At 41.5% G+C, this 261,369-nt stretch overlaps 6 protein-coding genes across 16 annotated transcripts; 3 read left to right on the top strand and 3 right to left on the bottom strand.

The window, feature by feature from the left end:
• Positions 1 to 76,485: 76,485 nt before the first annotated feature.
• Positions 76,486 to 95,928, bottom strand: slc5a3b (solute carrier family 5 member 3b). Its single transcript, XM_088914853.1, has 2 exons — positions 95,788 to 95,928; positions 76,486 to 85,595 (listed from the first exon to the last, which is right to left on the bottom strand). Exon 2 carries the CDS (start codon positions 85,318 to 85,320, stop codon positions 83,176 to 83,178), a length of 2,145 nt encoding a protein of 714 aa, XP_088770979.1. The 5' UTR covers positions 85,321 to 85,595; positions 95,788 to 95,928; the 3' UTR covers positions 76,486 to 83,175.
• Positions 95,929 to 112,609: 16,681 nt separating this feature from the next.
• On the top strand, positions 112,610 to 119,572 carry atp5po (ATP synthase peripheral stalk subunit OSCP). Its single transcript, XM_088912503.1, has 7 exons — positions 112,610 to 112,678; positions 113,352 to 113,402; positions 114,344 to 114,454; positions 117,088 to 117,217; positions 117,904 to 118,016; positions 118,239 to 118,325; positions 119,354 to 119,572. Exons 1-7 carry the CDS (start codon positions 112,652 to 112,654, stop codon positions 119,462 to 119,464), a joined length of 630 nt encoding a protein of 209 aa, XP_088768629.1. The 5' UTR covers positions 112,610 to 112,651; the 3' UTR covers positions 119,465 to 119,572.
• Positions 119,573 to 120,761: 1,189 nt separating this feature from the next.
• itsn1 (intersectin 1 (SH3 domain protein)) lies at positions 120,762 to 214,302 on the bottom strand. 3 transcript variants are annotated; one of them, XM_088914880.1, is made up of 40 exons: positions 214,178 to 214,302; positions 185,312 to 185,371; positions 183,209 to 183,301; positions 180,255 to 180,318; positions 179,351 to 179,511; positions 177,801 to 177,977; positions 175,748 to 175,826; positions 174,400 to 174,509; positions 173,546 to 173,609; positions 172,872 to 173,009; positions 169,677 to 169,789; positions 168,862 to 169,124; positions 167,906 to 168,055; positions 166,181 to 166,321; positions 165,362 to 165,449; positions 164,126 to 164,265; positions 161,093 to 161,173; positions 156,950 to 157,074; positions 156,003 to 156,226; positions 152,781 to 152,902; positions 150,453 to 150,724; positions 148,915 to 149,074; positions 148,352 to 148,557; positions 146,950 to 147,032; positions 145,479 to 145,645; positions 144,554 to 144,599; positions 143,220 to 143,341; positions 142,214 to 142,331; positions 141,134 to 141,325; positions 134,299 to 134,420; positions 133,612 to 133,718; positions 131,595 to 131,778; positions 130,506 to 130,604; positions 129,134 to 129,301; positions 128,539 to 128,751; positions 128,167 to 128,288; positions 127,587 to 127,669; positions 127,221 to 127,304; positions 126,708 to 126,881; positions 120,762 to 126,250 (listed from the first exon to the last, which is right to left on the bottom strand). In XM_088914880.1, the coding sequence occupies exons 2-40, from the start codon at positions 185,337 to 185,339 to the stop codon at positions 126,102 to 126,104; spliced, it is 5,232 nt and encodes a 1,743-aa protein (XP_088771006.1). In that variant the 5' UTR covers positions 185,340 to 185,371; positions 214,178 to 214,302; the 3' UTR covers positions 120,762 to 126,101. The 3 variants fall into 3 exon arrangements, with proteins under 3 accessions (XP_088771006.1, XP_088771008.1, XP_088771009.1); XM_088914882.1 differs by lacking the exon at positions 161,093 to 161,173; XM_088914883.1 differs by lacking the exons at positions 179,351 to 179,511; positions 180,255 to 180,318; positions 183,209 to 183,301; positions 185,312 to 185,371; positions 214,178 to 214,302 and adding an exon at positions 179,083 to 179,125.
• cryzl1 (crystallin zeta like 1) lies at positions 212,937 to 239,024 on the top strand. 2 transcript variants are annotated; one of them, XM_088914885.1, is made up of 14 exons: positions 212,937 to 214,739; positions 216,501 to 216,616; positions 218,395 to 218,472; positions 219,618 to 219,690; positions 223,989 to 224,033; positions 225,040 to 225,108; positions 226,635 to 226,768; positions 228,584 to 228,695; positions 232,335 to 232,355; positions 233,491 to 233,589; positions 234,148 to 234,266; positions 236,361 to 236,466; positions 237,467 to 237,512; positions 238,560 to 239,024. In XM_088914885.1, exons 2-14 carry the CDS (start codon positions 216,548 to 216,550, stop codon positions 238,657 to 238,659), a joined length of 1,071 nt encoding a protein of 356 aa, XP_088771011.1. In that variant the 5' UTR covers positions 212,937 to 214,739; positions 216,501 to 216,547; the 3' UTR covers positions 238,660 to 239,024. The 2 variants fall into 2 exon arrangements, with proteins under 2 accessions (XP_088771011.1, XP_088771012.1); XM_088914886.1 differs by lacking the exon at positions 232,335 to 232,355 and having other exon boundaries at positions 214,303 to 214,739.
• Positions 239,025 to 241,958: 2,934 nt separating this feature from the next.
• Positions 241,959 to 253,236, bottom strand: setd4 (SET domain containing 4). The gene is made up of 10 exons (XM_088914884.1): positions 252,592 to 253,236; positions 251,634 to 251,729; positions 251,102 to 251,139; positions 250,354 to 250,442; positions 249,317 to 249,746; positions 248,023 to 248,197; positions 247,041 to 247,122; positions 246,873 to 246,953; positions 245,335 to 245,458; positions 241,959 to 245,036 (listed from the first exon to the last, which is right to left on the bottom strand). Exons 1-10 carry the CDS (start codon positions 252,659 to 252,661, stop codon positions 244,842 to 244,844), a joined length of 1,380 nt encoding a protein of 459 aa, XP_088771010.1. The 5' UTR covers positions 252,662 to 253,236; the 3' UTR covers positions 241,959 to 244,841.
• Positions 253,237 to 253,329: 93 nt separating this feature from the next.
• On the top strand, positions 253,330 to 258,943 carry cbr1 (carbonyl reductase 1). 8 transcript variants are annotated; one of them, XM_088914889.1, is made up of 6 exons: positions 253,351 to 253,429; positions 253,587 to 253,664; positions 254,846 to 254,983; positions 255,561 to 255,857; positions 257,319 to 257,426; positions 257,958 to 258,943. In XM_088914889.1, exons 4-6 carry the CDS (start codon positions 255,572 to 255,574, stop codon positions 258,392 to 258,394), a joined length of 831 nt encoding a protein of 276 aa, XP_088771015.1. In that variant the 5' UTR covers positions 253,351 to 253,429; positions 253,587 to 253,664; positions 254,846 to 254,983; positions 255,561 to 255,571; the 3' UTR covers positions 258,395 to 258,943. The 8 variants fall into 8 exon arrangements, with proteins under 8 accessions (XP_088771018.1, XP_088771013.1, XP_088771015.1 ...); XM_088914890.1 differs by having other exon boundaries at positions 253,358 to 253,429; positions 253,531 to 253,664; XM_088914888.1 differs by lacking the exon at positions 253,587 to 253,664 and adding an exon at positions 253,531 to 253,586 and having other exon boundaries at positions 253,362 to 253,429.
• Positions 258,944 to 261,369: the final 2,426 nt, after the last annotated feature.

Below are 261,369 nucleotides of genomic sequence, written 5' to 3'. Positions count from 1 at the left end.
CTTTAAACAGAAAAAAAGTGTGGTGCTGCAATGGATATTGAATGATCTAAGCGGGTATGATTTTCTTAAGCTAATAAAATAATTTAAGAAATTCCAAACTAAATCTATGGATTGACTCAGCAATAAAGATAGCCCCAAGCTGTCTTTCTATTTCCAGCTTAAATGTCATAAAATTATTTACGGCAACATATGAATGTGTGGGTTGGAGACACACTGGAAAGATTCCTTGCAAAACAAAAGCTACTTACAGTACTACAGCCTGCCACCCATTTTCCATAACCTCTTGGTCATGGAGACCTGGATGAACTAAAGTCAGGTCACTACTGGGCCACATGCACAGTATACTGACTTTGGACACACATTCTTTGTCAGAATGTTTATCTGTATTATCTGTTAGCTGTGGGACATAAAATTGACTATAATTGATGACCACACCTAATCCTTTTCTTGAGTAGTTTCACTTGCTATTTAAAGCTATTATACTTTCTCCAATTATTATCTGTATTGTGTCATTAAGTTAGGGTCTGTCTATAGAAGGAACACATGCCATTTCCATTAATTCAGTTCTATAATGAATTCTATTCAGATTAGACTGCAGGCAATTTATATCAGAAATCTGTCTTTAAGGGAATAAACTATGAATATGAAAAAGTGCAGTAGTTTTAAAAATTGGATTAAATTCAGTCTGCTCTCCTTGGCTGATCCTCTGTGTTACATTGTAATCTTCATTACAAGCCATAAAAAGAGAGCTTTAATTTAACCACAGCCATTTTCACCTGGACTCATTTTACATTGATGGCTTCATAAAGTCTAATGACCTGATTATTTTTAATTCCTTAACTAACAAAAACATCCCATAAATTATTGCATTAAGAAAAGGAGAACAAAAGTCACACAAAAATCAGAAACACCCGAGCTGTTAAGGACCAGCAAATCCTGTTCGCTCACAGTACAGCCAGTGGTTGTACTGGATACTACCTCCAGACTCAGGACTTATGATGATATTTTTTTGTCACAAACCTTTAAGCAATGGAGGAGTGAGACACAATTAGAAAACCTGCTGAGCTGTAATTCTCAGTGGCCATCACTGTAGTAGAAGACCACTGACGTTGTTGAGAGACTGCATTAATGACCAACAGCTTCCACTAGATGGCAAAAGAGAGCTAATCAGGACTTGTTTCTACACATTTTGACATGATAAAAGATTCTCTCAAAATTCGACTACTTTGCATTAGAATCTATTTGGAATTCTATTGCTAAACTGAACACTAATTCATTATGCTTCTGATATTTACTTGATGTAGTTTTTATTTTGTTCTGTATATAATTGCTATTAAAATTTAAAAAAAACGTTGGGTAGTGCAGTGGTTAGTTCTGGGGTCCTGGGTTTGGGGTTCCTGCGGGTGCTCCAGTCTCGTTCCATTGTCTACAGACATTCTCGTAGGTTAATTGGCTTCTGTTACATTGACGCTAGCGTGAGTGTGTGCGTGTTTGTGTCTGTGTGTGACCTGTGATAAACTGCAATGGATATTTCAATAATCCACAGCTAACGGAAGTGATGTGATGAAAAAAATGTGTACTTTTCCTATGACTAGAGATAATTGCCATTCAATAGTGAATTACAAGAGACTCTGTTTCCCTGTTGTGTTATAGATTAGTTTCTTATTTATGCTATACAGATAATTAAGCCCCACCTTTGTTTCCACTACAAACAGAACATACATAGTTACTGTATTAACAGTAACATCAGACACAAATCACTGATATTATCGCAGGAGATTAGTATAGTATAACTGGAAGTAAACTACTATAATTACTAGAAAAAATATAATTACTTAGGGTTCCTAGCTGTTGATTACTACATCCAACACATTAGCAAATTAATCAACAGATTGCTTTAGATCAGGTGTTGCTAACTCTGCTCCTCAGGGTCCAGAATCCAGCACATTTTTTCCCTGTTGCAGGCAGGTTCAAAGAAACCAAATCACAAGGTTCGTACGCAAAAGAAAACTAGTGCTTCAATGCACTTTAATTTTCCATACAGAAAAAAACAAACTCTTCTCCGCTCTCTCCCCCACAGTCAGCTCCTCAGGCTGCTACCTTAGCGACCAATTCACACACCTGCTGCAGGGAGTGTTTATCTAGGGAGCTCCACAGCTGTCTGCAGCCATAGCAGTACGTAGAGACAGCTGCGACCTCTCAGATGACCATGGCCTATTCCCCTCTCCTTAAGGTGGAAAGAGTGCTCTTGGAGAATTGTAAATTTCATCCAAGTAAGGTCTAATTGGACCCCTACATCCCATCTCTTACAGCTGAAGCTGTGGATGATTTAAAAGAGACATATTGTGGAAGAGCGGGTGAACTTAACATATACTATCTTCCAAGGAATCCTAAATGTTAAATTATTGGATATTATCTTTATAACATATGAAGTATAGAATTTGTTACTGTATTTATATATAAATTAACCATAATCTTTTCAAAAGATCAGGCAAGAAACATTTTGTATTTCCGCGATATTTGGATCACACTGGGCACAAATATGTGAAGAAATTGTCTTGTTTCTTGGTTTTGGCAGTTATCCCCTCATCTGGGGTCTGGTGCACAAGTCCACTCCTTCCAGCATTTCATTGGACTCAATTCCACAAATCTGGCAAGAGATTCTTTCACATCTGTCTGCCCACGCCATGCCAAACATCCTCCTTTTTTGACTGGACTCCAGCAGTCTATGAGGGAGTCCAGGAAGAAGAGCACTTCTTTTCATGAAAACTACAGTCAAAGTAGTTCAAAGGAATTCTTTGATTGATTGATGAAGTGCTGTGAAAACATTTGCCTACATAGAAAAGCACATATTTGTAATAGTTTTGTTTGCTTTTGTTCTACTCTAAAGTAAGCTGGTGTCATGAAAGGCATTGTATTAAAAAAGATGATGATTAAAAGGTTCTTTTGACATTTATATACTTTTTGAAATGTTTGCCATGTTTTTTTAATTATTTTGACTTTTTTTTATCAGTTCCCAGGATAAATGATTTTTTCAAATTTGTTTCTCAACATTCTGGAGATATGTTAATAATTTCAGGTTCGGTGAAATTTCCATTTCACTCAGAATTTGAGTATATTCATCTGCAACTGCATTATATTAGATGTCTACAGTAGCTATTGCATTAGAATTATACTTGCTCTGCTTTGAATGCAGAAATTGATGGGCATAACTGCCACCTAGTACAAGGTGTGTTTTTAGAATCAAACCATATCCAATGTGTTGACTAGTGCTGGACTTACATGCTGTTTATTATTACTGGTTTGTTTGTTTCACATTTTATCTGACGTGACTTACTGTTTATGCAGCAGGACTTGTTAGTGGAGCAGTGGAATGAAGTACCTCAGTCAAGGGTACAACAGCTTTAAACCCGATGAGCATTTGATTAGACAACCTTCCAGTTTAGAGTCCAAAACACTATGCACTCCTCTGTGAAATGTATTAGTCCCTAACTTTAATGGTAAAGAACGTTAAGAACAGCAAGCCTCTGTAGTGTTGCTGTCATGTTTTGTTGAGTTGTTGTTAACCTTATAAGCAGGGATAAATGTCAGGACCCTGCCATGCATAAAATGGTTTTGATGGTCAAGTGATAGTCTTCTTGTTTACCATTAGGGAGGCCTGGTTCAATTGGCAAAAGTATTGTCACACTTTTCAAACGAGACAGATAGGCTGAATGGCCTCCTCTCAGTTATAACCTTTCATATGCTTTTTATGTCAGGATCTGCTTGGGAGGTGGGGATGCCAGGATGTTAGCTTGGTGCTGGATCTCGCATGACCCACCACCCCATGTGTTTTTCCCCCCCAGTCTTTTCTCACATTTGAGTTGCACTCAAAACTCTTTCTGCCAGCTTGTTCCCTTTCCAGGAAGAGCTTGGGAAGCAGGAGATGCTTAGGACTGAGGTGCTTGTGGTGAACTCAAAGGCTCAACAGGCCAGGACTATAACATCACGTGCCAACTGTTTTGATCTGTACCTGATCTTGAGTGAACAGAGGGTACAGAAGACATTTCTGAATGCTCATACTCTGCATTTGGAAACCTCTGAACACAAGGTGGGGGAGCTGGAGAACTGCTCTGGAAACAACAACATCCACATAATAGGTCTGCCAAAGGTTAGGCAATGTGATGATCCAGCCGGATACTGTGAAGCAAACAAACCCTATGGGGTTTCCAAGCTTTGCATAGCAGGCCTGGTGTATGGAAGGGGCGGACAGAATATGTGGAGGTCACTCTTCAAGAGGTGGCAACAAGCCCTGAGTATTTATTTTCAAACTTCTCCAGTACACAGATAGACATTTGCTTTTGAAAGAAAACAAGCAATCTCACCCCATTGCTCAACAGGGAGATCTGTGCTGTTTTTATAGCAAAGGTCCAGCAGACATGCACATTTGTGGCAGTGGGAAAATCGCTGTAAGTGCTGTAGCATCCAGTCTTTTCTGATAGTCCATGTGGGCAGACAGCATGTTTACTGTAATGCAGAAAGAGAATCTGAAGGGCTCACTTTGACAAATTACATAATAACATTCCTATTTTCAAGGAGACCGATGTTCTGACATTACATAGAACCACAGATAGGAATGTCAGCTCAGAAATCTTGTTAATACGGTAATTGGGAACTGAGATGTAATTGGCTGTAACATTTTTACATATACCTTGTCATTCAGGGTGAAACCCTTGAATTTGCCTAGATGTGTTTTTCTCTTTTGCCAGACATGTACTTTAATGTGTTTTAGGCACCTGTTTTTTTTTCTTTCTCTCTTTAGGTTGATTACAAAACTGTGGAGCTGTGTGACAGGCCTACCTCAGCTGGCTGAGCACATGGACTAGCCATGATGGAAGGAAAAACATAATGTGAATGCAAATGAGAATTTATTTAAATCAAGTTCTATACCAGACAGTCTACATGAAACTCATATGCTAATGTGACTCTCAGCTTAATCAATTATCCAATTAACTAAGTAATTCACCACACATGTACCTACAGTATATGCAGGTGATAGAGGCCTGAACAACCTCTAGCGGCAGGTCAGCTGAAACTAATATGCTCACAGTTGCTGGCCTGCCACAAGCAGTGTATCAGTATATTTTTTATCTTTTTCCTGTTTGTTATTTTGTTATATATATTTTTTGTTTCACATAAAATTCTTGTTATTTGTATTCCTGAAATAGCAAGTGGGCTGGAAATTGGTGTTTTGACTTGTTATGAAGATGTCATGAAAGTATATAGTAAGTATCATAGATTCAACAAAAGAGAGTAGGGGAGAAATGATTATTAGTTGGGGTCCCTTCTTCTCCCTTGGGGTAATTTCGTAGGGGGTTAGTGTTGTTCAGGAAGGGGTGGTAAACTGTTAAGGAGCAAGGTTAAGGATATTTCTATCACTGTTATTTTATCTCTCTTTTCTCAATTAGCAGCTGTTCTATAAACAGTATTTATTAAATACATTTGTCTTTAACTTTGTACAGTAGGTGGTCTCTGTAAAACTGTTTTTTTCTTAGAACATACAGTATGTGTTAGCTGTCTGGAGTTCTTACAAAAATATATTGTCATGATACAGGAGTCTCACTTGAAACAACTAGATGTTTCCAAATGTGTTTTATATTACTCAGTGACAGCCTTCCCTTTCTTCAGTGGACAAAACAGATTTCTATACTTTGGTCAGTGTGATAAACTAGGGAGACTTCAGGTTTAAAAAACGCTTACATTTTAGCCTGTTCCTGCAACATGTAAACCAGATTTTTCTAATCTTCTGGTCAGATCCTTTGACCTCAGTTAATTTAAGGTATTTCTCGGCACAGATATGGATGAATGAAATTGCCCATTCTCTGGCTTCTATAGCTTTAAGAAACATTTTTTGTGATCTGGTAGGTGTATGCCATGTGCTTAACCCTTCAGCCAAAGAATTTTCTTTTTTTAAAAAAGCTAAAAGTATTTTGTGATGAATCTCCGAATGCCCGCTGCTGACATTTTAATAGCATACTTTTACCAAAATTCAAATGCAGCTTCAAGTAAAATTGGAGGAGATTCTTGATTTGAACTGTACTTGGTCATTGACCCTTACATTGTATGGAATGCAGACATAGTCATCATAAGCTGGCTTTTCTAGATAATGTTAAACAATTCTTTTTTTCCGATGAAGGTAAAATTTATTACTTTGACATTTTGCCTTGAGACTGCAGTAATGAATGCTGTAAATATTTTTGATGTTACTGTTGAATACCTGCATACAGTATAAACTCCATATTTCACTGTTTTTGATCCAAATTGTACAGTTTGGATATTACATTTGATTTATCTCCTACCGCACCCAGTGGTCTGAAGGCTACCATATCACCATCTAGCAAAAGATTGCAGTAGAGGGCATGACAAAGGGTAAATCACAAAATAAACAAGCAAAATATTAACAACAAGGAAATGAGACACATTAGTGTGATAAAGGGAGATACAATGCAGGGAGGTTTAAATAGTGAAAATAGTGAAAAAAATGAATACATACATAATTTACACCAAATCAAAAATCAAACAAAGCTTTGCAAATCAAACAGTCATACTGTAGCTTCACTGACATGGTCTAGGTTTCCTTATTCCTTACACTAGTAGACATTCACACACGTGCACTCTTTTAAACCTAGAGTTCTGCCCCTTCAAATAAACATAGACCAATGACATCAATCACCACCATAAATAGACCCTCAGTGGTGGCAAAACACCTGGTTCCCTCTGCCAAGATGGTCAGGCATGGCTACAACTGGTTTTATCATTCCTCCAGTTGGTCAGGTGATGAAGGATGGTAAGTATTTCCTCATTGCTTTCTGGAAAATGAAGGATCACAGATTAGGCTTTCCGAATCAAGTAACAGCACCACTATCTAGGTGAAATGCATTTTCAATTTTAATGAGACTTTAATGGTTGGCAGTCTTCCTCCTCCTCACAGTTGCTCAGGGGCCAGAGCAGCCAGCCAAGTTAACAAATGGCACTTCCAAGTTAAAAAAAAAACATTACGTGTGTGTCCTCAATTTTGCCTCTCAGGGCACCTGTTCACCAGAATTATGGCTTAGATCATTGAATCAGCTCATGGGCAACAGCCTAAAAACATTTTCAGGATTTCTTTGTGATGTGTTTGAATGACAGTGAGCATGGATGCAATTTTACACCCTTCCCCATGGCAAATACAGTGACATTGTTTCCAGATGACATCATGTTAGATGGTAACCACAGTGTTTACCTACCTAGTCCTAGATCTACAGTACTGTAAATGCTGCCACTCCCCAAACGGTCAAGACTGAAGACCTGGAAAACCAGCAGTTTGCAAATCTCTCTGCACACAATCTGTAGCAATTAAAGAACAAAAATGTTTGAGTTACCAGGAACAAACACAACCAAATATTGCTCGGGGTTTTGGAATCTTTTTAATGTGTGTTAGAAAGAATACATATGGTTTTGATGTGAGTTCACAATTAGAAGAAATGAATGAATGAAAAAGCAGTTGTTGTTCTAGTTCAAAATTAAATGATTTCTCCTTTGTGTCTCAACGTTTTGGTCAGGCTCAACTGTAAGAAGATATATAGCCTTGTTTTATTATATCAACGTGCAAAGTAAAATTATAATATTTCAGAGATGTCAAGAACGACCAGGGGCAGAAAGGAGACCATTTGATCCCCGTTTGTTATTTTGATGCCATTGTCTCAGCTGATGCCATGCTGGGCAAACTCATGAAAAAATAAAAAGTGGTTCTGAAGTGTCTGTTCACAACAGAAAATGTTTTGGAATCCCATCTTGTTCAAAAGGGGCTGAGACTGATGTCTGGAACAAGATATTCCCAAGTGTAATTGCATCAGAACCAAGATTATGAGAACAGTCATAAGAACCCTTATCTTTCAGGCACAACACAAATAATATAGTTCAACCCAGTTCAATGGGGAGGTCAGAGGAGAACTGTAGCATGATTCCTCAGCACCAGGCCTTGAAGACCAAGTACAAGCTGAGGCATTCAAGGTCTCTGGGTGTGGGGTTTCAGCTGGAGACAGGAGACAAGGAGACAGATAGCTCAGTCAGTGAACCAAGAGCTCGGGAGAATGAGGACCAGAGCTGAGAACTCCTGCTTAAAGATGACAAACACTCTTCATAATTTTGTTAAGTTTATTCTACAGTGTACTGGCATAAGCTGGTTACCCTCTTGGATCAGGTAAAAGAATAGAATCTGGGTTGTGAATTCAATCCAATGAATGAGGGACCAAACTGTGCTCTGTAGTGGTTTTCCTGTACACTCTCAGTCTGTCATCTCAGAGATCATTTGGATCTGATGAAACATCACTTTTTAAAAACCTCTTTTCTCTAAACAGTCAGTGCAGTTCATGTTTCCGTAAAGACACATATTTTAATGTTACTGCTGTTTTTTTAATGTAAAACTACCATATTTTCCTTTTTTGAAGAAAGAGCTTTTTTGTTTTCAATGTTTTGACTCAGAATTTCTGCTGTTTTAAAAAAATAATCTGACAGCTGTTCAAGGTATTAGTTCATGTTTATTAGTACTGAAACACTTGTTCATAGAGAAGTGGTATTAATACAGGGAGTTTGTTACACCTCATTTTTAAAATCTGACAGTCCTTACCTTTTTTCGTTTTGAAGCAGAGAACTGAAACTGCACACACATGAAAGTGTAGCATTTCAATAGTTTTTCATTAAGGTTATGTTAATGAAAACCATAACAGTAAGTTCTCCTTCACCTCTCCTGATCTAACATGTAATCTTCCACGCCATCCTATTCCAAAAATCTACAAATACCATAGCATGCCCCCCCTCTCTTATTTGCAACTGTCTGTGCCCTTCCTGTCCATTCTTCACCTGTGTGGCTGCACGTTGATTAACTTTACTCTGCATAAACGTCCTAACTTCCTCATTCTACAGCCCAGTCCATAACTGCACATTAAAACCATATCAGTTGAAGGTTACCACTTCATTTGCACATAGTCCCAATTAATATGTTACATACAATTAAAGGTTTGGGAAAACTCCCTTTAATACCACTTCTCTATGAACAAGTGTTTCAGGAAATTCTTTTCAATCTATCCAATGATCAGTAATACTTTAGGAGAAGCCCCCTCTAGCCAGTCATCTCATTGACCATGTGTACTTTCCACGGCCTCCTCTGCTCTACTACATCTTCTGTGTCCTGTCCCTGATTCTGGCAACCTCAATGTCTTCTGCATTTTATTGTCAGTGAGATCCCAGGGACTTACAGTGCCCTCCAGAATAATTGGCACCCTTGGTAGAGAAAAAAAGGATTTTTTTTCTTTGACTAATTTTACCTCACTGAAAGGTTAGATTTCTCTAATATTTTCAGTGTAAGATCAAGCTGATAAACAACAAAGACATTTTTTCATAGCTTTTTTTTATCTCACTGTTAGTCAGACCTTGACTGCAGTAATCGAGAGCTTAATTAGGTTTTCAGATCCTTAAACATTGCAGACTTCAGGCCATGGGCATATTTACTACACACCATGGTTACTGTAGCCTTACATAAAGATCTAGAGAAGCAAAACTCTCATTATTCTGATTATTAGTTCAATTAAGCAGATGAAATCTGGGTATCCTGGAGTGCACAGCAGAGGAATCGGGCATGCAGAGGATAGCATTTGGGAACTGATATATTCTGGTATAAAGCATCAGAGGAATTACAACTGAGAAATAGGGAAATTGTCTTTACTTGTCATATAATACCTAAAATGTCTTTTAAAATTAGTAGTAGAGCAGAAGAGGGCAGGGAAAGTTCACATGGTCAATGAGATGACTGGGCTGGACTGGGCTAAAAAAATGAGATCTCAAAGCACTGTGTTTCTGAAGCAAAACCAAAGTGCTTCATTTTTATCTTACCTGGAGCATTATGGTATTCTACTGCTGAGGTTACTGACAGTCAAAGTAACTCAATGTCAGGTTGAGTTACTGGCAATAAAAAAATGTGTTTCTCATGTCAGGAAATCCACCCTTCAATTCCATGTTTAATAAGACTTAGCCAAAGTTATTTTTTATATTTTCTACATTTTTTATTCAAAGAACACACTTCTATATATCTTCGAGCATGATAATAATACATGCACTGATAAAGTGGGTTCGAGTGTCTGGATGAAGAGACTTAATACAATCTCTGTTGAAGATGTGCAGTTTTGGGCGGAGTGGTGGCTCTGTGGCTAAGGATCTGTGCCTATAGCTGGAAGGTTGCTGGTTCAAATCCTGCAGCCAGCAGAGGAATCCTACTCTGTTGGGCTCCTGAGCAAGGCCCTTAACCCCAACTGCTCCAGGGGTGCCATACAATCACAGAGCCTGTGCTCTGACCCCAGGCTCTCTCCCTGTCTGTGTGTCTCATGGAGAGCAAGCTGGGGTATGTGAAAAGATAATTCCTAATGCAAGAAGTTGTAAAGGGTTAATAAAGTGATGTTATTATTATTATTAAATAAAAAATATACTGTTTCAATCAATGACAGCACTTCATTAAGTACCCTTTACAGACTGTATAATACCAGCAGCTAACAGGCAGAATCACATGTGGAAAGAGTTTTTGTCATTCTAAATAGTTCTACTGGCCGTGTATGAAGGCTTAAGTCTTTGTTCTGCACTGTTTATACAGTATATAAGGCTGCCAATGTTAAATATCTATTTCTTTGCCTTTAGCATTTCTTATAGGTACCAACTAGAATTGTTAAACCATGTCCTATTCCTGGTTTATTGCTGCAGTGCAACAGTAATTTCAGCTCTGTGTGCTGACTGGTACAGACTGTACATCCAGCTCTGTGTGCTGATTGGTACTGAATACAGTATGTGTTGTGGTATCTAGTGATAGTGGGGTTCCTTAGGAAATTGTTGGATAGGCCTTTGATAACCAGTCAAGAAAGACAGCCTGAACAGCCTCCTCTCTCTTTTAAACTTGGTTTTCTCATGTTCTTATTTCATACACAATAGAGCTATCCAAACTGTTGCATGCAAGAAACAAATTGTGGAGAACACGAGTGCTTATTAAGAGTGTTTTTGCTTCAGTGTTCTGTCATGCGGAGTTTTATATTTATATTCATCCCTAGGCGATTTACAAAGAATTTCACTTTAACATATTTTTAAGAAGCTTGAAAGATTATAAGACACATCTTTCAAAAACCAACAATTACTTTAAAATGTTATTTAATCTTAATGTTAAAATGTGCTGGTGAATAAAATAACTCAATACCTACTGTAACTGGGCTGAGACAGAGGGAGCAGTGTGGTTTGAAAAGTTTAAGGTACTGGTAGGACAGGCCTTCTAATCACACAGATGCCTTATGAATAATAAAGCAAATAGATGTTTATTACACGTTAGGTTAGTTACACTACGTGCCTTACCATCTTTGGAGATTGCCCTTCAGCCCATGAAATACTAACATGCATGACCAGCTGCCACCCTGAAAAATGGACGGGACAAGAGAGCACTAGGAGACCAGGAATGAGGAGGCAAATACATTAGAATTATGCATGATCACTGAAGGTGGCTTTAGAACTCTTTCCCTTGTCTTCCACTGGGTATGCTAAATCTTCCTTTTAATTAATTAACTTATTTTCCATTTCTTAAATAGTATGAGAATCCCACTTAACACATCTGTTTCAATTATGTGGCACAGTCATAGCTCAGAACACAAATGTTAATCACAAACATAAATTCCACCCACTCATGAATCCTGTGGACCAGACAGTTATCACTGCCACGACATTAAAACATCTGCTTTTGCAAAGAAATCAGAAACCTTATCCCTACAGATGAAGGAAGAAAGGCTTCTTTAAAATAAATTATTTTTGTCAGGTCTTAATAGCCTTATGAAACTATTTCTATATTACTTTTTAAAATGTTGTCTACAAAAATAAGATAGTTCTTATAGGCCTTACAGTTACAGCGGCAGTGAATACAATTGGTATTAGGATGTCAATTAAAAACATGATATCTTGTGGGAAATTGTTAGTAGTTAATAAATAGGCACTGTCTTGAAATACAATAATCAGCATCAACTAATGGGCTTGACAAGGTTATGAAAAGCAGTACTGAAACAAAGCAAACCAGTACAGAACAGATGATGACCATTACAACTCAGAATTAAATCTGGTAATTGCAGTTCATAACACAGATCTAGACAAATATATTTATATTTCATTTAAAACTTAGCCTCTCAAAACAATATTGTTCAGAAGCAATATTCTGACATGAAGACAAATGTAAATGTCCATATCGTGTCAAATTCCATGCTGGAGTGATTGTCTCACCGCTACATTAAGCTGAAACTCAGATTTTTCTCTGAACACTTCCTGCTTTTAATAGATATGTTTCCTTAAATAAAGCTCCAATAACACCCAAGGTTATTTCTCAAGTCATGTGGGTAGAAAATATGTTTATTACTAGTTTCTTAATGCTCAGCACAACAGCAAAGTATCTGTGTGGTGTGCTCAAATTACAGTCAAACAACACCAAAAAGTAGTTAGAAAGTTGCTCCTAAGCTTTAAATCATGGTAGCAACAATATTTCTTATTTTGACTGACAGGGAAAAAAGGAGCTGTGTGATATGGACCAAGGAGAAGACAAGCAGATCTGAGCTGTGCCTGATGCAGGAATCTGGAGGCGTTCTTTCTGTAATCTCAGATGTTCTGGGCAGGACAATGGATGATAATGAGGGGTGTGCATTGAGCCTTGACAAGCACAAGGCACACACCTGGGAGGCTAAAACAATGCTGTACTTGGATATGAACCAAACACAATCAACAGCCGGAAAGACGTTTAAGGATCCTCACAGCTTGGGCAGTACAGAAGGGCTTTTCTGCTCCATTTACTGTTCTGGAAAAGCAGCATACAAGACTTCTTTGGTTTCAGAGAAGGACACACATCCTCATCTGATCCTCATCTCTGTCTGCATAGCTGCCGATCTCACCCAGTGTGAGTCACCACCTCTGTGAGCAAGTGATTGACAGACTCAAAAATGCAGGGATGGGCAAATTGCATTCAGGCAGTGAAGAAAGATAAATGATGTCTGCTGTGTTGGCTTGTGGATATGCCTCACACAGGCTGGGAAAAAAGATGTGAAGCTATAGTGCATTGTTCTCACTCACAAGAAACAGACTACACGTTCAACCTTCAAACTTTAATAAACTCCACTCTTCAGATTTAACTAGACAACACTGAAGAGCTACTGACCTCAATATTGGCCTCAAAGGGCTGGGCACACATGTGCCCCAGAGAATCAGCCCATACTCTGAAGTGCCACAAACTGCATGTCATGTCAATAGAGAGATTCTGAAACTAATTATTGTATGAGCAGTTTACTCAAGTGCATAAGAACCACTACCGGAGTACAGCCAGAGGCCTTTGTCATTAATGATGGTGATGAGGAGTTAAATTAGATTATATAAATTTTGTCAATACACATACAGTACATATAAAACAGAGGTGGCAATGGAATGTTCTCATGTACTCAGGTACACATTTCCTGTGTTGGCCGCCCTTGTATGTTACTCTACTGAAAGATGACTACATTTAATTTATTCATTTCTACTTGTTCTTGCCCGTTTCCTTTTAACAGTTTCAACATGCTTGCTTTGGTGCTTTACTACTGTATACTGATTCATAAGCAAACCTAGATACATGTATTATCCTACTTTTTTTGTGATTGTCGCAAAAAGAGTCAGAATAATTACTAATGAAAGTACAGTAAATTGGTAGTACAAAACTATAATCATATGCCCTATACAGTATATGCCAGATGATTGCAGTCTCAGGAGGTGGGTGGGAGGGGGAGTTGCAGGTTGACTCTGGCTCACATTTGAAATACCCAGACCAGAAACCTTGAAGGACAAACACTTAACAGGACACCACTGTTAAAGGTGTCTTTAAAGCAGCATGCTTTTCAGTTCAGATTTGTTAGATGTGTTTTTCTATAACACTATTTAGTTCTTGCTATTGCTTGATTTTAGGAGAAAATGAACAGGAGCATAGGCACTCAGTCACAGCAATCTGTTTTATAAAGAATTAGGATTGTGGAGGCTTAGCAGCAAAGTGCAAGAACGCTATTTACCGACATAGAAGTTGTTGTGAGAAGGAGAGTAGATGTTATTCCAAAATAGGTATTTTTTATTTCAGGTATTTCACTTTTATGTGAAAACCTCTTGCCAAAGGATCAGGGAACCGCCACATCAAGAATTTAACAACCAAAGAACAAAACGTGCAATAAATAACTATATGGCAAAAGGTGATCCTAAGGTATTTCAGACAATTTGAACTGGGGGTCTCACTTTTTGAGAAGTATTTGGATTACTTTGTTGTCTGCACTAGTACAACTCAGAATCAATAGATTCTTTATTCTAAATAAAGTCACAATCTTTGCAGATGACTTACTCTTGTTGTTTCTGATCTCTTCCTTCTCAGTGGACATGCCAGGAGGGGGGACACACTGTCCACAGCAAGATCTGTCTTCAGCTAAAGTTTCCTGATGAGGTTTCTGCAGGTTCCCTGAAGGCCTGCAGGCTGAACACAAACAGCCTGACTTCACTCCCTGGGATCTTTGCTTTGGCCTCGGCCATCCAGGGTCTCTCCTGGATGCTCACCTTCCTCATTACGACTCACGATCCTTCCACTTTGTATCTCCCACCTGTGATACTCACCTGCCTTTGCAGGCAGACTGCATCACCAAGTATGAGTCAAACCTAGGTCCCAGTTCACAAACCATTGGTGCATAGATGTCACAGTGTGCTAGAGGTGTCCTTACTTTTCCTATATTTCACAGGAGCTTAAACTAGGCTCCCACCTTTAATTAACACACTGTCACTTTTGCCCAGTCCCTGAAGAGCCCAGTTTTACAAGCAGGAATTCCTTTGCAGAACGGGGAGAATTTTCAGGGAAAGAGGAACTCCTGCTCTCAGTGTACTTCAGTTCCAGCCAAGGCATGCTAAGTCCAGAGGCAGGGGATATTTTTCTGGTCTTGTATCATACCTACTTCTATGTATTTACAGAGGAGTTACTGAAAAAGACAGCTGGTAATATTCTGTTATACTGTACAACGTTTTTACATATATTTTTAAAAAGAAGTCAGCTTTCATTTCCTTTCATTTAATTTCTACTTTAAAGGATTCTAAATGGTATATTTTTCTACTTGCTTGTGATATCTTTTATCTATAGTAATAGCTGTCTTTTATGCAGAGATACAGCTACTGATACAGATAGATACAGCTACCATATCTTTAAATCAATTGCACAGATTCAATTTGCCTTATTTTTTAAAAAAATTATACGGCTGTGCAATTCAAGTCATTGTGCAATGAACATTTTCAGGACAGTTGCAGAGCACAGTGACGAATCAAGAAAAACACAGCAGAAATGTATTGCAGTACTTGTGTCCCTTTGAGCCGATACTAATCTTTGCTGTTATAGTTCTCATATTTGAATGTTAAAGAGCTGCTATTGTTCCTCTCTGCAGTGTTGTATGAGCTGGCATCATCAATTGGATGACTCTGGCCTAAGCAACTTGGATTGCAATGCTGCAAATAAATAAGGGCATTGTCAATTGTTACTTGCCAAGTGTTTTTCCATTCTTAACCACTACGTCAGATCTATCAATAGCAGCAGCATTTGGTAATGTGTTTATCAGACAGTGTCTTCTCTCTGCTCGCTGTGTTTGTAATGATCTATTATTGTTCTCTGCTCAATTTTTAAATGATCTAGTTATCTAGATGATGATGATTATGATAATAATATTAATAATAATGTTCTGGTATTTTCTGATATTTTTGTTTATTAATATTAATATTTTTGGAATAATTTCGGCAGCACAATTGTATTCAATTTCAAAGCCGTTTGCTCGGACATCCCCAGGTGTCTCATTCACAGTCAAGGCAGCCCAGGGTAAGTAATCAGTACACTGCTTAAGAGGCCAGGCGACAGTCTGGTGTGTACACTTGGCCCTTAGTTTCTGTGCCTTTCTATGGATACCTAATGGCTGCAGTGAGTTTGATCAGGCCGCTGTATGGACTTGCAGCAGTGATGTAGAGTTTTTCTCTACTTCTAATTTGTTTCTTTGAAAACTAATCTGCAAGGAATATTCAGAGAAAGCAGTATGTTTTCTTGACAAATTCAATGTGGCAGACAAACCACATGAATAATAAACCAGTCCTAAATGTCTAAATTTGATATTCAAAACAAGTTGAAATCTTAGACCTGAAGTTATGATGCAGCCACAAGCAGCAGCGCTGCAGCAAGTTGGCAGTTTGACACCCAAGTGCAGGGCTCTGGGGGAGAACCCCCTGCAGTCTGTGCACTGTCTGTGAAGGAGAGGGCCTGGATCAACAAAATACAAATTAGAATAAACAACAGAATAATAAATAACTAGTTTAAAGTGGATCCAGTAGTGAATTGGGGATCCAAGGTCCTGGTAAAGGGTATCTAGATGAAGGCGATTCTTAGTTGGATTAATGCTTTGAGAATTAGTAGAATAAGTTGTAGTGAAGGAGTGGTGTGTCAGCTGTATCTAAATGCTGTAGCTCTAATGTCAGAGCACCAGCCTAGCCGAGACTCCCGCCTGTCTTGAAGCCCGTCCAATGGGATGATTGCCCAGCGGACTCACTGCCTGATTGAAAGTTAATTGGCCTAATTGATAAGCATTCCAACCTAGGCTGGTAGAAGGCTGAATCCATGTGCGAATGTGCTGGTGGCACAAAGCACACTAGGTTCCAGAGGTGTACATTAATCGGGTTTCAAAGACTTTCAAATCGTTTCAAATCAATTTTAAAACTTATGAGATGTTGAAAACATTGTGACCCTAGTGGAGATATTTTGTAGAGTAACAATAAAGCCCCAGTGCCTCATATTCCAGATAGTGCCCCAGACATTTGTGTGTTTTAAGACAATGTGTGCACTCTCAACGGCCTGTTGTTTAAAGGGCAAGCACATACATTTTGTCTGATTCTTGCACGCCTGATTTGTTCGAATAAGAAAACCAACAATAATAAACCAACAAAAAAACTTTGGAATATGTTCTGCACTCTTGTCTCTCCAACCAACCTCTATGTACATGAACCTCAAACAAACTTAAAACTGACTGTGTGACTGTTAAGAGGTAATGTGTATTTTTCTGTAGTAACAGGTATTGCCAATGCTGGTGACCCCTGAGGGCACAATGACAGTACTGGCATATTGCCATTGGGATGAAGCATTGGCTTTTCAGAAGCTGCAGGAGCTGGTGTAGTGAGTTAGCACATTTCACGGTGCCTTTTTAGGAATGTTTCAAGGAAATACAGTTCCCCACAGAAGTATCTGACCTAGCTAAATATTTACACATTTAAGTCTCACAACATGGTGGCAGGGGAATAATTTTCTAACTCAATAATAATTTAATAAATAGTACCAAAGGGTATAATAGCAATATTATGCAAAGAACACACTGAGCGTCTAGCAAATGAATAGGCCCAACTCTTTCTTTCCTAGCGTTAATCCCGCATCAGCAGGGTCCGCTTGTCGGCATGCCCATCTCCATTTGGTGGTTTGAACCAAATCTTTGAGCTGACGTTGCCATTAATTGCGACCGAGAATACTCCAACCGGCGCGTCGCTCCGCCTGCCGTCGGAGTGGGGGAGGAGAACAAAGTAGCCAATTCATAGAGGGGGATTATTAGGAAGCATGGGAAATTTGGCCAGGATGCCGGGGTTACACCCCTACTCTTTTCGGGAAACACCCTGGGATTTTTAATGACCACAGAGAGTCAGGACCTCAGTTTTACATCTCATCCGAAAGATGGCGCTTGTTTTACAGTATAGTGTCAAATAAATAGGCCCAACTAAATATGCAATAAATGAGCAATTCAGCAAATGACTGGGTAATTGGAGATCCCCTTGTTTTTGATGTTCACAAATTTCAGTCTGAATTAGAGAATAACTGTTGTTCCCACAAAAATACAAAATGTATTGGCTCACAGCTGAGGCACAAAACTCCTGTCTCATGTCATTACATTTAATCTGAATCTGCAAAATATTCATTGTGTGACCATTGTGTAACAGCCCTCTTTATTTCCTTTATTGAGGTCTGCTGAAACCAAAGTCTCTTTTACAGCAATAACTTGTTTATACAGTAGGACATTGATCAGGGCAGCAGTGTGGCACAGCGGTCAGGATTCTGGACTTGGAAGTGGAAAGTTGTGGGTTTAAATCCCAGGTGAAATACACTTGCAAATAAATACACTTGCAAAATGCACAGTGGTAAAAATGGGTGCAAACGTACGTTTATTTGGATAAAAGCATCCATCCAAAATAAAATTAATAAAGTTTATTGTTGGCCATTTTCTATCTACTTTAGGGTCCTGGGGCAGCAATAGCCTATCCTAGCAAGCTACAGGCCCAAAGTAGTCAGTCAGTCGGTTACACAGAGACACACACACACCAGGGCCAATTTTCCCAGAAGCCAATTAACCTATCAGTATTGTATGTCTGGACTGTGGGAGGAAAATGGAGTACCCAGAGGAAACCCAGTGCTACAGTATGTGCAAGCAGGGTGCGGAACCACAGGCAGGATGGTGGAGTAGCAAACAAGGGTTCAAAGCAGAGATCACAGCTGTGCAGCCAGGCAGCCACACAGTGACCGCAGAGCTACAAGAGACAAGAGGCACCAGAACAGGATCCGAACGTGGAAATTCAAACAGGTGATAGGTTGTAGTGCTGGAGAAGATTAGAAAAGGTCAAGCAATCCAGGTCATGTAGCAAAGCAAAGGTGAGATCTAGAAATCGTGGTAGAGGGAGCAAGTAAAAGTCAAGACAGAAAAAATACAGCCCGTAAATCTCCCTGAATCAGCTGAAGCAAGCAAGGTAGTAAATTTGCTCCAGGTGATCCAGGTCTCCTGACAATTGGTGTCTATGGCAACCAAAGTAGAGGCCGGCTGTCACACCAATGCTAGCTATCCCTGCACAGCAGCACCTGGGAAGAGCCTGAAAGGTTAAAGTTAAAGCAGCAGTGTCCTGCCCAGGAGCTGAAGCCTTGTGCCTCTGATCCAGACTCTAGAAACCAGAAGGCTGCTCCAGAACATTCCCTGTTCCCCTGTGAGAGGTACAACTCAGTTCTGAGCACCGGCTTACTGAGTTTATTTTCCCATTGTTAATAAGGGGAACTCAACAGTTTGCATATAGGTGACTGTTTGCATATATTATGGTATAATGTAAAAACATGCAAACAAAACATTCAGTCATGTAATTCCAATTTGGCTCACATCATAGGAAAGTTAGGGTTAGGGTTCTAACAACTAACTTTCTAACAATAAGTGCTAGAGGTCAGGGAGCATAGTCTGACAACAAATGTGAGGAATTATTTTAGATAACACAGGTCACAAACCTTGGAAATACCAATATGTTACACTAACTTTTGCCAATTTAATTTACCAGCGACTTAAATGTCATAAAACGTTTCATTAAAATGTTATGTAATAAAAGCCTTTAAAACCACCAGCTATAATATAGTCTACAGTCAAGTAAAATATGTTCTGTTGAGCTGGAATATAGCTGAATAACATTTCTGAATCAACTGGTACTAGTAACCAATCAGGATGGTCCATTTCACCTTCATACATTTGTAACAGTTCCTGATGTCCTGATTTTGTCTTTTTCACTCGAGTTTCAAAGAAGAAAATCTGAACAGCAAGAAAATCACCAAGAACATTGTATCACATCTTCCCCTCCCTTTGTTCTCCCAGCAGTCTGCCGATGCCTCCCCAGACCCCACTGTAGTAGTTAGTCTTATGTATTCTGATGGTAGAGAGTTCCAGCATCCCTATGTCCCTGATGTCACGGACGTCCAAAGGGACTAACCGTGGGGAGCAGGAGAGCGGAAAAAGACCCATATGCGTAGTGGCGAGACGGGAAAAAGGCCCGGGTTCATTAGTGCAAAGAGTTCAGGAATGCCGTATAGAAACCTATGCCCTCAGGGAGTGGACGTGGGGCGCCCTGGTGCTAGGCGGGTCTCAGGACATCTGAACGTCAATGCTGAGCCAGGACAGAGTGCAAGACCCGGAAATATATAGCCCAAGGGAAAGAGAGGGACCGGAAGGACAGCAGGCAGGAAACTAGGGACAGGACAGAGAAGGAGCGCCCTCTGGCTGCAGAGGGCGTGACACCTGAAGTATGACAAACACCTGAAGAAGGCTCCACGGCCGAAACATTGTGTTTTCTTTCTTTCTTACTTGTTTCTTTGCAGCCTACGCATGCTGACGCAGCTACCCACCTGAAGTATGACAAGAATGACAAGCACTGATCTATTGGTAGACTATGAGGAGGGAGTCATAGCCGTGTTGCCCATTTCTGTGCCCCAACCCAAACTTTCCATTTGCACTCCTTTAGTAGAAGTCGCGAGTCCTCCTTCCAAACATTCCTGACAGCATTGATATCAGATGAAAGTATCAGGTGTGTTGAGAATTCAAAGCTTAGTTTTGGGGCAATTCGCACATAATACCTCTTACAAGGTGTCCAATGGGCTTAATAACCACTCTTTAAAATGAATTTTAAATAGGATTTTATCAGTTCCCATAGTGCAGTTTTTTTTTGGTGAGAATATATAGTTGAGATGAGCCCCTCAGAGGAATCATCTGAGACCCAGTATATTACAGGATGCTAATGCACTAATTTCTAAAACTCCCTGTTTGTTTGTTTGAGAAGTTTGTTTGAGAAGATCCCAACCTGGGATGAATTCGTTTTTAAAATTTGCTATTGTTTGTCATTTACTCAATTAACTTTACTTAAAATGGGCAGATACAGTGATTTGTACAGAAATCTAAGACCATCGAAATCATGCAGAATGTTCTGATGTGTGAAAATTAATGTTGCAGCATGGATTTACATCAGTGTTAAAGCGCACAGCTTGGACAACATAACAAATACACCTACAGTATAAATACACACTTAAGTTATTTAAACTGAAGTCATTTTAAAAGGCTCTTTGCTCCTCATATTTTGCTTTGTAAGTAACTAGTCAATGCAAAGCACAAGACCAATCATGTGTTTCTAGAGGATTTCTCAAAATAACTTTTTTATCCAGACATGCCTTAACATCTGCATGAGCATTAACTGAAAAATCACTGTAAGTACTTACAGCAAACTGTTTTCATGATGGCATAGCAATCAGATTTTTTAAAGGAATTCTTCCATGTGTTAGACTGAACACAGTGCCGTAATTTAATTTCTCATTAGTGACAAATGAAACCATTAATATCCAGGCCCTGGCACCCACGACCTTGAGCCCTTTTTGTACTTTTTGTACTTTTGTACTTGACTCAGGTGCTTTTGGTGGACCAGTTTGATCATTAGCAAAGTATCAAGTAATAGGTTTATTCCATGCTGAAAAAAAGAAGAAAGAAAACACAACGTTTCAACCATGGAGCCTTCTTCAGGTGTGGAACAGATAGCTGTGAAGAGACGGAATGCTGGTTTAGTGAGAGAAGCGGGTAAGTGGCCCAGGGAGGAAGAAAAGGTCTGACGAAGAGATCTAGAAAAAGATTTGTAGGAAGACATAGTGGGTCGCAGCAGGTGTAGGCTGTAGTAGTTCAGGTGGGTAGCTGCGTCAGCATGCGTAGGCTGCAAAGGAACAAGTAATAGGTTTATTCCATGCTGAAAAAAAGAAGAAAGAAAAAACAATGTTTCGGCTGTGGAGCCTTCTTTGGGTGTCATTAGCAAAGTATGCCTTCTTCAACATTTGTACTATTCTCAGGAGCAATCAGTTCCTCTTATTTCACCACAGTCCTGTCAAGATGGGAAGTCCTGAAAAGATATTGCCCTGAGTTACAGCATACACAAAGACAAAATGCTTCAGTGGATGCTTCTTTTGAGCTGGTCATCATATTTCAGTGGTGGGTGTGTGAAAAGAGTTACCCTGGGTTAAGCTTATTCCCTGACTTCTGAAAAGGCTGTATGTGATCCTTGGATCAATTAGACACTAAATATCAAACGGGCTAAAAGGACTGAATGGGCTGTAAATAACCCTGTAAAATAAAAATAGAACTTTGCAGTGTTTTCAGATAGTCAATCATAAAACAGCAAAGAAAACACCCCCATACTAAATAATGCATAAAAAACAGTTTCATAAACCAATGTTGAGAGAGGAAAACCAGTTCAGAGAGAATTAAAAGGGCATGATCCAGAGACCAGCGTCTTCAGCACTACTGTACCCCAGAGAAGAAAACTAAGAATACCAGTAAAGAAGTATGTTTTACTGTCAGCCATTTTACATTTAGAGCTGGAGAAAGCTGTTCTTGACTAAACTGAACAAGTGCCTTAAGATCACTACAAGCACAGAAACGCCCTTGCAAGAGTGTTAAACTTGTAACCCAGTGATAAGATATGCACGTGGCAGCAGCGTCACAGGTCCGTAACCATAACAGCGGTGCAAGAGGCAGATATCAAAAAGTGTGAGGGGAGAGATGAGGGCTGACTAGATTCTTTTCTCATCCTGGGTATTCGCTGTCAAGCAATTGGCTTCTGTGGCAGGCCATTTTGGGAATTCCCTTTTGATGAAAGTGGCACCCAGGGTACAAAATAACAGAAGGATGTTCTACACATTGCATGCTTGCTCCCTACATTGTCCTTCTGTGGTGCCATAATACAGTTATGTTTGTACATGTATTTGAAGTCGTTAGAAATCAAGTTGCAGAATTTGAGAATGTAAAGAGGCAAAAAAAAAAGACAACAGATCTGAAAACATTTTCCATAATATTAGACTTGTGCTAAAACTGGTCCCAGAATCCAGGAGCTGTACTGTACATCAAGTACAAGAGAATACAAGGGTGTTGAGGACGCATTGAATTGGTAGCTCTGAAATGGAGCACAAGGAAAACTTCTGTTCCAGCAAGACACACATTCACTTCTCTTTCTGCATAAACAGTTATTTGACGATTTCAAGAAACTCAAAAGAAACATCAATATTTATCAGTGTTTTATCAGGTCGATGAAGATTTTTTGTATCACAGACAAAAATGTGGTTATTCTGAAATGGAACTAAAGATTGTAAAGGTACAGACCTAGTGAAGGCCCAGATCATTCAGGAAAAAATATTTTTGATGCAAATAGAGCTTCAGTAAAGTGTTTATCTAGAGCTAGACAAGTGAAGTAATTCAATGCTTCGTTTTGGATTTGAAATGTCTTTTTTTTTTCAAGAGAGTGTCGTAAATGTAGCCAGATTTAGTAATATGGTCCTGTAAATCTTACCATGCACATTGCTGTCTACAGAAAAATGTTGCTTCACTTCCAAAAACAACATAGAAAACAAAAACCACTGTACTAAAAACCAAACCAGGGTCCTGGCAGAGAATGTATCCATTTATGGTATCATTGTGTGTAACCATGTTGTTAACCCAGTTTGTAGTTCATTATTACTATGTATTTAGCATGGAAGTCCACAGGCATTTAAAGTATAGCACATGCGAGTCCAGTGACACTCTTCCAGTAAATACAGCATTGATATATGATTGAGTGCCACTGTATGTGCAATAATATTGCAATATTTCACTTTAGTAGTAGTTTCCCAGAGCACAATTATGCTAGCTGAACTCTATTTCTGCATCTTAGAATTTACAGTATAACATGTGCATGTCTGCATTAGGAGGTCCCAATATTGTTAAATGTATCTGGAATATTATATTGTTTCTGAGGTCATGTTAGATGTCTATAATGATGCATGTTTCCATAACAGGCATGTAGTGTGCCCTTGGAGAAAACTAGATGTCACTCCAGTCAACAGATGTCAACATCTTTGAAAAGCTGGAGACATACAGTACTTCTACAAAGCTCTCAGAGTACTCTTATTATAGCTAGATCTGACTGTATCTGAGATGTATCTCAGTCAGACATAATTGTCCTACATAGACAAAAAAATACCTTTTCGACTACAGCTGTGGATTTACAGGAGACTGTTCATGCAACCTGTTTTTTATTTGTTCATTTCTGACCTGTCTCAGACCTGAACAGGATTTTTCTCGGTGATTCTTATTCATTTCCTAAGATGATGTTTACCTTTTTGTGCATCAGAAAGACAGCTGATGCCAAAGCACAGTTGCTACGTTCATAAGAAACAGTGCTGATCTGACTGGAAACATCACTCGCTAGATGGTCTGAGCCTTTTTATAGCTGTAAAACAATTTAAATGTCTTCAAAGAAAAAATCATGGATTAAAATATATCTTTCATTCTGCATACTTTTTAAAAATTGGTGCATTTTAATAATGCTGTTCCATTGACAATACAGTACGTCATCAGCCATGACTACAGACTCTACAAACACACACTCATACCTTCTGCCTTGATTTGAGTTTGTGTGGAGTTATATCAGAACAGTGTGTAAGCACAAATAGGCAGGAATATTATTCCCAATGGGTTCTAGTTCTTTTCTGTATGTTATTTATGTATTTCTTTCTTTCTCCAGGCTGGTTTATAACTGCAATGGTGAATGTAACAGGGACCATGGTTCAACGACACAGTTCCTGTGACATCACTCTTCTTGAGGATACCCAAGAGCAGGGGTCCCTAGTCCTGATTCTGTAGGACAGATGTGTCTTAAGGTTTACGGTCTTGTTATGCTCTTAAATCAGCTCAATATTAGCTTAATTGCACCAATTTATCAATTTCTCCCGGCTCTTCAGGTACTGCTGCTTTAAAAAGACCTGGAAAATCTGTAGACACGCCTGCCCTCCAGGACCAGTATTAGAAACCCCAGCTCCGAAAAATCCACTGCCAAGGGACTGGTCTTCTGGCTAAGTGAGTTTGACCGTTGTGCAGTTGAGAAGCTCAGACATGATTTTGATCCATGACTGTAGATTAAATCTGAGGTCTAATCACCTGTGCCAGATGACAAACCTGATTGTATTGTAGCACGTGAAGTTGTAATCTTTTAAGCTACATGGTCCATACTTCATTCTTCAGTCAGAGGTTTTTCAAGGGAAGCAGAAGGCTGACGATGCATTTCCTTTTGGTCCCATTTATTGGGACTGTGGAAGGGAGACACAGCTGAAGCTCTAGAGGTCACACACCCTGAGACCTGATTCAGGAGCTCTCTGCTGTGCACATAGCCAGGTACCAACTTTTAATTCCTGCAGAGAATCCTGAGCAGCCAAAAGACATTGTGTTTTTAAGTAGTTGATATAATAAATTCTCATAACAGGGTCTCATCTATTTAATTCCCATACACACTCACAACCTGCACAATGTAAAACTTTTAGTGCAGGAAAGCTTTGATTGTGAGGACGTGGAATCAATATTACTAACTTATTTGATTGATGCCTATTTCCAAAGTGACTTTTTACTGAAGCCATCTGAGTGAAGTTCTTTACTCAACAGTATTGGAAACAGCAGCTTTCCCATTCTGAGTTGCCTTCCTACTCTTTGTAGGTCTTGTACAACCATAAACCTCTAGGCTGAATGGGGGACAGTTTTGCCCATATTCCTCACCTGAGCTTATGTCTCACATTTGTTCCTGCAGCTGCTCTTTGTTTAAGACTATGGCTGTCTGTCTTGTGCGACTCTGCAATACTGGGCAGAAAACCATAAAGCCCTGTGAGATGTAACACAGCACTGAGATTTCACAATCCTGCGGTAACCCCGATTTGCCTGAATGAAAACCATGGGATTAAAAAAATCCACAAATCTTTTTCATATGGGATATAATGATTGTTTCCAATCCACCCCCAAGAAGGAAACCGAAGCAAAAGGATTTTGATCTTTTTCAAAACAGGAATTTTAAAAAGTCTCTCCTATTGGTTTATAATAGCTTGAAGAAATAATAATAAATTACCAGAGTGTTTTTAAAACAGTTAATTGAGAAAAGATTTTGTGGTGTTTTGTTCAGTGCCCTTATTATTTATTTCATATTGATGCTCTTGATAAATCATTCTGAGAATATTTTGTAAAAAATATAGAATTTATACGATGCTTTTATAACTTCAAAGCCTTTTGTTTTTCCAATGAACTCTCGAGCCTCATAAGTACATCATTTTCATGTAGCAGACAGTCAGGCAAACTGTGATAAAAGAGCTGCTGTAGGTTCACTGCCCACACCCTCCTCAAAAGGAACATTTATCCCACATTTATGGGAATTAAATAGATGGGACTTTGTTATAAGAATTTATTATATCAACTACTTAAAAACACAATGTCTTTTGGCTGCTCAGGATTCTCTGCAGGAATTAAACGTTGGTACTGTACCTGGCTACAGTATGTGTACAGCAGAGAGCTCCTGAATCAGGTCTCAGGGTGTATTTGGCTGTCTAAGGATAACTGGACAGACCAGTTTCACACACAGACCAGAAGTTACCAGTGGGAACCTAATGGAAGAGCATTGGACTTTAAGAAAAGGAGGCAATCTTTTCACAAGGGGTTGTGGGAGTATGGAACAAGCTACCTAGTCAAGTTATTGAAGGTGAAATTCAGGCTTCTTGCAAGAAACGTCTGGATGAGATCCTCTAGTAGATCCTTAGCTAGTATTAAAACTACCAAATGGGCTACAGGGCTGAATGGATTCCTCTCATTTGTAACCTTTCTTATGTTCTTCAGTTAACAACTTTGCTAAGGTGACATTGAAAAGGTCTGAGAGCTAGCTAAAAAGCATCTTGTTATACCATATACCTGTGTATGAGTATAATGACAATAAACGTGAACTTGAACTTAAAATTGATTGGGAGTCTATGACTGTATCCTCAGGCATCATTATCCTCTGGTTCTGGAATAGGACCAATAAAATATTGCTGAGCTGGCTGAGATGTGGTTCTTATGCGTGAGTTTTAAAGCTGAATGCAGATTGATCTTTATTAAGATAACTTTTAAAATTTCATAAACTGGACTATCTGCTTCCAAAATGTATTTCTGTCCTTTACTGTATATGCGTCTTTACATTATATTTCTGAAATACATCGCAATCCTTCAATGACAATAATCTGTATTTCATATAGCTCCTTTCATACTGTATCATCTGAAGGCTCAGTACAATAAAACCATCAAACAAAAGAAAAAGGTGTACAACAGAAAAGAAAAGAAAAGAAACAAATCAGATTATAAAACTATGTTTTAAGGCGTAACTTGAAAGTGCTGACTGACTTATAAGAGTTGATGAAAATTGAACAGTCATGGAGTAACAGAGCAGTGTCTTTCAGCATTTGGAGCATCATATTGGGGAGGAGTGAGTAGGCACTGAGTAGTATTATTATTATGCCTCTTAACACTGCCATTACAGTATCTTGATAATGTTATGCTTTTGTTCTGTGCAGCAAGACACTCAGTAAGTTGAAGCTTGCTTGTTCAGCTGTTACTGTAGTTTTGGTTGCACAACATTTAAAGGAAGTCAATCTGGTAGCTAGAAACAGTGAAGTCCAGAACTATAAAACATCAAATACTCTGGGAGAAAGAATATTAGTATAGCAATTACAATACATTTATAAGACTTCATGCTGAATTGGAGTATGATGATTTTGAGCCCTTCAGTTTTTACAGAAAGAGATGAAAAGGGTCCTTAGCTCCTGTTGTTTTGCGTGGCTTTAAAAAATATGCCTGAATTAGCAGAAATAAAAAGATCCGAAAAATTAGCTAAACAAATTTTATATTTTACTAATTCTTTCATGGGGTACTTTAAACGCTTGGCTCAGACATAAAACAGCAGGGGTTTTGTGGTATCATTTTAAACAAAAACATACGGGTGGAGGCCCAGCACTGATCATGTACAGCAGGACTTAATTTCCTTGAGTTTTCATCCCAGATCACATCCAAGCCTGCCGGGCCAAAGCCAAAGCACTGGGCAGCAGTTTTTATAACTCATTACCTCAAGATACACTACTCAAATTGTTGTGTTGAATTATTTTCCTGCATCAGCACTATTGGAATTTAAAGGCAGGTTTTTAAACAAAATTATGTGAGGTTCCTATATTTGTTATAGCGAAAGAATGAAGAATTTGTTAGTGGTGTTCAATCTGGGATTGACAACTGACCCTTGTGCAAACTATTGGAAAGGATTATGATATATCGGATATATTGAAAATCATAGATTTTCAAGGAATGATTTTTGTAATGTCCTACTTGCAGGAACCTTTAAAACCATTCTTATGCTCAGAATTCAGCAGCTCAATAATTACTCCTGTGTTGGAATCTCTGCACTGCCTTCCTGTCAGGTTTCAAGTTGATTTCAAATGAAAATCTTTATACCTTCCACGACATAACAAACATCACTATCAATATCTTACACGTTTAACTCCATTGCTTGAATATATAGCTATTTTATGCTGTGCCTGGGGGGGAGCAGCTTAATTTCAGTGTGCTTAGCACCATTTTCATTTCCCAGATTGATTGCCTTACCCAGCAGGCTTGGAACAAACTTTACTGTTAGGTGGTATTTATTTAGCTGCCCTTGGGAAAGGAAAGTAAACATGGAAGAAGAAAAATGATCCAAGGGCATTTCTAAATTCTAAAGCTTGTATTTTATTCATATGGGGATGCTGTATTGTAGGATCCTCAGGCTGAAAATATGTCCATGTTTTAGAGAGGGGGACTTAGTCCCTGTTAGGATCAATTTTATTGGGACACGGGTTGTCTTTATTGGGTCTGTAGATGTGTTGGTGGTTTTCAGTTCATAAGAGCAGAATTCAATGTTTACAGAAGGCAGGACTGAGACCTACTGATACTAATATCGGCCTACAGCATAACTATAAGTAGTGTTCATTTCTCATCACGGTCATGAATCGCACTCGCGCATGCAAGCGCTCCCGCATACCCACGAGCTCTTCTCTCCCCAAACGTTCACGCACCAATCTTCAAGATTGCCTTGCTCACGATTGAGGTCTCCTCCCTGAGCTCCGTACTCGTACGTTCCCAACCCGCAATTATTAGTGTTAGATTCCCGGCAATTTGATTCAGCTTTTCTTCTCCGACTACGCCTACGCCTCCCGATTCGGTAACGACGCTGCGTAGACACCTTCCCGGATTTTGGACCCTGCTTTTCCTCTTCGACTACGCCTTCACCTCTTGATTCGATACCGACGCACCCTAGACCCATTCCCGGATTTTGGACCCAGCTTTTCCACTCGACCACGTCTTAGCATCCCATCTCTCCTCCGAAGCTCCCCTTCTGAAGAGCCTCGCATTGGATCCCAATCCTCTGAAGGCAGGTCACCCGTGATAATCACATCTCATTTAATAGCCACTTATCGCATTCAGGGTTAATGTGGCCCAGGAAACATGGGGTGCAAGGCAGGAGACACCCCTAATGGGACACCAGTCCATTGCAGAATTGTGTTAGTTATTGTTAAGAAGTATTTGTCTTGTCTAAGTCTGGCCATAATTATTACTCGGTTATAAAGATGTGATAGAGAAAAGAACACATGCCATATAATGCTCAGTATTCCCTGACTTTAGAAGTCAAAATTATTCATCTCTATAATTTAGAATTAAATGGAAAACTGGTGTCTGGATCTGACTGTTATGTTGATTTAACAAACTCATTATTTTCATAGTACCCTGTTATTACAATATTGTTATTACAATATTGTAAAGATCTTTGAAATGACTACTTTGAAAAGTGCTATATAAAATAAACTTGATTAGCAAATCAGTTGGATATAAATAGAAAGTAAAGCATTACTGCTAGTAAGCACTTCTAAATTAAGCTAACAAGGTCTATTAATAGCTGGATGATTTGATGCCTTTGGATTATGGATAAAAGGATTTTACTCCTGAAAAAAACTTTGAATTAAAATTACCCCCAAAATTAGCTTTTTAAAAACAAATTTTATACTTTACCAATTTTTCATGGAGTACTTTAAATGCTTGGTTCAGACATAAAAAAATTGTGGTATCATTTTAAGCAAATACATACTGGTGGATATTTTACATGGTTAAAATAGGGTGATGGTGATGAATACAGTATTAGTAGACACACAGTATTCCGGAGGGGCAAACAGCAAATAAACAGCATTCTGGAGGGATAGGAATGTTGGAAGAGCATCTCAGGATCTATATGAATCAAAAGGAGTATGGTCAACACTGGAGTGATGCATGGCTAAAGAAAGTCAAGGTCATGTCTCACAAGAAAGCTTCTAATGGGACTCTGTCTCTACTGAAAACTATTTTGTAATCTTCCAACGTGTGATATTTTATCGTGGTAACCATCAACTAAGAAATGTTTATAAATCACAAGCATAAATACAACAACTGGAATTATTTTTTTAAATTACAAAAGACACCTTGCTGCTAGAAATCTTGAAATCTTACTTGTTTTCATTTTTATGAACTGTAACATATCCTAGCCATGTCAAATTGAATTGGAACATGTTTTTGGAACCAGTGCTTATGGACTCTAAGTGAGCCCAAGGAGAACAAGTTGAACATGAGGTTTTGGAATTAACCATACTAAAAATAAACCAATTGTGTAACAAAAGAAAGACAGAGACAACAGGCAGTGTGCAAAAAACAGCAACAGACGATGTGCAAAAACAGCAACAGGCAATGTGCAAAAAACAACAACAGGCAATGTGCAAAACAACAAAAAGGTAACAGGTTATGTGCAAAAATATGCATCAACAGAATGAAATAAAGGGATAGAAATTATGGGGAGTGAGCTTTTGACATGTATGGTAGAGGTAGATGTGTTTGGGTTTTTGGTAAGAAAGAAAGAAGACACTGTGAGGTTCAGATCATAGGTGAGAGGTGAGGTGAGAGTGAGAGAGACTGGGAATTTATCAGTTTGATAGTGCAGGGGTAAAAACTGTCTCTGAGTCTGGTAGTCCGGGCCCGAATGCTCCGGTACCGTTTTCCAGATGGTAGCAGATCATAAAGTCTGAAGCTGGGGTGTGTGGGGTCTTTGATGATGCTAAGAGCTTTCCTCAAGCACCGTCTGTCATAAATGTCCTGGATAGATGGGAGGGGAACCCCAGTGATGGACTGGGCAGTTTTCACCACCCGCTGTAGGGCTTTGCGGTCAGCAGCACTGCAGTTGCCATACCACACTGTGATGCAGCCTGTCAGTGTGCTTTCTGTAGTGCATCTGTAAAAGTTAGTGAGGATCTGGGGACATATCTTAGCCTTCTTCAACCATCTTAGGAAGTACAGGTGCTGTTGCGCTTTCTTGATCAGACAGGTGGTGTTGAGAGACCATGTGAGGTCCTCAGTGATATGGACGCCAAGGAATTTAAAGTTACTGACCCTTTCCACTTCAGTCCCGTTGATGTGGATAGGGGCATGTCCTGTTTGCAGTTTCCTGAAATCAACGATCAATTCCTTGGTTTTGCTGACGTTGAGGGTGAGGTTGTTGTCATCACACCACGTTGTAAGGAGATTGACCTCCTCCCTGTAGGCCCTCTCATCATTGTCTGTGATCAGACCTACAACTGTGGTGTCATCGGCAAACTTGATGATGGAGTTGGATGCATTTAGTAGTTTAGCAGAGTAACGGGAATCTACAAACAGGATTTCATATTTTTAACATCTGATCCTAGATTTATTTGAAAGATGATTTATTTATTTAGATGAAATGCTCAATTTATGGATAAACATTGGGATTATATTTTAAATTCCTGAATTTAAGATTTTAATGTAATTTTAGGTGGGTGTAAAATAGTGGTTCTGCTGATACATACAGTACTTTTTACTTCTGATCCTTGAGGGATCTTAAAAGGTGATATGGTACTTTAATACTTTACTCAGGTAAATGTATGAAAGAAAATGTTTACTTAGTTACATATTTTCGAAGTAGCAGTACTTTTACTCAAGAAGCACATTTGACTTACTGTCTCAGACCCTTTAAGCCAATGTCCGCCTGGAATTTCCTCCCCTTACAAATTCTGTTATATCTGTGCAGAAGAACATAGCAGGAGCCTGGTTCTGGTCTTAAATTGAAGTTAACCCCCTTGGCTTTGAGTGTGAACAGTCACATTTCTTTTATTTCTTAATGTGTCCACTCAGCATAGAAACATGAAAACAAAAAAACAGCAGGTAAAATGTTTTAGGGGGTCTTCAGAGGTCAGAATGTTCAATTCTAGGCCTGTCAGGTAGCTAAAAAATGCTTGCAGGCCTTGTCCTACAGTAGGTGTCTACTAGCTTGGATAAAAATGTGGGACAAATTGGTCAATTTGAAAAAAAATCTACATAATGTTTTGTGAAGACTGGAACTGGAATGAAATTTCTCACATCCCAGATTAAAAATTATTGAAAGCAATAACAATAAAAGCCATTGCAATTGCTATAAAACCTTTAGACACTGCTAGAGAGCCTTTTTCTGCTGTTAGGCATTGAAAAACCTCAGAGTTGCCTTCTGGTGTGAAAAAAGGACCACTGATAAGAAACTGATTAACCCTTCTGAGTCAATGATTGACAGCTAGAAGGCAGGTGGAATGCAGCCTGAGACTTCTAGAGGAAGTCTCACCCCCTAAGGGCTCTGAATGGCTGAAAATACAGTGAATGACAGTGTTTTCTACCAATCAGATCACCTTATTTCAGGCGGTGATTGATTACCTTATTGATGCACTTTGGTTTTCTGTAAAGGTTTTGTTGGTGAAAAAAGCTTGAATATGATGCTGCAGGTCTCAAAAGTAAATACTGACTTATCCCGTGGTCGCTGGCGGTAACACAGCGCACAATCATTTTTCGATTAATTAACTTGGTGTTTTTCGGTTCTGAAAATGGTTTTGTAAAGCTCCAGTTGTCCCTTTTCGATTGATAAAAGGTTTTCTGTAAAGGCTTTGTGGTTTTGTTGATGTAACATGATGAAGTGAGATGCCCGTCTTAAGTAAATACTGACTTAGCCTGTGGTCACATACGACAGTACTAAGTTAACACTGACAAACCTGAGCTAGGATCTTTTGGAAACAACTTGTGAGAATCAAAAAATGCCTATTTTCTTTAACTGCCTGCATTGGAAAGGTCATATAAATAAATGGCCGCTAAATAGCATCAATCTGAACATGTGGTTCTTGTACAACATGCAGTGTAGACTGGCATTTAATCAGTTTCCATGTAAAAGCTTTATCTTTAACAGTTCCATTGTTGAAATCATGTTGTTGAAGCCAATACCCTGGCTTCTTTCAAGAAACAGCTGCATGAGATCCTCAGATGAATTAACTACTAGCTATATAATAGGATAAGATGGGCCTAATGGCCTGCTCACATTTGTAATGGCTTGTTTTCTTATGGAACCTTGTTAAGACTCTTTGAAAATGGAGATTAAAATGAAACTTTTAAATACCTTCTAAATACATGATCCCTAAAATACAGTGTTTGACTAAGTCTGTCAGGTGGCCTGAATGACAAACAATGTTGCCCTAATCATTTAAAAAATGGTCAGTTCAGACTTAGAGTCCTGACATATTACATCAGTTCCTAGTGAAATTAGTTTTTAACTTGATTAGACTTGTAAAGCTGTTACTGTAAAGGAATATTTGTTAATGCCAGGCTGTTAACGAACCCTGTGCTGGTCTCGAAACACAGCCCGAAAGTAAAGGTATCCAAGTCAGGAGGCGAAGAGTGGTCAGTAATTCCAAGCGAGGTCAAATCCAGGTAGTCAGAACAATGAAATACAGAAATGGATGAAATACCCAGCACCAGTAGCAGTGAGTGAGTTTAAATAGTTGCGGGGAAAAGGTGTGGAATGAAGATTGAATCGTTTGGAGTTAATTGGTGCTGGCTGTGGTCGTAACAATATTCTAGCTTCATTTGTGAGGCAGGGCCAAAGCATGTTTTTTCCGCTGCCCTAAATTAAATAACAGTTTAAAGACTAAATTTAATTTTCTTGTCTGTTTTTCATGGGCCACAAACTTTGAAGCCACTGATTGGCTTTCGGTTCTAAACAAGATATGAGTTTTATTGCTTCTGCAGCTCTAACTTGCCCTTTATTAAGATCAAAAACAGATGGAAAAAATATATTCTGTATTTATGGATCTGGAATGTGAACATTCCAATTCCAGAATGTCTGTGGTTTACCATAAATACTCCAGTCTGTGTTTTCCCTGTGGGCAAGCTGTGAGCACACTGCCCAGTGCATGGTAAGAGAATTAGATAGACAAGTTACCCACAGTTTACCCACAGAGAACATCTGAACCTTCACTACAGCCATTTATACAGGGACCCTCAGGTCCGGTGCCGAAGAGCCACAGCCCTGCCAGTTTTATGGACAAAATGACATCCACAGCAGAATTTAGGCAAAGTGAAAAATCAGGTCAGCACAGTGCATCGGAGCTCTGACGGAACAAAAAATGGGATCCTACTCACTAAGCTTTTTGTAACATTAACATACAGTATCACTGCCTTTCATTGGTTTCCCAAATTGTACTGTTTTATTTGTGCTCCGACAATACACAGCTATTCATTTGAAGCTGTTAAGAATTCATATAATGCTGCTCAGACTATAGTATGATGATCTTGTTCTGGAATCGTATCTTCCTAAGCAGTGCTTGAATTTGGCATTTACTGTCCGGTAGGCTTGTTGAGTCCTGGTATCTTGAATTGACCCAAGAGAGAGTAAGAGTGTGTACTGTACCATCTTATCAGCAAATAAACTACACATTACGTAGTGGATAATTTGCATAAGGCAGTTTTAGAATGGTTGCAGCTCATGTGTTACAGAACCATGCTTAGGCTGTAGATGGGAAAGCATTCCCTTACAGGACTCATCTGACATTAGCTTATAATTTTTTTATAAATGACATAAATGCTGAGTGCTCACACCACCACATGCCTGTTGTATGACTTTGCTCAACAGTTCGGCATCAGCAAGAGAGACTCAGACTCCAGTCAGCACCCCAGTCAGTGCCCCCAGTCTTAGCTCAGCATAGCTCAGCATGGCAAAAAAACTGGGGTCCCTAGCAATGGTCCTGACAGTGGGGTGGTTCAGCAGGTTTTGCGTTCCACTAGAAGTCATTAATAGATCTGTCTATTAGTACTGTCCCTGGAAAAAAGGGGATAATCTGCTAAAATGAGCATTTATTACATGATAACAACAAATGGCACATTGTTCTCATACACAACTGCTTTGAAAATATACAATCCTGTGTTAACGTCCTGCTTTATTCTGCATTTATAAAGTGTCATTTGAAGCCTCTAAATTAAAAAGTAACTTTTATATATATATACAATGGTTTATGCTTTGTACCTTTTTCTTACACAGAAACAGTTTTCACAGCTGGTCGCTCAATGCTATTAAAAAGACTAACAAAGGATTTGAACAAAATCATAGGATAACATCGCACATGTGATCTGTTTTCAGCAGGAAACCTAAAGATTACAACAGACCAGTTATACATATGCAGCCAGCTGGAAGACCCTCCAAATTTAAAGCAGTGAGAACTGCCGAAAGTAATAAAAATATGAAAAGACTGACTCTGATAGTACACAGAAAATCTTACCCTCATCTGCATGTGTCTGGCAGAAGTGCCTGACATCATATACTGTAGCATCTACTGTCCCTGGCTGAATAACACAGACATCTGAAAAACAAAACTCTTTGCACTACAAGAATAATTTTTTGCCACTTGGCAGAGTATATATGCCTAGAGACCAATTAGTTCAAAAGAGTTCTAGAAATACACAATGTAAAGTAGACAATACATACAATTTGTGTAGGCTTTTAATGGTGTGTTTTCAGATTTAGGTTGCAGATCGCAAGGAAAACCATACACAGCTCCTGCAATCTGCTCACAACAACTGTTTTTAAGATTGTTTATGGAATGCGACTGGGTAAAGGATTAGGATTATGGTTTTGGTTAGGATAAGATTGAGAATTAGTAAAGGTATGGTTTAGGGTTTAGGGTTAGGTAGGGCTGGATGTGACTGTCTCTATAAATGCAATGCTCTCAGAGGTGACAGTCAGAAACACAGGTTATGTACCTATTCACCTATTTGACTGAATTTGTATCTGGTTTTTTAAATGTGATAGGAATATTAGAACAAGTGTTACGGTGGAGTGAGGCCTTCTCTTGCCCTTCTTGTTGTGCTACTCATTAAGAAGAGAGCTGCACTCAATGTGAACAATCTGCTCCTAGAGTTTCCTGGAAATGAGCTAGTGCTCGGTGCTCAAGGACTCAAATTATCTCCATGTCTCACTACTTCAGAAGCCAGGAGCTTTTGATAGGACAAATCTAGACCACGTTTCCAAAGCATCTTCTTTAATTCACCTGATCACATTAATCCCCCTCTTTCTGGGTTTAATTAAGTCTTTAGTATGCGAGACCCAGCGGTCAAACAAAACGACTTTGTTCATAGGCTGTTATTTACAGCAATCCACAAAGTTAGAATTACTTCCCTCCTATTATCAGTTGGAAGAATCAGCACTAGATAAAGCCTCAGAATTTGCCCTGATTAACCATGAAAACACAATTCTACTACTGTTTTGTGTCGAAGACCAGATCAACTAACTGCCTTTACCACTCTGAAAAAGATTGTAGAGAGAAATGACCACTTATTTCTTGCTTTGTCGCTTCACAATGTGTCACAATATGATCAGAATAACTTGTCCTTAGCAACTCTGTATCTACATGTCATGAGCATTTTGGCACAGTTGGTGATTTCGTCTCCTACAGGGCATAGATGGAGAACAGACACCCCAGAGATAAGAGGGGCCCAGCTGAAAAGCAAAACCCACTCAAACTTTATGGTTTGTGTATACATGCACTTGGTATCAGATTTGGGGAAAATCATCATGGATCCAAATAATCAATTCTAGAAATGTTAAAACAAATCTACCCGACAGAAAATCAAATGAGGTTGAAATAATTATCTATAGTAGACATTCCTAGTGAATTGTCTGAAATATTTTGTAACATGAGAAATCAATGTTAACAATAATCATTATCACATAGCTGGGTTTGATTTCTTTACATCTAAGGTGATTTTTAATTGAAATGTACTTTTCTGCCAGCTCACGAGCAAGTCAAACATTTCCATAACAGACTGGTGCAATGTAGCATCACAGCAGTCTGACATTCCTCACAGCATTCAATAGTTAGAATGACTCAGCCATAGCTAAGGTAAATAGCAATCCAAAAACAGTAAACAAACTGAACAAGTTTTGCCTTGGTCATATTTATAGACACAGCTGGGGTATCATTGTTGCTTAATTTCTTCAGTGCTTAATTTAGATGTCCGTGAGTATTTTAGTAATGTGTTGAAAATGGAGCTGTAAAAGCTGTGCGATCTCACTATTTTTAAAGACCATCTGTAATCTGCTGTAATCCAACGCAAGCACTCACCCGCAGACGATGAGATATAATTCAGCATTTCAGGCTCCTTTCAGCCATTTCATATATTTATAGGCTACATGTAAAGAAGCATATTTCCAGGAGAAAATAAAACAATCACAACCAAAGGAGTGCCTTCTGTCAGGCTGGGACAGACCTGAACAGTTGTGTCAATTTTGTCTCAGTCCAGTCTTGAAGATTCCCGTGGCAGTGTTGAAGATTTCCACGGCAGTATTTTGTTTATGTCGGATAGTATCAGAAGCATCCAAAATCCTTCCCTAGAAATCCTGTTTGAAATCAAGAATGAGTCCTGCAGTGTGTGTTAGGGGCTGGGACAACTTTGTAGCTGTGGACATTTTCCTGCTGAAAGAAAATACAGTATAAAGAAAACCCATTAAAATTGACGGTACACAATAAATTACAATTTGCTAAAGAACTTGGATGATGGTTAAACAAAGCCTCTTTGGCTGTATTCATATTTTCACAATGAAAATGACTATGGTGCCTGCGAAAAAAGGTTGTTGCACACCCTTCTGACATGACTAACATTTTTTCACAACCTGTTTAAATTATTTGAAACTGTTAGTATTAATGTCCCTGAAAGACTGCAGTTTACTGTTTTTGAATGACTTCCTCTTCTTGGACATATTTTTATTGCACAGAGCACTTGTCACAGTGCCACAGACCAGGTACTCTTTACACATGAGCTGTTGTCTGTGGTGACTTAGAACAACAGAGCTGGCTCTGTTGAAGTCGGTTTTAACCATACAGTAACCACCAAATTGTGAAGACATAGCTGGAAGGAGTGGCTTCAAGAATACAATATACACTGCACATATCCACATCTTGCAAGATTTTTTTCTGATTTTTTTGCTGATGCCTCGCCTTTGTAGTCACAGCTGTCCTGGCTTCTACACGATGAGCCGCAGCTGGGCAGGTCCTATAAAGGCGCACTGGACACCCCCCGAAAGGACAAGCAGGTTGTTCCTTTTTCAGTACCACCAGGGCAGGCTGTTCCTTTTCCACAAGTTTTATTTTTATTTTTTGCCTTAAACGCCCTGCTCTACCAGACTGGACCCCACTAAACAGGGTCAGTCCACGCTGGTCGCCGCTGTGCTAGAGGTTATTTTTTTCCCAGGCTGGACCCCGTTAAATGGGGTAAGCCCAGCCCGGAGGTCACGAGGCACAACAGTACACTTTCTTTTTGCTTTTTGTTTTTTTTTCAATCTTTTTGTGTTATTTTTGGTCCCTCCTAACCTCCCACCGGTGTTTCGGGCCTCTCATCCGGGATGTTGACTTTTTACCGTTGCGTGCCGCGGCGCCTCCCACTACACACTGTCGCAAGGAGTATGATGAATTACAAGCACAGGTGAAAAGGATATCACACAGGCCAAAGATAAATTGAAAGGAATATTGCAAATGAGGCTAAAAAAGTGCTTCCAGTATTACCACAGCGAAAGAGACCATAAAGTAGAAAGCAAGATATATCAGAGAAAACAATGGTAAAAATCTAAGCAATAAAAGAAAGATGGCTGATGTTCTAAATGAGCATTTCTCACAAAATACTTAGTTCACTAAGGAAGAAGTCAAGAGTACGCCGCAAAAGGAAGTTCTTTCTTAAAGAAGTATTTGCATTGAAGAAGCAGAAGTGTTTCAGGTACCAGAAACACTCAAGATTAATAAGTCCCCATGGCCCTCTGCACTTGTAATCAACGAACCAGGAATTCATAAACCATAGACACGGCTCTTCCAAAAGTTGCTCAAGACAGGGGTAGCACCCAGGGACTGGAGAGTTTCTAATGTTTTGCCCATCCCATTGTCACTTAGATGGGTAAGAAAAAAACGTAGCCAAATAATTATTACATGTCATAAGGGCTGAATACTCACATTAGGGTTATGTAATAAGTGGAGTACCACAGGGATCTACAATAGGACCACTGCTCTTCTTAATTGATATCAATGATCTAGATTCCAAAATCTAGAACCAATACTAAGTAAGTAAAGTTTGCAGATGATCCCAAATTTGAAAGGGTTTAGCAAACACTGCAGAAGAAGCCAATCAAATTAAAAAAGATTTATATAGAATTCAAACTTGGAAAAGGACGTTTAATGTAAACAAATGCAGGTTTTTGCATACACGTACCAAAAACAAAACTAAACAAAACTGGAAACGCTGAGTTAGAAGATGCTACCTTCTGTATAAAAAAATACAGAGGTGTTCAGGATGGCATAATCACATCTTCCAGACACTGGGGAAACAGTGAAAAAGACCAACAAGCAAAACCTGTGAAAAGTTCTATATATTGCTATATATTGTGGCACTCTAAAAGACACTGAATTTATATTTATTATTAGTCTATATAGAATTCTATTTATTATTAGTAGAATTTACTATGGTACCTAAAGATAGTACTGTCCCCAGTTGCCAACATAGATCACTAGAGACAGCCATGCTGCAGCACAAAGCTTTCTTTACTGTCCTGCTCCTTGCAGTTACTAGCTCTCCATGTTTATCAGTGACAGAAGGTGTTAAACTCTCTATGCAGCAGTGGCTGTTCCTGTCCAAAGAGATTAATTTAGGCATTTTGTCACAGTCATGCAGGTTTACTAATGGTCCGACTATATTAATCCCAATATTCTGAACCACAGCCCACAGATAAACAAACTGAACATGACTGGACCTGCCCAGTGTGGGAATTACTGAAACACTGCACAACCCAGAAAGCCAAAGCATTTACTCAACGTCAGTAAGCTTTGAAGATTTATTTTTGTATTTGCAAAGGGTTGTGGGAGTCTGGAACAAGCTGCCCAGCCATGTTATTGAAGCCAATACCCTGGCTTCTTCAGTGAAATGGCTGGTTGAGAGCCTCGGCTCATTTAGCTGCTACCAAATTGGCTTAAGTTCCTTTTTTTATTTAAAAAAAGAAAGAGAATGTTCAATTCAAAAGTCTCTCCCAATACACATGCATGGATACTGTTGTTTGTCCCGATATAACCCTGTCAGGGACTAATCCAAAAAGCTCTGAGTATACAAAATTACTTCATCTATTGTACCTTTCACAGAAGCACTGCAGACAACATCCTTACACATGCGTATGTGCAATAAATTTATGTACGAGAAGTAGCACATTTGTTCTGCATCTCTGCATATTATATACTATATTATACAGTTTACAGCAAACATGCCTTGCCAGAATGATAAGACAGGAGATATTTATTTTAGCAGATCTGCATGTTCTTTTTTTTTTCCTTTTTATCATTTAAGAGCTGTCTGGCAGGAGAGAGCAGCACACACAGGCAGACATGGGGAGGGAGGAAGGCTGAGAGAGAGAGACTCGTGGAATTTTCCACTCGTACATGAAATATTCACCAGGGATAATATCTGGAATGGGAGAAGGCAGTCCTCACAATAACCTGCAGAACTGTCTTTCCAGATATTTACTGAGTTTGTGTGGTTTTTGTACTTTACCCTTTTGTATTTCCCTTTTAATTTTTTCTTTTTTATGGTGTATTTTCAAAAGAAATGAGAGCCTCAAAATATAATTTTTAAGGTCTTATGCTAGAGACAAAGCTTTTTTTAAAAAAAGAAAAATCACGTATTTTATGTTTGATATTCACAATGTTCTCAAAATTGGGAGCTTAGAGAATCAATCTATTCTTTTCCTGTCCTTCTAAGTCTTAAAACATACCGTATAAGTGATGTTTGAAGGGTGGATAAGGGTGGATAAGACAATATTCCAGTCAGGAACTGGAATATTGTCTTATCGCTAAATTTGTCTATCACTGGTGTCAATCAATTTCATTATGGTTATTGCGCATATTTTTCTTTCATGATGAAAAAATCCTTTATATATTTGTCATACATAACATAGGTAAGGCTTGGAAAATTCATAGCAGTCTCACATAGGTTTAAGAGTACAGATGGATGCTGTATTTGATTATAAAAAGAAGATGGTGAAGAAGTGAGTTTAATGACATGGCTGTATAAGTTATGTAGCATCTCGTCCTCTCAGCCACAGTGTGAAATTGCAGATGTAAGTGAGTTTAAATGTTGGCTCAGAAGTAAAAAATGAAAACACAGAAGCATGCACATTTCTGAATGAGCATGATCAACAGTTAGGATCTCTAAGTGAGATCTCTGTGAGGAGGCAGAGAAGAGTGCATGTTTTATTTCATACTTTTTGGTTTTACACTCACAAAGTCATTAACACCACGGAGGTACAATTCCGTGGAGTTTTCACTCGGCATGACCCACCTTATTCTTCAGACAAGGGGATACTGTGCTACAGTAGAAGAGTTATTTTAGCACTAAAAGAGAGACTTGAAAAAAGAGACACTTAAAACTTGCTGGAATTGGGCTCTCCAAGAGCAGGGCTGGAGACGCCACTGCAGAACATTCTTTTATGTCTAAGAAAGCAGGCAGTACACCCTTTTGTGAGACGCTGGCAGTGAATCTGGTCTGCTTTTATTTAGGCAGACCAGAGCCCCTAAATTCAGATTCAGATCATTCAGACTGTACTTTTGTGATATTTGCATAAACAGTATACTGTAAACACAGTTCTATGATGACAAAGGAAGCTGTTCAATTTATGTCTAGAGTCTGAAAAAAGCCTGGAAATAACCGTGCTTTAGAGCTGAGGAATTAGAGAAGGATGGTGTTTTTTAGAATAAACTTATTTTTATACTACAATGAAGTGAGCTTTCCATCTCCACATCGGTGTCATATTCATATCTCTACATCAAGACCATAGTTTTGCATGTTACACTGGTAGATCACATCAGCCAAAGCTCTAGAGCCCAAATGGGCTACTGTCCAGAATGGTACTGTACCTGCAATGATAATGGAGTCCTGTACTAGCAATAGCAATGTCACTAGATGGATCTAGCTTGACAAATACAACTGAAGTGTCAATTATGCTGCTAAAAGTAGATACCTAGAAAGGCCACATTTTCTTTTCTTCTTGATCAGGGAAAATAAGAAGAATTAATGAAAAAGATTTCAGTTCTGTTCTGAAATGACACAATATACCAATGGCTTTCAAACAGCTACTGTAGACTAAAACGACTGAGAAATAAATCTTTTGATATTAAACCTTTAGTCGGCAACATTTAAATGGATGTTTCATGTATCCATCACTTCTAAGAGAACGAACGTTTTTTTTTTTTAATTTCAAAAGGCGACTTGTGCCAGCATCCTCAAAATATTATCCTGAATCAATTTCACTGAAGCATCAAGGGCAGGCCTGACTATGTCTGTCTCCTGCAACATAACGTTTCCATGTAACAAGCAACGAAAAGTTAAAGTGAGTTCAGAATTTGTTAGGACAAAAAGGAACAGAAAAGGGAAAACAAGTAGAATTAGAGCCCTGTACTTTGCATACCGTATAAAACTAATTGAATGCATAAATCTGTCCTACAGCTTTTACATCATTCTTACCGATTGATGTCTTCAGATTATATTGGAAATATACACAGTCAATATATACTGTTCATAATAAGAGCACAGTATACTGTAGATATACTCATGCATTATCGTAAAGCTACATGTTCCTGGAGGGGGGTACAGCAATCCAGAGCTGTCTTGATCCCCCTGTTGTTTTGGAAAGTATATAGACAAGAATCTGTTTCAAACCAGATGAAAACTTGATTTCTCATTCTTCGCAGACACAGGACAAGGTCAAATGTTAATTTCAAAGAACAAGCTAAATAATTACCGTTTTTTTACTTGACACACTTACAGAAAAGGATGAAAGGGCCACAAATGACACTTTATACTATTTTCATCGACATTTTGGCCCTTTTGGTTTTCCTGACAAAAAACTATCCCTAATATCAGCTCTACTTATTGAGTCAACATGGATATGAGGAAGATTCTTTTAACTGCCATTTAAAGTATGAATAGATAGGCTGTGTGATGGTTGAATGGGATCTTGCCACAGGCAGTGGAGATAGGTGAGGTACATAGTTCAAGAAAAACTACAAAAATAGACTAGGCAGAAGCATAGTCAAAAAACAAGTGTCAAATCCAGGACAAAAACACAATAACCAAAGGCTTGACCAAGCGAGGGTCGAAACAGAGCTGAGATAGTGCTTAAGGTGAAGCAAACTTTAAAACTGAGCAGTGAGTTAGGAGAGAAGCTGGTTTAAGTAACAGTCTTGATGAATAATGGAAAACAGATGAGGATGATAATCACTGAATTGAAAGATTAATCCCGGAAAACTGTTGCCATAACCGAAATGTCGGAGCTCAGAGAGCAGAGCACCTAAAAATTCATGACCAGTGAAATATTCACCATCTCTGGTGCAGGAGGGAATTTCTTTGAAGGAATAACATGTACAGCCTTAGAGAACCTGTCCACCATCACTAATATAGAAGTGTAACCTGAGATTTAGTTAAGTCTGTGATGAAAATCTGCAGAAATGTGGGGCTTGTCAGGCACAGATAAAGACTGCAAAAACCCCAGGCAAAGGTCTAAGGTCCTCATTGATTGCATGCGTGTCAGGTGGGAAAGAATTGGGCAACAACCTTAGCCCACCGAAAGTATCTTCTGAGAAAGGATAACCAGCAATTCCGGAGGCAAGGGCCCATTGCACGACAAAGAGCACATACAGTTGTGGCCAGTTCAGGTTCCAAGGTCAGAACTCAGTGAACGGCATCTTCCAGGAAATAAGGACAGGTGCTGCAGTGCAGGATGAAAGAATAGCAATTTCTGGTGGTTGTTCTAAAGATTCCATCTCAAACTGTCAAGAGAGAGCTTTGAGAGATCTGCTTTGGTGTTCTTGGAACCTGTATGAAATTCCAAAATAAACGCGACTAAAGAAGAGGGCCCATCTGGCTTGTCTAGAATTCAGACTCAATGTATGCCAGATATTGAAGAGCTGCTTTAGGTCGGTGAAGGCTGCTTGTGTGATCGTCGCGGTTCATAGGACATAATTCAGATAACCAACAACAAATTCATGCAGAAGATCACTGAAGATTTCATTCACAAAGCTTTGAAAAACAACTGGAGCATTGCAAAGACTGAATGGTGTACAAAGGTATTCATGATGCCCACTCTTGGTTAAAAGATGTCTTCCATTGGTCTCCTCATTCTATCTGAATAAGGTTATAGGCTCCTATGAGATCCAATTTGATGAATACAGTGGCCTTCTAGACTTGTTCAAACAGTACTGAGATAAGGGATAGATAAGCGATAGAAGGTTTCTGTTCTTAATAGTGATATAAACCTCTATAAAGCTCTATAAATCAATACACGGGCAGAGAGAGCCATCCCTCTTTTCAACAAGGAAAACAACCCACACTGAATGAAGCCCCTTTGAAGATTTTCCTTGATTCTCTGGAAGACAAGACAAAAATGTGACCCCTAGGAGGCAAGAGATCAATCGGACAATCGTAATTGCTGTGAGGCAGCAACGTTAGTGTCTTCTTCTTTCAAGAAGACAAACTGTAGACAAGCAGTAGCAAGTCTGGAGCTTTTGGTATTGGAATAGAGGCAATGATGGATAGGTGACATTGACTCTTGCATGAATGGCTCCAAGTAATGAGTTCCTTTTTGCTCGAGAGAGGATAGGGTCATGCTTCTCAAGCCCCAGGAATCCTAGGAGCAGAGGACTTGTAGGAGGTGGAATGAGCATCAAGGAAATTGTTTCCTTATAACCGTCCAGACATTGATGCCTGAAGGGGCCCTTGGCACCAAAGGACATACACAGCCCAACAAATGGCAACGATATCAGGCAGTGAGTCCGATCCACAAAGGTTCCTCCTGCGGGGGTGGAGTAGATGCAAGGGCCGTAGGTACAAAGTGGGGTGGGAGGGTGCACTGACTACTACATTTGCATTCCAGTTTACGTTCAATGAGTTGAACATCCAATCACATGGCAGAACCCGGGAAGGTCGTTTCCTACCATTTCATCTTTAATGATCTCAACCAGACCCATGCGAAAAGAAAATGTCCTTGTGGAGGAAGAATATGAAAGCTTTTGCAAAGTACTGTAATACGAAATGCGAAAAATGACATCAACATTCAGACCCGACATACACGAAACTAGACAAAGAGCATTTTTATTTTTTTAATTTGGATTTTGACATGAAAATCTCAAATTTTCTCTCTGTTAACTCAGATAAGATTAATGTACTGCATAACCATTTCCAATTTCTTGACAATACAGGTAGGGCTGTGCAAGTATTTACAGGTCAGTGTTAAAGAAAACCACAATGCAGAAAAGTAAACTGTTATTCCGCAACCTTACATGCAGTGGAGTAAATATTTTAACACATAGTAAAGAAATTAAAAAGGCTGTAGAATTCCACACAGCTGTACACAGCAGGGTACAAATTAGTCATTTTTCCATAAATGGTCTCTTGATGTTACTAAAGTCAGCAGGGTTCCTTGATGTAATTAAAGGGCAGAAATAAAACTGAAGTGATAACAACTATGGACCTGAGGGAGGATATTCTATTCTGAAGAAATGAGCCCCAGAAGCTACTGTATGGGTAGCACCATATTTACAGCACAGAACCACACCCTTCCTGACCTGTTTCAAGTAAAAAGTGACAATCAGGTCAGTCTCCTTTGTCTGTTTTTTTGTGTATTTTCTACAGTATGTTGAAATTAATGTCTTTAAAAAACAAACAATTTTATTTTTTTATTTTAAAGAAAAAAAGAGATTAAATGAAATGAAATGTATAATTAATGCATTCATTTATAGTTGAGCCAGACGTTCAGATGGTTTCATACAGTACATGTATGAAATTCTGTATCACCGTGATATTGCCATTCTTGGTGACATGGGGGGCTAGCAGTTTTGTAATTTTTTGCCCAACTTTCAAAGACATTCGCGTTTGGAAGAGTTGAAACTGTCAAGTTTGATATGCAATTCCCATTAGCCAACGGAATAAGACTTAGACTTCTGTGTCCCTTTCACACATGGCGCTAGATAGATGTACGCCTTAGTTTAATATTCATGATAACCCAATTTCATCTATATAATGAATTAATTTAATAATTTATACCCATGATTCAGAGACAACTCATTCATTGAGAGACAACATAGAGGAAGCGTTTGAAGAGTACAATGTTTACCTTCCTCTTTCTTTACCATGAATTTACTAGGGACAAACACATCCAAGAACTAGATGCTTTGCGAATGTTTGGCTTTATTTGGTGAGGTAGGTTTGGCTTAACTCACTAAACCCCATTCAGAGAGGAGCAAACCAAGTGGGAGCTGCAAGGTGGAGACAGGGTGCAGGAGGGATGCTTGAGTCAAACGTGAAGGGAGGTGTTTGTGTTGGATATATATATACAGTAGCTAACTTCTGTAATAATTGTGATTAGGTACGGCTGTGTGAGATTGACTTGTGATTGTTATCCCTCCCGAACTTCAGTTAATAACTTCCATTTATATGGGAACTGCCCGAGAGGGAGACTGCACACGTTAAAAGGCTACTGCCCAGGTCCAAAAGGAACTATTTATGTTGCTGTGTTCTTCTCGTCTTGGTTGGTCTTATGCCAGTCGAAACTGAAGAGAAAGTCTGAAAAGATTATGTCTGATATTATAAAAGTAATATTTGGCAAAAAAAAAAACATCAGGGGGAAATAGACTATTTTACGTCGGAGATTCCTCCAAAGGTTAAACCTATATTTTGGTCAAATCAGAAGGGTGGAGACTAAAAAACAGTGGTGTCCTGTGGGAAAGCCCAGTGTAGCACAGAGGATAAACAAACCTTTTAAAGGATTTTTTTATAGATAAAAACGAGAACCTCATGTTTAGGAAGGAAAACAGAGTAATACTCCAGACACTTGAATATTTTGGATCTGTGTTGCTTTGCTCAGCACTCAGTCTAAAATTGTTTCCTGTTCACAAAAGAATTTGCAGTTTTTTAGCTGAAACCAAACACATTCTGGTTTGCAATTGGACAATGTTGTCTGGTGGTGAAAAGAAAGAGCTACAGAAAATACTTCATTAGCAATAATAGTTATATCAAAGGAAAATTATTTACTTGTCTTTTAAAACCCTTGGTTGTCCATTTTGTCTTTTGTCTGTTTAATTGAATTCTAATTTTCGGTTTATGTAGACTCTGGGAAAGAGTTTACTTGAAGGTTCTTTCTGTGGTTTGAAAAATATTCCTATTTCTTGGAAAGTAATGATTTGAGCTAAGAAGAACAGTGCATTACATTGGGTTTCAAACATTTTCTAGTCCTTTATGTCCTTTGACAAGTGACTGTTCTTTCATCGATGAAATCATTGAAAATCATCAAGAGTGGAGTGATCGTAGAGCTATTGGATCACCATTTTATGACACGACTGGCCTGCACTGGACCATCTTTTTCAGAAGAAGATAGCCTGGAGCTACATTACACAGAGAGATGGCACATTGTAAAAAGTTGTTCAAGCTGTCAGAAAACACAGGCATGGGGAGAGGGAGGGGACCAAAATCACTATACAGACTATGAACCACATCAAAATGAACCAATAATGCTCATGATGTGTCCTGCTTTTTGTAGATCTTATGAAGAATGCCCTGCTATTACACAGCTGGGAGGTTTTTAGGCACTATTGACTATGTTCGTCAAAGCAAGACTGCCCTAAAGCATCCTTTTGTTTGAAAGGTTTAACTTCCTGATACTGTATGTCGCTTACCCTAAATAAGTGAACATCAGAAATACCTGTTTTTATTACAAAAAGGAAAAATATTTATTTTGCTCTTCAGAATCTATTCCGTGGAATAATCCAATGATCAAAGGAATCTTGGTCATTTTGAATAGTTTGGACAAGCTCCTATATGGCATGTGAGGAATTTATTGAGCCTGTGTTTGCTTTATGTTATGTGCCATATTTTATTGTGTTCGACTCACTATGCTTCCTGAAACACATGATGTGATTCATTGTGCTATAGTGTTCAAGAGCGCTATGTTCCTCTCCAAATGGTAAACAACAGATAACCAGCAAAGAGCCTGTGAAAATAAGGTTATCTGTTTCCGCTTTTTGTTAACGCAGTCACCGTTGCTAGAACACAGTTGCTAGAACAATCACCAGAGTATGACGTAACAAACCAGAGCAAAGCATGACAAAAATCAGTATAGCCCTTTTCTTAAAAAACACTTGTCATTACTAATTATGCAGTACAGTAATTACCTTGAGCAGTGGAAAACTAGGGTAAATTGAAGTGCTTTCCCTCTTATCAAGGTAATAAATGCACAAATTAATAATACTGATAATTATGGTTATTATATAAAGATAATCATCTTAGCACAGAGCAGGCAAGCCTTATCAACTTGAAAGTGTCAGTTAAATACTAAAAGTGCAATGGAAGTCACTTTGGCAATCGTAGCTCAGATCACAAGTCGAACAGACGTGAAACGTCTTTCTATCAGGGAGCTATTTCACATTGATAAGAAGTTTGCTTCCCACCTCATTACACAGGAGAGAAAACATCAGATGTTTGTGCCCATGCTTTTACAGAGTTGATGACTTTGACCTGGACTAAAAAGAGCTGCAAGAATAGGAGGAATGTATTGCAGTGAATCTGAGTTAATCATCAGAAGCAACGCATTTCCCTTTTACAAGTACTCCTCCAGAACAAAGCCCTGTCAGCATACAAGTCAAAGTAATATTGTGATAGTAGTCAGTTGACAGCGGTGAAACTGTCAAGTGTTCAGAATATTTCTTCTCTGGTGTTGGTTGACAGCTTCACAAAACAAAAAATCGCATTTTTGTCATATCGGCTTCAGACCTTGTGTGTGATCGGATCTGCAATTCAATTTCAGAGCAGACACAGCACCACTCCTTGGACAGCAATGTTCTGCCAAAGTCCAGGTTCAAGGGGATAACATCACTGGTGTAACATTCTCAGTGTCCTTTTACATCTGCAAGGAAGTTGTAATATTCCTACTGCAGTACAGCTACAGTACTTCACAATTCTTGGATACTGGGCACAAATCTAGCTGGGGGATTCTTGTGAATGTTCCTTGTCCCCCTGTATTAGCTGGGTGCTCCAGATTCTTCCAGCTTTCCAAAGCTCACTCTGTGTGTGTGCGTGTGTGTGTGCTCTCTTCCCACTCAGAGCAATCAGAGCAACTCGCCCACACATCCACATTGAAATTTGCAGATTGGTATTTTAATTGTTAATTTTCATTACATGTAATTATGCAATTGGCTTTTTAAACTGAATGCAAGTTCAAACAGGTTAAAATCAATATGTTACAGAAGTGAATGAAAACACTGTTTGCTCTGTACTTTTTAAAATAAATAATTTAACTGCAGGAACTATAAATTCTTAAGTTTCCCTTAGCTATCACTGTACCTTCTCATAACAGAATGTCACAGAGGAGTAGCCATGTTTGTAATGCAATACATTTCTGATTCTTTTGCTAGGTGTAGACTTTATTTTCTTGACCAGACTGAAGAAACAGAACCCTTTTAGTCTTTGACACATATTTTGTTCAAATCACTTTGACAAATATTGCTCAAATACCTGGCCATAATCCTTTTCCCTTTTGGATAAAGGAAGCTGCATCATGGCACAGTTTTGGAGATGATGATGAGTCATGAGGACTGAAATCCCTTTCTTCTCCTCCTTTTTCTCTTTCATTCCTATGGAGCCAGGAATAATGACCTAACTAATAGTGGCCCATCACTATTGAATATTGATTCTGCAATATGGCTGTCCTAATGATCTAAAGTTCATTAACCTGAGTAAATTATTATGCTTCCTTTTCATCATCTGTGTCATCTTCCTTGTTTTTTGCCTTCTAGCTCTTGGACAGTTACAGGTACAGGTATGTAGAGTAAATGCAGCCAAGCAAAGTCCTTTGTTGTAAAAATTGTGAGTAAAGCATTCAAGCTTGGAAGTGCAAATGTTGCTAAGCACACTGAAAACCAGCTGCCCCCTAACCCCATATCACAGTTTGGTTCCAGATTGTTCTCGGTTTTGAAGAGATTAGTATACTACTGTATGTCTTCCATTTTATAAAAAGAATGTTAGCAAGCTGTACTTTGTTTCGTTGTCAGGGTAGTTAAACCATAGCTAGATATTATAATGTACTCATTTACAAATATTGAGCTAAAGACCAGTGGAAATACACCCAATAATGACTTGTCAGTCTGCTCAAGATCTTCTGGGCTAGGTATGATATAATGTAACAGTACACTGAGTCAGGTACAAGAGTGGCCTCGCGCCCATCTGAGATCTAAATAGCTTAAAACTCTGCATTAACAGAGAACAAGTCTTCATTTCCTGTAACACAGTTTTCTGATTTTCTTGCTATAGCCTCTGCAACAACCATTGTCTAACAGATTTTGTTTAAGTAAATAAAGAGATTTGTAATTTAGTCAAGTAGCATAGTATTTATATTTATTTCCAGTGAATCAGCCTCCAAACCAATTCTTCATTCAGCGGAAAAAGTCACATCTGACATAAATGACACAAACCAGTGAGTAAAGACAGCACAGGGCCATTAATGTTATGCTCAAGAGTCAATTAAATAACATGTTACTACTGATAAACGTAATAACAGTCTTATAAAGCTGATAAAAGCCAAGGCCTATGTCGATAAAAAAACACAATGATGTTGTTTGTCTCTCATCAGCCTTGCTCTGAGACAAAATATGTCAACAACAAACCTATCAGGGCTTAGTGGAAATTCACTGAGAACTATAACTGTATGTGCAGAGTTGTTGCCATGGTGACCACTGGAAAAAGAGATTTAGCTGGTCTCACAGGGTGGCAAGCACCTAACAGCACACGCTCATCTGGCTAAATCTATCCCTGCTTTCCCGTGGAAGGGAATACGCCCTAATTCAGGTTCACACTTGCTGAGTTCCTGCAGTTTCAGGCAGCTGACAAACAACATTGTACACTGAAAAGGCACTGTGTCCATACAGTCTTTGCCTCTTGTTTAGATTTGTTTAGAGTAGTATATAAGGCTGTATTTAGAGAAAACTAATTTTGCAACATCATTATAACATCTTTGTATGACATGAAGCTAAAACGATTTAATTTTTTATAGGAAAAATGATATAACAAGGATTCCTTATGTGCAAATTTTGATACAAATTCAGTATATAAAGAATATAATACAAAAGAATATTCCAGTTAAATACACAAATTCTGCAGTGCAGATGGTTTTTCTGTTCAATATTTAACTGCTACTCCATAACCAATTCGGGCTGCTCAAATTTGTCAAAATCCTCTCAGGAATCAGTGGATGTTCCGGGAAATTAGTGGACAAGGTGGTACTCTCCTCTTTGGACACGGAATTGCGAAAAAGTGGTGCCGCAGTATGGTGACAGTGGTGACACTGTGTTGTAAAAAATCTCATCTGTTTGATACAAAATTAAACTTACAAATGACAGGTGTCATGATCCCAGCAATTTTCACAGCGGTGCAGGTGTTGACCCAGGTATCCCAGTCAAAGTCAGAATAAATTCTGACCCACTAAAGTCCTCTTACTTTAATTAAGGCTAAAGTCTCTTTGGTTGAATAAGGAATAGTGTAAGCTGGCCAAAGTATCTGGTCAAGAGAGCAGCAGCAACTCAACCTTCCTTGGAGGTCTCCCTTTGTAGTACTAACTGGGCCAGGCCTTACTTAGCTCCTGAGATGAGGAGGCAGTGACACTACTACATGACAAAGAGCACTTGTCGACTGAACTCTGCAGGAGAAGTCCACACTTCAAGGTAAGCGCTGTCCTTTTACTTTCACACTAAAACAGACAATACAAACACACAAAGCTCACCAAGCATCAATGATTGCAAAAACAGCATGTGCTGTGCTATCTTTTGTGGTTGTCCGTTTCACTTAAAAAAGTTCTAATCTGTGGAAAGTCATCACTGAAATCACTTCAGTTTAGAGCAAAGGAAATTGAGAAGGGAACCGATTCCAGTATATAAAATCCTAAGAGGTATAGATAGGGTTATCCCAGGGACTATTTGACGCTCAGCAGTGAAACACGAACACAGGGTCACAACTGGAAACTAGAAGGTATTCTAGTGTTCTACTTTCAAATATCCCACTTACACAAGGGAGTTTATTTTGGATTGAAATAAGAAATACTTATTTAGATAAAGAGTTGTAGGTGTCTGGATCAGGCTTCCAAGCCAAGTGGTTGAAGTAGCCAAACTCTGGGCTCCCTCTGAAAACTTAAACACATGACTTGATAGGATCCAAATGGTTCAAATGGGCTCCTTGTGCTTGTAGTTGAGAAGATGGAAATTCTAAGAAGTATTTGGAAAGCGAGGCCATTTTTGTTTTTGCAGTCGTTACTGGGCCTCGTATTTTTGCCCTAGCATTATTACTGTTGTCACATTTTAGTTTCCATTTTTATCTCTTCACTTTTTTCGAACTGAAGTCAGATCTTTCCGCTGGCATGTTTTAGGTAAGCCAGCAGACCATGTGAGGTATAAGCAATGAGTCACTGGCATTGGCATGCAACCAAACAGCAGTGTCCTCAGGGTCTTATAGCTGCTTGTTAACTATTAATACTCTGTCACTTGGTAAAGTCTGACATGACTCGGTTTAGATCTCTATACGCTTTTCAGTATGCTGTTAGGCAAGGTAAAAGTGACAAGGAACATTGCCATAGGTACAAAAGCTCAGGAACATTTACAGTTGGTTTATTAGTCAAAATGAGGATCACGTATTTTTGGGAACCTAAGTTTGGGAGCCCCAAAGCTTATGATTTGAAACAATCGTAAGGATTACAAACAATGTGTAAAGATTCATGTCAAAAAGAAAAAAGTCAGGTGGAGACTAAGGCGTAATTACCCTAAAGCTTAAAGTTAATTTTTAAAAGCATGGTCACCTCTATCTTACACTGCATTATGTGTTCTGGTTTTACTAGAAAGATGAATTTTGAACAGAAATGTTTATTTGAATGCATAATACCCATTTAAGTTTAACGTGTAAATAGGAAAAGTACTGCAGCAACTTTTGCCACTAACAATCTGAAATCTCTTATTTTCTATTGTTGCACAGATTATTTTTCCTTTTTTGCTTTTAATTCAGCTGCATGTGCATTAACATTCACCTATCGTTTATAAGACCCAAGCTGTTCTTGATTAGTCGCATTTTTGAATGATTGGATTACATAAGTGGAGGGATGCTGTTGCAATTAAACCCAATCCATCATTCAGGATCCCAACCATCCCAGCCACAAACTGTTCTCCCCCCCTACCCTCTGGCAAGCGGTACCGCACTGTTAAAGCAAGGACCACTAGACTCAAGAACAGCTTCTATCCCACTACAGTATGCATCCTCAACAGCTAACTGCAGTGCCTTAATACTCATCTGCTCTAGGCACTTTTTCACATAGTCTACCATTTATTTTTCATTTGGTCTCACTACTACATATGTATTTATTTTTCCACAACATGTTGTCTACATTGTGTGGAGTTGTCTGTTGCACTGTGTGTATGTCTCGAGAGATCAGCACGATTAAAAATTCCAATGTACGTGTTTATCTGAGAGAACAACACCTTTTTGTTGTATTTAAAGACATTATGCCAGTGCACGTGTTCTTAAATACTGAAAGTTGTCCAGTGCCCTCACACCTCTGACCTTTGTGTTTGCATTAAGGCTGGTGTTTGTGTTTGTACTGGTGTTTAAGTATCTTGCTTTTACTAGTTGTAATGACAAACGTGTTATGTGTGAGTTTTTGCGGTGAGTTCTAAAATCAACTACAGTATATCCAGTTCTAATGTAAAGAAGTAATAGGCTGTGTGAACTCTTACCTCTTTTATAGAATGCCTTGATCCATTTGGGTTAAACTAATGTAACGGGAATGAAATCTTAAATGCTGAAGCATAACTGCGAGTAAGGAAGAAAAAAGTGTTTTTCCAAACATGTTTTCTCCTTTCTCTTCTAAATCAGAACTGGGCTTCCTCAATACTTGACATCATGAATAATTTCAAAGGGAACTTATCTATGGGGCTATACAAGAAGCCAAGGTCTAAAAATAAATGGAAAACTAAGATGACTTCTAGGGATCCTCATCTTATTGCATTAACCTTAGTGCAAAATCAGAAGCTTTCAAATTCCATAGTGCCCATCTGGTGCTTTTCATTCTGCAGAGGTAACAGCTGCACAAGAGCCCTGATTGATATACTGTACAGCGTGGTACTGCAGCTACTGTATGGTCACAGAATGGTCAGAAGGTATCACCCTTCTTTTTTAACCATGTGTGTGTTTATTTTCATGTCTTGTTTGGTTTTTCAAATGGAATAAAAGGTCTGTGTGAAACATGAAAGAATCATCTTAAAATCTTGATTCAATAGTCTCCACCTTCAGGCTAACATGAATGCTCACAGATAAGACCTCACCAGACATACAGACACTAAAAGATAGACAAACAGAGGTTACAAAAAAGAGGAGGCCATTTGGCCCATTTGGTAGTTAGTAGTTAATTGATTCCAGGATCTCAACAACCTGTTTCATGAAAGAAACTTGTTCTAGACTCTCACAGACTTTTGGGAAGAGAATTGCTTCCTGTTCTCAGTTTTAAATACACTTCCACATACAGTAGGTTACATCTGTGCCCTCTGGTTTGTATTTCAGTGTTCACAGGGTTCAGTGAAGAATTTGGCTTAGTTGACTTTGTCAGTGTTCTTAAGGATACTGAATACTCATCTGGTCCCCTCTTAATGTTCGCTTTTTGAGACTAAAACAATATAGTATACTTTTAGTCTGTCAGTGTAGGACATTCCCTTAAGAATGCATCTAATTTCTCCTGGAACAAGTTCGCAAGAAGCTATCCAGCTATGCTGCCGAAGCCGATACCCTGGCTTCCTTCAAGAAACAGCTGGATGAGGTCCTTGGACAAATTAGCTACTCACAACCTAACACAAGCTGACTGGCCTCATCCCATCTGTAAACTTTTTTTTATGTTATTGTGGTGCTATACTGTATAGGAGAATATTTCTACAACAGCATAAGTCATAATCCTCTAATTGTTAATTTAATTGTTCACATCCTTCTAAGCTTTTAAACTCAGAAGCTTTGTTTATACAGTACTGAATAAAGATATTTCTTTTAAATACTTTTTGACTTTTACATTGTTAGATTCAAGACCCACTTACAGCATGTGTATGCTCTTGACCCACTTACTATTTACTATTTACTATTTCAAAGTAAATTAAACACCTTTAAAGAGCATAAAAATCATCTTGATCTGGAGATATGCAAAGCTTTGAATCCTGGCACAAATAGGTCACCAGAGTGGAACCCTTTGATCTAGGAAACATGTGAAGCTACTGTATAAGTCTGCCTAACTCACTATTAAGAAGCTAGTTAGCTAGTTAGCTGTCATACAGGGCCATATTCTCATGTTCACTGTATGCTTTACTCTGTTTAATTCTCACCTTGAAGACATACATAGGCATGCAATGTTGATTTATAACATTAAGTGTGAAACTTCGTAGTTTGTAAGGATATGAATGGTAAAAAAGACTTCCTAAATTAAATGGCCATAATTTTGGATAGGATTACATAAAACGAAGCTCCTTGGGTCCTGGATTTCATTTCAGTCTTTCAACTACTGAATCTGTAGCTGGAAAGTAAATTGTCTGAGCAACAGATTTCTCACCCCCTTCATATTTTCCATTTTTCTTTCTCACCATCTCATCCTGGCTGATGTAATCTATCCCACATGTGATCAAACAAGTACCATTAATCAAACACATATTAGTGCTATGAACAGGACGCTCCCACATTAATACCTATAAGTATTAGTGAAATACTTTCTACAGTATCTACTACCTGTAACCTTTTACATCACTGACATTATCATTGCTGTTATCATTGTTATATTTTAATATAAAAACATCATGTCGATGTATGCAGTGTGCTCCTTAAATAGGAATGCCTCTTAATCAGACCTAAAAAACAATTCTGTGTACAAAAGTCACAGTTTCTGTTCATTCTAAGAAACAGATTAATTTTAGCTCCAGATGAATAATTTCCTCTTCGTGTAACCTGTACTGAGCTCAGTCCTGTCGTTGCCATGAATGGTTTTGAAGGACCACACAGGGAAAAAGAGCACACAGCAAACAGGATGTGGGTGACAGCTATAGACTGCAACAGTTCTGGGCCATCTCACAGCAGACATTTGCCCTTGTTTTATGACACACCTTTCTGCTCCCAAGGAAATGCAGCCTGTCTTTTTCTGAAAAACCAATTCTTGGATTATTTGCATACTACAGTACAGTATGTATGGCCTCCAAGCCAGATAACAAGATAACAAATACCATGGGGTTTCTTTGACAGTGCTTTGTGTTGAAAAGCAAACAAGGAACCCTTTATGTTTTGAAACATTCAACATAGTATTGCAGTCATTTTCAATTTGCTAAGTAAATGCTACTTTTTTTCCGCCAACATTGAGTGCCAAAGCTGTATAACATGTTTGACAGGTTTGTCAAACATACCTCACATCCCACATCTCACGTCTCCTTTTGGAAGCACTGAATTTGGGAACTGGTAGTTTTCCAAATGCCTGCTGGACAGATCATTTTTTCTGGATAGGGCAGGTGGACATGAAGGCAAATTGGTTTTTGGTATATTTCTGAAGTGACTTTGTACGAGCCTCTGGATTTGGATTATGTCACGTCCTCCTGATCTTCATTGCCCTTTGGCCTTATTTAGAACTGCAATACTGCTTAAAGTGTGTGGCCTTGAAACTGTTGTATGAATTATTTGAGAGTCATGTCACTTTACTGCTTTGTGATTGTACAGTGTATCTCCTTGGCCAGACCCATCCAAGTACAAAACATCCAGGCAAATTTAATTTTGTATTTTACAACTGAGGAATAACATGGCAAGATGGAGATGTTAAGGTGTGTATCTTATTAAAATTAATCCAAATGTTCCTCATATCCTATAGCAGGGATCTCCAAGTTCAATTCCTGTAGGGCCCAGTGTCTTCTGGTTTGTGTTCCACTCACATTCTCAGTTACATAGTTGGTCTAATTATTTAATTAGCAAAATAATTTAAATACCTCTATCCTGGCTCTGGGGTAATTTTATAGGTAACTGTACTTTTAATAAAGTGAGTCTCTTATGTGCTATAGACTATATACTGTATGTATAATTTATAAAACACGGTTTATGGTTTAATTGATTTTTTGGGTTGATACAAAAACCAGAGGCCTCTCAGAAATTGAGTTTGAGACCCCTGCTTTAGGTCCTAGAGCACACCAGTCCAGTGAGTCTTATAAGTCACATCATGCTTTTAAAGATTGTTTACACCTGTAAATCGTTATTGATGAATTTAGCACGTGAGCTGTTCAATCAAGAGAGCTCTGGCTGAATATACAGATGTTTAATTAGAATTTGGTCCCAGATAAACACTAAAAATAATTAACAAGCTACTGTACCTGGTGAAATGATCATAAGAAAGTTGTTCTAATTCTTTACAAAATTAGTGATTTAATACTGACCTAGTAGAGTTGGATAGTGACTTTTTAAGAAAGAACAATTTTCATTCCCCTTTTAAGTAATTAAATTTATAATTGTAGCCAATATCAATTCACTATTTTTCTGTTTACTTGTAACAACTTGTCTCCTGTTGCAGACTGAAGTGATCTTCTGAAACACAAACGGACAAGAGATTTCATTGGAGGTGCATGGTTTTTGTGACTTACTTACTGTATGCACTTTCAATAATTGACAAAACACAGAATATAAAATCTCGCTCTACAGATTGGATGCTGTGCATTTTGATCACATTATAAGGTCAGGTGCTTCTGGTTGCTTAGCAACGCTGTCTATGGACAGTACTTTGGTTCCCAACATGTTCTACAAGTAGGGCTGTGAACACTGGATATCTAAGCAATGCATAGTGAGCACACAATGGAGAAATCTCTGGAAACAAGAATCAACCTTAAAAAAAATGTTTCAAACAATTAACCATTTAATTTTATAACCAGTAAAACAAACCCACAAAAATATTTGGATGCCTTTTTATTTTGCTCAAATTTGTTCAAATTGCTTTTCCAAATGCTGTGGCTCTACGAAAAATAATCTTAAATGCAGACCCGGCCTAGTCTTTCAGCATTTCTTAAAGCCAGCGCCCAGCTTTGCCTCACACAAAACCTCACTTTGACCAGCATCGAGACACAAGAAGTGGGCAGCCGGTTAATTCATACTGTAATACTATAATTGTGTTGTCGAAGGAAAGGGATCCACCAGCTGCCAGAATGTGGAAAAACAGGACACTGGATACAGTTCTCATGGAAAATACACACTGAAGGGTATAATAAAGGAGATAATAGACACTGACATGCATTTAGTTCTTCTTGCAGTGTATTATTTAATACACATGCACTATTGATGTACAGTGTATTAAGGTTTTATAACTTGACTCATTGAGATAACAGTAAGAGAATTTAGAAATGCTCAAAACTACACAGAAAATGTACATCAAGGAGGATTGTTTTTTCAGGGAAATACTTTTTATTTATTTGAACCTGCAGGTTCAGCAATTGAAATGTTTTGATAGCAAAATTTACAATATGTCTTAAAGTTTGATCATACTTTCTTTAAATTAAGCGTTATGTAGCCTGTATAATATTTTCATAATACCTTCTTAGAAGCCACATAACTTGTTATAAGAAGTCATAACCATTCATGATCATTCTTCCTATTGACATAACAGACAAATGAGTTCATATAATACCCGACCCCTTATCCCAATCCAAACCACAGCACCAAAATAATATACTGTATATACATGCTGTAACATGCTCTTTGACAAAGGCTCGGAAACAATTGAGTCTGCTGTGTCTTTTGGAATAATAATCAATGAGGGTTATACATATTACATTTGCGTACATATTCTCAAAAAATTCAAAAGAATCCTGGCTGAAGGTTCTTATACTTTAACAGCCTTTTTCCTCTTCATATTCAGTCCACTTACTGATAATGCATAATGCCAAAGCATACATCTGTCTTAGACAATCCATGTTTTCTAAAATGAATGAATTTTTTCTAAAATAATGAAGAAAATTCTTTATACTTATATAGTGCGTTTCTGGACACTCCACTCAAAGCACTTCACAGATAATGGGAACTCCCCTTCACCACCACCAATGTGTAGCCACCACCTGGATGTTGCAGTGACAGCCAAAGTGCGCCAGTATGCTCACCACACACAGCTATCAATGAGGAGGAGAACAGAATATTGAAGCCAATTCATAGATGGGGATTATTAAGGGCCATGAATGGTAAAGGCCAGGGGGGAAATTTGGCCAGGACATCAGGGTAACAGCCCTATTCTTTTAAGGAAATGCCCTGGGATTTTAAATGACCACAGAGTCAGGACCTTGGCTGTTCATCTCTTCCAAAGGACAGTGTCTTTTTACAGCAGAGTGTCCCCATCACTTTACTGGAGCATTAGGACCCACAGACAGGGTGAGCGCTCCCTGCTAACACCTCTTCCTTGTGTTAGGACGAAATCCATTGCTGAGCCTGGATCCAGTACACTGACTTTTCTCACTGAGAAATACACTGCTATCTAGAAAATGCCTTAAACATCTAAGTGTAGAGCATTAAATTTAAGGAGTGAAGCATTGAAAACTGCAGCACTGCTAAAACTGTTTAAGCAATGTGTCTTTTATTTTCTTAAGCACTGCAGAGTTTTTGTCCAGTATACACCTCTCTCCCAGGGCCGGATTTCCCATTAGGCACTGAAGGCACAGTGGCTAGGGCCTACAAAAATTTTTAGGGCCTACGAAAGAGGAAAACACTAGTGACTAACGAAAAACAAGCTGAAACAACATGGTTGTGATCGATTCTAGGTGCTCCAAATCAATAATCATATACTATCTAGCGGCTGTTCTAGAAACTAGTATCGAAGTGATGGTCACTCAACTCGCTCCATCAATCACGTGGCTTAGCATTAGAATAGTTTAAAGTGCATCATGTCAATCGACGTGATTCAATTGGCGTTTACCCCTCTTTTTGTACATTTCGGAGTGAAAGTGCCTAGGGCCTATGGACACCAAAATCTGGCCCTGCTCTCTCTCACAACCCTCTCCAAACAGCAGAAGGGAAGACAGTCGTGTGTCCCCCAGTCCTGACACTTGCCTGATTGATCTGCCACTGTTATTTAACAGCTTTACTGCATCTGTCTATCACATACCTGTCTCTTAGGAAGAGTAATGCCCGCAGCACACAGACATTGGAAATAAATGGATATCAGTAAACAAGTATGAAGATGTCTTGCTTACTTAAAATAGCTAACCGCGAGGCCACGATGAGTTCAATGCAGGCCATGTTGGGGAATAATGACAATCTGTTGGGCTTGTTTTTGTTAATGTGGGCTGTGCTGTGTGCTGAAGGTCAGGAGGTTCAAATGAACGTCTGCTGCTGGGATTTGTGGGCTGCAGTGAAGGGTTTCTTCTGAAAATTGGACCATTTGGATTAGGTCTTGACTCCTACGAGCTGCCATAGGCTTACTTCTCCCATGTGGAAAGGGGTGGCTCACTGGATCGTGAAGTTTAGATGAGCTGCGTCTGTCAGTTTCACAAGAATGCCAACCCTCAAGCCACACAGACTGGCCACAAACAAATAGTTTGGGATTTTTGAAATCTCAAGGGCCTGCAATGACTTCCCAGCCTGAAACACTGTTCATCTCTTGATCCTGCAGATCAGCCTTTCAGTCTTGATCGGGGGTACAGGGATCAGCCAGACAGTGATATTCACAATATTCACACAAGGATCATGTTCTTTAGAAAGTGCAAAATAACTGAAGCTGAATAGATGTCAGCAGAACAGAATACATTTCAATAGAAGCAAAACGTCAGTGTTGAAAAGAGGAACTGGTTGCATTCAGTTGGCTGAATGTGAAAACAACATCATTTGCTACAATCTCTTTACGTCTACAGCTCTTTCCTTGAAGCATTTAATGTGTCTTTTTTAATGACTGCAATTCTACGAAACAGCATTTCACAATATGAAAAATGAGGAAATTACACAAGCAACCAGAAACACTGTTAGTGTTCATTATCATTTATTCTTATGGACCTGATCTTTTGTGCTTTTTTGTTATTTGTTTAATAGCCAATACTGAACAAGTCACAGTATCTCCCATCAAACAATTTTCAACTTGTGCAGAAGTATGTTGATGCTTTCGAGGTAAAAAGTGAAAATCCTTTAAGAGCCTCAAGGAATTTTTCTTTCTAGGTTCCCAAGACTGCATTCAAATAAATTGTCTCGAAACTATGTCCTTTTTTTCATGAACCAGCTCGCCCACATTGCAAACACTAATAATAGAGGCTTACATAGTATCTCTTACTTTCTTTCAAGATTCCTGTCTTTCACCCTACAGGTACATTCACTTCATGCTTTTGTTGACTCAAAGCCCAGCTTCACCTTTGCAGCTGCCTCCCAAGTTCATTCCTCCTAACTAAGGGGTGTGACAGCTTTCTCCTTTGGCCTGTGCTGCGAGTTCCTCAGCCAGGTGAGTTAAAGAAGAAGTACTTAGTGCTCTATGTCTTCATATTCATCGGCTCATTTAATCATTATTAGAATTTTACCAAACTACTGAATACAAATATTAGAGATGGCCAAATCTGTGATCTAAAGTCAAATAGGATAATTTTGTTTTTTTACTTACTACTTTACAAGGAATGTTTTAATAATGTATGTTTTTACTTTAGAACCTGTTCACTTGGAGTATTTCTAGTTCTTATGAAAACTTCTATGTCAATGTAACAGCACAATAGAACAGGCACAAGTGATATATTGTAACTCCTAAACGCTTTTGGTTCCTTGGGAATACTGTACTGTAGTGGAGGAGTTGCGGTGCCCAAAAAGGAAGTAATGCTCCAATTATACCATAAATAAATTACAAAAACTAATAAAATGAGTTTTATACCATTCATAAATTAATACAACTCACTGTATTAGTATCACTGTATTAGTACTGCAGAGTACTGCTCTGTAGGAGGCAGATAACAATCCCTTTACTCATACAGTACATTCACTCAGAGCACTTGCTCACTCCACATCACAGGCTGCCAGTAAACCACTCAGCAGGTGGCCGGCCTGAGCCATCTGTATGTCCTTTGTTTAATTCTGGCTACTGGTCTGTATTAGTCCATTGGTACAGAGAGGTCCATGGCAATATTATAACCCACATTGATAAAACTAATACACCATCCAGCACACAACAAGATACAGAACAATATCAGCATATTGGCCTCCTTTTAAGGCTCCACAGCTGAAACGTTGTGTTTCTTATCTTTACCTTTCAGCATGGAATGAATCTTTACCTGTTTCTTTGCAGCCTACATATGTTGACAAAGCCCCCTGCTTGAACCTCCTTTTATTTAGCTCTTCATGTCAAAAACTTTGCATTGACAGTGCACCTTACAGAGCACTAGGTGAACATTGTGAACATTTCCTACATTAACAATGAGTTAAACAGCAATGACACCATTCTGCCCATTACTGTAATTCATTCTAGGACCTGAACTGAAAAAAATAAAATAAAATTCAAAATTGGATTGAAATGAGGTTCATTTTTAATTTTAGCAAGGTTTTTATTCTTTTAATACCACTTTATGAAGCTGAGATATTGGGATTATTTCCAAAAGAAAGCAGTCGACAGCGTTGTCATTCATTACTTATGTAAAAGAAAGACTTAATTCAGGCTGTGAGAACAATACAAACATTATGAATGCCAGGCACCTTATTTTATATGGTAGCAGCGTTGCCACCTGGTAGCCACATCTCAGCCAGACCTGGTCAATACTGGAATGGGAGACCTCTGAGAAAAACAGGGGTGACATTAGAGGACAAATATTCTTACCTTTGGTCCAGAGTTTTCAAGCAAACACCCCAGTTTGGTGTATGGGGACACTGTGCTGTAGAAGGTGCCATCATTCAGACGGAGTCATTAAGTTGAGATCCTGACTGCTTGGTCATTAAAAAACCTGGGCAGTTTTGAAAGAATAGAGTGATAATCCTGGTATCCTGGACAAATGCCACTCTGGATTGGCACAATCTGCCCCCCCTAATGTCCTCCCTTCATTTACCGATGGAAATTAGTTTCCGTTAATTAAATTTCTCACCCGTCCACCTGATCTGCTGTGCGGGGGTGCCACTGAGGCATAATAACAGCCGTGCATCACCCAGGTGGGTTAGGAAAGAAAAAGCTAGAAAGAAGAGACAAGTTTTAGAGAACTTGAACTTGAACTTGAACTTTATTGCCTTATGTAACCGGTGCTGGTACAATGGAATTCTGACTTACAGAAAGTCTCTCGATTGTAAAACAAGTGTAAAAAACAAAACAAAGTGCAAACAGTGCATCAAGACAATATACAAACAAACAGTAGACAATGTGCAAGTAAACATGTAGACAGTTTGAATGTAAACAATACAGACGTGTAAACAATGACTGGAGATGTGCAATAGATAAGAAATCATAAAGAGGTAGATGGTGATCGTGTAGGTGTGGTCCGAGGGGGATGGCTAAATGTGTTCGCCAATCTCACTGCTTGTGGATAGAAGCTATTGAAGAATCTAGTGGTAAGTGTCTGTATGCTCTTATATCTCTTGCCTGAGGGCAGTGGGGTGAAGAGCTCATGCCCGGGGTGGTGACTGTCCTCTGTGATGGCCAGAATTATACCATGGCAGCGGTCCTCATAGAGCTGTTTAATCTCGGTGAGACCGCAGCCGATGATCTTCTGGGCCATATTGACCATTCTCTGCAGTGCCTTTCTTTCTCGCGAAGAGGTGTTGCCATACCACACGGTGATCCCGTTGGTGAGGACGCTCTCGATGGTGCAGCGGTAGAAGTTCACCAACACATGTATTGGCATCCCCCATCGCTTGAGGCACCTCAAGAAATAAAGGCGCTGCTGAGCCTTCTTCATGATAGAGTCAGTGTTCACAGTCCAGGTTAGATCTTTAGAGATGTGAATTCCCAAAAACCTAAAGCTGGTGACTGTTTCCACTTCCGTTCCATCAATACTGAGTGGGCTGTGAGTGTGTGGCCTGTGTCTCCGAAAGTCCACTATTAGCTCTTTCGTTTTCTTTAGTTCAAGTCCAGGTTATTGCTATGACACCACCTAAGCAGCTGTACGACTTCATCCCTGTAAGTGGACTCGTCATCATCACTGATCAGTCCTATTATAGTGGTGTCATCTGCAAACTTAATGATGCGGTTGTTGCTGTGTCTTGCTGTGCAGTCGTGAGTGAACAGGGAGTACAACCTTGGACTCAGACAGCAGCCTTGTGGGGTTCCAGTGCTCAGGGTGAGTGGTGTTGATGTTTTATTGCCTATCCGCACCACCTGTGGTCTCTTGATAAGAAAGTCCAGCAGCCAGTTGCAGACAGAGTTGCACAGACCTAATCCCCTGAGCTTTGTCACCAGTTGACTGGGTATGATGGAATTGAATGCTGAACTGTAGTCCACAAACAGCATTCTCACATACGAGTTCTTAGTGTCCAGGTGTTCCAAGGCTGTATGCAGAGCCAGGGAGACAGCATCATCCATTGATCTGTTGTTCTGGTAGGCGAACTGCAAGGGGTCCAGGGACTCTGTGATGGAGGAGTTGATGTGTGACAACACCAGCTTCTCCAGGCATTTCATCACCACAGATGTTAATGCTGCTGGGCGGTAATCACTCAGGCATGTCACTTTTGCCTTTTTGGGGGTTGGAACAATAGTGGTTTTTTTAAAGCAGGTGGGGACCATGGACTGTGACAGGGAGGAGTAAAGATGTCCGTAAACACTGTGGCCAGCAGTGCTGCACATGTCCTCAGGACGCGAGGTGGTATCCCATCAGGCCCTGCAGCCTTACGGATTTTCACCCTGCTCAGAGTCTTCTCTGAGAGTGGAATTTTAGAAGAAACTGTAGTCTTAAAAACATGATTTTCATTGCATGGAGTGTGAGAAAAAAACCAAACATTTTAAGCATTAGACAATGCTTAAATAAGATTAGAGATTGCTTATTTATTTCCCAGGGCTGCAATGCCAAATAGCTCTCCTAACAAAAATCTCTTTTAAGAAAAATTCTACCAGACAAGGAAGCATTAAGAATGTAAGCCTCTTGGTAATTTGAGCCCCAAAGAACATTTGATTCTTAGTTTCTTAATTGCATTTATATGTAGGCATTTGGATTTGGTATCTGTTGCTGTTGGAAGTATCATGCAGTTTCAATCACAGAAACTGGATATGAATGAAGCCATGTGCTTGATTCCATTATCTGTATTCCAATGTAGTGCCTGCTATAGCAAGAATAATGTTGAACAAACATAGGATTTGAATTAGTCACTCATGAGCCATATGCCAAATTCACACAGAAATATGATGTCTGGCAGCTATTGTAGCTTTAAAACCATTTCATTCATATGTGCATGAAAGAGAAAGTATACAGATGTGATTAAATCAATTACATTAAACCTAATCCAGCTTGAATATTTCCTTCTCTTTAAATAAATGAGACAGCTTTCAGAACAAATGTCCAATCCAATGTCCAGTGTGATGACCACAGAATAAGATGAAGGTTCCTGTGTGTTTTAACAATTTTAACATCCCCTGTTTCCTTTGTAAAGTACACAGTTCTAGGCTTTTGTTTCATACGATTTTTTTACTGTACTGTACATGTAAATGTTAGCAGAAAACTTCTCACCGCATTTCTCTCTGATGGACTGTAAGGTAGCTCTCCTCTGCAGAAGCCTGCACTGTCAGTGACTGAGTGCAGACATGTAACATGCTAAACAGTACCGAAAAGGGCAATCCTACCCAATGCAGAAGGGATTCTGGAAATTGATTTTTTCCAACTTCCATTCATCCATTTCAAACCACTTCTTTCAATTCAGGCTGTGGGTGAGTCAGAGCCCTTCCTGACGAGCAACAAGCATGAGGTAGGATACACCCTGGATGGGATACCAGTCCATCACAGGGCAGACACACACACACACACACACACCCACCAGGGTCAATATTCCCAGAAGCCAGTTAACCTACCAGTACATTTTTGGGCTGTGGGAGGAAACTAGAGCACCCGGAGAAAACCCATGCATACACAGGGAGAACATACAAACTCCACATAGACAGCACCCCAGAAATAGATCCCAGGACCCCAGTGCTGTGAGGCCGCAACGCTGACCACTGCACTGCCATGCCACCCTGTTCCAAACTTGCCATTCAGAAATAATTTCTGAAAGACAAACTTAACTATGTTACATTGTCATAATAGACTCAGATGAGCCCTTTTATATTATGAGATTTTAGATTATCCTCCATTTTCTAACCGTTTCATCTAATCTAGGGTCACAGGGGGAGCTGGAGCCTAATATTCTATATTATTTCCAGTCTTATGTTTTGAGCAACGTTTCTATTCTCTGCTCTTAATTCTAACAGTTTCCTGTGTTAGGCAAGCACATGATAACTTTTGTAGATAACAAGTAGCACATAACCACTCTCAGCATTGCAGCAACATTGGTGTTATGTACTGTATGTTTGCCCCTGTTCAGAGATGAAGAGTTAATATTTCAAGCTTGTATTCATCAGAACAACACTGATTCAGTGCTGTACTGACATCTGGCCTCAGTTTATTCACCTCTAGAGTATGTGAAGCACTCAATAGTTTTCCAGTAGAGGAGGTGCTTAGATTTAGCATTTGTTAAAGGGCAATGAGTCTGCAGATCACAGATAAAAAGCTTGAATGTCCCTCTTACATATAAAGGCCAAATTGAAAGACTGGTATGCTGTTGCCAGTAAAATATCAGGGTGCACAAGAAAACTCATGCATGCGTATGCACAAAAAAGATTTGAGCTGTAAAAAATAATAATGAATATTTGAGTAAAAAATAATAAAACATGGGAGTGTGTCTGACAATTGAGTAATTGAAGAAGGTGTCTACCTCAGATTAGTTTTGTGGGATTTCTCTCATTTCAGTGGCTGACAGAGCAGAAGAGAGCAAATACTCTGGTAATGTGTTACAGATTCATGCATGGTGTCCTTGAGAATTTTGTCACTGTTTTCACTATAAAGATGTCCAAGTATGGCCACTAACATTGACAGTAGTCTATCCACACACATAGAGTTTCATAAACATGTAAGTGACTGTGAGATCTGAGATGTAGCTTTTATTGCTGCATTGTTTGCTTCAGGAGTCCATAGGCTGATCAGAAGTAACAGTTTTCAAGAAAACTAAAATATACTGGCTAAAACTCTGGACTTCCAACAGGACAAATGCAGGTTCAGATCCTGAGTGAGATCTTGTTGCTGAGGGGATATCAGATGAGCTCAGTTGGCAAAATGGATAAAATCACTTCCAAACTCTCCTGTGCTGTACCCTTGAGAAAGGCACTTTGCTTTAACATGAGGGCCATTTGGAAACATGCATTTTTTATTATCTGAAGGACTTTTGCCTGTTAGAAAGTGTTGCCAATGACCTTTTCATTAATCTCAGAAGTCTGTATAGACAAGTAACACTGCAGTAGATAATGGGCCATACATTCCTTATGGTCCTACTCAGGGTATCTAAATTTAATTTACTATCTACTCAATATTTCACTGGAGGGCCTGCTAGAGGCCTAGTCAAGATGAACTTCAGTGACCTGTTGATGTTTTCCAAGTTTTCCGAGTGTTCTCCTGAATAACACCTCCTGAATGTCAACTCATTCTTCAGGCAGGTTTGCACCAATCCATTCAGTTTTTCCCCTAGGCAGTTTATAACCAGTCCCATGAGGGAAGTTACCGTGCAATTTATTGTCAGGACTATTATCAACAGGAACATGTTTTCAACTGCTGTGTGAAAACCTAGGACAATGATTTGAATGTTTTCCAGGAAACTTGTGCGGCCCCTTTCTGTTTTCACAAGGTCTTGGCTGAATTTGGAACAAATACTACTGTCTGCCAGAATACAGTACGTAAACCTAAATACAGTGCCCTCCACAAATACTGGGACAACAAAGTCAATTAAAAGCTATAGTCTTATTTTAGCTTTACAGTCAAACAATTTGTATATGATCATAAGTACAATAAGCGTATTATGTTTTGCAAATTCCATAGATACATTTGACTATGTTAGAACAAAAACATATTTCATGTTCCACCAGTAATTTGAAGCGACCATGAGTACTGGGTCACATTCTCTTTCAGTACATTTTAATGTGTTAAAGTCAGTATTTTGTTGCATATTCCTTAGATGCAATAACCCATGAAGTCTGTGGCCCATTGAGCTCAACAAACTCTTTGTGTGATCTTTTACAATGACACTTGGAGTTCTTGTCTGTTCTTGGTGATTCTGATTTCTGTTTTTTTTCTGCATGTAAAATGGGTGGGCAATTGAATTTGAACCTAAAGATTAACTTGGCCAGTGACGTTTTTCTATATTTTTCTCTTGATGAACGCCTTGGTGACACTGACCATATGTTTTGGGTCATTGTTTTGCTGCAGAAGTATGGAAGGATTTTCTTGTTAACTTCAGAATTCACTCTGCTCCACTGACGTGCTGGTGCTCCTTGGTGCTGTACAGTGGTTCTTTTCTGCTTTTTCTGGAACTGCATCACTCTTCTTTATTGATGATGCACATCTGCTCTGTTGCTAGTAAAATACACCGCGGTGCTAGAAACAGTTACTGCCTGCATTACTGTCAGTACCTCACAAAAACTGGGGTTTTCTGCAAATTGCACAGGGTCCAATAAAACTTAACTCCTCATCTTAAATTAGTATTAAACCTTAATATGCATACTAGTGTGCCTGTAGTTCTCTCCGAGTTCTATATCTGTTATGTATCTGCTTTTTCTGTTTTGTACATTGTTCAGTCTCTTTCATTTTAGTTTTTCTGATTTTTGCTAAGGAATTACTCTGTGACACCGAGTTGCTCAGGTTGTTTAAGCGTAGCACTAACTTAATGAATAGGTTGCTCTATGTACAGAGAAGGGGGAGCCACAGCGGCACAGTGGTTAGCCTTGCACCTCCAGAGTGCTGGGGCAGCGTGTTCAATTCCTGGGGCACTATCTGCGTGGAGTTTGTATTGTTGTCCCTGTCTTTGAATGGGATTTCTGTGGGTGTTCTGGTTTCCTCCAGCAGTCCAAAGACATACTGGTGGGTTAGCTGGCGTTGGGAAAAATTGGTGAGTGTGAGTCTGTGTCTGCCTGGCGTCCTATCCAGGATGTGTCCTTGTTCTCGCCTGCTGATTAACAGGATAGGCTCCAGCTTCCCTGCAACTCTGTATTGAATAAAGCGGTTGGAAAATGGATGGATAGATGGATATGCAGACAATAGTAGGTGGAAATGTTCACTTTAAGGAATTTCAATTCATTCCTCATCTTGCAGAAAATGTACTGTATGGCCAACCCTGTAGAAGCACTAAACACATAAACATGTTGATCACACTGCTGGCATTCTATGTGAATTGAATACCTGCTCTTCAGTTCCCTTGTTTGTGTTCACAGTATGCCCGGCAAATAGCCATAATTGCCCTCTTGTTAATTTTTAAAACCAAGTGAAACATAGCCTGAGGTAGCTCAGATGCATTATTCATCACAGGGCACTGCATTGCAGCATGAACAATCAGGCAAACAGAAGCAAAGATATTAGTGGCACATTCATTCTGTGCTTTACGTAAGAACAATGATCATAACTTCAAATTTGATTTTCTTCAAGTTTGAAGTATCAGTCTTTTTATCCAAATTATTCCAGGCAGCCACCTGCTAGCAGCAACTGTTCTTGCACAACCGTTCGTCTTCAATAACCTCTTAACCCAGTACAGGGCTGCAGTGAGACGGAGCCTAATCAGGTAGGCAGTTATTCTTATGGGTCATTAGAATAATCTCTGAAATAAAGATAAGAATACAGGAAAGGTTACAAATGAGATGAGCCTTTTAGGCACATTTACTGTAGCTTTGTAGGCTTGTTTGGCTGTTAGCTAATTGATGCCGGGATCTCGTTCCACTATTTCTTAAAAATAATCTTCAAAACTATGGCTGTGTAGATTGTTCCTGACTCCCACAACTCTTTGTGTAAAGAAGTCTATCCTAACAAAGTGGGGCCATTTACTTTGGTGAAACAGGAAGAAAATGACTGTTTCAAGGAACAGGTCAGAGCAATGTGGATCAAAGATCTCTCCAAGCTGGTACACTCCATTTCATCTTTCCCAGCCGTGATTGCACTGACCTTTCTGATTCCATTCACACTTCTGACATCAAAAGACAAAATTATCCACGGACTTGGATCAAACCTTCCCCCAGCTCTCAATAAATCACTGATTTCTTCTTTAGTCCCTCACACTCGTGTGGAAATCGTTCAATTGCAGACTTCTGCCTCACATATTTCCCCTAGAATTTGTCTTCCAGATCTCCCATTATTTGAACCCTCTTTGTCTCCTCACCCGCTCTTTGTGCTGTCCTCCTTACCCACTCCTCTGCTTCTCATTCCTGCTCCCTTCCTCTTTCTCCCTCATACCTGCAGATAAGTTCTTTCTTCTTTTTTTACTTTTCAGCACCTCCCCTTGTTCTTTTACAGCCCAGGCTGACATTTCTCCCTATTTGATGTTCTAAACATGGTCCTGCTAGTGCATCGTATAATTTAACACAGCATCTTTTTAATTCTTTAATTCACTTCTGCACTTACAGTTATATATCCTTATATTCTTGTTGCTTTTTAATTGCCTCACCACAAGATGTAAATGGTGTGTCAATATAAACATCTAAGTATTTTTCACAAGTAGCCTTCAAGCTCAGTGTTTCCTCCATGTAATACTCTGCACTTGTCTGCATTAAACATCATCTGCCAGATGTTTTGCCCAGTCTTGAATCTTTTTGAATGTTCTTTGCAACTCCCACAATGCTTCTAATCCTCCTGTTTTGATATCATCTGTGAACTTGATGAGTCTACTGATTATACCAGAATCTAGATCAATGATAGAAATTAATTCTGGCTTCTGCACTGACAGCTGTGTTTGGCCATTTCGCCTGAACTTCAAACGGTGTGCACTGAATAAAAGTAAACTCCAAAATAACTGGAAGATGTTCTAAGAACCTGGTCTTCTTAAGTGTGAATAAAGCCAGGGACGATCATCCCAATCAATCAGGGTAATTAATTAACTACCAAATGGGCTGGATGGGCTGACTGGCCTCCTTTAATTTGTCACTTCTGTTCTTATGTAACATCAGTCAACAACAAAGAGACAACCTGCAACCCATGAGTCAAACTAAGTGTGAGCACGTGGCCTTGAAGGCAGGAAGATAATGATCTCTATCACTTTGACACAGTAAACACACAGAGCACCTTGTAGTTATAAGTAAATAACAAATCCCAGGCATTTTCCTGACAAAATCAAAGAACGTGTTACCTAAACTTTGAAAATCAGGCTGTTTGAGGTGACCTCACAATATTCATTTGTGAATTTTACTGAACCAAACCATAATCAACACATTTATATCAAATCATTTGGCAGATGTACCCTTATAAGGTCAGGACAGATTTTATGTGTTATGCAACAACACATTTTCCTGAATCAAAAAATGCCATGCTATGGAGAGCAAGGGGAGCAAGTTATATTAATCACAACTCATTGGAAGGCTAGCATTCCTGTGTTTTTCAGTGATGCAGAATCATCATTGATTCAGTGAGATGATGGGCTATAAACCGAGGGACTGAGACTTCTTCAGTAAAGGCAGAATCCCACATTTAAAGCTCTTATAATGTTTTTCCAAATCAAGTCAATGGTTCCTCATTAAAAAATCATGATTTTGCCAGGGACAAGAAAATAGGAAAAGAAAATCAAGATCAGTTTTGTTGTATTTTCTTTCACAAATTCACACTGATAATGACTGAGTTAGTTCAGGTGGGGAGCTGCGTCAGCATGCGTAGGCTGCAAAGGAACAAGTAATAGGTTTATTCCATGCTGAAAAGAGAAGAAAGAAAACACAAAGTTTCGGCTGTGGAGCCTTCCCCAGGTTCTGACACACCTGGAGAAGGCTCCACGGCCGAAATGTTGTGTTTTCTTTCTTCTCTTTTCAGCATGGAATAAACCTACTGTATTACTTGTTCCTTTGCATGACTGAGTTAGTCTGTGTTAAAGTTACTTATCCATACTTATTGTGTGTGATTGGATTACTGTACTTATGATAATCAGTAGATAGTAGGTAGTATGATAAAATGATCAGTGCATGTGTGGTATAGTCTGCCTTTTACTGCAAATAAATCAATAGTTGGACCTATTGGACCTGACACATATGTTAAAAAAGCCTTTGGGTTTTACGGGGTAAGATTTCTCCAGCTTCCTATCTTCCACAGGAAAAATCTTTCGCAAGACTGTAAGAGGTTCTTGATGGGGTCCAGTAGGTTTCCTGCATGAATCAGTAAGGATTGAAACCACAGAATGGGTTGTTAATGCTATGACCTCTTAGGTTAAATGTCTTTCCTTGTTTTCAGGCTTACAGTATATGGAAACAGACATTTCATGATTCTAAGCCATAGAATCTCATGATGGCCAGTAATGCTTTTGCCACTCAGTCCTCTGTAGTTGACTCGATACTTTGTGAATATACAGTATACCTCTAAAAAAAAGGATCATGCTTCACACTCATCTCATCTGGCATAATATATGCCATAATAATATGCCAGCATTCATTTTCCTACTGACACCTACTGTACATCCCTCTAGACACTTAGTAGGTAGGATATTTACAGTACATATGGTAGGCATTATAAGGGACAGAAAAGGGACAGACCGTTGTAAGACTTTAGGTCTATTCAAATGCCTGCATCACTGATAAGTGAAAAGTATTGATCCTTCTGAATCCTGTTATCAGATTACATGTATTTATATAATCTGCAAACGGAAGATATGCATTGCTGTTGCTGTAAATGAGTGAAAGGGTAATATTTAATATAGTGTGTTTTTGTTTTTCCACTCGCTATACTGTATCTAACAGTAAAAGTAAAACTCAAGATCCTCAGTCCAATTATCTACCAGCAACCAAACAGGCTCGATAGGCTGGGCAAATGGCTTCCTCTCATTTGTAATCTTTCATAGTTTCGTTAGTATCAGGAAATTTCTGGGGCTGTTTTTACAGTGATCACGTTTAATATCAAATTAAAGATAACACATTGGCCACAGTATATATCTACAGTATGGCTTGAGTGGACTAGTATGTATTCAAGCCAATGGAAAGAGGCCCTAAAATAGGAAACAAAGAAGCACAAAGTGTTTTGTGTCTTGTGTAAATTATTCATGTAGTGTTTACAAAGCAGCTTATTTGCTCGTCTTGTTCAAATAATTGTTAACTTCTCTGTACATCTTCAGGTATATAAATTAGAAATACCTTCTGAATGTAAGCCCCAGGGTTATAAATTTGGATCACGATACAGGTATGTTTGAATACTGTAAATATTGCTTGCAATGAGGAGCTGCACATCTATCAGTTGCTAATGGAGCATAATGGAGATACAGTATTGGATACTGATACAGATACAGTATTAGAATGGGCATCTTTTGATTTTTCATCACACAAATACTTCAATGAAACGCAAGTTAAATGTCATGCAACTACTGTATGCACACCTTCAGATTTTCAGTCTTCGGAGGCCTTAATTACACTTTTGGCAGAAGGGGGTGTTTGTACTGAAACAGAACAATATTTTGGAAATTTGTCATTCTACTCACCTTCCACCTAGACTCTGATCCACCAGTTCCATTATTTCTTGGGTCCAGTTCCTCAGCCAACTGTCTTACAAGGGTTCCAGTCTCATGTAGGAAGCACTGAGCATTTGCTACTGTGCTTTTAGACCATGAGACCACCAAGCTTCTCTTTACAGAGGTTAGCTTCTCGTTAGAGCAGGAGAGGTTTTCAGTCCAGCAATTCCCCTCAAAAGATTACCACCATATTTTAAATATACAGATAATTTAGAACTGTAAAGACTGTGGAATGATGAAACAGCTTTTTAACTTTTTAACATTCCCACACAAACTGTTGGCAGCTTTGGTTTGGTTAAGATATTATGCGAACTACATGTAGTAGTTTACTGACAATTCATATTTTCAGCCCAAAATCATACATAGAGCAAATATTAACTATCCATCCATCTTCTAACTGCTTCATTTTCTAACCTACTTCAATCTGGAGTCATGGTGGAGCTGAAGCCACTCCTGGCAAGGCAAGGGACACTCTTGTAAGACTATGGCCTTTGTTTTAGCATTGCATCACATCAAGCACTATAAATACTGTAAAAACAAATGTCGTGACCTCTTATACACACATTATGTCATTTGCACATGGCCCTGTAAAGCATTATTCTTATGACATCTTGTGTAGCAGTTATGAAGAGATTATGAAGCCATGATGCAGCAACAGTTAAAATAAAATGTCACGAGATCTTCTAATTCAGTTAGCAAACAGGTCTTTGTCAAAAATCTGAGTAGGCTGTGCTTGCATAAGCACCATAAAGCCCGATTAATTACAAAATGTATCAACGGTTAAGCAAATCTGGGTTTCTGCAGAATTATAAATTCATAGTATGAAGTTAACCACACCTAATTTAGTGGAATATCCCCTGCTGTGAAAAGCACATGATAAAGTACTTGGTGGAATACGATCCTGCATTAAGCCTTTCATGTTTAAATAGAGCTTGTTCCGATAGCAGTTCATGAGGCTACTTCTGTATCACAAATCAATAAATCCACAAATATGGAATTAATTTGTGTTAATCTGTAAACAAGTGTATGGACACCTATGATTTGAGATAGTTATTCACTAATCCTCTTAAACTGAGACATCTTAAGAATAATTACTATTCTCTGATGATACACTAAGAAAACATTCTGTCTTTCTATGACAGTCAAATCTGTGCAACCCTTTGTAAAAATATAAATGAAATTTTAACTTTAGGTAACCTCCTAATATTGTTTTTTTTCCTGACTCTGAGACTTTGGTATCAGATACTAGGGGGGATTGCTGGCAGTAAGGTCACTTTGTCACCGAACTGGCAGAAGATGCTGACTCGGCAGATCCCAGAGGCATAACAACGCACTCAGGTGTGTGTCCTCCTTCAAGCCTCCAGCGCCTGCAAAACCATCAGCATCCACTATAAACGCAGCAAAGGGATGAGAATTCCTGGGAGTTTGCTTGTACAAGTTACAAAACCGAATAATAATCATTCTTTCGTGCTAAAGGCAAATTCGCCTCACAATGCTCTAACACTTCAGAATAGAGTAAATTGTAGAACATGCTTATTCAGGAGGTCATGTTATGCTAATGCAGTACCGTTTTTTTCACAAAAATGAACTGCATTCAAGAAGTAACAGAAGGCATGGGGTTTCATGAAAAACGGCACACTGACTTGATTACATCTGGGGCGTGTTTTGGCCTGATGCCGAAATGACAATTATGTATTAACTTGTTCAGAAGTTTTAAATCCTGCCATCTTCACAGAACATCAGCATCGTCATCTGCAGGGTATTAGGTTGTATTTCAGCATGCAGTTTACATCGGTTGTGTGGAATGAATGGAATTTCACCACCTTACATTGCAGCTTGATCTCAGCAGACCTCAGAAGGTAAGGATGTTCAACCACATTTGGCCTACTTGTAGAGTAGCTGAAGCACACAATTTTCCTCTACGTGCACTTTATTGACCTAAATGAAATAAAGTCAGTGGGCAGAACAACTCAGAACAGTTGTTACATGACATTCTCCAAACAGCCATGCACCACAGCCTGGATAGGCACTGTTCATGGTTACATTAACGCAACAGGCCTTTGAAAGAACCGGAAAGGTCATCCTATACTATACAGTACATAACACCCCCTGTCAGTGGTGAACAGATCTCCAAGTCTTGAACGTACTTCCGAATCCGAGCAAAACTGTATGTCACAGAAAACTACTGCATGTGTCAGCTGGCCTAGAAGTAGGCCATCTGTGGTCAAGTATTTTCCTGCAGCACGTCAATTGGTCTGTTGGTACTTTTTATTATCAATTAAATAAACAAGGGTGTAGAAAAAGTCAGTACTCATAGTCGAGGGCAGGCTGCAAGCAGAGTAGGCCTGACTTACAGCAGTGGTTCTGAAACCTGTTATGTCCCAATTCCAATCAACTCCTAAAACACGGAATGGAAAACACAGTACCAGCTTCCGTTTTGGAATTCACCTCATCTGGTGGGTCTCTCAGTTCAACTTTAGGACAAGCGTTCTATGGATTTTTTCCAAGGGAGTTTTGAGATAAAAGCTGCTATTTACTGAAATACACCCAAAACATGTGGACAAAAAACGCACACACAGACATCTTTTGTTTTTATTTTTGACATTTATTTATATTTGACAAATCTTAGAAAAAAATAAAACTGGTAAAACTACAATGTATTCGCAGTCAAAAAGGAAAATAAAGTTTCAGAAGTCTTTACTTTTACAAAATTCTCTGTTTGATGCTTCCCTATAAACTACATTATGTAGTAAATTTTAAAGACAAAAAAAGGCCAAGTCATCTTTTACTTTTGGCCCATTTAAAAGTCAAAAACAACTTTTTACTTATTTTTCTTTCACAAAAAGCAATTAAAACATTTGTGCTGCCACAAAGACAGAATTTAGCAAGAACTGAATGGGTGGAAAGAGTCCAGGTCTCTCAAAACATTAGTAAAGCCACATTGTGTTGGTTATCATTTCGTTCAACTCACCGAAACTGAAGCCAAATGACTGAACCACTAAGACTGGAAAAACAACAGTTGAAACAGATATTTATCATCATTTATTCAGAAGTTTATAACGGTTAGGAATTTCAGTATTAGTATAGTTCTTTCAAGAGTGAAAATAGCAGTGTAATGGAAAGGGCTCTTATTTCATGTTCACGTTCAGGAGCCATGACCAGTTGCTGTACACCCAAAACCATCTTAATAACACTAATAGAGACCGCCCGGTAATACATTGTTTTTGCAATCACACTGAGGACGTAACGATACGGTTCAGGGGGATATATTTTGAAATGTATGTTTTAAAATTGCGTGCTTTAAATTGTGGTGGCAGCTTACTGCTGACCAATATCTGTGTCTGCAAAGTTTTTAAATCTTGTAATTCAAGATCTTAAAGTGGGCAGTGTAATGGCTGTGTTGCCTCTACTGCACTTTCCTGAACCTGCAATTTGGGTCTATGTAAATGTAATCCATTCTTATTCTACTTATCAGGATAGTTAAAGAGTTCCATTGATGGTACAGAACTGATACTGCTTTGACTAAGGCTTCGGTCATCGGCAATTCACAGCAAAGCCCTACGTTTTTCAAGCACTGCACAGCAAACAACAACTGGAGAGTGAGAATTTTGTAAAAGTTGTTTGTTTCATTACACTTCAGGACAACTGGTAAGCAAAAGTTTTTACACTAACATAAAAAAAAATCAACACAGTAGACAGAACATCAGTAAATAGCAGGACAAAAAAATAAAGTTTCCAAGTGTACAATCTACAATTTCTTCACCATCAGCTCATGTTTAATCGCCTCTGAAGGAACAACCCAAAATAAATACACTATTCATCATCTGATTTGCATTATATTAAACCCCCGAACTAAACTCACCCCTCATTTTCAAAAAGAACTGTTTGAATTACAATAATACTGCTTAGAAATCTTGGGAAACAGCTGAGACTGCATTGATAAGACCAGCAGCTTTTATTAATGGGGGTTTTAATGAACAGTAGTCAAGGAATCAATTCAACTAGATGTAACAGTCCTCAGTACAGTACAAAGTACAGTTTGAGCCCAAATAGCTTTATTGCAGTGAACATTGGTCAGCCGTCTCCAAACCACCTGTACCCATAGGCATACAAGCATTTTTAACCTCATCGAATGAGCAGATCAGCAGGTGTGAACCCTGCTTCTCCCAATGTACGTGGAAACAGGAACAGTCGGCATATCTGAAAGGAGCACTGGATTCCACTGCCCTGAAACTATGCAATCTGAAGGGGCTCAGCCAGAGAATGTATCAATGGGAAAACACTACCCTACTCTGAAATCAAAGCCATCTGGAACCCACAATATAAAAATACTGTATTTAAAGTCTATGACATATTATCGGGATAGAAAGGTAAAATCCCAGCATTCTCTCTAAAGGTGATTGTGCATTCGGAGTTTGCAAGGAGCCGCACCACTGTCACCCACAATACACTTGCCTGAGGACAATGCAGAAATACACGCATGCTAATTCCTCAGAACACAGGACAAACCACTCTGTGCTCTATGACCCTAACATAAGGCGCATACTTTCCCATACCAGGTATTGGTGGAAGGTTAGAAGTCATTTTAATACAGGATGAAAGAAATTAGCATGATTTCTGCTCAGTAGCGTAAGAGTACGAGTCGAGGTCAGTGCTGAAAAGTGAAGAGTGATGAACAGCACGGCCTTGACAGGTGTGTACAGGGGAGGACAGAGCAGAAAGGGGGCTGACCAGCCGCTCTGCACTACTGCTCTGACCTCGCACAGACAAGGTATTCTGGCTCGGCGGCTTTTGCGAGATATCTTAAAGAAATTTAATTTTCTCAATTTGATTTAAAAGTTGTTGACCCTACGGTGCACAATTCATAAAGTGAACTGAATCAAAGTAAATAGATGGGATTTACTCAATGTGTTTCACATTGTTTTTCCTCCTCCGCTCCTACCAGAAGATAGAAGAAGGAAACCAGCCTGACTTCCTGTGGCACATCCTGCCTTTTGATTTTGTTTAATGCCTTCTCCTGTTTCATAAGACACTTTTGGTTTTAATTACCCTTGAATACAAGCATTCCAATTCAATCAGTTTCTGCCAATTTTCAAACTGAATCAGTTACTGAACAAAAAGAGGTCTAAAACAGGAGAAACAGAAACACATAAATATATAGGTATTTTTAAAAAGGAATGTCAAAGATATGTTTGTTTTTTATCAAAGTCTTTTGAACAAGACGTGGAAGAAATATTACACTTCATACCATTATGAACGGCATAAAAATCAAAACCTAAACAAGCTGCGTGTTCTTTTCCCAACTACTACTGTGATAAATAATTAATGGACCAAGAAAACCGTATAGAATTCGATGATTTTCAGTGTTTTAAAGTACAAGGCACTAAATATTAAAAGCTTTGTAATTACTCTTCTCTTTACAGATATTGTCTTAATGAATCAAGCAGAACAAGTTTTTAAAATAATTTCTGTTACATTTCATATCAGAACTGTTGATTTATCAACAGTTTTAATTTAGCTGTGATCTATGAAGATTAAAGATGAATAGATATGACCTCAGTCAGACTAACATTTCTTAAAGTACACAATTGCCTTACTGGTCATTCCAGTAACCAGGTACGTTTTAAAAACAAGTGCACAACAGAACGTAAATATATATGCATGAACAAACATGATCTGAATTGAGGTCACTTTATACACATCTACAATGTCTGCAGGATTACGTTTTAAACCTCCTAGTTGGTTCTCTTCCAACTTCAACAGTTTGTTCACAAAGTTTGGAAGACAGGCAAAAAATGAATTTTGTAAATGAAGGAATCCTGGGGGAAAAGGTGTAATGTAAACCCTGTTATTGGAAGTGCATGAATCCAGTCTTTTACGTCTGAGGTCTCTTTTACGCTCCGGCCTGCACTCTGTCTGAAGCATGGCACTGTTCTTCACATTAGGAGGGCCAGTCAAAAGTGCAAATAAACCTGCTAGTTTCTCCCACTGTGGTCTTTGTTGTGCATTATTTTTTAGAAGAGATGCTTGCTTGTACATGTGTTCAGGTTTCCAGTCAGATCCATAATACTTTTGACCAAATGGATCTACAAAAATACGCCAATATGCAAAAAACTGTTGAAAGCAGGGAAGAAGAAAAAAATAGTGGATATTGGTGGCCATCTATATCCTAGACAACACCCTCCTAAACATATTGCTCTGAATTTCTGTTAGCAAACATGATCCAATGATAACCTAAAACAGTGGAAGTTTTCTTTTGCTTTGTGCTTTTCTGAAGGGAATTAAAGAGCCCTTCAACAATTAACCTCAGTCATAATTAGTACTAAAATATCAGCAGCTATAAATTCCCCTAAGACAAAAATAAGAAATTCCCCTGCCTTCACAATGTAGAGTAAACCTGTCCTCATTAGTCTTTTTTAGAACTGTTCTGCCAGAACAGATCGCTTCAGGCGGACTTTGACATTAATTCTGTGACATACCAGAAGATACTAATGGAGCACAACGTCTAGACTAGCACAAGACACAACAATGCAACTCTACACAGTGTTTCAATCCTAACATCCTCTTCTGATTTAATCCCAGCAAAATAAATACAACCACGTCAACAGAGGTTCACAGCTCTGAAATTCTTCTCCTGGAAGAACTAAAACCATTTGCACAGCAACAAATGTGGGACATCCCAATCAAAGCACTAGCTTTATTATGCGATTTCTTTAAAAAACACTTTCTAAATTTTTTTCCCCAAAACTTGCCCTTGTTGTAGTGTCACAATGGCCACAATAATAGTAACAATAACAATAACAATCATAATAATAATGATGATGAAAAAACTATAATCTATATTATGGTCTTGTGAGCACATACTGTAAGCAAGTGGTTAATTTCCATTTTGTTGTTTGCTTTTAAGAAATCTGTCTTTTGCCAAGGAAAACTATTTTTAAATTAAATTTTTAATGTAACTGGCAAAAGTATGTACCTTTAGAAAAATGTCTCAAAGGAAAAATAAAGATAAAACATTGTAAAATAAAATTAATTCAGCTTAAATCTTTCTTTCCTTCAGGACCTTTTTACAGTTTTAGTAAAACTCTACTGATACTCAAAAGACCAATGGAAAACAATCAAGTCTTTTGTTTGGTTACACACAATAACAGATATACATGAGTGGGTGAAGTGTTCACATTAATAGAACTTGCCTCATAGCTCCGTTTCGTCATCTAAAACAACTGACTGGAATATTAACATTGTACTTTGAATATATTTGTACTGGAATATTAATTTGTACTTAAAACCCAACACATCCTTAATTGTAGGTACTGTATCAAACACACTAACAGAGAAGGGATATATGCAACACAAAACTATTGTGTCAGGTTTTTAGTTACCTTTAAGTATATTTGAGGGAACAAAATGAATATACGCTGCTTCAAAAATGTTGCAAAAGAAAAAAAAGCACAAAATTTACTCTGGAAAAGCTCATATGCAGATCTGTTGCACAGATGACAGCCTATAGGACTTTACCACAGTAACAGCCCTGGAGGAAATGGACTACCCCATTTTCTCCCAGAGCTCTGTGCAGGTTAGCATCAAATTATCTTTGGAGTGTAGTACTATCCCTGCAATATTAAAGGCTACTTTTGGTATTCAGATCGTAGTACAAACAGCATGTTGAGAAAGTGTTGCTTCTGGTAATGATTGATGCTAAATTATTCCACTAAAACTGGGACAACTTTAAGAATGTTCTAAGACACATACTTGGAAAAATTTGTTTTATCTTACAGGTTAACTACTATATCAGACAAAACTCCACATCATACTATATTGCTGAAGATGCATAACTGAACAAAACCTAAATGAATTTCATTATTTCAAACAATAATTTACAGTCATTAAAGAAGAACATGGTTCCTAAAACACTATAATACAGAGACATTTACAGACAAAAGCAGGACAGAACTACTGGAAAAGGTACAAATAACAGCCCAACAATGAGTACATTTAATAAGGCAGATCTTTTCTACTTCTTACAGTTGCCAATCAAGTGCAATAAATTAATAAGAATTTCTGTCTTTACTTCCACTGCAATATGTGTGTGTACAGTCACTCAGGGATTTTAATGTTTGATTGTGTTATAATATTGGATCAAAATGTATTTAACTGGGATTTCCTTACTGCTAATAGTCACAATACACTCTTTAATGTCAAAGTGGAAGCAACATTCTTCAGATCCTCTTAAATTAAATATAAAACAGAAAATAAACAGAATTGAGTCCACATGTGTGCAATTAAGGTGCTTCACAAGAGTTACAACACGCATACTGTATCTCTGGGAGGTCCCACATTTGATTAGTACAGCTTCCAACAATAATTACAGCATGAAGACATGGAATTCAAGAAACATTCAAAGAAAACCTGGGATGGATTTATTCCAAAAAACACTCCAAGCCCTTGAATATCCCCCAAAGCACAGTAATGTGCATTATAAAGAAATTAGGTATCCGGGTGAAAAGGGCACTAGTCAGGAAAGCCACCAAGAGGAAGATGACATCATAAAGGAATTACAGTCTTCCATGGCTGAGATGGGAGAAACTGTGCATAAGACAACAACTGCCTGGGTGCTTTACAAATCTGGGCTTCATGGCAGAGTAGCAAAATGAAAGACATTGCTGAAAATAAAAATCACATCAAATTTTGACTCCAGTTTAAAGAAGATGCATGGCTGTAATTTCTGCCAAAGGCGCCTGTACCAAATATCGACTCAAGGAGGGTGAATACTTATTCAGTCAGTTAGTTTGTTTTAATGTATAATTTAGGAGGACCTGTTGAATTTTGTTTTCACTTTGACATTATAGCGTTTTGCGTTGATCAATAACAAAAGAACCCACTTAAATACATTATAATTCCGTATCATCATGAAAACAATTGAAGGGGGTAACACGTTTGTTAACCAATGTAGGTAATTCAAGGTACTGAGATTTAGAGCGAAAGAAATTGCCAACCCCCTTTACAAGTCTGAACATTTTTTGTGTATTCTGTACATATAAATCACCTGAAACACTTAATTCAAACCCCCCTCTTCTTACCGAAGAAGCAGGAGATAACCCATTTTCACTTCAACTTATTCTGATGACAGCAGTGCACACTTGGAAATACCTTCTAGCTGCAATGTTTTGAGTTATGCTTAAGAAAATACACTGTAAATATTACAGACCCTGAAGAGTTTATCAAGACAAATCTTTAAAGCTTTAAAGACTTAGGAATACCAAAGACACAGGGACTACAAAGAAAAGTAAATGAACATAAATATTCCCAGAGAGCACACAACACAAAGACCCAAGTTCAGTATGATTTTGACTTTGGGGGGTTCATGAAGAATTTCCAGGATGTGCGCCTCATCCTCCTCTGAATCTCCAGGGGTTGTTGTCTTACCAGACTGGCCTTTGAGCCCACAGAACCAGTTGATCACCTTCCAGCATGTGCTGCTACTTGTGTTCTCCCCAGCCTCTTGGTTACTCTTGGCCACCAGGCTGGCCTCACCATTCCCATAATGCTCCACAGGCGTTTGGATATCAGACGGGCTGGAGGCCACACAGTCAGTGATGGGAGAATCTACTCTGACCAGTAGCTTGACATCAGCCCCGTCGATCTGCTTATTTTTGTGCAGGTCAACGGGCACCTCTTTGTGGTCGGTGCTCCCATTGCAGTCAATGGGGCTCTTGCCTGTAAGCTTGTAGGATTCTTCTTTGAGCCGGGCCCGTTGCAGCTCTTTAATACGGAGACCCCAGACAGTTGTGGTGAAGACCTGCTCCTTCGTGGGAGGCTCTGTGCAGAGACTGACCACTACAGCCACAATCCCGGAGATCCAGAAGAGAGAAGCTGCCACGTACATGTAATGGACATCTTTGATGAAGGCAGGTCTGTTGTCTGGCTGATCGCAGGGGGGTTCTTTGTAAATGAATGCCAAGATCAGACGGGTTGTCCCCAGGATAAAGCCAGTCATCCCTCCACAGAATGCACCAGTCTCATTGCAGCGCTTCCAAAAGATCCCCAACAGGAAAAGAGCTGCGATAGGGGGTGTCAAGTAGTCAGCGACTTCCTGAATGTACAGGTACATCTGTCCACCTTGCATCTCCACAATCACAGGAACCCACGCTATGCTGATGGCCACCATGAACACCACAAAGAGTCGACCAATAATCATCAGTTCTCTGGATGAAGGACACTTCCTTATTGTCTTATAGATGTCCAGTGTGAAAATGGTGCTGGCACTGTTGAAAATGGAATCCAAATCGCTCATTAGGGCCGCAATCATTACTGCCATCATCAGACCTCTGAGGCCAACAGGTAAGATGTTCATCACCAGGCGTGGGTAGGCAATATTGGAACAGCCTGCCTGACTACCACACACCTGCATGCAGTGCTCAGGATTAATGCAGACAATCTCATCTGCATAGAGGATTCTGGAAATCATCCCTGGAATCACAATGATGAACATGGGAAGGATCTTGAGGAAGCCGGCCATTAGTGTAGACCCCTTGGCATGCACAATGTTTTTTGCCGCCAGCACCCTTTGGACAATGACTTGGTCAGCACACCAGTACCAGATTGAAGCAGGGGTTTGACCCAGAAGGAAGCCAGGCCAAGGGATATCTTCATCAGTGGGGTCCCGCAGAATCTTAAGTGACTGAGGCTTTGGGTAGATATGGCAAGTGTTGGTGTTAGTAAAATTATGAGCAGCTAGAATTGCAGTGACATTGGGAACAGCTTGCATGTACTTCTCTCGGACTCCCTCTAAACCCCCCACCTTAATGAGACTAATGACCATAAGGGTGAGGGCACCCACAATCATGAGCAAAGCCTGCAAGGTATCGGTATAAATCACAGCAACCAGCCCCCCCGTTATAGTCATCAAGGCTGTCATGCTGATCAGCAAAATCACCGACAAGTAGAGGTTCCATCCCAAAGACTCCTGGATGAACAACGCTCCAGCATACAGGTCAACAGAGAGCTTAGTGAATATGTAGAGAAGCAGGGAGAGGGCCGCAAAATAGATCTTAATGCGCGTCCCCCCATACCGCTTTGAAAGGTATTCAGGCATGGTGAAAACCCCAGAGTGGATGTAGACCGGGATGAAGACCCACCCTAAGAGCTGCAGGAGCAAAAGGGCATTGAATTCCCAAGCTCCAACAGCAAATCCACTTGCTGCTCCGGAACCTGCAAGTCCAATGAAATGTTCGCTGCCAATGTTGCTGACAAACAAAGAGGCCCCGATGACGGGCCAGGTCAAGGAGCGGCCAGCCAGGAAATACCCACTCACCGTGCTTCTGTTGGACTTCCACATGGCGAAGAAGCCAATGCACAGTACCAGCACAAAGTAAAGTGCCACGATGGCGATATCTGCCGTTTCCATCGAAGGGGTCATTTTCTTACATTAAATAAAAAATACTTATTTCAACAAAATGTTAAGTTACTGGAAGAATGAGGAAATCCGTAGACTGAAACTTGGGGGGTAAAAGAAATGCTGGTTCAATCTCTGTCCTTTGGTTTGCTGTCTAGACGGAAACTGTAGGGTCCCAGTCAGGTCAAATTCAATTTTTGGTTAATGATTATCCACTGCCATTTACTTTGATGATGCAGAGCAGAAAATTTTTGGGGTAGGTGCAGCTGAAAGGTCTAGTAATGCCTAGAGTTACATTCCTGCAAGACAGCAAAGACAAAGACAAAAGACCATATTAGATTCAGGTATAATGGGGAGAAGGTAAAGGATGTCAGTCCAGCAAAACACATATGAAAACACACCAGAATAACCTACATTTACCCTTCAGTTAATAAAAACACACAAAGCCTTGGGTTCATTTTAAACATGCTTTATTGTACCCAGCATGCTAGCAGTATACACATCCAAATGTAAAAGTTAATTCTTTCACAATGCAAGACTATGATGATTTCTAAGTGGTGTTGATGGACCAGTAGGTGGCACACTTCCCCTTGGACTACAATTTCCAAACCAAAATTCCAGTATGGTGACCAGAGACTCTGTTCTGGAGGAGGTGTGGTACTTCAAACAAGACATTTGACTGACCATTATTATCTCCAATGGCATTGTTCAAAATGGTTAAGGGTGCTAACCCTGAGTGCTGTCTAAATATCTTTTTAAGCATGAACAAACTGGCCTCCATAAAGCTCCCACTTAATTCAATTCCAGGGGGAGGAGAAAAAAAGCACACTGGGATCCTTTGAGATGAAAAGCACTGCATAAATCCTAGCAATTCCAGCCACAATTGATTGTTTATTTTGTTAATGCATTTAACCTCGCAGGACTGCAACACCCGTTTTGCAAGTTCATCATCATGATGCCTTTTAAAAGAATACCACCACTCCAACTGTGACTAATAGATCTACAATGCTTTGAATTCTATTAAAACCAATACAGGTGTGGGAGGCTTATAAATGACTTTAAAAAGGCACCCATATTTATAAACCTTAGAGTTCAATTCCTCATATTTGAAACAGGTACCAGGACAATCTAAAATGCTATTAACTCCTACCTATATAAAAAACGGTACATCAACACCAAATACTACCTACATAGTACTATGTACTGTAGTTACTTTCAAACTGTTTGCAAAAGGTCAAAATTTCAAAACTACTAAAAAGGAAACAAGTACTTCTTTCCTCTTTTTTTACTACTGAAGTTCTTCAGTGGAAAAGTACTGTTTTTTATTGGTCTGCACTGATGTGTTTAAAAGACAGCACAGAAGCAATATTATTCATGATAGCCTCAGGCACTATGATAAGGTGGCCTTCTGCTGCGTTTCCTTAAATCACACAATTAAAATAAAGCAATTACATATAACACCGTTACAATTACATCAACCCTGAAACTTGAATATGTGAGCTTTACAACACTGATGGTAAAGTATAAGCAATCAATTACATTTCTGCAGTCTACAAGGAATACACGACAATGTGGCAGCAAGTGATCCTCACTTCATGGTGCAATGCTAGCATTTATTCACTGCTGCACATAGGGGATGAACTACATTTGCACTGCACTTCTGAGCCCTGCTTGCACTAGTTACTCCTATTAATTCTAATGACTGACAGAACAGACTCTAAGAAACGCAAGACATTTCTGGAGGTAGTGTTATACTGGCATATAACTGCCTGCACAGGAGTAAAATCAACCAGATGTTGCTCTTTACCAAGCTATGACAGGAGAATTCAGATTTCTAAACTGTAGTATCATTGTAACATGGAGAAAGGCAGCAGATGCTGTTGCAGAATACGTCCTTGAAAAATAAGGACAATGGCCCATATTGCAAAGTTGCACCAAGTTATTTTTTTAGAGAACACAACACCAGCCGTTACTGAAAGTGGGATAGAATGGCATTCACTTTAAAAGCCCCAAAACTGGATGGAGTTGTTAAGTTTGCAAACCTGATTTTAGCATTTCTGCAGTTGTCTACTAACCATGGTGCATTTCATACCTGTGGTACATCAGTCACTAGTATGTCAGCCTGAGAAGAGAACGTTCCTCTTAAATTTGTACTTGCATCAGGAAGCCTTTTCAACAATGTTATGAGGACAGGTTATAAAGCAGTTCATTCATCTCAGTAAGTTCTGCAATATTTCTTCACAGCATTCATATATGTAAGGACTGTTATTCTTATATTATTCAAAACCCCCACCTAAATGTTTCAATAATGTTAAACAGGACAGTTAATGTCTGTTGAATCACAGATGTGATAAACTACAGCACAAGTGGATACACAAAAGCAAGATAAAAACCAAAATTCTTTAATCGGATTATGGCTGTTTGGAAAATTCCCCATTCTAAAATGCCTACCAGCCCTTTACAGCAAGTCATGTTTCTGTGTGCAGGCGTGTGTCTAAGAAATTCTTACTCGCATACCACAATACCACAAAATATGAACACTGCTACACATGAATATTGCAGAGTCTGCTGGCTCCCTATTAAAATCAGACTGAGCTACAGACTTCAGAATATTTATCACTCAGATGGTTCACAGCAAAAGTGTCAGTCCTGTTAAAAAGGATGGATAACTAAATGGATAGTTAAAGTGGGATTTAGTGTAATGTATTCAGAGAATTAGACTGGGTTTAAATATGGGACCACAAAGTGTGCATAAAAATTTATTTTTACACTGCTTTCTCCTTTACGATTGTTTCAAGCTGGAACAACTGTCCTCCCTTCATGAAAGTGTTCTGCTGCCTGGACAGTTTGCAAATCGCATTCTGCCTAATGTGAACCAAGATGACAGCAGTACTGCATGAACCTTTTTAAAAACCCACCAACTGCTGAACCATTGTATTTGTGAACTAGGAAACGTGTTGCTCAAATGGCTGAAGTGTCAATACCCTCTACTTCACACAGTGCCTTTCATGGTTAATCATCTCATGTTGCTGTACAACACAATTCAAAAGAGACAGGATGCATAAATTAACATTTCAAGAATGAATTTATTGCTTAGCCCCCGATGAGACTTCAGTGTGGAATAATTAAAAAAAACAAAAACAGATTTGATTTTAATCAAAGGCTTGATTTCATGATTGCCATGGCTCAGATGAAAGCGTCTAATGGCAACAGGCAAAATCCTCATGTTTCAAAGCCACACCGCTCTCCAGCCGACACCCACTGCTGCCACTGTAAGGCCGTGCTATGGCGTCGTCTTCATTTTAGACAATTGCTCAGTTTGTTTTAGCAGTACACAGCTGCCATTCTTCACACAGATGCTGTTTACATATTTCTTTCTTCGGGCCACTCCACATGCATAGCCTGCTTGATCTTTCTGCAAGCCAAACAATTTTTTTTAAAGACACTCATGTTCATAAAGACAGTTATATCCGTCGGTCCTGCAGGCAAATTTCGACAACCTCAGCCCTCACAGTAGGCTCGGTTAAATGTGCTTAATGTACGCATCTAAATCAACCCTGATCCTGGAAAGCCCCAATCTATTTGTCTTCTAGATCACGTATTTTTAAATGAATGAAATGAATCAAGCCAGTCAATTCAATTATGCTAACCTAGTCTTTGAAGGCTGAGGAGTACTGAGTTTAGTTCTAGATCTTCATATTTCTTAATTTAAAAGGGATGATTTGGTAATCACAATGGAACCCTTCCCTATCTTTATTAATTGATCAAAGGGTGACCTACAGAACCTGCTACATTGAGGCTCTGCAGGACCAGGATAGAAAAAGCTTTGTATACTTTGTATTTAGACAAGGATGCCACTAAACATTCATCAATCTGTACATTATCAGCAAGCTGCTTACTCCTGGTAAGGGCCATGGGTAATCCAGAGCCTGTTCTGTCAGAATAAGGCACAAGGCAGGGCTGTACCTTGGATGGGATGCCAGGAGGCTGCAGGGCACATGAAGAAACAATTTTGAGATGCTAATTAACGTAAACCATATATCTTTGGGAGGCGGAGCAACACAACCCCTAAGCACAAATGAAGAAAATGCAAACTCCTCACATGACATCCCATCTGGAAAGAAACCCAGGATTCAAGAGCTGTGCTGCCAATACCAATACTCAATATGCACACCTCTCTTGGGATTTCTTAGGTGCAATACATAATACACCACCACTGACCGCATGTTCTTGTCAAGGTAGCATAGCATGGCAATGCAGAGAAAAGCAAACACCACCCCAATTCTCCAGAAACACCTTGAAAAACCAAAAGAATTTGCTGATATACAACTCCATAAATGAACTGGGAATATACTACAAAAAATGATGGGTAGAAGAGGATTGGCTGAAACAAGGCTTGCTCAGCCCTCAGAGATACAGTGACCCCTGAAGCACACGTTTGCCATGAGGACTGTGACAAACACACCTCTCCTCCAATTCAGACAGAATGGTAGACGGGACAAGGAAATGTGACTCACTTGCTCATTCTTCCCCGTGTGAGATTGTGGGGTTCAAAAGATGAACACATAATTGGCAATCCCACATCAGGTGGGCACAGAAAAAAAAAAAATCAGCAATACCAGAAAAAGGGACTATGACAGACGGAGGGTTAGGAGGACTTTGAAAACTGCTACTGACATAACCTGCTGGGTACTGGGTATTTCCCTTCTGTCTGCAATATCAGAAAGCATAGCACAAAATAACTTACAGCTTATTAATAATTTATAAGCTATACAGAAAATACAGTCACTTTCTAGAGTATAATTTGAAGGTAATTCTTTCAAAGAGTGCATTTCTACCATAACCTGCCATGTATATTTTAGACTAAAATAAAATTGCTCAAGATCAGCAACTCAAGATGTAAAACTTTGCATGTGAAAGCAGATCCCACAGAAAATAGGATGTTTTTATCACTTTTCTATTGCTTTTACACCTTTTTATTGAGAATTTTGAGCTCAGCACATCCACAGCTGGCAGACATGCATTCCTGGAGATCTGCATAGTGTACTGGTTTCCTTGCAAGGTGTGGAAGTGTGAGCACACATGTTTTCATCCCTCTCAATTACTCAGCATTCCAGAGTAATAACACACCCACTCACTGCCAGAGCCAGCAGCCACACAGGGCAGTTCATTAAGGATACCAGCCTCTGCGTGGTGCAACAAATAAGGAACTATTCTCTTTCCGATTTAAATATGCAAAAAAAAAAAACACAGCCTTAGTTTAGAATCTTCATGGCTTTGCTATTTCAAGTTACAATTACTAAAGTAAATTGCAGATTACCACTGGCCACTGCATAGCGGTATTCTCTAGCTCCATTATATAAAATAGAAGATTACAAATGAATGGCACCCAGCCTGTTCAGTAGCTAGAATACGGCTCAACGACGACTAAAGATGGGCGGAAGCTTTTCAGAAACCACCCATCACTCATGCTTGCTGCACCTGCACTGCAAAGGTTATTTTAAAAAATTAAACCAATGGGACCTGGATTTCATGCGATATGCTTCATGAGGCCAGATTCATGTAAACTCTTGCCATTATAATAACCAGCAGGGTCCTACAGGAGTAGAATCCAAGAGCTGATCCCTGCATGCAGACTGGTGGAGTTCACAGAAATGCATTGGCCTGTCAGGTTTATCAAATTTTGCAGAGAAGTCCACAGTACATGGGATCCGACATACAACACACAGCTCAAGTGGTGCAGAAAAGTTATTTTTATTCCTTATTTCAAGTATCACAAATTATTCTGTTGGTGAATCCTTCTGCATATAAGCAAACTATGGGAATAGTTTTTTTTAAAGCGTTTGTAACAGTAATACATATTCATATATATTGTGCAAAATTGTGTATTGTTAAAATGGATATTCCATGTTAAAAGTAAACATCTCTGCTCTAGTTATATATCCAGTATGTGCATCAATGCTCCTGCCTATATTTATTCAAGTTGGGTTGAAAAAAAAAAAGAAGTCATGCAGATCCAAGGATGTTTGCAAAGATCTAGTAAGCATTAGAGCCTCAGTCTTTGGCAAATTCCCAAGCCTTAAATAATATTTAGTATAATAGAATTTACAGTACTGGCATTTGACTATTTCATGTTCTCCAGCACAGCCCAGTGACATTTCTAAAGCAGCAGTGATAAAGAAAAAGCTCAAAGTACTCTTGTAAGTTACATGCTAAAAATATCTATTACAAGACATCTCAGAGTCTTATGGCCATTTTAGTGATTTGTAGTTTGCCAAAGAATATACACGCAACAAAAAGAAACTAAGGGGGGGGGGGGAAATAGGTTCGCCCCTATTTTCAGAAATTGTTGTTCCTTGTATCCTCATGTTCCTGCATGACTTGTATAGACTACGTGCTGTTTATTATTAGAAGAGCCTGTATAGAGAGCAATTTTGTAAACGTTTCACATCAACACACACAGGCAGATAGTGACATTGCCACTCATCATTAGAAGGTTAAAGGTTGCCTCCTAAGTGAATTCGGTGCATATACAGTATCAAACTGTAAGAGACTGAGCGCTGCGCACAAAAGTCATTAGAGCTCGTTGAATAAAAAAAATTAAAATGATACTTAATGCAATCTTAATTCCTTTCCAAGAATCCTTAAGTATACTTCAGGAATTCTGGTTGGAACACACTAAAACTGTTCAACTGCTTACATTTTGTAATGACACACAGCAAATGTTAGTATTCACGGCTGCCCATTTTCTGCTAACAATGGGTTGTTCTATCTTTGACTTCATTCCGATGCAGAGACCTCTGGAACCATCTATCCTCGTGTGCAATTCCAAAGTTTATACAGTTGCAAACTGATTGGCCACGTTGAGCAATTTCAGTAATAAACACACCTACATTTTTTTTAAATAGAAAGATTAGCACTGCTATATTACCAAAAACACCGATCACATTACTGCATGAAATGGATTGCTACAATGCTGCATTCTGATTGACCAATATTCAAGACCTGTCATTATCTACAGTATAGTAACACTTAAGGACTAATTAAATAAAAGGGTTAAAGCACTGAGCCAAGAGTTAGTCCCTAATCTCTGCACCGAGAGATTCTAATGGCATGAAACAGTGATGGGCCAATCAGCATGCAATGTTGTGGTCTTTTTCTTGGCACCACTGCCAATATCCAGTCATGTCTCTCCCAGTCTCATGCAGAGACTGCATGCTTTTCTTTTTTCCAGGCTTGATTAGTGTAATAAAGTGTTTACTGATATATCCAAACATTCTTAAATTGCAGTATGTTCACATCTCAGACACTCAGATGTTAGCTAAAATTAATTAATGAATGTCTCTTGCTTTAGCTTCCTTGAACAGGCTCCTTGTGGATCTTAAAATTAAGAATTCTGCTGCTTACCTTAAGGGCTGGAATACCTTGGCACCTGCCTGCATCCGAGAAGTTGTAACCCCTTCACTTACCTACCTACATACCTACACGTTGCTTTTTCTCTTCAGACAGGCTTTCTGCTCTGGTATTCCAATAAATAAATAAAAAGATGCTTTATCAAATTTTGATCGTCTTTGCTTTTAAAATCAATCTAGAAAAAAAAAACAGATCTCCCAGCAAAGTTACTGAATGCTCTCAAAAGAAAACAGAAGATGCTGGAGGAATATCCTACCGGAGGAAACACTGCACGTCATCCCCAGAAAGCAGTTTCCTGCTACAGCAGCTGAGAGGAAATTAGCAGAGATATTACAATTAATGTTTATGTCAACAAACATTAGCTGTGCAACGGGGCATAGAATTCTTTGTTGATTTCAGATGAAAAATTCTGAAACTTACAGTCTTACAAAAATGTCTTCATTGAAGCAAAACCTGATAATTAGCTCAGGGGGTATTTCTACATGAAAAACAGGTCACAGATTGGGAGGACACTTCCTCTATATAACGGCTTAAGGCCACTTTATAGTGATCTACTGTATATAGGGGTCAAGCCGTTACAAGTGTGTTTTTCTTTATCTGGCCAGTTTAAAACTGAGCTCTCTACATGCAAAACCCTCCCACCAGGTACCTGGGTGTACCCCTGTGCAGCAGGAGTTATCTCCCTTTCAGCACGTCAGAAATGACTAATTGACAAGGATTATTGCTCTTCCCTCACTTTATTTTAAGCGTCATCATGTATGAGGAACCTTCAATAAGGTCTGCAAGTACATGCATGTCATCAACAGTTGTCAAAACAAGGCACTTAGCCCATTAAGGTATTACAAAAGGAGAGCTCCCAACTGCTGCTGCTCCTTTAACCTCATTTCATGAGAAATTTCATGCAAACTATTCATCCTCTTACCCCAGCCAGCCCAAGCCAACAGTGCACATCCAGGAGGTCGCACGCTACCCAACAGGTAACCCTCACATCACGTTTGCGCCTCTATTGATGTATTGCTTGCGCTGTATCACAATCCTAACTGCGCCATTTAGATAGATAAGACTATTCATCCCGTAGGGAAATTGATGTCTTTTTTTTTTAGATCGATAAATTTAGACATAAATATTTCACTGGGGGGGACTGGATACAGACGCTCCTTACGTCCTTCAACGTGCTGACATTCAGCCGCACGGAATACTTCATGCTCGGCAGCGAAACTAAAATGCATGGACGCTGCTAGAAATTACGAGAAGGCGATGAACAGAAAGGATGGCAGGCGTCTAGAACAAGCTGCCAAGTCGGGCAGTGAACGCCAATTCTCTGGAACCTTCAAGAAAACACTAGAGAAAAATTCCTAGGATGAATAAACCGCCAGCAGCCGAAGGGTTAAAAGGGTCTTCGCCTCGTCTGTAATTGTATTCCTTTCTCAAGACAAAGCACTGTGTGCACCTGTTGCTTTTTCAACGGTAAACATACTCGGCACATGTAAGGTGCGCAGACTCAATAACTGAGGTAGAGTACCTATAACACCCCCCCCCCCCCCCCACCCTGTGACCAACCGGAGAACACAGCTCACCAAAAACCTCCTACACATAGTGAGAGAATGGCCGTTTGTTCTCTGCTATAGCCTAGTTTCCTTTATGCAACGCAGGGAAACACCACGAAAACTAAACCTCCAAAACTCGAATATTATAGATTCATCGCTAGCAGAAAAATTTCCAAAGACTTCAAAATGCTATCCGAGCTTGCCCCTATGTAGGCAAAAAGCGTGCAGGAATACGTTCAAACGCAAGACGCCCGTGGTGAAACACGGTCTCAGTTACTGCAGGAAATCAAGCGTTCGCCTTACTGACGTCATATGTCGTCTGCGAGCAAAGAAAATGCGCCACTTTGAAACAGAGCAGCTATGGCTTTGGATGGGAGGAATAACTGTTTCTTCCAGTTTTCACTGGCGTTACCCCTTTCTATTGACAGTCCTGCTGTTAATGTGATGAAACAGTCTGTCTGCAAATCCAGCACTTGCCACCTTTTGATTTCCAGCTTTGATTATAATTGTACAGATAGGGCCCAACACTACGATGAAGGGAATTTACCCAAACAACAAGATTTCATCCACTTTATTTAAAGGTCATTTTGTTGATTTCGAAAGCTCTGCAGCTGTTGCCACGACAATTAACCCTAATAAGGCAGTAAAGCCCACACGTCTGTTTTCTAAACACACGCTACGGCGAAAACAAAATCTCGACTGTTTCCCTGGTAAAAGACGGGTTTTGTAAACAGATACTTGAATGATTTCCCCAATGCAGAGAAAAGGACGGGCATCACCGCCTACAAGCATCGGCGGAAAGGTGAGCGGTCTCTTCCCTGCGATGCCCACCGGTGACACCATGTGGTATCAGAGGCAACCCTAATTGAGGAAACTTCCAGAACACTGCTGGCGTGCTGGGTGTAAGCAGACGTGTTCCGGAAATTAATGCACTCAAGTTATGTGCATGCACAAAGCTATAGATTTTCTAACGACCACGAGTGCAAATAAGGCAGCGATTCCCCTGGGCGCCTTCTCATTCTAAGGTAGACAACTTGGCTGTGGCTCCTAGTCCCTTTTTCAACCTTATCTCCTCACGAGGGGCGTATTTCTGTCCGTAAGATCGAATGTAGCGCAGGCATAAGAACACTTCAGGTAACACTGCGCACCGACATCTAAAGAACCATCATCTCTGCGACACTGCCATGTCTCCAGTTAAAACAAGGATCTCTTCTACTAAAACGAAGATTTTTTTTGCGAATCCAGACCGGGACCCGACATTAGACTGATCGATAGTTACATTCATACACCGTGAGACAAAAAAGGATGTCATCCAAAAGCACCTAGATGTACTTGCAAACTACCTACTTTTCGCTTCTGTCCGTCATTTTCTATTTAAAACCAGTTAATAGACTCTGAAACACGTGCGTTTAGCTACAGCTGTGGAAAGCAGGATATTTACCATCGCTCTACTGTATACAGCCATGTTATTCTAACACATGCCTAAATTAAGACGTTATTAAACACGCACACACAAAGAGCCCTTACTTACCCTTTGCATTTTAATTTGTGTATCACTCAGTACTAGCTGGTATTTAGTAATATCCAATCGCTTACGCACAAAAGTGATCGGTAACAAGGCTACTCAGCTACATCGAGCCTGTGCCTTCCCAGCTTCTGCCCGCTCGGAAAGGGAGCGCATCTTGACTCCAGCTTCCTAGCATCGCGCTCTTATTGCTTCGGACCCCCTGGCTTTCCTCGTGACACGCCCACTTAAAGGAGAAGAGGCTGTGCATGTCCCCGTGATCTGTCAGGTCATCTGCTCCGCAGCCCGATGGAAACAGACTGTAGGAAGCACCGGTTGCTGTATAGAGGGTACAAGAGAGGCGCTTTGTTTTCCAAAACATATCTAAACATTAAATATACCTGGCTGCCTGGACTGTGCTCAAAATTGAACACATCTTCTGGGCAGAACAGCGCCGATCTGTCTTAATATTATTGGTCGTGTGTGTAGAAAATGGGGACATGTCGAGTATGTGCCACTATTGACTTTCCAAAATCTTGCAGATTGCTACAAGAGCGCGCAATAACTGTAGCTGACCATTAGTTTTACAGACATATACGTTAATTCAGTATAAAGTGGGGAGTTGTGTTGTGTTGCGTTGTTCTTTGCGGCGACGTGATGTTTTGATTGCCAGTGTAGACGATCATATTTTGCCACAAAGCGGTTTTTGGTCTTGTATTTTGGCACCGGCAGTATCGACAAGTATTTTAATCGGTTACAAAAGTCATTTTGCTGTGTGTCTCTGGACAAAAAAAAACAATGTGTTGCATGGTATAGTAGTGTGGTATTGTCCAATCTCCGCAGATAGGGGGGAAAGATAGAAATGCAGCAGGGCTAGAGCAGTGGTGGGGTTGGCACCGGCACACAGTCTGGCCAAAGGGCGCCCGTGGGCTGTATGAAAACCCCGGGTATAAACAGGCACAGCTGCGGGCGAAGTGCTCCACTCGGGTGTGCGAGTGAAGGAGTCGGGGACTTTTAAACACTGCGAAGAGTTTAAAAACACCTTCGACTGCTGATCCCATTCGTCACTGTTGATGAGAATGAGTTAGTAACTGTGCACTACATTCAGACCGTGTTGTGTTTTTGGATTTTTTTTCTCGAAAAGAAATGGCCGATCCAAAAAGGATGGCACTTAAGTCAATTGAAGCGGAATTTACGGCGAACATACAATACGTTATTTATGCTGTTGTTATCCTAAATATGTCAGCAAACGTCTTCCAAGAGCCTAGGAAATGTCAAAGCACGCAATGTTTTAACAAGTAGTTCAGGTGCGTAGCTGCGTCAGCATGCGTAGGCTGCAAAGGAACAAGTTTGACAGGTCTGACACACCTGAAGAAGGCTCCACGGCCGAAACGTTGTGTTTTCTTTCTTCTTTTATCAGCATGGAATAAACCTATTAAATGTTTTAACAAAACAATTTTAAGATAATCATTTTCTGGGAGTTACAGTAGATAAACATATATCCCCAAGAACTGAGTTGAAAAGCCTGTCAAAACTCTGGAATGAAAATAGACACCACCCACACACAGTGTCATTGTTATCATTAACCATGCATATAAACCCTTTTTATTTAGCTTCCTACCCTCTTGAATATTGATTTGAATAAACAGATCTGTTAGCAGAATATGTATTACCACAATATCAAAGCATTGTCTATTGGAGCACAGGGGAGAAGCAACTTACTCTTTACTTGGGGACCATATTCTTTAAGCTGGGCCTAAATCATACTGTCACATTTTGCAAAGGCTATAGCTTTGTTTAGGGTAAAAGGTGGGGGTCCTGTCACGGATGTCGGAAGGGACGAACCGTGGAGAGGCAGGAGAGCGGAAAAAGACCCATATGCGTAGCGGAGGAACAGGGGATTAGCCCGGGCTCAGCAGTTCAGGAGTCGTATAGAAACCCTCAGGCAGTGGATGTGGGCCGACCTGGATGCTAGGCGGGTCTCAGGACATCCGAACGTCAATGCTGAGCGAGGGTGAATCCGTGACCCGGAAATATATAGCCCCAGAGAGAGAGATACCAGAGGGAGAGCAAAGCACAGGAAACTAGGGACAGGACAGAGTAGGAGCATCCTCTGGCTGCAGAGGGTGTGACAGGTCCCTCTATAAAGGGTACAGGGTTTGATTCATTTATGTTCTACCACCACTTCATAATCATTTATCTGTCTGGAAAAATGTGAGAATTACAAAACCCAGCAGTAACAGTAGATTGCTCTGTAGACCTCAGATCCCCCTCTGTCAGTGATGCACATGTTTGTGTGTGAAAACAGTGTGGTGGCCATGCATTTTGAATCTTTGGTATTCTCAAAGCATTTCACATGGCATGGCATTGCCTGGGGGTATTGCTGAGCCTGTGGTCTTTCCTACCATGACATTTAGCACAGGACAACTTGCACTGCACAGCTTTCACACAACTTTTAGGACTAGTGCATAGGTCAATACAGCCAATTGTGATGCCACACAGGGCAGGTCACAACATACCACTCAAAATAGGTGGGTTCTATCAAGCAGACACACCCTAACACAGTCCATAAGGTTCTAAATAGTGCTTCTATATTTACAGACATGAGAAACTACACCCAACAATGCCAGGCAAAACAAACAAAATAAAAGTCTAGGTCTTTGTTGAGCTCCTGGGTGGGTTTACTGTATATCAACTCTTATCGATCGTGCCAGGAGGTCACTGTCTGCAATTATTTGCCTTCCTGAATCTAGAGCAACAGCCTCAATTTGGACAACTATTTGTTTGTTATTCTTGATCTCACCATCAACTTTAACGGCTCTACTAGTACTAGAAACAGACTCAGCTTGTGTTGCCTCCTGTCTGCAACGATGAAATCATCTTGTCTATTTGGAGAGGGCCTGATACTGCATGTCATCTGTACCCTTTAAAGTTGACTTTATAGAAACGAGACAGTGTATAAGAAAATTAGAAGGAGACAGAATAAATATGAAATCAATACAGAACGGTTGGCAACAATTTACACAGATCCTGCTTGAAGCACAGTACAAAATTGTCCCAAAAAATGATTAAATCAAGCGCTAAGAACTGTACATGTTAGATACTTTATAAGAGAACTTTAAGAAATTATTTGAAACACCAGGACACCATTAGAAAAGGAGTACAATTAATTCTATGCAATTCTATGCAAAAGGGTTATTAGAAAAGCCAAGAAAAAGAAAGTAATATTACAATGGGGATTAAAATAAATCACAAAATATTCTTTCAGTGGTACAACAAAAAAGACATAAATGAAGTGGTAAAAATCATAGATGATCAAGTGAAACATATCTTTTGCAATAAAGGAAAACTATAGAATGAAAGGGAAATGGCTGCTGTATTAAATGAGTATTTCTCTCAGTTGTTTACCAAAAATGAAGTCACCAACATGCCGTTGGCAAAGGAAGGGCAACGTTCTGTATTAAACTGCATTACCATGGGAAAAAGAGTGTTGCAGGTAGTACAAGTTTAACATATCTTCAGCACCTGATGGTATCTTACCAATTGTACGTCAGGGAATCATTGGCACAACTCTTCCCAGAGTCAGGCAGTAATACCCACGGACTGGAGAATTGCTAATGTGGTTCTCATCCTTAAGAAGGGTGACAAACTGAAACAAGTAGTTATAGACAAGAAGTCTGCATTCTGTTTACAAGTCTGACTATTGAAACAAATATTAGATCTAAACTAGAGGATCAGCTATATGGAAATAGGACTCTGTAAGACAGTTAACATGTATTTAGACAAGCTAGATTTTGCTAAACTAACTTGTTAGTTGACTCTGAACTGGCAACAACAGTAAAGGACACAGACATGTGCTATCTGTAGATATAGCCTAACATGTAAAAATAATCAGTCTTTCTGGCATAGAATTACTTAGTTTTGTTGCCCTTTTATGGGTTTACACTACATTAGTAGTTCTCCGGTTTACATTGCTTGTTATGCTTTAACTGGTATTTTTATTTCTCCTAACCTGAGCCTGTGGTGGTTATCACAGAGTAAAGACAACATACAAAAAAAAAATTGTTTGACTTAAAATCTTGTGTCTCTTTTGCAGTGCCACTCCATTCCGAGAAGAGTCCTGGGCTTGACTTCACAGAAAATTGAATAAATAAGAGCTACCACTCTGTGGGGGAAAAAAAGTGAAATAATGGTTTCAAAAATTACAAAAGCCTTAATCAATTGGTAATAGATTCACTTGAACCTTTGCTGTAAGCATGTGTGAGCTGTAATCAGACAATTGAGTGACATAAAAGGCTTAATAAATCGTATTTCCCTTTTTAATGTCTAATTTCTTGCTGCACGCCAAGGTCACATGTTTTTAGATTTTGCTTTTTGCTAGAACACACAGAAAGTGCTCTGCATCCCCAATCACATTTTAAACAGCACCTTCTTTCCCAGTATTTGAATGAATCTTATGAACCTTTCAGTTAATCATTTTATACAAACAAATCTACAATGTCTACATTTGCCTTTTTTCTGTGTCTTATTTTATAGAGGTGGTACTTTTTGAGAAAGGTTTGCTTTTTTGTGAGTGTATCCTTGTTTGTGTGTCTCTGTTTGTGATGCCCAGATGGGTGTAGTAGAAGAGATGTCTATGCATGTGGAATGTTTCTGGGACAGGTGATAGGCAGGTCTGTGGGTGAAACCATACAAGACAGGAATCCTGCATTCCAAAGCCCTTAATGTGAGTCCTAGAGTGAGGTCAAAAACCTGTACTACCTTTTTTTAAATAGAATCGGATCTCGTAACAAAGGAAGTGTACCTTTCTCTTTCAGGGCAAAAAGCAAAAACAGATTAGTCTCAAGAAGGATTATTTCCATCATTTACAGTAGTTTGGCAATACCTAACCTTTTGATTCTCCAGGTTTTTAAAAATTTTCCACTCCAAAAAGTCAGTTTCGAAATTCCCGAGGCTAACCTACTGTAGGATGCACTTTTTCATTTACCAGTTTGGGTCTTTTGGGGCCAGATTCTTATATAATTTGTTATGGAATGAACAGCTGTATTACTATCACATGACATGATGTAAATGCCTCTGATCATGGAGAAAATTATAGAGTCTGCACATGCAACAAAGTCAAAGCAGTAGAAAAAGTGTTGAAAACTGTAGAAAACTTTCATAACATTTTTCTTTCCTATTTTCAGCCATAAATACATCTAGAGCAAAAAAAATAGATGGTTGGGGGGGGGGGGGGTAGATCGATAGTGTCAGTTTTGGAAATTGTTAGTTCCAAAAGTAATTGACAGCCCAAACTAAAATAGAGAATCTAAACAATAGCAAGAGACTTTGTCAAAGAACTGCATCTGGGTATAATATTCATATCTACAGTATCTACCCCTACTAAATCTCCTGATTTTTAATGAATCAATCCTAACTTAATCTCTACCTTATATACTTATCCTTTTTTCCGTATAACCCTTAAAAACCCCTTGTCTTTTTGATCAGCATGTCTGTAGAAGATGTTGACACACCTTCATTTCTGGAAAACCTCCAATATTTGCAAGACAGGCAGCAGGTACAGTATGTCTGTGTGTTGCCACTGTTTGTAGATTCCTCTCCACTTTGGGGGTTGTCATTTCCTGTCTATCTGAGTTGCAACATTGAGTATGCTTTAAAGGACATTTAAACCACTGCTACTTTTGATCAGGATTGAATACATAGATAGAATTTAATCCTGTTCTATGCTGTCAAATTAATCAAACCCAACTGGCGATTAAAGCTGATTGACTGTGATCAGAAATACACCTTGTCTTGCTTATCCGTGTTAAGATTGGGTAAAGGATCTGTGAAATCACTCATACCTGCTCTTTTCTTCTCAGAGGTTAATCACCTCTGATCCTGCGGCACCATAAAAATCCCTGGATTAATAACCTTCAAATGGAATGTTGATCATTTAGTGGCAGCTGCTAAAATCCAGATTATCACTGGATCAGATAAGCAATGTTTTTCACAGACAAGAGTCTTTTTCTTTTGCTTTGTGGATGCCTCAGAGAAATACCTTTTGGATTTGTGTATACACTATATCACAACGTATTTGGTGCTTTCAAGTTATTGGGAAAAAGTGATATTCTTATTTTTTAATATGTATATGAAACCCAGACAGAGTTTCTGTTCTTTCTTCTTTACACAAAGATTTACACAAAATCTTCTACTACAATAGAATATATGAGAGTGTTGTATAAGAGTGACCTAGATTCCTTGAAATCCCTGAGTAGTTAAAACAGAGGAACACTGTCTGGAGTTTGACATGTAGTATTAGGTTTATAGAAAAGAGTCATAATTATAGCTTCAGATGAAAGTAAGCAGATACTGTAGCTCAATAGAGATACAGAGAAGTGCCAGTGATGTAGGACAGCAACAGTGGCAAAAGGACCAAGACTATTGAAGAGAGCAACACCCCACTGTGAAGACGGAGAATCGGAAGATGCATAATCCCATGTTTGTTATTTTTTAGAACAATCTGTAGTTCTCTTGTGTCTGTGTATATGAAGTCACCTCCAATCCTAACAAAAGATGAATTCTTACCCTGGAGGCAGCAAGCTGGGATAATGCTTATACTTGGTTTAAGAACCAGTTAATGTGTAGGGAGTACAGATTATCTCAAATTGATGTGATGTCAACAGTGGAGTACCACAGGAATCTGTATAAGGACCACTGCTCTTCCTAAGCTACATCAATGATCTACCTTGTGGCGCAGTTAATAAACTAGTCACTTTTTTTTACAGAGTGAGTTCTGGAAGTATGGATAGTTCCTGATAACCAAACATGTGAGATGGCATCCACATCCTTTCATTTGTAATCTGTCATGTGTTTTTGATTTGTTGTTTTATGTCTTTTAACAAAATATTCATTTTGATTTCCAAAGGACTTTTACAATAAGAAAACACCTCTTCAAATAATGAATAGGAAATGAACTGGTATTAATTAACGCTTGTTTTGGAAAACACTGGTTACAAACTGGACAAACCTTATAAATCTTGTCCAATGTGAGGCATAATGTCCTAAAGAAGAACATACCCAAAATGATGTGAGCTTTAGCAGATAAAAAGCCAACTATGTGAAGTGTCAAATATTATACGCTTTAAAGTGTCCTTTATTAATTATTCTATGAATATGGCTAATATTCAATTTGCCTAATTTTTCACTTTGCTATTTGATTTATTGCTATACTGTATGCTGTGTTCAAAAGATCAAGCCATATGTATGTTGGAACATTGTGGTATCTGAGATCTTACAGGAACAGATTTATTGTAAATTGAACCTGTTCCTTACAATTCAGTTGTCATTTGATCTAACCATTTAGTAGATAACAAGAGAAAATGTTTCAGTCTCTAACAAAGTGTTTAGAAAATATACCTTATATTTTATGTACCATAATAAAGTGTCCGTGCAGCACATATTAAAGTATTAAACTCTCATTAAAGGGTAAAAAAGAAATTTGCCACGTTGCTGATGTACCTATATATTTGACTAATGCACAATGACAGGTTGAGGTTGGAAAGCCGTAAGGGATATACAAATTAATTGTTTTCCACCAGCATGCAAATCCTGATTTATTATTCTTATGAGCACGAAGCCAGTGGAAAATTTTGAGAGTCTGTCAAGACTGTGGCTTTGAGTGAAGGGGAGATGGAGGTCATGAAATAAGCAACCAGAGGAAGGTCATTCTCTTTTAATGGCAGAGCTAATGCTCAGCGAACCATGTGAAAAAAAATCCTCTTCTGAGTGTTTCTGATCAACTCTGATGCTTGGTATTTAACTTTCCCTTGTGTAAGCTTTTCCTCCTAAACACATGAGTATATACAGTAAGCACCTGTAGGTATCTTTTCATTTGGCTGACACCTTTCTACAGGACTGCTTACAAGTTAGGGTTCTAATCATTGCGGTGCAATAAATGATAATAGATAGTTCATCCATCCATTTTCTAACTGTTTTACCCCATACTGGGTCACAGGGGAGCTGGACATGTCTCAGCAAGCAATGGGCACAAGGCAACATACACCCTGGATGGGATGCCAGTCCATCCAAATGATAGAAAGTTATAATTTAGAATCAAAGAATTGTAACAGATCACATAGCGAAGCATTACGTAGACCTGTGGTGTAACATTTATATACACCAGGCTGCAAAGCTGATAGGAAACTATGCACAAAGTTCAAATGTAGCACATGGACTAACATCAAGTGCAACAGCAGTGCCAATGGCCATTTATAAGCAGGAATAGCAAGAGCAGCAACAACAGAAACTGTAGCAACACAAGGGTCACATCAGTGGACTCGGGATAGGCAGAGCACGAGCGCATCGATCTTGTTGTCTTTAGAGAAAAGAGAGACCAGTCAGGAGTCCAGGCATCAGAACCTTTAGTCTAGCATTGTCACAAGTATGGGATTGGTGGTTCAATGGAGTAGGTAGAGGGTTCATACCCTTGCTCTGCCATTGATTTTCATCCTGCCTCCCTGGCCACACTGCTAATTCTCTATTGTCTCTTTCCTTCACCCCCCACCCTTTAAAAGAAGTGTCTCCTTTACTCAGTTTTAGACCTGTCCTCTGGTTTGTGTTTCACCATTAAATCTGAAGAAGATTGGCTTTGTCAATGCCTTTGAGGATTTCAAGAAGCAGAATTTAAACCAGAGCGTTTACAGCCCTCCTTCAAGACAAGAGCTGCTATGTCTCACATTACTATGGCATTATGTCATATCTTGTGCTGCAATTTGAAGCCATATATATTGTAAATACTGTATGTGTAGGACATTTACTATGCAGTGCATCTACTGTATGTCACGTGTTTCTAAAACTGCAGTTTCCTTTTCTGTGTCTGCTTGCCTAGAGTACACTGGGCAAAGTTTTAAAGGATCAGGTTGGAATTTTAATTCATGCACTTTTTTCAATGATGACTTTAACAAAGCATTAATATGACAGTAGCAGGAACAGAAAACTTGCATCTGTGTTGCAGTAAGAGGATATTCTAATGACGCCCTGTACGGGAAACACTACAGTTGTCAGCCCATTACGAGTTCAGAGTCAGGCTTGTGTGACTCACTGTTTTCTGCATTTCCTGGTTTGTTTTATGGCCTAAATAATGTGCCTTTATCTTAATAATCCGAATTATACTGTATCAGAATATGTACAGCACATTGCACAGCATTGCAAAATACCTGTTGTTTGTTTTGTAACCAACGCCAAAGGGTGTTCTTTAATGTCTTAAGGTTTTGTTATAAACAACACAGATATAGAAATACTTTTTTGTGTGATTATTTTTCTTGAACCTTTGTGATGCCTTTGCAGAAGCTATTTCACATACAACCCTGATTTTACACTCCTAGAAAATTACCCTGAGCCGAAATTTGCAGAGAAAATCTGTTCATTTATCATTTTTTGTGGGTCATAAGAAAGGTGCCGAAAAGCTTTCCATTGAAGTCTTTCAACAAGTGCTGAATGGGTACACATGTGGCTACAGTTCCAGAAGCAACGACCTCAGAGTGGACAATAAGAAGAGAGCAGGAATTTTCCACAGCCCTGCCCTGAAGCATGGGCCAGAATGCTGTCTCTCATCCCCGCAGCAGTCTCAAGCATTAGCCAAGTAATCCACCAGTGTGACAGCCTTGAGAAGCTGTTAGGATAAGATGCTTGGCAGCTCCCATCTCTCAGTGGGCACCACAAAAGCTAAATGCTTTCACTTCAGTTGTTGTTCATTTATCTGACAGAAAAGGTGTTGTTCATAAGTGCCAAATCAACAAAGACACAACACTAGAATATCTTGAGGGAAAAAGACCATAACTCAGAATATGGGCAAGACTTCAAAAAGTGTTCCTTTCAACATATTGGAATCAGGCCACACTAAACAAGCACAAACTAAACACTGCAACTCACCACAGGTCTGTCCAGCTTGCTTTCAGCATTGAAAGTTAATTTACATACAGGAGGGGTCATACCCTTGCTTCAGTAACCCTACACCCAGAGCCTCACAACACCTGATTAACAGCCAGTAATTGTTTTTGTGCAATTCTAAAAATCTAATAAACTTTTTCACACAGTGAGGCCACATTTACTAATTTACTTAATAAACCCAGAGATCATTGTGCTGATATACAGTAAGAACAGCTGTTTAGTGGTGAATTAACATTTTATAAGTTCTTAAATTTTAATTCAGATGTTCAGGATTTGCTCCACAGTTTGTTCTTTCACTGTGTTCACTCTTTGGGTACCTTTTGTTATTGCGCATTATATATTTGCCACCTTGAGCTTTCACATCTTGAACTCAGAAACTGGGAGTCAGTTTGTGCCCCAGAGCTAAAAACTGTGGACATCACCCTCCTGTGGCAGATATCACCTTTGTCCACTTCGCTTTTGCAAAGCAATTCAACTCCTGAATCAAGGGTACGTATCTCCAGAGTACTGTGTTTTTATAACACCTTCCCAATTTATTGAAAGAATTTTAGGAAGATACTGTATATGTAAACAATCCTTGCAAGATTACAGATGTTTAGGACAACTAATCTACATTTCACTTCAAAATAAATCTGTACAAGCAAACTTGTTGCCCCAAATCTGACATTAAAATAAGGAGTTGCCCTTAAAATAAGTTAAAATAAGTGCTTTGCTGTATTTTGGATACTGTTTTTGGATAAAAACAGTGAGGACCCTATTTAAATCCATAAAAGTGTGTTAATTATTTTACCAGCGCATTTATGAAAGAAGCAAGACAAAACTGCAGAAGTCAACATTTTACAAGCTATTTAAACGGGGAACAGTGCACAAAAATAATTGTAATGTGTGTTCAGATTCAGTTTAGCTCTTGCTGAGCAAACTGTCCTTGAAGTTAAATAATTCAGAACTATTAAAAAAGGCCACAGAAAGACAAGAAAAAAAGACTGCTGAAGGTCATATTTTAATTATCTTCAAAAATCTGATTCTCTCAGTAGGTTAATCAGTACAATCATACATGATACCTAAACTGACTGACATTTTGATAAAATCATATTGACTTGCACTTAATGTGTTTTAATAGTCTACACAGTTAACTAGACAGTTGATATAAAAACACTTTAATATAATAAAGAAGCACTGATGTTGGTAATCTGTCCAAGCCTGTCCAAGAACTGATTACAGAGCTAAAACTAGAAGCAGGTATTAGCTAGACTTTCATTTACACACAGTATTGGCACACAACACATCCACAAATCTTACCAGGAACCCCTTTGTGGGTTATGGTGCATTTTAAGAGGAAGCAGTTGCAATGAATCATGGGAATGTGAATGTAATTAGGTATAACCATTTCACAAAGCTTCATAGTAACTGTAGTGATATTACAATGTGTGTAGTTTAATTAAGCATGTAAATTAGATAGCTGACTTGTTGCATGTATTATATTATTTTATGGATTGACTTGACAACTGAAGCAAACTGACCTTTTGATACAGATTTCACACATATTATTCACCCTATGATCCAAAAAATCCAGACAACAATGAATAATAACAAAACATTCCTTCTTCTGGTACCCTGGAAGAATCGTGTTCTTCAAACTAACACTCTAGACACTAATGTGTGACTGAGATTTAACTGGAGACAGAAGGGGAAGAGTATTCCCCCAGTTTTATTTTTCTAAAGAAGCCCGGTTGTCTGTCCAGTGGAGGGTGACTTGATACTCAATAGAATATTTGCACACATTCACTGTAGCTGCTGAGCTGAATGTAGGTCTGTTATCCACATTAACCTAATGGTCTTTCTTCGGTAAGACACTTGCTATTTTTGACTGTAACCCGAAATGTGTTTGAGTCCTCCACAAATTCAGCTGAAAACCAAGTTGTCCACAAGGTTTTGCCTTTTTATACTAAAAGGTACTAGCTTGTAGTTACTGTTTACAGAAAATGGAAAAAAACATAGAGTGTATCCAACGTAACATCTGCAAATTCACAGCATTTTGCAGCAATTGTCATTCTATGCAAAGTTACTCATCAGACCTCACAATTTTTCAATTTACTTAATTACAATCTTCGGGAGGAACGTGGATATTGCCCTGAACCATGATTGACCACAGACACTAAAAATTAGTTATCACATTGCACTATAGCAATACCTACACTTGACTGTAGTATGCCATGATGCAGTCCCACAGGATATGCAGTAAGATGGCTCTGTGGTAATGGAATCATGTTATATCTCTGTTGTACGGTAAATTATGTTTGAAAATGTAAATCTATACAGTAATGAATTTGAACTGCCTGATATTCCAGGTTTACACAGTTAACATAGCATTTAATAGCAGCACAGCTGACACAAATGCTTTCATTCAGTGGCAGGAAATGTGGTTAAATGCGAAACAGGATTAAAGACAGCTTGGATTGTTCGACCCCCCTGTGGTGTCATTAAAATATTTTCCATACAGTGGTTGAACCATTTGTTACAGTGTGATTTATTTTTTTTCCAGTGGAAATGTCTTGCACTTGCACACAGCATTTTTGTTTGCCTTTGAAAGACCGTTGTTAATGGCTGGTGAATAATATCTCTCGTTTGTCTTTGTTGAATTGAATAAATACTATCAGGCCTCAGGAATTTGTTCATTCTTTAGGGTTCAGATCAAGACCAAGGTTGACCAAGACCAAATTGGGGAAAGGGGGGATTCCATAACCTGAGATTCCTTCTTTGAGTACATCTGCACAGTATTTTATGCATATATTCATATTCTAATAAATATAATTGATAAATTACACATGTAAAATATTTTACGAGTAATTTTCCTAAGATGTGTGGCAAAGATTCATAATTCATTTTTAATCAATAGATGGGTTGTTTACAGTCATATTCTTTTCCAGAGGGAAGATGACTCACTGTACAGCACTTTACTCTAAATTCATATCAGTCTGCTAAAAAAGGAGTTAGGTGTCCTCTTACACCCAGAAAGGCCAATGTGTTACTTACTAATCTAGCATCTGTACACTCAGATCAGGAACCACAGAGGAAATCCACTGTCACTCGGAATAGAGGTTTTTAAACTGAAAAATCTCTAATGGAGACTTTTAGCATTCCTTTCAAATAAAATATTTTTTACAAAATGAAAATGAGGAAAAAATAGTTTGAAATGTCCAAAACCTGCAAGTCCACTCTGTATTACACGGAGCCTGTGCAGTTTTCAGAGGATGGGACTTAGAGTTTGATGCAGAGTGTTTTCATTTAGCACATGAGCTGCAGCATTCTGGACACGCTAAAGCCTATTTAGCACCGTAGGAGATAACCTAGGAAGTTAATCATCTATAGAATTTACAGTGGTCTAATCCTGATGAGAAAAAGGCATACTATTATCAACGTTTCAGCATCAGAGAGCAAGGGCTATGCTGTGCAAGTAGGTAGAAGGTACCCACTTGGGTCCTACTGATACGTCTCCCTACTGTTTCTGAAAAGTCCAGCTCTTTCAAAGAATGAGCCTGACAACAGTTCTAATACGTCAGGATATCACCCCTCACACAGGCCTGTGAAGGGCGTTAAAGGTTGTCACATTTGTCTTGTTGGCAAACCTTCTGAGACATACACTGAGGGCCTGGTCACACCAGCCCCTGCCATTCCCAAGGACGGTAGTGTCTTCCTGACAGGTAGGCCGAATTCCTTGTCTGTAGGTGTCGGAATTTCATTGCCAGAAGGTTTTCTAATTAATGGATTTTTGTTGCAGTTTCATAAAGATTCAGTCTTTCTTCGGGATAGGAGAAAGGTATGCAGACCTTTTCACTGGGCCTTTGTTGACTCAACTCAAAGAGATGGATCCTTAAAAAAAATAATGGTTTGAATATGATTGTGGACAAAAAAAACTAAAAGGCCTTTCCACGCTCCTGGGAACCCTGTAGGGTGTCTGACTCATCAGATGACACAGCTGAAGTAATTTGTGTTCACTGCTCACAGTAGATACAGCCAGTGGGAACTGTGAAGGTCTTGGGCTCAGAGGCTCGCCATAATGGGGGTAGGTGAATCTGTAGCTGTTTTATGGTAAATTTAAAATACAGTAAATAAGAAAAGGTGAATCTTGCCCCAGTATGCTGTGCCAGCACTGGGGACCAGAAATTGTACCAACTTTCACATCTTTCCTTGGGAAACATCCTTTAAAAGCCAAATGTTTAGAAATTGAAACCCAGCAGACTTCATTATCATTAATGATAGATTCATCGCTGCCCATGATCATTTCCACATTACTAGTTAAGAACAGATCAAAAACATATCTTTGAGTTCACACAGCACCGTCTTTATCTTTTTTTTTTTAACCAGATAATTCAGCTGATAATTTCTCATTTTCAATGAAGTCCCAGAGAGGCATTCAGGCAGCAAGGCATTGATGGTAATGGGGGTTTCCTTGTTCAAGGGTACAACAGCAGCTCTCCACCCCAGATCTGAGTCCTGACTCTCCCCTCCAGACACCAAAGAATTTTTTAACTCCATGGGTGGTGTTTACAGCTTCATTAATCCCTCTAGATACTGACAATAAACTCATGACTTCATTACAAAGTACCGGCCCAGTGCATAGGTCACAAACTGAAAACATTTCTGTGGGACAACAGGTATCAGGAACCATGTTAACCTGAAGTTTGCTCTGAATGGCCAGTGTCTCCCTTGTCCTTTGGGCTTCCTCCTGTTGATCAAAGGTCCTTGTGTAGGCACTCGTTAATTCCCACAGTTTAGACGTGACATGGAGGAAGTTGAGACAGGTCTAACTGGGCCTCAGGCTGAGAGGGGAGCTCTAGAACAGAGTACACATACACAATGCATCTTTACACCTGTCTTTCTGCACACAGCCAGTTGGTGAATGAGTCCCATGCAATTACCTCTGCCCACACCCAAGACATTGCATGAACCTGTACACCCCTCCCCATCAATAATGGGTCCTGAGCTCTGAATCGATAAGGGCTTCATAGCCTTCATAGCCCCAGTAAGGGGTCACACAGAAGCCACAGCGACAGCAGAAAATGGAGGAGCAGTTAGCTCCACAGCACCCAGGAGGGGACTCAGACACCAGGGGCTCTACAAAGAGCAGCGAAGAAAAGCCCAAGCATTGTCTTCCCTACCCCCATAACCGAAGTTCGCGTCCACCGGGACTGGAGAGGATGCCTAACATGGCAACCAAGTTTTTTTTCTTCATTTTTGCTCCCCTGGAGACTGGGCTTTTGGTAACTGGGGTCCATGCGGTTCTGGTGCTGGTCTGGCATGTGTGTCTCTTGGAGACACCTTTTGTGAGTTGTGTTCTGTTGGGTAGGCCTTGATACAATTTCCCTAATTTCTGGGTAATAAAAAGGGAAATTATGTAGAATGACTGTCTTGTCTTTTCTGAGGGGGGCACCGGTGGTACTGGGTGATAAAAAGAATCTGCTGCAGGGAAAAAAAGGGCCTAGCATCCTTTAAAATAGCTAAATTGCTAAAATTGCCATAGTTGGCTTCAAAAGCAGATCTTTTTCCTGCATTTAGGGGTCACCCATCTGTGACACATGCGGTACTGTAAATTACAGCTGCGCTCCATGAAATTAAAAATCCACTTACCTGACTGCACATCAACTTACATTAGTACCGCCGGCACTTTTTTTAACACACTGCGTCTGTGAAATGCTCGGAAATTTGCATGAAATTTAGATTTTAGTACAAATGAAACATTTTCAGAAGATGACAAAGGAAAGGGGAGGGAGGGGGGGAATAATGATTCAACAAACTTGCACACAAGCGAATAAAATTAAATTGTATTCCAAGTGCGTTCAGAGCCAAGGAGAATGTAGTGTTTTTTCAAAGTAACAGGATACACGGTGGTACACGGGGGGGCTCACAGTTTTAACAATGTGCTGTGAATATAAACAGGACTGTATCACATGCGCTATAACACAGCGTGGAAAATTCCACAAGGCGAGCCGCCTCGCTACTTGACAGCGGTCACCGCGACACCTGGAGGCGCTCCGAGCGACTGCTTTGCATCTCAGTGAAATTAACCGCGACGTGACGGTTTTAATGGGACCGAATCTGTTGGGGTTTTTTTTAGTGACGGGGTAAATTTCGCTTGGTGAAAACCTGTAGCGTGCTAGGAATCCGTGTATCACACACGCACTGACAAATCATGCGAGACTCAGCAGCACATTTGCCCTCTGAAGAAGCCAGTCATGTTACGATGTCAGCAGGAACAGGTTAAGACTTCAGTCCCAAAATTCTGCAGTATTTTTTTCCAGTCTCATTCTTTATTATTAAGACAAATAACATCTTTGGGCACATGAACTCAATATTTCCATCAGAGCGAGTTTCCCAACACATAATAATGCTTGTAGGTATAATGATAATCAAGTTGATTTGTTTTACATAACATAAAGCTATAGCAAAACACGTGTAAATCACACGTGAATAGTTTTAGAATAAAAAAGCTTTTGACTAGTTGGTGATTATATTTGATTTATCTTGTCACATGGGCCGTAAACCTGTTAGTGTGTCTGCTTACTTCTATCTACAGCACACAGTTGCGTTTCCTGTGAAACAGAAACTTGACCAAATACTAATACACACTAGCCCAATACCCAATCATGTACCAGTGTTTTTGTTACGCGAGCAAGTAATTTTCCATCGAGCATCGCACTCCGTTGCAAGCATACTGTTCGACCTGCGATGCAGAAAGTAATTTTCCACTGTACAGTCTGAGGCGGCGCTTGACTCAGTTTAAAGAAGGTAGTAATTTTCCACTGGACTGGAAAGCCTTACCCGCCCACTACATTTACCAGAAAGCTCTTCGATCACAGCACGATTGCGTTATAAACTACAGTAACCACAATTCCCCGTGTTTCCCAGCCACCCTACTTCCGTTCATGCGCTCTTGGTTTGACCTACACAGTAACAGGAGAAAATGGCAGCGGCAGGACTGGGGCAGCAGGTAGGACATTAATAAATGTGGATTAACAGGATAGATACATTCTTCAGGGACTGTGTTGAGTCCGTTTTCTGTAATCTATGGTGATGATAAATGCATACGGAGTGTGAAAGCAGTGCAGTTATTATTGCATATATTCAGATTATATTATAGTGAGACTGTCACAATGTTTTATTCAGGCCTTGTGCATATGACAACCCGTGTTTTTACGTGTTAATTTGAGTGTACGGTTTTGTCTTCAGATGGATATACTGCTCCATCTAAAGACCAAACGCATATCACGTTTTGGAATAAACTGCCGAAGGTGTCGGCCTTCTCTGCAGTGCCCTTGTCGAAGAGTAAAGACATCCCCCCTAAACCTAGACTAGAGGAACCCCCCCTTTCTTACAGCAGTGGTTTCCTGAAATCCTAAGAATTAGATCTCCAAGTTAACGAGTTGTTTTAATTTTTCTTCTTTGCTTTTTATTATAAACGCAAGACCTTGAAAGATCTGATTCTTTGACTGCAGAAGTGGGACAAAAGCCTTTTATGTAGGTTTTGTTTTTTGGCCTTGTGAACATCACAGGGTTTCGTTTTTAAAAAAAAATGATGCAGGTAATTCTTAATTTTAAGATCAGACCAGAGGGTGTCGAATAATGTAATAGGTGCTCTAATAGCTCTTGTTTCATTCCTGCAGGTGCGCCTCTTCAGCACCACTGTGATTAAGCCTGCTGCGAAGCTGGTTAAGGTAAGACCAGAGGCACGGTGATCTTAAGGAACATCTTGACGGACTCCCTTGACGGTTGAGTATCTGTGTTACGTCTGTCTGACAGGACAGAAGCACTAGTTACTTACCTGACAAAGAGAGTTGGCCCAGACCCCTGTTAGTCACTTTGCCCAAAGCCACTTCTCACACCATGGAAGTGGATGGAAACTGAATAGAATTCAATAATCCAGTTTTCTGTCCTTCAAAGAAAATGCTTTCAGTTTTTTTAATTATTTATCCCGTGCTTCCACAAGCTGATTAAAGAGCAGGAATGCTGTCTCTGCTGAAAACTAACATTTTCATTGTTTTGGTTTTCAGGTTTTAAAAAGTCAACATTTTCACATGTCACTTTAAGTAGTCACATGTGGTATTGTGATCAACAAATCACTTTCCCTGAGTCTGACTTCTAAAAGTAATATCACTTTTAATATCTTAAAAGTAAATTTAAGAAAAACCTTTGAAAATTATGGGCTGCAAAGAGGTCTTCTACGTTTGGTTCTGTAGGAGTGGCAGGGACTCGTATGATTTCTTGGCAACCCAGTCCACTGTTTGTCTCCCTTCTGTTCCCTTCTTTTTTCTCTGTCATGTACTCCCTTTTCGTAAATTTTCCAGACATTGTTAGTGCGCTAAGCCTCTGTGAATTCAGGGTTAAGGGCCTGGTCTGCACAGCCCGATCCTTTCAAAACCAAGACACAAACTGAGCATCCCAGATTCAAAGTTCCTGTACTTGTCGAGTGTTCCTTCTGAGTGCAGCTTGAGCTGTCCATTTCAAAGGGTGGGGGGGGGGGGTAGGGAGTATCCAGACAGCAGCTGACCCGTGTTCCCGTACTGGCGGTGCTCTATCTTTTGAACGCCTTCTAGAAAGCCCCCACTGGGCCGATGCAGTGTGTGTGCGTTCCAGCTAACGCAGCCTCTTCCTCCAGCCGCCCATCCAGGTGTACGGTGTGGAGGGCCGCTACGCCACTGCCCTGTTCTCTGCCGCCTCCAAGCAGAAGAAGCTGGACCAAGTGGAGAGGGAGCTGGGTCGCGTCGCTGTAAGTCACCTCTTCTCTTGCCCGCGTGAGCAGACAGGACATGTGTGACACAGACACCAGCAAAGCAGCATTGTATGGTCTGACCTTGTGTGCTGCGCAGGGCCTGATGCATGTGCTCATGTAGCACCCTATTGGCTATGCCAAAGGATATGGAAGTCACTTGGGTACATCTGAAATTATATTATGTTGAGAAGTGCCCTTTTTACAATCATAGGTCACGAAGAGTCCGTCAGGCGATCCGCAGCTGGAGTGTGTGGGAAGCTGCATGAGATGATGGTTTGCTGTAGACTTTGGCTAACGGAAGGAATATATAAAGGAATATTAAAGGATGTAATATGGATTGTTGGAAGACATGGGTGGAAGGCATTTGATCTAGTATCTAAACATGTCTTGGGGAAGATGGAAAGACTTAAATCAGTACAGACAGCAGGCTTCAGGCAGATCAAGGCTGATAAAGTTGGCGGCACACTCCAGAAACAACTGCCAGCCTATGTTTTAATTTGGTTTTCAGTGTGGGGATTTAAATAATTAGGGGAGATGATTCTGGGGGCTCTGTATTCCTGACATTTCTTGCTGGTTTCTTTGAGCTGGGCAACAGATGTCTTTAATTGTAGTGCCTGTGGAGGTGTAAAGCTTATAACAGACACATGGTTTATCCTGCTTTTGTTTTAAAGAATCTGTGATGTAAATAGGATACTGAGGAGATGTGAGTCTGATCTGTTTTTATAGATTGTGAGAACTTTAGTTGATGCCTCTGTCACTTTCAAACAGCGTTAACCTACCCATGAAAGCTGCTGGTGACCTATAGTGTTAAAATACTTTAACAGCCCTATTTGTAAAACTGTTTTTTTAATGAAACAGAAAATAATGAGGAAATTAAAAAAAAATCTATAACAATTTTTCAGCTTTTTGGATTGCTGATTTTAAATCAGGATTGAAAACTAATGGTATGAAAAGGTATTTGCATGTGAACATATTTGTTCAAATACTAGCGTTGAAGTGAAGAGTTTACACAAACATCAGTCCAATATTTTTTGTTGATCTCCTTGATTAAAACCTGTGACTGTTACAGCATTCTTTAAATTCCAGTGTCTACGTGCTTTACTTTTTGGGTATGAAATATACAGTGGCTATTGTGTTACAATAGCTATTACATGGAATTGGAATGTATTTAACTGGGAGTTTTGCTATTGATTGACAGAAAACACTCTAATGTCAAACGGAAATCAAAATTCTACAGCTCCTCAAATTATTTATAAATATAAAATGGAAAATAACCGATTCCATAAGTATTCACTCCCTTTGAGATAATATTTGATTAATTACAGCCGTAAATCTTCTTAAATAAGTTTCAACCAGCTTTGCACATTAGGACACTGCAATCTTTGCCGATTCTTGTTTGCAAAATTGCTTAGACTCTCTCGGGTTGGATGGGAACATTTGGTGACCAGCAATTTTCAACTCCTGCCACACATTCTTGATTAGATTGAGTTCTGGGCTTTGACTGGGCCACTCCAGAACATTGACTTTTTTTTCTTTTTAAACGACTCCAGCATGGCTCTGTCTGTATGTTCTGGGTCATTGTTGCTGCTGGAAGATGAATCTTCTCCCAGCTCCCACGTCTCCTGCAGATTGCAGCAGGTTTTCCTCCAGTATTTCTTTGTACTTTACTGCTTCCATTTTCCTTCTATCTTCACAATCTTCATCCAAGCTTCCTTGTAGCATGATACTGATGGTATTCTGAGGATGATGATCACTCTTATGGTTGCGCCCAACATGACGCTTGCCGTTGAACCCAAAAGGGCCAATTTTGACCATAGAATCTGCTTCTACTTGGTGTCGGAGTGCCCCACATGCCTTCTGGAAAAGTGTAGTCGAGATTCGATGTGAGGCACACAGGCAATTGTCATATGCACAGTTTCTCCCATCTCAGCCATGGAAACTGTAGTACCTTTAGAGTTCTCATAGGCTTCCTGATGCACTACCTGACTAATGCACTTCTTGCCTGGACACCATGTTTTTGAGGACTCCATGTTCTTCACAGTTGTGCAGTTTTTTCCACATTTCTTTATAATGGACTTTACTCTGCTTTGGAGGATATTCAATGCCTTGGAAATTTCCTTATACCCTTCCCCTGATTGGTGCTGTTTAATAACCCGATCCCAGATTTACTGTGAAACTTCCTTTGTCTTCATGATGTTTTTGCTGGGAGCTGTATTAATCAACCGTGGGACCTCCCAGAGATAGGACTAATTATCCTGAACCCATGTGAAACACCCTAATTGCACACAGCTGGACTCCATGTGTGTGAGAATCACTTATTTTCTGTTTTATATTTATATTTAGGATCTGTAGAATTTCACTTTGACATTATGGAGTGTCTTGTGTCGATCAATGGCAAAAAATCCCAAACAAATACATTGATTCTATACTGTAACAGTACAATGAGAAAAATTCCAAGGGGGGTGAAGACTTTTGAGTGCCACTGTATAAAGTAGGTTTTCTAAAATATGACGCACCATTGCAGGAGTCAAGTACATGCCATTCTAAATTGGGCCCGTACTGTTGTGAATGTTTGGATCTGGCTGAATAAGCAGGATTACTGGAGTGATTGAATTGCTTCTCGTTTTCAGACCCTGATCAAAGACCCCAAGCTGTCGAGTGTGGTGCTAAACCCTCATGTCAAGCGCAGCGTGAAGCAGAAGACCTTCGGTGATGCTCTCACGAAGGAGAACCTCTCCCCCATCACAGTCAACCTGATCAGTAAGGGTGCTGTCACTGGGGCTGTCCCCGTGTAGAACAAGCACACAGGACTGATGGGGCTCTACTGCAACTCCCTTTAATTAAGAAAACGAAATATTTCTTTTCCTATAGGACTGGAAGAGAGGGACTTGTCAAGGTTAATAGGTCTAACAATGAGGTATAAGATGTGATTGTGCGTTATTTTTTCATTTTAATCTTAATACAGCTTTGTTTTGCAAGATAAATGTTTATCAGAAATAAACTTAATTTGTATGAATTTTGGATAAGCAGGAAAAACATGAAAAATATAGTGGTAGGTGATGCCATTAACTATACTTGTATTTGCCTCAGTAATCTTGACCTGTTGACCTCTTAGCTGTTCTTTATGTAAACTACACCTTGAGCTTTTACACATTAGTAGAAGGATCTACTTTTGGTTCAAATCAGTAATGCTGCTTTACATTAGAACTATGGCCGTTGTCCACAGTTTTCAGGCTGGCCGAAGTACTAGGTGTAAGATGGGACACGCTTTGGTTTTACCATGCTGAGGCTGTTCTACAGTCCTAGTGTGAGGAAGACACTGTCATTTCTCCCGAAGCGCCTCGGATCATTCCCATTCAGACACCACAGTGGTACTGGGGAGAAGAATTGTGGGAGGCCGCACTGCTTTGTTAAATGGGTGCTATTTCACTTCCCCTCTTTCCCAGAGGTGCTGGCTGATAACGGTCGCCTGACGCTGACTGCCGACGTGATCTCGGCCTTCAGCAAGATGATGAGCGCGCACCGCGGGGAGGTCCTCTGTTCTGTCACAACAGCACAGGTAAGGCTCAGGCCTCAGAGCGACAGGAAACAACATGCGCTTCTCAGTTTCTAGTAAGTACCAGGATTTTGCTAGGTTGAAATTTTAAGGTGCGCAAGTGAAGGCTGTTTTTTTCCAAATGGAGTACAGATAAAATCCTGTTTTTTATCAGTCGTGTGTGTGTGTGTGTCCTTGTTGCTGTAACATTGCCCAGTGAGTTTCCTGTTTCGATTTCAATCCCAGCCCCTGGAAGAAGCCCACCTGACTGAGCTGAAAACTGCTTTGACTGGGTTTCTGCAGAAGGGAGAGACTCTGAAGCTAGAGACCAAGGTGGGTGCTGGACTGCAGGTCCTAATCTGTTGCTTTTGCTTGAGCCTTTTCTTACTTGAACAGCTTTTACATTTTTATTCAGCTTTAAGTGTGGTGTTACCAATCTTGTGAAATGCCATAATAGTAAAGTAGATACACCTAACTGTTTATAGGAAGTGTGACTAGGGCATCTTCTATAAAAAAAATATTACTGTTAAAAAATAAAAGATTATCAGTTCTTACTGCATAAGTCAAGTAACTTAATTTTAAGCCATGGAGTTTCTGTCCATAAATGCAAAGTTGTTGTATATAAAGAATTATTGATAAGACGGTGCATGGTGTGTTTCTCATGGTGATGTCTAGCGTTAACATTTCATTCAACAGTGAATTTTCCTTATTCAGTGGATTTAGATCGTCTTTAAAACGAATCTCAAAGTCTGTGAGGAGGTAGGCTGGGCAGGCTGGTCTGAGGATTTTAAATAATAAATATTTACCCTGTATTCCATCAATGTTTTATTTTTTCTTGTAAGCTTCTATTAATCTCCTTCCAATGATCACATTCTGATCATATATTTATGTGGTTTCTGATCTAAAACTTGTTTTAATTGGTATTATTTGAGATCTTGCGTAAGGTTAGATGATGGATTATCAGGTTCACCTACCTTCTACAGGCGGAAGTGATTTCTGAATCTGAATGGGATTTAACAAGACTGTAGAACCCCAAGTGTGCATTAAGGTGATGTCACTGATGACAACCTTTGAGGTTACTTAGTCCACTCGTGAAAGTTTTGTTTTTTTTACAAGAGTGAAGTTCTCCAGTTTTCTTGTTCCGTTCAAATTTTGAACTTTTAAATTGGCTAGACTTCTAGCTGCTGTACGAGCAAGAATGAGATCTGCCAGGCAGTGGAGTAACGGCAAGCACATGATCCCTTCCACTGAATTCCCCAACAAGGACAACAGAGCCAGAAGCTGGAAATGTGAACTACCTGTTACTGTATCTGTTTTTTGCTTCACGCTATGAAGTGTTTGCCTTGTGTTTTACCTTATAGTCTGACCCTTCCATCTTTGGGGGAATGATCGTCAGCATTGGAGACAAGTATGTAGATATGTCCACGAAAACCAAGATCCAGAAGCTGACCAAAATCATGAAGGAGACCTAGTTCTACGGACTGCTGGGCTGTTAAATGTGTACTTTTCTGCTTTTCAGCAGTGACTTAGACCTCATCTGCCTGTTATGAACATGGGTAATAAATGTTCTGTAATACAAACTGTTTTTTTGTCTTTGTCCCTCTGTCAAAATGGAGCTTTTGGAGAACTGATCTTGGTCATCTGTCAAAAGGAAAGCCAGGGGTGATCAGTTGTTTCCAAATCCAAGTTTAAGGGAAAGGGTGTGGGCTGTTTGTTACAAACTTTCCTGCTAGATCAGATCATTTTCACATATAGTGGCAAATATGATTGACTAAGAGTCTTCAAAAAAATGCATTGACATCGCTTCGGTTCCACTTTAAAGTGTAAGGTAATACCGAAGAGCTTTGAAAAGTTTGACTGACTTTTTTGTGCGGTTAATGTGAGGTGAAATCTGCGCCGTTGGTTTGTGAAGTAGGTGAAATATATTGAGCCTAACATGAAACTCAAATTCAGTTCTGGTTTTCTTGCACTGGTTGTCTTTGTAACCCTTTGCTGCACTTTTGTTTGGGACACAGTCAGCTTATCAGGTCCAGGTTGTTCTCTTTAGAACATTACTCAGTGCTCCTACAATGATTGGCACCACAGTCAATAAGGTACAGTAAATGGGGGCGGGAAGGGACAGTCTGAAAGGCAAAGCACACTGTGCCGTAGGCGTTCTGCAAACACTGTGCTCCTCCTCTGCCTGTTGCCATGAATCCAGCAGCTGGAGCCTGTGGGCAGTGTGGGTGCAGCTCTACCGTTGCTGGGGTCGATCTCGGGGTGCAGGGCTCAGGGCACGTGCCGCTCTGTTCCCAGAGTGCCTATACAGCGGCGGAAAACTGGGACTTCTGCGACAGGGAGACTTCTGTAATGAGCTCTTGAACACTGAACCCTGCTGTAAGGACCTGTGTCCTCCTTATGTTGGGAAGGAGAACTTGGCGTTTATGAAAGAGAGGTTCGTCAGTGCAGTGGAATTAGCACAATGGCAGCTCTTGCATCCAGAGCCTGTTAAAATGTGGTTTGAACTCAGGACAGAGGGCCTGTGATTTTTTGGGAGGTCTTTAAATGCTCTGGAAGAGGGCTGTAAAGGGACCAGGTTTTTAGAGTCTTGTTATATTGTAGTTGAGCAGAGTCTGAAGTGTCTTTAATATTCGAGAATATTAGTCAGGGGCACGAGCTCATGCATCCCTGAAAATTGGTAACCCATTTGGACAGTTTCTGTGTCAGAGCAGTACATCAGCCACACAGCCCCAGCCTGGCCAGGAGGCACCCCAACAAAAAAAATGCATGTTAAAGAAAGGAAGTCCTTTAATAAGGGTCTCTTGACAGGTTTACATTACAGTACCGCACACTAGGTTTTACATGGCATTGTTATAGAACCAGGGATCAGACACTCTTCGTTATACTATATTAAAAAAAATAAAAGCAATTGCATGCTTTGTGGGTTTTGAAAAAAATGATATTGAGAGCTATTATTCTGTACAAACTTCAAATAATACAAACATGATTTCCCCTGAAGATCAGTTATGAAAAGGAGACATCCCTCTCCAACACCCCTCTTCTCCCACCAAAGAGTACTTCCACGGTTTTCCTCGCCTGTCTTTTTATCATTTTTTAAACATTTAAGACAGTACATTCTTACACCATTATATGAATAAATTCTCTGTATACTTTTAGATTTGAATATAACCACATGTAATATGCTAATTCTTTAAATAAAAAAAAACATCATAATTGGCAACAAAAATATGTGCACTACTGTGATACAGCACAAACCAGCAAGGGAGTGTTTGAAACTTTGCACTGGGAGAACAAGACTCTATTGTGTTGCCCGTTCCCAGGCTTAACTCGGAGGATTGGGTAATGGAGCAGTTCAACAGAAACTGAAACACTCCACTACAAGCTAGTTTGACAAAAAGTTAGAGCAACGGCGTTTCTGCAAAAGCTGTTGCCATTCACATAAAGCCCTTTCCTTAAGTTCAGAAATGATTTTATACAGAGGCTGAGCCTGAAAACTGGAAGGCCAAGGTTATTCATCACACCAACCTTTTCTTCTGCTCACCAGCAGGACTTTGAGGTTTAAAAGGTGCTTTAAGACCACGTGAAGCAGACTCTTGGTGCAATTAGATTTATAAACCAAAATAGATCAGCTCAGCCAGAAAGAGACCAGGGGACCAGGACTAAAAACCTCTATGATAATCAATCTGCCTCCTGTATAGTTGGCCAGTTTGATGCATAAAGCTGGCTCTTCCATGTAACAGCGGTGATTTCCAATCCCAGTCCTTGGGAAAGACAGCCCTTCTCTGGCTCCTAACCCTTCTTCTTTCATTCCTTCTTGAAACTGTTTTTTAGCTTTTAGGACATGAGCAACTGAAACTTGTATATGTACAATTTTAAACCCATGTTACAATATTCAAGTGTTTGAGAGCCAAAAACGTCCACAGAGTTCAGTTCAACTACACGATTGAGTGCGTAGCTCTGGAACATACTTGAACGCAGCTGTCTCTCCAGAGCTGACCTTGAGAAACTGTTTAAGGGAAGTGGTCCTAAGCACCCCTCTCGACCACACTCTTGCAGTGACAGAGGGTTAGTGAAAGTGTTTAGAACGGTCACTACAGGGCCAGCTGGTCGCAGGGGGGCGCAGAAGGAGGATGGAAAGGGACCACACTGCCAGATCCTCACGCAGAAAGATGACTGGTGCGATACTGTCACCATGTCACCATGGCGCAGTCACTCTGATCGCCCTCTGATTAGAGGGAACACAAGTGTCTCACGATCTGCATTATGACCTACCCAGGACCCTAACACTGCTTACAGAGGGCTGATTTGATTGTCCAGTGTTTTCAGCATTTCAAGGGACGTTATTACTGCATTATTTAATCTTTCGGTTTAAAATCTGAAAACAAAAGGGACTAATTAAGCACGTGATTCCTTTAATTTCAGTACCTGAGAAATACCCAACAGATACTGCAGTCATGAGGGCCAACACGGAACTCCTCATTTAGGAGCAATTTTACGGCCTCGTGCTGTCTAGGAACTGTAGGCTCCAGGTAGGAAACTTGACTATTTTAATTCTACTGGGTCAGCCAAGCTGAACAACACAGTGGTGATTCCTCCTTGCAGTGTGGCTCAGGATGCTGGACCAACATTAGCCCCAAACAGCGGTCTTGTCTGCAACGCGGCCCTCAACTGACTGCCTTAACCCACAGCATTCGTACTAGAAAGTGGATCAGATGGGACGTTTGCTCACAGATGAAGGCTGTGGAGCAAAGGATATCCACAAGAACAAGCCTGCTAAGCACAAGAAGAAGCAAGTGCAGGACACTGAAAGAAAAGCTGAAATAACAGCTTCTGAAACACCAGTAAGCAAGTCTGAGCTGATTTACCTTAATACTAAGAAATGTCCTAAACATTGTATTTGTAAAAGAAAGGAATAACTCATGTTTGTAAAAAGGCTATGGAGCCACTGTGTAAAAAAAGTCTCTTGGTATTAAAAAAAGAGGCAAATGTTCCCTCAAATTGCTTCTTTTTTTGTAGTGCAATTTACAGCTTTGTAATATGTTACAAAAACAGGTCCTCCAGTATTTCATACTGTGTAAGAAAAAAACATTTAAACTGCAGTACTTTTTTTCCCTTTGAGGAATAAAAGTTCAATTCATACTACAGATCACAAATTCAAAAATATTATGTTTCTTGGCAATTATATTAAGTCTAATTGTCACAGTAACGCACTGTGACGTCAGGCCTCGATTACCTCTCCCGGCTGACAAGAATCAAACAAGAGTTGGCGAATCAATGAAGTCAAACAGCTTTGCTGTTTTTATAAAGCTACAGAAATACCTTCTTGTCCAAACAGCACAATCATCCAAAATAAAAAAAAACTTTTGTTTAAAAAAATAAACTTAATTTCACATTTTGTCAAAAATAAGTAGATTAACCTGCATTTAAAAAAAAAAAAGACACCCTAAAAACATTCTAAAACTGTTATAATTATCCTATTGTAATATTAAATGTCACATTTTACATTATGAAGCTTTCAAATACACACATACATTACATTAAATAAACATTCTAAAATATCCAATTGATCTAAATCAGTATGACTCATGAACAAAGTTATATAACGCTTATGATTCTAAGTCTTTCTCAAGATTTAAATAACTATCATTTGTCCTTTTTTTGACTTATAAAGCTATCAAAATTAATTTCAGTGCTTCAAAATCCACTCTTCTGTCACAATCAGATCAGTACCCATTGGTACTTTCAGTAGTAAGCAAGAAGGAAGTTCCAACAAAGAAAAGGCGCAATGTTATACAATATATATATCATTATACAAGTAACAATTTAGATAACCTTCATTCAGAATGCCTTCATTGACATTTACAGTAAAGAAAAATAAGTGCCAAATGACACATGGATATTCAAATGTTTCTTACAAGCTTTCTGAGAAATTTTGGGAAGCATTCATTCAAACTGAACTGCCAGTTTTCATTAAAATCAAATGCCTCACAAAAGTGTATTTGTGTTGTTTTTGTGTACTTCAGGTGTGAAACTAAATGAAAAGTATACGTATTTTAAATACAAGACATTTTGTGATGTTTTATCTGTTACGCAAATAATAATCAATGTAATAAAAATAAGAAACATCCTGGAGTACAAGACTTCGAAATTCCATTACAACATCCATTTGAATAGTTTCTTGAAATGAGGTAAAGTGATATCTTTCTTAAAATAAATATTTTAGCAATTGATAATGATTTTCTGGAGTGTCTTGTCACATTTTTATTCCTATCGTTACTGAACCTAAGACAAAATATTTCATCATTAGTTTACCACAGAACAAAATTGCAGCTTTCTGAGCCTCAGCTTCAAACCTAAGCAGAGGACTTAACACCAAATCAAAGATTTAAATGATTCTAAATAGTACTACTGAAAGGAGTTCCACATGAAAAAGGCAGAGGGAGTGATGGCAGGCATGATAGACCAGCAACCTAGCACTAAGAAAAGCTAGGATTGGTTTTAAACCTAATAACATTTATAAACTGAGTCTTGTACACAATAGTAACACAGACATTCTAGTCTGACTGCTGATTCCCACTGTGTGGAATCCAACCCCAGTGGAATGCTATACAGGGAATTGAGGCAGTATAAGCAAATCACCAGTGGTGATTTTCCCCAAACCTCTTTGTTTATAACAGCAAATAACTATGCATGAATTGGATGTGACATCATGTCTTCTAGAAAATCAGAAATTCAAAACATAGGAATTTATATAAGGTAAAAGCACATGGCAATGTTCAAGTTCTTTAAGTATCTGTTGTGGAATACTTTCAGTTTCAATGGAATCAAGACTGAAATCTACATATATGCAGCTAATCATACCAAACCCCCCCAAAATCCATGTTCCTTTCTGTAAGTACTGTACCTACGCCTTCATTTTTCAGCATAAAAGTAGTCTTTATGTATTAGCCTTCAACAGGAATTGTCACCTTTCCTCTAAATTTTGCTGACCCTTGAAAAAAATTAAGCCAAAAACACACAATCTAGTCATTATCTAGTTATGCATCAGTGTCCTTTTCTGTTGCTTTGATAAAAGCATTTCTTTGTTTCTAAAAAAAGAAAAAAAAAATTCAGTGCTGTCTTTCCTTTAACATGCTCAGACCACATGTTTCCACACAAATATATATAGTGTTTTTGTGCGGCAGTGCAGATCAAAGCACCCCAAGAGCAGAACAGAGACGCATCAACAGATGCGAAAGGCCTTGCTGTAGAACCTCTGGACCCTCATTGATGGGCACCTCTAATTCACCTGAATCTCTTTCCTGCACAAGTACCCTGCATCAATCAATACCTTCATGCAATAAATAAATATTTAAATACATTTAGGATTAGGACTACAGTCTCGTTAACACATAAATGAATTTTGCCAGGTGACGTGTGATGACAGCAGATAATTTAAAACATTGTGGTAAAATATAATTACACCCTTATTTCTTAAAAATACTCCTTGTTCATACTCTAAGCTCTAATGTCTTTCTGCTGACTATGCACTGTACCTTGTAACATTCTGTAATAATCTTTTTTAGTTCCCTGCAATTCACACAATTCACACAATTCATGAGAGATAACCAAATATGAATGTGACAGAAACAAATGGTAAAAACGTACTTAAGACTATTAAAGATGATGTTATTTGTGAAAAAAAAAACTCAGATGAAATTGTTTTTCTTTTTTGTGTGTGGTACAGTACACATTGAAAAGTGGCATGTTGTGGGGTTTTACAGTTCTTCACGAATAGGAAAAGCCTACGTGTTTATTCTTCTGGTATAACATAAACCAATGTGTGTTTTATAGCAAATTTGCTCTAAATCTTCATGTTACAGTTAAGAAGTGATTGCTCATGCTTTGTTGAGGTCACGCTAATGACTTGTAGTCCAAAAAAAGCCTGAGCTAACAGAAGGATGTCTGATCCTCGTGTGAAGCAAAGATCACGCACAAAATATATATATATAAAAAAGAAAAATGTAAAAAAAAACATCCTATCTCACACAAGAACTGAACAGCTTTTGCAGATACACACACATTGCAAACTACGACACTAGATCTTGGAATTCAAAAACAAAGCTGTTCCTATAGTTCATCAAACAGCTGTAGATCCAACCGTACTACAATCTCTCCCGTGGGGACTTCATGCAGAAGAAGCCTCTTAGTGATTGGTCCCTTTGAACCCTGGTCTTTCTTGATATCAGCCGCCCGGATTTCTGTCCTGCCCAAGAAGTCTGCAACACAGAAGGGGTACTGGGTGAGAGCAGTGCTTTCCCTTCTCTCCCTGGTCAATAGCGGGTCCGAGATCCTCAGGGAAGCTTGGAAAAAAGGGTATCGATGACAGAACACCAGTGTGTTTAAAATCAGTGCCATTTCTGTTCTAATCTAATCTAAAAGTGTAGAGACCTTTGTTTTGTATTCTTTTCAGTGTGATGTTTCTGTCGACCATGGACAAAGAAAGGTTCTTTTAAAAGGAGTGGAATGGCTGTGGGCTAAAATATGAAAGCTTGGCCTCTTTTGGCAGCACACAGGACGTATTCACATCAACAACTTGTCCAAAATGCTGTAGGATCCAGAAACCCCTGAGCACACACGTGCTACAGACCAGAGGTCATGAGTGTAGAGTACAAAGTCTGTAAACAGATAGTTCTGAAGCCGGCACAGGGCTAGGAATCAGTTGGACTTTCTTACCGTCAGGGGAGAACTGATCCCGTTCGAACACGGTAACACACAGCACGTCCTGCTCCAGGTCCTTGATGAAGAACTGGCAGTTGGAGTTCCACTTGGGGTTCAGCGTGTCCTGCATTGTCTTGGTGATGTGGCACTGGGAGCCCATGGTCACCTCACAGTATGGGTTGCTCTTCCCTGTGGGCAGAAGAGACCAGTCAGGACAGGCTTCTCCACGCAAGACACCAGCAACAGCTCCAGAGGTGGCATTTTTCACATCTGGGTTTTCCCTTGGGGGGGAAACAATATCTCCTCAATGCTTTTGTCCAAGACGACTCACGATAAGATGATGAGAACAGAGTTATTTAAAAATAAGGGAATGTTAAAATCTATTTAAAAAAGCTACTCTGAAGTAGGCCTCAATTACGCATTGCAGCTTCTAGGAGAAAAGCAAAATGATGGGCTAAATATATGTAAACTCTGTTGTGGAGAATGCTCCACCCTCACCAAAACCAGATATATTGTATGTAATCTTACCATGTGACCTGCAGGGCTTTAGTTCAATACCTTCCACAATATTCACCATCAGTCGACCGATTCCTGTGGCCCTCTGGGAACGCACTGTGTACAACAATAACAGCGGTGAGAAATCTAATGATTTTTTGTAACAGCGTATACATGAATGAATTCCAAAAGCAAATCGCAACATTTCACACAAAGGTCCAATAACAAAAGGGTACCTCACAACACTTAATAACATCTCTGCTGAATTCTGGGAATTGTCAGCTGTCCAGGCCAACCAATGAGAGGCACTGAGAACTCCCAGGCACTCCAGCCTGTAGTGACTCTGAAACCCTGTGAAGGGAGCTGAGTGTGCTGTCTGTGTGCTCTGATCGGACTCACCCAGGTAAGCCTTTTCCCTCTTCCTTTTCTCTGTTTCAATGTAGAGCTCAGAGGCAGCTTTTATCTTCTGCACCCAGGCTGTTCTGCAGACACATGAACAGAAAAGATTAGATCTTGCTGGAAATCCTTATAATGTCCAATTCATCCATAGCTTAATAAGATGTGGTCTTATTTTTGAAAATGACACAGATCCAACTTTACTCGCTCTCAGGTAAGTGCTGTTACCGGCACTCATAACATCATGGCTGGTGTTACTATCAATCTTCCTATCTGCCCATTCCCTGGCAACACGATCAGGCTGATTATCTAGACCACCTGCATGTAATTAAACAGCACTTATCTTCTTTTCCGCAGGGTATTTCAACCAGTATCTCCCTGATCAGTCTTAGTGCTTAAGTCTTAGCACTTGTTTCGAAACTTCTCGGGTACACTCACTGGTCCACATTCCTGCTTTTATTTCCTCTACAGGTGAAAAACATATGCTAGATTTTGAGATGTTTATCAACATCCTAGTGCTAAGTACGCCATTTCATGTGCAGTATACAGTCACCTGCAGAGTGTCCACTGTACAAAAGCATACCTTTCGTTGATGCTCTCCGCTCGCAGCGTGTACACTCTGTCGATGTGAGAGATGTGAAATATGGGCTCATCGCCAGAGGGGTCTGTGGGCAGCTTCACCAGCACTTCGTTCAGAAATATTGGCTGTGAAACCAACACAGGATATACTGAGTAAATTTACTGTATGTGAACTCCAAGTAGTTGTAGTACCTCTGGGGTTTTGATTGATCTGAAGCTAAAATCTCTTGAACCCCTACAGCTGTACCAAATACAAACAGACAATCATTAAAAGAAAGTCATATAAACACCCGGACAAAGTGGTGAGGAAATAGGTGGTGGTATGCTTTTTCTACAATGCTGGGCCTTTGCCCAGCCAGTCGGACGAGGGACTCACACTCTTGTACATCTTGTACTGCAGGTTGGACTTGGGGCTGAAGACCTTGTCAGACCCGGAGGAGCCCAGCGGTTTGATGGTCTGCGTGAGCAGCAGGAAGTCGTTGAAGAGGAAGCCGTACAGCTCCTTGTTGCTCTTGGCCTTGTAGAGCTTCCCACTGTGAAGGAACTTGCGTGGCCCCAGGCAGTTCGTCACGGAGTTGAACACCAGTTGCTTCACGAAAAAAGGGAACAGGTGAGCGTTTCTGAAGGGGGAATAAACTCCAAAGAAGTATTTTTCTTCACTAACCTTCAAAAATTTAAAACCTGTTTCTACATGAAATCTCTTCCAGAAGACTGGTTTAATGAGCGCTCAGCTGGCATGAAAACCAGAAAACACAGGGTTTGTCTGGGATCACTGAGGAAGTACAAAATTATATGCCTGTTTTTAATAACTCCATATAATAACAAAAGCTTATATTTATTCCTGAATACTTCAAATATAACTGTTTATCGCCGTGCCAAAGAATTAGATCAAATAATTCAGTGAACAGTGCCTACAGATGCCAGCAGTCCTGCCTGCCCAGGCCCCTGGCCTAGCAGGCTGTGAGCATTACCTCAGACAGGCCCTCGCACTGCACATGGGCCTGGATCCACTCCAGGCGGTCCGAGTTCTCCTTCTCCCTCACGCCTTCGTTCACCTGCGAGCACAGCTCCTCCGCCTTCTCCTGCGCCTGCTTCAGGTGGCTGTGGTCCGGATGGTTCTCCGGAGTGTTCTCCAGGATCTGGGTCAGAACACCGCCTGTCACTGTAGGCAAGCGTGAAACCCTGGACTTTGTACCCCTGTCAACTCTACTGCCTGTCTTTTCATACAGTCACCCAGCAAGCCCTGGCGGTCTCTGTGTGACATTTCCCCATGGGTGAAGAACTCCAGGGCAATGGAGCTCAACGGTCGTAAGGGAAGCACAGTCAAATCGGCCACGATGAGTCTGTACTCTTATGACGCAAGGAGGCAGCTGGGACAGCCTTGCTTTCTGGCCCATTAGATTAGGGAGGCGAGTAGTCACAGACCAGTGGTTATTCTTTGTATCACTTGCCCTTGTGAAAGTCTATACTTGTACAGTTTTCCTATGGTTACATCACGGTCATGTCACATTAAGACGAGGATGGAATAATAAATAAGGCTTCACTGAAAAGGATGAAGGAGGCTGAGAAAGTTTACATTAAAAGTTTAGTGGGAGAATGATCCTGCAAGATGGTGCCATGTTTGTCTCTTAGAATTACAGAGTAGGTGGAACATTTTACTGGTCTGTGTAAAGCAAGGGGATCTGGGTATAAAAGAGAGGCCCTTGTTTGAGACAGGGGGAGAGCTACCTGTCAGGTGTGTTATAGTGTTTTTCCCTTGCATGAACCCCCCTTCAGTGTGACACTCTGTCCTGATGAGCCATATTTCATTAGTCTAAATGACAGAAAGGGTAATGGATATCTCTGTGTATGTTAAACAATGGTGTTATTGGACAGCCTGTGTGTCTGCTCAGAGATGCAGGCTGTGAAAACAGTTCCCCACAGCCTGTACAAAACTGATCATACCTCTCCACCAGCTTTTACTGGGATTTCACTGCACAGGTTCTGTCTTATTTTTTTAATCTCCTTTAAGACCTAACTTTAGTAATTAAAAAATGTCTACAAACCACTTCATTTTGGAAAGTGTAAATTGCAGAGTCTTGTTTTCTTTATATGCATTCAATGATAACTTGGGGACAACTTGCTTGTCTTGGGCTGGACTGCTGTAACACATCAATTTCCCTACGGGATTAATAAAGTATTATCTATCTATCTAACACTTTGTGAACCCATGTGACTTGAAGCACATTTGAGGAGAGTTACAGGCACTTATTTCCGAGAGCTATGAAACAGCTGCCCAGTTATACGGATACGGATAGCCTTCGCCTGTCTGGTTCTCTGGCTCAGAGCAGACAGCTTGCTTACATTCTTAATGATGAGTGGGTATCTAGTGACTCTCTGCATGGGCTTCAGTAAGAAACTGGACAGTGGCATCCCCTTGCAGCGCGGGTCCATTGCTAACCTCTGGAAAAGAACCACGACATGGTAGGGATAAGACGGAGGAAGGCAGCTCTGTTCCAGGCATAAGAATTACACGTTGGCATCTTAAACCATTTCATTTCATTCGAGTACCTTCACCACCCACGTAAGAGGCTCAATATAATTCAAAGAGGTAATTTAACAAGCCATAATTTAACAAGTATTTACTGTGCAGTAAATCTACAGTATGAATAACTTTACATCAGCTTTAAGGTGCTAATAATTGGATCTGTAACTATGTTAAACAGAGCTGAAGAACATTTCAAAACTCAGTTCTGCAGACATGTTGATTCTGTAAGCTGAGAAGTGTGTGTCAGAAGCTTCAGTTTCACATAAGAAGTGGTACCTTTGTTAACTTACAGCCACTTTGTGAATGAACAGCTCACGTTTTGAACATAACTCCTTAGATTTGTCAGGAGGATTGCATTTCATACAGTAGTAAATATTCCTGCATCAAAAATTTGATGTTAGTCTCTTCATTGCTGTTTTGCCCTGTGGCTTAAAATGGCGTTCTATTTTCAGATTCATCATCTGCAATAAAAACTGATACCAGATTTTTATCTTACATTTGAAAAGGGACCAATACAGAATTATGCTCAGATTTACAGTGAAGCTGGCTAAGTTTCACTTTCCTAGCTAACAATGTATGCCAAAGTGAGATTTAATTTTAAAAACCCACAAACAAGCAACCAACAAATAACCATACAGGATATTGCTGCAGAAAATGATGATCAACTGATTGATATTAAATCTAAATTAAAGATTTAAATCAATCTTGTCGTACCCTGGCTGCTACGCCCATTTTAATTTAAATCCCATGAAACAACTCAGGCCTCTATGATTTTGTAATACTGTCATTTCTTATGAGCCTGTCAACGAATTTCAGATCGATGAGCAAAACTGAAATTAAGTAGGGCAGACAGCCACTAAGCCAGGGGAACTGCAGTTCTAGTCTGCTGCCCCAGTGGACCTTGCCTTGACAAAGTCCTTGAAGTCTGGCACTTCATCAGTCTTCTGCTGAATGAGAGTGGCGCCGTTCAGTTGACAGCTGCAGAAGCGAATGTAGGGCTGCATGTGGGGCAGCTGGGCAGTCAGGATGTCACCGATCATCTTCACTGGCATCCGCTCACCAGACATCTTCTTCCGTACCCGCAGAGCCCTTCGCAAACACACACCTGCAGTTAGCACTCAGCCTGCAGGCAGGAGTCTCAGAGATCACACCCTGCAGGCAGGAGTCTCAGAGATCACACTCTGCAGGCAGGAGTCTCAGAGATCACACTCTGCAGGCCGGAGTTTCAGAGATCATACCCTGCAGGAGGGAGTGTCAGAGATCACACCCTGCAGACAGGAGTCTCAGAGATCACACCCTGCGGACAGGAGTCTCAGAGATCACACCCTGCGGACAGGAGTCTCAGAGATCACACCCTGCAGGCAGGAGTCTCAGAGATCACACTCTGCAGGCCGGAGTTTCAGAGATCATACCCTGCAGGAGGGAGTGTCAGAGATCACACCCTGCAGACAGGAGTCTCAGAGATCACACCCTGCGGACAGGAGTCTCCGAGATCACACCCTGCGGACAGGAGTCTCAGAGATCACACCCTGCAGGCGGGAGTCTCAGAGATCACACTCTGCAGGCCGGAGTTTCAGAGATCATACCCTGCAGGAGGGAGTGTCAGAGATCACACCCTGCGGACAGAAGTCTCAGAGATCACACCCTCCAGGAGGGAGTGTCAGAGATCACACCCTGCAGGAGGGAGTGTCAGAGATCACACCCTGCAGGCAGGAGTCTCAAAGATCACACCCTGCAGGAGGGAGTGTCAGAGATCACACCCTGCAGGCAGGAGTCTCAGAGATCACACCCTGCAGGCAGGAGTCTCAGAGATCACACTCTGCAGGCAGGAGTCTCAGAGATCACACTCTGCAGGCCGGAGTTTCAGAGATCATACCCTGCAGGAGGGAGTGTCAGAGATCACACCCTGCAGACAGGAGTCTCAGAGATCACACCCTGCGGACAGGAGTCTCAGAGATCACACCCTGCGGACAGGAGTCTCAGAGATCACACCCTGCAGGCAGGAGTCTCAGAGATCACACTCTGCAGGCCGGAGTTTCAGAGATCATACCCTGCAGGAGGGAGTGTCAGAGATCACACCCTGCAGACAGGAGTCTCAGAGATCACACCCTGCGGACAGGAGTCTCAGAGATCACACCCTGCGGACAGGAGTCTCAGAGATCACACCCTGCAGGCGGGAGTCTCAGAGATCACACTCTGCAGGCCGGAGTTTCAGAGATCATACCCTGCAGGAGGGAGTGTCAGAGATCACACCCTGCGGACAGAAGTCTCAGAGATCACAGCCTCCAGGAGGGAGTGTCAGAGATCACACCCTGCAGGAGGGAGTGTCAGAGATCACACCCTGCAGGCAGGAGTCTCAAAGATCACACCCTGCAGGAGGGAGTGTCAGAGATCACACCCTGCAGGCAGGAGTCTCAAAGATCACACCCTGCAGGAGGGAGTGTCAGAGATCACACCCTGCAGGCGGGAGTCTCAGGGATCACACCTTGCAGGCGGGAGTCTCAGAGATCACACCCTGCAGGCGGGAGTCTCAGAGATCACACCCTGCAGGCGGGAGTCTCAGAAATCACACCCTGCAGGAGGGAGTGTCAGAGATCACACCCTGCAGGCAGGAGTTTCAGAGATCACACCCTGCAGGCAGGAGTCTCAGAGATCACACCCTGCAGGCCAGAGTTTCAGATGTTACACCCTGCAGGAGGGAGTGTCAGAGATCACACCCTGCAGGAGAGAGTTTCAGAGATCACACTCTGCAGAGAGGGGTCTCAGTGATCCCACCCTGCAGATGGAGCACTCAGACATCACAACCTGTAGGCAGGGGTCTCAGAGATCACCCAGAAAGTAGGGGGTTTTAGGAGATCTCTACAGTTAAGAAAGGCTAGTCCTGATTAGCATATGGACAAGAAAACCTCTAAGGAAACTTACTTCAGCAGTTTGATGTTGCACATGATCAGTTCCTTCCAGTTGACAAAAATCATCCCCACCTCCTTCTCTGTCAGCAGCTCGGACTCCAACAGGGGCTTCTGGAAGACCTGAGGTCACAAGAGAAGAACACTTAACGCAACCGGAGCCCAGTGGGCTTCACTCCGAGAGCTCATTGAAGGATTTTCAATCATCTCATTTGTCTATACACTCATAGGTTTAGCTCCATTATGAACCAAACCTTTGGAATTCGGTGTATAAGAAAATATTCATGTTCTAGAGTATACAACAATGGCTCTTATTGTTGAAAATCTTTAAATCCAGCACATGAGGTTTGGGCACTCTGGTATCTGCTGATAAACTGATAAATAAATCCACAAGCTAGCTCTCAGTGTTGTTCCCTGTTCTCTTTGACAAAGGTGTTTTAAATTTGTCTCTTTGTTTGTTACGTTAGGGAAGTCTTGCCTGAACTGCTAGGGTGTAGGAGGAAATATTTCAGAGGACAAAACACTCAACTAAAAGTCTTTTAAAAGTTTTAGAGTGTAGCCAAACACTGTTCTTCTGTTGGTGGCACACCTCAATAAAACAGAGAAGGTTTATGATCTGTGAATTCCAGCTCGATAAACACACAGGAACAGTGGGTCACAGTGGGGAAGTGTCACTGTAACATGTCCACAGGGCTGTCTGTACCTCTGTAACCAGCTGCAGGTCATTGACGTAGTTCTCCTCCGTCACAATCAGCTCATGGATGTAGCCCTGCCTCTTCCTCTCTGTGGGAGTCAGCATGTCCAGGAGGTGCAGGTCTGCGCACCCTAAGACAGAACAGGCCATCAGCCTCTTCTTCCTTCTTCACAATAAACAGCAGTTTTCAACCACCAACCACAAAAATTCTGTACCTTTCCATCTGGGGTTTGGTCATTGGCAGCTCCACCTACAAATACCCGTTTCACCTTTCACCTCACTGCAAGGATGCCGTAAATCAGCACACGCACAGTCACAAGGGAGAAAAAGCACCCCTTGACTTCTTCACCCGGCACTTCTCTACAACCACGCATTTCAGGACAATGGCACTCCACCTTATGTGCTGGATCTGCTGTATGCTGGATTGTTTTGCTTACTGTATAGCTCATTGCACTGTGCTGTATTCTAATAATGATGTGGCTTCATAATATGGAAGTTATATACTAAGCTGGTCTGTAATATAGGCCTGAATGTAAGCCATCTTAGACAAAGGTCAGCTATGTAAAAATGTTAACAATTTAAGCCCAACATATTATTGCTCTTATTACCAACACTATTAAGCTGAGAACATTTAGGAATTTTACAATGTATGACTTCTATACAGCTTTGACTTTTTGCAAAAATTAATTGCAGTCCCACAATTTTAAGAAATGAGTTTGAGCAATATCTAAAACCAGTAGCTGTATAAAATAAGGTCTGTGACATATCTCTCAGCTTCTAAGGTCCTGTTGTGACCAGTCCTTGTTCTCTTTTCCCTCCTTAAATGAGGAATTCTGATGGATAAATAGGTGTTGATGACATCACATTATTTGATGTTGGATTACTTGGACAGAACACATTATTTGAAACCAATGCACCACAGAGATCAATAGGATAAATTAATGAAGCCAGAAAGAGCTCTGTATAATCTAATGTTCTTCATAGCAGGTGAGATTCTGAACCACCCTCCTCACCATAAGCTGAAGCACACTGCAGCACGTCCATAAATTGGACTGAAGTGGCAGAGCCATGCTTTGTAGAGCAACAGGCTTGTAATGTATTGTTGGCCAGGTTCTCTCTCCATGCACAGCCTAGTAAAACAATGACCTGGTTTGGCTTGCATCTGTAACCTTGACCTTGTGCAATAAAAATGTGCTCGAGATCTCTGCCCTTGTTCACGATTTCATTAAAAAAGTTAACATTTTCAGCCAACGTCTCTTATATTGTCGTGGAAGCATTTTTAATTATCAGGTGGTCTAGAATCAGCTTCTCAAGTATACCTGCAAAAACTAGCCCGAATTGACTAAGTTTCTGATTTGCCTTGGCATAAACAACACTTCTTCTCACAAAGTTAGAAAAAGGCAAAAAGCAGAATTCTGGACTGTTGGTAGGTCTCGCGGTACAGAAGAAAGAAACAATTTCTTAGGAAACGTGCGAGATTTTCAAATGAAAAAAAACAGGAAACAGCATTCTGAAAATCACAGTTCATCATCTTGTGTTAGAAGAGAAGCCAGTGGGAAACAGCCTGCTGTTTCTCAGCTCAGCTGTAGGGCCGTGACTTCCTGCCTCTGCATCCTGGGCTTGTGTGCTCATCGATCAAGTCCTCCAGTTTTCACAGTGCTGCAGAGCTGGCACGGACTGTGGACCAACATGGGTCTCCACATCAAAAAACGCCAAGTCCAAGCAAGCTCCCTCGCTGACTTAACCTGGCACCTGGTCAGCTAGTAACAGGATTTTCCAACCCATGTTGTACATCTCACTAATGACTAAACTCACACTAATGACTAAACCCTAAATCCAACCTACAACAGGGCACAGTCTGTGCTTTGAAAGGGTGTCTTCAGCGAATGAGCCACTTTGACGAAGGGGAAATGGGAGACTGCAGAAAAATTCGGTACCATCTTGGTGTGTCTGACATCTTAACAGTGACAGCTTATCTTAGTTTAAAAACGTCATCATAATGCGAGTTAATAATAAAAATAATAATAAAAATAATAATAATCTTTTTTTTCATGCAATGATCATTTTCACTTGGAGAATTAAATACTCCTGATTTACAATTTATAGTTGCATCTCTAAGGAAATATCATTGCATGTCTGAATCCCCAAGCTTCTGTATTTCACTAATTCCTGGAAATAATATCCTTTTAGTTAAGGTGTTAATAACATTATAAACTTATACAGATAACAGACACCTGATATCCCATTGTAATGTTTGAACTTGAACTAACAGCAAGAAGGTTTATCCATTTGCTTGCTGGCATGAGACGTTCTCTGCAGCAGATCTATTGCTTTGTCAGCAGTCAAGAGCACTGGTGTTAAACTCCATTCCTGGAGACGGTGGTGTCTTCTGGTTTTCTTTCAAACTGAGCAGTCAATTAAACAATTAACCAACTTATCTTTTTAGACGCATACAGGATGCTTATAATGTTCTGAACACTCACTTCACTAAATGTACTGTTGCCTACAATACACCTCAGAGCCTTATTAGAAATATTACAATTTAGCAGCAGTTATTTCAAGCTAAATTGTGTAATTAGATAATTAGAGCGACTATGTAACTGAGAACTCGGATAGAACTAAAACCAGATGTCTGACACCCCAGGTCAAGAGCCACTTTAGGAAGAACTTCTCCAACAGATCGGGGCTTTACACACACTCCTTTCCAATACATTGCTTGTTTTCCTGGCACAGCAGGGCAATGGTGCATTTGCCCCAGCAATTCTGATTTTGGATTAGTCTTACCCCATTCCAAAGCTACATCTTCTGTATGAGCATGAAGTGCATTATAATACTTGATCACTTATTTGTCAACGTCTGTGGTGAGATCATGCCATCTTCTCAAATAAAAAGTTCTTCAGTGAACATCCAAGAGAAGTGATGTGTATGTCACTTCACCAACACATCCCCCTCAACAGGGGAAACCTGCACGTAAAAGTTCCCTTTTATAGGGGAATTAAGCAGCAGTGGATCACACTTGATGTTATGCTACCTTCCCAACTGTTCATATGAGTGCATGCCCATCTTCCCCCTTCGGAACGCATGTAGCAGTGGTAAACTACCCGGACAATCCCGTTTAAGGCCAGTCAGCTCACAACGCATCTTTTTACCTGAGGGCTGCTGGCAAAGATCGAGTCTGCTACTACAATTAGGTTAAGTATTAATTTTAATTTTTATCTCCACTGGACTGTTTTACCCGTAGAATTTGCCACATGAATCTCTACGGTCTCACTGTCGAGGATCAGTCTACAAACGCTGTCTACTCTGAATGTCTTTTATAGGGAATTGGGTGTGCACTGCAGCCCGTTCCTTAATATCCTTGTGAGGATGTAAGGTTTGCTTTTTTTTGGAAAGTCTCGATGGTGCCTTCTGGCTCATCCCCCTTTTTGCATTCCCAAGTTGGTGGCCCTGATACAGTCACATAATTGCAATTTGACACGTCCTGATAAGACAAAAAACATACTTTGACCTGATTTTAATTGTATGTTTTTTCATTAGTCATTTTACATCTTAAATGCATTGTAGACACTAGAAATCTGACAAGGCAAAGCTGATGTACCATTTTCACAACACTACTGTCCTTCAAAAAGCTAAGTCACTTTTCTGTGCTGTAAGGACAGTGGAATGTTACTTTCACAATGTTGCCAATATTGAGATGTTTGACTATCGAGACTATCAAAAGCAAATACAACTCTAGAGCGAATCTGTCGAAGATTGAGAGCTTTTTCTTCACTAGCCGTGAGAACACAGATCAATTAATTGGAAACTTGGTACACCTACTCAACATAAAGAACACTTTAACACAACTGGGGCTGGCTGCAGTACATGTCTCTGCTAAGCTGAAACAGGGACTGCTCTATTCACAGAGCAGTAGAGGCTGGGATTCTTCAGGAAACAAGGTTATCAATAAGCTGGTATCAAGACAGGCCTCACTTACTCAAAACATTTAACACAACACAGGTGAAGGCACTACATCTCAAAGGAAATAAAAACACACACATGTACGTCTACTATTACCATGGAGCATTTAATAGTTATTTATACATGTAATTTTCTATAAAGACTGCATTACAGTTTGTTAAAGCTATGGATGTTTGTATATATATATATGTTTTTTTACATTCATTTTGATGAAATACTTCAGTAACCAAGTGCAACGGAAAAGGATTTCTGTGACTGCTCTTTTGCATCGTAACGGAGAAGAAAGATAAAGCATTAGTTTCCTGTGTTCTAAGGTCTGAAATGAACCAAAGCTTGCCAAAGTACAAAACATCCAAGAGGCATTACTGCCCTCCTAAGAAAATGACAGTGTGTCCTGCAGGCAGCAGTATAGCCCACCCATTCTTTACGAAGCAGCAAAGTCCAATACTGTCACATTGTGGAAATCAATGAAAGACACAGGTGCCAAAAGTCCAACTTAAAACCATTAGAACTACAACACTGTTATGAGAATGCTGAATAAGAGCAACAAAAATGATATGGTACCAATATAGTATCATTTTAAATAAATGTCATGCTTTCATGTAGAATAGAATATTTAGTTAAAGGCAATAAAGAAACTAACATGTGGCTGTTCAGTACAGGACTGACTTGGAAGCAGGCTCCACTGAATGTCTTAGTATAAATACCACAGTTTACATCGCTTTTTTACATTTGTAAACATTGAAATTGTCTGGAGGGTAGAAGTCTTTTTTCCAGTACATTCGGTCTTGTCAAGAAACTGAATCATGTTGTTCATCAAAATGAAAAAGTCCAGGTTACAAAATTCAGTCCCAGCACAAACACACACACAGACACACACCTGACACGCACGCGCGCGCGCGCGCACACACACACTGGTGGCTGTGGTAAATTGTGAGTTTTCCTTAGGATGGTGCCGCAAAGCTAGACAAACTGTCAGCTTATATTTTTCCATGTCTTAAAAAAACTACCATTATGATTTTAAACAACTAACGACAAAATTAAAAGTCTAAGCTTTGTAAATAATTAAAAAAACACTAACCAATGTATTTTTTTTCATGTATAAAAAAATAAAAAGTTGGTCACCATTAGTGACTAGCAGTACTTGGAGAATTCAGAAATGGACCCCCACAGCGAGTCCAAAAGAGAAGCTTTTCAAAATGAAACTGTTGGGAGGAACATAAGCGGACAAGTGAGAAAGATGTAAACCAATAAAAATCACAATCGAAATAAAAACCCCTCCAGGCTGTGACAACTCACATTGGCCAGTAAAAAGCTGTTGAACCCACCCCCAGTTTAATCATAGTGTAAGGGTGACCATTCACCCTGACTGACGGTGATTTTTATTTGATCGTTTTACCCTCTCTTTCTGTGGTAGAACATATTTGGTTTCAATCCCCACTCTTTCCCCTCAATCCAATATTAACAAAAACACGTTTGGTATAAAAATTAAACAACTACAGCAACGGCGGGGACAAGTGTGCTGGTAAGCCAAGAAGTTCAGATTTTAGACGGACGTAACTGTGTCTCAAATATGTCGACCTTCTGAAATAAATCAGTTGAACATACTATGTTCAACGAGGAAATGGACCAGGATGGCTTTTCACAGCATTGTGACCTTCTTAGCCACTAGCTTAAGCACACATTGCTCTGACAAAGCAGAGAGTGCAAAAATATACTGTATATTATTGGCCCCCCTCTGCCCATTTATTCAACATTAGGTAGTATCTCCAAAATAATGAGCACCTGGTGTAAGTTTGGACGTGGGTAGGTGGTTTGTGAGAAACCTGAAATGGATCAAAAAGCTAGAAGCAACTGGAGTCCTTTCGGTCTCCTTCTAACCGCCTGAAACTCTTCTGAACTTCTTTTCTCACCTCGTGACAGATTGGTTGCAACACAAACACAATTTATAGGTGGAACATCTCAGGCGCACTACGAACATCGTAAACCACATGCAGCATTCCTTGATAGTGGGTCTTTCTGTGGGGCTAGGGGTGAGGGGAGGAGAGTGTTAGTTGGTCAGGGCAAAAGGAAGATCCAATGGAAGCCATTTGACATTTGTGGTTGTTGAAAACAACATCAACGACAAAAATGCTGGATGCTGGTTTTAATATTAGTTCACAGAAAGCCACAAAAGGACCCACTATCCTGGCTCTCGTATATGGATTATCCTTTTCTTTTTTTAAAATTTTGAAAATCAATTTTTTTTTCAAATAGTCCGAGCTTGTCGATCTGCGTGCATCTAATGTTAAAAATGAGGTAATAACTGCTGTGCAGTGTGTTCTTCTAGTCAGAAGGCAGTTGGTGATCATGCAGGAGTCACATGATCAGGGGGGCTGCATCTCCCATCATCCCTCAGGTCAGTGAATAGGGGATAGTGGGTCTCTTTGAGGACTTTCAAGCCTGAGTGGGGAATGGGCAACATATGATTCCTAGAAAAAGGAGGAAAACACAACACATAAGCAAAAAACGGAAAAAAAAAACTAAACCAAAAAAACAATGTGCAAAAAATACAAGCTAGGAGAAACAAAATGACTCAGGCATGTCCAAAAACAGCGTGGTGCAAAGAGATGACAAAAAACGTGACTACATGCCACAACAAGGGAGTGGGGATGGGCGTGTGGCCAGGCAGGGGGGTGTGGGCAACAAATCGGAGACTTTACGCTGCACTCTGAAAGGTCTTCAAAGAGACTTCTTAAACGCAGCACAATCGGAGGCTGGGGTTTCTACAGGTCACTGGAGGATTTAGAGCAATGCTGCATGTTTTTCTCTTACTCGGATTTTTAAACACCAATGCAGTCTTGGTACAAAAACAAAGACGAGCAGGCGGGAGACGGCCACTCACATTGCTGGCTGGGGTCCGTGTCAGTCGTCAGCTTGACGTAGTTGGAGGGGAACAGGCCCACAGAGCCGTTGAGCTCCCCCTTCCACCAGTCTGGGTCCTCCTTGCTCAGGACATTTATAATCTGCCCTTTCCCGAAGGCCAGCTCATCATCGTTCTGCGCAACATAGTCGTACATGCCTATCACCTGACACACTGGAAGACAAAACCACACGTTCACCGGTGAGGCCTGCGCTCAGAGGTCAAAACGGGGAAAATGAGCTGAATCCCACAGGACATAACCCTCATAACCCCAAATAACCCCAGGTCGTTTTGTTTTTCGGCCTGGCTGTATCGAAAGCTAAAGCTCACTGCAGTCCTGTAAACCGGCTTCCCTGAGACATGGCAAAACCTCCATGGAGGCCACTAAACAAACATGACGATTGTTCTGGATCGGCTAGATTTTCATCTGCTCCACCACAAACCGGGAGACTGAAACCACACAACATGAAAAGACATTTGTGCCCTTGGGAGGAGAAGCCATACCTGATGAACAGTGAAACCATTCATGGCTTTGGTCCTTCCCCTCAAATTAGAGCATTTGTCCGGTAGGGAGCCTGTGTGTTTTTTTTGCATAAAATTTCATAGCAGTTGTTTTGCTTTTAATTGTTAATCACATATTACTGCCTTTAGAAAGATATTTTGTTTGCAACACAGAAAGACATTTTCTAGGGATCTGTTAGCAGTCACAGGCTATAATTCCATGTTCCCATTTGGTAGAGACATTTGGTTGAGCTCCTACACTATACAACATTCATATCCTAAGAAACATCACTTAATTTGTAGAGTCACACTTCACAAACCTTCACTTACAGACCCACAGGCTTTACGGATTCTGACAAACTTTACCAACCTTTCACAATCCCCCTGAACGCAGTCTTGTTACCCTAGCAGGCAGGCGCACTCACAGCCAGTCACTAGTGACTCATTTGCTGCCTGTATTTGCAAACCTGCACTGTTACTAAAACAGCCAAAGCCTCTGTCTTGGCACAGTTTGTGAAAACATGTGCCCACTAGCCCTTCTGCTCTGTCTCGGACACGCACCTGCACTGGGTCCAGAGGGTTTGGGGGGCTCCGTGGGGGTACTTTTACTCGTTCCTGGGCTCAGCAATTTCACGTAATTTGCTGGGAACCAGCCAATTTGCCGTTTCTTCCCTCTTGCCTGTAAAACACAGCGAGACTGTTGTTTAAAACATGAGGCGCTTCCCAACGCGACATGCAGGGGACAGGAGCTTCAGTCGAAAGCTAACTCGGAAGTACAAAAATCCGACTTTTATTGCTGCTCTCAATTCCAAATGCAACCACCACAGACTCGGAATGAATGAGGTTGTCAGAAAAAAAAGGCACAAGATTTATTCAGCTATGAGACTGGATGCACAAACAGAAAAACAGGGACCCTGGGCCCACGACCGCACACACACCAGAAGGCACCAACATTAGCAGCGCCAACCACAAGATGGCGATCATCACAGGCACAATTACCGCTCACAAGAAGCCAGTGCAGTTCTCTTTCTTGCGTACTTTTGATGTACTTGGGAACATGCTCCCCTGGTGTCTTTTTCCTCAAATCTCACTGCTCCAGAGTGGAGAGTTTTCAGGAGTCAACGTAGACATCAGTATCCGACTTTCCCTGGCAGAAAACCTATGCTCTGACAGGCAGCTTACAGACCTGACACTCAGCTCAGCACTTTTCCTGAATGCACATCAGAACGCAAGTATTTCTGTTAGTGTGAAACGAGGAATTCTATCTCATTTCAGTTTTAAATGTTAAATCTTTGATTTATTTCAGCTTGTGCGGCTGAAGGCACATCACAGCAAAAAAAACAGGCCTCTTGGCGTTAGATGTTTCTGAGATATATTTTTTAAATAAAAAATTTGAAAATAAAATTGTGCTTCCTGGAGGAATGAGGCAGAGTGACACCAGCCCTGACAGCGATCCAACGCCTGATATCTGGGGTTTGTCTCGTTCTTATCAAAGACGCGCACCAGCATGGAAGGTCTGCTGTAGAGCGAGATATGCCAATGGCAGTGAGCGACTCTTGTGACTCACCTGCAGCTCCCCTTCCCACCAGCCCCCTGGGTTCTTCTTCCTGACGAGGATGAGCTGCCCAGGAGCCAGGGTCAGCTGCTCAGCTCCTGTTGCGGTGTACGGAGCGATGACCTGGGCAATCTCTGTCGGAGCACAGCAGAGAAAGACCGGCTGAGGTTTGCACGGGAGCATGCAGACACGTCCAGGGAGGTGCCAAAACGGTTTAAAACTCAAACTGGCAGGTTTCCACACAAGACTTCGCCAGAAGACTTCATGAACACACTGTATAGTGCAAACAGGCCTAATGCCATTTTAAAATGGGCTTTAACACTGCCTACAGTGAACATATTCAAAATCTTTAGAGAAAATAAAAGTATAAAAATTCTTAAGAGGAAAAAAAAGTCACTGAGTAACTTATTTTTAAGTTCTTGAAAAAATGATTGGTTTATCTGACTTATATGCTTTGGACTTGCGAAATGATACAAGGGCTTTTTGTGAAGTTGTGGGAAGAAGACAAGAGCAAAACTCCATCCATTTCATAAATATCATCTGAGATTATTTTGAAAAGTAATCTTTGTCAGACACACCCCGACAGCCAGGGATACTAGACTTTTGAAACTTAAGAAACTGAATGCTCTTTAAATATTGACAATAAATAAAGCAGGCTTACAACTGCTCATAAAGACACCACAGATAAAGCAGAAAATTGCTCGGACACAAACCTCTTTCATGTATTTATTAGCTAACACACCAAATCTGAATTGTATATATTGGTCCACAGTGAAATCAGTAATAAAATCAAAAGTCAGTTACACAAAGGACAGTATACAATAAATTAGAAATACACGTGAAAGACCTACAATACGAAGCGTTACAGAAATGACCTGGTCAACCCTAATTCATGATGTAGTTCAAGCTGTTTCCTCACTAAAAAATTGTATCCGTGTATGTGCAAATCTGAAAAAAAAAACGGTTTCCCAGTAACACACAATTCCAACAGTAGAGCACAACTATAATAATAAATTGACAAAAAGAACCAGGACAAAAGAAATCAGGTCCCACACACCGTAACTTGCTACGATGTTACAGGGACCAGCACACACTTGTCAGATGTGTATAATGTTATATGTGCACATTTGTGATGAGGAGCCCAACTCAAGAGCTGTAGGTCCTTTACTGTTTGGTGAAACACTGCTTTGACAAAGAACACCTCTTGTGAATGTCCGTGTACTCTTACATATTACTGCATGCTCCAGACCAGACCAAACTGCTTAGGAAGCATGAGTTTCGTGGCACAAACAGCGCCGTATTAATCACAGACCAGCCTGAAAAAAAGGCTCTAATGAGAAACTTACCTGGCTTCTTTCCCAGACTCCCCGTCTTCCCAGATGACCCGATTCCCTGTGCATTTCAAAAGAAAGGGACTTAATTGTAAATTCAGGAATCCTATTACACCAGAAAACAGTGTTAATAGATCTTTCTAACACAGATTAGGAACTCGATTTCAAATCTTTCAAGTTAAGGAACTCGCCAAAACACTTTTGGCGTCTAGGGCTGTATATTCCAACAGGAACACATAAGTAGAATTTTCTTCACTCTGCTTCTCACAGCATAAGCATCTGTGAATCAGGACTTGAGAACTTTGGAAGGAGTGATTTTACATGCTGACAAAGACAGAGAAGATTTTCTGTCTCATTTTCTTTGTACCATAAAATATATTCACACTGCCAGCCTTTCAGGTCTTTCACACAACACACATCCCAGAATCTTGTGAAGAAAACTGCAGTTTATTCACAGTTGGCACTGCAAATTAAATGCCTGAGGAGGCCTTTATTTAGCACCATTTCCTTTACTTCCACTAAGAAAAATATTTTATAATATAGAATTCAGACTTGCTTCATTCTGAAGTCTTCTTATCCTTTGGAAATCTTTAAAATAATGGCTTAGTTATTAAAGTAATTCTTAGCAAGTGGTGCCTTTGTATGATTTTTCTTTAGTCTCCTAAACTCTTATTCCTAGGGGCTTGTTAATAACAGTGTTATGTGATATTTCCTATAACAGCTCGTGGTAGGCAAAATGTTTGTTTTAACCATAACCGTTATTGCAAACTCGGAAGGGCTTCTCAAGCTTGGATACTTTGCTCTTTTCAACAGTAGGGAGTGAGAAGAGCAAACGACAGATGTCACATTCCAGGGCCCTGTGGCTCATAGTTGAAAGGGAGAACGGGACACAGGGATTTGGAGCGCGACAGGGGAGTCTGAGCACACAAACAGCACTGACCTCGGAGTCCTTGGGCTTGACATAGTTTGAGGGGAACACTCCCGTCTTGTCTCCCACCACACCAGTCCACCAGTCGCCCTCCTTCTTGGTGACAAGAATCATATCTCCCTGCTGAAAGGTGAGGTCACCCTGCTCGTTGCTCTCGTAAGTGTACATCGCTATATACTCTTTAAGAAAACAAAGAAGGAGACAATCAACACGCAGCCTCCTTTTAGCTGTAGATTTCATGTTAAGATCCTTCATGGCAGCGGTTTCAACATGCTTACAGCTGGACGATACTTTTCAAGTTAATGGTAGAAGCAAACTACATCCTTATTATACAAAATGCTATTAGAAAAGCAAACCACTGAGTGAGAGATGCCTGTATAAACAACTAGATGCAGGGCTCACAGATGCCCTGAGGGGACATGTGGACTCTGAGGACAAGTTCATGGACATCCGGGTGAAAACCCTGTTTTACATGACTGGAAACAAAGATTGTCTTCTTTACCCAGACAGTCTCCAGCTTCCTCTTTAGTCCCCAAAGCAGACCAGAAAAAGTGTCATCTAAGGTGTTCCTTCTTAACACGATCAACGTGCTCAGTGATTTCTGTGGGACCCGAAATTGATTTGATAGCTCTTCTGTGAGAAACCCGGAGTGCCTGTGGCTATCAGATCAGTGCTTGACTGGAAAGACTGTACAGAATATGTCTTTCCAAAAGATACTGATAATTTGTGCGCTCTCAGGCAATACTCTGGAAATCATTCGCAAGTTCCAAAACCTAAACCTATACAGGCTGATAACAGGCAGCACTCTCCCTTGAAGACCTCTTTATTTTCAAATTACAGAAGGAAATTTACTAGCTATAAATGGTGTCCCTGCTGCATTTAACCGGTTGTAATTGCTCTTTACAATGACCTGGAAATCATCGTTGCTATTGAAGTAGATAACGAAATAGGAATTTTTACAAATAAATATATCTGTAGGTTTTCATTTTTTTTTACCGAGAGTCACTGAGCTTAAGCATGAAAGCAACCTTCCCTCTGACCAGAACATTTGTGGTTCTGACTGCAATGAAGACATTTTTCCTCTCAGAAAGGGAAGATGTAAGATGTTTACATTGGTTTTAAGAAGTGTGATGCATTTGTCTGAGCAATTAAAAAAGGTCCTTCTTCTAAAAGGCAACTTGAGTTCTGTGAAGAAACTTCAAATTGAATAAACACAAGTACTGAAATTGAGGAATTTATGGCCATGCCCTGCATCAACTTCAGCAACCAAGAATAGTCCCTTATTCTTCCAGTTAAAGCGAGCAGTTCAGGAACTGAACAGCCATGACCGAGGCCAACACGGGATATTAAATGGTTGTGTTGAAAGGGTAGATGGGTCACAGCATCCTTTATCAGCTTTCTTCCTGGCAGGAAACTGAACTAACCAGCTGCTACTGCACTAGATAAAGCTTGCGACTCTGCAAAGCACAAATCAGTGTCCTACCTTCTGCGGGGTCCGTGGGTTTACTGGGCGAAGGAGTGGGTCTTTTCACACTTGGGGGGCTTTCAGAGGATCCAGACTCGATGCTTTGGAGGAAAGCAAAAAGCCACATGAAACGCAGCTGTGATGTTTTCCTGTTCCACCATTTCCTACTTTGGGTTTCAGCAGGGCTTGCTCCTATTTGAGTTCCAGCTTTTAAAAACGGAAATCAACTTAAAAACAAAATACATCAGAACTCTGTTTTTCAGTTTCAACTGGTAAATGCTGATGACGATGAGATTGGACTCTAAGCAACGAAACGGTGGAGCTTCCCAAAACAGCTACTCAGCTTACATGTAGTGCAGCTTTAAAAGCTGCTGTTCACACCCTTCTGGCTTCCTTACATCAGTGTAAGTAGTAAAAGTTGTTAGAACTGCGTGGCATCTAGATTAGGGCGAATCTGACATGATGTGTGGATTTCAATACTAACTGCAGAAGGGAGAAATAGTAAAAAAAAACACCAGGAAAGTGACTACAGTCAGTTTTAGGCAGCAGCGGGGAAAGGAGGTCAGGGCTCTGCTGCTCTCCCTCTGAGGGAGGTGTGCATTTCTCCATGGCACTCATATGAGAGATTTCTCCAGTAAATGGCCCTGCTATATAAATGGGCCTCTAGGTCACTATTATAAATATGAATTTGTTTTCAATTGCTCTAACTGGTTAAATAAAGGATGGAAGAAGGTTGAATTCTTCTGCTGTAGTTCTAAATTTACTTGCAGTAAAACAACAGGCCTTTAAAACCTTCACCACATTTCTATTCATAAACACTTTATAAAAACCTGCACAGGGATGTAAGTGTGAAGGAAATAATTGAACTTTATTTGTCTAATAATCCTATTAAGCAGATCTATTGTACAGTATATGGAGAGATGCATGGCTAATAACATGAGGAAATAATGACTTTTTTTTTACCCACGACACAGAACGGGCTGATGGAGGACAACACTCTTTGGTGGCGTGATGGCCAATCAATGCACCTCTTTCATGTCTGGTTTTTAACAGGGCAACAGTGACAATTCCAGCATTAAATGCTGATAATTGTATAAATCAAACACAGAGTTAAGAGCTCACAGAAATCCCCACCCTCTTGCTCTCTAACGAGCTTTAATTTCCTGCACACCAGCCATCCCTGGCCTGGAAAAGAACTGAACACAGCACCACACAGCCACAGACGACTGTCCTGAGGATCACTGTGGCAGCATGTTCTCGAAGGAGTTCAACTGCGGAGTAGTGTCGGCGTACGAGCTGTCCTCAGACAGGATTCCCTCTGAGAGGAAGAAAGGGTTTTCGGCGAGCCAAGCTCTGTTGAGAGCACTGTGACGCACGCATCCAAAACAGGACACACAGGCAGCAGCTGGGAGTTCCTCACCTCATGGATTTCCTCATGGGCCCGGAGATGAGCTTGACGTAAGACTTGGGAAACCATCCCTTCTGCCCCTGCACCTCCCCGAACCACCACATGTCCTGCTGCTCCAGCACAGTGATGATGTCGTTCTTGTTGAAGTTCAGGTGGTTGTCCTTCTTGGCTCGCCATGGATACAGAGCCTGGGCCTGAAGACCCTCCACCTTCTCCCCCTGTGAAACAGCAGGACGTCGGGTTTAGCACAGCTTGCTTTCACAACAGCACCCCCTCCTGGACACGCGGGCGCATGCCACCCTGCTCTCCATAATAAAAAGAATGTTTCATTCATTTTAACAAACATGCCACTTCCAGGAATGAGTGCTCTAATGCCACAGCTCACGGCTCATAACCTTAATCACTATACTGCAACTAAGCTACTTAAAATGGTTAATTTTGTGAACAGGCAGCATTTAATCTCAGTGCAAATATCTTCCTTCTCCTTTATGATGGATTACTGTCTCCAAGGCCAAGCTACAGAAGAAAGCTTCCTGCATGCCACCAGCTTCCCTGTCCCACAAGTGTGCCCTTACCTGCCCCAGCACGGGGGAGGGGGAGGAGCCTGTGATGGTGGCGGGGGTGAAGGCTGACCTCTGGCGCAGCTGACCAGCGCTGGGCACCGTCAGCGAGGGCTGAGTAGGCCAGGCGTCCCAGCCATCTCCCTCCGTCTTCTCTGAATTGTTGGACGGCCACCTGTCGGCAACACAACGGGAAATACGGGAGCTTACACAACAGCGGACCAGAATATCCCTCAGTTTCTCTTTCTAGCTTTAAGGATCTCACTGAGTCAGCGCTGACCAACTGGCCCCAATGACCACTGCTTCGTAGGCTTTAATCACAGATGGCTTTAAATCTATAAGGCTGTGATCTTCCAGGATCTTACAGAAGAAGAGCTGCTTGCGTGCAGGTGTTAAAAGTAGGCAGGAGGTATCTTTGATGAGAGTTGTCATGTTTTATCTACTGCGCATCCATTTCAGCCTGATCCAGACCAGCCCAGTCTGATCCATTTCCTGCTCATGGAGGTGCAGTAAATCTACAGCGAACAGTAGGTACTCTTTCAAGCAGGACAGAGAAAAGCAGACTTCAACAGCAACACAAGCTCACCCTCGATGGACAGACAAAAATTCAAGAGCATTCCCTTAACCGGGGCCTCGTAACACATCGGGTTGTACAACTTTCCATCAGGACAGTTGAGAAGAAGAGCTGAGACAGCTATTTAAATCACCGCCTTTGTTTTTTGCTGTCTGTTAAGCAAGCTGATGGAATTGCTGTTCTCACCAAATACACCCTAGATGGTACTTTAGACATTTTTAAATGTCTTTAAAAAAGAAATTTGCAAGAAAAAATTCCTGGGCTTAATTGTTGTAGGTTAATTACCCACTTATTGCAATCCGTGTTAAAGGTAAGGTCTTGCCATTCGGTTTGGAAAACAATAACACTACAATTGGACATCTTGAGCTAACAAGGGACCACCCAAAAGTACGGCTCTCTGAAAGAAAACCTTTATCCGAGTTACATCCACCTATTTCCTAACTGCTTTATCCAATCCAATGCTGCGAGGGAGCCAGAGCCGATTCTAGGAGACAACAGGCGCAAGGCAAGATACACCCTGGATGGGACGCCAGTCCACTGCAAGGCACACACAGAGACACACACTCTCTCACCAGGGCCAATTTTTCCAGAAGCCAATTAACCTACCAGCATGACTTTAGAGCGTGGGAGTCCGAATTGGAGCTCCTGGCGGAAACCCACACAAACACAAGGAGAACGTAAAACCTCAACGCAGACAGCACCCCAGGAATCGAACCCAGGGCCTGCGAGGCAGCAATGCTGACCACTGCGCCACAGATCAAGCCGTAAATCTATGAAAGCAAATTCACTGGACAGAACGGAATGAAAATCTTGGGTTCCACAACGGAACCAGTCTATTTCAACACAGAAAAGGTCTTGCTTGTTCCTGAAAACCCCCCCTTCTCGGATGGCGATCTGGTCAATGGGGCGTGGGAAATAAGAGTCGAGGCCCGTTCACTAGGTGTTTGCTGGTGGGGGCAGGGCAGGCGTCGGGACCTACGTGGAGCTGAAGTCGGCCCAGTTGCTGCCGGCGGCTGTCGTCGTGGGCGGGGCGGAGGGGGTCTCGGCGGGAGGGGGTTGGGACCCCGCGCTCACGGCACTGGTGGGCGTGATGCGGGCCGCCACTTTGGGCGCGGATCCTGCTCCAGGTTTGAGACTGGCCGGGACATCCGACTCGGGGATCTTCTCTGCATAGTTAGCGGGGAACCAGCCCGTCTTCCCCTTCAGCTCCCCTCCCAGCCAGCCAGGCTCCCCCGTCTGACTCTCGTCAACCTGGGAAACGAAGCGGGGGAAGATCTCAGCTCGAGCTCGAACCCCACAGCCGGCGCTTCCTTCGGGAATACGCACACGCTTCCGGGTTTACTCAGAAACAGCAACAAAAATACTGCATGTGCATGCGATAAATTAAATCAACATATATGTAACATACACATTCACAAGTCACGCTGATTTTGAACTGATTCAAAGGCGTCTTATGCATCTGCTTTCAGAAAGTAAAATTATTTGATGGAAATCCACTGATAATTTACATTTAAACTTTTAAAACTATAGCACAAGGCTTTAAAAAGTGTTATTATTATTTTTTATTAACATTTTATTAATGTTAATTCATTTCAGTGTCATCAAGGCTCAGCTCTTTTGTGGAACTATTCATATCTCTTCCTGTCACAAATTCAATAATATTGTTACCGAATACTATACAAAATCAATATTTTATTACGGGCCAGCAAGTGATTTGGACTCGAAGCCGATGAACATTGAAATAATTTGGCATTGCTATACATGCATTGTACATATAGAGCCCCTGGCAAAAATAAAGATTCACTATGAAGAGCTCTTCTGACTCCGTTTGGAAAGTAGATTTGAAATCACGTTCTTAGGCTGTGCTATTTCTGAAAGCTACCTCATTACTGTGCTAATTAAGTGCTCAGGATGGCAGGACACAAACCATGTGATGGGAAGAGAATGTTAACATGGCATACGACAGCATGCACAGTTCCCACACAGCGACCGACGCCAGGCATGTGAGACTAGTGTGAAGATGTGCTTGGCTTGTTTGGAACTCGTGGACTTGTGAATTTCTGTACTAGAAGGAACTTCTGACTCAGAACTGATCGCACTGCTTCTCGGACTGGGTGGAACACGAAAGACCAGGCACTTCTGCCTTGCGGGTGCTCTATTTTTCTTTTGCTACATGTAGTACTGCCATTTCTTGAAGGGTTAGTAAAAGGAGCTAATTAGGTAGAAAAAGGAGCTAATTAGGTTGCTCACATCTAAAAAAGACAGACGTATTACTGGATTCTGTCAACTTTCGGGCTTGTCAGCCCATTTGAGAGAGACTTTTCACCATTTGGTTTGTGTCTTTACAGTCCTTTGCGAGTAAGTCTAGGTGAGATTTTATAAGATGCTGAGGAAAATCTACACATTTTCGAGGCCAGCACTTTTCAAATTGATGTCAGCTACCCTGCTTGATTCTTTAGAGTGTGGCTGTGAGGTCGGCTCTAGAAGCCTCATTTTAGGTCAATGCAATTTCTAGCTCATTTCAGTCCATCAACGTAGCCACTATTCTGAAGATGCAGCTGTCCTTCAGTAAGAACAGAGATGTGTAATGCTCTGAACCATGACCTCGGACTGGTGAAATACCCACAGTTTTCCTTCACTTACCCACTCTCCTTTAACCTCCAGCGAAGAAGCAGAGAGGCGGAGAGAACGGTGTGTTAATGCACAACGCAATCATCAGTTTACACATTTAACCCCCCAACCATTTACACAGGGGCACGAATCTGAGCCATTTGTTTTATACGTGCCCGTAGAAACTAGCCTCTGATTGGGTTCAATGGGGTACATTTTATTTTGTGATAATCTTTCAATTCAATTACTGTACAAATGCTTTATGAATAAAGGGAATATATAGGCATAACTGTATCTTAAAATCTATTAACATGACTATTGAACTTCTCGAATTGTAAAAGGACACGAAGAACTTAAATCCTTCTCATTACAAGTGTCAGAAAAAGTACTTTTTGCCACCTGAAAATAGTTGATACACCATAAGCTTCCAAAAACATCTGGCAGGGATTCAGTTACTGAAAATAAGTCTTTCCACTTACTAATAGGCTCAGATTTGAAACACTGGAGTAAACATTGTACTGAAATAAATCTTTATTTTTGTTAAATAATACCTAAATATTATGTAGATGAGAAAACACATCCACCCTGTAGAAATGAAGGAAAGATGCTTTTTTTAAATTAACACAGAACGCTCACAAGCATTGAGCTAGCTGTTATTTTTTCTTCGGCAACAAAGATATTTAAGATATTCTCTCACCATAATGATGTCCCCGGGCTGTATTGTGATTTCATCGTGACTCCGTGCGTCAAACGGGTACAGAGCTCTGTAGTACACCACCTTCACGTTGTCCTGGTCAAAGCCCGTCACAGGAGACTTCTCTGTCGGAGAAGACAGAAAAGTCAGAAAACAGGGCGAACGTCTGGGTTGAAACTGCATCACCAACAAAGGATTTTTGCAATTAAATACTAATGCACTCATTAACACAGTATAGATAAGAATCAGAGTCTTGTATAAGCAGAATGGCAATTACATAAATGAGCCAATTAGCAATTCATTAAGAAAAAGACTGAGCCAAGATCTTGAACTGAAATGAATGTTCAACATCACACCTCTCCCACCAGGAAAACCTGTAGAAGGTTAAAAAACAAACATCAGAGCATTAAATGATGCTTTAAAGGCCATTTATGAAACACATCAGTCATTTAAGAAATCAATGCTTTTCTGCAGAACCTCAGAGGTCAGGGGCCTTTTGGTAGCTATGCACTGACTTGCTCATAACACCGGTTCTTTGTGCTGTGTTTTAGAGTAACATCTGATCATCCATCTGCATAGTTTAAGGATAATCCGATTTTTCTTCTATGACGCTCCTATAAATGAAAGGGGAAATTCCCCTGTTCTATTATCAGATCAGACATTGGATCAAAGGGAAAGAAAGGAAAAATATTATAATATTTTCTTATGACTACTATTATTTTAACCAGAGATATGTCCCTGTTAGAATCTCAACACTAACTCAGTCCCTTCTGGGGCTTTTTCTTTTAACTTACAGAAAATGAATAACAGCTGTGTGTGATCAGGAGTCAACCCTTCCTCCAATTTGCATGTAGAAATTCCTACATCAGTGGTTCTCAAACTGTGGTAAGCATACCAGTTGTGGTACGCGGAGCGCCGCCAGGCAGTACGCCATATGACCCCGGAAATTTGTTGTGTGCACTGAAAAATTGAGATGGGTTTTCATATTTTCTATTTGTGTCGAATACGCAGCCTACGTACTACGATACAGTGCGCGCTAATACTTGAGCGGACACAAGAGCTACAATGTAATTCTACACCATTGTACAGGAATACAAGCTATGAACGCAAGTGACCAATTGTATTTAAAAAAAGTTATCTCCAGCAAAGAGGGAGGTAGGAGAATGTGCGTGGTTTTGAAACAATGCCAATGTTGTAAGCACAGGAAAGCATAGAAATGCGTACTACGAGCGCTGGCAACCTTGTGAGCACAGGAAAGTGTGATAGATAACAGAAAAATATTTAAGAACTGTTCTAGGTTAATTTGAGAAAAATACACTGAGTGTTTCGCTCCCATGCGCATGAAATAAAAACTTCTTTTAACTTTTGAGACAAACTCCTCAAATGGAAACGGGGAAAAATACAAGCTTGCAAATGGCTAAATTGGGTAAGCCCCACACTACTTGCGAAGAACTCCGTTTACCGTTGCCAAAGAGCTGACACGTATTATGTGTGGAGGAAAAGCTGCTGAACAGCTCGACCTGCTGCCCCCTCCGAAAGGCACAGCCACTCATAGAATTATTGATATGGCGGATGATGTCAAAAGTCCGCTGATAGAGCACGTTAAGATGAGCAGATGCTTTTCACTGCAATTAGATGAGTCTATAAATGTCGTTGATTTGGCCAATTTGCATGTTCACGTTCGATACGAGTTTGAGGGCATGTCCCATGAGGACCTTCTGTTCTGTAAGCTGCTACCGACAGGAACTACAGGAGAGCACATATTTCAGAATGAATTTATCGAAGAGAATGGCATCGACTGGATAAAATGCGACGGAGTTTGTACAGACGGTGCTAGAGCGATGACAAGCCGAAACAGCGGTGTAGTTGCACGAATTAGAGAGGATATGAACTGCAGCATCCACCGCGAGGCCTTGGCCGTCAAGAAAATGCCTGACGATTTAAAATCTGTTAGACTCTGTTGTGAATTGTATCAAGGCTCGACCAATTAATTCACATCTGCTTTGCTCGACTAAACAGGCTCACCCCTCTCACTGAAATGGTGCTTTTTTATTGTTTATTTTTAATTGCTGTTGTTGTTCCTTTTGTCATTCTGTAAAGCGCTTTGAGAAGCCACCTTTAAAGGCGCTATATCAAATAAAGTTTATTATTATAATATGTATTATATGTGTATGTGAGTGTGTGCATGCACGCGCACTCATGTTGGTCATTGAGATTTTGTGAGGTTTCTATGAGAAGATGACTTGTAGGTGGTACTTGGATGCTTTGGTTTGATCAGGGGTGGTACTTGGTCCAAGAAGTTTGAGAACTACTGTCCTACATGATTACAACGTTTGAGTTAAGAGGACATAAGCGCCCTCTTGTGGCCCTACACAGAATTACAGGCTGTCCTGCCATAGACAAATTGGGAAAGTTGCTTTCATTTCTTAAAGATCAAAGCGGATTTGTAATTGTTATCATCTGAAAGGATTAAGCTGTGTAGACTTTGAACTCACAGAAAAGCTTAGCACACTAACAATGGCTGAAATTTTACTAACAAGGAGTACATGACAAACAGAAAACAAAGCTAACAGAAGAGAGTAAAACAGTAAGGCAGGGAACCGGCACTTGACTGGGGTGCTGAGCTTTATAACAGTCAGTGGAAAACAGCTGTTAGAATGAATAGCCTTTTGTAAAATGAAGAGCACTTGTGATGCAAAAACTGTTACATAAGCAGCTGCATCTGCTTTAGAATACTGAGATCCAACAGTGGACTATGGTACTGGGATTCTAACAGCAGAGTGCATCAAGCTGGCTCTCTAGTCTCAGTCTTCATGGGTGTGGTAGAATCCAAACCAGTACCAATTTCAGGGTGACTGCCCTCATTCAGGTGTGCTGCCTGTAATGTAACCAACTAGACCTCTGCAGAAGGCCACAATGCTCATTGTGTGCATCTCCGTTATAGGACCACTCCCTGTGTGAGCGTGTCCGTTACAGTGCCCATCCCAGTGTGGGCATGTTAGATACCGTATCACTCCTGCTGCAGGTGTGTCTAATACATTGACACTCCCAGCTGTGCCTGTTCCTCATCATTTGACTAATAAGGGCTGTTAAGTCAGAAACAGTGGCAAGCAAGTTGAGAAGAGAAGACGCACTGCTCCTCCAGGGCCTGGGTCAGAACCAATGATCTAGAGCTCAGCGAGAGTGAAACCAGCAGACACAGGATAGCTCCAGGATCAGGGTTACCTGTGGGGGGCCAGGCTGCTTGGCTCGGCAGCTGTCCTGGCTCAGGCTGCTGCATGAAGATCTTGTTCAGCTTGTCCTGCATCTCCTTCCGGCCCCTGCCGTCATCGTCCTGCACCCTCTTCATCCACTGCTGCTGCGCCGGCGCCGCAGGGGGGGGCTCGCCGCCCGGCTCGTCTCGCTGCTCACTCCAGGCCGCCGAGACCCCATCCTCCTCTGGCACCCGCCTGGTGGGAGGAAGAGGGGCCTTTCAGTGCGCAGCCATGCAGTGTCAGTTAACTACCCATTTTGTTGTTAAAGCACCTGGTCAAACACGTGGGTGCCTTTAAAAGGAAGACCAAGGACAGAGGCACCTGCACTGTCTTATGCCTCATTCTCACTCCATTACGACGTCTTCAGCAGCAGGAACTCCTCAGGACAGCTCTTGTGCATCAGTGTCAAGGCAAATAAAAGGACAAATTACCACATTGTTCCCTCACAGTTTTAACATCACAGCTTGAAAGATTATTTCAATAACATGTTCACATCACAGAACTCTGTGACACTTCCCTGTGATTAAATGTATGGGGAGATGTCTAGATTTGTTTTTTCAATATATGATATTTAGCATATTCGCAGTGTTGTCACTATTCCATTATCCTACAATTGAACCAGCAGACAGGAAAATGATCACTATCAAGGTGCGGCAGGTCTCTAAACTGATCCACCACAGCTTTTGCAACTGCTTTCATGAACCCTCGAGGACCTGCAGCAGGACAACAGTCTGTGTAACCTACACAAAAGATTTCTGTATTTAGACTGAACATCTTCTAGTTTGTTCAAATAGAAACAAGCAAGTAGTGTCAATTTACATGATTGAAAAACCCATCCCCAGCCTCCCACATCCTCAATACCCCCCAAAAATGCCTTTTGTTCTTGACGTGTTTCCCAGAGTGCCGCTGGGCCCTGACCTGTGTCGGTCCTCCTTCAGCTCTGCGGTCTTGCGCTCCAGTTCCACCTCCTTCTGTTCCTTCTCCTCCATTTCCACCTCCTTCTGCTTCTGCCACTGCTGCCTGCTGTGGATCTCGCGGAGCTCCTGTGTCAAGAGGGGAGCGAGACCTGTTAGGGCTGGGTGACACAAGGGCCTCCATTATCCACACCGACAGGCCTTCGTCCTGTGCAAGCGCTCCCTTCCCCTAAACCCAGGCTAAACAGGCAGCATGTGGCTGGCCGTGCCCTTATCCATCAGTCACACTGGCAGAAACACAACAGGGTGAGTGAGGATCCCAGCAACGGGAATTTGGGCCAAGATTTTCCCATATAGCCAATTTGAGTGGGTGAGCACATCCTTTTTGGGGAAACTGTTTTGTTATGCGTCATCCGATACATCAGTCTACTACTCATCAGGGATGTTCAATCCATCTGTTAAGGAGTGCTAGTAATTACTCAGACAGGACGTAAAAAGGCTTAATCCTTGAGGTGTCTTGCACAGAGCACAACACTGTTCTGTTGAATATGGAGAGACATCTGTGGCTCTCGGGGTGAGGAGGAGGCAGTGTTACACACACTTCCAGGTTTAGAACATGCACGTCCGGCGTTACTGAAGATTGCTGAAGGCAGGAAGACAAGGGCTTGTGCCCCAACATGGGAAGCACATACCGATGTGGAAGGTATATCCCACAGTGGGACTGCAGTACCTGTGTTAATACAGGGCTGCTGTTACGCAGTTTAAAACTACATGCCATCTTCTAGTACATACTTCTGCGACTTTTGCACAAAAAAAAAATGGATTCCCCAATTTGAAATTTCAGATTTCATCAAGTTTTGTGAATGAATAAATGTCTCTGTATTGAGGCCTGAAAGAGTACGACCATGTTACGGTACAGAGAATGGGCACCCTGGCAGCTCAGGCCAGGGCAGAAGAGACGTGGAGCTGGTCATTTTGGGCAAACTCAGCAATTCTTGAAAACTGTTTCCTAGAATACAAAATTAGGAAATGGCAACGCAGTGATATAAAATCCTTGTCTGAAAACTGACAGGTTTAAACTTTTTTCCACTGGATAGTGGCTTTCAACCTCCAAGAAGATAATAGGAACGGCACAAGCCCAGAAAGCAAGTTCCTCAATAACTAACTTTCAAGTATTTCGCAAATTTACAGTATTGTACAGTACATCAGCTTAGGACCAAAACTTCAATTATCTTTGAATTTCCAGTTTCCGTTTAAGATGCATATGAATTCCCTACATTGAAACGCTAAATGGAAAATGGCACTTCAAAAGTCGAAAATACAGCACAAGGCATTCACACCAGTCATCTAGATTTTGTACCAATGGTCTGTTCACGTCTGATTTCTGTTCTGCTGAGGTGTTGAGTGGTTTAAACCGTGCAGATGACAAGCCATGTACATGCAGAGTTATGTAGTTTACCCACTCACAGGCCACAGACTTTACCAAGGTGTTAGAAAGTACCAGATCTGCACACAAACGCAGATTTTTCAGCACATCAGAGCCAGTTGATAAAAGCATTTGCTAGGGAGAAATATTTCTGGATGTGGTGTAAGTTTGAAAAAAACATGAGTTATCAATGTTAATTCACCAAAATTTACCAAATTTACCAAAAGCCTGAACATCAAAGATCTGTATACACAATACAGCAGCAACGATGATTGTCAAAGTATAAGTACTTCTAAGACTGGGGGCACTTCTTTGCATAAAAGACAGTGGAAATCCAGAAGAAACTAACCAGCATTGATGTCAAAGCCAATACTCCAGTCGGTAAATACTAGTGTGCGATTGTCAGATCAAAATGAGCCAGACTGGCCAAATGGCCTTTCCTCGTTTCTGTAACAGTTTTTATGTTCTATCTAAATCCAAGAGAATTAGTAAAAAAAACTGCAGACAGAAGAGAAAGAGCAGTTATAATCCAGTTGATTCCAACAATGCAACAATGATGCTGCTGAGAAGTCAGAGGGATATGTTACAAACTAAAATGAACGTGTTCTTGTCAGCAGAAGCAGTGTAGAAACAAGGAATCTGTAAGATGAATTCAGCTTCTACCCTCAGAACTACCAGATAATCCACAATTCATACAGCATATTGAGGCTTCTGGGGAATAGGGTACATTAAGATCATAGATGATCAACATATAGACAATGACCAACTTCACGTTTATGGAAAACGTTCCACAAGTTGTATTTCACAGATTTCACTCTTGAGTCAGGCAAACTTTGCTATTTTATACTTTGCTGATAGTAGATTTCTATCATGTACACCTTTTACCTCACATGAACACATTTTGAAATACTATGAATACACTTCTGCAATAAAATGAAAATAAAATCATTTATGGACAAAATGGACTCTGCAGATCTAAAATTTACAATGGATTAAAGAAACAAAGTGCTACACAGCCGGGAGGGCTTCCCTTTTGTGTATATAAAGTAAATCCATTAAAGAATGACATAAACTGAATTTGTTTCATTGTACGATGTTTTGTTTTACATCACGCCAAATTTGCGCGAGGCGAGAGCTGAAGAAGGACCGACACAGGTCCGAGCCCAGCGGCACTCTGGGAAACACGTCGAGAACAAAAGGCAGAATTCAGGGCCTGCCCGTATTGGCAGATGTGAGTGAGAAATTCCACCGATAAGAAATAGCAATGGTGGTACAGCACTAGCATTGATAGTTTTCAAAATGTGTTTCCGGGTTCAGAAAACAGTCTGACAGCCTTGGAGGCTCCGGTGTGGCTCGCCACGCCCTGTGGAGATGGAGGCTCACAGCCCTTCAACACCAGCCACTTCCCCAACCACGAGGCCACCCATGAGGTAGCACAGCCACCTAGTGTAGCCTGGGCGTGTCTGTAGCTGCAGGTCACAAGTTGATGAACCCATTAAAAAGTCTTCTGTAACAGGTGCTTATAAATGAAAGATGCATGAATGACCTATTTATCCGAGAGAAAGAAATGTCCACATGCAGCTTCCTTTACTAGGAAAGTTTAGCTGTATATTCAGAAGGAATACTGCTTCCTGTGACAAAAGGCCTCCATGTGATCCCATGACCATGGCCCAGAAACTCATAGAAAGAACTGCGGTGATTTTAGACAGTGCGGACGTCACTCTCAATGATGAGAGAAAATAAGACACAAGGTACCTTACAGAAAATGGAGGCATGATGCCATGAAAGAAGTTAAAGGCTTGATCAGCACTGCGTGAAACCGCCTGAGCACTAGTGCCATCTGTTGAGCTGCTGCAAGACTGCAGCACTGCATAGATCCCACACAGTCACCAGCTGCTCCAGGCCCATCACAACGCACATGGACACCACATACTGCTGAGTTCACGTCAAGGAAACTTCACTCCCTTGGTAAGCATCATACTCATACAACACCTGTCCCGTCAATAACGTTACAGTCAGAGAGGGCTTCATTAACTAAACATAATTCATGTCCACGTCTTCTGAAGACAAGCCTGTCGGAAGCTTTCACTTGCTGCTTTTGTTACCTCCTGCAGAGATGCTGTTGCTCCACTGGAGAGCAACACCATTCATTCCAACTACTCCATGTGCAAAGTCTGCCAGTTACTGAGGAGAGGAAGGCAAATTTAGCTGACTGCAAACTTTTCACATGAAGCCAGAATAACCCCGCATCTCACATTAATATTAGAGCTGCGTCACGTACAGTATATTTCTTAAATCGCAGAATCAAATGCTGGTGTGACAATCATAGCCAGCAACTTTCATATTCAGAATTAATTCTGACCACATTCGAAATTGTAAGTTGAGTGTAATATTGCATGACAGGATGCACCAAATGTCCCATGACTTCATCAAATCCTTTTATGTCCTGCACGTGAAGAGTGAAGCTACTACATTATCTCAAAGCAAACCAAAACACATCAATTTGAATACACTGGTCCATGCAGAAGATCATGACCCAAAGCTCTGCAGAAAGCCAGTGCACTGAAGTCATACTGCAATGCCACCTTGGAGAAGCAGCCTCACACTGCAAGCCCATGAGCACTGCAAGCAGGTGGGAAGCAATCTTGCTGAGGATGCTCAGCGCTCTCTTTGAATGCGTCTCCAAAGAGAGCAGCACGCAGCTGAGGAAGGGCAGGGAACCTTCAAGTAGGAGTCTAAGACGTTGACGCAGCTCAGTAGGGAAGACAGGCTCTCCAGTAAAGCTTCATCCACACTCCCCGACTGGAAGAAATAAAAAGGCTCACGTTTAACGAGCAGTGGGAAAAGAAGTCAGCACCGAAAAGAAGGACTGGATAATGAGAACAGCATAAAAACAACAACAAAAGCTGAGCTTTTCAGCAAAAGCCATGGATACAGTTTAGAGACCTGTCATCTATCTGGTTTACATATAAACAGCAGGCTTTGAAATTTCCTTCTTTGGTCTGACAACCACCTGGCATAATGGCAGTGAAACACGAACCAGAAGACGCAAGTGGAAACTAAGAGGAAGTGTATTTAGAACTGAGAACAGGAGGCGCTTCCCCATCCTCATACTCTAGTGTGTAAAACATGAGCGGCTCAGCGATCTTCATTTCCCCATCCTTCCCTGTGGGCATGGGAGTTGGTTACAGAGAGCCAGAAATGTAAAGACTCAACCGGCATTTCCAAATTGGGAGCATATATAATTAAAAAAAATACCTTGCCAGACTTACAAAAATAAATTAAAATGCGCATTCTGCTACAATTCAAACCTCACTGTCCTCTGTCTTAAGTAGAAAGTCCATACGGCAGCTTTCAAAGTGCATTGTAAGTTCTTCCCCAAAATGCATGACTATTTCAGATGTTAGGAGACATTTGAGTTTTGGGTTGAAAAGTGTTAGAAATGTATGTTTAAACCAAAAAATTAAGTCCATCAGTATGGGTTTTTCAGGCCTTTGATTATTTAAGCAAACGCTCCCTCTGGGCACACAGCAAGCTCAAGGGGCCGTCTGCACCCAGTGTCTACCTGTGCCCCTCCCCACTCCTCCGCCATCAGGTCCACCTGCAGCCTCTGTATCCGGCCTGTGCACACCTGGTAAAACCCGCCCAGCACCTACGGGGCAGGTAACCACAGCACAGGAGAGCTGATGGAGCAGTCCAAAAACACATTGAAATAATAGAACAGACAGACAAAAAAAAAACAAGCCTGCTCCCTCCTCTTCCTCAAGACGCAGCCTATACGTTAAAAAAGTTCACTGATTGCCTTCTGTTTACCTGCTGTTCTTCAAAAGGTATTGGAGACGCTGCTACAGAACTTGCTGCACTCATTTTGAAAAGAGGAAGGCGCCTTTCGTCTACCAGACAATGCATCTGAGCAACCAAGGCCTCCGATCAGAGGCGGTCTGACCAGAGTTCTTGTCAGGAGATGCCTTCAATGACACAGCTGGTAGCTGAAGATTAACACCGCTTTAAAAACACTATCCAAAAAAAGACAGGATAGGCAACAATCTCCACGAAAACAGATGGGAGAAAAGTACATCTGCATATTGCAAAAGCAAATTTTCTAAAATTGTTGTAGAGTTGTAGAAATAAATCTACGTATTTGTAGTTCTGCTAGAAATGTCTCAAATTAAAGAAGTGCACTTCCTAACTCACAAACTACAGAAAGAAAATGTGCTGACTGACCAAGTCATGCTTCCCTTTTCCAAAAATGTCTCTAAGGAAAGTTATTTTGGATGGATTTTAGGAATGTTTTATTTGTGGAAATGTATTGGTCAGGGAGATGGTGCTCAATGGGAGAGAGCTGTGGTGAGACTGCGATTGGGTCCAGTGCTTAGGGAAAACATTCTCTTTTATTCAGAGGTTTGATTACTGTGTGCCACCCTGTAAAACAGTCTCCTGATCTGCCTGTGCTTGGAAGAAATTAACTCAGGTTTCATGTTGGCTGCGATTCTCCATTACCAGAGCCTGCGGGCATGGAGCGCTGACCCCGGACTTTGAGTACAAACGTATCAGTTAAACTTGATAAATCAATTAATGATACCTGATTCACGACTTGGGAAAAAAAAATCGACCATTCCTAAAACATAATAAGAGAAGTAACTGCTGGACCTGTGGAACTAAATATCAGAACCAAAGAAATAAGGACACAAAAGCTGTTCCTTCAGGCTGGTTCTTCAGACGGTGAAGTTGGATGAGCAGGACATCAGCAGGGAAAGAGATCAGTTGGATAACTTTCCAGAACCCGAGTAACACTGTTAACTTGCTCCAATCAAGTAAGGTCAGACGTACATGTAGCTACAGCGACTGTGGTCAGAATGCATTTGGGTAAATTAAAACATAAAAGTTACCCAATTCTTCCAACGCTCGTTAACGTCCCATGCATCTGTAGCAGATGTGCAAGACAACTGCTATGACCTTCTAAACCTCAAATCGTTTTTTAGTTTTAATCGTGTAAGTAGGCCACTTGTTGGATGAACAAGCCATACAAATTTTAAGGAACTTAAAAGTTAATAAAACCATTTTCTGAAGAAGAATATAATTTTCATTAACGAGAAGGAACAGACTGACATTGTGAGGCTCTCCGAAGTGGCTAATTGCTTAGGAAAAAAAAATGCTTTGGCTCCACACCTCATAAACTCTTACTTCTTTTTTTAGCGCAGCTCTCCACTACACTTTCTTGATTCAGCAAGGGGGAGGAACGAGGACTCCTGCCCACACTTCTCCAGTTCGCTTGCCTCTTCAAGCCATTCATCATTTGAAACGCTAATATCTCCATGAAAATTTGACAGGAGGTCTTCACAACGAACTGCCACCGAGCGTTTTCACAGCCACTGAAACATTGCAGCCATTCGTGCCAAGGCCTCGCAGCTTTCCTCCCCCCCTTCGTTGGGAGTGAGCAAGCTCGGCACCAGCAGTTGCTGCACACTATTCCGAAACCCCACGGGTCACCGAGTGCAGAAAACCGAGAACATATCAGCTGGCTCGACGTAACCAGCCATCGGCACTGGGGTAACTGTGGGAATTGCTGGCCAGTCGGCTAGAGGCTTCCAACGACAGGGCTCCACCTAACCGAGCCGCCCGCGGGCCCCAAGAAACACGTCCCTAAGGCTGCCATTAGCCACGCAGGGCTGCAGGCCGAGAGCTGGCCGGACCCACACAGATGAGTAACTCTTCTACCTGCTGCCGAGGTGGCTCTGTACAGCTCTCTCGTACCTTGAGCTGATTGTTGAAGACGTCGATCTCCAGCAGCTTGGACCGGGTCTCCTTCTCCACCACATCCAGCTGGTCTCTCAGCTGCTGTCGCTTGCTCTCCTTGGCTTCCAGGGCCTTCCTGACTGTCAGGAGGGAATCTCCTGCAAAGGCCGATGATAGCGGATCACGGACCATGACAGTGAGGTGACGGGGCAGGGTCAGTTACACAATTCTAACAAACAGACTCAGCCACTCATCAGACCCTGTTGGCCTCATTCTAAGTAGTTTCACCTGTATCTGGTTTTAGAAACTGGAATCTTCAGTTTTTTATGCGTAAAATTATTCTGATTGTAACAGTCTTACATCACAATGACTGATAGTTGTAATACCCACGGTACTTTACAGCAGTGTTGCATTACAAATGCAACAAATAAGTACTGGAACTAATGTGTTGTAGTTTTTAGTGTCTATAGGTTTGGTGTCATAATACTGGAAGTGGAAGCTACGAGGAAGAACATATAAATCTGAACAGGATGTATTTCTTCACCGAAGAGTTGTGGGAGAACAAAACAAGCCTGTTGTTCATGTTCAACCATGTTGTTAAAGCTGCTACTCTGATATTTCTTTCTAGAAGCAGCTGGATAAGATCCTTTGATCACTTAGCTACTACCAAATGAGCCAGATAGCCTTCTTCTCTTTTGTCACCTTTCTGATGTTCTTACTGCAGTTGGTCAATATTAATACAATCACGTGACATTTATAAAATGAATGCAATCATCATTAAGCAGATAATTCTATCAAAGTTCATATACAGTTCCCATGTAGCCTCATTAAAAAAAGGACTTTAACAGTTCAGTACGGTCTACAGTAAACCTGTTACAACAGCTATAACTAATTATTCTTCATAAACGGATCATTGGCTCTTTTACACACATTTCAGCTTCGACAAGATCACAAGGCGACTGGCTTCAACTTTGGAAAAAGCCATTGGTGGTAAAAATGTTAGCATCTGATGCCCTGTGAAGGTTGTGATTTTAAACAAAAAAAATTTGGTGATGGAAACAGTGCAAAGTTTGCAACTTAGTGACCTAATGCAGCCTTTGTTATGACCAACTGAAATTAAACAGGTCATGGTACAAAAAAGCACCTACAGTCAAAATGCATCTCTGTATACTTCTGATGCTACCCTACTTGCTTAGATCCAGTCAAAATTAAAAATCCACAGTCCATCAGAACAGTGGGATCAGGGATACCTACTGTGCAAACTGTTTTGCTGCACCTGTTTTAATTGGTCATTTAGGGACTGCTTTTCTGGGATCAGACTTCCAAGCAACTGCTGAGATTCCTGTCAAAACCAAGGACATCAGAAAGATAAGATCAAACTGTTACCAACACTGAACTCCTAGGTTTCATATCCAAAGCAAACAATGCAATACATACAGGGAATCTCATGAAAACAAACATAAAAAGACTTTGCATGAGGATTACAATCGCACTGATTGATATTACATTGATGAAATAATCACTTAGACACAGAAGAACTTCAAAAAGCCATACAAATTTGCGGATTTCCCAAGAAAAATATATTTTTACACATTGCTGAAGGTAAAGTCAGATTTGAATATCAATCTGTATATCAAATTGTGGAAGTGAAGAAGTAGAGGGAGAGTATTATGATTTTCCTTATTCTATTTCTAAACTCAGCTATTATTGCAAAACAAGGTTCTACTGCTGTTCTATGCTCAACTTACCTTCCTGCTTTAACCTGCATTTCACTGCTGCAATTCCTTAATTTAAGGGGATAATTTGTTCTTTTGTGCTCTTTAGACTCTTCTATCCCAGTTAAGGAGAGTTTAAGAAAAAGTATAAAGAAACAGCCAATTGAATCTTGTACAAAAGATTCCCACCACATTAAATTTGAACGTGTCTGCGGGGTTATTATTGGAGACTCTTACTTGCTCCTTTCTTACTACTAGCTTCCTACATTCTGATAACAATCACTCAAAGCAGTGTGTCAAGTGAAAATGCTCCAGGCAGGACTGCACGCACAATATCCACGCGTGACGGGGGCCCCACCTGCAGCTGCTGCTGAAGATGCGTGATCTCCGCAATCCTCAACTCCCGCGTCTTGTTCGTGCTCTCGATCTCGTGCCGCTGGGCCGACAGGCGGAACCGGATGTCCTGCAGCTTCCCTTCCAGCTGGTGCTTCTTGTCGTTCTGCAGAGGGGGGTGAAGAGGTTAAAGCACTGTGCGGCGACTGCTCTTTCAAAACTCGGGATTCTGCACTTCTCCAAGCGCTCTCCACAAACCTCTAAAGCACCATCGCAGATCACCGATTAGCCCTACCAAAGTGTAGCTCTCCTAAAGTGCATTACAAATGGTCATGCATATCCTTCCAACACGGAATCAACAACTGTTGATCGATGTTGCTCGCTGCTACAACCTCTGAACCAGCGTGGGTGAGTGGAGGACTCTTCACCAGAGCTACTGGTCACTGTTGTTTAACTGCTGCAAGCTCCACACTGCTTTACAGGGGCAGAGAGAGCAGCACGTCTCTCACTGACATCACAGTGACAGGAGTTCAGTGAATCCCGGGGCTGATCACTGTCCCAGCCCACGAGCAACAGCACTCAGCCCTTGCTTATGCAATTGTGGGCAAAGTCAAAGCCCAGAGTCCCAAAACTGCCCTCCACACTACTTTTGAGTGCTGTGACCATTTTCAATCAAGATGACTTGATTGGGTACTTCTGTCCACCTGATTTCTTAAAATAAAACAATTTGTTTGGTGGTGTTAAAGATAAAGAAAGTTGAAGGCACTTTGGTGACTTCAAAACCTTAATAAATGTGTTCAATCAGCAGCTAACTGTAACAGAAGCCAGGGGTGGATTGGCGTTTCCAAACCCTACTCTGCACAGATCCTGTAAATCCCACATAAACACCAGCTTTTCATTGACATTCCAGTTTGAAATGACTGAGAGCTATCCAGTCCGGTACTGCCATGTTCCATCGGCTGAGTAAAAGACAGACACACCTACAGTAGAAGTGGAACAGCCTTACTGGGTAGAGGAATAAACACACTGCTACCCAAAAGGCATTCAGTTTCAATTCCACTGAAGTCAGTTTTTGTTCCTTTTTCCTCATCGGACTGATATGACTCACTGCCTTTCATACAGTTTGGAAGTGAAAGTACACAGGCCTGTTGTGAGGACACAACAATCAGACTTTCTCTTTGAGATGGAAGAGTGAATGTTTCCAACCAAGCTCCAGTCTGACACCGGAACCAAGAAAAATACACATAATGCAACCTATCAAACTAGTCATTCCTGACAGCATGTGGTTTAATGTATTTTAATACACTGAACCAGGCCAGGTGTATCCTGAGAAGGGATTCGGTCAAGACAGTCCAGGAAAGCTTCACCAGTCTGTATCGTAATCTAACCAGCCTGCATTGAGAAGACAGATTGCTCTCCTGTCTTTGTCTGCCTTGTGTCCATACTGGAACTTCCCATTAGGAATTCAAAACGACTAGAGATTCCGTTCCCATTTCTGGGATAACTAACCCAACAATATTGTTATCCAGAATTCCTGAATAATCTCGTATTAAAACTGAATATAGCATCTAAACGTTCTAAAACAGGAACAAAGGAGACTTACTGGAGTGCTTCATAAGTCAACTGTCTATTTATCCAAGGTGAGCAAACTGTTTAAACACACCTCAGTGAAGTATTCTCCCAGAAGGTCCCCCATACCTCATCGGGCCATTCACTGCCAACAGAGTTCTCTGGAACAGGAGAAACTTACAAGAGCCTCCAGCTCGAACTCCAGCGTCTTCTTCCTGGCTTTCAGGACCACGATGTTCTCCTGCTCCTTGTTCCTCTGATTGAGCAGCTCCTGGCGCCGATTCCTCTCCCACTCGAGCTGGCGCTGCCTCTCCAGCTCCCGTTTCGCTGCCTGCGGGGAATGGACATGGAGCAGCTGGACTCGGGACACCTAGCTTTCCAATGCCACCTAGCTTTCCATTCCTGGTAATCCTGGAAGTTTAACTGACAAGGAACATTTCTCCTTTTTCTCCGGATCTTTAAAGCCCTACTTCTCACATTATAAAGCTCTTAATTAAAGGGAATTTCTGAGACTTTTCAATGTTGTTTTTAAATAACCCGACTTCCTGCTGCTGGAATATTACCAAAACGGAAGAATTTCACTTGTTTAAGCTTGTTTCTAGCACAATGTTGGCTGCAGCAAGCAAAGACAAAGGTACTGTTCAGTATTAAGAGTTTGGTGAAAAATTTGTATTTTTGAAGAGGTTTATTAATGAAGGACATGGAAAGAAAGCCACCCGAACGTGAAGATCAGGATAACTGTCTCCTACGTCACACAACAATATTGGCCCCGTTTCTGAACACTTGGCCACGTGCTCTCGTACCCGACTGAGACACAGCCATCGATGCGGCCAGCCAGTTCTGACATCATCCAGGTGACCGCCCACCTGCCGCAGCTTGATTGGCGCGGCTTGGTTACATTGAGACCCCTCCAGCCTGAATCCTAGAGGAACCGCTGCTGGCGGTGTGCTACAGTGGGTCCTTGTGCTACAGCCATCGATGTGGCCAGCTGAATCCCTCTCCAGCCAGGTGACCTCCCATCTGCCATCCGCCACCTGCCACAGCCTGGCTGGCGCGGCTTGGCTACACTGATACCCCTCTGGCCTGAATCCTAGAGGAACCGCCTCTGGCGGTGTGCTACAGCAAGGCCTCACCCACCTCTCTCCTCTCGATCTCCTTGCGGCGCTCCTCCTCCCGCTGCCGCTCCAGCTCCCGCTGCTTCTCCAGCTGCTTCTCCAGCTCCTGCTGCCGTCGGCGCTCCTGCTCCAGCCGCTCGCGCTCGCGCCGCTCCTGCTCCTGCCGCTCCAGGGCCGCCAGCCGCTCCTGCTCCTTGCGCTGCTGCTCCAGCAGGGCCTGGCGCCGCTTCTCCAGCTCCAGGTTCCCCCGCTCGAAGTTCTCCCGCTTCTTGTCCTCGAACGTCACTGGCCACAGCACACAGAACGGAGGGGAGGGAGGGACAAATCCTCAGGATCCTCAAAATCCACCAGGGAAAGGCTGCTCGGGACACTTTCCAGAGGGACGGCTGTGCTCAAGCCAACAGAGTTCTGCAGCTGGCCGACTCGTTACCGTCAGGGGCCTCCGCCATATTCCCCACAGCTTGGCCCCCCATTACCGGAACGGGGGTGGGAATACTCCCCCCTTTTCCAAAGCAGCCTGTAGCGATAGACGCAGCTGCGTCTAGGAAAAGCCTCCAGCAGGCGGCAACTCAATCAACGCGGAGTTACTAACTCGTTCGGGAAATCGCCCTGGACAAGGGCGCCTGCTGAGCAGATATTAACAACTGCTGCCCTCTACACCCCGCACGCACCGACAAACGCTCTTCTCCTCCTCCACATTCACGCTGTGCTCTTAACGGCACACAATGGAGCCGTACTATCATGCCAAGGACACTGCGGATGATTTACAAACGGAAGAATAAATGGCCATTCCAGAGTAAAGCTTAAACTAGAACGTGGATCCCCGACTCTACCTACCTGGCAGCCTTTTCTCCGGGGCCTGCTGCTCCTCCTCTGCAGGCTCCTCCTGGACCCTCTGGTCAGTTAGATGTAGGCTTGCGGTGGAGATGCCACTCCCCGAGCGCACTCTTCTGGAAAGGAAGCAGCACCCAAAGCCAACAGGTCAGAGCCCACCTGTCTTCTAATACCCACAAGAAAATCAAGATGTATTGCAGGAGGATGCAAAGGCCAAAACAGTTTTATAATTTTTATTATCATCACAATTTAATTTTGTACTTATTTAAGAAGGGATCCAATGACCAAAAGTGGGCTTTACCCACCCTTTCAGTCAAAGGATCCTAGCAAACCTTTATTCTGAGCTGGAATACCTACAGACTACAGCTACCTCCGTGTCAAGGAGAGGGTGATCCTATATCATAGCCACCCTCTGGATATCCTGTCAGACTCCTCCCGACATACTAATATGCACTGAAGTGCAGGGGTACCCTGTGCATCACCAATGCTACAGCAGTTTCCAGAGCAAGCTGGTATACTCTGCAGGTTGTACTTACAGCATGTGAACTGGCAGTGGTGATGGTTGGGTATTTGTTTTACCCTTAATGCTCAGCAACGTCAACTACTATAACAGCATTGAACATTCATATATCCTCATTTTACTTCATTTCTGCACAGCTGTCAAAAACATAAACTATAGGTTTGGCATCCAACAGAGAGATGCAGGCCCAATGTGCCGCTGTTCTGAGAGAGTCCTGGTTCATAAAAATGGAAACAAAAACCGCAGGCCACATTTCTATATTTGAATCTGATTTCCGGCACCTTCCAGCAAAATCTTCCTTCCACCTCCTCTGTTCTGCATTTCCGTCTGTAACTACTGTTACGAAGTAAGTCCCCTCCAGTGGACACGGATAAAAGAATACTGAATGGACCACAAAAAGCCCTGAACTCCAAGGGCACAGTTTGTTTTCTTAGGAAGAACAAGCAGTCCTGTGTTCTGGCTGCAGTTGACTGTAACAATCTTTAGGTATTTGTTTGCCATCTGGAGGAACACAGGAGCTTTTGTGAGCTTCCTGTACTTCTAACTTTAAACGATGAAGAATCTAAGCAGGTCTAAGGAAATTGTACCTTAATTCCCATTTCTCTTTCTATAAATCAATCCTGTGTTGATTACAGAGCAGGTTTAGATAAAATTCACTTGAGAGTCACTTCAGCCTCAAGGCACACAGTCCTTCCGAACGCAATCTGAACTGCAGAACTGGCTTTGTCTGAACCTCCTCTGGAAAAAGTCTGCAAAACGACTGCAATGTTGTGTAACCTACTTAGTATTGGGAAATCAACACCAAAAAAGCAAAGAGCATGTCTGCTGTAGTGCACCAGGCTCACAACATTATACATTTTGACCAAACGAATGAAGAAAAACCGAAGCCAAGTCACAAACACTGCACACAGCCTGTCCATCTGTCCCTGCCAAAGCACCCGAGCAGATATCCTTATTCTTCACTGATGAGGGCATCAATAACCTTCTTTGCTCCTCTTCTATTATCATTACCCATGTATTTTCTAGTCTATCCTGTTCAACCTGAATCAGATTAACACAAGGCAGGCGACTTATAAAATTGTGTGTTTTTTCAGTTTCTCTGCTAACTCTGCAACATGACGATAGGGAACACAGATGGCCTAGTAACAGCCTGAAAAAACAGACAAAACGCAGCACAAAAGACTCTATTCAAGGTTTATGTAATACCTGCTATTCACTTTTCTGGATTTAAAGAAGGCAGTGGGATCGTAAGCTGCTCTTAAAGAAAATGTTTCTGCCTGAAACAGGCACAGTGCTGTGCCCCTTGATTGCTGCTGCTAGGTTATCAGTGTCTGGACTGCTCGGAGAGGAACCGTCACAGGGATTGTTGGCAGGACATACAGGGCAATTCCTGTGGTTTTCCGGGCGCCTGTTGGGCCGGTTGAGCTCTTCTCCTTCAGTGGCGGGGCACAATGTGACAGTAAGGAAGCCTGGCTGGGTCATACCCTGTACAGTCACCTTTCCCCTCACCTGGTAGCTTGTGACAGAGCACTGTGAGCCTTTAGCTATTCCAAATAAAAAATCAGATCTGCTTTTCCAGCTCATGTCAAATTTAAGGGTACAAAATAGCACAGAGTTAGGATGTCTACTGAAAACGATTTGAGTTCGAGGGTTTTGGGAGTAACGCCAAGACCCTTAATGGACTGGGTGACTATCGCAACAAGAACTCCACATAAGCAGCAGCTGGGGCTCTGCTGACGCTTGGACGTTCCATTAAACTGCAGAAGACAGTTTTGCTTTCTCACAAGCCTCTCCTCGCTGTATGAAATAATCCCCAAGGAACATCATTCATGGACAGAGGTCGATGGCACTGTGGCCGTGGAGAAAGGGAGTCACCGGAAAGTGTTTTTTGCCGACTCCCCTACTCGCAGGAAAAGCCAGTTTGGCTATAAATGAAAAGCTGGAAAAGGGTGTTGAAATTCAACAGCAGCAGTCAAAGTACTGTCACAGACTCTTTTCTTAAGTCCATTCCCATGTCAATGAGCAAAGAGGAGGCTGCTACAGGGTCATATACAGAAGGAGAGGTGTGCAAACTTCAGACAGCTCTGGTGGGGTGTCTTCACACTGCCCTAGTCACATCAGCTTCTGATCAGCATGCTGTTCCCAGTACTAACAAGCTGGGCCTCACATTGTCTTCTAAACATCTCACCTGCCTTAAAAGCCATAAATTACTCTCCCATGTTAAGACAAACATAAAAGCAATGACATGCAGTGTTCAGCATGGCTGAGACTGCTCAGCCCTTCTGGGGCGGTGCGGTGGCTCTGTGGGCTAAGGATCTGGCTCAGGCTCTGACCAAGTGTTTTTAAGAAAAGCTGATATGCAACCTTCCCAAAAATTAAAGGATTTTTGCTAGAACTACAGCTGCTACAATCAAAAATGTAATCTTGAAGGCCAAGCAACACCTTTTAGGAGAGGGAGGTCGCGTTTCAGGGTTGACAAAAGGTCATTATTTCCCTTTTCTTCAAACATCCATGACAGATGTGTACATTAAAAATGCAAGCGCCACCTTAAGTGCTCGACTTCAGAAAAAGACTGTGGTCACACAAGACCTTTGAAGGCTGGAGTCTGACAGCTGGACTGCACAGCCCTGCAGATAAGTGAGCTGGGCCCCTATCAGGGTCTTGCAGCACCACGGTACCTGAAGGCCGGGGGGATGAAGTCTGGGGGCAGCACCGGGGGCAGGGGCTGGCCCGACATGGCCATGTCAATCAGGTGCATGGCCAGGATGAACTCCTCCGCCGTCAGCTTGCCATCCTGATCGATGTCCGACAGGTTCCTGCAGACACAAAGAGAAAGAGAAGGGCACGCGCCCACACCCCGGGGTCATTCAAGAAACAGCGAGATCAGATCCTCAGGTCCGATAATGACTCACTGCCGAACAAGCTAGATGGCCTGGAGGCCTCTCCTCAGTTATGCTCTGATAAGAACCAGGACTAGGCTCTCACCACACACTCTAGACACATGGCATCACCAAATGCACACTGGCGTTCGAAATGCCGAGGGTTACTGATCTGTGTTCCAGCAACACCTAGAGGTCCACAAGATCCCTGAGTCAAAGAGGAGCTTTCCAAAATTAGCAGTTTTTTTAAAACTGAAAACTTACATTCATTCACCAACAGTTCAGACATACAGTAAATGTTCTACTGTCTCATTGCCTTAGACAAAAAAACTGCCATAAACAAATGTTAAGCACTAGGGAGTCACAGCCATTTAATATTCTGAAATTCTTTCATTTTTAAGTGGGAGGCCTGATGAGGGAGCAGCTGGAAAGGCTGTGCACATCGGAAATGTGAAAACGAAAGAATATCTCACCATATAGATGCTAATTGAGCTTGTGGTAAACTTGACTGCATCAGGATGGTTCTTGCCTGAGGGCCTTGGGGAAGAAAAAAAAAACAAGCGTTTGAGACTAAACTCTCAGAAAACACAACCAGCTCAAAGACACCACATCTCATGTCTGGACAGGCTTTATTTCCCCTTTCCAAAGCAAAACCTCATCACAAAAAATACCAAACTACTTACCATAAAGCAAACTAAAACTTACATCTGAAACAAAGAAGATTTTAGATCTTTCATTAACACTTTTAGAATGGATATGTTACTTCTCCATTGTAACAGAAAATGACCAAATCAAAATCTCTTACTTCCTAAATCCTCCCACGGGAAAGCAGGTTGCCTGACAGTGAGAAGTTATAAATGAGGCCATGTGAAATTCAAAGGTAAATATGAAGAATTAAGCATGGGAATCCCAGAAATTCATTTTGACCCTACCTCAGGATGTTTGTCAAGCTAATGGGACAGATAAAAAGTAATTAGCACATTAGCCACCAACTATAAGCTAATAAGTGTTATTAACGGCCCAGTGCCTCTGACGTGCAACTGTGGTCGTTCCACAGCTGGCGCATTTTTAAAGGTGAAAGCGGATTCAGTGCAGACAGAATTTGAATATCACAAAATCTCTCAAAAATAAGCAAATTCCTCTTCTCGTTCTTGGAAAGTTTCATCTTCGTCGGTAGCTGAAGTGTTGGTTCCTGATCTGGGTCAGGCTCAAGAGAGCGGGTGAGGCTCCCGACTGTACGGGTCACTCCAATCCGCCCGCAATCTGAGTCAGGGATGTGATCCCGATTATCGAAAAAGTCACAGCTGGCAAGCGCTGGAGCACACACCTGTTAAATGTCCGCTCATCATTTTGTCATGGCTGTTGAAAAGCTGCCTGTACTTCAGCCGGGAAGACTGAGGGACGGCCCAGTCCTGGGGCACGGAGGCAGCTGGCGCACTGCAACGAGAGGAGAGAGAAGACCGCCGCTCACGATGACATCACCGCAGAGCACACGCCCCCTTTCTGCACAGTCTCAAGAGGAGAGGGGAGCACCCTTCACCCGGACCCTTCAGGACAAAGTCGATAACAAAACTAACACACTTCCTGCCTTTATCCAGCAGGCACCAGGGGAAGAAGCCATGCTTGACCCACTGCTGTGGACAAGTCACTTACAGGGCCTCACTTCCACAGTTCATCCGCAGGACAGAGCGCAAACAGCTACTGTTGCCCAGGCCACCCTGGACCAGTCATCTACAAGTAATCAAAGCTGTACGACAAGCCAAATGATCTCTCCTCTTTTGTAATTTGGCCCAATTTCTTACATTCCTGAGCACTGTAGGTGAAAACAAGCTCTGTATAACAGGCTGTGGGAAGAGTGTTCAAGAGCTGGTCGAGAGATGGAAAATACAAACACTTCAACAAATGAATAAAAGTTTGAACAAAAAGGTCAGAAAAATGAAATGAACACAGAGTATGAACTCTGAAATGAACAAATGAAGTAGTCGCCCTACTTCTTATTTCTTGAAAAAACTACAACTTTGAAACAGTGTGTATTTTCTTATACTCGCAGACGGGCGTTACGGAACAGTGCTGTGCACCAACCCCCAGTTCTTGATTCTCTTCTGTTTGTCCTAGGAACGTCTGGATTCTGCATTTAAACATCATGCTCGGGAGAGCAGAATTAAGTCTGAACTGCTTTCGTTCACAGAAAACAAAATGACTGCAAATGAAAACCGAACACTTACAGCAAGAAGTCTCCGCTGGGACCGGGATTCCAGACAAAGTTCTCCATGGTGCTGCTCAGTCAGCAAACTTACTGAGAAACGCCCGGCCACTTTATCACTAAAATGAGAAGCTGCTGAGCCAGCCTCCTGCAGGCTTAATCATACCGTCACAGAAGGATCTCGGTGGCAGCAGTGCAGCTTGGGAGGAAGTGAGCTGCTGTAATAACAGTACGGGGACAGCACACTGAACGCGATGCGGCCGGAAATGAGACTCGGCGCTGCAGGGAGATGCAGGCAGAGTGACACGAGGAGCGTGCGGAGGTTTAATTGGTCTTCCTGAGGCACCGCAAAACCACAAGGCTCGGTTTCCCTTTCTGTGACCAGCTGCCCAAGGGCTCCCAGTAATCTCTCCCCATGTACACATACCGGAGAAGACTCTATACCTGCCGCGGAAAACATTCTTTCACTTACTTTGGAACATCGAACGACTGCGCCTTTTGAAGTTTTGTGCCGGAGCGGCTGAAAGAGGAGCCTTTGCTGAGGGTTGCAGCTGCCGCAGAGAAAAAGAGAAAGAAGAATAAAAACAGGATGAATAAATGAAAACTCTGACCTGGATTTCTCCTCACAGAGAAGCACACACCACTCTCTCTGAAACAAAAAAGGGCATTTAGGCAACCATAAGGAAGAACAGCTCCTCTCTGTCTACCTTTTCTGCTTGCACTCAGGCTAAGGTTCTCATCCTTACCTTAGGTCTGGTCACCATGGTAGAAAAAAAGATTCTGGAATCAGCTGCCAGTGCCCACACACATTCCTGAGCTTAAAGTATTGTCCTACGCTGACGAACAGAAATAAATTAATCTTACAACAAGTTTTCGAAATCCTGAAAAAAACGATGAGAAAGCCAACCCAGAGGAGTCCCTCTCAGAACAAACACTGAAGCTAGGACCCAGGAAGAGGGGGGAAGAGGGAGGGAATTCAATCAGGAATTGATTCTTTATACAACGTGTGGTGAACAAACTGCCCTGCCATGTTAGTGAACCCCATTCCATAGACTCAATCAAGAAACAGCTGGGCCAAATCTTCAGATCAATGAGCCATCTGGCCCCAACTGAGCAAGACTGGCAAATATTCCACCTATTGTTCACATTTAACATGATAAATGTGATAACATGTTCTTACCATGGAATCTCAATGGATTGGTGGAGACCTACTTAATCAGCAATAATATGATAATCCCCCCAATACTGGGCTTCTAATGCAATTCCTAGCACCATTCCAGAACTGTGTTGCAAGCAGAGCCTCTGCAAGCTAGAGATTCTCAGGCCTTGGTGTTTAATCTATCAGGTACTGTATCTGCAGCTCAGTCTGGTCTTTCCTGGCTTTCCTCCATAATCAGAAGAGTAACAGTTTTAACCTCTGTATGTCCTGGCTGCTGGTTTATACAGGAATTTCTCTCTGCCAGATCCCTACTCATCTCCGACTGACCCAGTACAGTTTTGTGTAATATCTAGTTAGAAGGTTGATTTATTGGGGAAGAACACCACAGGAAAAAAAACAAACTTTGGTCGAGTAAAGGAAAGAGCACTTCCTCTTTCCTGCAGTGCCACAGTTAGACCACGTGTTCAGTGGTTAAGATTGCTGACAGGAAGCAGGCTGACCTGCTATCAAGGGACACACCAGCGGACTGTTCAATCACAGCACTGAGAGCCCCGACATGGGGCTTTTTCTGGACTTGTCAAGGAATTCTCAAGTGCGGAAACACGGATGAGAAAACTGAATAAAACAGTTGCAACAAGGCAGTATGGTCAGTACCGCCCAAATTGACGTTTTATTTTGTATGACTGGATAGTCACAGTTAAACACTTCCAAGTTCTTCTAAACAATGCGACTGCTTCAATTTTGTTAAAAAATGATAGAAATCAATTTAGTAAAAGAAAGAAAAGATCAAAAAGGTATAATTCCTTTAATCTGCCTGCAACTGAACAGCAATTTTTTGTAATGCTCTACTAACAATAATTAATAAGATATAATTCCTTTAATTATACATTAAAGGAATTTCATCACAGCCCTAATTAATGCACTGCTTGTAAGTGCAAGATTGCTCTCACACTCCATCGTGAAGCTGATAGGGAAGGGCAAACAGAGCAGGACAGGACAGCAGGAGTGCAGCCTGTTCTCTTGTCTGCCTTACTCAGTCAGCATACTGCTGGCCATCACTCATGGGCAGTCAAAGGGGTAATCTGCACAGCAGCTGGAGGCCATGAGTGCTCAGAAAGCAGTGCTTAATTACAGCAACATGTCTTCCCGTAGAGAACTGATATTTCTGTCTTGGTGACTTACTTTATAGAGGAGTCAGAACATGAGACGAGTTACAAATAAAAGGAGGCCATTTGGCCTGTGTGGGTGTCATTAGTTATTAGATCCGAGGATCTTGTCCAGCTATTTCCTGGAAGAAAGCAGGGTACTGGCCATTACTGCTCTAGGCCCCACAGCTCTAGTGTACACGTATGGAGGAGGACTGTACCTGAATGGGCGAAGCCTGGCAAAGGCTGAATCATGGGCGGAGCTCCGTTGGCCATTGGGGGTACAGGTGCAGGAACCGGTGTCACCACAGGGGGCGACATTCCTACCACCGGCAGGGGAGCCATTGGCACTGGAGCAACTCCCGGTATCCCCGGCATGCCAGCCATGCCGCCCATTCCTTCAAGACAGAACGGTTTAGACCCCAGTTATTGTTTCAGAAGTGAAGACGGCACAAAGCCATCTGCTCCAGTGTAAAATCTCCTCCACATTTTCAAAGGAACACAATAAAGCTAATCTTCTAAAATTGGGAAAGGGTGTGCCTAAACGTAGTTTTTTTTACCAATGCACGTTTAAATATTTTGGTTACCCTAAAACGGGCAAAACAGCAGCAGGGTTTGCTCTATTATCGAAAGCTTTGACATTCACCCCACTAATTCACAGAAATCGGACTCCACTAACTTTAGCCATTCTTGTCTGGTTTGGAAAGGAGACAAGCCTAATACTCCCTGTGATTCAGAAAGACAGAATCAGGAAATCATGAATGAGATGAGAGTCATGAAACAGAACTGGATGTGAAGAGCTGCCAGTCACAGCCATCAGGTCGTTACCCCACCAGCACACCTGGTCTGGCCTCATTGAGAAAGAAATCCAGTATATGACTCTCAGGATCAGAGGGAACAAGACGATAACCAATCTTGACCTTTCAGGGTCACCTGCCCCTGGCGCAACAGAGAGACTCCTTAAGCACACTTTTCTCATTTTACTACAGAACTTTTGTTACCCATCTGACTGTCAGAAAAGGAAATAATGGGATGATATTGCAGAACTTTTATCTATGCAGTCATAGGCATGAAACAAAAGACTAGAGACACCATGTAAGTCACTCAAGACACAGGCTGAACGCCAAAGCTGCCTGTGGATCAACCAAACAAGGCTTTGGTGAAAGTCTTGTGAAAGTGTCATGCAGAGCGAGTTTTGAAAAGAAAGTCATCGTCTCTCATATTCTGAAAACTTGCACGCCTGCGCTTAGCCAATGCCTGTCTTTATCCTGCTCAGAAAACCACAAAAGAAATTGCTCAGGGAACTGATTTTAGAGTTACTGAAAGATATTCAAACAGTTCATTTTGACAGCGTAACATCAGGAGGTCGTCTCTCCACTCTGCAAAAAAAAAAAACTGTTCCGCTAACAGCATCTTTATTACTATTGGTGAGGCTGTCAAGTCAGTAAATTTAAAAAAGATGTACAGTGAAATCAATACAGTTTAATAAAATTATTATTTCACCTAGTATCAGTCAACAGCACTTCTAGAGATGAGGGGTCAATACTTCAGCCTGTGACTGTAGAGACAGGATGCAAAGAAAGTCAAGGTGTCACATGCTGTTAAATGCTTTATGTTCTGGAGCCTGGCATCTTGTTCTTTGACAAGCAATGAAAATTTCTACAGCGGACATGAAAGTAGGATGATGCGTTGTGCATGCTAGCGAACACTATTCCGGAACTGCGCCATTCCACTCTTCCCAGACTGCTCAGGCCCAGGAGCCTGCACTCACCGAAGGCCGGGGCCGTGGGGGCCGTGCAGGGGGGCTGCTTCATGACGGGAGGCAGCGAGGGGGGGAGCGGGTGGCCCTGCAGCTTCAGCTTGATGAGCTTCATGGCGATGGAGAACTCGTGCAGGTCCATCTTGCCGTCGTTGTTCAAGTCAGCCAGCGCCCTGGGGAACGCGAGGGCGTGAGAGAGGGGCTGCGCTCCGCATCTCGCCACAGCCAGGCCAGGCGGAGCAAACGACAGCGCCTTTCGCTTACCGGCGTGGTGCGAGGTGCGAGCCTGAAGCCTGGGAGTGCCCCCCAATGGAGCACGACCCATGATGAAGATTTTTAAATGAGTATTTAATCTGTCTAATTTTCTTTTAAAACTGCCTCCCCCTTGCCCTGTGAGGCAACGTAAACTTCGCTCTTGCGCACAAGTTACTGTCGCTTACCTGGACTGCAGTCAAAGTCAAGGAAATGTTTCTGAAAACCACATTTGAACTTAAAAACTTCATTTCCACACTTAGATATCATTACAGTTCACTCACAGGTAAACATCTACAAAGACTGGGCCATGAGGAAAAGGGGGAGGCATTATCTTCTGGAAGAAAACAAGTTTTTTTCAATACATGCAGGCCTTATACGTAATGAAGGAAATACAAAACCAAAAACTAGATTTTTAGTGTATAACAACAAATAGCCTATTAACAAAATTAATAAACAGTACAGGAACAAAAGCTTTCCAGTGAAACCCTCTGCCCAGTGTCTGGCTCCATTAGGATTAAGCTTGTAACAGCATTAGATGTCATGACCCAGATAGTGGATGGCACATTTATTACAAGGCTTCAATATTAATCTGACTAACAGACAATCCAGGAATGTGGATCACTGTACCTAATGGCCATGATGGAAGGGACCAAGGTCTTACCATATCTGTGCAAGAATGGGAGGGGGCAGTCCAGACTGAAGAAAGAAATTCCTAGCCTGATCACCTGTTTACAAAAAAGAAAGGATTCTTAACACTTCAAAACAGCAACTGTCATTTAAGTACTAAAAAAGGGCAGGAGTTAATTGTGTGTTTCAGCTTCCTGAATATTACTCAAAGATGAGGCAGATATTGAATTCTTAATAACATTTGATTATCAAAACACACACAGCATCACTACAGTCGTGGACTGAACTGATGACTCTCTCCAGGGCTCAGGTCACACCAAGTTCCTCCCAGTCTGGAAATCAAAGAATTCTTTCAAGTGACTCGTTTCAAATTAAGAGTCTACAAGGTTTACTAATTCAAGTTTAATTTTAGACAATGTCTGGTTTCCAGCAAGAAGAATACCGTCTGACGCTGAAATGGAACAGAAAACCCTCACTAAAGACCCTTAATATCCCACTAACTACAATGTGAATCCATACACTCCAGATCCCATCTGTAATTTACAGCAACAGCCAGAAGTATTGGCACCACGCAGCTTAAACTTGATGGAAAATACTCATTTCTATCTGCTAGAATGAAGATGTGTTGGACAAACGTAGAGGAGTCATCACTGCCAACAAGTACAGTTTTAACAAACAAGACGGCTGTGTTATAACCAACAAACTAGCAAATAGCCAAGCTTCAGATACAGTGTAGAAATACCAACGTAATCAACCCTGTGGATATCCCAAGTTTGAAAGCACAGCAGTTTGTACACAGTTTATGAAGAAGACTGGATCAGTCAGTATAGGATTTAACCTTGCAGATGCTTTTCATAAACCCACACCATGTGGAATGCCCGTTAGTGACAGACAGGCTATCTAACTTCGAACCAATAGCCGGATGTGTTGCTGAATGAAAGCCAGGGATATTGAGCTTAGTCCCCACAATATTCTGCTGTGGCACATAGAGCTAGCACCCAAGTTTGTTACATGGATGTTCAGCTGATGCAACATCAACCAAAAAGACATCACTCCCCTCTAGTGGCCTGAAGAGGTATCTGCTGAGGGTGTGGTTAACACTTCACACACCCTGTCCCCAAGCCAAGCAGAGCAGGGACTTTCCCGTTCTGCAAGCCTATCAGTAGCACTCCTTCAACCTTGGAACAGTTTTGCAATTGCAAAATCACCTCCCCTCCCAATACGTTCAAGTCAGCTCTCCTACAACCGATTCATTTTTAGTCCAGCAATGCCAGTCTTCAACACCGAGGATAATGTTTCTCACTTGAGGATAATGGTTTCTCACTGGCAAACCCATGTGTTGTGCCCATGTGTGCTATTACTAACTGTGGCAGCATGATGATCTATTCAACAGGCTGTCCTAAAAGAACAGAACTGGGTTTTGGACAGGGCAAGAAAAAGCATTTGAGATATTTATTTGAGAAGAGCAGAACTAACTGAACACCATTCATAAAAATAGAACACCATTAGATAAAACTATAAAAGCTTTCCACGTCAAAATGTATGCTTTGTAAACACTTAAAAGAACTGCAAAACAATTCCAGCTTAGTTCTGTTTTAGCCACCTCTGTCACCAAGTAGCTTACAGTAGTTAATGTATCAACTTCATGACTTCTGTCCTACAACTATCACAGTCTTCATCATGTTGAACAGGGAAAACAGGCACACAGCAGACAGGCTTCAAACCGTGCTTTAAACCGCGCTCTGCTGACAGCTGGATAGTGAGCCACTCGAAACGCAATCTTCAGCCTTCGACAAGGCGAAGGCAAAGCCACTCTTTCCAAATCAATGTTCGATAGCAAATCTTTCACACATGGACTGAAAAGCCGTTAAAAAGGCATTTTTAACTGTCCTCCTAAGTGTAATTCTCAGCTGAGCGTATTAAGCAACACCGATGTCAGTGTGTGAAATGGTGTCCGTGGACAGGGCTTGCTTCTCACACTACAGGAGAGACGTTTATCCATTGCAGCCTGGCTGCATCTAGGCTCCTCCACTGGTAAAACAAGCACTCAGGGAGCAGCAGGTCGAGCGCCATTCTCCAGCCTGGACTGCATTAGCAGAACTCCTCCATCAGGGAGCTGCCTGGGTGCTGGAGTAACAGTATCAAAGCCCTGCTGCCTGCCGGATGCTGCGGACAAGAGTCACGCTGCCTCTTGTAAGCAATTTGGAGCAACGTGCTGAATGGGCAGTCAGTCCTGGTGTCGGAAAACATGTGCCCAGTCTACGGTGTCCCCAGCCAGTCCTGGTGCTGGTTCTGTGACCAGTCAATCAGGTAAATCAGGAATTTCAGAGCTAGAGAGTATTAAAGCTCGTGGGAGTTCAACATCTGTATTAAACTTTAAAAAAAGAATGAAGAAACGGACTTGCTTTTCAATTGCTGCCGATAGCACAACAGTACAAAAGCCTTTTTTAGAAGAAAAAGATCCATTGTTGACTCAGTGTTGATATTTTTATCTGCTTCTCGTCATTCCAAAAGCCCTTTTTTCTCTTAGTGAACTGCAAAAGGTCAAGTAAAGGAAGTTAAGATGTGCAGGGGAAGACTAAATTCAGCATGAATGAGTTACAGAACAGCTTCTGGCGATGACCCCACGTGCAACATAAAAATATCCTCTGGCCACAGGCCTGAACGCTGCTCTCGTGTTCCCTTGCCTGCATCTAGAGGCATCTAGACAAAGAACAGCTGGGGGAGCTGTAGTAACAACATTTTTATGAAACACATTTATTAGAAGACCAACGATACTCCAAGTTATCACCCAGAAATTATGCATGATTTGATTTTGTGTCCATTTCCCCGTTAATCTCAGAAACGGGATGTGTAAGCTATTGCCACCACAGTTACTGTGCAGCACATGACACTTAGCGAAAGTCCAGAGCGTAACGGGGAGGAAGGGACACGCAGAGAGCTGCCTGTCCTGAGAAGGTGAACGCTAAACCGCCTGCCTTTCCTTACCGGTGATGAACCCTGCAGTGGGTTTTAAGCTGTGGAACTGCTGGTCATGTTTGGCCCGCTCCTCCACGGTGATGGCCCAGAAATCCAGGCCCCCTGCGAGGAAAAAAAACCCGGGAAAGGCTTAGCGTCGGCACATGGCGGCCACTCTTCCGTGTGGCCCCCAAACGACACTGCTCTCAGGAACGAGCTGCCAGGGTTTGAGAAATACAGCGGTATCCTTCTACATGTGAAGCTACAGATGTTTATGTGAACATTTCAAGTTATTTTTTCGGTCTGTACTTAAACTCCTGACAACCTTCTTTTTTTTACTAAAAGGAAGCCTCTCGTCAGCTTTCGGGATCCATTCTTTCACACGCCACTCCTTCAGCGCTAGGGTGTGGTATGAGCCGCCTTTAATCTACTGATCTCGTGTAAGAAGTGGTACCACAGCGAAAAGTCCTTGTTATTACAGGAAACTGAAATGCCAAATTTATCCAACTTTTAACTTTATAAGTAAACTGTATATACAGTGCCTCGCAGTATTTCCCCCAATCTAATACAATCCCATGCTATTTAATTAAAAATTATGTTAAATTATAAATGCCAGAGCAGTGAGTGAAACTGCACCACTGTTGAGCAGTGAAGTTTGTTGAACTGGGAATTCAAGAGAATGGGACGTAACTGGAAGGCAGAGAACAGTTTTGCAAGGCAGTGCAGCTGGTGGGCAAACTGAATGAGGACCATGAGAACTGGCCACTGTGTGAGCACATCCCTGCTCACAAAGACATACTGAGTGTACTACATCACTAGGCCTCCTGGACCACATCAGGGAATGGTCAATTCTGGCTCTTACTGGGGCCCAGACTTGAAATAAAATCAAGGAGCCATTTCATTGCCCCAGGGGAGTGGGGGTAATGCTTCTGTAAAGGCTCTATGAAATTCTATAGATACAGTATCTCATGTCCAGTGTCTTTACCATCATTAAAAAATAAAAAACCTAGGCCTAATTTATAAATAATGTATAAATGTTTAGATTAAATAAATACTTCAGATGAAAAGAAAAACAAAACAGTGTGGCCTTCTAGGAGATGCAGGACTGAAGTAAGCAGTGAGCTACAGGAGAGCAGGGCAGCTTTCAAAGACCTGAAGATGTGTTCTGTCAAATCCTGTACGTTTTAGATTTGCTGTTTATCTTTCATATACTGAACAAAATGGTCCTTATTTAAGTTAGATGGCAAACAATTTCTCCAGCAAATACCTTTCATTTACGTCAAGATGCTTCAAAGTTGCTACATAAACTTTTATATATAAAGTGTGTTATAACTTGTATCTCCTTTTATTACCAACAGACAAATATGCAAGAATACATCAGTTAGAACTTCTTAAGAAGGTTTTAGAAGTACAATGCAGGTTTACCGTCAATTTGAACACGGTCTCATTTTAGAGTGAGGGCCTTTAAAAAATAGATCTGTGATTTTGCAGGTTAATTTCAACAGGTCCAGAAGTGTGGGCCTTTTGAGAAACCACTACACTAAAAGTGTAAAGGAGGCTCAGAAAGTAAAGATCCACTTGCAGTGGAGCTAACCAGCTTCTGTTTAGAGGCAAACCGGACTTTGTTTTTACCCCTGGGAGTAGTTTGTACTGCCCACCACGGACAGATCGCAGGCCTGCTATCAATCCGTTTATCACAGTGTCCCCGTACGGACAGGAATAATAATCTAATGAAAAAATGAGCCCAATCTGGCCAAATTCTTTCTCATCGGCAAAGCCGTAGACTGAAAGAGGAAATTTAGCATAAAAGTATAGGCCAGACTCCGGGAGGGCAGGCTGAGTCAAGGTAAGGAAATACGGAAGCTGAAAGCTCACAGTGTAAAGAGAAGAGGATACATTACTAGCCAGCAAAGCTAAACACCTGCCTCGAGGGGCCAGGTTACCACTTCAGTTACAACTTTCACTTCGCTGTGCGCCTGCAGGCCGAGAGAGGAGAGGGTGGCAGTGTGGTCCTACTTAGGCAAACAACGCCCCCAAACATGGCTGCGGAACCCCTTTGTAAGAGAGCAAAACAGACTTCCTTTCAAGGGAAAAAAAGGCACCTTGGTTCACTAAAGAAGGATGGGTACTCACCTCCGAAAGGTGTTGGAAACTGAGCCATGATTCTGTCAACTTAAGCAGCTCGGCAGACGCCTGCAAAGGGAGATGAAACAGATTGACTCTCTCGGCCCACACATGACGCAGACATGCGCAACAGCTGCTCTGGAAGCCAAAAGGAAAGTGCCATAACTTAGATGAATAGGTTATAAACTAGACACAGACAAAAAATAATATTCTGATACAAAAGTGTAGTTTGGGACGTGGTCACAAGCAAAATCAGAATCAAGCAACATGACCAGGGAGCTGAGAAACAATCCTTCTAGCCACAAAGTGGGCAGATAGAACAAAGACGTGGGGTAAATTACTTTTACTGCACTGTTTCCATCCCATTAACATCATGCTGTAAGAAACAGTGGGAACTTGGGGGCTGAAAATACTTTTTAATTAAGGAAACTGATGTCAATTTTTACTCTTAAACTCTGTAAACAAAAATCTAAAAACCTGACTGTGTGCATCTCTCTATTGCATTTGGTTTCTAAGTAGCGGAATAAAGTCTCGAGCACACAGGACTCCAGGATGCTGTAAATGACTAATAAAGTTAATTTATGGACACACTGGTATTACAGATGTAAACTCTCCCTTTCCTACATCTATGAATGCCGGATTTCTCACCCCCACCTTTGAAAGAATATTACAAATAGAAGTCTCACAAATCGCAGGTGCTGTTCCCCCACCAGTAATCAATCCCTGCTATTGTTCACAGAGATCTCAGAGAGAGAATAGCGACATGCTGTTACAGAACACAGGAAAACCTGCTTCAAAAGTTCTCACTGCTGACATTTTAATATTAAAGAATTAAAACCACTCGCTTCTATGTCTTTTGGATAGAAGACTGAATCAATTCCATGTTTTGTCCACATCAGGCCACCCATAAGAGCCCTGTTAAGAACAGGAATGTTCCATTAATAATTGATTACGTTTGCTCCGGAGTCAACAGTAATCGGCAGTCAGCGATTCCCCCAATCCAATCTCATTTTCAAACACACCCATGCAGTCACTGGTCTTCTCCTCAGGACACTGTTTTTATACTTCCAGCGGCGTTTAAACTTTACTCAGCAATGAGCACCGCCCTCCCACCCACCGCTCCCTAGAGCAACCAGATGTTTTTTTATGGGTCAGCTGAAGTGTGTTCTGTCCGGGAGTTCAGCACCCCAACACTGCAAACATGCGGGCCAACACCAGCTCTCCTGCCACGCTGTGGGGGCCGAGCAGAGCCGAGAGAAACTCCGGAGCCGGCACAGCCTGGCTGCTGTCAGCTGTGACCAGCTCCTCCTCCCAGCTCGGAGCACCGCGACTCATGAAGGAGAAGGAATTCTGCAGCGTCTGGAGGGCGGCAACACTGTCCCTCTGACACCCTCGGCTGTAAGCAGCTGCAGCCAGTGCCTGCTGCACTTTGGCCACCGTTCTGCCACGCACAAGTCATTTGCAGACAAACAGAACAACTCTCGGGAAACATCCTGATTAAAGACAAATCACTTGATCTCAAAGCCAAGCACCGAAGGCAACTGGTGACTGTGCCGTCGCGTGCTAGTTCTCTCTCTCACAGGCCTGTGCCCCCCCCTTACGCAGACAGTAACATGGTTTTGATCATGGTTGCTTCAACAGAGCACGAAAGGCAGAAGTCCTGCCTCTCAACCTCTATGATCTTTAAGTCTATGTTAACTTTTATGTTCAAATACACTTCACCGACCAACTTGTCCATAAGGAGGACATGTGAAAATAGCTCCTTTTATAAAACCAAGTACCGAGGCCTTAGCATTTTGTTATATCTTCAAAGTGGAAGATCACTGATTCCGCTACCTTTCCTCACTCACAGGAAACCTATGTGAGCTTCTCCTAGGTATCACCCACCTCCTGCAGCCTGACATGCTTTTGTCCTATAATGTATTCATGGTGTACTCTATAAATGTGGAAGCTGTACATGGCAGGAAACTGGAGAATCACACTTCCCTAAGTGGGAAGCCTTCAGTCTCAGTCTTCACCAGCTACTCAAAGCTACTGTAGACCCAGTGGCAGCTTGCCTCTCCAGCCTGATGATGCAATGTTTTCAGACAATAGCCACTGAATGGCACTACATGTAGGAGAAGACAGCTGCACCCAGGTAAACCAAACAAACCCAGCTGATTTCATCTGTTTCTACTGGTGTCAAGTTTCTGAGATTCCTGCACAGGAAGCTTACATGGAAACGCTAGCACTGTTATTCGCAAGGTCATCAGCATGCTACTTCCAGGTGCAACCGCACTCCAGGAAAGAGAGCTAGAGGCACAGGGATCACAACAGCAGCCCAACGCAAACCTGCTCCATCCAATCCTCTTGCACTGCTGAAAACACGGCTATGACAGACACAGTGCATCATTTACGAGCTAGACAGAACCACACAAGGGAGTACTGTTACTTTTCTACACTGCTGGACTTGGAAAAAAGTGCAAACTACTGGAAACAGCAGGACAGTTCCCCCTGGCCTTATTTCTGAACTGGCTCTGCCATGATGCGTGATTTCACAACACAAAACGCTGACAACAGCACTGAATTCCAGCACAGAAGGACCCTAGTAAAAAGCTTCGCAAGATTTACAGGCTTATGCAGAACACTGCTGTGTTCACGTCCACGTGAAACCCATTCGATCTGCCTGAGATAGCGAAGCTCAGAGTCACTCTGGGAGGGGTCAGAACGGCACAAAATCCACGTGATTCACACTCACTATGACAGAGCAGCCAAAGTCACTTTCACTGATTACTCAGCACCTTACTGACTGGCTGGCTGGCACAAGAGGAGAGAAATTCTTCACAATCACTAGAGTCCTTGTGTTTATTAACCCGGCCCTCATCGACAGCGCTTCCAATTTAAAGCACAACGGTCCTTTTAAAAAATCACACAACACAGGAAAACAAATCAATCCATAAACCAGCTTTGCCATACTAAAATCAAGTGATTGAATCATTATAATGCGCAGCTCTAACATGTTGGGAGAACTAAAGAGACTGAACCCCACTGGAAAAGCTAGCTATTATGTTTTTCAGACATCTTGGGCGCCTAATAGTATACGAGCTTAACAGAAGTATATAAAGGCAGCAGGACTGAGAGCAGAAACGGACACAGCTAGTCAGGCCTACACAAGCATGGCCCGCGTGTGCACGACTGTGTGTTTATGTGTGGGTAAGTGTATGCATGTGCGCAAGCATGTGTGTGCGTAAGAGCTAAGCAGATAAAACGGCCAGCCCTCCCCTCCCCCAGCTGGATCTCTCGTGATTCACAGTGATCTGCATTATCCCCACCGTTTACACAAGCACGACTCGCGTCAAGCGCTACAGCACAGACTGCGATATCCGAGTGCATGACATCGAGGCAACTATAAGCAGCACAGGGTCTGCACAGCAGCACAAGAGAAAAATCCCGTGAAGAATGAGAGTGTTCCTTTAGACAAAAGAAACTGATGACTGGTTATGCGTCTCATGACTGTTGCACGTATACAGATTTTGATTAAAGGATTTTGGCCACATTTTCATCAAGTCAATAATGATTAGCTTGACTAGACACAGGTGACGAGGTGGTTTAACCTGCTGGATGTCAGGCTTGGCGAGAATCCAGAAAGACTCACAATCTGGGCTGTTCATACTCATCAAGGTGAGTGACCCAGTAAGGTGTTGTGTTCAAGCACAGCCTGTCAGTGAAAGGCCTCAGACAGGAGGATCACAAGTCTTGACACCTCACCATGAATAACACGGACAACCTAGTTGGGCCAGGTGTAGCTAAGTAATCGAGGACTAGTCATTGATGTAGTGCCATGCATCATTCCAGCAGACCAACACACACCCTCATGTACCAACAGCTGTCCTGGGAGATGAGACTGTAACAGTTATAATGTGGATGTCCTACTTGATAGGCCTGAACCACTCTGGACAATTGGCTCATGACACGTGGTATCTTAGGGTCAGGCACCAGCAAACAGAAACATGCATCATGTGCAGGCAGAACGAGAGGAACAGGACAGAATTACAGAGGACTGGATCTGTAGCCTGGTGCCGAGCACACATCTCAGATGTACAGGGTGGATTGTTTTGCACAGTGAAGAGACCCTACTACCTAGAGCCGATGTTGTGCAAGATGTTGCTCAGTACTGCAAAACATTTCATGGAAACCAAGTAGACATTTCATCTCTCCTTCAACACTGTCCAGGCAGAAAGCCAGCTGTTCTAGGGACAACAGCATGGTCAGTGATTCTTTTCTTTGCTCTTCTAAACATACCGTATATTGCAGTTGGCTGTATGTAAATGTGGTTTTCTTTACCAGTTGATTCAAGGTATCTGTAACGTCTGAGTATCTGAGAAAAAAAACATGTCAGAATGACTTACTGCCACTGAGAGGGGGCAACTCTCTCTGCCTGGTTTCCTTACATCTCTGCGTCAGATAACTGCCCTTTGAAACTGCCCTTTCTGGAGTACATTTCTGATAAATGCAGACCAGAAACTCAACACAATTTGCAGCAGTGAAATTAAAGGCATAAAGATGTGATAAAGGTAGTGGAAACACATAAAAATGATAAGAACGCGCTGACTAACCAGGAGAAGAGGAGGGGCGTTGTGAATTAATCCTCTACACAGGCACACAGCCTTCCTTCACAGGAAGAAACACCGGGAGGCAAAGGCGACGATAGAAAACCAAAAAAATATCACAGTGTTGGAGGCCAAGAAATAGCTTATAATTTTAAATTCTAAACGGAGAAACACCCTCATCCTCTGGCTGGATATGTATAGCATTACCTGCGTCACAGCAAAATTCCAGGAGTGCCTGTGCTCCCACAAGTTTTTTTTCCAGATCTTGGGCTATCCCAGTCCTTACTTGAGCAAGTTGTGGGTACTGGGGGCTACATCCCTTGTACCTTCAAAAAAAAAAAAGCTTAACGAAACCAGCTTAGTATCTGTCTGAAGCTTTAAGCTACAGCCAACAAGCTTTCCCCTCCATCTAGACACACACATGCTCACGGGCCCATCTGGCCTGTTTGATAGTCAGTTCTTCAGTAACCCAAGAATCTTATCCAGCTATTTGCTGAAAGAAAGCAGGGGGATCATCTTCAACAACATGGCTGGGTAGCTTGTTGCTTCCCCACACAAAACACTCAGTTAAAGGAGGACCTCCTGTTCTCAGATTTAAATGCACTTTCACACAGTTTTCACTTGTGTCCTCTGCTCCATGTCTCACTGTTTACTCTGAAGAAATATACTGGGTTTATTTTGTCAAGGCCTTCGAGGATTTTGAATACTTGTATCAGGTCCTTTTGTTCCCAGTTCAAAACTATAAAGGTTTCCCCAACCAAGGTTTTTTCCACTGTCACTGTTGCATCGAAGGGCACTCACTACAATTCACCAGGAGAGAAGGCCGGCAAGTTCGGTTTTGTGGATTGTGATGTCAGGTTGGACAAGCTTTTGGGAAGCCATAGGAACCAGTAGGGTTCTAGACTTATAACTGGAATTTTGTGGGTTCAAAACCCAGGTGAAAAACTGCTGTTGTACCCTTGAGTAAAGTACTTCACCTGAATTATTCCAGTAAAACACCCATCTTTATTGGTTCAAATGTAAGTTGCTTTAATAAAATAAAATAGTAACAGTTAAGAAAATAATATTAAACGTGGAGTTTGCTGAAGAGAGGCTCAATTCCCAAGGGCTGAGATCGAGAGTCAATGCCAAGTCTGTACAGAGAGATCGATGTGTGCGTGTGTGTAGGTGAGGCAGGGGCAGAAGCTGTTAGAAATCAGGCTCAGGCCTCATCGGCACACCCACAGAGCACTGCATCTTCCTCCTGCCAACCCTGGCTTTTTAGGAGGGATACACACCGCCTCCACTGAGTGTGAGGAGCCAGTGCCCGACTTCAGCAAGACAGTAAAATTTTGTACTGTAAATTCCTGGCATTTTGGAATACTGCACTGCTGTAACCAAGCAAAATCTGTGTGAAACCAGCATAATCTTCACAGCTGGTCCTCAGAGAGAACTGAGAATTCTGCCGTTTTCAATGTAGACAAGTTCGACACAGCCCACGTAACTTAAAAGACAGCTGCATCTCAGGAGAACGCTTGCTAAATCACAGCCATCTTTTAAAGCTAATGCTCACAGAGACGCCACACTGCATCAGTCTGAGAAAAATTCAACATAGTGCTGTGTCATGCCTATGTTTTTATTACACCATCTGGCCGAAATGTTCACCCGGGCGTGAATCACTAAAAATGTGCTGCATACAAGAAGATGTTACACAGTGCCAGAAACCTAGCAGGATACACAAGTACAACATGAAGAGCTGACGTTGACATACACAGTGTAGACCACGAATAAGAAATGAAGAAAAAATACTGAAAATCTACACAATTTACTATAACTGGAGGAGACTATATGCACATGAATACTATGAGAGTTTTGCTCCAAGTAAGAGAACTGTAATAGACAGTTAAACTCATTGTAGTTATACTGAAGGACAGAACACTGTTAGTACGAACTGGGGTGTTAACTCTGATGTCCTGGTTAAATTTCACTCTGGGCTTCATTCACCTGGGGCAGCAGTTTCTCTCCTGTGATTTACTGTCCAGTGGGACTGCAGTTCCTGGATCCCACCTGGATCCCACAGATGTCTAAAGTGCTTTTGATAACTTTTGAATTGTTAATTTTGAAATGAAGTGTATGTATGCCAGACACAATACGTGGCTTACTCTTATCGAAGAGGAGCAACTAAGAATTTTAAGTTCATTGCAGAATTTGGCGTTATGTTGTTATGGTTCCCATACAGGCTGTTCCGTTTCATCTCAAACTCAAGGCCAGTGTCCTTTTCACAGGAATGGTCAAACAAGAAAAGGTATGGGAATCTCTGCCACAAAACTGCTCTTCATTCATCCTGCCCTGCATATGCATTCTGAAAAGACATAATAAAATAGCACATATTTATATTTAGAAATGCAACTTCCTTAAGGTTATTCCTTCTTTAAAAAAATGTACTCAAAACAACTTCCCCCCCACTTAGGCGCTGACACTGATCAAATCGCAATGGAGACTAGCTGAAATACTGATTTGAGAACCAAATTTATTCTTAAAGAAGGGCCAATAGAACTTTAAATACATTTTTTCTCCCAATTGGCTTTATTTCATCTTTCTTACAGATGTGCAACACTGCTGGATAAAAACTCTCATTCTGTCCAATGCTGGGGCACTCTATTTATAAAGTACATGTAATGCTTTGCTTAATATGGTGTTTCTGAAGGTACTTAAATGGCTTCAGTGTGCCCAGGATTCTGCAGCTTGCTTGCTAACTAAAACACTGGAACAAAGTCCCCTGTCAACTGCACAGGCTCCCAGTGACACAGAGAGAGAACTCACAGGTTCTTGTGCTCACCTGTAAGGCACTGAATGACTCAGGTTATTCTAAGGATTTAGAGTCCAGCCCAGCTCTGAATCCGACATCGGCTAACGACCAGGTGGCACACGGTGGGCAACACAGCCTCTCCTTGGTGGCACCACGCCTACAAAGCTCACTACCAAAATCCTTCAGAGGCTCTGCAACTGTTCACACTTTCAGAAGTCACTTCAAGACCTATTCACGAAGGCTTTAAATCCACTGTTTTACTGCTGGGTCCCCTTTTATTCTTGTTCCCACTCAATTTGCTTCTGTCATGAATTACACTGGCACTTTAGTGCAGCACTTTGACTTTCGTTAACCAAAAATAAAACTGTATTAGTATTTTCAAAAAGAGTTTATCCAAAAAAATCCCGTGGTCAGACAAACTTTCCCTGATAATTGGAGAACAAATCTACTGTAACCTTTATGCCGACGTCACACCACACGACTTATCCTAGGATTTTCAGTCGTAGCCTTCATTTACACAACCATAAAAAAATCACAGCGAGTTGTAGAGAGCCGCAGCACACCCATTACCGTCAGTTGTGTAGTGTGACACCCCCAGCGACTCCGTCACAGCGCTCTTAATAGCCCCTACGACTCTCTGCAACTCACTATGATAAAATCAAACTGGTTTGATATTCTCCTCTTGTAGGGGTGGGCAGTGAGCCAGACGTGTACTTGTGAGATAATGTGCCCCTTATATTACACATTATAGCCAAATACTAATTTGTTTACAATATCTGTTTTAAAGGCGTTTTATATTTTTAAATGAGTTTTATTTTTGTAAATTTGTTCTATATTTTTAAAGAAGAATGATATTTTTGGAGATGTTTATTTGTTGAAAACAATGCCTGTGTCACATTTTTCAAGATGTTTACGTGCTTGTTCTCCACCTTGTTTGTTTACTTTGGTGCGGTGATTGGCTGCCAAAATGAGGCGACCTCACGGTACAATACGAGATTTGGAACTGTGATGAAAAGTCGTGCGGGAATCGTGTAATTACTCATCCCCTGCGATTTCTAGTCATATAATTTGACACCCTCTAGGACAGAAAAGGCAGCGAGATTCAGCAACTCCAGTTGTTAAATTTGACATGCTCTCCAACCAGAAATCGTGTCGAGCCATGTAGTGTGACGCTGGCTTAAGTGAAAGGAGGAAATGTACACATCTGTGCACTGAAAAAAGACCAAATATTCAATGTGATAAAGGCTGCACTTTGTACTGCATATCATCTGTTCAAGTACAAATCAAACAGCACACTGTAAACTAGAAGATGTCCACTTTACATATGGTTCCTCCAAAATATAAACTGTTTTACAGTGCTGCATATTTTGGAAATTAAGCAAAAAATTTAAGTAACAGAAACTTTAACAAATCTTCCATATGATACTGCTACATCACTGTCTGAATTAAATGAATTGTCAAGAAAGAAGCCTACCTTTCTACCGTGTAAATATGGCATCCGAGAAAGGCAGAAAATACCACCGCGAGTGTGTAATTGCAGTTGTGCACTGTCACTCGGTCTCTCAGAAGTGTTTTTGAACCATCTGGGCCTCCCATATGCATACAAAAATTGAAGAACTTCAGGAAAGGCAGAAGTTTCTGAGCAGAACAGCAGAAAAAATTAACTACTTAAAGTAGATCCAGCAGATGTTAAGGTGTAGTCCCAAAGTTTTAGTGAGCTTACACTTTATGTCTCATATACAGTGCAGTCCATAGGTATTTGGACAGTGACACATTTTTTGCTGTTTTGGCTCTGTACTCCAGCACATTGGATTTGAAATGAAACAATGAGGTTAAAGTGCAGAATGTCAGCTTTAATTCGAGGGTATTTATGTCTATATTGGGTGAACCATATAGGAATCACAGCCCTTTGTATACATAGCCCCCCCATTTCATGGGACCACAAGTAATTGGACGCATTAACATAATCTTACATGCTTGCATGTTTGCAAATCCTTTGCAATTGATGACTGCCTGAAGTCTGCGACCCACAGACACCACCAGCTGTTGGGTATCTTTCCTAGTGATGCTCTGCCAGGCCTGTAATTCAGCCATTTTCAGTTCCTGCTTGTTTTGGGGGCTTTTTGCTTTCAGTCTTGTCCTCAGTAAGTGAAAAGCATGCTCAATGGGATTCAGGTCGGGTTATTGACTTGGCCAGTCAAGAACATTCCACTTTTTGGCCCTGAAAAACTCCATAGTTGCTTCAGCAGTATGTTTGGGGTCACTGTCCTGCTGCATGGTCAAGCGCCGCCCAATGAGTTTTGAAGCATTCGGTTGGATCTGAGCAGATAAGATGCTTCTGTACACTTGAGAATTCATCCTGCTGCTGCCGTCTGCAGTCACATCATCAATAAGGACAAGTGAGCCAGTTCCACTGGTGGCCATACATGCCCAAGCCGTGACACTACCTTCACCATGAGGTGGTATGCTTTGGATCATAAGCGGTTCAATTCTTTCGCCATACTTTTCTCTTTCCATCACTAAGGTAAAGTAAGATTAGGTTAATCTTCATCTCATCTGTCCATAAGGCTTTGTCCCAGAACTCTAAAGGCTTTTTTACGTACGTTTTAGCAAACTGTAACCTGGCCTTTCTTACCAGTGGTTTGCATCTTGTGGTGAACCCTCTGAGATTATGGTGGTGTATTCTTCTCTTTATGGTCTGCGGTGGTCTACGAGGTCGTTTGCTATTGCTAAGCTCACTAGTGCGTTCGTGCTTCTTAACAATATACCAGACAGTTGATTTTGACACACCTAATGTTTTGGCTATGTCTCTGATTGATTTATTCTCATTTTCAGCCTCATGATGGCCTGCTGTAATGGCATTAACACTTCTTTGGTCCTCATGTTGAGAGACAACAGCAACAGACTCCAGATGGAAATGCCACATCTAGAATCAACTCTTGACCTTTTGTTAGCTCTCTTGTACTTGAACTAATGATGCAACAACACACAGCTGGCCAAGAAACAACTGAGCAGCCGATTGTCCAATTACTTTTGGTCCTCTGAAATGGGGGGGCTATGTATAAAAAGGGCTGTGATTCCCATATTATGGTTCACCCAATATAGACATATTAAATGTAGCTGACGTTCTGCACTTTAACCTCACAGTCATTGTTTTATTTCAAATCCTGTGCTGGAGTACAGAGCCAAAACAACAAAAATTGTGTCACTGTCCAAATACTTACATTCTGCACTGTACACGCACCACCAGCGGACATACTTTAAGCTAGACTGAACCTTGATCTGTGCCACTGGAGAGCTCCAGCTGGGGTCAGCCTGGACAAATCTGTTTGCCTTTCTGTACATCTACATTGTTTTGTGCTCAGATAGCAACTTTTTCTATGTTCAAGTGCAAGTCCCTGTTTTTGGCCACACCTAAATTTCTCTTTATTTTTACTACAGAAAACCCTCCCTTTACTTAGTAAGTAACAATTCCAAAACAGTCCCCTCAGTGTAAGAAATAAAAAATAAAAACGCAGATGATCTTCATTGTGATATGGAGCAAAAGGCTGTTTTTTACTCCTTTAATTTTTTTCCCAGGTTTGGCATATCGGCAGAGGATAATGCAAAGAAAAATCAAATTATGTAGCAAACACATTGGTCCAGGTGACAAACATCAAACAAAATTAAACTGGAAATAATGTCAGAAGCTGACAAACTGAAACAGTGGTAATTAATACTAATAAAAATCAAACTTAAGTTTTTTTAAATTAAATTGGATTGAAACCCACAAGCGGACTCAGTACAAACTGAATCTCTCACCACAGCGCTGGTGTTACAAGTCTGCATGACCATACGCTAGCTACCACACTTCGGTTTCTAATTCAGACACCCGTTCAAGGCTAGAGCTTCCAGTTTAATTCCTAATTACCTATTAAGACAAATCCCAAATTTGCTGTGCACTCCCACATTTATTTACCGGCATTTTAGGCTTCACTGAGCTACACTAGCACCTACTGTACAACCTTTTAAGGACAGGAACATCCTGCAGTCATTCAAATCACACCAAGGGCCATCTCCGGCAATCTGCTGCTGAAAAGCTGCTGTTACACATCTGCAGGGCCTTAGTTCCACATCCGCCGAAAGAAGGGATGCTGGGAATGGAGACCGATTTTAAAAACCCAATCTAAAATGGGCCTGCTATTAAGAAACAGGAACTGACCCTAATCCTGCTGGCAGTACTGACATCGGTGCTTTAATTCCTCCTGCTGGCTGGCTGGAATCTGAGCACACCGGGTTCTCCTATCGGAGGAAATCCCAGCCCTCTGCCAGCGCTGGCAGGAGCGCGCGCGCGGGCCTTCATTACCATGTCGCCATGGCAACGCGGCCGAGCCATGCCCGCCTTCAAGGACAAAGCGAGACTGGCTTCCCCTTGTCCCCTAGGAAACGCACCACGGCGCCTCCCCTTGCAGCCCTACACGGCAGAGGCTGCCTTCATCCTGGAGGAGGTCTGGCGGGACCACAAAGGATAAACCCCGACACAAGTGTCCGCAATCCTCAAGGGCCTTGACCGGGGCCACCCAGCAGACCTCTCCAGGATGAGCAGTCAAGCGCAAACCAGTGGGGCGCAAGTGGGAACCACAGGCAAGTGCATTTAAAATGGAGACGAAGGGGTACGTCTTTATCCAAAGGATAAAGTCTACAACTTTTGGGAGTCTACAACAAACGTCCCATGTTGTTGAATCTTTCAAGAAACAGCTAGATGACATCCTTGGATAAAATAAACTATTAACTAGTAAACGGTCAAGATAAGACAAATGGCTTGCTTTCATTTGTATCCTTTCTTATATTCTTAAGACTCTTAAGAGATTGTTTTTTAGGGGAAAAGGGCAGGACTCATACAAATATAAACTATACCTTCTCACATCTTGCAAATGACATGTTTAAGGAAATTTCCTTTAAATATTTTAACATCCCACTGGTAATCTAAGCAAAAGGCTACAATTCACTTCAATACCACCTGAAAACCACCTTAACAAGCACTTATTAAGAATATAGATGCTTTAAGACATCTGTACAAAGCGCATTCCTGATTGGGCAGCACAACGGTAACCAAACGGTCACACTAAACGATAAGCCAAAACAACAGCTCACACCACGCCGCGTGGACAGAAAACAGTACATCTTCAAAGCATAGCGAAATGTGGAGTTTTTACTCTAAACTAGAAGGTCATTAGGTTAACTGTGAACAGAAATTAGAAGCAAACAGTTTTGGAATTCCAGGTGCATTACAAAGGAAACATAACAGTCCAACATTCAGATGATGAAAGTACATACAGCCTGCAGAAAGAAACCAGCATGCTGGGATCAGAGAGTGCGCCCCCTAGTTCTCTGGGCTGGCATGCCTTATTTCCCGGCACGGCTAATTACAATGTGGATGGAGAAAGTTGACCAAATTCACCAGCTGACAGTGCTGTAATTCTACAAAGGAGCTGCAAAACACAACGAGGACCAGTGTAGCACTACACACTAACTGCACAGGACAGGAGGGCAGCAGTGACACAACCAACATCCCGTTTCACAATCAGCACCCGGCTGGTGTCCGACACTCCACCGATCTGCTGGAGGAATGAAAAAGAAGCCAGACACATGACCAACCCTGCTGATGGACCTGGTAGAGTAACTGCAGCACATTAACATTGACAGGACAGTTCTGCATACCATGAGCTTGAAGGGATACCATCAAAGACCCTCAACAGCGCCTATGTCGTTCACTACCAACCCACTGAAAAGTTAAGGAACGAGATGCGTTTGATGGCTAACTAGATGTACGGATTCTCCCGTCTTCAGAATAGGAATTACAAATGAAACTAAAGAGCAAAGGGTTAACACCCCACTATGAGCACTACTAATGTTTTCTATAAACACTCACTAACAAAGCACGACAAAACATATGCTCCCTAGCAACATTACTGACTGTACCGGCACACTGTTGATTCTAAAAGATAAAAGAAAATCAAAATAAAAACCTGCCAGGGTTTGGAACTAAGCTGCTAATCAAGAGAACACCACCAAGTAAAACTTCTCAGGTTTGCACTTGCAACGTACAAGGGGTGCCCTTTATTTAAAAAAAATCAATTTCCAGAAGATGAAATGTTAAGATTGAACTGTCTGGATTCTTGCTGTGGTCTAAAATGTGCCTTGTAAAAGTACACAGACCCTTGCAGTTTTCTAATTTTGTTGCTTTAAATTTAGCCCTCATGACATTTTGAAGTAACACTTTGTTACTTAGCCTACTTAGACTCTCATTATGCAAGAGGATTGAAAATGCCTAGAGAAGCTTTAGAACAGCAAAAGAAGGCATCTTTTTGCTTTTATTCACAAGTACAGACAAGTGTTTCATTGTGTGTCCAAGTCCTATGAGTTTTGTTGCCCTTCAGGATATACGGACAGGTGACTAATATGAAATTTCACTTTCACAGTTCACTCAATCGCACTCTTGACGGTTTCACAGATGTGTGGAGATGCCTGCAGTACAAAGGGTGTTTTTGGGTATGATGTTCTTCAAATAAATGGGAGAACTTTTCAGGCGGGTGTCAAAACTTCTCTTTGTCTTTTGCAGTGCTCTGTGAAAGGGGCTGCTCAAAACAAAGTTAGCTCACTGCATAATTTGAGGCTGACGTAAAGCCATTAACGCAAACGGTACTTGACTCTGATGCCTTGCACTGTTGTACATCTCTATTTGTCAGTCTTCTCCGCGTTATTTCTGGTGTGAAGTGATTTTGTCACAATTTGTTTCAGTCCGTCAGAAAAGCTGCTATGCTTGTTTGGTTTAGTCTGGAAATGACATCATTCCACTTCAAAAGAGTTGTCCCAAAACCCCAATACAGATCAAAATGAGAGGAAATAATCAATGGGCTATTTAATATTCACACTCTATCATTCAATATACTGTATTATTACTACAGGAATTGGTGAATCTGCATTCTGCTGTGCAAGAAGTCAAGCTTCATATAGTGTAAATGATGTGTTGCTACACAGCATGAAAGTGCCTGATTTCCACTTCGACAGACTCACTTACCATCGCTACACTCTATGCATCTCTGTCCACTTGACTAAATTAAGAATGGAAATGTCTGCATGTAAAAGAGATTTCTCAATTGCTACAAACTGTCAGTGAAAGTTTGATATTTGTCAATAAGCAAAGAGCACCCACAAAATAAGTTTTCTGTGTTGACAGAACCTGGGGCTCTGCTTGTGTTTTGAAGGACAACTCATCAGCCATGTGCTTAAAAATGATGCACTACAGGATCTTAAACACAAAATAATGTTCTCTGTGGAATTTGTTGCAAGTTGACTCTGAGAAACAAGGGAGGACATTAATGTACATCATCTATCTACAGCTATAGCAGCTTTGCCCTGTGGAGAGGCAGAGTGAGCCAGGCTGGAAGAGGGGTACCCTCTGGACAGGACGCCAGCCCATCACAGGGTGGACATCTCCAGAGCACTCAGAGAAAGCCCAGGGGGAGAGTATTAAAAATAAAAACATGTTTTATTTCATTCATCCGCAAGTGCAGACCTTAAAGACAGTGTATGAAAATTTAATTTCATGCAAACGTTCATTAAATATCACTTCTTGTTTTTAAAATTCCTTATTGTAGCAGTTCTCTGCACAAAAGAATCTGAAATTGCTTCACATACAAGAAAGGACATACTTATTTACCACTGAAGTAAAGCATCAATCCTGCCTAAACTACCTCACCAACACACCAGACAGAGAAATGAGAAACTGCTTCACCTATTGATTTGAGGGAATTTTTTTTATAGAGGCCAGACTGATCATGCCCAGAGTGGAATTTAGACAGGACATTTGGATTAACACCCATATTCCTATAAACAGTACCCTGGGATCTTGAAGACCAGTCAACAGCTACATTTAACGTTCCTTCCAAAAGAAATCACCTCCTACCACTGTGTGCCCCATTGCCATACTGGGGTATTGGTAGGAAATTCTGGTCAAGAGGGAAGACCCTAACCTACCGATCCCAATGGGCTGTGGGAGTCTTGAACAAGCTACTCAGCCATGTTGTTGAAGCCAACACCCTGGCTTCTTTCAAGAAACGGCCAGATGAGGCCCTTAGCTCAATTAGCTACTATCAACAAAAATGGATAGATGGGCCAAGTTGCCTCCTCTCATCTGTAATGCCTGTAACTTTTTTGGTTTGTACGTCCCACCAACACTATTTAGAGCAGCATCTGGTTTTCATTGGAGTCCCCTGTTTGTTCAGTAAAAAGCAGCCCAAACCTTGATAAGACCAGGCCAAAGGGTGGCAATAACTACTTCATTTCTAGAATTAGTGTAAAATTCTATAGTATAACAATTAATCATGGTATGTTACTGCGTGACAATTTCTTATCCGTCTTCCCAGATTAAGGGGTGGTGTCAGCACAGAGTTGCTCCGAGCCGTTTACCAAACAATCATAGCCGTTTCTCCTGCAGCAACGTTTCCATTTTGATATTTTTCCTGATTGACGAAAAGCCCAAGTTTTGGTTGTTGCTCACACCGAGTTTCTATCCCAAATATAAGCAGGTTTCGTAGGAGCTCAAAACTATCTTCTTGATTTATCGATACATTACAAAGGGTTTCGCGTTTCCATTCTGTTCAAAAACCTGCACATATTCAGAAAACTTGGTGAGTAACCTTCATGCTGTTCATCAGCCACTTGATTTGAAAACTGGGCTAGGACAAATTCATATGGGCTGACAATTGTGGGGAGTACGGGAAAGCAGCATCAACTGCATTGCACTTTCACATGAACCTGCACCTCAGAATTCCTCGTAATTCAGAAAGGAAAAAAAGTGTTGGGCTGAACCACTAGGGGCCAAGTCACTGCATGTCATAGCGTGGGCATTGGTGACTGTACCTGGCACACTGCTGCAGGGCAGCGCTGCAGAGCTCTCAGGGTGTAAACAGTCATTATTCAGCAAATGAAGCAGCAGATGCAGATTCCTATACGAGCACATCGTGAACAGATCACTGCCTTTGTCTCGGCAGTAACCCGACGGTCACCCAAGGGTCTCGAGCACTGTGCTAGAGTACCTCCGTTGCTTCTGAATTTTGCTAAGCCAATTACTGAACTACACTCGCTCTGTGTAAAAAGACATTTCTGCCTTCAGTCCTTTTTTGCGACTTGCTCTGCTTTAGGTGGCTTGCTGCCAAGACATTGAGCAAGCTGAACTCTGTGCGGTCTCTCCCCAACCCATTTAATTAACCTGTTGCTTCCCTACAGTTACAGCTCACAACAGGTTACCACTGACTAATGTGAAAACCGAATGACTCTGTATCAAACATTTCCAGCCTTTGTGGGCCCCACTGCCTTAACTCCATGAACATCACTCGAACATGAGGAGAGCCAACAGTCTGAGCCTGGTAGAGGGTTAGCACTAATGTCCAACCCCGACCACAGTTAAACAGCAGATCTACTTAAACAGCAGCTGCAATACAAGATTCCGGCAGCTCTCAGTCGAGCAATGGAGAAATCGGCTGGACACACTACAGAACACACAGGGACAATCCAGAGCTTACCCTAGAAACATGAGGTGCAAGACAGGACTTCATCCTGGACAGCACGATTTTGAAGACACATGGAGAACATGCAAACTACACAGAACTCACCTCAGGCTGGAGTCAAACCCAGGATCTAAGAGCAGTGAGGATGCCGCATTAACCAACAATGCTACACTGCTGCCCCATTTTAAATATAAGCGAGCATGACATTAATGAGTACACAAGGAGACAGACTGCGGGGGCAGCTGCCCACTTTCTTATTCCTTATGCAGCCTCAGCTGTGCGTTGTGTTATTTCGGTTGACCTTTGGATGGAGGTAGCTGGATCTGCCCTGACCCACTACCACGTAGGGGGGGAAAAAAGCAGAAAATGACTCACTTCAAAGCGTCACTGCTGATAGCTCTGTATTCCTGCAGATTCACAGTCTTGCATGTTTGTTCTCACTGCGTGCCAAAGCCTTTGTGACTGTGAATTTTAACAGCAGCTGGAGGTGGAATATTCATGAGGAGGACTTGTCCTTCCTGTCAAGTCAACGGCTTCAAAACCAAATCCTATTCACAGGTCTATGAGCTTTAGTATTTAACACCTCAGATTTCAAATGCAGAACAAACACCTTTGAATCCCCCACAAAACACAACTTAAGGTTAAGGATTGCTAAAGCCTTTTATAAAGGGTTCTTGTTTCGGTTTTTGATGATAGCAGAAAAAATTACTTCAGCACAAAAGTGTTAATGTCACGTGGGGATCTTCACATAAGATTGGAAGATAAGACTGTGGAAAGACCCGTCACACCTTCCTAGCACCTGGTGTGGGCGGTTTGGTTCTGACATAACAGCAGGAGACAACATTGACCACCTGCTGCTCACATGTAGCCTAAACTCCAAAGCTATGCAAGACTGGGCCTGGTCAGTGCTAGAATGGGAGACATCCTCAGTTGCTGCTGTAAGGGGCGTCTGCAGACCAGTAGGTGGTGCTCTTCCCACAGGTCCAAACTTTCCAATCCATTGCCACCTGTTCAGTGAACAGAAACACTGTGCTGTAGGACAGGCACCTCACCTTTCCATTTACTTCTCCCAAGAAATATAAAATTTTTCCACATTTCTTTAACCACACATACATTTTTCTTTTTGCCGATAACATTGCATTATTCAATAATTCCTTTGCTTCTGTGTTCTCAAAAGAACCGTGGAGATCATAAAAAACCACAAAGTACAGTTTCAGCGAGCCCCATGGTGGTTCAGTCGTTGAGGCTGCATTAAGCGTGTGTAGAGGTGGCATGGTGTCAGCAGTCTTGGCATGCCACCGCCAAACTAGATCTGTGACATCACTCAACAGGCGCCCTGTGATTGGTTGGAAGTAGACACCCACAGGAAGTGCTGTGTATGCGACACTAATGCACCACCAGGGGCACAAGCTTCGTGTGTGGGATATTCAAGGTCATGCAATGGAAAAAATGAATCCAGGCTGGTGGCTCAGACCACAGCAGCCACAGGGGCCAGACAAATGGGGTTGGAGGGCCGGAACAGGCCCACGGACCAGTGTTTGACATCACTGTTGCAGGAGGTGCCACTCTTTGGATGAGACATTAAACCAAAGGTCCTGACTACTGGGTCATTAAGGATCCCATGGTGCTGTTCATAAGAGTTGGAGAGTTAATGCAACCCGAGAGTGAAATTTAGAGACGAGAGCTGGCATCCTGGCTAAATTTCTCTCTCAATTTCCACACTTTGACCTCACTAAAGCTTAATCCAACCAGAGAAATAATTTCCCCACCTTTCCTGCTGATCTGCTGTGCAGTTGGACTGCTGGCCCAGCATGGTTGCAGGCTCAGGGTTTGTAGTTCAGTGTCCGCTCTTCTTTTCAGAGACGCCCATAACGAGCCAGGGGAGCGGACTACGGAGCTCAGCCAACACTTTGACTTCAGTGCTGAGTATTAGGAAGCCATCCTGGTTTACATCCTCAAAGAGCATGCAAACCACCCAGCAGTTACTAGGTGAAAGAACATTTCACACAGATCTTCGCAATCGTAACGGCATGCTCTTCTATCTTAGCGCACCACAGGAGGCATGCCGTGGGAACAGGCACCACATTGTTTCGAGTTTTGAAATCAACAACGAGGCTCCCTTAGGCTGTCTGTTCGGCAAGGGACAGCCACACCCTTGGGAGAGCGCTACAGCGCAGAACCATTCAGGTGTGTGTGTGACAACCAGACCACCACCACCGCGCCTCAGAAAACACAGGAATCTGAAAGTGATAAGCCTGTAAGCAGCAGCTAAAAATAGAAAGAACTGCAACTGCTCATTCGTCTTTGAAAGGAAATGAAGATAAACACAGCATGCCAGCATGCGGCCTGATAATATTAAATCAATAAGCCCCGTTTTGCTGGCAGTACTTTCAGAAAGAAACGGCCACCCACTATGCTAAAGAAGGATGCAACTGCAGAAACTCTAAAAGAAGCAGCTGCTGCAATAGTGCCCAACCTGTGCAGGCTTCAGCTGTGCCCACCGGAAGAAGAGGAAAACGTCTTTCAGTGGTCTTCAGATAGCCTGTTTCTACTGAACAGTTAACAGGGTTAGAATACTGCCGCTGAAGGATTAACAAAACTCAGTACTGCAGGAGATTGCAGATCCCTGAGCTACTCAGTAAGAGGTATTAAAAGATCTTACCAACATTTCATATGGATGTTTGACCGGAACTCCAAATACACCAATGTGTATTAGGACAAACTTCACTACATGCTCATTACTTATGTCATTTAAATATGTCATTTAAAATGACAGAAGTGGGAATAATACACACATATACAGTACATCAGCGCTGTGCAGGGGAGTTACTGAACCCCACAGGCTAGCTGGCTGAAACAGGGGTGAGTGGCTCTGCAGGAGACTAAAGATCTCTTAATTCTCTGGAGTGCAGATGTCTCGGCAGTGCTGGGAAAACTGTCCTAGAGAAGAGTAGAGTTCTCTCACCTGGCTTGACATGTTTTCACAATAGCTCCACCCAGTACCACTGGGAATTACTGTGACAGCTTGGAGGGAAGTGTATTCCAAGGCTCAAGACAAAGTCACAGACAGAGAGCCAGCACATGAGTCAGACTTTACAAACCACAGAGCCGAGCTGGTGAAACAACCTCTGCAGCACCTGCAGCCCTCATCGACACAATAGATTGCTGTTCAAAGGCATATGAGCAGCTCCAAGTGAGCGTCGGTCACCTGTTCTTTCATCACACTCATCCGCCAGACTGACACTGCACAGATGACAAGTTCACCTATAGCCGGGCTGGGGGTTTAATAACTGCAGTTTACAGAGCCAAAGCCAGATCATCTGACCTCCCCGCTCAAGCTTAAAACCCAGCTGGAGCTGCACCTGAGTGGCAGACGAAGAGCGTCCCCCTCTTGTATGTCAAGAGCATTTGGTTTCTTTATGCCGAAACGTACCACATAAATGCGAGGAATAAGTCTTTAAAAAAGTAACCTTCATTCCAGAAAGCAACAGCTGTTATTCAAGACTGTAAGATAAATAATGGAAATAGCTGTAGGGAGTCCAAACCTCACCCTGCACCACAAACTCGCTGCACAAAATGTCTGACCCCGGAAGTCTCTCGTGAAGGCTGCCGGACGCATGAGGAAGAGAACTGTGCTGATCACCGATGTGCTCTGATATGAAGCCATGGGAATGTATCCGGGGGGAGGAATGAAGGAGCACAGGCCTGAAGAACTGAGCCCTCTGAGCACAGCTCTGAAAAGCTGAAGATTTCAAGGCAAAAAGTATTCAATTGCCCTTCACTGTATTGCAGAACATAACTCGTGAAATGTAATTGATTGTAGATGATGCAATGAACATACTTTGAAATAGGATATGAATTTTGAGTGCTGAAGGTTAATTAGCATAATTTAGTGCATATTAAAATTTAATAGTCATGAGTGAGATGAGTATATATATATACACAAAAAAAGTACACTTCGCTATAATATTCCTAAACCCGGAGTGCTTTAGGATACAGTGCTTCTTTATAAAAGCCGCCTCAGCACAGATGAGTAGATCTACACCCCAACATCGGAAACCAGCCCACTGGCAGCCAGTCCTCTCCCCTATCAAGAATGGTGACCCACTCACAAAAGCATATGGGTACAGAGTGCCAGTAAAATGAGGAACTGGAAGACAAAGGTAACAATTCCAAGGAAACAGAGGTAGTGCTATTTGGTTTGTGCATTCACAGCTGATTTTGTGATAATTCTTATCACGCTGGGATATGTGTGGGAGTTTCAATGGCCCAGATCCTAAGATACAATTAACACAAGAAGCCTTTCTGACAGCTGTGATATATTCACCTAGGATACTTCCCCAGCTGGGTAAGACCTACTGGAGCCCCTGCTTGGCATCAGTCTCCATCATCGAGCTTCAGTCTCAAACCTGCAGCTGGTCCAGATTTCAGCAGCTCTGCTGCTCACCGGGATTAATGCTGGATGACCATGCCCGTATTTCAAAACATGCATTAGCTCCCCGTTCCATTTAAACTTAAAACATATCCAAGTTGACATATGGACTCCTTCAAAGCATTTCGAGACGAGCTCCTGACTTAAAAGTACTCCACACGACAGGAAACACAAAGCACAAAACACAGGCGACACAAACACTCCAGGGAAACCTTGGCCTTGCACGCCAAGGTGAAGAGACGATGCACAAGCACCAGGCTCGCTGGCTCCCCGTGCAAGAGGGCTGTGTGAAAACCGGACAGCTCCTGTGGGTCCAGGAGTGCTCGCTGTAGGAGACGCAGATGGGCCTCATTGTCAAAGCTATTGGGAAATGTAGTCCAGCTAATATTTCTAAAATTATTATTTTTCAGTCTGTTCCACAATGTTCCTTACTGCCTGGATAAAATGATACAGTATACCGAGGGAGCCTGGTTTTCACTGTCTAAGGAAAATCCTAAAGTGGATGAACTGTCGTTGTTTGTGTCGAATCTCAGCACAGGGTCAACGATCCAAAATGTGATGTCTGTAACATCTCACTCTTAACTCAGACCTCTAAGGATTCAATCCTTTGAAAAGGTGTTCGTTCCTACACCTCCAGAGGAGAGGTCCAAATTTTAGGATCCTGAATTTCACAATAGTTTTCTTCTAAATCCTGGAACACCCCAATTTTCAATCTAAACCAAAATCAGATTTCAAATCATGTTTGATGTGAATATCACAATCAAAGTAAACAGAAGAGGTTGTGAAGACATGACAGAAAGGAGCTGGACTTCCAAAAAAGGAATATATAATGTCGATTCTCATTGGCTCTTCTAGTTCTGCAGATTTGCCTTCTTTTCTTCTCATCTCCTAAGCCTACCAATTTTTTAAACAAAAACTGTACAGAAGGTTGTGGCTCGTAATCTCGCCACTTTTTCCACAATTAATATGGTTTTCATTTCAGATTGGCTCACAACAGGAGGGATCTTTAAACCATACCTGCACATTCCATGTCATCGGATCACTGACTACTAAACATGAAGATATGTAGCAAAGAGTGGGAGGTTTAAGACAATGGATTCTGTCTGGATGAATTTACTCTGTGAATTGACTCTACTCTCACTCCCTGGCCACAAACAAACTGAAGCAGCCTTTCATTTACGTTGTGTTTTGTGTCTTGCAAGCCTGGGTCAGATCCGGATTCTGACATCAAGCAGGGAAAAGAGCAGGTCAAGTCATACTTGCAGGATTTAAAAGAGGTGTAGAGTTGGGGCATGGTTTTAGAAAATGCACAACAGACACGACCCCCAGCCTGAGGCCGTGCAGGCGTTCAGGCAGAGACCCGGTCTAAATGAGAAGGGCAGCAGTGAGGCATAGTGGTCAGGGCTCCAGCCTTAGAACTGTAAGGTTGCAGGTTCAAATCCTGGCGGAGCACTGCAATTGTACCCTTGAGAAAGGTACTTTACTCAGATTGCTTCCATAGAACAAGTAGCCTGTCTACCTTCTTTAAGATCTCCAGCTGTATAAAAAGTACAAAGGTAAGCTGGCAACCGGATTTATTAAAAATAAAAAGTGTTGCTCTGCCTAAATCGCTTTATGTGGAGGAAGGCATGGAGTACAGCTCAGCAGAACCTTGCAGTCAACGTACAATTCAGTAACTTGCCCCGTTGGCTCTTTCCTTTCCATGATATAGGTCAGAAGGCTACCCACGCAGGCATAATAGTGCAGACACCACCGAGAAAATAATTATAATAATAAACTTTATTTTATATAGCGCCTTTAAAGGTGGCTTCTCAAAGCGCTTTACAGGAGGACAACAACAATAAATAAGAAGAATACACAAGATAAAACACAATTACAATATATAGAGGAGACCGTGGATGGTGGTACTAAGAAAAGCAGAGGGGTGAAGAATGGAACAGTTAAGTAAAGGCTTTTCTGAAGAAGAGGGTTCTGAGTCTGGATTTTAAGGTGTTTAGAGAAGGTGACTCTCTGATATCCTTGGGGAGAGAGTTCCAGAGCTTGGGGGCATAACGGGAGAAGGCCCTGTCACCCATACAATGTAGACGGGCTTGGGGGACAGTAAGGAGAAAGAAGAAAAATCCACATTAGGAGGAAGGAGGAGGAAGAAGAAAGCTAAGACAAGGGCCTGCTCATCAATGCATTGCAACAAGGGAGGTGACAGGCTGTTCCAGTTCTGTTCTCCAACAGAAGAAGGAATATGGCTCAGAAGTGCACATATGGCACAGGAGAACCGAAGCACCACCTGACTGCTCCGCACTGCTTCCATGAGCAGCCAGGAAACTGCAGGGAATTTTAGTGCATCTTTGAGATGGGGGGGGGGGGAGTTGAAAACTGAAGGGGTCAGCAAGCAGCCCCAGAACAATGGAAGCTTAATCCAATGAAGATGTTTCTATTTTCTGGAGACAAATTCAGAATTCCAAGAAAGCTTTACAACTGTCAAGATCATGAGAGTATAAGAAAGGTAACAGATTAGAGAAGGATATTTCACCCATCCTTCAAATATGCTAGTTAGGTAGCTAACTGATCCAAGCTCATCCAGCTGTTACTGAAAGAAGCCACAGTATCTTCAACAACATGGCTGCGGAGTTTGTTCCAACTCCCAAAACGCTTTGGGGTCAGATGTGCCTCTGGTTTTGGGTTTTAAATGCACTTCCATGTATTTTCCACGTGTGCCTCTTGTGGTTGGTGCCTCCCTGTTCATTTTGAAGCAGTCCTCCGAGTTGACTGTCAAGGCCTTTGAGAATTCTGACTAACGTGTCGGATTCCCTCAACCTTCTCAGTGCAAAACTAAAGCGTTTCTGTTCATTCAGCCTGTCAGTGTGGGACAGTCTCTTAAAACACAGAAGGTATCTGGTTGCTCTTCCCTGGGTAGATTTCAGAGCAGTCATTTTGTTTTCTGTAGTGTTCAAACCATTATTCACTGACAACCATGCTCACAATGATGGTAAGAGGCAATCATCACACTCTGCCCAGCGCCGGCTCCTGCTGCACTGCCAACCGGCTGCCCACTTCTAAAGGAACTGAAGGCCGAGTCCTCAAGCCAGACTCAGGGGTGATCTGGAGCTGTGAGGGTTCAGCTGGCCCTCATTTAACAGAGTAACAAGACTTTCCTTCCCCCGCAAGCAAAGGCTGATGGGACATTAGAAAAACACATTCAAGAAATCAGTTTCCAAACAATAAGTCAGTGCTGGTCAAAGAGAAACATATCCTCCTAAACACGATTCATTCCAACAGATCAAACTGATTAATCCTTTTCAGCCAAACGATATTCTTTTAAACTGTCTCTTAGGCAAATGTGATCCCAACTGCGGCCTGGTCATGCCTGCTTAGCTAGCTTACCCATCGAACACCTGCCACACTTTTACTTCGGCCCCCTGTAGAACTCCACTCCTGTTCCACGAGCAACGCCGGCCCTGGCACAGTCACGTCCCTCTGCAGCTGCCAGAGGCCGAGAGATCAAGGACGAGAAAGCGCCAGTGACCTCTGCAGCCCACTTTGGCAGACCGAGGGAGTGTACTGCTGGAGTCAGGCTGGAGAGCACCGAGGTCTGCTCAGCCTGGGGGCCCTGCGCTTGCAGTGTTCAGCACTTCGAAAGTCCACCTGCCCTCAAGCCTTTAATCAGTCGGCTGGCTCCTATATTAAAACCTAAAGGCATCGGTCAGAAAAAAAGCAATGAAATAAACGGTTAAAAACAGGCCTCAACAACAAGGGCCCGAGATGAGACTAAAATAACATGCAGCGTACAGTAATTCCTCAGGACATTTCAAAATGAGCCAATAACCCTCCTGTGCAACAGTGCTACCCTTCAATCTATACACAGTGCAGCAATGCAGGAACGTTAATTTACAAGGGCGCCTGTTTAAACTGTTTAAACTCGGTAGTACTCTTGCAGACGCGCTGTGCAGCCCGAGAGGCAGGAAGACAGAGGGTCTTTTGAGGCGGAAAGGGTTTTAAAAATGAACTACAAACAAGCTGACAGGCTTTGTTGAAAAGATAACTGATCATTTTGGTGGATGAAAGGCTCTAGCTAGCAAACTTCTCTAAGCACTTACGCACAGTGTTCAGCAATACCAAAAGACTTGTTACAGATGAAGTGGTGCGTGTCGCTGCAAAGGCCTTACGGGGGCTGTCTTTAGAGAAGATCATTTACAGGCAAGCACGCTGTACCTTTGATTGCATGCTCTTAAACCTCTGTGAATTAGGGTTGCTGGGACAGGCTTAGTGCAGGGCAACTCGACTCCAGTGCTCAGTGTCTTCTAAGTGTCCTCCCATCCGAGCTCTTAGCTAACTATATGAACTCATTGTTTGCTTGACTTGAGCCAAATGAACCCTTTTTCTTTCCCGGGGCCTGGAGCAGCCACAGCTGAAAGAGATCTGCGACTCCTGAGGAACCGCAGCCAGGCCCAAAGGCTGCCATGCTACACCGGCTCCCAGCCTGCATGTACACCATCTTCTAACACCGCGGGCGCAGGGAAACTGAGAGGAGAGCTCACTTCAGGAGACGGCACACACAAGACAACACCCCACCATTCCACTCGCAAGACAAACCCCGAGGCAGGTCCAAGCACGTCTTACAACTCCTGCAGCCTGCTGTCCTGAAAAGCACACAAGTTTCTCAGTGAAAGCGGATACAGAAACAGTTACTGCCACTCTGTGTTCACAACAAGACGCAAGTTGAACAATTTTAGAACTGCATGGGATAGGAACACTAGGACCCCACTATAAGATAACATTAAACAATGGCTTATTCCACCACCCTGGGACAAACTATACCACAGTTTTCTTATCAAAACACTGGGAAGAACTTGAACTCTACTCTCCTGTTACTGAAAGAAAAAAAATCACAAGTCATAACCATGTAAAGCCGATTGTAGAAGAGTTGTATAGGTAATAGGTCTGAGATATAATTAATCAGAAAACGTGCGCGTGATAAAATGTTTCTTCTTTCTACTTTTCAGCGTGGAAATAACTTCTACTTGTTCCTTTGCAGCCAATGTACACTGGCACAGCTCCCCACCGAAACCCATTAAAATCAGACTATCCCTCGAATCAAACCAGCAACACAATGACAAGGTGATCTTTTTCTGTGCAGGTAAAGAGCTGTAAAATGAGTCTTCTAGGAAAACCTGCCAGGACAAGGTGGAGACCTGGGTCTTTGAGCTCAGTGCTCCCTGCCCCGAGAGCAATCAAGAAATTCAACGTACTATCAGGCAGTGTAGCTGCAAGGTAAGGCCAAAACTGTTTTCAAAAAATGATACCAGCCACACCCAATGAAATTCACTAAAAATAACACTGATCTTTATATGAGTGAAAGTTATACCGCACAACTCGGGCAAAGCAGGCTTTGAAGTACTCGTGCGTGAAGTTGAAACGGTCCTGGTTTCAGTTTCACCACGAGCAGAAAGAGAAGAAGCCTCTTACAACCAGGGAATGAGGTTACCAGCTCAAGAACACCTCTGACTGACACCTCCTTCATACCACGGCTGCCACCTTTGACCCAAAGTGAAAGTGTTCCAAAGCCGGTCCTCCTGACTTCACACCTGAATGGCATTAAGGCCAAAAAAACCTTCGCTAAACTTGAAATGCCCACACATATTCTCAAGATAACTTCACATCAGACACGTGTTTTGTCAAAAAGTATTGCCTATTCTTGCATTGTTTTCCTGGGTGTCAATGCCTGCAAGAGAAATACTGCCCTGTTCCAAAACTAAAGGTCTGACAGCAACTGAAAGCTTCTTGGGAGATTAAACATGGATCAACTTGACGAAACACCATCAAAGTGCAGCAGCAGAGGATGTTGCTGTCATGGTTTACACTTAATAACTTTTCACAAACAAGCCATTACCTCCCAGTGACCTCTACAGCAGGAGTGCTCACTACTGCAGCTATTAACAACACAGAGAGCAGCGATGCTCCAACTAAAGGAAAAGAGACGATATCCCTGGCCACCATAGACACAGGAACTCAGCTGCCTAACAGCATGCCTGCTGGAGATTTGAAAAGGGTCATGAGAGACAAAAGTACCCAGGCCTAATCCAGGAGGTACAAAGATCCCAGCCCTGCAGGGGCCCTGCAGGGCTAGAAGGTTTCTGGTTTTCTTTTTACCCAAACAAGTCATTTCGAATACTTAATATTTTAACTCATTAGGAGGAAAAGTTGAAACCTTTTCTTGGTCTTAAGAGTCTGGAGATTTAGGGTGACCTATAAAATCTGCTGGACCTTGAAGAAACCAGAGTTGGGCTCCCCTGTCCTAAACGACAGCAGGTCCAGTTTCACTCTCCTTCTGTCTCGGTCCAGACGTTCATTCTTGTTAACTGGAATTGCAGTCAAGTACACAGCGTTTCTCTAAAAACACCCAAATTACCAGCGCAGCCACGACTAAGGACTGAAGACCCCGAAATACGGTGATGGTGATGTTACAATGACTCCGTAGGTTTAGCTGTCGTGACTGTTAACATTATTAGTATCATTAGACGCTGGACTCGGGGCGGAATGAGTCTGGAGATCTCCAACATCACAAAGACGGCGGATGGGCAGCTAGACTAAGGACTGCGCCTTGCTTTAAATCCCTTGGCGCACCCAAACTGTTAGCTATACATCATCAAATGAAGATGTTTGCTGAGGAGGGCGGTAAGTCTACCTCGCAAGCTGTCAGGGCAGTGCGATTAATCAAGGAGTCGCCATCAGTCAAGCGAACATCGCTAGTATTTTGTTATTTTAGGATGCCGTGTGCTATACATCCAGGTCCGTGCGAACTGCGATTATCACCGGGTCGCCTCTGCGCAAAGGCTTCTTTCCATAATCCAGAGACTCGCATCATCCCGTTACCCAACTGCAGCGTCATGCTGTACGGACGTCGGACAAGTGTCCCGGGTTGGAAAGGCAACGTGCAAGGATAGCGAATCGCCGGCGCCCATCACCCCCCCACCCCCACAGGTCTGGCGGGCGCAGTGTGCAGCCTCTCCCGGCCACACACACACACCCGCTCCCGCACTCCGCGCTGAGGAAACCGCCGATTCACGGCAACGGGGCAAGCTGGAGAGCCCATCCATAATTCATTATAAACAACAATGACAACTCGAGCGTAATAACTGGCTAGAGACGGGGAGCGGAGAGGAAAAAAAATCCGAGGCACGAAGCATCCACGATTTGCACCACGTAAATGGAGCATGATAATTAATCTACTTTCCACTTTGATTAAAAGAACACGCACGAATCCCAACTTTTCCACGTCGAGCCTGCAGAAATTGCACTCCCACCCTCCTTGTCTGGAGGAAAGTATGTAGGCTTATCCATGATTTGCAGCGGTTTGGAGGCACGGAGCGGCAGTGATTTCCTGCCAGGGTGACCCCCCAGTTCACTCCTGCTCCTGCTCCTCTTTCCCGCAGTTCCCAGCTCACGATCCCGTCTTCCCGACGCCCGGCCAGAGCACCGCTGCAAGATCAGGGCAAGACAAAACACGGACCTTCTTACCTCATCGTTGGGGATCCATCGCGAATTACAGCTTTAATAACAGTCAATTCAGAATATTTAAAACCACCGGACCCCCCTCCTGCTCGTTGCCAGTATTTTCCTTGCTTCCAGACTCCCGTTTTTTTTTCTTTGAGCCGCCGTACTGCTGCGCAACCTACCCGACCCGGCCTCGTCAAGCCTTCCAAAAGATTGACAGCAGCACAGTCCAATAGACTGCCAAGTAGAGCGATTTCGCAAGGGGTTTGGGTGACTCTAGCCAATAGAGTGAGAGATACTATTTGACGGACGGAAGGCAGGACAAATGGGAGTGTTGGGCGTATTCCGGCTCTGGGCCGATCCCACTCTTTCCCCTGACTGATGATAAAGAAAGCCAATAGAAAGAAGATGATAGTTAATTGACGGATCGTTCAGGCAGTCGCTGCTCAAGTTTTCCTCCTGACCTTGTAAAGATTTTTTGTGAGCGTAGCCAATGAGAAAGCAGCAGTCGCCCGGTCTGCTAAAATCGCAGGAACGAGGGGCGCGACTTTGGGAAGTTGTTTGGATCGGGAGGATTGTAGAGCAGGTAAGGTCTCTTCCTAGTAATGCACCATCCTAATCGCTCGGAAGGGATTGCACACTCGGATTTTTTAATTACCAGTCACCACTTTTTTCCTGTAGTGCTGAAGTCACTTGGGATAGTACACCGCCATGAGTAAACACAACAGCGTTTGATTTCTATACAGTGTCGCTTTGGGTTTTTCATTGAAATGCATCCCCAGCAGAAATATGCGTCTCCTCCCGGTCTCTCCTTGTGTCTGAACGGTCAGGAACGCTGCATGCTGAACAGCCGACACGCCTCCTGTCGGGATCAGATTCGAAACATGTTGATGTGATGACTGCTGACGATGATTATTCTTCTGCATTCAGTGTCTGTTGGACGCATTCAATTAGTAAGCACTTTGCAGCTGGGGCCATGGTGATATAAATCAGGATAGCTTATTCAAGGCTGGTCAATGGTGGAGTGTCTTCAGGATTTCCGGGTCTCTTTAAAATTGTAGCACGTTAGTTGCTGGGAGAAACTGGAAGTGGTCCAGTTGAGCCAGTAACAAATTGGTTTAGGTTTCATTAATGAATGATGTGGAATGAACACTCACAGACACACCAGCCCTCCAGGATCAAGACTGGACACCCCTGGTTTAGCTCAAACGGTGTAGGAGTAACTTGCAGTTTATCTGCCATGGCTTGCTGTAGATTCACACTTTATTATTGGCTTTCAGAGAGTGAGGTTTTCTGTAGTTGTGTGCAGCACAGTCTCCTGGCATGCACAGGTTCAAGGGGTGTAACGCTGCCTGCTGTGAGACTGTTTATTCCCAATGTAAAAATGCCAATGTAAAAATGCTGGTGCAATAGACCCATATGTATACTGTGGCAAATATACATTGCATTAAAGTCAACCATAAGAAGACAACAGAGACTGACGATTGGTCGTAAACAGGCTTCTGTCATGTTGTTCCTGTGGCTGGACTCGGGAACTGCGGAATGTTTCTGTCTCCCACAATGACTGTCATAAGGACGTATCGCCTTGTGTTTGAGCTGTCACTCAGGAAAGTTTGAAGCACTGAAAATGGATGTCCACCTCCAGTCCTTAAGGGCTTTAGGCCATCTGCTACTTATCTATAATTATAACTCCTCATTTTGAATACAGCTGTTTTTTGTTGATGTAAATAAATAAAATAAAAATAAATTTATACAGGGTTGCAACTCACAACTGGCAACCCACTGAAGCTCAGTACCTGGATGGGAGACCTCCAGGGAAAAATTAAGGTTTCTGCTGGAAAGGGTGTTATTGGGGCCAGCAGGGGGGCACTCACCATGCGGTCTGTGTGGGTCTTAATGCCTCAGTATAGTGACGGAGAAACTTTACTGTAAAAAGGCGCCGTCCTTTGGATGACAAGGATGAGACGTAAAACCGAGGTCCTGACTCTCTGTGGTCATTAAAATTTCCAAGGTATTTCTCGAAAAGAGTAGGGGTGTTACCCAGGTGTCCTGGCCAAATTTCCCATTGGCCTTTACCAATCATGGCCTCTTAATAATCCCCATTTATAAATTGGCTTCATCACTCTGGTGTCCTCCCCACTGATAGCTAATGTGTGGTGAGCGTTCTGGCGTACTATGGCTGCAGTTGCATAGTGATGGATGCTGCACATTGGTGGTGGTGGAGGGGAGTCCCCATTACCTGTAAAGCACTTTGAGTCCAGTGTCTAGAAAAGCGCTATATAAGTGTAAGGAATTATTATTATTATTATTATTATTATTAAATTATACTCTCCTTTATTTTTCTCAGGGTGCTTTTTGCTGCAAAGGGATTTCCACCCCAAGATCCGCTTTAAAATGAAGGGGCTTTACTGTAAATTAAGTGAAAGTACTGCGGAAGAAGTGAAGTTTGTCATCCAAGAGACGGTGAGTGCAGACAGCTTCAGGAAAAGAGCTGCAAAGTCATTCCAGCTTTAGTGATTTGTGACAGCACAGAGACTAGAGACAGGTCACGTGGAACCGATTCCCCAGCCACTCTGTCCTCATGGGCACTATGGCTGGCTCAGTAAAAATGAAGGCATTCCATTGATAAATCGCTTTATGTGTGAGTTTCAGCTGCAGGGAGAGTGAAAATTGCAAATTTCAAGGGCGTCCATCTGACAAAGGAGTCTTTTAACGTCTGTTTAGAAATGCATGACCGCAAAGTTCCTACCTCAGGGGTTAACCTCAGCTTATTCTCTTAGACCTCCTCTCAAAACTACTCTATACTACCCTGCTGATTCCCGTTCTACAGAGTGTATGGCACAGTGTGGCAAAAGATTGAACATCACTCATTCTTTTCTTCTTTCTGGGTCCATCACTCCTGTTTTCGTAAGCAGAAAAGGCCATATTTCTGTTTCTTTTTAGAATCCAAATGCAATTGCTCCAATACATAGTTGCACTCCAGCTGTAAAAACACTTTGTAGAGCCACTGTCATAAATGTAAGGACAATCCAAAAGAATAGTAGAAGATCTTTTTTTCTAAATTCTTCTGAAGGCTACCGGCTGATTCAAGCATATGCACCAAGAAGTCTGTGCTTCCTGAATGAAGGGCTATACGTGACTGTCTTTCAACTGCTGCAATACACACAATACACACCGGACAGACAAAAGCACTTCCTGAATTCACTGTACAACATACGCCACTGTGTGATTTTGCCATTGGCATTCTAATATAATTGCTCTGTGTTTTTGTATACCAATTTTTAAAAACAAAACAAGCTGGGCAAGTGAAAGAAGATGGTTCTGCAGCTTTTTCCTAGCAGCAGTATATAAATGTAATACTTTGCTTTAGGTCTAGCAAATGATCTACTAATATGTCTATATTTTAGCTCTGGAGAGTCCCTTGGTGGCCTGGCGAAGACGGGGGGGATTCAACTTTTCAAAAATTAGAAATCCTGTCCGGATTGAAGTCTGGCTAAAAAAACCCAGCTGAGTGGTAGAGTTGGCATCTCTCTTAAGATCTGCGTAGCTGTGTGACTGACTGCACAACAGCATCTCTCTCAAGAGCTGCTGAACTGTGTCTTTAAAACCAGGCATAAACCAGCACCACATATGAAGTCAGGAGTTAAAAAAAACACAGCCAGGACTGTGGCTGTTTGTCTGTCTGGTAATATTACTAATAAACATGGCATTAGCAGGGGTAGTCTGAAGACTACTTTTCACCAAATAATACATTTAAGTGTGTACAGTACATTTACAAACCATATGTCCTTTTGCCTTTTGAAGAAACAAGCGAAAACGTTTTTGAGGAATTAGGAATTGGAAATCGGTACACTCAAAATGGGCTTATATGTCTGCAGTTTCGAAGTACAACTTCGTCAAAGACGGCCATTCTTTTCAGCTAGGCAGTTCCTGATCGTCAGATGAAAGCCGCGCAGCATCCCAAATACGAGCCAACTGTTGGCCAGACACTGTGAGCTCAAGCACATCTAAGACCATGTCTAAAACCCAAAGCGGTTGAAAAGCTTGAGGTTGTAATTAATATTAGAAATTTGAGAGGAGCCTTTCCAGAGATGGTCTTGGGCATCAGCCTTCTCACAATATTGGAAGTGTAGCAGAATGACATGTCATGTCAGCATTTGGTCAATCTAAAATTTAATTTACTTCCTTACGTATTTTCAGCACAAATATCTGTTTTCCCATCTCTTCAATTTATAACCCAGGAGCTCCCAAGTGTTCCCAGCAGCCACTTTGTCAAAGTGCAGGTGAAAGCGTGTGCCCTCAGCCCGTTGGATACCGCGGTAAGAAGTCGTCGGTCACCTGGAAAAGAAATTGGCAGTCAGATCTGAATTTCCTATCCAGTTTATTCCATGTGTCCTTGTGTCCTTTGCCCAGTTTAAAACTGTGCTTGTTACACCATTCAGCAGAAACTTCCATCTGTTAATGTTATCTTGTTTCACATGGTTATTAAGTCTGCTGTGTAAAATTAAAACTGGCCCATAAAATGTTATTAAAGCCTTATTTTTAGAAGCTATAGTATATCTTCAGAGCTGTTTTGTATTCAGGTGAGTAGCCCTACTATTGTGAAAATGCATACTGTACTGATAGGAAGGCTGGAAATGGGAACCTCTTTTTATGAGTTTATTTTGCTTATACTTTTATCCAAATCATCCATTTATACAGTTGGACATGTTAGTGAAGCATTGAATGAATTTGCTGAAGGGTAACATTAGCAGTGCCCACCAAAGACTGAAAGCTACAGCCTTGGAGTTAGGAGTTGAGAGTTCTGGACAGTACTCATGAGGGCTGTCTCCTGAGTTACTGTATATACACTCTTCCATCGATTTGTGAACATAATTTGTTTCTCAAAAACCTTGTCAACAAAAGCATCATTTGTATTATTTTAGAAACTAAATCTACATTCCAGAGCTCCAGAAAATCACCCAATATTACTTATTTTTACTCTGAGAGAGTACTGATTTGTCAAGGTAAGACATCATTCTATAAGCATAGATCAGTTACAAAGGACACATTCTCCTTTTTAGTGAAAATCTCTTTGTACCTGTACAAACCAGATACGCAATTGCCTTATTAGTGCAAAAATCTTTATAAGAGTTGTTCGTACATCGAGGGATGGGTGTATATCTGTGTGCTGGGAGGTGGTTGTCCTTTTTTTTGTATAAGTCATGGCCCTGTGCTTTTTCACAGTGATCTTGTAAGAAAAGGGAAACGCAGCATGTCTTTGAAATAACAAAGATTTATGTCCTGGGTTCAGGTTTCTCCGTCTGATGTTTTTTTTAGATTGAGCCAAATCCCTTTTGTACTGAGGCAGTGATAGCGTTGCAGTGCTCATGTGAAACTGGGGATCGTCCAGTGTTGCAGTGCTGAAAGTGCTCTCCCTGTGGCCTTGCTGTAACCCCCAGCATTTACACCTTTCTCTTCTTAGCTTCTGAAGGACCTGAAATTGCAGCAAGACTTAGTGCCAGTTGGAAGAGAAATTGCCGGAGTAGTGCTTGAAGGTGAGCAAGATGAGTTTACATTCAGTCAGCAGAGTTGTCCTGGTCCCATTGGTTTTGGTTTTGTGGCACTAATGCAAGCACATTTACAGTAGGTTCAGAACCCACTTGTTCAGTAACCTCCAAATGTACCGAGACAGAAGAGTCAAAACCGTTAAATTTACTTTATAATGAAACATACAGCATGTTAGTTCCATTAAGATTTAATATGTGCTTGGGATTATCGAAAAATAAAAAGTTACATTGCACTTATAATTCATATTACTCTCATGATCAAAACTTGCTTCTCTGTAATATCAAAATACATTTTGAGTTTGTTCTTATAGTGCTTTTTGAGGGCACTGCACTTTGCAAATATTTTTTTTCTAAAATGAAGATTAAATCGGGATTTCATACAGACAACACCCTGGCTTTTTTTTTTAAGAAACAGCTCTTATCATCTTATATTCTTAAAACACCTTACATTCTTTGACAAAAACAGCCTAGAAATAAAAGGCTGAAGACTTACACAATTTTTTCCCTCACATTTATTTTTCATTTAACAACAACAACAATCTAAAATAAGACCATTGCCCTCAGGGTATCAGTTCTATTTTAACAAGTATCATAGATGTTACATAAGGTTTATACCTTGAGGAAAAAAGCTAGAGGTTTTAAAATAGACACAACACTGTATCTAAGCAATATTGTCTTTTTAAGTAAGCATTTGGCTCAATCTGCTTCCCAAAACCTTTTAAGGCTCTGAAGTGAGTTTGTACAAAATAGTAAAAAATAAAACTGTTTGACACAATAGTATGATTTGATGTTGTCTTTTTATATCGCTTTTGGTTGTCTGTTGGGAAGTCCTGTTTGGATGAGCTTGCTGTGATTGTTTAGACCAAACTGCCCTCCCTCTGTAACCTGGAATATCCGGTTTCATAATGACCTCACATCTCCTTTAATGCCCTCATGCCAGCTCAGGGTGAGAGAACTACACATGGAACTTCCTCTGCAAAATATGCATGTCGGTCCTTCGCCCAGCCGATGGTGCACCAGCACCAGGGCACTGTCAGTCTCTGTGGGGTTTAAAAGCTCAGCCCAGTTCCGTTTTTATTTGGCATGGAGCGCTCCCACACTCATTCGTCGGCACACCAGAATAGGCTGCACACCTGTCCAACGCGGAGGGAGAAAAACACAACTCCCCAGTGGGGAAAAATGAATCCCTGGAGTCGGAGGCTAGAGGATTGCATTCCCTGAGCCAACCGACCCACTGTGCATTTAGTGGGAATGAGGACACTGCGGGCTCTTCCAAAGGGCACAGATGCGGGTGACAGGGCAGGAGGGTATGTTAATACAGCTAAACGAGGATAAATTGTGAACATTTAACCAGGAGACAGATGGCTTTGGGCCTCACATAACCTGGAGCATTGGCAGCATTTAGAAGGTATCGATTCAAGAATGGGAAGGACTGGATGAGATTTCAGCCTTGATTCAAAGGCTTCCTTTACATGGACTGGTAGATTATTTCACAGTTTAGGATGTGTCCCCCCCCCCGGTGTGTCTGAGATAAAAATCTTACTTGAGAGAGCAGGGGCTAGACCCATTAGAGCTTCACTGGTAATCGGAGGAACTTTAAGATCTATTCTTAATCGTACTTACAGCCAGTAGAGACTTCGATAATAGGTTTGTGTGGCAGTATTTCCCAGTTTAAATCCTGGCAGCAGATTGTGAATTAGTCAAAAAATAATGGACAGAGCACAGTCTGGGCTGCCTGATTGTACAGTGCTGTAACACTCTAGCCCAGGTGTGATGTTTCTAGCTCGCTTTTCGAGTGAATCCAGACCCATCCTCTTCATGCACTCTTGTGCAGCCTTCTCTTACAGGCAGGTAAAATTCTATATTAAATAGTGTATATATCTTGTATAGAATATATAATGTAATTCTTCTATATGCAGACCATAGTGCAACTATAGAAAATAAAAGCAACTAACAAATGGCAACCCACTGAAACTCAGCAGGTGAGAGTCTGGTCAGTACCTGGATCAGTACCTGGTCAGACCTCCTGGGAGAGCTAAAAGTACTGCTGGAAGAGGTGTTAGTGGGGCCAGTAGGGGGCGCTCACCCTATGGTCTGTGTGGGTCCTAATGCCCCTGTATAGTGATGGGGACACTATATTGTAAAAAAGGAGCTGTCCTTCACATGAGATGTAAAAGAGAAGTCCTGACTCTCTGTGGTCATTAAAAATCCCAGGGAGATTCTCGAAAAGAGTAGACATGTTACCCCACCTTCCTGGCCAAATTTCCCCCTGGCCTTTACCAGTCATGGCCTTCTAATAAGCCCCTATGAATTGGCTTCATTAGTCTGTTTTCCTCCCCACTGAGAGCTGATGTGTGGTGAGTGTACTGGTGCACTATGGCTGCCGTTGCATCATCCAGGTGGGGCTGCACATTGGTGGTGGTGGAGGGGAGTCCCCATTACCTGTAAAGCACTTTAAGTGGAGTGTTAAGAAGAATGCTAAACAATGTAAGGAATTATTGTTATTAAAAGGTAACCTCATGCACAAAACACATGAATTAAGTTATTAGTGAGACACTTTATGAGTAAGCAGTTGAAATTGTGTATCAGTATTTAGACTGTTTAAATCTAAATATTAAAAGGCTAATTGGATTGAGAAGAATTCCAGTAGGTTTTCTCTGGACTGGGATAAAAGCAGAACTAGTTTTTGCAAATAAGATTGACTTTTCATCAGTGCTTAATTAAATGCACTCTTTGTTTTATCAGTGTCAGGCCTCAGGTTTTCCTGGAGGAAATTTCTCAGCTTTAGTGCCAAGCAAGCTGTGGAAATCTGAGCTGAAGGCATCCTGTAATGTCATTTCTGTCTGTGTCCATGTGGAAAATGCAGATAAAATATGAAAGGGGCCTTGTGTATTAGGGAAATATTTTTGCCCTGTGCCTTCATTCTTTTCATGAATTTATTAAAATTATTTTAAAATAAGGTGTTTGGACCTACAGATCCTTCATGACTTAGGAAATCACTGTCCTCCTGATGTGGGAAGAGGAACAAATCCTTGAGAATTCCTGGGAATTCCTATCTCTCTGAAACAGTGTTTGGTCTGGAAAGATGCGGTCAGTCAAGCTATGATACTGCGACTAGGGTAAATATTACATCGCAGAGACATAGCACCTCAGTCTGTGACCAAGACAGATAAAAGATTACAGGATTTTCAAAGGTGGATGCAGAGAGATGGTATGTTTTTATGTTTTATTGTGAATGCTGCCCTACTTTGAGAAGAAATTTGAATCTTACATTTTCTTCTGTGAATCATGGGAAACATTAGGTTTCAAGGCCAGCATCATTACCTACCAGGAGCAGTGGGATTGTGTTAACTAGGCCGCATTTTCATGTCTTCAGTAATATCAACTTCCATTGAAGTGTCTGTGTGTTCAGGAGGTGCCAGCTCCAACACCGTGAATTGAGCCTTTTTTTGACGCACAGCAAGAAAACTTCACAGTGTTTTGTTTTTTGAGAGCAGGCGTGTTGGAATGTAAACAGCCGACAGTGCGAAAAATAGAAGTGCTATTTTCTTTAATGGGAGGTGAGGTGATACAAAATTGTGGCTTGACTACACAGAAGTACAGCTTGCAATAAACTACACCAAGTCAGAAAAGACTGGAAAAGTCTGCCTGCTCTGGCTCCTAACCAACCTCTCCCCTTCGTCTTGGGAGGTTCCTGCTAAGCAGATCTGATGTGGTCAGTTTGTTCAACAGTGTGGCTATGCATTGTAACATACCCTGATCACATTTTGAATGGTCAGTTAGCAGTGTCCTGGCCCACTGGCCTGCATGTTTTCCTTCTCATGTTGCAGAGCTACGTGTTTTCCTTCTCAAGAACAGTGTCACAAGGGCAACATTCAAGGATGTGTTGGCAAAATACAGAAAAAATGATTGCGTACATTACAACATATTGTTGTTTGAAATGACAGTAACTGTAACTGAGAGCTGTAACTGCTCCTGGTATTCAGATGTGTATATTGTGTCATACGCAGCCTGGCTGTTTCAAAGTGTCCCTGACCATAACTCAGATTAAGGCCTGTTCCTGCTTGCCTTTGCAAGCCCCATGGCCTGTTCTGTGGTTCCTTACACCTGGACAGCATTGCTCCCCAGTTCTGCTGGGCAACACAGAGACTTCAATTCCTGCAGTGTGAACAGAGTCGTTCCAGCTTAGGGAGAGCATCAGCAAACCTTGACGGAAAAGAGAGGTAAAAATAACTGTTTAAAAGTGTGTATCAATTCATGGATTCTGTTTTTCCTGCTCTTTTCAGTTGGACCCAAGGTGACGTTCTTTCGGCCTGATGATGAAGTTGTGGGTAAGTCCAGCTGCAGGAACGCACAGTCCATCCTAAAGTTGTCATTGCGCTGGCAGAGACTGGCCTCCTGTGATGATTGTGTGTTCTTTGAAGATGAAAGGTGAATTGTTCTTCTTTTGAAATGCTTTGTAATCCAGTGCTTATAGCTTGGTCAGATGTAGTTTTCCTTTTGTACCTCCTGCTCTCTGACCTCGGATCTGTGGGATAACAGATGATTAACATGCTTCCTCTTCTTTGTAATTTTTAGCTTCAGTTGTTTTTTCTCATGTGCCATTCAGTCGACAGTTCAATGACAGTTCTGTGTAGATGTGTTGGTGACACCAAAGCTCTATTAACTCTTATGACTGACATGGCTCTTTCTTAAAACTTCTCTGACATTTTTTAAACCCTTAATGCCATAGAATTGTAATGGAGGGCAATACAAAGGTACAGATCAAAATAAAAACAAATTGGTAGTGATGATTTGATTTGTTGGCAGCAATGTGGCACTCTCAACTTGTAACTGGGAGGTTGTGGGTACAAGTCTCATGGGCCACAGCTGTATAGGTGCATCCATGTGAGATTTGATATGGGTGCAGATGTCAGTCACTTTAGTTAAAAGGATAAGCCAAATTATTATTTATAAATTAATAATAAATTATTTACGTGGTATATACAATTACTGTATAGTGAAATAACAAGTACCTGTTGTCCAGGTATCCTGTTATCTGTAAATTGTGAACTGAGGCAGTCTAACAATTAGTGAGTGGCGTTATTAATATCTCAACCCCTAAATAATAAGAAAATCACATTTGTTCATTTCAAGCCTAGGAAGAGAGGAGTCACTATCTTCCTGTGACTGACAGTAGGTTTGGTTAAATTTGTCCAGCAGGAGAAACATTTATACTTCAGGGTTTCTCATTAAAGACAGCTGTAACAGATTGAGTTCCCCTCCTCCGTATCACCCAGGGTTTTCTTTGCTGAGCGTAAGTAAGAGCTTTCATGTCATTTCATTCACTGTCTACAGGAATCCTACCACTGGACGCAGGAGTTTCTGGGCTGTGTGATGTTGTATTAATCCATGAGCATCATGTGGGTATGTTTCAAGCTTTGCTGTTATGTTGCATTAGAGCATAACAATTATAGGAGTCTTATAGAACTAGCATAGTGTAGGAAGTCCCACAACAATCCTCATGATTCTAAGATGCATTTTCAGAGTTTTGCATTTTTAAATTCTGGGTATCTTTTGAACAATACAGGGAAGAAAAAAAGACTTTGCGCTGTGCTCCCATGCAGTCATTTCTGCACTAAGACAGTTTGTTTTACGATTGCTTGCATTTCTTACCTTATAGAACCGTTGCTGAAGTTCTTGTGTTCAGAAGCGTCTCTTCATGACATAATAACATAAATGAAAAAGTTGAGTCTCCAGCTGTACCTCTGAACTGAAACCTCTTTAGTAACCTGAAAACTACCCTTAAGTAAAAAGAGATATCATACTCTTGTGATTTATCAGCAGTTGTCCTTCGGCTAGGTAGGATTTGACTGTCAGTCTGTAGCCACAGAGGTGCTCATATCATCTCTAATTGACCTGGTGTTCTCAAGGCTCGTAATTAGAAAGCTGTGTTGTTCATGGACACAAGCTTCTGTTTCCAAACCACACAGAGTAGACTGAAAGAATAATTTGACATCAGAGGCCACAGATGAGAGGACATACAGCTCATTCAGCCTGATTGGTAGTTAGGAGCTAATTTATCCTAATTGATCTTATCCAGTCCTTTCTTGAAAAAAAAACAGTGAACTGAGTGGCTTTTCGGTTGCTGAGCTGCATTTTCAGAAAGAAAATAATTGCACATTCAGAGCTTTTTAATTCTGTCATACCGTTATGAGTGAGCACATTGAGGAAGTCATCACAAATGTATTGCAGAGGCACCTCTTGTTTAAAACGTGAAAGGGGAGGTAGCCTTCTGTCTTGAATTAAATGTGTGTATTTTGGCCTTTGGAATTTGATCATTTGAACGTTTTCTGAGACTGGAAACGTTGGAATTGTAGGAGATCTTCATGTCACAGTTACTGTGATGGCACCCTTGTTGTGGAGACCAAAAAAAGGGGAACCCCCTGACAGAACTCCAATGTATTAAATTGCTCAGACTATAGAAGTAGAGACAATACCACACTCTGCTCTGGCCAAAGCCCGGCTTTCTGGGGTCATTCTGCAAGTTAATGCTTTTGAATCTGGTAAGATTGTTCTAGTAAATATTCTGATTGCATAATACCATCCTGTATAAATATTAAAGACAAACTTTGTTGTTGGGCCTTGGATATACAGCTTGCCATTAAGAATCATAGAAAAACAAAAGTGGATACAAACAAGAGAAGGTCAGTCATTTGGTTTCTAGCAGCTAATTGATCCAAGGATCTCTTGTCTTGAAATAAGCTACGGTATGGGGTTCAATATCGTGGCTGGGCAGGTAGTTCCACACTCCTACAACTTTAATGAAAATCGGTTTTCAGTTGGCCCACCTATTATAAGCCCCCTTGAGCGAAGCCTCATGGCTTGCCAGGCCAGTGCTGTGCTTTCCGCTGGGAGCGGTGGCCCAGCTGAGTGCCGTCTGTCCTCCACAGTGCACAAGACTGAGAAGGTGAGCTGGGTGGAGGCGGCCGGGACGATCCGAGACGGGCTGCGTTCGTACACGGCGCTGCACGCCCTGTCGCACGTCACCGCGGGAAACACCGTCTTGGTTCTGGATGGGGCGAGTGTGAGTACCCGCTACCCAGCCCGCACAGCCATTGCTTCAGTGCTGGGCGTCCATGTTCAGAGCACGGAGCGTCAGCCTCTCTTGGCCTGTGTGCAGCGAGGGGTCAGCGTCTAGAATAGAGCCATGTGAAAGGACAGGTGTTTCTTTTTGAAAACCATGGCAAAAGAAGGATTCTGAGTTTGAAGAAAATCTTATTTTGTTCACTAAAAATGAAATATTGTAGGTGGCTGGATGTACAGAAGCTGTTTCCTGGCTAACAGGGGCACACCCCACATTGCGGACAGGGTGGTCGCTGCTGTGTCAGCTGGTGCTGCTCTTCCTTCAGCATCAGCAAGTGCTGCCAGAGGCCCAGGTGCCCCGGAGCCTCCTGGGACACTTGAGTGACACTCATCAAGAGGTCACTTTGCAGTAGTTTGAGCTCCATGACAGCGAAGGCCTCTGCTTCTTGCAGAATCATCTAAAAAAAACGTGTTTTTGCCATCCTATTTTAAATTCCCTTTTCAGAAGAATCCTAAAGGCTTGATCGTTCCTCATCGTACTCCAGAAAAGGATGAGAGTTATTTGAATGTTTTCCTCCAAATCTAAAATTCATTTTCATGAAAGGGACAGCCAGTCAACTCATTTTGCCGCAATGTCATAGGATCAGACATGTCATGGATTGAGAAATGCTTCACTAGAGGTTTACATGGTGGTTATATTGGGTGAATTACACAAGCGCTGTGAAATGTTTACAGCTCTTCTACACTGAAACAGAAAAAAGGATTAATGTACTTCTACAGATATTCTACAGATATTATAAATTGAGATGGAATTCAAAGTATTGTGCATCGCAGTTGCCTTCTATAAAGGTAGAGAGGAAAACTGAAGTATTCTTAAACTGGGCAATGTCACTGTTATGGTAAAATACACTGTAAGCCTGCATAACTTGTAAAAACAGGAGAGCATGCTCCATTATTGTTCACAGTTAACATCTAGTTTCCTTCCAGGAAGAATTGTCTGAACACTGTAATTAGAAAACTTTCCAGCTGTTGGCTCTTTTCCTGATTTCAGAAAGAGATCCTCCGAATACATTTTAAAGTCCAAATGCAGCAAGTGAAAGCTGAACTTTAGCATCATTTTTACTTTTTAGATTGCATTTTATAGATGAATATATATATATTTCCTTTTAGATAGAAGAGAAATGGTTCTTTTTTTACTAAACTCAGTTATTAAAATTGACTTGAAGGTGGTAAATGAACTTGGGTAGTGCCCATGAAGAGTCCTTGATTCCAGTTTTGTGCACGTAGCGATATCTACTCTTCCAGACGACTGAATTCTGCCTCCTGCCTCACGTTAAAAGTAACTGCCCTTCCCCTTCAGTTCAGCAGGGAAGTATTGTTTGTTTCGGACTCAGATCTCCAGTGAGCCATCCCTCTTTCATATAGACCAGAGCAGCTGGTACGATGAAGTGAATAAAGACTTTGTAATGCAGTTATCGCATCAAGCTTCCTGCCACTGCTTATTTTATTGTCTTGCTTTCTGGTTGTTCATGTCTTTTTTTGGCCCAACTGTCTTGACATCTGTGTTTTTCCTCTTCAGGGCTCCTAATAATCACCTCTGTCAGTACAGGAGGTTATTTAAAAAGCCTACACAGCTCTAAATAACTGCCTCTGCCTTCTACCCAGTACTGTTTCTCTTGTGCACTGGTACTGTGTGTATAACAGATTCATTTACAGTCCTGTGTATGCCACAAAGGGAGTATTCAACTGGATATAGCAACTTCAAGCTTTTTCGAACCTGGGGCAGTAATGGCTCTTTTTCCTTTTGTGTTTCTAGCCGTTTGGTATAATTACAATCCAGTTAGCCCATTACCATGGCGCAAAGGTATTGTCTACTGCCTTATCTATTGAAGACCAGCAGCGTCTGGAGCAGCTGAGACCCACTGTTGGTAAGAGAATATGTTCGCTTTTAAATTTTTCCGGGGGAGACGGGTTTCTGGGAGTGTTTCAGGCCCCTGCTGCTGCCGAAGTCAAAGTTGGCCTTTTGAGTGCCTACACTGCCTTGTCTCAATGGGCCATCTTCACTTAAGCAACAGCTAAAGAAAACTTTGTCCTGGCTGGGACTTGGACGTTAAGCCTCTAAAGATGAAAATCAGTTTATCACTGGAAGTTGGCAAACTCTGTCCTGGACCAGAAATCCACACTGTTGCAAAACTATAGTGATGAGGCACCATTGCATAAGAGGTTCTGCTTTTCAGATGAGCTGCTCAGCTGATGTTCCTATTGCATCCAGTTACTCTCTACAGAGATTTTCTACCCCAGAGCCCTTGCTTAATTTTTTCTCAGGCATTCTCTCAGCCTGCCAGGCACAGGAGACAGTTCAGACAAAGTAACTCCTCCTTTCTTTTCCTCATCGGGTGTACAGTTGATGCACACAATGGTGCACTATGGCTGCCATGAGGGTACTTTCTCTTCTGTGGTGGATAAAGTCCCCACCTGCCTGCCTCTAGGACTTGAAATGAGAAATGCCAGGTTTATTATTGATTAGCTTTATTATTCTGCTCATCAGCACCCATGTTTCTGCTCCTGTGAGATCTCGTATCTTGGCACCAGTGCCTTCCTGTGAGATTAATCTAGAAAACCTGATGCCAAGCCATCCGTGGCCCCCTAGCATAGTCTTGCTGCTGCAGCTCTCTGTCTTATATTCCACACACTGGAGGACAACATGGTTCATTTCTGATCAACATTTTTATGTAACCTTCACACATAAGTAAAAAACAAATAAGAAAAAACATCAAGACTACAATCATCATGACAGTACCAATACAGCCATACAATTTTATCCAGAGCTTATGTAATGCTAGTTTAATTCTATAGTCATGTGTATCCATTGACAAGAATCAAGAACTTTTCCAAAAGCTGTGAAAATATCTTCCAAGATTAGATTGTTTTACAATTTGCCTTCTTAGTTTTAGCAGTTGCACATTCTATGTTTCACAATATATTGAAATGTGAGTACCGGGTATTTATCTGGTGCAGGGTCTGTACTTGTTCAGACTTGTACAATTGTCTTTTTTATTGCTATGAAGCCAACAAAAAGCAGTCTTTTCTCAGTTAAAGTGAAATTAACCAAATAATCATCATTCACCAAGCACCAACAAGAATCTTGATTGAAGTGTATACTGATTAGCTTTCCCAGTGTAGTACAGACATAAGTCCAGAAGGAAAGCATTCTTCACTGTGGGCATAGCAATGTGCAGGCCATGTTAGAAAGGTGCGCTCTTTACAGTAACATTAACAAAAACAAAAGTTGGTAGGATTCTGGAAAAGCTGCCCGACTGTTGTTCCTGGCTTCTTTCAGGAAACAGCAGAATGAGATTCCCGCATCAATGAATTTCTAACTACCCAACACGCTGTATGAACTGAATGGCCTCCCTCATTTCTAACCTTTCTTATCTAACAGATGGACAGGTAATACATTGAATATATAAGTCTTTATCTTATGTATCCAATATATTATCTTGGATAACGTATAGCATTCAAATAAAAAGAACATTAATTCTTCTACAATATCAGCATTTAAAAAAGTATCGGAAAAATTGTGCATCCTTTTTGCAATGGACTTCATTTGTCACCAAAGTGAAACTAAAGTTTCATGAATCACAGCGTGCTGACTGCATGCAAGGAGCCATCAGGGGCTCAGCTGAAGACATGTTAGTTACGTACAGTATGCCCACAAAGGCTGTGTCGCAGGACGTGTCAGAATGTGGGTGCTGGGTACTGGCTACACAGGGAGTGTGTACACACAGTGACAGGGAGGGGTGAGAGCACTCTTCAACTCGAACTGCCACCGCAGTGTTGTGTACGATGGCAGTAAACGTTTAACACAGATTCGCTGGTGGAAGACAAAATATTGTTCCTACTTGCATTCCTGTCAGAAGTATAATACTGCCCACCTTGCCTTTCATAATCTTTCTTTGCCACATTATTTTCAAAACAAAAACATCGCTTTTATGATTAATTACAAAGATATGCCATTCAATTACAATCCTTTCACTTCATTCCAGACATTCTTGGCGGCTTGTGTTATCAGCAAATGGTTGTATGATTCAACATCCTGCAATTTTATCCTAAGCTAATGTGTTACTAGTTTAATACAGATGAAAGAATGAAGAAAGAAGCTAGTAAATTCAGGCAAGATAAAATTAAAGCCTGTCTAGGAGGGGACTGATTTTAGGAAAGAGGAGGAAGTGGCACAGAGAAGAGACTGGAGCCCTGGTGCTTACTGTAGAAACTGTTGGGCCCAGTGCAGGGAGTGAGGATGAAGCAGCGTCTCGAGTCTCGTGTTCCTACACAAGTGTAAAAGGCTGAATGGTGTCTATGGTGTCGCATGGGTGAGGCCAGCAAACAAGTGACTCTCCCTCAGATCCCGAAGCCTGCGCCACACCATGGGCCTGAACATTCACAGACCAGGGCAGATAGGTGTAGGAGGCTGAGAAACAGTCTAGCAAGAGAGGTGTTTTTCAGCCATTGTTGAAAGCATGTGGAATTTCGCCATACTTCAAGAAAGTGGTTGACTTTCCTCCAGGTGCTCGATGAGTTTGCAATGACTGAGCTAATTCACAGGGAGGGAAAACTGCCACTGGGAGTAGAAAATACAAGGTCCTGGAGTCTTAATTGGCTTAATGAAGTACAGTATAAGAACAGTTTGAAACCAGAGGAGGCCATTTGGGTGGTCTTACCCATTTGGAATTTAGTAGCAAATTGATGTTGGAATCTCAGAAAACAACTCTTCACTTGTTTGAATCGTGGTATAATGACCTAAGCTCTCGATCAGCATGAATGTGATCCCGGTGGATGGTTTTGGCAGCTGAAGAACAGGGTGTGTTAAGTACAGTGCAGAGAGGCAGGAGCGATAGGGAACCAGCAGTTTGGCAGCACAGAACAGGATTATGGATTAAATTGGAGCACACGTATTAAGTAAAATGTCTCACCTCAGATTGCAAAACCTAATTAGAGCAGTAAGTGAAAACTGCCAGTACTTGCTCGGTAATTACTGAAAGTAAAAATAACCGATTTAGACAAAGGCCAACCTCTTGTTGTACGAGGCGTGTTTAGAACGAAGCGGGGGAGGTTAGTTTAATGCACAAATCATGATTTGGAAAGCCTGGACAGGGAAGTACAGATGCTTAAATTGGAACAGCCAATTTAGAAGACATTTCTGTAGAGGTTCCCATAAATTGGTCTGTTGTTTCAAACTTATTAGTGAACATCAAAGGGGATAAAACGCCTCCTCTAAATGACAGCCTTCTTGATGTTCCTATTATATTAACTTGAGACACACCTCTATGGTGAGTGTGATAGTGCTGTTTTCAGTTAATTCATATAAAATGAAATCTCTTCACAGAGGCACTTCTTCAGTTCTTAATCCAGAATGTACTTGGGTATGATTTATGTGTCTCTAAAACTCTCGGGAAAGCATTTCTACCACTCCGTTAGAATGGCGTCACAATGTGAGTGGAGTCCTTTCTGTTCTCACTCTGCTTGTTGCTTCTACTGTTTCTCTTTCACCGCGGCGACTTGCAAAGGTGTCCAGGAGTCGATAGTAGGTAAGTCTGCTGTGTGGTGCCCGTGTTGAGTCTGCACATCGCCGCACTTGGAGAGTCAGGGCCCAGTTCAGATTTGTAACGTGTAACTGTTTCAACGGATTGGGCAAAAGCCGACGTATGTTTTGTGAGTGTGCAGCACCAAAGCGTTTGTAGCATGTTGCCGTAACCATCGAGGGTGCATTTTACAGCATTGCTCCAGAGAACGCCTTCGGGATGTAGTATCTGTAGTTTTGTCCTGACACCTTTTGTCATCCGGAAGTGGCCGACGAAATTTGCAGTGGCGTAATTTCAGTGTTATTATTTACAAAATACAATTGCATTTTGTAAAATAATGTAAAATTGTGTAAAATACAACCACTGCAAATTACATTTCAATTAAAATTTTATTATTTACAGAATGCAATTGTAAATCGTTTAATCTTCTGTATCCACAAAAAACTGACAGTAAGGCAAACTATGAAAAAAAAAAACACCTAGCAGAATAATTCAAACATTGTCTCTTTTAAGCTCCAGTACTTGTCTTTTAACTGTTGGAAAGATGCTATTTTACAAGTGCATGGCATGCCTTTCAAGACAGATTTGCTCAGTTTCATTTTATTTGTCCTGTGGAAGTTTTACACAGCATAGGTGAAAACAATTTTTAACGTCTTGCATCAGCTTATTCAGAGTCAGGTAAAAAACAACAGAAAATGCGTTTGCTTCCACACTTCACACTCCCTGCCTCAGGCTTAACGTTTGAATCAGTAATTGCCACCCCTGACTGCTTAAGGGGTCTTAGACATTCAAAGACAGATTAACTAGATGATTTGTGCAGATGTGAAAATCCTTCTAAGGAGCATTAAAGAGATATTACCTCCCCATTTTCTGAAAGCACATCTAAAAGTGAAAAGGTTAAGTATGGAACTCAAATGGTCTATTATTTTTCAGTCTAAAGCAAATTGTACTCCATTTACTGAGTACTCTGCTAGTGTCTCTGTCTTTTTGGTTTGTGGAAAGACCGTTCAGTGCTGAAGATGTTGTAAAAGGTGCATGAGTGAATCTAGAAGTGCTCGGGGCCAGACTGCAGTGCATGTCAGCTGAGCACCTGTGAGTGCAGACAACGTGTGACCTCTGACCTCTGCTTGCTTCCCTTCAGCCAGGGTGATCAGTGTGTGGGACCAGAAGTCAGCTCTGGTGGACATCTGCATGGAGGAAACAGGAGGCCTGGGCGTGGACATTGTCGTTGACACTGGAGGTGAGTACGTGGCCCCTTTCCTTCTGGTTCGTCGATGGCAACAGATTGACATGGAAGATCTTTTTTCCTTGTTGAACTTCCAGATCTGCTGTGATTGGAAATGGGTTTACTGGCAATATGTGGAAAAAATAAATTCCCCATGATCTGAATGCATAATTAATAAAATGTGGGCTTGAAAAATGTTCTGTTGCCCAATATCCTTCCCTGTCAACAAAACAAAAAGAGAGCCTTGAGCTCTGAAAATGAGATGAGCCAGATTGTACCTTTCAAGTTAATTTAGTGACACTTTGACTTTGTTGTACTCACCATGATCCACAGAAATAAGTTGACTAGAAGCAGTTGTTAGAAAGATGGAGCATAAAAAAAGTTGTTAACAATTACATTCATATTACCTAATACTCCGCAGATCTCTAATATTTCTGTATAATAAAAGGTAAGCTTTACAAGCTGAGCATTAAATATTATAAAAACATGTTAAAGACCTGTTGTCAAAGCCTGAAAACCATTTATTTCCGAAAGTAAAAAAACCCTTTGTTTCTGGCTGATTCCTGTTAACAGTGAGGCTGTATGGCGCAGATGAGGAATCTGCAACAAAGAAGCTGCTTCCTCACAAGCACGACATCATCACCCTGCTGGCTGTTGGAGGTCACTGGGTCACATCAGGAGAAGGCCTGCAGGTATGAAAGGGACATGCAGCTAGACGATAGTTTCGGGCTGACTCTTCAACTCCTGTCCTTCATGCTTTTAACGTCTTTTGAAATGATGAACAGCTCTTGAAAGAACTGTCCTGGTTCTCTACAGACACATATGGTCAACATTGGTGAATTTCATAAGGAGAGGCTTGGGAAATGTGATATAATAGTCCAATTGAGCAAATTACTTGTTCTTTAGGTGATTAAGCATAAAATGTCAGTGACCCTTGAGGTCCACAACTGGACTTAACCATCCAAGTATACAAGGTTAGAAGTCTTCCAGTGTTCTTAGTAATCCAAAGTGTCTAGAGTCACAAAGTGCTTTCACACGGGTTCAACTCATGACTGACAGCAGCCCCCCACCCCCATATGATCCATGACAGCCCAATGACAACCTCATCCCCGTATCATCTTCACCTCAGTGACACCTTCATGTCATCAACTCAGTGACATCCTTCCTTTTGCCTGTTGTACCGGCATGACTGGAACATGTTTTTCAGCAGTTACAGGTGCAGGCACAGATGAGTTTCACCACAACCCCAGTCACATCTACATGACTTTCTACTGTATACTGTATGGTGCATTATGAATACTACACTCAGGTGACTGACATTATTCTTCAGCTGTGGTTAATTTACTGTTTAGACTTTAGGTGAATGCAATCGTTTTTACTCATAATTTGTTAATACACCATTTAAAAAACATATTGAAATTAGAATCGTTTGTTTCATTTTTAATTTCTTGTTAGTACGGTTAGTGATTAGTTCCAGCACATGGCTCTGGCTGAAGCACAGTTAGATCTGTTTCGTTTGTGCAAACATGAAGACAATGTTAACGACGCTTAAAGAAATGTAAGAATGTTTTTTTTTCCAATTGCAATAAATTCCACTTGTGTTGGGCACATTTCCTAAGGCAGATTGTAGAAAATGTTATTGTGCAGCATAACAGTGGTTAGCATTGCTGCCTCTCAGCACAGGCCCTGGGTTCAATTCCTGGGGGCGCTATCTACATGGGGTTTTTTTCTGTTTTTGTTTGCACAGCTTTCCTCCACAAACCAAATATATATTTTTTTCTAAGATCACTTTATTAGCCACATACAATTTCTTGCATTAGGAATTCATCTTTTCGCATACCCCAGCTTGCTCTCCATGAAACACAGACGCACAGACAGGGAGAGAGAAGCTTGGGGTCAGAGCACAGGGTCAGCCATTGTACAGCACCCCTGGAGCAGTCTGGGTTAAGGGCCTTGCTCAGGGGCCCAACGGAGTAGGATTCCTCTGCCGGCCGCGGGATACGAACCGGCAACCTTCCAGCCACAGGCGCAGATCCTTAGCCACAGGGCCACTGGTAGGTTAAATTGCTTCTGGTAAAATTTCCCATGCTGTGTGTTTGTGCCTGTCTGTGTATGCCCTGTGACGGACTGGCATCCAATCCGGGGTGTCTCCTGCCTTGCACCCATTGCATGCTGGGACAGGCTCCAGCTCCCCTGCCACCCTGGGCAGGACGCCAGTCCATCACAGGGCATACACAGACAGGCACAAGCTGGATAACCTTTAGAAAATGGATGGATGGATGTTTCCTCATAAAGATAGGTTTAACAGTGTACTGTATATGCTGTCCATCTTTTCAAAACACCAGAAAGCCTATGCCTTGGGTCATTAGGCCACATCTTTACACTTCTAGACTCATTTCTTTTTAGAGCCTTTCCATTCATTTACAAATTTCTCCCCCAGACCCCCCTTTGTGTGGACACTCTCGGTCACACCCTCTGTCCTCTGCTTTTCTCTCTCTTCCTCCCGCCTGAAGAAGCTCGGCAACCGAAACTTGGTGTTTTTTTTCTTTCTACTTTTTGGCGCGGAATGAACCTCTTGCCTGTCCCCTTTCCGAGCCGACGTCCACCAGGCCAGCTGCAGGAAGACCAAGGACTCCTCCGGTAACGCGAAGGGGAAAGGGCTTGATCCTGGCACAGCGCCCCCTGCTGCTCTTCAGGGAGTCACTGAGCGAGGAAATCAGGAGGTTGCGATTGGACCTCGTGGTGGCGAATGCGTGATTCAGTGGTCTGCATTCCTCTCTTCCCAGCTGGATCCCCCAGACAGCCGAGGCCTGTATCTGAAAGGAGCCACAGTGTCCTTCCTGAACGATGAAGTATGGAATGCCTCGGCCTCTTGTCAGGGGAAGTACCTTCGTATCCTTTACAGCAGCTGAAGGGCCTTTATCTTTCCCTGGGGAAAGGTGGTGTGTGCACACAGAGCTGGTGAATTACTGCTCCTCACTTCCACTGGCTCAGCTGTCATTAAGCACAGGATTGTATTGCAAGTATGTTTCAGTGGCATACAGCACCATGTTGCATATCTAGAGTAATCAATAGCCTGCCCAAAACCATTACTGAGGCGGTATCTTCGTAATGAGATCCTAAAACCAATTGGTCGATCAACCTGAGCACAGTGAAGGCCCAGTGAAACAAACCTGTCACACACAACACAACACAAGATTCACAGTTAATAAACATCTGTGTCACTCTATGCATCCTCATCTGCCATGTGTGTACAGCTACTTCAAGCAGTTAACAAACCGCATCATCCAGTGAACTTCAAGGGGAAGATCTTTCAAAGTCTGCTGTGTGTGTTTGAATTGGGCTTATCACCCCCAACCTCCTGATGCTCTGTGACTTCATCTGACAGGAGTAGCAGGCCAGTGCTAACCTGAAGTTAATCAGTACTCTTGAGAGCAGGGTCAGAGACCAGTAATGTAACATGGAGAAAGTGTCTGAAGCACCTGGGTCAGTGAACACAGTGGTAGGTTCATGGCAGTAAAGCTAGTGGCCTGTTCAATCATTCTTGTCCTGGTTGCTCTGAGCCCTGAAGACTAGACTATTGCAGGGTCACTCCCACCAGCACTGGTGCGTTTGTACAGAAGGCTGTACTGGGGCTGTCGGGGTCAAGTCTTGTTCGAGGATACTACAGCAGTTGTGGATTCAAACACACATCCCACCAATACGGAGTCCAGGGTTTTTGTGGAAAGAGGGTTCAGATCTGCTGAACCTGAATGCAAAGCGCAGTGAACATTTTTTCCATTTATTTTGAAAATTGGTGTTTGTCAGGTAACAGCTCCGAAAATGTGCTGCCTGGGTATATACAGCTGTAGTTTCAATTTTTACTTCGTTTTGACCTTCATCACTTTTTCAGACATACTAAAAGATGTGGTTGAGAAGCTGTCCAACAAGACCTTCAGGTACAGATGAAACTTTCTGCCTCCCAGTGTTTCACAGCACAGAACCCCCAATCAACGTCATGTGGGTTTAGCACTTAGATCTTCCAAGCGTTCAACAGTGCAAATGTAGCGCGAGACAACAAAGCTTCAATAAAAGAAGGATTATATTGTAGCTGGTTTATTTCTTAGGTGCAGTTTGAAAGAGTTGCTCATTGTGCATGCTTCAGAAGATGTTTTGCTTTGAATGATACATTCAGAGGGCTTTAACACAGAAGATCAGTGTTAAATGGTGTTATAATAGCATTAACATTAGCCTACAGTACATTCTTTAGGATGCTTTTAAGTGTTTTGCCTTTCGTGGTTTAACACTCCCTGTCTTGGACATTGCAATTAACAGTTGACAGTTTTTCAGTAGTCCTACCTTCTTAAAGGTCTAATAGCACAAACTATTCAAATATTTGTACAGTGCGTAATCAAGACTTCAGTCAATTAAAGGCATTACAGTATATAATGTCACAACTAACTAAAATATATTTTACTTGACAGTATTGAAATGATTAAACAAATCAATTCTAAATTAAGTACTGTAGTAGATTGGTTTCAACCCACTAGAACAGGAATAGTGTTCTGTTTAGTGTGTGAAATACTGTTCTCTGGAGACTTGCATTGTAAACAAGATAATAATAATAATATGTGTTTTCCTAAAATGACAAAAAACTAAATCCGTTTAAGTTGAGTATTACTGTATGAGTGAGCAGGGCAGCTCTGCCCACATGTGCTCACTGACAGGTCAGAGGTCACCTGCGCTCCCTGAGAGATGAGTTCATACAGTGCTGTAACCTGTGTCTGAAGAGTTCACATCCCTGGGCAGCAGGAAACTCTGCTGCTGAGAAACACTTTGTGTTTCAGTTCAGGCATGAATTAAAGTGCCCGAAAGATTGATAGCTCCTTAATTGGCTGAAGACAAAACCCTACAGAGTTTCTACTGCTTTAATATATTTTAATATGTTCCTTTTTTATTCTCCGTGGATCCCTGGGGCCTTTTCACAATGTTTGCTCTCATTCCAGGCCGCTGTTGGAAGACCCGGTGCCTTTGTACGAAGCCACAGTTTCTATGGAAATGGTTCAGAGGAGGAGAGTGAGGAAAAGGCAGGTTATTCAGCTCTGACATCCCCGAGACCAGCAAATGTCAGCAGGACCCTGGAACCGCGCCGGAACATTTTAAGGGAAAAAAAAAAAGGTTCCCGTTGCTGCTCTTTGTCTTGAAGTCATGTCAGCAAAACGTGTAACATTGTGAGACTGTGGCCTTCCAAAAGGGAAAGTTGCTATCCTCTTGTCGGTCTGTAAATACTGTTTGTAGATGAAGGGAGTGTCTTGTTCAGTTCGGCCCCAGCATGGTTCTGTCTAACACTGCACTTGTATTGCTGAAACCCCTGGGGATGTAACCCTCAGCACACTTGCCCCACTGCTGTGTACATGATGATCCTTTGGAGCCTGTCTTCTTCTTTTCCCCATTAAAGCTCTGCTTAATGTATGTCTTTGACCACATACTATACTGGTTGAGCCACCTGGGGAAGCCTTTCTTGATTTTCCTGTAATTATGGACTGTTTTTGTTTTGTTTTTTAAACTGCATAATCCAAAACTGGCGAAATCTATCCACTATCGCCTCACTGCTTTGGTCCACCTGTATACTTCGTTGGCACGGTGACGAGTCTTGAAAAGGGGGACAGCTTTCAATGCGCTTACACTTCCTAAGCATCTCAAGGTCAGGGTCAGTTTTAATTTGCAAGCTGTGTCCTTGACAGTGTTGTTTTTTTTTTAATCTGAGCTCCGGTCTTAAGAATTTTTTTCCAGACCAGGCCCCTCGCCCTCGCTGTCTGTATTGGCCGCTCCTCAATGTGACAAAAGGGTGCTGGCCGGATGCCCAGCTAGTTCCCTTTCTGTACCGACTTGCTCCTGATGGTGTTTCTTTTAAAAGAAACTATTTCATCGACACATCGCTGAAACAAACTCTACTGCTGTGGACAGAATGTTCCACAAAGGTTCCTGCAGATTTAGGGAAATGTGAACATTAATTAGCTCTGGTTGTTTCACGATGCGAGAATGTGGAAATCACTAGAGAGCATGCATTAAATCAGAGAAAGCTGGTACAGACTTAGGCAGGACACCTAATAAGGGAGAAACAGCTGTCCACGGATCCCAAAGAAACAGCTAAAGGTTTATTCCATGCTGAAAGGAAAAGAAAAGACAAAACATTTAGTCTGTGGGGCCTTCTTCAGATGTCACACCATGCCTGTTGTGTCACTTTTCTTTTCCTTTCCTTTCAGCATGGAATAAACCTTTATCTGTTCCTTTGCAGCCAACACATGCTCCCTACTACTTGAACTTCATGGATGCCAGCATTGACTTCACCTACACAAAACGGAATTAGAAGCCTCTTGAGATGGTACTGTTGTGAAGTGGCCAGGCCTAATTAACGTTTACATACAGTTATAGCGATGTGTTTGTTCTTAAAATACACTGAAACCCTGAAAGTAGTTCCTCTTACAGAAAATGCAGCAGCTGACACTGCTGCAGCTACCACCTAAGCCCTGAAAAACTGTTTGGACTTAATCTGAAAAAACTGCTCCGTGAAATACCTGAATTTGGAAACAGTAAAGCAGTCTCAGTTAATATCAGACTTTTCTAATATCATAAATGTGTATAAACTCCTTCTACAATTTAAATTTTCAGGTAAAAAAAAAATAATTTACATCCTTGATCTTAATGAAAATCTCCTGTAAAGAGTTTTTTAAATAAATTTAAAAAGATGGCATTAGAAACCCAAGATATTTAGAAGCCTGAGTTTTCCAAAATAAACTTAATGTTTAAATTCTTTAAACTTAAGAATTATTCTCCAAGAGCCCAACTGGGCACACTGGCACTGCAGATGTGCCTGTTTATAGGGCCGGGCCAGTGTCTCTCTTCACCTGCTCTTCATCCTGTCAGAAAAGGATGCTCTAGTGCCTTTTCCTGCTGCCCCCAGCTTCCTACACTCACAGCTTAAACAGGGTTCAACCGCTAATCAAGTGACACATCTCTGACCGCAGGAGTCCGGCCTTAAAAGTATTTTTTAGATTGAAGATGTTATACCAACGGACTTGTTGTTTTATCATTTTTATAAAAAAAATGAAAATAAGTAAAGTGGCAGGTGTTATTTCCTTTATACCAAACAATAGAACATACAACTTTTCACTGTCATTCTCTTTGTTGTGTTAAAGTGCTGATGCAGTATGCCAGGTTTGGCATTTTAGCAATGTGTAGTGAACGTACTGATGTCTGGCATGTTTCAAAAAGCACTTAAAACAACTGATAAGAGGTCATATGCCTGGTGACACTTCTTTTCGACTCGCTCCATGGTAGGAGGAGTCAAGATCACCCCTTTTCCACTCCACACACAGACACTCAAACTATGTACGTTCTCACCCAAGTGTTCACAAGGGCAGCCTGTTGTTTGTGTATAACGCATTGGCAAATGTGAGGAAATATTCATGGAAAATGTTTTCTGGCTTTGAAAATATAGTGTGCAGGGGTCATGGGTACTGTGAGCAGACGGCATGGGCAGTCACACCCATTTCAAGTTGGCAGACCCTACTAGCAACCAGTTGTTGGCTGAGGTTCCCAGCCCACGTGTGTGGATCCATGTTTGCATCAGAATGGCTCCCTGTTCTGGTCAGCAGATGTTGACCAACAAACGCAAACAACTTGTTTACTGGGGCTGTGGCCTCATCTCTCCTGAGAAAGCCCACATGCTATTATAAAAAATATTGGTATTCTTTCCGTACTTCAGCTCTCGTTTTCTGCAGGATAGGTTATGAAAAAATACTTGCTGCACCTTAGGGAATTTTGTTTGAAGCCTGTTTCAGCATTACTGCAGTTGTTTTTATTTCAGACATGAACTGCAGAGGATGCAGCCAAGTGTGAGAGGTTAACCTAGATGTGACCTCCAGATTCCAGATCAAAGCATGGGTGAATGAAAGCAAGACATTCACCTGGCCGAACATTTATATCCTTTTCCATTCCAAATGTGATTCAGAACGTGATAGGGATTTTATTTACAGAGTGCATTAGTGCTCTGCTGTCTTTATGTTATGCCCATGTGAATTGTAAACTCTGTGAAATACAGGGAGATGTAGTTCGTATATTGAAAAGCAGATACATATACTGTATGTACTGCTGGTTTCACAGATCATGAATGGCACATTACAACACTGAAACAGTAACATATATAAGTGGTGGATTAGTAGTTATCTGACTTGGGCTAAAAAATCCTGGTTTAAAGACTAACTAAAAATCATATCCGTAACTGCAGTAGAGATAAGTGATTATTTTACAGACAATTCTCAGTGTCCTCTTGTCCATTGAGCTGTTGTTGTCCCTTTTGTCAGAAACGTACAGAGAGTGCCCCCTACAGGAAATGACCTCAATTGAATGAAGGATAAAATTTAATGTCAACATACTGTATATGACTTGTACCGAAGAAGCAAATAATTTTACTGCTTTTTTACATAGTACTTCAAAGAGCTAGTATATAAGCAATTTTAACCATAGAGGCTGTGTATGATAAAACACTCGATAACAGCACACATAGAAGGAAAAATTCATCATATGTTGTATTCATATATACATATATACTTACAGGTTGGGTTTATTTAGGGATTTGTACTGCAGGAAGTTTTTTTTAATAATTCTTTTAAAAATAAAACCAGTTATTTCAGTGCTTTCATTAACTTTGATATACCCACCCAAATTGGTACAGACACATCTGTGTTTTCACATCTCATCTCTCGGCTACAAACACCTCCTTCTGCCCACCTTAGAGCCAGTCATCCTCCAACACGACACAGGCAGCACCGCCTCCTAGCGAAGACTCAGCGCTGATTGGAGCAGAGGCGCGCTACTCATATGCCACCGAGAGACCATGGCCCAAGTTAGTCCAAATCTGACCTGTAAAACTACTGCTCATTGACCTGTTGGTGATTCTACTAATATTTTTCATTCCAGCATTTTTTTGTGACACAAGAAACAGTAAATGAAGCAAGCCAAAATCTTGTGGCGTTGTATCGTTTTGTGCTGTGACCCTTTTTTTTCATGAGCTGTGTTAATCAAAAGTATTTTAATTTATGAGACTTGAGCCAAAAAAAAATGTAATCAAGGAATAGAAAATCTGCAGAGGGATACAATGAACTACAACCACACCATAATTACTGTAGATGATGTGGGTTCAGTATATTTACTAACTTACTCAGCTGATGCTTTTATCCAAAGCGACTTACATTGGCATCCATTTATGCAGCTGGATATTTTACTGGAACAATAATGATGAAGTTCCTCACTCAAAGGTACAATAGCATTGCGTCACCTGGGATTTTAACCCTCAGTCTTCCAGTTACAAATCCAGATTCCTATCCACTGCTCCACAATGTTGCCTGCTGTATAACTTTACTCAGTATTCCCTTCCCTAAGGGCCTTTAATGTCCATCAGTAGTCATAAGCTTTACAGTATTACTGTATGTTTAGGAATTTGTCATAGGCATTTTAAAAAGTCAAAAAGAATAAATAGGGCTTGTAAAATAGTCCTGTTCTCCCTTTGTATACACAGTCACCAGACTAAATTTAATAAAAGCTGTCTGAAGCAGGGCCAGGCCGAGAGTTCAAATGCTGGACACGGTAAAGACGTAGAGTGGGCTCAAGCTGCTTGAAGAGCACAAAGACCGGCAGGAAGGAGACAGGCATTCCACTGCGTCACTTGTGGCACTGTGCGTGAGGTGCTGGAACACATGGCGTGCAAGTGCGAGCTACATGTACAGTGAAAGAACCGAACGCAAGCCCACAGCTCTTTACAAGTGTCATCTGGCAAATCGCTGTGCCATATCTTTGGCTTTTGGCACATGCAATAATTAGTACCAAATGCTTATTAGTAGACATTGATGCCTGCTAACAGCTTGCATGCTGGACTGAACCCTGGAGTTAAAAGTCACTCCCCCCTCAGTTTCTCTGATGACAGATTTTAAATCATGTTTCAGCCCAGTAGCACACTGCCTACATCTCGGTGACTGTTTGCCTCCGGGTCAAAAGTACGAGGATGTCATACAGAATTAGACCAGCAATTAGTTGCTGTATTATTGTGGAATCATGTGACAGATGATGTTTCACGTGGGCCTGACTGATATGCACTTGTGCATAAATGATACTGTATGATACACCGGGCAGGATGGACCCACCTTACATCATAGGGATCCATCCAGCTTTGATCTAGTAAGTTAACAAGACTGTTATCACTGAAAAATATTTGTATTCCTGACCTATTTTAAAGGTCATTCAGTCGACTTCCTCTCATTACCATGAAATCACACAGGCTTAGATAAGGGGACATGATTGGCTAATCTAAGTCCCTCCAGTGTGAGCAACTGGAAATTGACCTCCGACATTGATCATCAGGGATGATCAGACAGATTTGTAATCTGTAGGAGTGATCAGGGATCCCTAGATTTGTCACCCTCACCTTCTGCCTTGGGGGATCGGGAATCAATAGACCTGTCCTCTGACAAATGCAGTCTCCCTTCAGGCAGAAGGTTCCACAGAAACACACAAGAAGCAAAACCAGGACCAGAGAGGTAGCTGTACTAACAGCACTGTGTCACACTTTTTGATCGAGTTTGGAAAAAAGTAAGGAAAACAAAGTACTAAAAAATAAAAAACAGAGAGTTCGGAAGAGAAAAGAGTTGACGAATGCAGTTTTGAAAATGAGACAAAACATCTGGACATGCTGTCACAGAGGAAAAAATGCCTTTTCACATCTCAAGGATTGTGATCACTCCCATCTGCTAATCAGACAGGAAGGACAAAGAAATATATCCCACAGAAGGGCACATCCTGAATTTCATCATAGAAAACCTCTTGTCCTCCTAAAGCCAGAATTCCTGTTAATCTATCGCAGGACGACTAAATATTTCATTTTTTTCATTTTTCCTTCAGCCAGCCTCAATTCCTTGGGTAATTGCAAATTGTTCTGTTGTAGTCTTTCTTTTAACATCGTTCTGTTTTATGTATTTATATGTTTATGAAAAAGTTCAAAACAGGTCAGTAAATTAAAAAATGCTACTTTTCTTAAGAAGTGTATACTTCCACTAAGTATATACAAGAAATAAAATGCACATCTGAACAACTATGTTCAGAACCATATATCCACATTATCATGCAATTAGACTGACTACAGATGTACCCAATTGTGTAATAACATGGGTTTATGTTACACCTAAGGGCCAGCAGGACTGTCTCATTTAGGCAGCAATGTCTGTATTCAGGCCTTAACAAGGTCTACTGCTGATCTGTGAACCTCCGCTCATTGAACATAAGCTGTCTTCCACGAACGTCATTGTCTCGTCCCTTTTCAGCATGTCCAATGAACAGTGCAGGATTCTCTGTTCCTCATTCCTCAGAGATTCCACTAGGTCCAGCTGATGCCTGAGAGAAACTGACGCTCTTCCCTTCATAACATATATCTGGAAAACAAAAATCCATTTCAAAGAAAAATGTTATTGGAGACAGAACTGTCTTGTTTACAAGTATGAAATCACTGTTTTTGTTTTCTGTGTTTATACCCTCTCAGATTTACAGTCAGAAACTATCAGTCAACATTCGGTATTGCCACCATATACCCCCCTCACTCTGCTGTGGGCTACACCTCTGTAACCCCCTCACACTCTCCAGCCATAAAACAGACCGTTCTCCTGGTGAAGATGTGTGAAATTGTTACAGTTACTTTTTTTGTGATAACACAAATCCAAGCAAGAGAGACACCTTCTCCAGGGCCTTGGTATTCGCATCAATGAGGTGCTGACACAAAACTGCAGCCAGGTGAAAACTGTGCTGTTCACAGCTGTGGGAGACGGGAGCGCCGAGCAGGACTCTCTTCCAGGAGGAACTGCAGGGGGAACAGGAAACAGACAGGTGATGGAGTTTCTCTGCAGGAAACGCATAGAGCAAGAGCTTCCTTGAGGACTGGTGTCTTAAAAAGAGTTATTGATTCGGTGCTCATGTGAATTATTTTCATAAACATTTAGCATTAAGTGAATATACATTTGTAGTATTTTTGTATTTTATTGCACTGCACTGCTTGTTCTGGAATACTTACTGAGCTGTTTTAGTTTAAAATCCATCTAACAGAATAGCTAGAAAAGAAACCAATACAGATTTTCTTCTTGAAATCCCTAGATTTATTATATTTTTGAATCCCAGGACAGATAACAGTCTCCTCTTTCACTCTACAGACACTGATTAGAAGAACACTATATGTGATGCATCCTGATGTTTCCTTTGTTGTCTAGTCTGATTGCGGGAAAGACGGTAGACTTTAAACACGCTAAAATCTCTCCAGTTTTTAAGTCACAAAGACATTTCCATGATTTATAGATTCTACACATGCGGGCCTTTTAGTATCTTCTCTGCAGGTTCATTCTTCTAATTAGCTCACTTGCTGATTGATTTATTTGTGAACTGATAAGAGTTCTCCAGAACTTGGTTGCTCATTTTGGTCACATGGTTCCAAGTATCTTGCTACCTGACAAGAGATATGTAAAGCTACAGGGTGATTTTTATATTCATACAACACATATAACGTGGCACAGTGGAGCAGTGGTTAGCATTCTGACATCTCAGTGCCCTGGGTTCAATTCCTGCGGTGCTATCTGCTTGGAGTTTTGTATGTTCTCCTTGAGTTCTCATGGGCTTCCTCTGGAAATGTGTTTGATCAACAGGAAGGCCACGTTCTGACTATATTTCTGAGCAGTACCATAGTTTCAAAAACATTTGGCCATAGCTATGAATCACTTTTTTATCGCCATGCAGATAGATTCCTAAGCTTCAAATAAAATCCTATTCATGACAGGCTAACACAACTGAATCTCAAAGTCTTGAACAAAGATGACTATGAGAGGACCTTATTCAAGATTTTACCAAATGCTGAGGCACAGTGCTTCCTTAGAATGAACAGTGAACCAGAGGACACTAGTGGAAACAACATCAAAGTGCACTGAAAGCTGAGAACAGGAGGCACTTTTTTACTCAAGAGTGTTGTGGGAGTCTTTATTAGACCATTAGACCAGCCTTGTGGCTAGCCAGCTTTTTCCAAGAACCAGGAACGTGAAATCATTTGATCAATTACACACTAGCAGCCAAGTGGGCAAGATGGGACGAATCCTCTCCACTTGTTTGTAATCTCTCTTATGTTCCAGCAGTGAAACACTAACCAAAAGCTACGTAGACTAAGTTACTGGGTTATCGATGAGCCAACGGACTCCATTACATAAGTGTGTCAATTCTAAAGAGTGCTAACTTACAACTCGTCAGGTTGGAGGGAAAGCAGCCTGAGTGCCATCAGCAGTGTCCAGGAAGGACCGTCAAGCCCAAAGGTCAGGTTCCTGTCATGTGACAAGGTGAGAGGGAGGAGTTAAAGCACACTCTCCACTGCACAGCTCAAAGAAGAGCTCTGGTGTATAAACACTCACTCTGAAAAGTCATGATCCTTTAAAAACATCAGCTTCTGAGTGATCTGCTGATCTCTCCTTGTAAGGCACAACTGAAGGTCCTCTGAAAATGAGACAAATGTGTCAGATTTACCTATTAAAGGAGAAGATGTCTATTTACAGCCCATACCTATCTAGAGTGGATGTAACTATATTGGTTTTAACAAACAAGTTAAAATAAATTATTTTTTGCCCTGTGAAAGAACCATGAACGCAGAGTAAACAGTGCCTTAACATATATGAATACTAAATTATAGGAAAGGAACCATATAGAAAAAAGACCAGGATACAAAGATAAAAAAATGAAAAATTACGGTCTTTGCATGGATGGCTTTGGACATAATATACTGTAGTAGGTGTATATTAATAAGCATCATACATAATGAACATTTATCGTAGTAGGTGTTGTTCATCAATGTAAATTCTCATTGTCTTTCTGAAAATGGCCATCATTTTATGCCAAGATCAAAAATAAAGAGGAAGGTCAACTAAGCCTACTGTAAATACAAAACGCAAGGGAAGACCAGGACCTGTGCATGGAATACTATGAGACGAGCTGAGCAGCAGCTTTATATTTAGAAAAAGTAATTACCTACATTGTTTTTTTAATCATGTGCCCACCCAATTTAGTTCTGACTTGGCTTGACAGCAACTGCTCCCACACTGCCAGGGAGAGGGAGGGTGTGCACACGAGCTCCTACGCACCACCCATCTGCCAGTGCTGCTCATTTCTCACTCACTTCCCGCTGCGCAGCGCCTTGGAGGAGATGGACTGCCAAGTGCGAGAGCATCACTGCCGTTTTACAGGCCCGGGCCCTGCCGGACACCTGGTCATAATCGAGGCCGGAACCCGGGACGCCGGGGCCGATGGGTTTAGCCTTGCGCTCAGAAACGGCGCCGCTGCTCGAGCCACGCGGCAGCCGGCTTTTCCCCCACAAGGAGGCACGATGCACCGTTCCCTCACCTCGCTCCACGTAAACCACGCCGTGCGGGTTGCCCCGGGCAACGAAGCCGTACTCCAGCAGCAGGCGCTGGTTATCGTGGGGCCCATAGCAGATGAAGACCTGCTCACGCCTCCTGCAGCCAGAGCCACTCCTGATCTCGTAGCATCTGCTCTGCTCGCTGAAAGCAGCTTCAACCTGCAAGGCAGTGGGTGTGCTCACAGAGCTCAGGGGCCCAGTGGACGCAATACTACAATACAATACTCAGCCACAAATACTGTGAACGTGGCTTAATGATTTTAAGGAACCTATCCTCTGTCCTGCACCAAGAAGAGTGATAAGTGTGATACTTAACACACAACTGGATTTAATTGCTAAGAAAATAAAACACAGTAAGACTAAAGCAATATATCAATGTCTAATGTATAAGAATAAATAACTAGAAATATAGCTGAGCAATTCCCTGTGTGAGATAACTATTGTGGTTTATTCAAAGATTTTTACAACTTTATGATAAACTTCACTAAAAACATATATTTGTTTACTAAGGTTGTACATTATGTTAGAGGGGAACTGCAGTCCCAATTTTTCAGACCGGTTATTAAATCTCAGTAACAAAATAAATTCATTGACTGTATAGAAAAGTTTTACAAATTTGGAATTAAGCACAAAATCTTTTTGAAAGTACTGTAAGTCGCCATGTTGTCACAAACATGGAACAACATGAGAGTTCCCATGAATTGTGACCTGATGCAGCCCTTCCTGCTCATTAGTCACCGTAAAGACTAATGTAATGCAACGTATGAGCAAATTAAAAAGACTACAGCAGATATTTCACCGCAGAAAGTTTCCAACGTGATCTGCATGCAGAGTTAACTAGTAAGTTCCATTTATTGGCAAAACCGTCTTGAAGTCGAGAGTAATATTTCTATTGGATTAAAAGAGATTTATTCACGAGACTGCTTCTTTATAATGTAATAGGGCTGCTTCAAGTCACTGGAAGTTTTGTTGGCTCGTTCAGAATCGCAGAAAATAGTTTTGCACATACCTGGAAATCTTGTCTATTTTGTTACGTAAACTGGAGGTTTTACACGTTACTGAGTACATTTTACTTTTATTGTGGTTTGAAATGGAATGGTTTTGAAATGGACTCATCCATGCCAATTCTTTCTAACCCTGAAATACAAACACAGAGTTGCAGTTCCTCTATAAGCCTTGAAGTCATTGTGAACTGTTTCAGGAAGAAATTGGTGAAGAGTGTGCAGTACTCTTGACCAACTCTGCCACCTTCTCCTGCAAACACATCACCTGTCTTACCTGCACATCTGGACAGTGGTTGAGGAGATCTAGATAGGGAGCCAAGGCATACACATCTGGCTCCATGGAAAGGAAATCGCTCTGAGGGTGTTTCATGTACACAGTGCGAGTGTTGACGCTGCACCAGGCCCAGCACAAGGCATCCTGGGTAAAAATATTTTCCACTGATTGGCTGAACAAGGGCTGAAGAGACTTAAAAAATGAAACTGCAGACTCGTACAGCTCCTGAACTGTCTCTCTCTGCTTCAGAGCTTTTTTTCTAAGAGCTGCAGGTAAGAGGTTCACTGTGTCTTCAGAAAAATAGACAGGACATGTATATGTTTTGGGCAGAACATCAATGTAGGGCTTCCACAAAGATCTGGTCCCAGAATGCCTTTCAGAGATGAGAAATGTACAGAGGGCCAGCAAAGGAGACACTGGAGGCTTCCACCTGCCAACATAAAGCTTTAAATAGTGACACATTTCTTTGAGATGTAACTTCATACACTGGGACTAAGAACAGGATCTTCTCTCTGGAACTGACTTGCCTCTTGTCCTGATCCCAATAATTACCAGTTGGTGTCCAATAGTCACTTGTGCTTTGGTTAGTTATCAAGTTGAGAAGCAGAGCTGAATTTTGAGACATGACAGAGACTGTGTTCAATAGCTTACAACTGTGTGGAACCAAGAAGATTGATGTAACACATCAATTTCCCTACGGGATTAATAAAGTCTTATCTATCTAAGATACTCACTTAAGGAAAATTGGATCAGAGGCCAGCTGTTCATATTAATGGGCATGGAGCACTACACTCCTTTGTCCTACTCCAAACCCTCCTCATGTGCTAAAGGAATTTCAAAAATGTCCAACTGGCCCACTTAAGGTTATTAATTCCATTAAGCCTTTCTGTGTTCAAGAGCAGTGAACACCTGAAGATGCTGTGGCATCTTGTTAGAAACCAAAAGTACAGGATCTGTACAGGTGTCGTGGCATAATATCATCTACCTTACCAGCTAGCAGCAACATTCACACTCTTTGAGCAGATACTCCATTGTACCTTTTAATAAGTTCACCCATATGGCTTCTCAGCACTGTGGATGTGGACAGCAGGCATTTTTCAGGTAAAGAAATAATCAGGTCCCCAGCCTAGAAGAAGGGCAAACTTGATTTTATTTCCCCTCATATTTCTGTTGGTCTATATACACATACAGCTCATAGACATATACAGTAGTATTAAATGTCTTTCTAAAAGAAAATCTGCACTGTCTTCCACATTTATACCAAATACATTTTAAGTACAACTGTATATAGCTTTTTATAATTTCTTTCTAAATACATTTGTATATTATATACTATCTATAACAAAAACTAGATCATTTATATCAATAATCTAGATTCTGGTATATCAGCAAACAAGTCAATTTTATGGATGATACTACATTATGAGGATCAATAAGTACTAGAAGCAATAAATGAAATTCAAAAAGATTTAGATAAAATACATCACAGTGCAAACACGTGGCAGATATAAATAAGTGCTAGGTTTTGCATGCTGGTAGTAAAAACCTAAACTCTAAATATAAAACTCTGACCTTAATGAGGCCACTTATCAAAAAGACTTAGGTCTTCATGTTGATACAACATTAAATTTTCTAGACAAAGAGAGCAAGCAAAGAAAGCAAACACAATGTACAGTATGGATATATAATTGAAAAAGCAGAAAAGAGTAACATTTAAAACAAGGGATGTTATTTTAATGTTAAATGTTAAAGCCACCTTCCTTCATTTGTATTGAGTCAACTTACCTCAATTGTCTCGCTGGTCATAAGTCCTCTTCCTGTGTCTGAAAACATGAAAAGGTAATTAATTAGACCGCACATAACTTTGACTCAATATGCATCCTAAAAAATGCAATCTTGGAATATCTGTCATTTACTGTGGTATTCCAATAAAATAATCTTTTTTTGTGTTGGGACTGATTTAAGAAATATATGAAGTATGAAGATACAGAGGAAACACCTCACTAAATTAAACAGTACAGTGATATTTCTGATTTGTGAAAAGTTGATCATCTTGTTGTAAATAATGAAAAAGGATAACAGCAGGCCTACCCAGAGATTTGGCAGTTAAGCCTTAATTGAGCAAAATAAACCCTCTTCTTCACATCCTGTGCTACTGATTTGAGAAGGCTTACAAACTGCCCTGTCCTCTGCTCTCGAGGCTCAGTCTAGGGAAACCCTGGACCGCAGGAATCAGACACACACATCAAGGGCGGTACACACACAAATGCACTTGTGAACCACAGGGGCGTCATGAAAAATAAAGTGCTTCTAATACCTGAAAAATGAGCTGGAATCAAGCAGGTGGAGCTGAAGCCCCTCAGCTTTAACCATCTTCTCAGCTCTACGTACTGGGATTCCCCACTAAGATTAACTGAGGCAAAGAAGAAGAAACAGGTAAGCACTGGAACAAACACACGTCTGGCCATCTGGTCATTGTCAGCACATTTCTACTGGCGTTTCAGATGAGCTCTTGGCTGACCAGAGTTGCAGTTAGAGAGTATCAGGGTATCAGTGGGATAAAAATACTTGGGAGGAGTGAAAGCCATCTGGGACAGAGGTCCTCCTAGACCAGAGCTCTCACTCCTGGAGGGCCAGATGTCCTCCAGATTAGATGCATACTCGTAGGCTTCTCAGCAGGCTCTCAGGATACCTGTAAATGCTGTTGGTGTCTAGGATAGGTGTTGGGCACCAGAGTACAGGATCTGCACAGGTGTGTTGGCATACTGTCATCTACACTGCCAGCTACCTACAGCATTCACAAACACTTGGGTGTTTGAGGTGATTTGACAGTATAGGAATATGTCTTTAATAAAGCCGTATTATCAATTGTAAAAGACCTAAAGAAAACGTCTTTATATGTGTAACTTAGCAAGTAATTCGGTTAATGTATTAATTGACTACCCAGGCTGTATGCTGAAACAGAAAGCAGGAGAGGCCGAGCTCTGAAAGAACTGAGTTTGAAACTAGTGACCTAGACAACCAAAGAAAAAAACATCTCTGTGATGTACAGAGAAAAAGCCCTGCCGGCCAGCCATGGTTCTGGAGCGCCGGGTTAACAAGCCAGCCTTCAATCATCCACTCTGAGCACCAGCAGCAATTTCACACGGACTTAAATCCTTTAGTTAGTTTGTTTTTTTAATTGAATGAATGTTCATATCAATTGCAGTGTAACCTGACTATGTAAGAGTGACGCCCGATGTCAGATCGCTGCTTTGGTTTTGCCTCAGTCTCACCTCCTTGTGCGGAATCCCCAAAGTGTTTACGTCTTCTTTTTCGCCCTGCTCTCCCGAGTCGTTTTCTCATGACGGTTTTATCTTGGCGGGTAGAACAAAATACACTCTACGAGCTCTGCACGTATCACTCCGGACGTCAGTCTCCCACACTACACTAAAATAATATGCAAAAATGGTTCATATTTGTCGTAGATATAAAGTGATCATTGGCTTTCTTTACTATAAATGTAAATCCGTGGTTAGTTCAAATAGAATTTTAAAAATCTATCCAAATTAGATTTTCAGCAAATACCTTGTGAAAAGAAGAGAAACTTCTAATGTGAAGTAGATAACTTCTTCACATTTATATTCACAGCTTTGAATTATTGAAATCTTGAGCGGTATCGCAGGTGTTTCGTGCTAATCCCAAGGACAAATAATGAGACATTTACAGTTCAGTCCATCGTAAAAAAAAACAGTCCAGAAACCAGTCAGCCACCCACGTGTTTCCTTCTCAGATCAAAATAAACGTGTTTTCCAAACAAAGCACTGGTAAGAAATGTCAGTTACTGGTGTGCATGATGTTACTGGAAAAGGGATCCGTTTCTACGAGTCCAATGATTATACAACCCTTCAGTGAACATGCCAGTAGGACGCTAATGGGTCCAATCCGACCTGCACAAGACCACACTGCTCTGTGTTGAACACTTCGCGACTCCTCTCCTCCAGCAGAACCAGAAGCTTTTTCACTTCCGCCAGCGAGAGAAAGAATCGCGAGAGGGCAAGGACGTTGTTTCAAGCTCCACTTGCTTATTGTTTTCTACAGTCCTTCGCTTCTGCGCCTGTTTCTGTTGGCCAGGTCAGTATTACACGACGGATTTGGGTAGAAAATGCATGCTAATGATCTCCAGAAAGTTGCAAATTCTAATACGATCTCATTTCTTATTCTTGTGTATCCAGCTCCCTGTGTGTTAGTTGCTGTGAAATCAGCCACTAACCCAGTTTCTACCCTGCAGGTGAGACTGCGGTGTTATTGGCCAGGGTCGTATCCTGGAGCTACAGATTGGGTGCGACACCGGACAGTTCAGGACACTGTACGCATTCGATATCAGAGTGCATTTTATTTTTAAAACGGACTGTACCATAAATTGATGTGTTTTGCAAAAATAGGACCAGGATCGTTTTTTTTCTTTGGAAAATTAAGTCACAAGAATGTTTCAGAATTTGAAGAAAATAGGCAACTATCTTGTTAGAGGTACTCCAGTCCGCACAGTTTAAAATGTCAGATGGCCTTTGCTTAATGAAACTTTTTTTTTTCGATTTCTCGCTTTTTTAACCTTTTTACTGCAACAACAAATATATATATATAATACACACAAGATTACATAATCAGGGGTACATAATACAGTTCCATTTGAAAAAAAGATTATGAGGTAAATTAAGAAAAGGTATGCACAAATTTCATGCTAAAGTAAAACACATATTACATATTACAATAGATATTAGAATATAAATACAATACTGCAGACATTATACACATTACAAGATAAATACAATATTAGACAATATGGCCACTTAATTTGCATGAGTACGTCATGAGCCACGAGGGTTTCCATTGGAGCATAGCGAATACGTTGTATTTGTGCGCAGTAAACAGGACCTTTTTTTTAGTAAGCAGGACCTTGGATATCAAATTCAAAGGTTTACGTTGGAACGCGCATTCAAATGACGTGTTACGATTTAAATGTGCGTTGATAATGTAAAACTAGCACATATGTATACGACATACTCAAAAATAAAGCTTTAATGGACCAAACACATTACAATAAGGGTTTTATGATTTTTTTGACGTTCTGTACATTCGGGGAAGACATTTTTTAAGGGTAAATAATAATTATATAAGATTTAACATTTAACATTCAATATAAAGATACGCACTACGTAAACCTAGTTACATAAGTTTTCCATCTGAACTTCCCTTTGTGTCAAAAATACATCTTTGGAACTGTACTGTAAATATAAGCACACTTGGTGTTAATCAGTACTGTAGCTGGGCATTGTATGGTACTGTAGCTGGTCCCCAACCCTGGTACTGGGTGACCCCTGTATCCCTTGGGTTATGCTTCAGTTGAATTCTTAATCACTAATTGAATTCATTTTTTATTCTGTCTGGAATATTTTAAATTAGCTGTTAGCTCTTTAATGGTCCAGCTAAATTTGAAATGGGTATCAGCCCTGTGCCAGTTTCTGAGTGTCAGAACTTCTTTTCTTCCAGCGTGTTAGCAGAACCGTAACCCACTGGACCTCTGTAGAAGGAAGGGACTTACTATTGGAGCTTTTGCTACACTTTCATTCTAGCCTGTGTCTGGTCCTTCTAACCTGAGCTGCTCTTAACAAATCAAACAGAAACAGGGTAAGCGCTAAAATAGAGGAGAAACTGTATATATATTGGTATATTGGTTAATAAGTCCTCAATTTGCACTAGTGATTATGAATTCTGCTGAAACGAAAGCCAACATACACAGGTCTCCCTGGAAATTTAGATGTTTCCTAAATCTAAACAAAAGTTTTTCAGTCTAGACTTTCGTTAAAATACCTTTCTTTAAATCCCAGGAGACAACAGAAGCTGTAAATTAATTTTAATAGTTTTAATATATCAAGCCCAACTGAATGTGACTCAGTTTAATTCTCAGGATCAGTTAAGTAATGTAGATGAGCACCTTATATTTTAACAGAGGCCAAGGATTGTTCTTAGCACATGGAATTGTTTGAAATGTATAACCTATATTCCATTGCTTCAGTTTCAGTACAGAATGATGAAAAGTTTGAATATCTGCAGAGAGGGGGAGAGAGTCAGGGATAGCACAATGTTTTTCCTGACCGAGAAAGAAAAATTAACAGTAAAATGGGGATGATCCTGTTTTGAACCCTGTGATCTTCCTCCTTCAACTTTCAATGCACAAAATAACATTCCAGTTGTCTTTGTGCAGACACTGAAGACATGTCAACCCCCAGAGTGGCGGTGGTCACTGGCAGTAACAAGGGCATTGGTTTTGCGGTGGTGCGAGCCCTCTGCAAGCAGTTCACGGGGGACGTGTACATCACAGCCCGGGACGTGGGGCGAGGGCAGGCAGCAGTGCAGAGCCTGAAGTCCGAGGGCCTGAACCCACTCTTCCACCAGCTGGACATCACCGACCTCACCAGCATTCGCACGCTGAGAGATTTCCTGAAGGAGAGATACGGTGGGATAGATGTGCTCATTAACAATGCTGGCATCGCTTTCAAAGGTAATGGAAATAATAACAGAAGAAGAAATGTGCAAAACAGAATTGCTCTGCCTGGACCAAGCCACGTCACGCAATTTGAGCTCGACATGAGGGTCCAGGCAGTGACTGAGCAAACATTAAACAAGGGAGGTGAAAAAACGCGATTACAATGTGTCCGTTTACTTGGGCGGATCAGACAGTTCTTGTTGTTTTCATTTTTGCAAGTGTATACTGAACATCAAAAGAAACTTAACACTTCATTTCTGCATTTATGATATTACAAAAATAAAAGCATACGGGTTCAGGATATGAATTAAAATATTTTTGATGTCTTTTTAAATAGTTGGTTCATGACTGACCATGATACAACTCTTTGACTCTAACGATTGTATAAGCACTAAATTCATGGGGAGACTGAGCACCTGTGAATTTTGAATTTTGAACCTGGTGCAAATTACAGAAAGGAACCAATTTCACCTCTTATCAAGACAACAGTGTTTCGTGCCACTGGAATGAGTGATAGTGCTCACATTGTTGTGTACAAGATACAAAATAATGAGGAGGTGCAAATGTCTGTACAGGACTGTTTAGTTGTGACAGAACTCCACTTGTAGTGATTCATCGCAACATGTTTGCACAGTGCTAAGTTCGTTAAGTCCTGGAACTTGCTGCCATCCTTGCCAGACATGAGCCACGGTAAATATCCGTGGGATAATGTGTGACGTCTAGGGCTCACAGACCAGTGACCAATTACATGCTCGTCCAGGCTGTGTGAGAGGAATGGGGCAGAATCTCACAGCATGTGCAACTTGGTGCAATAAATGAGTCTCAGATCTACAGCTTGAATTGCTTCCTGCAGTGGCCTTACACTCCTAGCCCATGATTTTTGCAGTAGATGATCTGATCCTGTAGTTGATCAATCCTGTTCATCAATACATTTGCATCTGACATTTATTCAATAAAATGTCCGCACATCTTATCCAGAAAATGCCATTTTCCTGACTAATTTTGTGAATTTGTTGCTGTGACGTTTCTGTTGATGCTCAATATATATATCTTTAAATGGGAATGTAATTATATTGGAACAAGTAATAGGTTTATTCCATGCTGAAAAGAGAAGAAAGACAACACAACGTTGTTGAGAAAAACACATTTGCCTCCAAATTGACACTGATCCCCCAAGAATACAAATTCTTGCAAAATAATTGTTATATGAAATATTTTGGGAACAATAAGTAAATGTTTACTATTTTGAAAGGCACAATGAAACCTTCTAAGTGAAACAATATGAAATAAGCAAGTAACATTTTGGTTTAGTGGCTGAACAATTTAAAATGTTCAAAATGTGGTTTTTAAGAAATGTTATTTTCTTCACGCAACAGTTGCTTGAGACTGAAACGTTGCGTGGTTGTTAAATATGAAGAAAACAATGGTCTGTCCAATCTAAGCAGGAATCATTATTGACCATTTCTGTCTCGACAGTGAACGACACTACACCTTTCAGAATTCAAGCCGAAGTAACCCTTAGAACAAATTTCTTTGCGACCAGAGACATTTGCAATGAGATTCTTCCCATCGTTAAACCAGGGGGTAAGCACAGTCTTTGAAATATAAGCTTTTTCTTTAACATACTTTTAAGAAAGAGAGCATTAATATCTGAAAGAGGCTGTTGACGAAAAAACAGATAAAGCAACTTGCGTAACCGTGGCCATGAAAATAATTCCTTTTTACCGTGGGTCCAGATAAAATGATTTAGTCCCAAGGTCCTCTGATTTGCCGGAGTTTTCGTTTGGTTGGTTTAAACAGACTGTGCATACAGTTATGTCAACTCAAGACTCCTTCCCACACAAAGTATATGATCCTACTGAGCTTTATGTGCTGCCAGTGAGAACCCTGCTTGTGGAGCCCCGGCTCCTTCAAGATAGCGTAGGAGAGAAGGAGACGGCCTGAAAAGTGCCTGTCTTAGAGTCCTCATCCCTCCCATTATAAAAAAGACTGGTAACAGTGAGTTGACGTGCGTAACAAAGGCAAGTTGCACATGGGGGCGTCAGCAAAATTACTTTTAAGTTCTTGGGGGGAAAAAAACCTGAAGGTATTGTTCGTGCCTGTGTTGCTGTGTAGGACGAGTGGTGAATGTGTCCAGTATTGCCGGGTCTATGGCCCTGAAGCAGTGTAGCCCGGAGCTGCAGGCCCGGTTCCGAAGCGATGACATCACGGAGGAGGAGCTGGTGCGTCTCATGGAGAGGTTTGTTGAGGAGGCCAAGAGCGGCGTGCACACCCAGCGAGGCTGGCCCAACTGGGGCTACGGGGTGTCCAAAACCGGGGTGACAGTCCTGTCCAGGATTCAGGCCAGGATGCTGCAGAAGGAGAGGCCGCAGGATGGCATTCTGCTCAATGCCTGCTGCCCCGGATGGGTGAGAACCGACATGGCGGGACCGAAGGCCACGAAATCGCCCGACGAGGGGGCCATCACCCCCGTCTACCTGGCCCTCCTGCCCCCGGGTGCTGACGGGCCACAAGGGGAGTTTGTCAGTGAGAAGCAGGTTCAGGCGTGGTGAGAGTGTCTGGGGAGGCAGGTGTCAGTGTGTCGCCTTGAAACAGGGGGAGCACAGCTGACAACGTCTCTGTCAGGAACCTCAAGAATGGTCCTGTCAATCATCTGTGAAGTACATACGCCTCAATTAGAATACCTGTAACACTTTAAAAAGTAAGACATTCAAGGAAACATTTGACCAAAGCTTATGATTAGTGGTCTTCAACTGAATCATGGCTTCAAAGTCACTATTCTTTCTCTCTTATTTTAGTGCCTTATGAAGATAGTGTTTACCACACTATGCTAAACACTAACGTAATTTTGATACACTAAAGGGAATGTTAGAAGGGATACAACCATTAGTGGGCTGGTCTTAAAAGTGGAGCTTATATTTTTTGCCGAGAATCAAATGACATTTAAAGTTGTCAGAAACATATATGAGAAAAGTAGACAACTTTTGCTTGTATGTAGTCATAAATATAAAGCTCTTCAGTCCATAAACAGAAATTGGTTTAATTTTGTTGCCTGTGGAGTGTACATTTGATTAATAAAACATTCTTACAACTCAAGAAAACATGCTCTAATGTGGTGTTAAAATGCCATTGACATGCATTCCTAATGTCACCTGAGAGCCATCAGAGCCAAGTGACCATCAGCCAAGCTTGGAGTGCTGAGATGTTTGCAGGTAGGATCACCAGTCCTATTCATCACTCAAGGATTCCGAAGTTAAAAATAAAATATTCCTATGGTGACTGCGTGCAAGTTATTTTTTATTGTACCGGAAAAATGAAAATTGTATCACAAGTGTGTTTTAAGAACAGAATTTAATGTGTTATGTGTAGTGTTTTGGCTGTTTGTTGTTAACCATTGCACAGTTTCTTTACTTAAGAAAGTGCCTTTGGTAATGAAAATAATGAAATTACAACAATTAATAACAAATGAATTACAATAATTACTTTGTAATTCAAAATATTGAATTTCAATATTGAAATTAAAAGACTTAGCACTCCAAACTTTTTGCATTAGTGTTTCACTTTGCCAATGTGTATTTATACTTAGTTCAGCTAAAGTGGCTTAATTTTCAGTTTGAGAAAAAAATACTGGAGCACACTGTTACAGTAAAACATTGTGTTGACGATCACCCTCTTTTTATTGGTTACAAACACCATTCCAATGGCCTTGTGCTGTGGCCTGTTTATAAAGGCCAGTGAGACTAACAATGACATGATAGGTATGGAGTGCTTTGCAAATGCGATGTAATTTACACATTTGCATATTGCAGACAGGCTTTTCCTCCATCTAGCTGTTCATCTCTGGGCACGGTACAGGCTCCCCAACAGTGGCCTGGAGCTTCAGCCCTCAGTGGAAGATAGGCGCCTCCCTCACTGGCATCACTGCTATTCTGCAGGCTCTTGGGGAGTTGTAGGTGTGGTGGCTGTTGCACTGGGCGCTAACCCTGTCCATGGTGCCAGTGAGCCAGTTGTGCACCACTGCATGAGAAATCCAGGACACTATAGTGACATGCCTCGGGCTCAAACTCGCGCTATCCAGATCTTGCACCTCGGCCTGCGCTTGAAGCATGTGATCATGCAGGACCCTCAGCATTTTGACTGTTGCTGACCAATTGCTTCATTCCATGGATTATGGCATCCGTTGTGGTGGAAGTTTTTTTTTTTAGATGGAAACTGCATTTCATTTAGCTCAGGTGTCCCCGAATTTTGGGAGGGAGATACATTTTCACACAAAAAACAAAAAAAAGCTGCAAATGAGAAGAGGCCATTCAGCCCGTCTCGCCCATTGGGTAGTAAATAATTGACCTGAGGATCTCCCAACCATTTCTTGAGAGGAATGAGTTTTGGTTTCAACAACATGGCTGGATGGTTTGTTCAGTACTACCGTGACCCTTTGTGTAAAGATGTGCCTCCTGTTCTCAGATTTAAACCCTTCCACGCTTCCACAGCACTCTGGTTTGTGTTTCACTGTTGATACTGAGGGGGTCCACTGGATTGATTTTGTCGAAGGCCTTGGAGTATTTTGAGCAGGTCTCGTCATAGTGAGCCTGTCAGTGTAAGATGTTGCGTTAAAACCTCCAACATCGGATGGCGCTTCTCCGGACTGCTTCCAGAACATTAGGTCTACGCAAATAACAGTTCCGAACAGTTCCTCTAACTACTGTTCTGGTTTTCGCATAAAAATAACGGGTCAATTGCAACAAACCGAAAGCAGCGTACTGGGGGTGATCCCGTTAGTATTCAATGCATTAACTAGGTTTATACCAATCGAAACATTGTTGATAAAATTACCCCAGAGTTCCGTACTGTTTCCAATTGCAACGAAATTAAAGTAATAGCTGCTGCCCTCTAGAGGATTCTAAATTACAGGATTAACTAAATACAACTCGTTACATTTGTCAACAAAAGAACTGTTGGCAAATCAATACTTGTCTGGTTCGTAGCTTGTCTTGTCGTCGCTAGAAGCGAAACTAACAGCAAGCTGTCTGGTCTCTGAGTCCTAGGTGCCGCACGACATTATAGCTCATCTCACAAATGATTAACGGTGTTTCAATCTGACAAATAGGATATCCGAGAAAAAAAACTGTCGTATTTTCACTAAGCATGAAAACTACTGCAGGAAGGGCAGTGAGTGAGGGGTTGATCAATGTAGCGCTGTGCAGTCAGGGTGCCAACCCTACAAAAGGGAGCTCTGTAGCAGCCCCACACTGCTAACCTCCCCATCATGGCTGTCAGGGGTCATTGACACATTGTGTTTAGGGAACAGATTGCCGACTGGGAACAGCCCGCGTCTAGTCATCAACATACCAATGTCAAGGCGAGCTTGCTCCCTTGTGTTCCTTTTATATTTCTTTCTTGATTTTTACCAGATTTCACATTCAACAAGTTAAATCACCACATCTCGTGTGCCCAATCCACTCACCAATGAAGTGATTTAGTGCCCATGCAGCAGTCAAGGTTTTCATTAAAAAGTATATGGCAAGTGCAC

Source organism: Atractosteus spatula, chromosome 4, assembly GCF_055471065.1.
Source record: "Atractosteus spatula isolate fAtrSpa1 chromosome 4, fAtrSpa1.hap1, whole genome shotgun sequence".
NCBI classification, from domain to species: Eukaryota; Metazoa; Chordata; class Actinopteri; order Semionotiformes; family Lepisosteidae; genus Atractosteus; species Atractosteus spatula.
Note: the sequence above shows the minus strand (reverse complement) of the source record. Positions and strands in the feature narration are given on the sequence as shown.

Excerpts from the sequence above, each read along its gene's own strand:
- setd4 (XM_088914884.1), bottom strand. The coding sequence starts at position 252,661 with ATGAGAAAACGACTCGGGAGAGCAGGGCGAAAAAGAAGACGTAAACAC. Across the intron at positions 251,730-252,591 it reads TGGGGATTCCGCACAAGGAG|TTAATCTTAGTGGGGAATCC; the intron begins GTGAGACTGAGG and ends TCTTTGCCTCAG. Across the intron at positions 249,747-250,353 it reads ATGGGTGAACTTATTAAAAG|GTGGAAGCCTCCAGTGTCTC; the intron begins GTACAATGGAGT and ends TTATGTTGGCAG.
- cryzl1 (XM_088914885.1), top strand. The coding sequence starts at position 216,548 with ATGAAGGGGCTTTACTGTAAATTAAGTGAAAGTACTGCGGAAGAAGTG. Across the intron at positions 218,473-219,617 it reads TCAGCCCGTTGGATACCGCG|CTTCTGAAGGACCTGAAATT; the intron begins GTAAGAAGTCGT and ends TTCTCTTCTTAG. Across the intron at positions 236,467-237,466 it reads TTGTCAGGGGAAGTACCTTC|ACATACTAAAAGATGTGGTT; the intron begins GTATCCTTTACA and ends TCACTTTTTCAG.
- slc5a3b (XM_088914853.1), bottom strand. The coding sequence starts at position 85,320 with ATGACCCCTTCGATGGAAACGGCAGATATCGCCATCGTGGCACTTTAC.
- atp5po (XM_088912503.1), top strand. The coding sequence starts at position 112,652 with ATGGCAGCGGCAGGACTGGGGCAGCAG. Across the intron at positions 118,017-118,238 it reads GTTCTGTCACAACAGCACAG|CCCCTGGAAGAAGCCCACCT; the intron begins GTAAGGCTCAGG and ends TTTCAATCCCAG. Across the intron at positions 118,326-119,353 it reads CTCTGAAGCTAGAGACCAAG|TCTGACCCTTCCATCTTTGG; the intron begins GTGGGTGCTGGA and ends TTTACCTTATAG.
- itsn1 (XM_088914880.1), bottom strand. The coding sequence starts at position 185,339 with ATGGCTCAGTTTCCAACACCTTTCGGAG. Across the intron at positions 180,319-183,208 it reads CACTGCAGGGTTCATCACCG|GTGATCAGGCTAGGAATTTC; the intron begins GTAAGGAAAGGC and ends TTTTGTAAACAG. Across the intron at positions 164,266-165,361 it reads GCAGCAAAACAGTTTGCACA|GAGATTCCCTCCTGACAGTC; the intron begins GTAGGTATCCCT and ends CGGCCTTTGCAG.
- cbr1 (XM_088914892.1), top strand. The coding sequence starts at position 255,572 with ATGTCAACCCCCAGAGTGGCGGTGGTCACTGGCAGTAACAAGGGCATT. Across the intron at positions 255,858-257,318 it reads TGCTGGCATCGCTTTCAAAG|TGAACGACACTACACCTTTC; the intron begins GTAATGGAAATA and ends CTGTCTCGACAG. Across the intron at positions 257,427-257,957 it reads TCCCATCGTTAAACCAGGGG|GACGAGTGGTGAATGTGTCC; the intron begins GTAAGCACAGTC and ends GTTGCTGTGTAG.